Source organism: Genypterus blacodes, unplaced genomic scaffold, assembly GCF_046128005.1.
Source record: "Genypterus blacodes isolate CSIRO-AG114 ecotype Tasmania unplaced genomic scaffold, CSIRO-AGI_Gbla_v1 ptg000076l_1, whole genome shotgun sequence".
Lineage (NCBI taxonomy): Eukaryota > Metazoa > Chordata > Actinopteri > Ophidiiformes > Ophidiidae > Genypterus > Genypterus blacodes.
The window spans coordinates 5776987-6019279 of record NW_027466885.1 but is presented as its reverse complement, the minus strand read 5'-3'; the positions used below and the strand labels follow the sequence as shown (position 1 = coordinate 6019279).

General features: G+C 46.3%; 10 protein-coding genes across 13 annotated transcripts; 5 read left to right on the top strand and 5 right to left on the bottom strand.

The window, feature by feature from the left end:
• Positions 1-8227: 8227 nt before the first annotated feature.
• nphp3 (nephronophthisis 3) lies at positions 8228-16034 on the top strand. The gene is made up of 29 exons (XM_076158139.1): positions 8228-8337; positions 8727-9117; positions 9212-9337; positions 9427-9577; positions 9671-9823; positions 9945-10078; positions 10174-10334; positions 10426-10582; positions 10707-10781; positions 10876-11043; positions 11135-11238; positions 11318-11432; positions 11530-11673; positions 11762-11859; positions 11968-12070; positions 12160-12242; positions 12361-12496; positions 12594-12758; positions 12845-12939; positions 13049-13171; positions 13304-13493; positions 13577-13818; positions 13906-13981; positions 14076-14203; positions 14310-14550; positions 14645-14770; positions 14872-14987; positions 15073-15237; positions 15448-16034. The coding sequence occupies exons 2-29, from the start codon at positions 8794-8796 to the stop codon at positions 15464-15466; spliced, it is 3918 nt and encodes a 1305-aa protein (XP_076014254.1). The 5' UTR covers positions 8228-8337; positions 8727-8793; the 3' UTR covers positions 15467-16034.
• Positions 16008-19481, bottom strand: uba5 (ubiquitin-like modifier activating enzyme 5). Its single transcript, XM_076158143.1, has 12 exons — positions 19183-19481; positions 19007-19052; positions 18470-18559; positions 18254-18363; positions 18085-18171; positions 17920-18004; positions 17736-17840; positions 17476-17603; positions 17232-17367; positions 16995-17073; positions 16807-16913; positions 16008-16619 (listed from the first exon to the last, which is right to left on the bottom strand). The coding sequence occupies exons 1-12, from the start codon at positions 19323-19325 to the stop codon at positions 16542-16544; spliced, it is 1194 nt and encodes a 397-aa protein (XP_076014258.1). The 5' UTR covers positions 19326-19481; the 3' UTR covers positions 16008-16541.
• Positions 19482-19680: 199 nt separating this feature from the next.
• Positions 19681-34365, top strand: acad11 (acyl-CoA dehydrogenase family, member 11). The gene is made up of 20 exons (XM_076158142.1): positions 19681-19909; positions 19987-20086; positions 20596-20721; positions 20996-21157; positions 21236-21400; positions 21483-21624; positions 21730-21851; positions 21999-22105; positions 22512-22629; positions 22869-22943; positions 23180-23318; positions 23455-23562; positions 25113-25211; positions 32711-32780; positions 32870-32955; positions 33044-33115; positions 33578-33732; positions 33813-33929; positions 34008-34117; positions 34198-34365. Exons 1-20 carry the CDS (start codon positions 19788-19790, stop codon positions 34310-34312), a joined length of 2310 nt encoding a protein of 769 aa, XP_076014257.1. The 5' UTR covers positions 19681-19787; the 3' UTR covers positions 34313-34365.
• Positions 27452-30647, bottom strand: ackr4b (atypical chemokine receptor 4b). Its single transcript, XM_076158144.1, has 2 exons — positions 30553-30647; positions 27452-28912 (listed from the first exon to the last, which is right to left on the bottom strand). The coding sequence occupies exon 2, from the start codon at positions 28904-28906 to the stop codon at positions 27809-27811; it is 1098 nt and encodes a 365-aa protein (XP_076014259.1). The 5' UTR covers positions 28907-28912; positions 30553-30647; the 3' UTR covers positions 27452-27808.
• A 321-nt stretch (positions 34366-34686) lies between the features above and the next one.
• Positions 34687-42918, bottom strand: u2surp (U2 snRNP-associated SURP domain containing). Of its 2 annotated transcripts, XM_076158140.1 has the most exons (26): positions 42850-42918; positions 42045-42143; positions 41712-41826; positions 41438-41571; positions 41285-41355; positions 41111-41199; positions 40985-41020; positions 40796-40878; positions 40513-40678; positions 40221-40432; positions 39791-39834; positions 38154-38258; positions 37835-37901; positions 37575-37738; positions 37322-37484; positions 37118-37197; positions 36950-37037; positions 36715-36852; positions 36428-36617; positions 36258-36338; positions 36097-36148; positions 35878-36010; positions 35681-35791; positions 35464-35591; positions 35200-35376; positions 34687-35079 (listed from the first exon to the last, which is right to left on the bottom strand). In XM_076158140.1, the coding sequence occupies exons 1-26, from the start codon at positions 42892-42894 to the stop codon at positions 34941-34943; spliced, it is 2910 nt and encodes a 969-aa protein (XP_076014255.1). In that variant the 5' UTR covers positions 42895-42918; the 3' UTR covers positions 34687-34940. The 2 variants fall into 2 exon arrangements, with proteins under 2 accessions (XP_076014255.1, XP_076014256.1); XM_076158141.1 differs by lacking the exons at positions 39791-39834; positions 40513-40678; positions 40796-40878; ... (5 more) ...; positions 42045-42143; positions 42850-42918 and having other exon boundaries at positions 40221-40345.
• Positions 42919-43580: 662 nt separating this feature from the next.
• Positions 43581-50691, top strand: pcolce2b (procollagen C-endopeptidase enhancer 2b). The gene is made up of 9 exons (XM_076157941.1): positions 43581-43965; positions 44232-44340; positions 44810-45065; positions 46070-46194; positions 46293-46429; positions 46523-46686; positions 47879-47962; positions 50008-50175; positions 50555-50691. The coding sequence occupies exons 1-9, from the start codon at positions 43847-43849 to the stop codon at positions 50683-50685; spliced, it is 1293 nt and encodes a 430-aa protein (XP_076014056.1). The 5' UTR covers positions 43581-43846; the 3' UTR covers positions 50686-50691.
• A 977-nt stretch (positions 50692-51668) lies between these two features.
• On the bottom strand, positions 51669-64896 carry trpc1 (transient receptor potential cation channel, subfamily C, member 1). Of its 2 annotated transcripts, XM_076157920.1 has the most exons (15): positions 64818-64896; positions 64495-64538; positions 63053-64181; positions 62107-62261; positions 61913-62014; positions 61592-61794; positions 60829-60960; positions 60421-60616; positions 59420-59756; positions 57281-57420; positions 56521-56670; positions 53254-53435; positions 52968-53169; positions 52447-52641; positions 51669-52297 (listed from the first exon to the last, which is right to left on the bottom strand). In XM_076157920.1, the coding sequence occupies exons 3-15, from the start codon at positions 63216-63218 to the stop codon at positions 52070-52072; spliced, it is 2388 nt and encodes a 795-aa protein (XP_076014035.1). In that variant the 5' UTR covers positions 63219-64181; positions 64495-64538; positions 64818-64896; the 3' UTR covers positions 51669-52069. The 2 variants fall into 2 exon arrangements, with proteins under 2 accessions (XP_076014035.1, XP_076014034.1); XM_076157919.1 differs by lacking the exons at positions 64495-64538; positions 64818-64896 and having other exon boundaries at positions 63053-64228.
• On the top strand, positions 64392-68370 carry chst2b (carbohydrate (N-acetylglucosamine-6-O) sulfotransferase 2b). Its single transcript, XM_076157921.1, has one exon. It carries the CDS (start codon positions 66730-66732, stop codon positions 68125-68127), a length of 1398 nt encoding a protein of 465 aa, XP_076014036.1. The 5' UTR covers positions 64392-66729; the 3' UTR covers positions 68128-68370.
• Positions 68371-69697: 1327 nt separating this feature from the next.
• LOC143006682 (sodium/hydrogen exchanger 9-like) lies at positions 69698-121402 on the bottom strand. The gene is made up of 16 exons (XM_076157924.1): positions 121213-121402; positions 120496-120566; positions 116907-116984; positions 116715-116791; positions 114323-114438; positions 107821-107926; positions 104817-104955; positions 103523-103628; positions 99513-99601; positions 98183-98296; positions 95214-95325; positions 93702-93855; positions 78725-78770; positions 76857-76912; positions 71307-71412; positions 69698-71225 (listed from the first exon to the last, which is right to left on the bottom strand). Exons 1-16 carry the CDS (start codon positions 121352-121354, stop codon positions 71058-71060), a joined length of 1680 nt encoding a protein of 559 aa, XP_076014039.1. The 5' UTR covers positions 121355-121402; the 3' UTR covers positions 69698-71057.
• A 1816-nt stretch (positions 121403-123218) lies between these two features.
• On the top strand, positions 123219-147132 carry dipk2ab (divergent protein kinase domain 2Ab). Of its 2 annotated transcripts, none has more exons than XM_076157922.1 (4): positions 123219-123661; positions 129820-130701; positions 141013-141316; positions 145272-147132. In XM_076157922.1, exons 2-4 carry the CDS (start codon positions 130048-130050, stop codon positions 145616-145618), a joined length of 1305 nt encoding a protein of 434 aa, XP_076014037.1. In that variant the 5' UTR covers positions 123219-123661; positions 129820-130047; the 3' UTR covers positions 145619-147132. The 2 variants fall into 2 exon arrangements, with proteins under 2 accessions (XP_076014037.1, XP_076014038.1); XM_076157923.1 differs by lacking the exon at positions 123219-123661 and adding an exon at positions 128494-128577.
• Positions 147133-242293: the final 95161 nt, after the last annotated feature.

The following is a 242293-nucleotide window of genomic DNA, read 5'->3' as shown; positions in this document are numbered from 1 at the left end:
GTAAAGAGATCATACCAAATCAAAACACTATTTACCAAAGTCTGTTGCATCTGAGTACTAAGAATAATTTTGTAATGTAAATGTGCTCTAAATTTTTACATTTGTACTGGCAGATCTAAGCTATATGTGTGAAGTGTGAGTATACATTTTATCTTTGTCTCCGCTTACTTTGACTCCTCCCCCCCTCCCTCATCGTTTGTATGTAAATATACTAAAAAGAAAATGCCGTGTTTGAATCCAAGTCACACTGATGGAAGACGTTCTCTTTTTTTTGGAAGAAGAAGAAAAAAAAAAAAAAAAAACACACAAAAAAAAGACCTTTGCTGTTCAACAGTCGCATACTAACGTCGTTTTTGCCTCCGATTTGTGTTTCATCTTGCAGATATTTTCAGTCACGCGGTGTAACTTTGTACGACTTTTACAGGTATTTAAGAATCTTTATTTTTATTTATTTTTTTGTTGTTTTTTTTTTTGACGAGGTTGCTTCGCGATGAGGATGAGGAGGAAAGGACTTTGTCGGATTCGGTGTCTTGTTTGGAGCTAACTGTGTCATTCTGTTGCCAAAGCCTGATAGCCAAAGAACACATTAAAACTTCAGCTCAAGGACGGGGGGGGAAGATCTTCGCCTTTTTCCTTTTCTCAACTTTTTCTAAAGCGTTTTAACTCAATGATGAAGAAGAAGACGAAGAAGAAGTGGCGGCCACCTTCACTGTCACGTCTGCTGTGCTTCAGTTTGTATGGCCGTGTTGAAAATGTGTTTCATTTGCCTCTGCATGTTTTCCAGTCACACGATGAAGAATCATGGGTGAACTTTGCTGTTTTTTCCGCACTATGATCCAAATTAAAGCATTATTTTACACTATTAACCCTTTAATCACCCTCCAATTAAGGTTTAAGCCTGCGTTGATATGTTGCCACTGACCAAACTATTCAGCTCATTCAAATCCAAAGGTTTTTCTTTTGGACATTTGAACTCAAATCTACATTTCTGTGCTTTTATTTCCATTTATCTTCTGAATTTCTCTCAGCTGTGAAGGTTTACAGATACAATCAAGAAATGTCAATGAATCTTTGTTCTGTTGTTGTTTCTACAGCAGTAAACTGATTTAGAAAGTGTAGATTTCCAAGATTTCCTGTAGTTGTTTTTTATTTTTTCCTCAATGTTTTGGAAGTTCAAGCGTTGAGTGGCTGCGATTGCGGCCCAAGTGCAGAAAACGAGACGAGCGCCAAGAATCGATGTCACACGTCGGAGCGCGTGAGGTTAATTTGAAGTGAGGTGAAATTTGATGTAATTTATTCGGAATCGTGTCTCTGCTCGTGTCCTTACATGTCACATTGGACAGACGTTCAGTCCCCCGTGTGCTGTTGTGTAGCTCCACTGCCTACAAAACAGAGACGCTCGCTAAAGAAACATAAGAAACCATTTCACGTCTGCGCCCACAAAAGACTTTCACAACAGGAAGTCAAAGCAGAGACTTTAGATTTTCACTTTTTAACTCCATTTTTAATAAATAGGCTCCAAATAAAACTTCATTAATTGGATTTTTTGATGAAAGTTGTCACTAAAACACAAATAGGCATGAGAAAGCGGAAATCCCGTTCCCTGAAACAAAACTTGCATTTTCCTCTACAGCGCCACCTAGTTCCCTTCTTTTTACTGCACCACCACTTTAAATCACGTTTCAGACTTTTATTTAGCCTCTGAGACAACCCTGTTTTATTCAATGAGGGTAAATTTGTCGTTTCTAATATCATTCCTTCTGTATTTTTGCAAAATCAGACACTTGCAAGCTTCTCGCCTGATTTGTCCTCAGATTCCTCCCGACACGAACAAGGCCTCACCCGATTCCCGTTTCGTGTCGGATTCTTTGGACAGTTGAGAAAAATAAAAACCACGACTGTGCTAGGATCAGAACTTATCAATCAACCTGTGTGTGTGTGTGTGTGTGTGTGTGTGTGTGTGTGTGTTCATCTCACTGTCTGTTCAGAGGTTCCGAGGCTTAACTATAAGCTAAACGAAGCTGTAACCAAAACCAAAAACCATTAAAAAGGCGCAGAAAGGGGTTAAGTTTGCTGAACGTTTCAATGCTGGACCAAAGCTCTATAGTTATGCACATTGTACAGAGAAATAGATTCATAATGTTGACAATCTTTCAAATCTGAAATAGAAGAATTCAAGAGTAAGAGGTGTGTTCTCACGCCATGACAACACACAGGCCGAGCATCACACTCCTGCGCTGTGTCTGTAACTGTTCTTCACCTTTTATTAACATGGAGGAGAGGAAAGAGCTGAAATTGTTGTTTTATTTGTCTTGCAGACAGGAGACAAACTGATAACTTCTAATCTTAAACCGGTCGGGAATAATTCGTTAAACAACAAGATTTTTCTTTTCACCCCAACCGACACGCAGACGAAACTGGTTTGACCTTTTTGTGTTATGTAGTGGAAGAACTCGAAACCAAAGCTGAAGAGCCTGCAGAGGTTTGTTTTCTCTTCTTTTATAGACTGAAAACTGTACTTATAACCTATAGAGCAATATCTGTTTGGTCAGTTCAGCAGCACTTTGTGTATTTCTAAACAAGCTTAAGTCTGTCACATTGATTTGTACCATAATTAGTAATAAACAATTGTTTGACATGATCACCTGCCTCTGTTCCCCTCCATTGTAGATAGATAGATAGATAGATAGATAGATAGATAGATAGATAGATAGATAGATAGATAGATAGATAGATAGATAGATAGATAGGATGATGTACGGAGAGATGATGGATGGATGCTAATGGAGAGGCGGATCATAGAGAATGGATGGATGGATGAGAGAGAGACAGATGATGGACAGATGGTTGGAGAGTCGATAGACAGACAGACAGACTCATAGGTTGTGCTTGAGTATCTGTGTGTACATTGATTCCTGTGTCTATAGGGTCTGTGCAGAGGAACGCGTGTCATCTTTGCTTCTCATCAAAGCTTGGCGCCCAATAACAACAAGACAAGTGTAAGAAGCAGCAATATAAATATATATAAAGTCGGGAGAAAAGCCTTTTGAAAGAGAACTCCAAAAAAAGAAAAAAAAAGAAAAAGTTTTGATAGAGCCTCCCCTGTCCGCGATGCCTTTGAAAACGGGGCCGGCTGCTGAAAAAGAAAGTAGTAAATAAATAAATAATCATAATAAAAAGCGCAGACAACATAAATTATTAACATTAGACTGAAAACTGATGTTGAAGATGCTTTCTCGTCTTCCTCTCAGCCGCTGCTTCGTCTCTGAGCGGTGATGGCTGAGCTGCTTTGATTTGCTTTTGTTTCCTCTCCTCTACGTGTTTGTCTTTTTTTCTTCTTCAACCATTAACAGAGTAATTGCACAGATGCTGACCCACATCTGTTCCTCTCGCCTGTCTCTGTTTCGCTGTGAATAAAAGTTTCGACTCAAACCGATGTTTGTCTACAGGATAAATGAGATTCTGACACAGCTTGAGCTTCTTCTTTTCTTTTTTTTTGGTCAAATATCTAGTTCTGTGAAGATGAAACTTTCCCTCAAGTTTTGTTCTGGTGTGAGATTAGAACATACAACATTTTTAGCAGAAGAAGTTTGAACATTTTAGATTTTCCAGATTAATTGAGACTAGAACTACAGATGTTCAAAGGAAGTGGAAGAATTACACTATGGTTTAAAATCTGCCAGTAAATAAAGCAAAAATTACAAAACAAAACACAATCTGAGCTCTAATTTGTATAGAAATACAAATATGTATCTTGTATCTGTCATCCAGGCCCAAACACTCTCTGTCTCTGATGTGACCCAGATAAGTAACCTGACTAAAGAGGAGAAACGCTGGATGGGTCAGTAAGTTTACACACACACACACACACACACATGCACACATAGTAGAACTTTGATTATTCACTTGATTATAGATCTTCAGCGAGGAACACCTTTACTTTTTAACATTCTTCCTCTCATAATAGACGTTTGGGTTTTTCACCTGCACACCATCAAATCTATTATACTGAACTCTCGCTGAAAAACAGTGAATGCCTTTCTGTTACCTTGAAAAGAATCCAATAATCGAGTAAAAAAATGTATTTTCCTTCAAAATGAAATATTGACTAATCTTAACACGAGATCTGAAGACTTTCCTGTTTTCTCTTGAACTCTACCCCAGTCACAACTTTGCTGCAAGCGACTAAAACTAACATTTCAGATTCTCTATTGGATGCTTCCGACCCCGGCGGGTGTTCCTTTGACCTTTGCATCCTCAGTGACGCAGCAGATCAGACCTCTGCGCTTATTTTTCTTTGCGTTTTTTCATTCTAAGACACAAGCAAAAGTAAAGACTCCATATCAAAGTAAAGAGACTCTTTACTTTCATCCCGACTGTCTGACTTGTTGAAATAAAACATTCACTGCTCCCGACTTCGCAGCAAAACCTGAAATTGTCCTGAACATGAAAGGCAGGCCGGCGTAGAAATATTATGACATGTCGGCTGCTCCAAATGGATTATGTTTCAATATCAGTCAGGACAGAGAGGGAGACGGAGTAGAGTGCATGTGTTGGATGCAGATGGCTTTAAATTGCTGCCTTTGTTTTCCATCAGGCATGAAGCAGTCACTTCCCTTATCTTTCAGACAATGCGCGGTTGGGCTGATGTTCTGGGTAAATGAACTGTCTGTATTTCGCTCACCTCGCCGTCTTGTTTTCACTTCCTCCTCAAGGTTGAGATGTTGCCCATGCCGAAGCCGCTCAGGCGTCTCCCACTTTGCCGCTCTGCACACCCTGATGCCTCTGGGGGTGCAATTACCAATCCTCACATGCAATCCGGGTTGCCCATGCATATGATCCCCTTTGCTTTCACCGTTGTTTCTGGGGTTTTTTCCAGCGTCATTAGCAATGACACACTGAGGTATTTGCAGGTAGAGGAGTTAATAGCCCAGAGATGCCTGTCTGACTCGCCCGTATAGTCCATTTAACTTTCTGCAGGCCCGGTTTTCAGCCTGTGATGTCTCTGTTTACCGTGCTGCCAAACACAAACAAGGCAAACTATTCTATAATCTCCTGAAATTGTCTATTATCACGTAAAAATTCGGCTCATTTTCTGGCAAGTTGCACAACAATTTAAGCCATAGAACACAATCATAAAACACAACCTGACATTAGATTATGTTTAGGTTCATCAGTGTTGAAATCATAGTAATTCATGTTAAAGATGTTTGAAATGGGATTATTTGTCTTTTATTCTGCCGCTTTGCGTGAAGGTGAGGGTGAAAAATGTCCAATGTCATTTTATTGATTCTTGCAGTAATCTGTTGAAGTCTTTCATGATTGATGATAATCTTGCTCATTTGTAGGAAATTTGTGAGAGATTCTCCCTTGGATCGGTTGAAATTGGAACATTTCTACGCCTGTTTTGATCAATTGCTCGTCCACCAGCTGAGCTTCCCACCTTGTCCATGTTGCAATCCAATTATTTATTTTTCATCATGATGTCCCACTTTTATCTCTTTTGCACCGAAGTTCTTTATTCCCCAGGAAATACTCAGAGACGGTACAGTGAATGAATTTGTCCCTGAAAGTTGACTCCCCACTTCAACACCGACCAAACTTGTGCTTAATTTCCATGTCAACCATCAATATTGGACAATGGGTGTCATGTTTTCAAAATGATCCATATTTCATTTGTCCTGTTATTTATATCATAAACTCTTCCGCCAAGATAAGATAAGATAAGATAAGGTAAGATAAGAAAAGATAAGATAAGATAAGATAAGATAAGATAAGATAAGATAAGATAAGAATACTACATACCTTATATAGGAAGTGTATAAACAAGTTAAATAAATGTTCAATATAATATAATATAATATAATATAATATAATATAATATAATATAATAAAATATAATATAATATAATAAAATATAATATAATATAATATAATATAATATAATATAATATAATATGATATAGTATAGTATAATAATAGTTATGCAATGAAGCGCCGATGCACATTTCCCAGTCAGAAGGTGAAAAGTGAAAAAGTTTGAGTCCTGACAGGTACTTTGCAGGCAGTGTGTGAAAACCCTTTGGCAAAGTGCAACTCTCCCGCACACAGGTCACAGCAGCTTTGAGAGCGAGAGGAAAATAAGCATCCCCGACCTCCATCATCCTCTCATCCTGCTGACCTCCACATATGGTATAGTGTCCTTACAGCAGAGAGGGAGAGAGAGAGAACGGGTGGAAGAGAATGATTGCATATCTGAAGGCGCGGTGAGAGCAGACATGGATGGAAGAGGAGTGACACGGTCGGACACATCTTTGCTTTCTCATTAGCGAGGGCCTGGACGGACACTTTGGACCTTTTTTATGGGGCCATGATGAAACCCTCTTCCTGCATCTGTGGAAAATGGCCGGGGGAAATCACAGATGAGAATCACTCAAAGACAGGGAGATGTCAACAGGTCCATAATGATAGCTGATGGCCACGGAACACTCTTCCCCCTTTTCCCTCTCAGCCTCACCTGCCTGAGTTGCACTATACTTGAAAAGATAATTAGAGGTAAAACAGAGAGACGGAAACTTTATCCCTATGTTTTCTGTAAGCAATGCTCTTTGTTTTATACGTCTGGGGGTCCGTTTTCCTCCCCCATCTCTCTTTCGCTTCATGGAGAGAGGGAGAGGCTAAGAAGGAGGGAGGAGAGCTCCCTCTGTGAGATGCCAAGGTGCTCCCAGTCCATTGTGCTGCTGGCTGTCAGGTTAAATTAGGGAGTACAGGCTCTGTGAGTGTAAAAAAATCAATACTTGATGGAAGATTGCTCCCCGGAAAATCTGTTTTGATTCCAGGATTAATTCTTGACCAAAGGCTCCAGCAAAATGACATGCCATTAGCCAGAAAATGAACACATTCTGCAGTGGAAATTGGATGGAAATGTGTCAGGTGATTGCCCCGGCTGCTTGTTTCGACTTCTCCAGCGAGAGCGGACTGAAGGTGTGGCAGTCGCGAATGAGGCCTCAGGGCCAACTCCATTTCCACAACAGAGACAACTCCGCCGTGGCCCCGCAGTATTCTCAGGGCTATTGTTGTCCGGTGGCTGCAAATGCACTCTACCTCGCTGAAATGCGTTTCTGTCTCTCCTGTGTTTTCCATAAAGCATGACATGAAAAATGAGAAATCTGGAAATAAAACATGAATTTTTTTTTTTCCATGCTCTCCTTCTCTGCTCAACAGTGAGAAAAGGAGGTGAAATGCATTATTGATGAGTGAATAATGTGAAATAATGTGTTTGTCATGACAGCTGACATTTTCCTGTTTGAAAACTTAAACAGGAAGGTATAAAGATGCTTTGGACGGTGATTTGAGCGTCCTGTGCATTCACCCTGCTATGAACCTTTGGATGGCTGTTGACATGTCTCATGGAAACGTGATTTCTGACACTCAACAACAACACTCACCTCAACGTATACATTTATTTATCTGTAAGAATCAAATAATTTTCAGCAATGAGTGATTTCTAAATGAATGATCAGCCCAAACATTTTATTATACAATTGAAATAATCTTGCCTAGAAAACATAAACATGCATGTCAATAATTACACAAGAACTTCCTTCTTTGCAGGATTAATAACATGGTGATAAACATTCTTATAGTTTGCATGTTTCTGATCAATCACTGAAGTAAAAACATGATTCATAATCCATCCAAGTGGAACAATCATTGTTTTATTTGTTAGATTTCATAATATATTGTTATCTTTATTGCATATAAACTTGAAATAAGCACAAGAGAGTCCACCAATTCTGTTCCTGTAGTAATTGTGTATAAAAAAGAATATAACAAATAGCAAAGCAACTACGCAAGAAGAGTCTGATGAAGGTTAAACATTTATGACGTCAGTGATCTTCTGCAACACTGTATGTTGATGTTGGTTCTTCAGTAACGCCTGTGTCGCCATTGAGTTTTAAACGAGGCATTAGCGTCACCTGCTGGTGGGAAAACAGATCACAGTACATATCTGATAGTAAAGGGAGAAACCTTGGGCGTCCTTAGACAAACGTTGTTTTAGCGCCATCCTCAGGTAAAGTAGTGGTACTGCAGTTATTGTAGTCAGGGACAGACATAAAAGTTTCCTCAGCGTTATTTTTTTAAATACTGAGTTTAATTGGGGTTATGTTTCAATTTGAATCATTTCATATCATATAAAACCATATTCCTTAGTTTAATGAACTTTCAGGTAGTCGTGTGGCTGTTTTGCTCAACTTTTTTGACTTTTGCGAGCATCCGTAACTTTGCCTCGCTGTTACCAAGGCAGCCAGGGCGCAGCTATGAAGGGAGCGGATGGTGAGCGCAAACTTGCAAACTTTTTCCCCCCGAGTTTCGTGCATCATTATCCGGATAACAATGTTTCCACAAGTCGCCACTGTCATAATCTTATACTTTCTCCACCGAGACGCGTCCCGTCCAGGGTGTGCAGCTGTACCTTAGTTAGCTTAGCATCACTGGCTTTGCTGTTATCAGTTAAGAGTTGTTAATGTCCAACAAAGTTGTCAGTTTGATGTTTCTGGAGGTTATGTTGCATTAATGGCAGTGTAGATTTATGAATTAAACGTCCAGCTCTCTTTTAAGCTCAATGTGTAGTAGCTAAGTATAGATTTGTGGCGAAGAATTGTCAAACATAGCGTAATTGTCCATAACACAGTTTTGTTCGTCACTGTCACCGTCTTTTATAGCACAGAGACAACTATGAGCGTCCTACATGGCTGAGTTGTTATAAAGCTCGAAGCAGCCGGAGCCACCATGGGCACCGCCTCCTCCCTAGTCAGCCCAGGGGAGGTGATAGAGGACGGGTACGGAGGTGAAGGCGGGGAGGCCTGTGAGATCCCGGTGGAGGTGAAGCCCAAAGCTCGACTCCTCCGCAGCTCCTTCCGCCGGGGGCCTCGGGTCATCGGGGCCAGTTTCAAGTCGACGGGCTCCGTGGATCTGGAGTATGCCGCCGAGTACGAGAGGCTTCGCAAAGAGTACGAGATCTTCCGCGTGAGCAAGAACAACGAGATCTCGTCTATGCAGAAGAAGGAGGCCAAGCTGGACGAGGAGAACAAGAGGCTGAGAGCTGAGCTGCAGGTAAAACAGGAATACAGCTGCTGTGGAGAAAAGAGCAACAATGTCACATTGGTCCTAAAGAATAAGAGGAAAAGCTTTCATCTGCTCCCTACAGGCTCTGCAGAAGACCTACCAGAAGATCCTCAGAGAGAAGGAGAGCGCTCTGGAGGCAAAGTACCAAGCTATGGAGAGGGCCGCCACCTTCGAACACGACAGGGATAAAGTCAAGCGACAGTTTAAGGTAAGCCGCGTGTTCCAGGGACCAAGCACCGTCTGTTCTCCACTCCACTCTGACATTAATCCTGACCTCATGCTGTGAATCACCACAAGATCTTCAGAGAGACGAAAGAAAAGGAGATTCAGGATCTCCTGCGGGCCAAGAGGGACCTGGAAGCCAAACTGCAGCAGCTGCAGGCTCAGGGGATCCAAGTCTACGACCTGGATGACTCAGACTCAGATGACAACCGAACTACTGTCACTGGTAAGACCTCATCTCTCTTTTTGTTGATTTGCTCTTATTATATCAGTAAAATCAATTACGCGGGTCGATGTGTGTGTGTGTGTGTGTGTGTAGCTGCGGGGACCCAGTGTGAGTACTGGACCGGTGGAGTGCTGGGGAGCGAGCCTTCTATGGGCAGCATGATGCAGTTACAGCAGACGTTCCGAGGGCCGGAGTTCGCCCACAGCTTGATTGACGTGGAGGGACCGTTTGCCAATGTGAGCAGAGGTGAGCCACATCTTTGTTTACTATGGATTACAAAAGACACCAACAGAAGAAAAGTACACAGCTCAAGTGTGTAGTTACTGTGTTTTCCTTGTACAATTCTTCTTGTGTGTGTGTGTGTCAGATGACTGGGATGCTGCGGTGGCCAGTCTGCTCCAGGTGTCCCCTCACGTGCCTCAGGCCTTGTGGAGTAACACAGTCCGCTGTTACCTCATCTTCACCCAGGAGACCAAGGCAGAGCTGGACTTCTTCATGAAGGTGGGTTTGGTTTGCACAGCGTCGGTTCCGATAAACACACTGTTCTGCTCACTTGGCTCAATTGTTGTCATGTTGTTCTTCTTCTTTAATGACAGAAACACTCTCCCACGCTGCGGAGGATGTGCGAGGGTCTCGGCCATTTCTACTTGAACGTGAGCTTCCCGGAGGAGGACGCCGCCTCCTACACTGCCGAGCGCAAGCAAGAGATAGAGAGGAGCTCGGTGTGCGTGCTTCTTCTCAAATCTACCGTCACAAGGTCGGTCCATTAACATCAGCCCCGACGTGATCGCATCAGATCTCTTTCTATTGGAATTGTTGACGCTCTGATATTTGTGTCACCGGTGCAGTTCGGTGGTGGAGGACTGTGAGGAGGCGTTTGTAAAGAACCCAGACGGCCGCCCGCTGGTTCTCTACCTCCGGACGGGAGAGGATCACAACCTGACCGGGCCCACGAGGCAGCTGCTGGAGAGGGTCAACGCTGCAGACAAGACGGCTAAACTCAATGTGTGTGTGTTTGTATAGAGATCACTCCACTCCTTCCGGTCACAAGTTTATGTCTTTAAACTTCCATCCTCCCCTGGTCAAATGTTTCCTGATGCCACGCTTGTGCTTCTGAACGTTCCTCCAGGTGGTTGATCACAGCGGTTCTCCAGAGGAAGGAGCAGACATGATTTACACTCAGCTAGAGAGAGTCATCAAACAGGTACTGACGTGATCTCATCCCATCCTTACATCCCTCTGTGGTCTAAACCCTGATGTCTACCTCAGCGCTTCTCTTGTAACCCCTCGCTGTGTAGGAGTTGCTGGGTCTCGAAGCAGCAGACGTGGACTCCAAGGACTCGGGGATCGAGGACGGCCGCGAGGAAGACTCTGGGGACGTTCTGTGGGACCTGCATGACGAGCAGGAGCAGATGGAGTCCTACCAGCAGGCCTGCAGCGCCACCTCGCAGCTGGGCTTCCAGAAGGTGAGACAGATCCGCTCCAGGTAATCCTGTCGTCTAGCTCCAATTCAAACACTAATCGGGTCATTTCTATACGTTTTCCTTCTGCGCTCAGTATATCGATCGCCTGAACGACATGATCGCTGCTCCGCCTCCCACACCTCCTCTGCTCGTGTCCGGCGGTCCAGGCTCGGGGAAATCTCTCCTGCTGTCCAAATGGTGAGAGTGAAGGAATCAAGTGTCTGCTTGATGATTGCTTCTGTTCCCAAATTGCCTCTAATGCTGCAATTCCAACCAGGATTGAGCTGCAACAGAAGAATTCCCCCAACACCTTGTTCCTGTACCATTTTGTCGGGCGTCCTCTTTCCACAAGCTCCGAGCCGGTCCTCATCATCAAACGCCTCACGGTCAAAGTACGCCGTCTCCCTCCCAACCCCCCTCTCCCGACCGAGCTCTGTCCTTCTGTCCTAACCTGACGTCTTGTTCTTCGTCTTCGTGTTGTACTCATAGCTGCTGCAGCACTTCTGGTCCATCTCTGGCTTGTCCATGGAGCCCAGCAAGATCTTGGAGGAGTTCCCCCGCTGGCTCGAAAGGCTGTCGGCACGCCACCAAGGAAACATCATCATCATCATCGACTCCATTGACCAGATACAGGTTCATGATTATGAGACAATGTTTGCATCTCTACTCATTGATTTCCAGAGAAAACTCCACTAACTTTGCTCTTTTTGTTTTTGTCTAGCAAGCGGAAAGACACATGAAGTGGCTGATCGACCCTCTGCCCGTCAACGTCAGAGTGGTGGTGTCTGTCAACGTGGAGACTTGTCCTCAAGCTTGGAGGTCGGAGACGCGACTAACTAACAATCATCGTTTATAGCTGTAGCGTTACGTAGCGTTACATAGCTCTACGCACTCCCGCACTCCTGATCCCGTTCTTCATGTGTTCAGGTTGTGGCCCACGCTCCATCTGGACCCGCTCAGTCCCAGAGATGTGAGGAGCATCGTGAACACAGAGTGCCAGAACATGGAGCTGAAGCTTACCAAAGACCTGGTCAGTTGTTCCACCTTTCCCCCAGAACAAACGCTGAAAAGATCAATTTGATGATTTGCAAAACCAACCGAACCCCGTCTTTGTTCCAGGAAAAGAAGCTTGAAAGGCACTGTCGCTCTGCATCCACTTGCAACGCTCTGTATGTCACTCTGCTGGCCATGATGATCACCAGGTGAGGAAGAACCGTTCTGATCGGCAGTGAGAGGAAAATGTGGCAAATGATCTCAAATTCGGTTTCAGTTTTTCCCCTTGGAAAGAAACACATTCTCAGTGTATTTGTTGTGATGCAGTAGGTCGTGTTTGTCCCTGGAGAGAAGCCTGGAAGAGTGCCTGCAGTGTCAGGACACCATGTCGCTCTACCGCCTGGCGCTCAAGATGACGCTCACCTCCCTCAGCACAGACAGAGAGCGACACGCTATGAGAGAGGTATACACAAAAACAAAATCCTCCATCTGGCTTCACGGCTCTAAATGAAACGGCTGTGGCTCGATCTGCTTGCTTTCCTCCTCCTCCTCCTCCTCAGATCCTCTGCCTGGTGTGTGCCAGCCACAACGGAGTGAGCGAGTCAGAAGTCCTGGACCTTTTCCCGGAGCTGGAGCTTCCTGTGCTGTCGGCTCTGCTGCACCGGCTGAACAGACTCTGTGTGGTCGCTCTCCGCTGCGGCCTCATTCGCTTTCAGCACCTGCAGGTACTTTTATCATCTGGAGCAAGGAATGTCATTACATCGTCTGTCACTGCAGCGTCTGTCTGTCTGTCTTTCTGTCTGTCTGTCAGGCTTGGGAAGCTGTGAGGCTCGAGTTTCTGAACGGAGGAAGCAACTCTGCCACTTACAGAGAAAAACTCATTCACTACTTCAGCCAGCAACTCAGGTGCAGAAGGGCGGCCAACTTCTCTTCACAGTGTCTGTCCGTGCGTGTCGCCAGAACTCATTTTGGTGTGTGTGTGTGTGTGTGTGTGTGTGTGTGTGTGTGTGTGTAGCCAGGACCGTGTGACGTGGCGTGTAGCAGATGAGCTGCCCTGGCTCCTCCAGCAGCAAGAGGACAAAACTAAACTTCAGCTCAGCCTCTTGAACCTGTTTGTCTCCCAGAATCTCTACAAGAGGTTTGTGTCAACTGGAAACACACACACACACACACACACACACACACACACACACACAAACACACACAGAAGCTGATTGATTGGATGTTGCATAAAGCATGAAGCATCTGTTTGTGTCATTTGCATTGGCAGAGGTCATTTCTCGGAGCTGTTAGCCTACTGGCAGTATGTAGGCAAGGACAAAAGCTCCATGGCGGCTGAATACTTTGACTCCCTGAAGCATTATGAGAAGAGCTGCGAGAACGAAGACGGCATGACCCAACTGGCCAACCTGTATGAGACCCTGGGCCGCTTCCTCAAAGACATGGGCCTCCCCAGTCAGGTAGAGTCCAGACTATAATGTTGAACTATTACGTTTCTATTTTATCTCTTGAATGACACGTGCGTCTTGTTTTGTCTCTTCAGGCTGTGGCTCCTCTGCAGCGGTCTCTGGAGATCAGGGAGACGGCCCTGGACCCGGACCACCCCAGCGTGGGTCGCTCCCTGCACCAGCTGGCGGCGGTTTACGTCCAGTGGAAGAAGTACGGGAACGCCGAGCAGCTGTACAAGCAGGCGCTGGAGATCAGCGAGAACGCCTACGGTGGCGAACACGCCAGCGTGGCACGAGAGCTGGAGTCACTGGCCATGCTGTACCAGAAACAGAACAAGTACAGTAAAAGAGCTCTGCTGTTTGTCCCGTCTCAGTGATGAGGCCTGATAAAACACTTTTAACTCTTTGGTACCTTTACTTTCAGGTATGAACAAGCAGAAAAACTTCGGAAAAGGTCGGTAAAGATCCGTCAGAAGACTGCTCGTCAGAAAGGTCATATGGTGAGTGTGTGTGTGTGTTTCTCAGGTACCTCGCTGGATGATACTGGCTTATTCAGCCGTACAGTGAGTGCATTTGCTTTATTTCTCCTTCCAGTACGGCTTCACTCTGTTGCGGCGCAGAGCCCTGCAGCTGGAGGAGCTGACCCTTGGAAAAGACTCGGCCGACTGTGCCAAGACCCTCAACGAGCTGGGCGTCCTGTACTACCTCCAGAACAACCTAGAGTAAAGCCACACACACACACACACAAACACACAGAGAGGAAGTGCAATGCTGACATCCCACCCTGACACATTCCCGTATCTGCTCTTCTCTCTGTGCTCTCCACAGTGCAGCGAAGGTGTTCTTGACTCGTTCGCTGGAGATGCGTCAGCGCGTTCTGGGTCCGGATCACCCGGACTGCGCTCAGTCCCTCAACAACTTGGCCGCTCTGCACACGGAGAGGAGGGAGTACGAGACGTCCGAGGACATGTACGAGAGGGCGCTGGACATCCGCAAGAAGGCCTTGTCTCCAGACCACCCGTCACTGGCATACACGCTCAAACACCTGGCCATGCTCTACAAACGCAGGGTGAGACACGCTGTTACTGATCTGTTATCGATCGCTTTGTGTTTGCTTCGCTGTGACAGGATTTGATTTGAAGGCGTACTCGTGTGTTGCACAGGGGAAACTGGAGAAGGCCGTGCCGCTCTATGAGCTGTCTTTGGAAATCAGGGAGAAGAGTTTCGGGCCCAAACACCCGAGTGTGGCCACAGCTCTGGTCAACCTGGCCGTCATCTACTGCCAACTGGTGCGACTGTCACGCTGAACCTCATATCCCAGCCTCTGTCACTGTTTGTACACGCGATGCTTGAATTGAAGGATCAGTTATGGTTTGTTTGTGTTTGGCAGAAGAGGCACGGTGACGCTTTACCTCTTTATGAACGAGCGCTGAAGGTGTACGAGGACAGCTTGGGGCGCTCGCACCCGCGGGTTGGAGAGACCCTTAAAAACCTGGCAGTGCTCAGGTACAGTAAGATGAAGATGAAGATGCACCTGGAGAATATGAACATGACGTTTCACTGATCACAAGCTTTCCTCCGTCTCTCTCAGCTACGAAGAAGGAGACTTTGAGAAGGCGGCAGAGCTGTACAAGCGCGCCATGGAGATCAAGGAGGCGGAGCCGTCGCTGGTGTGTGGGAACGCTCCGTCCCGACACTCCTCCAGCGGGGACACGTTCAGTCTGAGGGGACCTGCTCCTCTTCCTCATGGCCCCAGGTGACTCTAGCCAAACATTTATACATTAGTGCTCCCCCATGAATCAGAATGGGGGTCCGGTCATCACACTGCACTCTTTACTGGATGGAGGTTTTGGGAGTTTCAAAAGTGTTTATAAGTCTGTGAAAGTTGGATTTGCCAAAATTATTTATTAGCATTCCTGTAGTGTTAACATAATCACGTTCTTTGGTCAAATCTGTCCTTTTTAAGGGCCCGGAACTCAGGTTGAGACGTTAACATTTCATCCCCGTCTGCTGTACGTCACAGTGTCACATCACCACAACAAACCAAAGCCAAGAGGGTTGAGCAGATCATAGTCTATAAATGTTAAAAAGACACACAAAAAACACTTTTCTATGTCAATGCACTTTTTTAGTTTGCAGTTTTTTATTTGTATTTCAAAATGAAGAAAACCAAAACATTCCAAATGTGCTGCGAGTTTTTCAGAAATCCCTTCTGTAGTTGAGTGTTACACGTTTGAGTGAGGAGTTTGGAGCTATTTTCAATAATCCACTTTACGTATCAGTATTTAAGTTCTACAGCTTCTAAGACTGAAGCCCAAAAAAGAGTTTCAACCATTTCTGAAGTGCAAATGCAATATTAATGAACAGTATTTCTTTTTTTATACCTTATGTCTGAAAATGAGCCAAATGTAACACAGTGTACTAAACCCAAGTGTCTTAATGCCAAATATACTGTATTATAACCCTGAAGTGCATTTGTTTTGTGTCTTAGTGTATATAAATGTGTAACATATCAAGAAGAATGCATTCCATCTAATAAATACTTTATTGATATGAAGTGAGCTCTGTTCATCAGATAGACGTTTTCATAAAGCAGCGAATGACAAAGCAAAGGTCATCAAAACTGTAGAACACACACGCATATTGTACAGGTTAATGCACTGACAGTGACGTTATTCTAGGTTTAGGTTTGTAGATGTTGAGATGTTCCACTTGTAAGTGCCTCACACCTTCTCGTTTACATCACAGGAGGTTCACTTCACCCATGCAAGTGTGTACCTTTGTGTTTTCTAAGCTGCAGTTTGTTTACGGTCGCTGTCATTCTGCAGCACGTTTCATGCATTTCCTTCCTTGGCTGTCAAGTTAATTAACTCAGAGTTGTTGTTAGGTGTCAAATTGTCATTAATTGGCTTTCAACATTTGGCAAAATTTGCCGATCAATGCTTGTTATCAAAGAAAACCCTGAAATAGAATGGCTTATTCATTTCAGCATCAGGTGAGTTTAGAATGCATTGCAGTATGAGTAAGAGAAGAGAGTAAGAGGAAAAAGCAGGTTCCGGTCTAGAGTTTCTTCATCTTGGCCATCAGCTCCTCTAGGCTCTGTTCAGTCTCCTCCACAGTCAGCCCGTCTGCCTTATTCTGGGCCACAAACAACAAAACAACCTGAATTAAAACTGTATCAAGGCCCCGTGACGGCTACAATTTCTTCCCCGATCATAATGACAAGCAGGAGCATGTGGGGAACCGCAATATCTGAAATTTAGATGCCGAGCAATGAAGAAAAGACTCGATATTTGCAGGTGCTTTGGATGGAAAGAATACTGACCTCAGCTGGAATGGTGTAGGCCACAGTGATGCCTTCTGGGAGGTCAGGTACAGGACCTGACGCAGCCTTTAACTCCACATCAGTCACCTCGGACACAAGCTCAATACCTGCACAGCAAATATAATTAGTATATTATTAATGTGTTTTTAAAAACCTGGTGAGACTTTCAGAGGATGTCTCTCGCTCACCCCACTCGTTGTCCTCGTGCACGACCTCCTCCTCCTCAACTACTGCGACTTCCTCCTTAGGCCGCTCCGCTTCTTTCCTCTGAGGAGAGAAAGTAGCTGTTTGTAAACATGAACGCATTAATAACTTAATCTTAACGTGTCTTAATTTCCGCGTTTTACAGAATTCATGGAGGCACAATCCATAGAATCAGTGTGTCTCTGTCTCAAACACATACACACACACACACACACACACACCTTGTACTCCTCCTGTTGGCTCCTGCAGTAGCGGTCACTGCACTGTGGATTGGCTTTCATGGCCATAGAGGGGAAGAAGTCCTGCATGGCGTTGTAGCCCAGATAGTAACTGACTGTGCCAAACTTTAACAAATACCTGTAAAACAAATGTCATCCACATGTGTGTTAATATGCTCGGTGTAAAAGTTCCTGCTGTTAAATTTCATGTTGTTTCGGCTCTGGCTGACTAAATGTTGACCCTTACTTGAGGACATTTTGCACCAGGAGGCCTGCAACCACACCCATTGTTGTTGGTAGGCTGGCAGCACACACACCCTCCCTCTTTAGGGTCTTCTCGTCGATATTGGCTGCCACCACTAGGGGAGGAGCACACTAACACACAGGTCCATTGTTAACTAAATGAATATAAATTCCCCTCCTTCACTCATTGATGGAGGAGGAGCAAAGACAATCACAACAATACAAATGTTGCGTGTGTAGATGCTATACGCAGTGTGGACGTACAGCGAAGCACGCCGTCTCTCCGGGCGCGATGAGCTGGATGTGTCCTGATACAGCATTCTCACTGACGCCTGACTCCATCCAGATCTGACCCAGTTCATTACAAGCCTGGAAAAAAACAAGTGAAACCTTAATTAACCACTTTGTTGAAATCTGAATCTGTGTTTTCTGATGGCGATGTTCTGACCGTATTGATGGCCATTCTGGCTTCAAAGTTGTCCACACAGCTCAGGATCAAATCCACCGGTTCCCCCTCCTCCAGTCCTCCGTGACTAAGGGAAACACAGAGTAAGTTGTCGTGATGGTGTGTGTTTCTGAGGCGAACTACAACGCGGAGAGCAGGAAGGCTCACCTGATGCGCTCCATGAAGTGTGTGAAATTCTGCATGGTGGTGATGTTGTAGTTGTGGGTTTCAAACGACACATCTGGGTTGATGTTTCTAGATGATGGAAAATGAGGAAACATAAGCAAGAAGAAACACACAGCGAACAAGAAGTGTGTTACGGCCAATCGCTGCATACCTGAGCGTGTGTTCTGCTGCTTCCACTTTACTGAGGCCGGCCTGGTGAGGCTGGAAGAAGAGACGGTTCATGTTGGCCAGCTCTACCTTATCGTAGTCGAAGAGAAGCAGCTGTGACGGCATACGCAGAGAGGAGGTTAGGCAGAGGTGAGCAAGAGGACACCACCTATGTGAGATCATGTAAGTTTTAATAGGAATAATTTAAAGTTTGCATTACCTTACCAATGCCACATCTTGTGAGCATTTCAGCCGTCACACTGCCAACACCCCCGACGCCCACCACAGCGACTGTGAATGTCCGGATTTTCTGCCAATGCATGGAGGAGATGATTACTGCCTGTTTGTTCATCATGTGAGCCTACAGATCTCCCAATGTCCAGACTAAAGATGGTGAGTACAGAGTGACCAATTATCTGTGTCAGGATTCCAAGACTCTGGTGTTTTGATTCCTTGTTTTACTGTTTGTGTTGTAATGTTGTTTCTTTCACATTGTCTCTGTATGTGAAGCACTTTGAAACTGAACTATGAATCCAAAAAAATTAAAGGGATTTTTACTTATAATTCGTCATCTGTTGTTTCATTTCATCAAGACAAACTGTCATGTTCTTAAAGCTGAATAACACTCGTATGTGTTTAAATTGGGGAAATCAATACTATTCTATTTTACCTTGTTTAAAGATTTCTTTATAGATCGCAATGAAAAATCACTCCATTTCTTGTGAACTGAATGAAAAACAAGCTTATGTCGTCATACCTCATAGTCGTCCACGATGCCCATTCGCTTTAAAGCCATGAGACGACTGCAATGGAAACACACCCGTGGTTAGCTTGCTCACCATATGTGTCGAGTCTAATACAGGCGTTGTCCCTCGCCGCTGTTACACTGTTGTGAATACAAATCAAGGGAAACTCAAATCTCTGAATCGTCACCTGTACGGATTGGAATCCACAACTTCTGCGCTCATTTTGACGATTTTCGGTCTCTGAAGCTGGATTTCGGCAATCTTCCTACACTTGATCAGCTCATTCTCCAGCTCTCTCACTCGTAACTTCAGCTCCTCCACCGTCGCCATTATAAACACAAATATTGCAAACCAACCAGCGTGAATGAGATAGAGGGTGATGGGCTAAAACGTATATAATCAGACTAAATGTCTAAATCCGCCCCAAGTACACGTCTACACAATGCAACTCAGCTGTACAGGGGTGTTCACGTAAACAAGGTCCGTGTAGAAACATGAACCGGATTCTACGAAAACATTCCTATGAGGCTTACAAAATACCTTCGGGCTAAAAGTTATGAATTAAAAATTATTTCAACATTACACGAGCTGGTTGATCAATATTTTTTATTTTAGTATCTGAGTTTTAAATTTGTCAATTTTGCTAATTTATAGAAAGCGTCACTTCGGCTGTGCAACCTTAACAATAGTCCGACTACTAACAACAGTGGAAGCGGGGCTAAAACCGGAGTGACGCTGATGTAAAAACAAGAAAGCACGCAGAAAGTATCAATTATTAACTCGCTCTGAGACATGGAAGTGCTAACGACTCCAGTGCGAGAACAACACAAATTTGACGTGAGCAGATTTCATAGATATCTGTCAGCCAAGTCACTAGTATCGAATAATGACGCGCTGACGGTGCGACAGTACTGGTGAGTCAATTTAAATGACGTTGAATATAACACAGCTGAGCTAAAAACACGCTAATGGCTTCCTGTTGTGCTTTCAGCGCTGGGCAGTCGAACCCCACTTTCCTCGTCCAGACAGCCTCCAGCAGCTACGTGCTCAGGAAGAAGCCCCCCGGCGAGCTGCTGCCAGGGGCTCACAAGGTAACGAATTCTCGTCGCTTTCGGACTAAAGCTAGACTAAAACTTTCAATATTCACCACCTCTCCAGCAGAGGGCGCCATTTAAACTCGTTTCGCAATTAAGATCTTAAAAGAGTGATTAGATGCTTTAAATTTAACAACTATCAGGCACAATCACTGAAATGTGCAAGTAAGGCCTGAATATATGGTACACGTTATATCAACAATGGCAACATTATATCAACAAGGTAACAAAGTCCGGTCACTTAAGGACGTTTCCCTTACTTAAACTTTTCATGTTCTCCACCTCTCCAGCAGAGGGCGCAATTGAAACTAGTTTCGCATTTAAGATCTTAGAGTCATCAGGTTCTCTAAATTTAACAACTATCAGACATAAGAAATCACTGAAATGTACAAATAAGGCCTGATTGGATCAAAATGTTCAATGAGAAACAGTCTTCTTCCAATAATAATTCTACCATGTGCAATGATAAACTATCTCTTATATTTCTTCTTAAATGTTTGTTCCAGGTGGATAGGGAGTATGGGGTGCAGAAGGCTCTCTTCTCTGCTGGCTTCCCTGTGCCTCAGCCCTTGCTGCACTGCACAGACGCTGCAGTCATTGGAACAGAATTCTATGTGATGGAGCACGTAGAGGTAAGCTTGTGCAGCAAAGGTCCACATTTCATATGTTTATGATGTCACCAAGGCATGAATCTGAATATTACAACTATATTTATCGCAGCTTAACTTGACCTCTACTCTTCATCGTAATGATAATAAACTACATAATGACATTTGGACTCATTTGTGCTGACTCATTGAATCACAATGATAACTGACTAAGACTGCTCACTCGTCACCTATCATCAGATGGTTCAAGTTCCGTATTATAATAAGAGGATGCACCTTTTCCATTATTATTGTGTAGGGGCGAATATACCAAGACCTTCGCCTCCCTGGTGTGAGTCCTGCCGAGCGAACTGCTCTATACGTGGCTGCAATGGAGGTGCTGGCAAGACTCCACTCACTGGACCTGACATCATTAAACCTTCAGAGTTATGGACGAGGATCCGGTTACTGCAAGAGACAGGTTGGATTCCAATCAAACCATACATTTCTCCTCGTGTTAGTCGTCGTACCATTCAGAAGTGTCTCTCCGTCTGTAAAGGTGTCCACCTGGACCAAACAGTACACCGCAGCGGCTCACAAAGACATTCCAGCCATGAATGAACTCTCTGACTGGCTGATGAAGAATCTGCCATCCAATGATAAAGAAGTCACGCTTGTCCATGGAGATTTCCGAGTGGACAACTTAATATTTCATCCAACGGAGGTACAGTTTACAGTTAAAGTTGCTCCCATCACCTCACTGCCTGTAAGTGTAATGCTTCACAATGTGCTCCTTCTGTTCTCAGGCCCGGGTGATAGCAGTGCTAGACTGGGAGCTGTCTACTACTGGGCAGCCTTTGGCAGACCTGGCCTACTTCATCATGCCTTATTACTGGTCTAAAGGCCTTAACATCACTCAGACGATGGGCAGCTTAAAGGGGATAGAAGGCAATGATAACACCTTTGAGTAAATACAGTAGATTGTGTATGTGTGTGGATAGAAGTGGTCTTTCATATTCCTCTGTCTCTCCAACCTTATTCCTTCATAAACAGGCATCCCAGCTGTGGAAGACCTGATATCCATTTATTGCCGGTGCCGGGGGATCCCACCTGCTTTGCCCCACTTGAATTTTTACCTGGCCTTGTCTGTCTTTAAGATTGCAGGAATCGCGCAGGTTTGTTTTTGATGCCAACAGACATTAAACTTTATGTGGACAGAGGTGGTAGAAGTAATCATTGATCAACCAATAAATAATGAAACTGTAATTTTAGTAATATGGTACGTAAAAATGTCTCATTCTCCATTATTATTCTTTTGTCAGGGGATCTTTGCACGCCACCTACTGGGTAATGCCAGTGCGCCTAATGCAGCTGAGTTTGGCCAGCTTGTGGAGCCGTTGGCTCAGTTTGCCTTGCAGCTTGCGCAGAGGTTGGTTGATGTTGCAGTGATGGTTAATTCCGTCACCGCATTCCTTCTTCATCCTACAGCATTCTTGCCTCATTATAGAATTCATAGTCTTATTAGACTCAGATGAGGTGAAATGTGATTATTGTTATTAAATGGCATAATATTTAATAGTTAATGGCTTGTAGTTAAGTCTTTATTTATTGGACTATTTTTTTCTAAGAGAAACTAGACTTGGATGAGGATAATTTGGAAAGTATGTTTTATATCTTAAATATCTATACATATTAATGCACTCGTATCATAATTATTATGACCACATGATATCATCAGGATTCATACATGCCAGGTTTATTTATAGAATATTGCAGTTTTCAATAGTGTTTTATAGACAAGATTCTAATGTTTCCCATTTTCCCTGTGTTTGTAGTTCCGGGTCTCTGTCAGGCTCAGCAGAGGACACACTGTTCCTCCAGACACCCAAAGGTCAGGCTGTTCTCCAGCAGGTCAAAGACTTCATGAGCCAATACGTGCTGCCTGCTCAGAAGGTCAGTTCCCATGTCAGGAACAGGTCTCTGTACCTTCAGACAGCAGGCGGCATTTTCAGATTCAGAAGCTTACACACCTTAACTTCACAAGCACATAATATAGACTTGTTTCTAGGTGTAAGTTGACTTTGATTTGTGCCATTTTCAGTTGTATTAATGTGATTATATGATAGGAAGAAGATTTATTGTCTATCAAACTTTTAAATGGCATGTAAATATACCTCCCTTTTCTGTGGTAGGAAGTTGCTGAGTACTACATGGAACACACGTCTCCACAGAGGTGGCACACTCCCAAAATAATAGAAGACCTGAAGGTAAGGAGATGATCGTAGGTGTAGCCTCATCTACTCACCTATGGGGTTTATATACAGTATACTTCATCAGGTAGTCATCCTCCCCTTACCTGGTGGCATATATTAGTTCTCATCAAGGTCTGCTTGTCACCAACCTCACACCTGTCTCTATCTGTAAGGTAATATTCAGTTTGTGCATTTATGTGTACTCTGTAAACCCATGTGAGTGTGTGTGTGTGTGTAATCTGTGTACCCAGGTTAGAGCCCGACAGGCTGGGCTGTGGAACCTATTCCTGCCTGCAGTCAGTGGTCTCAGTCAGTTGGATTATGCTTACATCGCAGAAGAAACTGGCCGCTGCCTCTTCGCCCCTGAAGTTTTCAACTGCCAGGCTCCAGGTAAAACATCCCGCAGCATAAACCTACACCATGAATGTTACACAGGTCTCCAGAAGACTTGATCCATTAATGTACAAGATTGGTTTGTGTGTGATTAATGTTGTTGAGATCACATCATCGTGATGTTTCTCCACAGATACAGGAAACATGGAGGTGCTCCACATGTTTGGCAGTGAGGAACAGAAGAAGAAATGGCTGGAGCCGCTGCTGGCAGGAGAGATCCGCTCCTGTTTCTGCATGACAGGTGTGTTTCACCGTCCTAAGGCCGGGTCATCTACAGGCCAGGCATCCACACAAATACACTTTATTGAAGCAAACATTGTACATGACATTGTGCATACAGTTGTAGGATATTTTGGAGATCATTTTTTATATAGAAAGAGGAGAGAGAGAGGGATAGAGAGAAGGAGGGAAGGTTGTATTATCACCACTAAATAACAAATACAAATACATTCTAAAATGCCAGAATGGAAATTTTGGTTTGGAAATGTGGCTTAAAGTCTTGGAAACTCAGTGGTCTAAATGGTTTACAAGTGGGAAAATAAGAATGTAAGAAAAATGATCTACTCTGTGGCATTTCCGAGGAACTCTTACATAGTTTAATAGTACTGGCACAGCTACTGAAGCTGAATGTTCTCTACAGCACAGGAAATTCCCAAACTCTCTATCCAAGAACACATTCATCATAACAACACTATTAAATTAAAGGACAAATTCAGATGTCACTTTGAATCGTTGCAGCCAGGATAAATGACTTCTTGGAGTCGGAGTAGCACCCAGTAGTGTTAGAGTTCAGTCCTTGTTGTATTTGTTGTGGCTTTCAGTCGGACGTTCCTTGCTGCTCCAATGGGCCGGATCGTATCAAGACAAAATATACACACATGTAAGACATTCACAATGACTAATTTATCCCTGTTCCGACCCGTTTGGCTTCCTCCCTGCATGGAAGAGTGCCGCACTATTCCCAGAGGTGATTAGAGTGGGTGTGAACGTTCCAAGGGATTGAGCAAAACACAGATGGGGTTTCTCGGATTGGTCATGTTTTTTTTTTTGGTTTTGTTTTTTTTTTGCCACCTGTTCGCTTGAATGATTGTATTGCATTGAGCAGAAACAATCTGAACAATTTCTGCTACTTTTGAGAAGTAACATCTGCTGCAGCGTAAGGGAGCAGCAGTGATTACTATCTGTTAAAGGAACTCTTTCCTTTCTCAGTGTTTCCAATCTGAAAACCTTTTTTTGAGGATCTACTCAAAACATAAATGCAAGGTTAAAGTGAGGACAGAGCAGAGAAGTCTCCATGTTTTATAGAACGCTATAGCCACAACATTGCTGCGGCAGAGAAAACCACGATAAGTCCTCGCACGATGTCATGGAACACTGAATATCAGGCTCTAGCAAGAGGGGCATCGCACAGTCTTATGATCATATAATGTTGTTGAGATAACTACGATGATTTGAACCCTGCGCTGACGCTGTTCTTTCCCTGGTGAGGTTTGATAAAAGTGTTTTGATACATTTGCCCTCAGTGCCACCATGCTGTCTGTGTGGTAAACAAATTCTATGCAACAGAATCCTTTTCATCTTGGTTCTTGGTTCCCGAACTTTTTCAGCAGGGCCTCTTCCCTTTTATATACACCTCAGCTGATCGGTCTGACGGGGGTCTAATCAATAACAAGAGAATATAATTATATTTGTATAAAACTGAATTGTTACACCATCTATGCATCCTCACACAGCTCCGACTATAGAAGACAACTATAAATGTTTGTTCTTCCTCTCTGCTCTCCTCCCCAGAACCCGACGTGGCCTCCAGTGACGCCACCAACATGGAGTGCACTCTTCATCGGGATCGGGACAGCTACGTCATAAACGGCAGGAAGTGGTGGAGCAGCGGTAAGTCTCTTTAAAGCTTAACTGTTAGTCGCGGAAAGAGGGATGCGGCGTCTTCCTGTAAACGCTCCCGTAGCTCTAAATATAAATCTTGTACTTCAGGCTTCAATGCAGGCGACCTTTTGTTAGGCTGCATGTTACGGCCTCATAAACAGGTTGTGACTCATCGGTGAGTCACTGTTTAGAGCTCGTGGCAAGATCAGCATCAACTGTAACGTATCCGAGAAACAATTAAACTGCAATCGTGAGGGATTTGATCGGCACTTAATAGTTACTTAGTATCCACAGCTTATATCTGAGTATCTTTACATATTCATCCTGCAGCTCTTCCATCAGTGCGTGCTGAAAGGCTTTCCAGATGTTGCGGCCGGAGGTTTTCCTACTTTGAAAAGCTCCAAAGGAAAACAGTGGCTCTTGTTTTCCTGCCTCCTTAACCCTTTAATCCCCTGAAAAACCCCCTGCAGTATCATTTCTTTAGACTTTCACATCACTGCGCTGCATGTGGCGCTCGGTTATGATCTGTCATAGTTGTGTGTCATGCCTCATTGTTTGTGATTCAGGGGGATTCTTTGTTGAGCTGACTATCCCAAACCTCCATCTGGAGTAGAAGTCTTTTTTTGGGGAATGTCCTCACGTATCGCTTGGTTACTCAAGACTGCTCACATGCCGGTTGCTGCTCTCGTATTTACTGTTTGGCTATAATTGGGCTTTTGTGGTTTCTGGCCGTTACTGGGGTGTGGCGCTTGGACCGCTCTGCGTCACTGGAATGACTCACAATATTCAAACAATCATTTCTGCCTCAGTCACAGCCAAAGGGAAGTAAGACTTAGATGTCAAAGTTGAATCACTGCTCCTCTTTCAATCTGCTTTGGGTGTATTATTTTGTTTGTTATGGTAACCCCGTGTTTCCTCTCTTTTTAGTGACCATGTGCGTCTTTTCAGCGTCTCGCCAATAGTCAAAATTTGAATCAGATGGAAAAACGGACGCGTGCAAAGATGTCGAGCAGCGTGTGTTTACAATAATTACTCCAGAGTTCCTGCGTTAGATAGCTGTGGCTTTTCTTGACGTCTAACGGCTCCGGCCTGTCATGGAAGAACCCACAGTTAACAGAAAATATTCCATTCATTTATTTGCTTTATAAAACCAAGCAGTTTCCATGTAGTTTGCCCTGAAGTGTGTGTGTGTGGAATGTTGGTGCTGGTGTTTGATCTGCACGGGAATTATTCCTGGACCTGCAGTCGCTTATCTGCAACGCATAGAGGTTAAAATATGCACACACACACACACACACACACACACACACACACACACACACACACACACACACACGTACGTCCATGTGTTAATCATTATTGGTAAATCGGGTTTCTCTACAATGGAGTCAACTTGCCTGTAGGCATTGTGTGTGTGTGTGTGTGTTGCAAAGGAAACAATTTTACGACCAGATTAGATAAGTAATCCTTTCATGCATAATTTGTCTCTGCACTGTTTGAGGCAGAACCCTGTTTCAATCTGGACCAAACCACCTTGGATTGGAATGAAAGGTTGACAGTTATTACTGGCTTCTGTCAGTGGGTGGATACACACCCAGCGCTCACTTTGCTTTGTCTACCTGTTTGTTCTAACGACATGCAACATAATACGGTTAGTTCCTTGGAAGCCAGTCTTTCTTTCATTTTGAGACTCCTGGGAAACTGTATCCCAATCCCTCGCCGGCGCAGCGACACTCCTCTTTCTCTTCGTTACACTCAGGCTCCCTAACGTCGGAGCTGTGAACCATCACAGGGGAGAGAGGATGACTAACAGGTGACACAGGGCAGAGGGCTTAACAGGCTACATCTGCCTGTCTTCCCTCGCCGTCTGCGGCCCATCTGGAGGCGTCTGATTAAGACGAGCCCGGACTGTAAACAGGCCTGAGTAGAGCCGTGTTTACCTCTTTGACTGGAGAGCCGTTACACTGCGGCCGCTTTACGTAGGAGGCTTTGTTTCGGCCTGAGGAGTGTTCTCTTCAGCATAATGCTACACCAAGACGCCACAGGCACAAACGTCACTTTAAAGGTTACAGTATGATATTAAACTGTAGATTATGTCCCCACTGCAAACCATTCACTCTCTTTAAGCCGGATGTTTCTCAGTGTAGTGGCTCTGCAGGATCCCGTCTACCGTTTCCTCTTTGTTCTCTAAATGTCTTTGACTCCACGGCAATCAGGGCCAACCAACCTCATTCCAACCCGAAGCCACAGGAAGCAGTGAAATAAGATGCAGCTGATCGTGTGGAGAGCTGGCACACACTGCCTAACGTTCGGGCTTTAAGTTGATGATGGGAACCAGAGATGTCGAGTTTGGAGCACCCTGTTTGTCGGTCGCGTTTCAATCTGGGGAGACGGTCGCTCACACATGTCCCTCCCTTCATTCATCACTATGTGCAAATAACTTGACAGCATTTAAGATACAAACATAAAGCTGAGAGATGTTATATTCCTCTGTGCTTTTGATCATTGCTGTCTATATTGTATGAGAGTAAACTATATATTTACATAGACATAAACCTTTACAGAGTTGCTCATAGAAATGTAAAGAAAAAGAAGAGCTGTGAGTCTCAGATGGTGAAGGTGCTTGTGTCTTGCTCGTCTGACGCAGACTGCGAGTGTGTTTGCGTGGGCGAGCGCAGCGCTATCTCCACTGTCGCCTGCTCGTTGTTGTTGTGTCTCGGGTGTCTCCCCAGCCGTTGTCCCAGATGTTTAGCGACCTTCAGGACGTGTACCCTGAAGGAGGATCCGATGAAGGCGTACAGGACGGGGTTAATGCAGGCGTGGGCCAGAGCCAGGCTTTCTGTCACTTGGATGGCGCGGTCCATCCCTTTACTGACGCTGCAGTCGGTCACCAGCATGTAGATGACATCCAGCGCTCGCCACAGCTTGATCACATTGTAGGGCAGCTGAGTGAGGAGGAATACGGCCACCACAGCCAGAAGGACACGCAGGGCACGCCACTTCCTGTCCCTGCGCACCCCGACGGCCTGGCTGAGCGCCCGCCCCACCCGGCAGTAGCACACCAGCATGACCAGGAAGGGAAGCAAGAACCGCAGGGTGACCTCCAGCAGCTCCAGGGTGGCCTTCACAGGTTGGGCCATGTCAGGCGGGTAAACGGCTGTGCAGGACGTCCTGTAATGTGAGTGCTTCACCGTGGAGAAGATGAGTTCGGGAAGGCCGAGGAAGCTGGCAACAACCCACAACACCACACACACCAGGAGCCACTGCCTCCTCGCCCTGGGCCCTGTCCGGCCCGCGGCGTTGCGGGCCACAGCCAGGTAGCGATCCACGCTGATGCACGCCAGCAGCAGCATGCCGCAGCTGAAGTTGGTGCTGTAGAGGAAGGAGGTGAGCTTGCAGGCCACCTCGCCCAACCTCCACCCGTGAACCGCGTCGGCCGCCCAGAAGGGCAGCGTGAGAAGCAGGAGCAGGTCGGAGATGGCGAGGTTGAGGATGCACACGTCTGTCAGGGTTCGCCGTCTCAGCGGGGAGGCGTAGACGACCACCACCAGGGCGTTTCCTGCCAGACCCACCACCAGAGCTAGAGCGTAGATGACCGGGAGGAAAATGCTGGCAAAGGAGCGCACGGCCTCTTTGTCACACACAGAGTGATAGTCGGCGTAATCATAAGTGTTGTTATAGTCGTCCTCATAGTAATCCTCCATCTTCTCCTGTACGGGGAGAGGGGAGAGGGAAACCTTAGCAACGACCTCATGATTTCATCTGGGCAGAACATTTCATTTTCCCTCCCTGAGCATTTTTCCTTTTTTTATAAAGGGCTCAGATAGAGTTCAGGTTCTAACTCAAAATTCCTGCTCCCACTTCCTCCATTAAATGAATAAACATAAAAATGGAAGTAATATTATGAACATACAGTAACTAAATATCAGGATGTAGAAATTGACTCAAAACATTTGTTGTAAAGCACAACATACAGTTTTAATCAATAAGAAACGACCTATGTTGTTGTTTTCTTGATAATACAATTAGATTCTGTTAATGGATTAAATTGATCCCATTGATTATTGCATCCCAAGAGGTTAAGCAGAGATTTTGATGCTCTGCCGTATGTAAGAGTGCCAGGCTTCCGATGCTCTGTTGTTATTTTCCCATGCTGCTTATGTCATGGATCATGAGTAACCAGGGGAAACCACAAACTCGTGACAGGAACAAGCCATCAGAGGAATCTCTATTGCGTGCCGTCCTGAACGCCTTTTGTCCAGTCTGTCTGAACTGTCTGCAGCTTTTGCGTGAGCTCCGGGAAATACAAAAGAACCACTGACTGGAAACCGAAGCACGTAAATTGCCGAGCATCCAGTTACCCTTTTTGAATTCACTCATTCACTCCACACAAAAGGATCTGCAGACGGATCCCAGTGGCCAAACGTGTCACTCTCAAAGAAACGCAATCGGCTCATCTGTTCCCTAGACGCATGACGGTACAAGCTCAACCGCAAACAGATAGGAGAACATGCTCGTCCACACGTACACTTTGATATGATGATGTCACTCTAAAGCAGGAGCAAGCAACTTAACAATGCCGAGTGCCAATAGATGCTCTGACCTCACCGCAGCTCTAACCCCTAACAACAAATCGATCAAATTAATATAAAACTACTACATTGAATATTAATATTTCCCCGGTGAAGACTCTGATTTATGCTGCTTCTATGACAACGGTCGTTAGAGCAAAGCTTTCCAGGTGTGTGAGGTGCCAGCTCATTATCTCCCAGCAGAGACGAGCAGCAGCAGATGTTTCTGTGGAACGTCTTGAAATATGTCAAGAATTCCACAGCTGTCAGCGGCTGCATGTTAATCTGGAGAGGGGAAAATGTGACGGGAGGTGTTTGACACAAGTCTCACACTTTAAAAAAGGCTGCGGCTGTTAGAAAAAGGTTCAAACTTCATATGGAATGATTTAAAGATGCTTAGTCATTGGGATCCTGTTGTCATTACAGTAATTGAAAGGCAACTCTGGCACAAAACCGGCTCATAGTAGTAAGGAAAACTTTGTATTTCTATAAATCCAGAAGAGTTTGACGAGGAAGAGAAAGAGAGAACAGGAGCTGAGTTTATCAAGACCTCAGCTTGATTATACTAATGTCATAAAAGAACCTGCACAGGACTTTGACTTGTCACTTTTACAAGGAGGCTTTTTGAAAAACAATGCAGATCACTTCTCACTGTAGTCATGAGGACGTCAGGACATGAACTTGTATATCATTTGTTTTGAAGACGTTTTGGAAATCTGGAAAATATCAATTACACATTTTTTGCGTTATGGAAAATCAGGAGTTAAATGTTTTCCTACCTTGTGTTTCTTCCTTTGAGTTGTTAAGGGAAGTTGGTGTTAGTCCTTTTTCTCCACACACAGTTGTGGTGTGTGAGGAGGAGAGATGTGTATGTATGTGTGTGTGTGTGTGTGTTTGTGCCGCTGCAGAGCTGAAATGACTCCTCCGCCTCAGCCCGTCCCACAAGGCAGGGGCACCGTGTGTGTGTGTGTGTGTGTGTGTGTGTGTGTGTGTGTGTGTGTGTGTGTGTGTGTGTGTGTGTGTGTGTGTGTGTGTGTGTGTGTGTGTGTGTGTGTGTGTGTGTGTGTGTGTGTGTGTGTGTGTGTGTGTGTGTGTGTGTGTGTGTGTGTGTGTGTGTGTGTGTGTGTGTGTGTGTGTGTGAGACTGATAACACTCCTCAACAATCTCCTGTAAAGCTTTACTCGGCCTGCATGCTGTCTCAGCTCAATCTCTCTCTCTCTCTAGGTGACATGAAGGGACAGGAAGGATGTAGAATAACATCCAAATGGTTTGTCTTGGTCCTTTCTTGTGGTCTGGTGGAATGTTAGCGTTTGTGGTTTATTGCCTCTGTTACTGGCAGAGAGAACATTTGGATGAAGACCAAACAACTCAAGATCTTTCCCCCTGCAGTTATTATGAAAATTTATAAAAAATGTTCTTAAAATTTGACTCACTCCTCTTCTTAAGAGAACTACAAGGCCCTTAAATGCACTTTGTGTCTCTTAATGCTCAAATTGAACACATTATAGCGTAGACTATGGGGAGTCTGCAAACAGCAAACATGAGTGGAAACCTCCTTTGCAAAGTGAAAGGGTTCGGCCATAAATCCTTTTAACTGAGACATCAGTCTTCACCATATGTGACACGTGTGCATCTCTCACTGTCAGCCGTCTAATTACAGAGTATGGGCTGGGTATGTTTATTTTCATTCCACTTGATGACGGGACATGTCAGGACATGAGAAAGCAGGACTCACCCTCAGTCACAGGCCATGAGACTTATGTAAGGTTTCATCAGGAACACCGAACTACCCGGATCCTCCCTCTTAGGACATCACCTACTCTGTCCTAGCTCTTCTGATGCTCTTGTTTTCTAATCTTTCACTTCTAATCTGTCCTTTTGTTTTTTTTCTCATTCATCATAGTACCTAACTTATTGCACTTCTACTCTAGCTCTAGTTATGCTCTTAGCTGTTGGTTTAGGAAGGAAATGCGCTTACGATTTCTTGTGACCTGAAGTTCTTTTATCTACCTTTGTTGAACACACTTATTGTAAGTCGCTTTGGATAAAAGCGTCTGCTAAATGACCGTAATGTAATGTAATGTAATGACTGCAGGCCAAACGGGCTTTCCCTGCTGGTGTTTGGGTGGAGTTGTGTGTGTGTGTGTGTGTGTGTGTTTTGAAAGTATTGGCTCAGTCGTAGTGCTTATAACATTGTGCAACCTGCGGGTTTATAAGCAAAGCGTCGTTGAGGTTGTGTTTGCTCACAGGCTTTCTTGCTGAGATTCGCCTTCCACAAATATTCAGGCTCGTCTCGTCTGAAGCAGTCTGGTGTCCATATGTTCTGTCCTGAGGGGACAGTTTGCCATTTATACACAAATACAAACAGGAAGGGAAACCAGTGGTCAACCTCTCTGTACCTCAGGGAGTCTTTAGGGGCTGCTTGTCCAAAGAAAGGGCCTCCAACCACAGCTTTGATGTTGGGAAACCTCAAAGGGACTCTGATCTGCACTTCACATCACCTCTAAGGGTTTCATGTTTTTGTCCGATTGACTGGAAGCAGGATATCTAAGAACAAATGTTTTTACAGATTTTAGTGACTTGAAACTTGGTCATAGATGGAGGATTACTTGGCCTTGGTGGAGGTATGTGCTCTCTGAGTACTTATGTAGTCTTACACAAAGGTTCTGTGTGCAATATGTTGTTCTTGCTTATTTTAGTGACCCTAAACCAAAGTAAAGTTTATTCTCAAGTAAAGCTTATTTCTTTTTGAAACCGCAAAAGCAAACTCAGGAAATGTCAATCAGTGTGAGGCAGGAGAACCCAGTGTTTTCCCCTCCATGCTCGGGTCACAGCGCGGTAAAGGACGTCCGGACGCCACGGGAAGCTGCTCCCTCTGTTGGTTATGATGTCGCAAAACAGGAAACATAAATCAACAGCTGTAACTGCTCTCTACAGGTGCCGGTAACCCACAATGCAAAGTGGCCATTGTGATGTGCAGGAGCAGCTCTCAGGATGATACCAGCAGGTCAGTAGAAACGCTGGTGGTTATAAAGTTCTGATCGTGTATAATTTAACATTTCCATAAGAGTTCTGCTTTTGACCTTTTGTTCACAGGCATGACCAGCACAGCATGATCCTGGTACCTATGGACACGCCGGGTGTAAAGCTTGTGAGGCCGCTCACAGTGTTTGGACAGGACGGTAAGGATTACGCCGTCTTATTGCTTTCTCACTATGTACAAATAAATCTTCATAATTTGAGCAGATTGTTTCGTTTAACCTGTTTCAGATGCTATCCATGGTGGACACTTTGAAGTTCACTTTGATAACGTGTGTGTGCCTGCATCAAACATCATTCTGGGTAAAGACACTGTATATAAAGTCATACATTCATTTAAGCACCATTTAATTGTTTTCCCTTTGAATGACTCAAAAAGCTGATATATCATTTGACAACCCTCTGAAGAAAATGTTCTAGTTTTCTGAAGAATTTTGCCAAGGAAGAGATAGAAAGGTAGAATTTCAGACACATGGCACAAGTATCCATCAGTCCATTTGATTTAAAAAGCCCATATTTTGAACAAGGGAAGAGCTAGAGATCTAATCCAGAAAAGCTCGAACAAAATGCTATAATTTTAATAAAAACGTTGAAGGAAGATGTAATGAGGAAATGCACAAAACGGATAGACTTTCAAACCAGCATCATCTGGTTTAAACAAGTTTTTTTGGTCAGAATTTCAAGCAATATAAGGACATAATAAGAATATCATAAAAGGATTTCCAGCACGGGTATGAAGCCTCTTCAACGTGTGTGTGTCATCAGGAGAGGGCCGGGGGTTTGAGATCGCCCAGGGCCGTCTGGGTCCAGGCAGGCTGCACCACTGCATGAGGTCTGTAGGCCTGGCAGAGTTTGCTCTGGAGCTGCTCTGCCAACGAGCCGCAACCAGGCGCACGTTCGGCAAGAAGCTCTACCAACATGTAAGTAAACAGACGTGCTGACACATAGCAGTCGAAACAACTGAAATGAACTGATTCTGTGATCCTCTTCCTGGGTTTAGGAAGTTGTTGCACACTGGATAGCAGAGTGTCGTCTGATGATTGAACAGACGCGCCTGCTGACGCTACATGCTGCCCACGCCCTGGACACAGTCGGCAGCCGTGCTGCTCGCAAACAGGTAACACTCTTCACTGTGTCAGTTAGGTTCTACTTGGTTTGTATACATGTTTTATTCTGTTTCTTTGGTGCTTCCTAGATTGCGATGATCAAGGTGGCGGCCGCCCGGATGGCCTGTAAGGTGGTGGACTGTGCCATTCAGGTGTACGGGGGAGCTGGAGTGTCTGGAGATTTCCCGCTGGCGCAGATGTGAGCATCTTTTCCTTGAATTCATTCAGGTAAACTAATATAACAGAGCTCCCTCCTGATGTCAACATGTTCCCCTCCAGGTATGCATATGCAAGGACCTTGCGCATCGCTGATGGGCCAGATGAGGTTCACCTCTCCTCCATAGCTCGTTTAGAACTGAGGGATCAGTTTAAGAAAGCACAAGCCAAATTGTAAGGTTCTTACATTGTGTGGTGTCACATTGATCTGTTTGCTTGGACACCAACAAACTGCTTCCAAAAACTCAGTTTACACATCAGTTTTAACTTGTATTGTGATCACAAACAGCCTTTTCTGCTTCTCCAGTGAAATCCTGTATTGCTAAAATTCTTGTAAGATTTATAAATATGTACAGCAGTCCACTCTGATAAAGAAAAATATTCTAGTGTTTTATCGCATCAATTAAATCAAATTGACACTTGTTTATTAGGAATTATTTTTAATGTGATCTACAAAAACAGAAAATGACAGCATGACTATGAGACTATCGTCATCACACTCTATACAGGTGTGTGTTCTACCACATGGATGAGTTCCATTGAGATGTGATGGGGAGTCAGGACACACAAGCACATTCTTTTTTTCTTTTTTTTTTACAATATAAAACAGCAATGGCGCCACCCATTTGATACTCAACATGGCAACCCGTGCAGCGTCCTCGGCTGTCTTTCCCCGACCGCTCGGGGCAGCGCAGATCTCCGGCTGCCAGATCAGTGACTCTTCTATACAGCGCGGTGCAGAGGGACAGATGAGGGACGACAGTAGGCTGGTTTGGAGGCGGCAGTCTGCAGCTGTCCACGGCGTGTCAGTGTTTGCTCTTCTTGGACTTTTTGTGGGATCGGTGAGGGGACCTTGATTTGGAGCGTGACTTCTTTGTGGATTTTTTGGGCGTTCTGGATCGTGACCGCCGAGACCGTTTGGGTGTGCGAGGTGATGAGGGAGACCTGGAGGAGAGAGGAAGTTTGAGTCGGGACTATAGTCTGAATCTCGGCAGAAGAGATCTAGAAGGTTATTCACTGACATTCACGTTTACAGCCAAAGGTTTGAGGTCGTAGACTTCTTACCTCTTTGTTGTTTTTTTGTTGCTGGATCGAGGGGAATCTTTGTGAGAGGAGCGGGAAGACGTGTCTTTAGAGTAAGATCGGTCCGAGCGTTCCGATCTTTCCGAGCGCGGTGAAGAGGAGCGACCTCGCCGGCTGCTGCTCCGCGTTGGACTAGGCGAGCCGCTGTGGTGCCTCTTCCTGTCAGCCAGAGGGGGAGTGTGGTTAGAGTGTGTGCCCGTGTTCTAGTCTCGCGTTTACTCGCTGATAACGCTGCAAACATCTCACCTGTCTTTCCTGGTCGGTGTGTCCTCCTTCTCTTTTTCCTTCTTCAGGTCCTTCAAACGTGCCTCCACTTTCTCCTTCTCTTTTTTCTCCCTCTCTTTCTCCCGTTCAAGTTTCTCCTTTTCTTTTTCCTGCAATGACAAAACAAAACAAGCGTCAAAGCTGAGTTCTGCATTTGAAATCGAGCGGCGTGAGTGAAGTCCAGAGTTCACTTGAATACCTTTTGTAGTAGTTTGTCCCTGTAGTGCTCCACCTGCTCCTGAATACTTTGGCCGGGTTTCTTGGGCCTTTTCCCGGACTCCAGCTCATCCTGGAACTTCATAACCTTAACCTGTGTGTGGAGTAAAACGGTCAGAACACAGAGAATCACAACACGCTGCTGATCATAATGTGCTGAACCGTGACGGCTCAACGCACCTCGATCTCTCTCAGCTTGGTGCGCTTCTCCTCGTTCATCTCAGACATCTTGGTGGTGTCGTCTCTGATGGGGTTGGAGTAACTCAGGGTGTCGGAGCGAGGGCTTTTGTCGTCGGAGCTGTCATCCTCGTCCCTTCAAAAGGAGACACGGCTATACGTGAATTAAATGCGCAGATACGGGGGCGCATTGCAGACATTTGAGACAAAAGAGGTCCTTACTTTTTCGTTTCTTCGGGCTGCTCAAAGGCCTCCCATTTAGAAGTGGTCACAGCTGAGGAGGAAGCAGGTGACAGGTGAGCAACAAACTACAGTATCACTGAAACTAAGAAGGTAGAACGCACAACGATCAGTGGCACCTCGCTGCAGCCTGAGGGTCTCACCTTGTGATTCTAATTCCGCCTCATCTACTGCTTCCCATTTGGACGGTGCTACTTTGAAGGCCGACTCCTTGGACTGATCCACTTTAAAAGCCAGGAAATAAGAAGTAATTAAGGAAACATTCTGAGTCTAGAAACATTGGACAACAATACAAGGTCTTAGTCCCACTCACAGGGGACTCCATCTATGTCCTCCTCCATGGGCTTGATAGGAATGCCGTCTAGGTCGTCCAGAGGGGCTCCGTCGATGGGGGCCCCGTCCAGGGGTACCACGTCGATTGGAATCCCATCCACATCCTCCAGTGGGGTACCGTCGACATACTCGCCTATGGGTGCCCCGTCGATATCCTCTACTGGCTCAGGCTGCACGAGAACGGGACAAAAACAAGTTTCAAGCTAAGAATTCATGAAGTGATGCAAGGTGTTCAGTTTTTAGGAGGAAGGAGCTAAGAGTACAAACCTCTGCTATGATGATGGGAGGTTCCTTTTCTATAGCGAGATTAACTAGACCCAGAAAGATGTTCTGCAGTTTGATGAGGAAAGGGTCCGGGTACACCGCCCAGTCCTCCCACGCCCGGAAACACGACATCACCCGTTGCTGCCAAAGAAGAGAAGAAAGACACGGACGATCAGGTGAAGCAGGTGTCATCTTATTGATCAGAGTCCTGAGCAGGGACGGGCGAACGCTGCTGTACCTTAAAGTTCTCAGACTGAAGGTGGCCCTGTATCGTCTTGTATGTGGAGTTGAGATCTGCGAAGATCTGGCAGAGCTTCGTCTCAAAACTGAAGAGCATTAGGACATTTGAATAATCCAAGCATCAAATTGACTGCTTAATAAAGTTTAAACCATGTAAATAACTTACTACTTCCTGTAGTAAGATGCATTGGAAACCTTGGCTGAAGAGTTATACAATACATCAGACACTAGATACAACCGAGCGATCTGAAACGAGAAAGAGGGACTCACTGTTAGTGGTGTGTGTGTGTGTGTGTGTGTGTGTGTGTGTGTGTGTGTGTGTGTGTGTGTGTGTGTGTGTGTGTGTGTGTGTGTGTGTGTGATGCTTTGCCTTCTTGGGCAGAGGCGTCTTGAGGATGGAGAGGGACTCTGTCACACACTCCACAATCTCCTCAGCAGCTTCTGCATGGGTGAGACAGAACAACATGGCCTCTGCGATGTCCCCCCTCCTGGGAGTCATGCCACGCAGCATCTCCTCTAGTTTGTCTCGCTCACTGGAGACAAAGACAACATCAGTCATTTCTGGTGTCATCTCTGTGTTTGAAATAAAGTCATTAGAGCAAACATGAAGAAAATAGTCTTACTCTTCTTTCAAGCTGCCTTTCTTGCTGCCTTCCTCCTCTTCCTCTTCCTCCTCGCCGTCGTCATAAGGGCCGTGCAGGTACGGGTTGAGAGGAGGAGGACGCCATAAGGAGCCGTTCTTAAACATCCTAAAGTCGTCTGTCCGCCACTTGGCTGGTGCTTCCCCCTGAGAGAGAAGGAGACATGATGGAGGGTAAAGCAGCTGGAACAGAACCACAGAACACAATCACAGACCCGACTGACATGAACACAGAACACACACCTGTAGTATGGAGTAGAGCTTCCATCTGTAGTACACATGTGCCGGGCTCTGGTTCTCAAACAAAAACCTGGAATAAAGAGAGTCACAACTTCAGAGCCTGCCGTCTCACCTCACTGAACGGTGATGAACACACACACACACACACACACACACACACACACACACACACACACACACACACACACACACACACACACACACACACACACACACACACACACACACACACACACACACACACACACACACACACACACACACACACACACACACACACACACACACACACACACACACACACACACACACACACACACACCTGTACATGGGGTTGTTGATTTCTCGGTTCATGATCATGGCTTCAAACATTGGGCCCTCACGCACCACAAACTCGATCATTCGGTGGATGAGAGAGAGTAAATTCCTATAAGAAAGACACAGTTAAAGCAAATGGATTCAGACTGGCTGGACCTCTGAGCTCCATGTTAAGAGACTGACTGCTAACGCTCATTTATGCTCAGTGGCTCCACCCAGTGGACAGTTGTCTCTCAGCAGACGGGATGGGATTTCAACAAAACGGTGCTGCAGGACCCTTGGAGCTCTTAAAGGAACAACAATTTAGGATGGGATACCTCCGGATTGAGTGTCACCATAGCAACACGCCACTCAGATGAAGTTAAACGTTTCGGTGCATCTCGCTGTTGCCGCGGTGAAAACGAGGGGCAAAGTGCGAGCGATCGTGGTGAGAGACAACTGCCGGGTGTCGAGTGACCAGGCATAAATCAATCTGAACCTTGACTCTGCCTCTGGGCTTATAAATAACATCAATGTAAAGATGAAAGACAATTAAATGAAAGCTGATATTATCACAGTAACACATTCAGTGATAAACGCCAAAAGACAAATTCGGTTGCAATAGAAACGTGTAAAGATTTGACAAGCGTTGTCACTACGTTCACGCCCACATTCTCTCATGCTACGAGTGCAACTGTATTTAATGTGGTTGCACCGTCCGGATCGGTGAACGGAATCTCCCCCCTCGAAGTTGAGGGAACCGGAGCTGAAGTAGGAGCGAGACGCTGCACAGACGCTGTGTTAGCAGCCCGTGTGTCTGATAACACAGCATCTGCCGGTACACACTCGTCACGTGAGGAGGAACCGACGCAGTATAGGATTGTTGGCCTAAATAGGCTAAATATAGCTGGTCTATAAGTGGATCTGGTCCTGACCGAATACAGTGAGAATGAATGAGATCACTCGAGCTCTGCAGAGAATTTGAGGATTTTTCCGAGATGAAAAACAATTAAAGCCTAAAGTGGCCAACAAGACAAAGGATGTCTTTCATTTGACAACACAGATCACATTTACTTGTATTGGAGCCGATCGTACCAATGGAGGGGTAAAATTCAGTATACTTTCCCAATCCATCCCATGATGCTTTTCAGGTCCCTCGCTGCCGCAGACAGTTCAACTTGTGCTGCTCACCAAGGCCAATGTCAAAGGTCGTACAGACTAATGATGGCAAAGTTTGGTTTGTAGGCAGAGGCCAGATTTACTGAGCTACTGATGGCGTGACAGAGGCCAAGGGGGAAGACGGTCCGAGTGAGCAATGGTGGGAGAGGCAGGAATGTCACGTGTGTGGATGCACCGTCAGCTGACTACTGTGTGTGTGTGAGTGTGTATGCATGCGACGTGACAGTTACATGATGTATGTAGTGGAGCTGTGATGGTCTAAACTCAAAGTGGTGTTTGAAGGTGTGGTGGAGTGTGTGAGCTGGATGCAGAAAACATCAGTGCGTGTGTGTGTGCTACTACACGACTGCCTTTACCGTTGCTCAGCCACACCGGCCCGCCCCCTGTAGCATGCAGTGATCAATCGATCAGACTTTTAGCTTCATTATGGGATGTTTTTGTTCTCTAAGTTTTTACACCAATTAAAAAAAGAAAAACATGTACCTTTCTGTTGGGATAACCACTTTGACTATGGCTTGCGACAGAGTCTGTATATGAAGTCACATCAGATAATAAACATAGAACGTGAGTATTGTTAAAAGGCAACAGGTGAAAATATAAAAAATGCATTTAAAAGTGCAAATAGACAACAAGTTTCCTTTCCTGCTGTCAGCTCTACTAAAGGCCACACCCCCCCGACTCTGTGCTCATTAACCATAAACGCCTCTTGGTAATAATGCACATCTATCTGTACACATTAACATATCTCTGATTCAGCCCACACTTTGATTTACAATGTAAAACTAATGTAACTCAGTCAACAAGCTTAAACTAATCATTCACAGAAATCTGGCCTGTCTAACTTCTTACCAGCAACACTAACATAACTTTGCCATAAACCATGATACCATGGCCGGCCGGCGAGCTAAGTTACCTTGTCGAACTCCTCTTTGTTCTTGGGCGGGGGGAGCATGGGGGCGTTGGGGTTCTTCAGCCTCTCGCGGGGCTGCGCGTTGAAGGGGAGGCCGGAGGGAGGCGGCGGGAGTGTGTGCTCCATCAGGGACGGAGGGATGTAGATGGGGTGAGGGGGGATGGGCACGCCTTTGCCCCAACCCAGCTTCATCTCAAAGTTCATGATCATCTTTCCTGGAATGACAGCAGGGAACACGTATGTAGAGGCGGTCGTAAGGACAGAGCGGTGATGGTGAGCGTGTGAGGTTTCGTACCGTTGAGGTGCTTGAGCGCTCGCTCTGCATCCCTCCTGTTCATGAAGGCCACGAAGCCACAGTTCCTCTCCCGCGCCCTCTCCTCGTCCGTCCTCGGCCACATGATCTTCACACTGGCCAGAGGGCCGTAGCGGCCAAACTCTTGACACAGCATCTCCTCGTTCATCTACACAGCAGGCACACAAAGGGTACAGATCCTTAGGTTACTATGACAACAGGCAAAGCTATGAGTAAAGCTATTAGTGTTCTTCCACTTTGGATTTCACTGGCAGACCAAACGCACCTGTGGATTGATGTTTCCAAGATACAGGTTGGTGGTGGAAGGGTCTCCCACATCATGGGAACCTGGTGCACAGTCGTCCAAAACTAAAGAGACAGAGGAGACAGAGACATGTCCTTCATACTGTCTGACATAATAACAGGTCCTCTAGGCAAGGTGGAGATATTCAGTCACTGAATTATGTCAAATTACCACTGGACGGCCGGTTTCTTCTTGAAGAACCATCCGCTAAAAGAAGCAGAGAAGCAGAATACATGTTTTAGGGGCGAAGGTGAAACAAGGGGAGTGGGGGTCATAGTGCAGCTTAGAGACACTTACACGATCGTCTTCCATCGGTGCCAGACAGAGGTTCAAAGCGACTTACTCGCCCTTTCATCTTATGTCTTTCATCCCTTTCCTCCTGTATTCTGTAAAAAGCAGCATCCAACACAATCAGTGCCTCACACTGAGAAGCTGCATTCACACACAACAACAAAGGAGTCTGCATCTTACTGTTTAAGTTCTTCTTTGAAGAGCTCCAGGTTGCTCTTCTTCTTTTCCTTCTCAGTAGCTTTTTTCTGAGGCTGAAGTACAGGAGATATCAGAAAGTGAACAAGTGAGCTGTTATCTGATACAACATCACAATACACAGACCGGTGAACTTACTTGTCTTTTGTCTAATGCTAAAAACTGAGGTGGGGTTTCCAAAGGCAGAAAGCTGCTTTTTGTTGATTGTTGATTATCAAAACGTGACTTGGGCTTGTAGAGTTTTCCCTTCTTCTCATCAGCAGCTGTTTCCTCTGAAAAGACAGGGGGGATGTCAGTGTCAGCACTCACACTTCAATACACCAAGATTTGACTGACAGGTGAAAGAAGTTCTGTGCACTGCATTTTTAACCGGATCTGATAGAAGACATTCAAACTAAAATAGGTTACAAACCTTTTGTTGCATTTGCAATTCCACCGCGGACAAACGCCTTGACTTTACCCTCCCCTCCTCCTTCAAACGCAGCCAGGAACTCTTCATAAATCTCTGCAGCTGCACGCTCGTCCTCCTGAAATCACACACACAGGATCAACATCAACAGCTTCCACTTAAGGTGTTACAACTACAACAAAACATGATCTTAACATTTAATGTGTGTGTCTACAGGCCCACATGTTCTTGGTAGAGATCATAGCTCTCTGGGAAGACCAGAAAAACTAACAAGACTAACATGTCCATGAAAACCAGGAAGAATCCTTTGAAGACGTAATCCACGGAGATGTTTACCTTCTTCTTGATTTCATCCTGCTCCTTCTTGCTCAGTGTCCTCTTCCCTACTGCCATCTTGCCAATACTGAACGACTTCAGTTTGCTCTCCAGCAGCGCCTGCGGATGTAAACACAGCATTCCCGGGCCATTAGACACGATCATGCGGCCTGACAGTGCTATGCATGTGTATTTATTCCTCCTCTGATTGCTACAGAACCATGACAGGTGACGTGTTGGCAGGTGGGAGAGCGGCTCTGTGTGTGTGCAAATATTACGCAAAACAATTATAACTAATGGTTGCTGCTCCGAACCTTAAATGGCTGAAAGCGAATGTTGCCTGTTTACAACTGGACACCATGACGGGACATCTACGTAAATAACGCAGAGGCCTAGCTGAGTGTGGATACCTGCTACAGCGCGCGGCAGAGGAGCAGAGTACCTGCGGGGGAGCTAACGGCTAGGCCCCGTCTCCCCCCAAACGCTACACTTCACGCTACTTATGTCCAAACTCGAAGCTTCATCGAGTCTGCCTTCTTCATATGAATCCCGCCTGCATTAACATGTTTAGTACGTCACCAATATTCGCTTGTGTATCTGCTGTCACGAGTAACACCGGCCTCGCTTGTTGTGGCTAACCGTTAGCTTAGCTTTAGCCACATTAGCCGGTGTGACTGAGAGGTTAGCGCGCTAACACTCATTACTCTCAAATGCTTTCGAGCTCAGACTTACAGAGTGTCAAAGTTGTTCGGGGACGCTACTTATACAATTTGGGTTACTGCAGGAGATAGCATCTTCATAAAGGCGGTTAGAAAATGATATTCACCTTAGCGCTAGCTTTCTGGGAGCCAGCAGACGGTCGGTCCGCCATCTTTTGTTGCACTGAAATAAAAATCGATCACCGATGTTGAAATAAAGGCGAGTGTGGAGTTTCAGCCAACATAGTCAAACACAGATGCAATGATGGCTTCCTATACACATAAAATTACTAGAAATTATGACAAATTACTGTTACGATAAATAAATAAACAAGCAAACAAATGAAAGGTGATTATTGTTAAAACATTAGGCATGGAAAAAGAAAAGCATCAGTTTATTATCGTGAATATTATTGTGAAAAAAAAACTCACATAAATGAAACATTCCTACGCTTTATTTACAGAATATGTTGCATTTCGGCTGGATTCAGACACATTCGCAAGACGCAAGGTCACCACAATTACACATACAACACAGACGATATGTTAGGGTGCCAGATCGTATTGAATCCAGCAGGTGGTGCTGTCTCTCAGTTATTCGATTTCTACCTTATTCCATCTCTATAACCTGTGCATATTATTCTCGCCTATGGCGATTTAAATTCATATATAAATTAGACTTTCCTCAGGAATGAAATTTACGACCCTGCTTTAATCCGTTGGTTGCCTCGGCCGTCCCACATGTGCCCCATAACTGCACAGGTTATATACAACATGTCACGGATCAAGCCTCTGGTCCATGTTGGCTGATGTGCCATAAGTCATTCCTGTTTGTACACGCCATCATACGTGCCACCGCCTTCCAGGTTTTCAGGCCAGGTGCTGTCAGGAGCTCATACGCGGGACCTCCCTGCCTCTAGCGCGGCTTCATCTCCCCCTTTTTTTGGGGGAAGGTGGGGGAGTTAAAAAAAAAAGAGAGCGCAGCAGTCTAAGCTCCGTCCCTCCTACATCGCAGAACAAACGCGATATTCATCTGCTACAGCCTGCAGTAAGTGAAACTCCCCGCAGGAACTTCAGGGTAGTTTTCCCGTTTTGCAGTGTGAGTTCCTGAGCACAGTGTCACTCATGGCACGGATCGAGAACAGGCGACGGTCCGCTAATCCGACGATGTGGAGGACGTGCAGCGTGTTTGGCGCTTGGAGTCTCCTGCTGCTGGCTGAGGTCTGCGCGCAATCTCAGCGGAGGTAAAGGCGTTTATTTACCTGTATGATTTCATTAAGTTAATCAATGAAGGAAGCCTCAGTGAGTCAGCAAAGTGCCAGGGACTCAAACACAGCTTTCTATTGAGCAGCAGCACAGCCAGTGTCTCTGCAGCCCAAGACACATGTGGTGCATTGGCAAGGGAACTCAATCTGATTTAAACCTAACACAGTTTCACCTTTATAGCCTATTTGTTTGATGTTATCATCCTCATCCTCATCATCATGTGTAAACTCCTTTTCCCTCCTAGGCCGGTGTTCACATGTGGTGGGAATATAACAACTGACTCTGGGGTGATCGGGAGCCAGGGGTACCCAGGAGTTTACCCCCCAAACACCAAGTGTGTGTGGAGAATCACAGTGAGTAGAACCATTCCATCTACATGAGTAAGACACACAGTGTGTATGAATGCCTCCTCCCTGTACAGCCTAATAACAGAACAAGGTGCATTTTGGGACCTGAAACACACACACATAACAGCTGTGCTCTTTAATTACACCATACACACCTCCACTAATCCTGAAGTTCTAATTTCCTCCTAGAAATGCAGCCTTGGGCACTTTTGCTGAGTGGCTCCATTACAGAACAAGTAAATAGTGGAGTGATGTATGACTGGAACAAGTTATTGCATTTATAGGCTGCTGCTGCTCCACACACCGGTCGGATTAACTGTGCTGAACTTTCTGTGCATATCTTCAATCGGTGATGGAAAACAAGAGTTAATCCATTCAAGTAAACATCTTAAATCCTGGCAGGCATTGATTCCATAGGTACGTTATATAACTCTGTATACGATTACTCATAATAGTCATTTACGTTCCCGCCCAGGTCCCTGAAGAAAAGGTTGTGGTCCTGTCATTCCGCTATATTGACCTGGAGAGTGACAACCTGTGCCGTTACGACTATGTGGACGTTTACAGCGGCCATGTCAGCGGGCAGAGGCTCGGCCGTTTCTGTGGGACGTTCAAGCCGGGGGCCTTGGTTTCCACGGGTAACAAGATGCTCCTGCAGATGGTTTCCGATGCCAACACTGCCGGGAGTGGCTTCCTGGCGGTCTTCTCTGCTGCCCACCCACACGAGAGAGGTAGGCACTCTGCTCGGCTGCAGAGATAGCAGCTGTGTACAAAATATCTGGCCTCTACCGGAGCATGTAATGCGGAGCCGTGGAAGGGGGGGCCTCAGGTCTCGAGTCATGACATCACCCCATAAAGGAATCTGATACAGGCTTGGGAGTGTGTGTGTTTGGGCAGAAGGTCAGTCTGTAAAGAGCTAATTAACAAGGCTGTATAACATGAGGTGCTGCTGCTGCTGCTGCTGCGGCGAGGTCACTGCATGTTACTACAAAGACAGAAACTTCATAATGTAGTCTTCACATTTTGCATAATTATGTGACTCACCTTCAGGGCACACGTGTCTATTCTAACACAGACGGGAGCGCAGTGTGTTTCCAGCTCTGCCTGACAGCTCTGTGGGTTCAGGGCTCCAGTATTCGGACAAGAAGAACATTCAGCACCTCTCACAGTGTGACGTGGAATTTCTCACAGGCCTTTTTGGGAGCAGTCAGCAGAATCAGAGCCGCATGAGCCTCTTCCTCCTGTCCTGTCCTGGGTTGTTAAGTCTGCGTCACTGTTTTGGTGGATTTTTAATGGCTGGGTGGTTTAGATGATACTGTAGATACCATCTGCACCCAAGGAGCTGACAGCCGGAATGGACAGTGTCTATTTACAAGCCTGTCTGGCTCTTTACACAACAGATGGCGACAGATAGGCTGTTGCCATATACCGTCACCCAGAGTTGTCACAAACTACACGGCACAAGTCCTTCGTTTGTTAAACTGTCTTTTTTTGTCATCGCGCAAGATAGAGGATCAGATGTTGTGGGAATTCCAATCTTTGACAGTCCAAGCAGCTTGTTTTGTTTTTTACCGGACGTGTCTCAGATGCTCCATTGCATTGGAAGCATGTGGTGCTAAACTTCACTACAGATACTACAGGTCAACTCCAGACCTGCTTAGACACCAAACATACCCAGAAGTTTGTGATTAGCTGTTCATGAACGATCACATTGTGCCCATTGGTTACTCTGCAGGGGATCAGTACTGTGGAGGCAGGTTGGATAAACCCTCAGGGACTTTCAAAACCCCCAACTGGCCTGAGAAGGACTATCCAGCTGGGGTCACCTGCTCCTGGCACATCGTGGCACCAAAGAACCAGGTGAGGAGGGTTCATATGAAACATTCTAAGGGAGTTTCACGCTCCGAGCTGGGATGAATGACAAGCCTTTATGTTTTTCACCTTTTCACCTCTGACAGATAATCGAAGTGAAGTTCGAGAAGTTTGATGTGGAGAGAGACAACTACTGCCGCTACGACCACGTCTCCTTTTTCAACGGAGCAGAAATCAACGATGCCAAGCGGATTGGAAAGTACTGTGGTGACAGCCCCCCAGAGTAGGTGACACTGTCCTGGAGGTTCCAATTCCCCCTTTGAAGGTCTCTGTGGTTCCACCTCTGTTTACTCAAGCGTCTCTTTCTCCTCTGCAGCCCCGTGTTCTCAGACGGGAACCAACTCCTGATCCAGTTTCTCTCCGATCTCAGTCTGACTGCCGACGGCTTCATCGGCCACTACAAGTTCAGGCCAAAGAAATTCCCCACTACCACCCTACGACCCACCACCACCACACAGCCCGTCACCACCAGGCCCATACGTAGGTAGCAGCTTTTATCCAATCAAAACCTCTTAAATCTTACATCTGTTTGTTGACGGAGCTGTGCGGCGCTCCGGCTGTGTACTCGTGGATCCTCCCGCTAACATGTTGGGAGTGTCCTTCCTGGAAATACAAGTGAGGTCAGGAATCTGCCTCTCATCTCAGAAGGACACGACATGAGTGAAATGTGGCGCTGCGGTATTTTGAGGACAATAACTCTACGCAGATGCAAGAAGGTCCCGGGTTTGAATCCCTGGCTGTCAGTTTGCATGCACTTCTCTCAAAAACGGACCGTACTCAGCCCAGCTCAGTGCTCCTAATAGCACATTTTAGAGGAAGAGATGTCAAAAATAAGCTGAAGAAAGACGCAAACGGATTTGATAGGTAGTGGTCGGAAGAACAAACTGCTGGTTTCTTCCAAAAAAATTCGAAACCGATCGAACTCTGACTTCAATTTCAAGCGACAGTGGAATATAATGGAGAAACATGAAAGCAGCAGTTGCTTACTTTGATTGACACTGACTGGGACGCCCCCTTGTGGTGATCGGTGGTGCTTCTTGGGGCTCGTCACATCTCGACAACAGATTCAACACAAAATGTTGCAAACTAACTATGAAGCAGCCAAGGACATCACATGCTTCGGACATACGCTCACTCTGTCTGTCATAGGCACACAACCATAAACCGCACGCACGTGTGTGTGTTTGTGTTTCTGCACACAATCACAGCTCATTTTCATACACAAACACTCCCACACACTCGTTTTTTTGTGCCTCTGGTTATTTTGGCGTCTCCCTGCCATGATGTCATAGAGTGACAGTTCTCTTTCTGGTTGGTTTCTTGACTATTTCCTCTCTGGGAAGAATAATATTTAGACAGCCAGTGTGTGTTTTTTAAGCCTTTTTATGGGAGCTTTACTATCTCTAAAAACAGACAGCCCCTTCACTATTTTACACTGCATTACACTCTGTACATTTTGTGAGAGGCTGAGTCTTTCATTTGGAAGGACTCTTTTTTATCACATGAAGGGGAACAGTTTTAGAATGAAGATACTCCTCTCTGAAATAAGAATAAACTGCAAATAGACCACAGCTGAAGCCTACCAGACCATAATTTTGTTGCATGCATCACTGGCAGGCAAAATTACAGAGATTGAATTTTCTTGTGTGTGTGTGTGTGTTTGTGTCTGCAGCTCTAAAGTACTCCGTCGCCCTGTGCCAGCAGAAATGCAAAAGACGAGGAACTCTTGAGAGCAATTACTGCTCCAGCAATTTTGGTAAGAACCTCAGCGCTTATTGCAATTGATTCATACCACATACATTGCAGCCGTTGCAGCTTTGCTTGTGTTACATATAACGTATCCATATCCTCTTCTATTTAATGTCTATAAGCTAAGGACAGACTAAACATTCAGCACTCACATCAGAATCTCCGCTAACAAGTGCATTCAGACCTGATGTCACTATCTGTGCTCCTCTTCGCATCTCAGAGACTTTCTTGATCCCCCTATGAGGAAGTGAAGGGGTGTGTATGCCAAGACACAGTAACCTCCAATGTAAACACACCACACACACACATATAGCTTCTGACTGTAGGCAAACTGTTGAGAGATGAACTTGTTGATTCAGGCCCGGCCTCTGTTTGCCGCTCGGCTGCGCTCTGATGTTTTCCCTCTCAGGGATGTTAACCACATGTGTCAGATTGGCATCTCAAAGGGAAAGCTCGCTCGGATTTTGCGCGGGGAACCGAAAGTAGGAGCGCGGTGCAGAGCTGTGGCCGGTGTGGAAAAAGCAGGCCGTGTGATGTGGTGACAGCGTCTGCACTCCGAAACATTACATCACTTTTTTAATAAGGTGGCGAGACGGCAGACTGAATATCTTCTCTCTAATCAAAGCTTTAATAAGGTCAGGTAGCTGCTGTGTAATCTAAGGATTTGTTACGCACACACAGAGCTGTCAGGGCCAATTCACTGGTTTATGTACAGCAGCACCACACAACGACATTACAGAAGCTTCTGGTTAGTCTCATCCCTGCCAGGCTGCATGTACAGTCCAGACACATTGGTTCCATCAGTGTAAAGAATCCATCACACACACACATTAATCAGGGACTCATCCTGGAATGCCTCCTGATCACAGAAATTAAAAATGTGTTAATCAAACTGCCAGTGTCATTTTCAGACGGTCCCTTGCAGAGGAGCAGTGAGTTGTTTTTTTTAGATGACCAATCAGAGTCGTGGCAGAGTCTCTCAACGCCCCAAACACACACAACCTGTGATGGAAAAAAACTGGAAGGGCTGGAAACAAACTGCAGAGTGTGTGTCAACAAACTTCACAAACTGTTTACAGACCCAAAGGAACTGTAATAACTTATGAGTATTAAAATAAACCGCCATAATATGGATCATTTCATTATTACAGTTTGACACCCTACAAAACACTCACATAAATCATCTGTGTGGGTGTAGCTGAGTTATAAATCTAGACAACTTTGACATTTCTATCCACTCATCCAAAGAGTCTGGTGGAAAACTTTTGGGTTGTCTGCTGGACTGGCCTGATATCAGACCTCAGACATCAGTCATCTGACAAAACAGAAAAGGCTTTGATGCTGTTTAATCCTGAAGTGAACATATCTTAAAGCAGATTGACTCCATATGACTGAAGGAGAAATCATGATATCTAACAGCGAGCACAAAGTCTCTGTCTCTGGGTTTGGACGGGACCTTGTCAGATGTCTTCACCCTTTTCCCCTCCTGCCTCCACATTTCCTGTCATTTTCCCCCCAAACTGTAGAGAGAGAGAGAGATGAAGTGGTGAAAGACCGAGCAGAAACGATGAAACACGAGCCTCCAAATTCCCTTGCGGCATCTGTTAGGACAGAAGGACAAGGAATTTAGCAGGAAAACGTCCCTCTTGGGTTACTGATGACAATAACAAACCTCAGATTCCTCTCTGCTCCAAGTCCACTTCCAAAGTTAGAACGCTTTAAACACTTTTCACTGCTGGATACAAAATCCAATCCACTTCATTGCCTGACACAAAGCCTAAATCTCCCTTTTATCTCAGCTTGTTGCATCATAAACTCCTACAGCGGCTTTTAATCATCTGTCTCGTTATCGTTTACGCTTGGTTTTCAATCTGACGGATTCCCAAAATTATGATCTGTTGCTGTTGTCATGGCGTCTTAAGATTTTGGCTCTGGCGGCAGTAGTCACATGTTTTGTAGTTTCTAAACGAAAGCAGACGTTATCAGTGTGTGTAAAGTGTTTTCATCTCTAATGTGTACGTGTTTGTGTCTATTTTTCCGGATCTGCGGCAGTAATAAGCGGCACTGTCATCACGGCGGTGATGAGAGGAGGCAGCATGTACGCCACAGTGTCCATCATCAACGTGTACAAAGAAGGCAACCTGGCCATCCAGCAGGCCGGGAAGACCATGAGCACCAAGATCATCATCCTGTGCAAGAAGTGCCCGTTTGTACGAAGAGGTGAGTTTATACAGGAAGTCGTTTTTGGCGATGCATGCCGCCACCGTGGTAGAGAAGTGGTTCATGTTATGATGAAGTGTGTCATTTTGTGGTTATGTGATTGTTTTGAGTGAAACCTGTGGCTCTGAGTTTGCCTAAGTTGCGGTGTCGTCACGCACGGTTGAACTTAAACTCGCCCCAGAGTGTAAAGAGGTGAGCGGCATAACTCACTGTCCCGACAGCTGATCAGTCATGTTTACGCGCATACATGTGAATGTGTGTAAACATGCGGCATACAGACCGCTGCGTGTGCAGATTCTCACATCCCCCTCCCCCCTGTCCCTGAATGTCTCTGCCATTCCGCTGCTGCATTCAGGCTCTTTGTGTGTGACCTCACTAGGCTTAAACTACATCTTCATGGGCCACGTGGACGAGGAGGGACGCGGGAAGATCGCCCCGCAACACTTCGTCATGGCGTTCAAGACCAAGAACCAGAAGGGACTCAACATTCTGAAAACCAAGCAGTGCTGAGGAGAACCCCGCCCCCCTCCCCTTCCCAGGTCAGATCTGCACTGGACTTAGCCGCCTTCAGCTGTAGTGTGGGAACTGCAACAACGACACATGATGACATTAATGGCGTCCACCCTGTTTCTGCACCTTTGGATTAATCAGCTGTCAGTCGCCCTCTTGCCTCATCTCTCCTTCCTGCCGTGGGGGATGTTAATGAAGGGCCGAGGGGTGAAACAAATTAATGTGATTCTGTGCGTTCTCACCCCCTATTGCGGCGGCGGCGTGGACTCCTCTCTCAGCAGGTGATCCAAACATGAATACAGGAAAGGGATTGAACGTGACGTCATCTGCTTTGCTTTGTTGTCTCACATACAAGCCTGATTCAGATTCACTGAGCATCGGTGCAGAAGTTGCCGAGGTTGATTGTTGCAGGTTTAATGACCATAAATGTTTACATGCACACTGAAACTTTTGATTATAGTCTGATTATGCAAAGAAATAGATTTGTATTTTTCACCATAATGTGATTGAAATCGGCATCATTAACTTCAGATTGCAGCTGTAAAGTGAATCCTATTAATTCTATCTTACTCGCATATTTTTACATTAATCACGGTACAGGAATCAGAGTGTTGAGGCATGTAAACACACTCAGTGTTAATCAGCTGTCATTGATTTCCTATGTTCCATTTCAGTGGGCAGGACTGGCTCATTATTTGATGTGGTAATAATAAGTGCAATAGTTAATATATACTGTATGTACGTAAGTCTTTGACAAAGATTATATGCAAACTTTCTTAGCCAAAGCTTTTTGTCTTTTTGTAGTGGCAAAGTGAAAAAGGGGAACATATTTTCATATGAAAAATGTGAATATTATTTATATTTTATTGTTTCTGCTGCCTAAATAAAACCCTGAACTCACGCTTCTCTGTCTGTCTTTGTACAGTGACCCTGAAGGCAGCAGCTGCTCATGTGCTCTGCTTATGAGCTCTGGGCAGCCGGTTGAACCTTTGACTGAGTTTCAGGCGAAATATATCAATTCAGACGTCATCAATCCGTAAATAACTCAACTGTTAGATGCAGCATTAAGTTATTAGAGAATCAATTCTTCAGCCACAGAGGACCGATTAATTTTTCATAAATCTTTATTTGTATTTTTGTTAAAAGAATGGCTTTTTTTTATTTATTTTACAAAACGAGTTGAATAATACATGGGGGGCCTGAGTCTGGAGGCTTTGGTGCAGAATACTGAATATATTTTCCTAGTTCTGGGTTGAAACGTGGCCTCTGTGTCTCAGAGAGTTTTTGCACATGCTCGGGTCACACGGCATCTCAGATAAATGAGAAGAGGAGGTTTAGTCAAGAGGAGGAGGAGGAGGGAAGGAGGGAGAAGGTACGTGGTCTTTTAACTCCTTGGGTAGAACATGGCGTATTTGGACGTTCGGAAGCCCAGCAGGTCCCTCATCTCGTTGCGAAACTTGGAGAGGTCTTGGCGCAGGTCGTTGAGGTTCTCCACCGTGGCCTGATCTGTGCTCTGCATCTTCTGCCGCGTGGACGTCAGGTAGCGGTGGACCAGGCAGCACATGATCTTCTGATAGTTCTCGTCGCGCTTCTGCTTCAAGTTCTTCCACTCCTGCATGAGGAGGAACGATGGAAAGATTGAATTTAGAGCTCCAAAATGTAATTGAAAACAGAAAGCACAGCTAATTTCCTCGTAAAAATCTCTTCCAACTCCCATTTGAAGCGGTGGCGTTCAGCTGCTGCGTGTGTTGTGTGTCTCACCTTGAGGCTGTTCTGCCTCTTCACCTTCCCCTTGGAGGTGTGCGAGCAGATCCACTTGCTCATGCTGGTCACCAGGTAGCAGACGGTCTTGGGCGACGGCAGGATGTTGAACGGCGGCGGCAGGGTGCACTTGTCGTCAAAGTAGCTCAGCCACAGCTTGGCCCGGGCGAACTTCCACTCCTTATCCTCGTGATTCTGCAGGAATTCCAAGAAGTGCGGACACAAACAGTGTGGTTTTGGAATGCAGGAATGAGGAGAATGTAGAAAGAGAACCCCAAACCTCTCTTGTTCTTGTGGATGGATTTAATTCTGAGTTGAAATTTACAACAATAACAACCCACTCACTCTATCCTGCAGCAAAATGTGGAAACTTATATCCAAACAAGCTTTTATTGACTTTATTCATTGTAACATTGATCCATAGCAACACATTCAAAAGCCTAAACGCACTTGCGGAGTGAAAGTCAAACATCCCCACAAATAACCTACAAAGAAAAAGTGAAATGGCGCTAAGTACTCACAGCGATTTGTCTGAAGCTCTTGTGCAACATGGCCACCAGCAGCTTGGTCAGGACGATGACCACCACGATGTTGTAGGTGCCGATAATCATGGCGCCCACGAAGGACCGCAGCTCCTCCGTGTAGGTGATGCGGGTGACGAACAGAGCGACGTGCGCCAGGGAGAAGATGTACCAGAAGAGGGCGTAGCAGGTGCCCATAAACCTGGGAAGTGAGGGTGAAACGTAAATATGCAAAACGTTCATCATCACATCATCAGAATAGCGGTATGGAGGTCGCGGCCCGTACGTGTGGAAGGCGTCGTTGCTCTGCTGCTGACAGAAGATCCCCTCGCAGTTTTTGGCTGGACTCTTCGTGTCCTTGTGGTCCTTCCCGTAGAGCTGAGTGAGTCCGATGGTGAAAGAGAACAAGACCAGCAGGAAGAGGCCCAGGAACTTCCCGAACTCTTGCAACATCTGACCCATGGAGATCTGTAGGGGAGGAGATCGATGTCTGAACGTTAATATGTGCCTTTAAATGTTCGTAAACAAATTCTTCTTCCTCAACTGAACGCAAGTTTGTCTGAGCGTGAACATTTTCCGTGGGCCCCATCCTGCTTTTAGCCGCGGCCTGGGGAGGATGGACAAACACGGAGGGATTCAGAGACACCGCCAGTGGACAGAGGACGTCTTCTCCTACGCCATTTAAAGACCTGAGGGGCTTATCTGTTTACCTGGAGATGCTCAAACCCAAGGTCAGAACACACACACACACACACACACACACACACACACACACACACACACACACACACACACACGCTCACCCCATGCAAAACACAAACACACACAGTGTCCTCTGTGAGGGATGACCACGCTCCTTGTACCTGGAGGTGAAGGGCGACTGGAGTGTTTGCGCTCGCGGCCGCCGCCTGGCTTGTTTGGGAAGAGAACCTGGTCTATTAGCGTGATTTATTCTCTTGTGGCGTGTGAATCCCCTCAGTGTGTTCTTCCTCCATCACTTTGTACTCATCAGATTTAGGATCTGAGTCCATCCTGACAGGTAGCCACTTAGTTACTGTACAAACACAGCAGGAATGTCGTGGGACTAGAGCTCTTAACCTTGACTAGAAGGGAGGCGGATGTACTTTTCTTAACGATGGCGGGACAGACAAATATTTGAATCTCATGTCGATGACGTCATAGTGGAGTCTTTGCTATCCTTCTACCCTCTGCAGGTCACGTGGGACTACAAAGGTCGTGTCCTTGGAGGAAATGAGACACAGCAACACACTCACTCTTTCCACCCTCAGCAGGGGGCGCTCCCACTCACAGAGCGGTCTGGCCCCTCCGGGAAGGACGGAATAATCAGGGAATCGGCCCACACACAGCACTGACTCGCACTGACTCACTGTCTGTGTGTGTGTGTGTGTGTGTGTGTGTGAACGCTGCTCCACTGCTCGCTCAAGGGGGTGGACATGCGTGGCCGTTTGTGCATTAGCGCGGGGGTGTGTCCGCCGTGCCAGTGTGAGTGTGTGTGAGTGTGAGCACACAGCTACATCTATTCCTAAAGCTAATGGCTTTTCCATCCTCCTGAGCCAGACGGTGATGTCACAGAAGGAGCAAGCGAGGGAGCAAGAGAGGGAGGGAGGAATGATAGGAGAGCGCTCATGAACATGTTGGTGTTTTACGAGCTGACCACAAACATCTCCTCCACGCACCGACAGGAAGGCATCGCCGTGGGCGTCATGACCTCACTGCACACCTGAAGACCGTGAATGTTCGAAAGTTAAGACTGCCAGACTCAAGCCAGCATCTCAATCGCTCTACCAGCTGACACACACACATACACACACACACTGATACGCCAGTTTCCACGATGCAATACAAAGCGACACCTATGGCAGAGAGCGACGGTGGAGGAATACAATGAGAACATGCAAACCAGATTGTTGGCTCGTCTGAGGAGATGGAAAAAAATGAATCAAGCTGAAACAAAAGAGATTTCTACATATTCTATCAGTCTGCCGAGATGGAACCCATGGAGCTCTACTGGAGGCTCTGACTGACATATTCAGACTGACATTACCTCGTTAACAGAACACAACACCACAACAACAAACAACCTCCACTAATGAGTAACAGATGCGTTACATAACCTCTGTGTGGAAGCGGATAAGAAAATCAAGCACATTCCTATTAACATGTCATTGTGCATCCATGTGTTCTCACCCAAACACACACACACACCTGACATGTTTGTGATACGTGGCAGCGCTTCAATCAAACACCATTAAGTGACTTTATGTTGCATAAAGCAGATTAGTCTTTCACCCCTCCTTTAAATAAGCAGCTGAAGTTAATGGAGATGCAAATTTGGTGTCAAGTCGAAGGCTCGCGTTCCTTTTGGCGACAGATGGATGACGGCGGCGCGCTGATGCATATGGCGACCCGAGCTGCTCGGCTTTATGATGTTTGGCTGAGTTGATTATGAGCCTGCAGTTACTGCTGAGCACACTCGTCTGTCACCGCGCTTATGATTACTATGATGGTGACGACGCTGCGTCGCACAGCTGCTGAGAGGGCTCGGTGTGTCTGTGTGTCCTTGAGAGAGAGAGAGGGAGGGAGGGAGGGAGGGAGGGAGGGAGGGAGAGGGAGAGAGACAGAGAGAGAAGGGGGAGGAGAGAGACAGAAAGAGAGGAGAGGGAGGGAGAGAGAGACAGAAAGAGAGAGAGAGAGAGAGAGAGAGAGAAGGGGGAGGAGAGAGACAGAAAGAGAGAGAGAGGGAGAGACATACAGAGAGAGAGAGAGAGAGAGAGAGAGAGATAGATAGAGAGAGAGAGAGAGAGAGGGGGGGGAGAGACAGAGACACACATATCAAGAGAGAGAGAAAGAATGAGAGAGGAGAGAGACCCACAGAGCAAGAGGGAGAGAGGGAGAGAGACACAAAAAGAGTGAGAGAGAGGGTGACAGAGAGAGAGGGAAAGAGCAAGAGACACACACACACAGAGCGAGAGAGAGGGGGAGAGAGAGAGAACAGGGTGGCGCCTCCTTCACACAGAGATTGTGTGTTCAGTTTCCCAGGTGTTGTCTTTGCATTTACACACATTCCAGTATCCTGTGAGGACCAAACATGACATTAACTGGACGAACCCTGTGCGTCTCCATGGAGATGTGAAAGGTTAATGCAACAACTTGGATGACTTGGTGAAAATGAGAACGAGTTGCTCAAAATGTGGCGGACAAGACGATCAAGATACTCACCCACATACCAACCATACATATACATATACACACACACACACACACATTTAGCTTCCTTTAATTTCCTCTCTCTGTGCGTGTGTGTGTATGTGTGTATAAGTGTGTGTGTGTGAGAGAGAGAGAGTGGCAGGTGTGGTGGTGGCTGTGTGGGAGGAGGTCGGGGAACAGCGAAAGCGATTTAAAACATTTTTTTCAATCATTACATAAACCATTTGTTGCGTAAGACTTCCTCTTTAATATATGAAGGCGAGACGCATCACACCGACAGCATCAGCAGCATATCGGCACACGTGTGTGTCCTGCGTGTTCGTACCTGCAGCGGCCCCAGGATGGAGCTGGTGGTGTACATGAAGAAGAGCCGCAGGTAACTGAGGACGTTGGCGAAGGCGAACAGGCCCTCGGCCACCAGGATGGGATGGAAGGCGTCCCAGTTCTTTCTCTCCGTCTCGTCCGCGTTCTTGAACTACAGCACAAGGGGCACATGCTTGCTCAAGAGCACTTCAGCACGACCTACTGCTCTCCACGAGAAAACACACTTGGGCACCGCAGTTTGTTGCTAAATTCTAAATTTTATATCAAACTATGACATCATCTGCGTCCCTGACACATCCTTTAGAATCAATGATGGAAAGTATATTAAGTAATAAGTAATTATTCATTCTATGGCCTCAGGAAATACAATTCTGAGTCCATATAATGTTTACATGCCTGAATAAATTGATTTACAATGACATCATCTGGGTCTGTTCTTCATATAAAGTATGAAAAACCCATTTAATGCCTCAAACTGATCGTACACTGAGCTAAGTACATTATATGGATAAGTACAATAAGTAAGTATGACAAGAACAAAGTGAATGCTGATGTGGACACAGGTCCTCTTGTTGCCTGTGATAAGTGCCCATTGTATAACCACAATAACAAACCTTGACCTGTCCTAAAATAGAAAATAACCACTTGGCTTCATGTTCCAGCATTCTTTGCATGCGCCTCAGTGTATCGCTGCCGTCCAGCAGTGTGTGTGTGTGTGTGTGTGTGTGTGTGTGTGTGTGTGTGTGTGTGTGTGTGTGTACCTTGCTATGAGCCACTATCTTCAGAGCAAAGCAGGCCAGGTAAAGGGAATTCATCACAAAGCTCAGCTGGTTCCTCGACTCATCCAGGAAGTCTTCCAGCCCCTCGTACCACAGGCGCTTCACGTCCGACCACACCATGCCTGCAGACGGAGGAATGAATTCATCAACGCCGTGCTCACGTGAAAAGCCGCTTTACTCTCACTCATCATTCTCTACATTTTACAAGCTGCCTTATTCCCCCGGGGAAGAACGGACCCTCGCAACACAAAAACGGGAGATTAATGCACCGTATCTGTGTCAGCGATGGGATTTAAGATGTGTGTGAGGAATGTAAAGAGGGGAGTCTGTGCCCCGGAGGGTCCAGAGGGAATATCATTCATTCTAAATATGTTGATATAGTGAGATGACGATGCAAGTCAAGACATGGCAACGTAATCAAGTCAGAGGAGCGGGCGGGCTTTGCTCTCATTTACACGCATGAACTGAATAAATTCAATTTATTTGGACTGACGGAAGGAACAAATCTAAGAGCTCAGATGCAGGGAGTGTGTGTTGAGTGGCTCGTATCCAACCACACACACACACACACACACACACACACACACACACACACACACGAGCTACATCTGAAATTCAGATTAATGTACGGCATCTGGCTTTGGGGTGGGGAAGAGCCGAATGGAGAGATGAAGAGGAGAAAGACAGGATGAGGCGAAGGGTGGTGGTGAGGGAGAGAGAACAGCGCAGAGCAAAACCAGTGAAACGCTGCGGTGAGAGCAGAGAGAAGCTTCCTTTCACACACACACACACACACATATACACACACACACCCTGACAAACATTTGCCCCGAGGAGGCAAAAAAGCAGGCCGGTCATTAACAACCCCATTCTCCTGATTGAACTCATCTCTGGGGGGCCTTCTTGATGCTGTACGGCCCCCCGGGCATCAATTCTGCACCGCTGCATCGCCGGGTTCACAGTGAAGCAAAGCCGAATACAAACCGCTTCTGTTTGCTTGTTTCAAAATTGATCTAAACTCTTTGCCGTGTCTGTTTTTGCAAAAGCCTCAAAGGAGTCTTCCCCCCTCTAGTGGGCTCCTCGGGTCAGAGGGAAAACACATGACACGTCCGTCTAATGACTCCACTTGTGATCTCAACCCCGGCGATATACAGAATAAATAGAGCATTACTCGCCAACTATGTTCATAACACTGAATAATAGAAGTGAAGTGTCAGGTGCAGTTATTGGAATGATTTAACCGCTATCGATGAGCCAATGAGCCGTGGCCGCTGCTGCTGCTGCTGCTGCTTTGTGCCTACTGAAGAAGAAGAAGAAGAGGATGCTGCAGCCGCAAGACAAATATCTGTGCTGAGCAGGCAGGGCCATTAAAGCGATGGAGTGATAATGCTAATGGCTTCTCGGCAGAGGAGGAAGGTAGAGAGGCCCCCCGCCCCCCCCCGAGACTGGGCCGTCCCATTCCTCACTGTCCATACCCAGAGATCTAGAGAGGCAGCTGTATCCATACACGTGTGTGTTGTCTCCGTGTGTCCACATGTATGTGGCGAGTCCAGCTCTCAGATGGGCCACGGGGGAGAAGACTAAGCTATGAGTCTTTTCTGCGGGGCGCAATCAAGAAGCAGAACTGACAGATTTAATTCAGTCAAGCCAGCGTTCTGTCTTGCCGACTCAAAGAAGCTGTTTGTCACGTCCCGTCTGATAGGATTAGAGGTGCAGGATACTGGACTGGAGACAGACTATGACAGGAATCTCTCATTCTCACTCTGCTATCACATTATATTCTACTCAATTCCAATTGATCTAAATCCAAATTTCTAGTCCACACGCTTCCATAGTTAATTTATTTGATTCCCGTGTCCACTGAGAGGCAGGAGATGAATATTGACTGAAGTGAAAATGAGTTCTGTACATACACTTCAATGATTGAAGTGTATGATTGAAGTGTATGCACTGAGCTGGGAGAGAGAGAGAGAGAGAATAAATTAGACAGAGAGAGAAAGAGAGAAATCGAAAGAGAGTGAGAGACAGACAGAGACAGACAGACACAGAGACAGAGACAGAATAAGCTTTGTCCTGTCTCTTCCAGCACGTCACACATATTGGACACTTTGTTCAGCTGACCTATGATCCAGAGGATGAGCAGGAAGTCGATCAGCTCCAGCGCGGGGCCCATGGTGTTCTTCTTGTCCTCGTTGTAGACCAGCGAGTAGAGGTTGAGCAGCAGCAGGAAGGTGAAGTAGGAGGCGCTGTGGATGATGAACTTGACGAAGGGCGTATGGATGATCTGACCCACGCGCGAGCGAGGGACCAGTAGGTAGCAAGCGGAGAGCAGCGGCCACAGCACGGCCACCGTCAGCACCGTGGCCATCTTCAGACACGTGTGCTTGCGCCGGTAGCTGGCCGTCTCGCCGAACCAGACCGTGTTGAGGAACTGCTGACAGTTGGACTGGGCCACGAACTGTTAAAGGACAAGGGCAGGAGGACAAAGACACAAGGTGTGAGGTTTTGCACTTTGACATAAAACTGACACACATTTAAAGCTATACATTCTATAAAACCCAGAAATCCATAATTCTGTCTCTGTAGCGCCTCCTACTGATGGACTTTGATTCAGTGAAAACCTGAATCCTGAAACCTTTGAGCCGCTAAATTGCTGCAATTTACTCCGGAATTGTGGCGTCTGCTTTGAAAATCTGACAAACTCAATGTGTTTCTGACTTATTACAAGTTAATTCAAGTCCAATTTACATTCCGTGTTCTGTCTGAAATAGCCAAATCCCTCTACAAATGTTATTCAAGGGATACAATTGCAGGATACAACCTTTAATGTGATTTATGAGGTCAGCGTCTCACACTGAGCCGTCTCAACTGTAAATCGGCTCACGGCTTCAAACTTGCAGCTTTACTTTGTCATCGCCTGAGGGAAGAAACCGCGTCTTGCCAAATACATATTTCCCAACGACGAGCACATGGAGCGCTGGAGCAGATGTTATTTCAGATATGAAGCGCATTAAATTAAAGACTTATTTATGCGCCTGATGATGTTTGCTAAATCTAATTGTCAAGCGGTAAATTAGGAATGATGATGTCACTTGTCCCCGTTTGTTCGTTCTGCCTCTGACCTCTTTCTGGTTGTACTTGATGGCCAGTTTGAGTCGACTGAGGTTCATGCGCTCCTCCAGCAGGCCCCTCTTGTCGACGTGATCCTCGCTGGATGTGTGGTTGAGAATGACTTCCAGTTCCCTCGAATTTCGAGCCTGAGCCAGCAGGTCTTTGGCAAACATCTTACACTGCTTCGCCAGTTCCTCGTAGTCGTTCCTGGAGGAAATTAAGACGCAATCAGTCAGTTTATTCTTCCCACGTGTGAGATTAGGATTCAAACTGGGAGGCGTGTTTTACAGGATGGATTCATGCGTGCTCGTACATATGTGACACGTCTCTCCGCTTGTATCGGAGCGTGCGGAGAGAGACAGGGTGGGCGTGTTGGAACATGGCAAGACGAGTGCCAGCTGATAAGAAGATAATCGTACCTGAACTCCACCTCGACCAGGCTGAGCTCCCTCAGGTCTGCGCTCAGCTCGAAGGCCCTGAGTATGGGGTCCTCCTCCGTCAACATAATGAGCGAGGGGCTGGCCAGGCACCGGTAGATGTCGAGACGGAACCTGAGCCAACAGATTTCGACAGGGGTGAGCGAGGGAGTGAAAACAATGATGAGACATTCCGAGCGAGATGAAAAGGAAATGGAGAAATGTGCCAAACAATCTGCGAGCTCTCTAGCGTTCTAGCTGTCACATTTGTTTCAGCACTCGAGCTGCAGCTCTGCCTGCAACGCAAACCGACTGATACATTTAGTTTGTGTGTGGGAAGCTGGATCACTGCGGAGAGGATAACGTGCAAAACACCCTCAGCTGTGAAGTCGAGGTGTCATCACAAGCCCAGAATCAATCATTGTAAGAGAAGTGATACAAAATGGACAAACGATATGAAAGCGGATCTGCAGCGAGACACAGCAGAACCTCCTATAACCACCTGATGTTACTGTAAAGGAGTTCACACGTGTGGCACTAAATCACCTCAGCTTAAAAGCTTCAGTGACATCAACCTGACCTCCAAAGCCGATGCTATCATCAAAACGACGTGCCGCAATATATCAAAACAGACTTTCACCTGACAGCCCGGATGATTCATGGCTGTTTTTGAGCTCCTACATATTGGAAAAGGACTCAAAAACAACCGTTGCACGGAAGAAAGCAGGCGTCAACAAGAGTTGTTTTCCGCAGAAGGGGTTCTTACCTGGAGTGGCGTAAGCTGTCCTTCTTATTCTTGGCGTTGCAGAGCGTGCACTCGCAGCCCACAGCGTGCGGTCTCGGCAGTGAGATGTCCTGCTTCAGCAGCATGGTCAGGATCTCGTAGTTGTTCCTGTGGGCCGCCAGGATGACGGGAGCCACGTCCATGGTGGTGGAATACTCCGGGTTCTGAATCCGCTGCATCAGTTTCTAACAAAGATGAGTTAAAGACCGAAGCAGGCGTTAACCTGAGCTGTATGTGGCCAAGCATCAACAGCACTTTAGGTGAAACTGAAAGGCTGGAAAGCATAAGAAGAAGGAGACTAACAGCGATGGAGGGCTTTGAAGACCTCCTCGGCCTGTGGTTGAGGAGGATGTCTACTGCTCCCACCACCTCCGAGTCTATGGCCACCAACAAGGCATCTGTTGCCTAGAAACAAACGTTCAACATTACAGAACACACAGTCATGCATGTGTCTTAGATCCCCGAGCATGTGAGCGTTTGAGCAAAGTGTTTACTACCTGGCAGCCATGCTCCAGCAGAAGCTGAAGGATATCCAGGTTCTCGTTCTCGATGGCGATGGTGACGGCGTCTCGACCCAGCACGTCCACGCAGTTGAGGTTGAGCTCGCCGTGTGGATTCTCCTCCAGCAGCTTCTTGACCATGTAGTAGTCACCTGGCAACCGTGTGTAAAAAGCAGGTCGTCACGAATGAAATAGCACAATGTGAGTAAGATGGGGCCAAAGAGACGAGATGATCAGACCTCGACAGGTGGCATCTTACCGTGTAAACAATAACTTACAACATTTGTGATTCATTCCAGCGACCGTGTTTCCAAGTTACCATTCAAAGAAAACGTTATAAAGGAGAGCGAGGGGAATCAGGAGCAACCTCGTTATGTAGATGAGGAACAGGGACGTGAATTGGAGGGGTAAAGGGAACCGGAGAGCCTCAGCCATGTTGGCCAGTCAAACACTCTCTCAGCTTAGGCTCCACTCCAGCATTCCTCCCTTTAACAATAACATCTCCCTCAAAGGACAACTCCTGCTCCTGGCCCATGTTTAGAGAGACTTTATATGGTCACAATAGCACTTAAAACTGGACTCTACTTCTGTCTGTTCAGTGTTCTCCACTTATCAATGAGACACTCTCCTCCTGTCGGACTACACCAGAGAAGATCTGTGTTGTGTTACACTGTTAAACTGCCACCTGGACCAACTTGTAGACCTATAGTGTCTCTGCAGTTTGTTTATATTAACTTTTAAGTCTTAAAGCCGAAGGCATAGTTAGACACGCAGGGAGCTGTGGGAAGCTTTTACAGGAAGAATGTTCTTCAGGCAAGAAGTCGTGGTGTAGCTCACATTCAGGACGTTTACGCCTGATGGATGTTTGGAGAGCTGCCGCAGGCCCAGACTCTCCCTGGAAATGCGATTTTTGGAACAATCAGAAGAAGCAAAGTGAGCAAACCTTTCTCGCAGGCCAGCAGGAAGAGCTTCTCGTCCAGCGTGGTCTCCTCCTTCACCTCTCTCACATCTTTTAAGGCCAGGAATTTGTCTGGAGAGGACGCGTCGGTGCCCTGGTACAGAGCTGCCATTACGACGGAGAGGGAGTACGGCCAAACACTGATGTGCATCCCACTAGAAAGCGGCGACCATTACACAAGAAAGCCCGTCACACGGGAGGACAAACACCGAGGCTCACAGCGTCGTCATGAGAGCAAGCCGATGTCATGGAGCCTTGTTATTGTCGTCGCATCGCTGCTGCGTCCCTCCGCCGGGTGCGAAACAATCTACTTACGCCTTTTACGCAGCCGTCTGTACGCGTCGGGTTTAACGGCGTTAAATCCCGGTCGCAGGACGTGAAGAGGCGACGTTTCTCTCCTCTGCCGTGTTTACATGCACCATTTTGTTTCCTCGCAGGCTCCTCTGGGTTTCTTTTGGTCCTGATGCTGCTGCCGAGGCTCCTACTGCGCATGTCCCTCTCTCCACCTGCTCGCTCATTTCGCAGGCGCAAAGACTAGATGCTCCACAGTTACGTAACAGCGCTGCGATGTGCTGCGGTCACACCAGCCGTCATTTGAAGCGCAGCCGCACCTACATTTAGACTGCACGAGTATTATCGCCTTTATGGTAAATGCATTGATACAGAATGAGGTTAGCGTAAGGATACACAAGTGAACACGTCCGTTTTCCAAAATAAATTGCAAGTTAGCGCGCGATACACAAGTGACTACGTCCGTTTTTCAAAGTAAAATGTGAAGTTAGCGCGAGGATACAAAAATGACTACCTCCGTTTTTTTTTGGTTTTTTTAAAGCAAATAACACATTTTGGTAACGCATTATTGTTATTATTATTGTTGTTGTTTTTTAACCAAGAAATGGCTGATTCTTGAGGGGCTGTAAAATAATATTTCCTCATTGTTACTGATGGAGATGAAGAGGAGGAAAATAAAACAGACATTTATTGTTAATAAAAATACCACAATGGCCGTCACTTTCAAACACGACATATGGATCGGCTGTGGGAAAACACACATGGCTTCCAGATTTCTCATGGCAGAATTGAGCACACATGGGCACACAAGTGGAATCTGGGTCTGAAAGAGAAAATAAGTGTTGTTTTCAATTTAAAAGGAATCGGCACGGCAATTCTAGTAAAACTGTGGAATTACTGAAATTGCTAATACTTATTCTATTCAGATCTCCTTGATATATCAAAGTGGGAAAACCCTTGCAGAATTTTAGAAATCTATCTATGAACAAAACTAATGCACATACGCCCAAATTTGGCTAATTTGACCAGATTATACAGCATTGTTAACTTTTATAAACGCTTAAAAAAGGATAAATTGTCCATTCTGTCTCGAAGCAATTACACTTGAAAGAGGAGAACAGGGACCTGCGGTTCACTTTTATTAGCCAGTAGAATCCTCCTGCAGTTAATCTGGCTGAACCTGATTAAAGAGAATAAAAAAGAGCAGAGCAGAGCATTTTGGGGTAGAAACAACAAGCAGAAAGGAAAGCTGTGTTGAAGGAGACAGGTGGGGCTCTGGCTTTCATTGCTTTGTTGATTTGTGACAAAAAAACAAACAAAAGAAACATACAAAACCCTTCATATAAAATGACCAGCAGCTCCGGCAAATACAAAACGAAATCAACTTCAAACAATGAGGAAATCTGAGGCCTAAAAACCTCATTTTATTCCCCTCCAAGACTATATTTTGATTACTTACCAGGCCAACCTAACGTTTCTTTGTCCTTAGCGCCTCACCGAAGCCCTCCAGCAGGTGGCAGCCTACACAAAGCCTTTGTGCTGTAAACATCTGCAGTGGCTGAGTGCTACAGGATGAGCCTGTATGGGTCAAAAAGAAAAGAAAGCACTGAACTAACATCTTGAACAGTGAATGATAGTCTATAATGTTAACAGTTCTGCAGGATGTTTCAATGTAAACTGACCAATACAAATATACATTGCATATTACAGGAATTTGATGATAAAGAATATGAAGTGCAGCAAGGCTTTACATTTACAACACAGTACAATAAACAGGATCAAACTCAAAGCCCGGGTGATAAAGGCCAAGTGTAGGTCAATGGTCACAGCTTCCCATCACTTGCACCCTTCATCCGTGCGGGCTGTAATCCCAAACTGGCAAAGCTTCTTAGGGCAGATGACTTTCCTATCTGTGGAGCATGTGGCTCCTCTGTTCAAGCATACGGGTTTACAGCTTCCCGGCACATGTCATTTCCCGGGAAACAGCTGTCAAATGTCAGATTTGAGTGGATTCTACTCGAGTGAACAGTGGCAGGAAACAGTTCTGAGTACATAGCCAAGTTCACTGCAGTGATTCATTGAAACCTACAGCTGTTATTCATGGTTAATGTGTAGAACTCCCTACAGCAACACAGTAACCCATTGGTATTCTTAAAGGAATGCATAGCTGGGGCTGTAATGTTTCTCAAGGATCCCTCTAATTTAGCTTTATTCCTTCTCCTTAAGGGCAGGAAGCTGGTTTGCTTTATAGATCTGAGCTGCTACCCTCCTGAGGCTATACTGGGAAAAACAAATACCTTTAATTTGAGATATCGATCCCTCTCTGCAGCCATACAGCATAGAGAGAGCATATGTAAGAGGGCTGTAAGGGCAAGGATCCTAATAGAATAACAACTTAACTTAACGCAAACAAAAGACTGTGTCAGATGCTTTTTTTGGAACAAATGAGATGGTGTCTTTCTGCAAATCCCCGGGTGCACACCCCCGCCTCTGCACCCGGGTTATGGGTGTTTATAGAGTCTGGACTGTGTTTGTGTGGATGCAGATTGGAACGCGGGCTTCCATGAGGCACGACAACAGCATCATTTCCCACAGTCACCATTGCTGTGATCTGTGGGAGCCAGAATCGAGCGCCCTGCTTGCCTGCGAGAGAGAGAGACGGAAGCGCCGCTCAGCCAATGGCACGGCGCGATGACGCAAGTCACAATAACGAGGGCCAATGTCCTCCCCGGGAAGGAGGGTCTTTTTCTCCCCCCCCCCTCCCGTGTTCTGATTCAATCCCGAGCAGTTGGTATTTTAGTTGGGACGAGCGGAGAGGAGCGGTGACGAACGGCGGAAAAATAAACCCTGACACGATTCACCGTCACAGCGGGATACAGGGGGGCCGTGATCGCTGCTTTATGGCGGATGCGGAGTGATCCGAGCGGCGGCCGGCGCGCTGAGCGGTCTCGCTTTCATTGTCTGCGATGGCTGAGTATGAGTCTTAGCAGGCGGCGATAACGAGGGATGCATCGGGATGATAACTGCGCAGGGATGCCGCCGCTGAACAGGGACTAACAGGGCGTCTGTTACACCGATAACCGTTCCCTTTTGTTTTGAATCGCACGGTTGCGCGGCGCGGTGCGGCTCCAACAATCACCTCATCTGTCCTCTTCCCCCGTGAAGATCATTGCGCACTGCAGTGAAAACGGGTTATCGTGCCGTGGATTTTGAATGCGATTCCACTTGGCGGTGACTGTGTTCGAACAATCAGCTGGCTTCCGTCTGTGAATCGATTCCCCCCCAGCGTATAGAAACCACGCAGAGTGTCTTGGTGCACCATCAATGCAAGCAGGTTTGGTCCAGTGGTGAGAGCCACTCCGAGGGCACAGATGAGAGGCAAACAGTATCATCCACCGCTTAAGTTGACAGCGCCTTGGGAGAAGGATGCTGGCTTTGGGAGGAAGCTCAAAACCTACAGGAACCATACGAAGATAATAGCCCAGCCTGGGATCGTGATGAAAGTCCTGCGCAGAAAGAGGATTGTGTTATTTATGGCCTATTTCTTACTGCTGGTCCTCACTATGCTGAACTTGGCTAATTATAAATGGACTAAAGAGCCACAGCAGTGTAATCATCAGATGAGGAGCACCACTTATCAAAGCAGATCTGATATCCGCTTCCTCTACAGGCCCTCTCTAGCTAAAAAGAGACAGCTTATTTATGTTCTGACCACCTGGAGGTCAGGATCCTCCTTCTTCGGAGAGCTTTTTAACCAAAACCCTGAAGTGTTCTTCTTGTACGAGCCAATGTGGCACATCTGGCAGAAACTGTACCCAGGTGACGCTGTGTCTTTACAAGGCGCAGCCAGGGACATGCTTAGCTCCTTGTACCGCTGTGATCTGTCTGTTTTCCAACTTTACAACAGCCCAGGGGGCAAGAACTTTACTTCCCTCGGACTCTTTGGGGCCACGTTAAATAAAGTAGTTTGCTCCTATCCCCTCTGCTCGGCCTATAGGAAAGAGGTGGTGGGGATGGTAGACGATAAGGTGTGTAAAAAGTGCCCCCCTCAAAGCCTTAGACTGTTGGAGGAGGAGTGCCTGAAATATAATACTATTGTCATTAAAGGGGTACGCATTCTGGACGTTAACGTGTTGGCCCCACTCATGGAGGACCCATCTCTGGATCTGAAGGTGATACACCTAGTCAGAGACCCGCGGGCAGTGGCCAACTCCAGGATCAAATCCAGACATGGCCTGATACGGGAGAATTTACAGGTGGTCCGGAGCAGGGACCCTAAACTTCGCCGGATCCCCTTTGTGGATCCTGGTCACAAAGCCAACAAGAAGGATGGCTCAGATTACCACTCCATAGGGGCGATGGAGGTGATCTGCGACCGCACCTCAAGGACTCTGAGGACTGCCTTAAACCCACCCAGCTGGCTGAAGGGGAAGTACATGGTCGTACGTTACGAGGACCTTGTGGAGAACCCAGTCAAGACCTTACGGAACATCTACCGCTTTGCCAACCTCACCACCAACCATGACATTGAGTCGTTTGCGTTGAACATGACCAGCGGCTCCAGTTCCTCCTCTAAGCCATTCATAGTCTCGTCCAGGAATGCCACACAAGCTGCTAGTGCATGGAGAACAGTGCTCAGCATTCAACAGATCAAACAAGTGGAGGACTACTGCCACCACGCCATGTCTGTGCTTGGGTATGAAAGAGTGAGAACAGCCGGCGAGGCCAAGGACATAAGCAAATCACTACTGACGCACTCCAAACTGTGAAAATGTCACCAAAGACGCTTTAATTTAATGTTCATTTTGCATTGAGTGCCGTTTCCTCTTATTGTGGAATTAAAGCTTTACTTTGAATCATTGTTGGAGGAGTTCCACTGACCACATATGGAATGTATATTGTTACCCTCCCTCAGTTGAATTGCAGTGGTATTTGAAGGAACCACTAGTTTTGTACTGGAATACTGGATGTGACTGCAAATGGCAAAGCTGATGAACAATGAGGAGCGAAGCCGCGGCGACGCAAAAAAACGACAACTGTATAATTCATGTAACTTGTTATGAGAACTCTTTAAAGTGGATGTTTTGCAGTTATTTTTGAATGTTCAAAACCTTTACAAAAAGAATCTCATTTGTTTTTTTTTTCAGTTTTCATACTGTCTGTAAAAGTGAAAATAGTGGATGAAAGAACATCAAAAAATACAAAAGAACAACCGATAAAAAGCTCATCATTAATGTTCATTTGTAAGATTTGGTTTACGTCAGAGACAATCATTTAATTGGTTTGTTGATGTGCCATAGATAGAGGTGTAAATGAGTATGATACACCAGAAAAAGCAGTAGTATAATTTTTTTTTAGAAGAAAAGGGATGTTTTGGTTTTCTATCCATGCATTCTGGACGATGTCACGGCTGTGGGGTTCAGAAAGTCTTTCTCAGTGTTGGTGTAACGCAGTCTGTTCTACCATTTCAAATGTTTACAAGTGCTTGCTCTAATGAAACACATGATCTGGGAATATTGCATTGAGTAAAGTTCACAGTTGATAAGACGATTTATGCATGTGTTTTGTTTTGAATGATCTATTTTGCAATCTAAACCCCATAATAGAAACCTCAGCAGACGGGTTGTTCTTAAACACTTTCCTCCCGTGATGAGGGTCTATTCGGAACATTTCTTGGTAACATTTGCAAGCTTAAATTCACTCCAGCATACACTGGTCAGGCTTCTCAGTGTGTGGAATAATTGACATTTGTTGGTATTTGCAGGGAGAATCTATGTAAATTCACTTTATGTACTGGATGTACTGTAATAGATGTAATCTGATAATAGACTGTACTAAGATGCAAAATTTCTATAGTCACATGAGAAAAAAACTTAAGTAAAATGATTTAAAAAGACAATAACCTGAACCTCCCTCTAACCAGACGCTGGTTTTTACCCAGAAGTTACTTTTTTGTGAACACGCAGAGAGAAGTAAACAAGGCCTGTTGGCTTTGGCATGGACAGTAACATTACCGCTGCATGTTTGGGTGAAATATTGTGCAGGTGGCAGCTCCAGACTTCAGCCACTCACACATAGATGATTAAAAACCTGTCTGGGTAAGAGGACAAACATGTTTTAATCATGTTTTGGTAAGAGGGGCCCCTTAAAGGACAGAGATGTGTGTGTATGTTGCGTGTCAAGCTGGAACAAAGAATCCTGGAATCAAGTTGCAGATTCAGCAAACCAAATCGACTTTGCATCCCATCCTCAGCAGAAAGAGGAATATGTTAGTGACAATGTAAACAAGAGGATCCGTGCATTCACACCGAAAAATGCAAAGACCTCACTTCAAGGACAATGGCTGTATTATTATGAGAGTAACAGACTACATATTCATGAAGCCTTTACACAGCTGAAATACACAACACACTGTTTTACTCAAGGGGAAACTGGCCCTGAGATTTATATGATGCATTTAAATTGTGACCTAATTTAAAAAAAAGCTCCCACAGTAGCAATCCGTCTAAATATTGCTGAAATACTTCATGATTTTTGACAGATTCTGCAGGAACTGGGGAACGATAAGATGTGGAAGGGGAAGGAGAGGGGTTACTGTAATAGATTCATTGGAAAACATTTGAATCAGTTAAAAGCATTGTAAAAAAAAAATACAGTAATAAAAATTTAATAAGGTGTCGAGGGAGAGAAAAGCAAAGTTGGCACAAAAATAGCATTTCAGCTGTTCAAGGCGAAGAGCATTACAGTGCTAGTTCATGAACTCTTCACCCAAAAGCTTAAAAACCAGATAAACAGACAGACTCTGCGTCCACACCACTGTGCCATGTTCTCACAACCTTTCGGTGGCCGTGGCTTCCTCTAATTTACTTGTCTATTTGCATCAGGGTCTAAGTTCTCCTTTCTCCCAACAACAACAATAACTGTACAACCTTCTTTCCTTTTCTCTCTCTCCTTTCCCCCCTCTTTCTGCATAAAAAAGTGTCCCATAACTGTATGCGCACTGTCATGTCAAATTGCCTCAGTAAAAATATCCCCAAAAAAACAACAAAAGATAAACAACAACAAACAGACTTTAACAAATATCAGACTTGACGTCCAAGAGGAACAAATTGGTTACACTGACCAACAACAACTTGGTTCCTCCGATAACTATTGTTATCGGAGGAACCAAGCCATTGTACGATGGATCTGCGCGCGCGCGCGCGCGCGCGCGCGCACGCGCACACACACACACACACACGCACACACACACACACACACACACACACACACACACACACACACACACACACACACACACACACACACACACACACACACACACACACACACACACACACACACACACACACACACACACACAGGTAAGGTCAGAGAGAGTCTGCTTCAGGCCGGACGTGCTGCACAGATCACATTATACAGGTTAAAATCACATCTCAGGGCTGAAACTCATTTGGTACTTCCCGTGAAACAGCAAAAACTGCAAGAGCGATGACCTTTGCAATTTTTTTTTCCTTGTGGGCTTGTGTGTAGGCGCACAAGGGGGAGGGGGTGGTGACCTTTCAAGAACCATTACGACTCTGGTTCCCAGTCGGCTGTCTCACTTGCCCCGGTTGGTGACCCTGCTTGCTGTGGGAGGAAGGGCCAGCCTTCAGGCAGCAGGGTTGATAAGCTGGGGTCAAAGGTGACTCCTGGGGCGTCAGACCTCCCTAGCGAGCGCAGGAATGGTGCCAAGGCCCAGGTCTCCCTCCAGCAGGTTCTCCTGGTGCTCAGAGTCAGTGACGTGTACCTGCTGGTTCTCTGCCGCCTCCGGCTCTGCAGTGTCCTTCGCCGCCTCAGTCTCACACACACACAGCTGCTCCTGACCCTGAAAAGAAAGCGGTAAATGTTACCTAATGACCACTTACTAAGTAGTGTGTAAATCTGTTAGCACAAGGGGAAACCTTACCTCAGAGGCGTGCTGGGTGCTGAAGAGTCTGGCCAACCGCCCACACCAGCCTGGCAGAGAGCCGGTCAACGGAGGACCAGAATGTGTGAGAGCTGGCTTTAGATATCTGCAACCTTGTTAAGGCCCGGTGACGTGTCTGTGTGGGTGTTTGTGTGTGTGTTTCAACTTCAGAGGAGGAGAGGGGGAAATGTTTATTTTTTGGTCAATGCCAAATCTTCCCACAGGCCATTGAGTCACAGTTGTAATAATTCTAGCAGCACGGTACACAAGAGGCCTATTTGATTATGAGCGAAAATAAGCGGCGATGATGCTTCACTGATCTGTTTTACGGGCCTCCTCAAGATTCTGAAAGTCAAGGAGTCACGTCTTAGTTTTATGTGATAAGCTAATTGTGTTAGTTATGGGCCAGACAAAAGCTGGTGCGAGACAGAGAATGTACAGAATGTTGGCAGCGGATCGGAGAGGCTGAGTGAAGCTGCTGACTGGATGTCTCAGAGCCAGTGAAGCTCTCCTGCCTCCCCTGTGTTGTATACAGTATGTGAAGGAGAGCGTATTGTCAGCAACTGATTATCGCTGATGATAACCACCTGCCAAAACAGTCTATTTATTTAAAACTAATTTATTACTAATAACTAGCTAATGTTGAAAAAAGTAGCCCCTCTGCTAGCGCCTGGCTAACTGCGTCGCTACTTAAACGATGGCAGATAGAGACATACCTACTAGCTAGACAGGAGTTAAAGTTGGAAGTTAAATCAATATTTTCCATTAAGCATGAACATAATGTACAACACGGTTAACAGGACATCTTTAGGGATGTTGATGTCTTCTCACTTTCCATTTTGAAAGCATGATACGCTACAAAGCTGGTTTGTAGCGGCAATGCTAGTTTGTAGCCAGCTAGGAGTTGGTGGTGCATTAGCGCTCATTGGACAGAGGAATTTGACTTTGTGGAAAGAGCAAGATCTGTGGTATGTTTGATATGCAACGACAAAATTGCATCGATTAAAACGGACAAATGTAATGCGGCACTTCGATACGCGCCATGCTTCATTTGCATCGAAATATCCAGCTGGGGACAGCAGGAAAATGGCATGCAAAGAGCTACAGCGAAGACTAGAGTGCAAACGGGAATTTTAGAGAATTTCGTGAAAGCACTAATCTTTCCAAATTTATCACGCATCCACACAAGTGTACAGTGGACAGAGTTGACCCTGAACTGCATCTCCGGGGTATCCATCAGAGACTTTGAGCTGGAAGTTGCTGATTGGTATTAATGATCATGAAGGCGGTGAGGGATCAGCCCAGAACTACACGGGAGGTAGTTCTGGGCTGGGAACTTGTTAATGATCTCAAGGCAGTTGAGACCGCAGTCACCAGGAAAACCATTGGTAACACACTGCGCCGTAATGGATGAAAATCCTGCAGCGCCCGCAAGGTCCCCCTGCTCAAGAAGGCACATGTACAGGCCTGTCTGAAGTTAGCCAATGATAACTGAATTATTCAGAGGAGGCTTGGGAGAAGGTGATGTGGTCAGATGAGACCAAAATCAAGCTTTTTGGCATTAACTCGACTTGCCGTGTTTGGAGGAAGAGAAATGTTGACTATAACCCCAAGAACACCATCCCCACAATCATGCATGGAGGTGGTAACGTTATGCTTTGGGGGTGTTTCTCTGCTCACAGGACAGGACGACTTCACCGCATCGAGGGGAGGATGGATGGGGCCATGTACCGTGATATCTTTGGCAACAACCTCAGCTAGGACACTGAAAATGGGTCGTGGGTGGGTCTTCCAGCACGACAATGACAAAACATAGGGCCAAGGCAACAAAGGAGTGGCTAAAGAAGAAGCACATTAATGTCATGGAGTGGCCTAGCCAGTCTACGGACCTTAATCCCATAGAAAATCTGTGGAGGGAGCTGAAGCTTCGAGTTGCCAAGCGACAGCCTCGAAACCTTAAGGATTTGGAGAGGATCTGCAAAGAGGAGTGGACCAAAATCCCTCCTGAGATGTGCGCAAACCTGGTGACCAACTACCAGAAACGTCTGACCTCTGTGCTTGCCAACAAGGGTTTCTCCACCAAGTACTAATTCATATTTTGCTATCAAATATTTATTTCCCTCACTCAAAATGCAAATCAATGCATAACTTTTATGTGATGTGATTTTCTGGATTTGTTTATTGATATTCTGTCTCTCACTGTTACCATAAACCTACCATTAAAATTATAGACCGTTCATTTCTTTCTAAGTGGGCAAACTTAGAAAATCTGCAAGGGATCAAATACTTATTTCCTCCACTGTATGGCCTACTTAAAAAAATGCATGCATAAAGTTGCATTCAATTTTCTTAAATATATGGCTCACAAGGAAATACATTTAGACATATATGGCTTTTTCGGTTCTCCCAGCCAAAAAGATACCCCTGATCTAGAACATATTTAACCTTAGAAGCTCCATATTTTATACGGATATCACATATAAGTGTTCATTTTTTAGGTTTGAGTCTCTTTAATGATCCCAGTCAGTGAACACATGCCCCAAGTTAACTATATCCAATGTTTCCAATTTATTTTGACACGCAGATTTCCTCGCTTCCAACTGGAACAGCGCAGCACAATGGCATCAGGCCTCTTTTTCAATTATCACTGACATATGATGCATCGAATCATACTGTCAAAACAATAAACCTCTATGCACTTACGTTACACTCGATTTCCTCCTCTTGAGTTTTCCTCATGACTCCCACACAAAAAAAAGTAACACTGTTATCACGGAATTCCAGTTATAAAACAACACACTGCCGAGAGTTTATTAGTCACGCAGGCTATCGGGCCTGTGCTATTTTTATGCCAGATTGTTTAACTGACCTTTTTCGATATACATGTACCAGCTCTTATCTGGCAGCTGGCTCTTAAATCCAACTGCGGTACAAACAAAGATGTTCTCAGAGAGAGTGAACACTGGTGAGAGCAGAAATCCAGAGGGCCACATACAGATCCAATCTATCGTAGCCACTTATCCCTTCCTCGCGTCTTATCCTTTTGTCTTAGTCCTGCCCACTAAATGCTGTACAGAGGGAAAAGATTCAAACGAAGACATACGAGGACAAAGGACCTTGAGAATACACCTACAGAGTCCATTGTTATCGTGTTTCCTGATAACAGCAGAGGTCAAAATTTGCTATCTTTACATACAAATGGCCAAGCAACAACGTGCAAACCCGAATGTGGATGCAGGACACAGTTACAGTGGTGGTCAGTGCTGAAAAATGGAAAACTAAAGGAAACCAGATGTAAATTTTAAGGTCCAACTCATTTGCAAAGAAAAATGATTCACCTAAACTCACCCATTCCTCCGTCCAGGCCAGATTCCTACAGTACAAAGAGACAGAGATCAGGTGCTTATTTGTGCCGCATCCTCTCCCTTACATCAGTCAAAAACGACTTCTGAGAGACACCACTTGGATTATTAATTCCACTTCTGCACAATCACACTCACACAATTCGCTCTACCTTTGAAAAAAGACAAAACAACACTTTACTGGCACCATAATAATTTTTTGGATGGGTCCAACCTTTGTGTGGACCCTGTAATAAATAACCTGGGAACTCCAGGTGCCACACAAGCAACCACACTCGTGGCATAAGCACAAAACAAGGTGCAGGGGGAAAAATTATCTAGTATGTTACTTGGCAGGGTTTCTTAGATTCTGGGGCTGTTATCAGCAAAAAGCAAAGGGTGGCAATTATAGGCAGTATTCTGCCAGCTAACAGGATTTATTTATAAACGTCGTGGAGACAGAGGAAGAAAAGGAATTGGAATGAGGAGGTAAGAGCAGGAGGGGTATAATGACTTCCCGGGGACCTGCAGGAGTGAGTTGTCTTGGTGTTCTTGTCGGCGTGCTGTCCTCCTGCTCCATGCCAGCATAATGCAAGACAGCGATGGTAATTATAACTGCTACAGCTGATTTCTACCTCACACTGGCGTAAGGTTGTGTGTGTGTGTGAGGCGAGCAGACCTGCTGCTGCTTCCGCCATCGTCATTACTTCCTCCCTGCCCTTAATGTCACCTATTGCTCTCCTCCAATACAAAAACACATGCGGCTCTTCACACACACACACACACGCACACGCACGCATGCTCGCACACACAATACAAAATTGACTTCATTAAAGGTGTCTGTGACATAAGTAAGTGCTTATGCTATGGAGGGGTTTTGCTTCCCTGGATCCCTACTAGTTTCAAGCTGCATTGAATATAAAGCTGTGCGTCCTGTTTCCTACTTGCCGTATTCCCTCTATGCATCAGCTTTGACAGCTGGGGGTTTGCTCTCATATTTGTTTATTTGTTATCCATGCATTGATGCTCAATCTTAGATTTAGTTAGATGTAAATTTCGGCATTTGTTGCACGCTATGTCAGTTCATGGCGAGGAGGCTGTTTGTCTGCAGTTTCAATGAGTGTGTGGTGCACTGCAATGCAACAACAGGAAAATAAATCCCTAATCAAGACAGGCCATGGGAATAAACACACACCAAGGCTGTAATCAAGAGCTTTCAGTTGCAAATTTCGAAAAACATTCCAAAGTAATCGCCCGACTCTGTCATTATAATGTATAAAGTGCACGCTCGCCACAAAAATAACAATTAGAGGAACTTGTTGAAGCTCCATAGAATGCAAAACGGTGACTAAAGGCTTTTTCTCAGGCAGCGTAAATACAAAAGTAATTACATTATAAACTCATCTCCTCTACTCATCTCCACCCTTTGAAGACGATAACAGTGTTAATATGTCGGGGAGAAATTACTCAGTGAGCCAAATGGATGCATGTCTCTCCCCCATACTCCAGCATCTGTCCTGATGCTTGCATGTGGAGGAACGAACGGGCGGAAAAAGTGGCTGACTGGAGATTTTCACGCTGGATACGAGTGTTGTGTAATCCTTCAACATTCTTGGACCTTATCCAAAGTGCGGCGAGCGATACAATGATTGATAAACACTGGCCTGTAGCGCATTTTACCAAACCCTTTCATTTCATACTCACATCTTATATTAATACACTCAAGCGTTAAATGAGTATTCAGGCAATGGCGGCTTCGCACTTGCAGAGAGAGAGGGAGCGAGAGAGAGAGAGGAAGAGAGAGGAGGAGAGAAAGAGAGTCCATAATGTAAAATGAGCTTCCTTACCAAGCAGCAGGTCATGAGGCCATTATGTGGAAAAATTGAATTATGTTAAACTGAAGTGCTGATAAAATTCCATAGTAGACACACAACTGTATTCTTCTTCTTGAGTGATTCTGCTCACGTGCAATCAGGTGATCATGTGCTTACATATTTGGAGAACATATGAGATTATAGCGCATTGACTGACAAATCCATTGTTCACCCACGAGCAGCGAATGCAAGTCAAGTGGAGCGGTGAAATTTGTTTACTTTGCATTGTTTTGTTAACATCACACGCACATGCAAATATACCTGTTTTGTGTGTGTGAGAGCAAATGTGTGTGTGTGGTTGTGAGAGAGAGAGAGAGCAAGCAGTGAAAGGATACTTGTAATCCAGACGGTGCCACAAGCCCGGCGTTGTGTCTGGTCTCCCTGCTGTGACCTGTAGACCATGAGAGAACCACCGTTACCCATCGACACACAAAGACCTGAGGGCGGCTCTGAACCATGCCGGATGGAAATCCCGAAAACCTGAACCGGTGGACGGTCAGCGGGGCCATATCCAATGACCTCCAGGCCCCTGTGCTCATACAGGACCACGCTGTTCTCTAGAAATACAAAGTCTGTCCTGCCTCGCTACCTCCCTTCAGTAAGAACAAGTCCCTGTGCGGACCCCCGCCGCGGACAGGGTTACTTTGAACCATTTCCATAAGAAAGAGCTTCACTGAATTCCTTCCTTCTCCGGCCCTTGTCGGCCATGCTGTCTGTTCTCTCTGGCCCCCCTCGGGACTCGCGATGCCAATGTGCTGTACGGGCCGCGTCCCATTCACAGGGTGCAGATAGGAGTCAGGTTAAAAAATAAGAGGATGAAAGAGAAGGGGGGAGGGGGGGGGGGGGGGGGGGGGGGCAGACGTGCTCAGGAAAATCAGACGGCCTCTGTGCCAGCTGTGATGTGCAGCAGCATACTGACATTCAGCAGGAAGCAACAGTGCATCCGCCTCCTAAAAAGCCTTTTTACTTTGATGTCACAGTGTGTTAAAACGAGCAGCGCAGGTAAGATTAAAGGATGGAAACATTATGTGAGAGTGGGAGAGCAGGATGCCGGAGTACATTTTGGTTCCTTGTCGTGTACAATATTCACACACACTGTTAAGAATGCACTATAAAGTGTCTGTCTTTGTCTCAGTTCAGTCCCACAGCACATTTGCAAGGATTATAAATAGACGTCAAATAATGAATTTCCATTATGATTGCCGTCGTCTCGGTTCTCTCGCTCGCTGGCTGATCAGGTAGCTCCGCGCGTACGACAGAGAACGCTATAATCAACGCGAGTCATCAGCAAACACAGCTTGATACATGCAAAAGAATCACTTTATACGAGAATGTGACTTATTACAAAGTGAAATGCGCCTTAATCATTCAAGACAAAATCTATATGTTAATATCACGGCGCGGCGGCGGCGTACGGGAGGAGAACATTCCACCAGACGCAGCGGTGTTTGGTGTCAATTTGTCAGCACAGGGGTGAAATCATTTCAATGTAACGACTTAACGCTGAAATATGAGCGAGTAAAGGTCACAGATTCAACATTAATTTCCTGTATTAGCGCCAAATTTTGAAAACACATTTGCATATTTCTTGCGTTGTGTAGAGGGATGGAAGTGTGACTGGACCAACTTCCGCCGCCATTCTTCACTCTGTGACTGGAACACAGTGCACCACCAGGCACAATTAAAGATATTAATGGCTCCGGCCTCTAATGACTTTTAGTTTTTGTAATTTGGCTCATGACTCACACCGTGTTTACCAGTTCATACCTCATATTTATGCGGCTTAATTCATTGTTCCTGTCTGATAGGAGTTTACTCTACCCTGGCTGGTAGACGAACCTCAGGAGGCTCCGAATGGTTCACACATGATGAATAATACAGGGGGAACTTTTCCTCATTCTCTAAGAGCCAGTGAGTTGTTTCTCTAATGCAATTTGTTGCTTCCTCCTGCTTGTTGTTTTGATTTTACTCTATGTATCAGGAGGACCTTTCGAAATTGAGCACCAAAATAGACGTCTGATTAATGTGAGTCACAATAATCTTCTGAAAAGTTCAAATTCCCGCAAAATGGACGCTCAGGCTCACACTTAAGTAGTTCACATTTGTACTACAGTAGAACAGCACGCTTCCGAAAATGTGAGTTACTTTACACGTTGAGCAGATGAAACACGGATCACTGCACGGTAACGAGAAGGTGTGTTACCTCTGGAGGAAGCTGGTCTGGACCTCCGTCTGCATCCGCCTCCACTCTGCAGAGAGAGAGAGAGAGAGAGAGAGAGAGAGAGAGAGAGAGAGAGAGAGAGAGAGAGAGAGAGAGAGAGAGAGAGAGAGAGAGAGAGAGAGAGAGAGAGAGAGAGAGAGAGAGAGAGAGAGAGAGAGAGAGAGAGAGAGAGAGAGAGAGAGAGAGAACAAAGGAAACGTTCAACACAACAACGATGTAATAAATGACACAGAGGTTTAAGCAGCTAAAGTGAAAGTCAATGGGGGAAGGCGGAGCGGCGTGATCGTGACCTTTCAAAAGGCTCCCAGAAAATCGGGCCTCGTCGTCCAAATCGTGCCAACAAAATGCCAGACGGCTTGGACACACACACATACACACATACACACACACTTGTGATAAAAGACAAACAACGCCGCATTTATGACTGGGCGTTTATGGGGCGATTATTACCCTGGCGACGGTAAAGGGGATGAAGGTGCCGTTGTTTTATGAAGTCTGATGTTGTGTTTTTCAGTATCTGTCCTCCTGTCTTCCTCCATCTTCCCCTCTCTGTTTCTTCAACTCCATCTCTGTCTCGCGTCCTCCTCCCTCTCCGCTTCGCCACATTACTTTTTTTTACGCTCCGCGCCGTCTTGACCTTTCGGATTCGTTCTCCTTCCATCCTTGCTCTCCTTCCGTCCTTCTTTCACACTCTGATCACTCTTCCTGTTGTTATCACCTCCCACCTCCTCTTAATGCTACTTGTTCCTCTCCTCCTACCGCCATCACCTCGTTTCTCTCGTTAGCTTCCACCCACTGACACCTATCCCCCTCTCCCTCTCGTTCTTCTTTCCTGTTAGAGGAGAGATGAAGGAGGGGTGCGAAATTGAACTAAAATTGCATGGGGACGGGGCACCTAAAGGGAGGGCCTTGTTGAAGAATTGTCTTTATGATGCCTAGTTTATCAGGGACTAGTCTGCAGCCAGGTGTTTTGGTGCAAAGGTGCAAAGCATTATGGGACGGCGGGGGGCAGGCTGTGACAAGCAGCCGAGCATAGCCTTCAGCTGGTGGGATGCATTCCATGACGACAGGCTCTGTCACTGAGCAGAGCTGATAGAAAGAGGAAAGGGCAGATAAGGTGTGAGGGAGAGAGACAGAGAGGGGGGAGGGGAGGGAGAGCAAAGGGAAAAGGAGGTGACGGACGGGACGAGGCAAAGGGAAAAAGGAGAGGGAGGGGGGGGGGAGATGAAGCGCCGCCGCTTTACCTCGAGCGTCCGCGGCGGGCAAGATAGTTTGCGGTGACATGAGAGTGACAGGATGAGTAGGTGCTGCTGGTGAATATGTGCGAGAGGGAGAGATAGTGTGAGAGTGGGTGAGTGAGTAAGTGAAAGATTGACTTGGAGAGAGAACAAGACAGGAAAGAAGAAGAAGAAGAAGAGGAGGAAGAGGGTGGCAGTCGCTCCCTCTCTGACAAAGAGATAACGAGGCATGTTTGGCGAGTAGGAAGACAGCCTGGCGTGTGTGTGTGAGTGTGTGTGTAGAGGAAAAATACTTCTGCTGTAAGCCCATCTGCTCTGTGACCCCCACATTTCCCAGCATCTCGCTCCCCCTGTTCTCAAACAGGAAACGCTGATCTGTGACGCCAGTTTGTGCAACTGTAAGACGAGTAATGTTTTAGTGCACTGGGGGGACGGGCTGTGTGTGTATGTGTGTGTGTGTGTGTTTGGGTGGGGGGGGTTGTTCGGTAAATAAGCTCAGTGTGAAGCTCTTGTCACACCTCGGAAAAATGCCTCCGGCTTTGTGTGAGAATGAGTGGAATCCGGCGGCTCGGAGGAGGAACACGGGGGAAGACATTTTTCGCGGCGGCACAGTGCGATCGGGAGAAACCTTTGCGTTCATTCGCATCCTCCTAAGACAGCGGAAGCCAGAGGAAAAAAGCCGAAACACACACCTCCACTTTATTTAGATGTAATAGGGAAATTGCAGCCTGTGGCACACACACACACACGAACGGCCATGGCAGCAGTTACAGCAGCAGCAGCGGAGCCTCTGTTGAATCAGGCTGCCACTCTGTCATCTGGGCCTCTGTGCTCCATCGTATCTCAGACCGTCATCTGCCGAGCTCCACCGAGACCAAAATATGGCTTGGACGCATTCCAGTACAGAGCGGATTTGTGCACAGGGGCTTTATTGACAACTCACATGCGAGGCTTATGGGAAAATGTTGAGAATGAGAAGAAAAATATTCATACACACACATGCACACACACATACACACACAGATGGACCAGCGAGGGAAGAGCCCCCCCACGCACCAGCTACACACACTAATAGACGCCTACTTACAAGCTAAAACTGCTCGTCCTAAGCCGAAAATGAGTGCTGAAGCAAAATAGCGTCGCCTTTCAGCATGTGTGTGTGTGTGTGTGTTAGTCTGTAATGTTGTTATCAGTCTCGGCTGACAGGAGGAGGCTGATAAAGACGCGCTCAGCTGAGGCTCCAGGCACCGAAAAACACAGGAGCCACCAGAGAGGACAACAGGACATCACAGAAATGTCAACTATCTACACACACAGACACACACACAAACACACAGACACGGGCGCTGATGTGTGATGCATCTCCGCACCTCGGAGGCGTTCTACAGGTACTCCGCAGCTGCTTTCAAGCTCCGGCAAAACATTTCCTGAGCGTTCTTGCCCTCTTGAGGTGGAAATGTTTACATCAGACGCCAGCTAATAAACATTCAGATGAGTTTCAAAGAATACGAGTTGAGCATCGTGGACCGCACAGAAGTTATGACACCCCTGCCTCTACTCCACTCCGCTCTACGCCATTTCCTCTCCTCCCCCGTCGCTCTGCCAGAGAGAGAGGGGATGAGCCAGAAACAGAGGGGAGAGGAATCTCAGAGGGACGCCGTGGCTGAGTCTGTATGTCATCCTTTCCGCTTCCTGTTTGCAAATCCCATGCGGTGCCTTTCCTCACCGGGGGGACGGTCTTGCCTCCACATATCAACGCGGAAACGCCTCACAAAAGAGATTTCACTTCCGACAGCGAGGCCCTTCGCCGCTCTCTCCGGTAATAAACGAAATCTTTCATCTATAAGATAAGGGCGGCCACATGTGACAGATACTGTATAGACCCCTACCACTCGTCAGGCATGAGCTGTGCTGCAAACCACACACGCCCCCACACACACCCTCAGCAGTTACGAGTCGATAAAACACACGCCGGCACGAGATGAGCTGCCGTCTCCAATCGCCGCAAGTAACGATCCACGCGCAGACGCAGTATTTAGGTCAATCTACTGAATCCTTACAACCAGAGTCCCAGTCTCTCTGCAGCTTTAACCCAAATTTCACATCACTTGAGCTGGTGTAAAAATAAAATTGGCAGAGTAGCACACGCGCGTACGCACACGCACACGCGGTGCATGTTGCTGTGTGGAGCCTTTACATAACGCCATCGTGCTCGGCCTCAGAAGTCATGAATAATGTGCCGTTTTATCAAGTCCACCAAAACTTTTTCTTCCTCTTTTTTACATTTTCTTGCCGCCCACGCACCAGATGCCCAAATATCACGTTTAGTTTTTCTTGTTGATTAGTCTTTGAGGTGCAGGATGACGGTGGAAAACAAGTGAACCGCACAGGGGGGATTTGGTGCCAACTTGGACGTGCCGGCAACTGATGATTCCGAGCCAAACTCCTCACAAAATCAACCACAGTCATCGCGCCGCCATTGTGCTTTGTTGAAAAGCACCTCTGTGATAACAACACTTACAAGGCAAATGTATCCAAATCCTTGTTAGTAGGAGTTAAAAACGAGCGATCAACCACTTATAAATGTAGAAAAGGAAAGGTTTGGTTTAGCTTGGTTCAGGTTACTAGTTGATTCGTAATGGAGAGATGCCAATAGACGGACACAGCAGCTGTAAATGAGCTGAAGTTTGGCTCGGAGGTCTAATTGTAATCAAGTATTCATTTTGAGGAGCGCTGCCTTTCCAAGGTTTAAATTATTCAGGTCTTAATGTGTATACAACATCTTTAATGCTGTCACAGGCTACTGGGGAGTTTAAGGTCACAGCCGTAACACACAGCTCAACTGGAAGGGCACTGAAGGTAAAAATGACAATGACAATGACAAAACGAACAATGATTATAGCTGAGAAACAGTTGCAGTGGAGTAAAAATATAAAGTACAATTGAAATACTGATGTACCTCTGAGGCTGTGTTGGATTGTGCAACACTGCAGGCACAAACAGGGCAGAAATACAGGATGTTAAAAATGAAATAACGTCTCCCGCTCTGCTCTACTCGCCCTTTCAGGCATTCCCTCGCTGTCCTGACACCCATCAGAGGTTTCAAACAGTGTCAGTTTAGCGGCGCAGAAGGGGGGGGTTCTTTTAACGTTCCTGCCACTTGGACGCATCCCCAAGGGCAGACGTGAGGCGGCGGGGGGTTCAGAGGGAAGGCTTGGGAGGAGCTGTTGTTATCACACGGAATTCCATTTGCCCCCCTCGCCGCGCTGTTCACCGGGGTGCCTCAGCGTGACACAGGCGGGGGGGAGAGAGGGACCTACAGTATATCCAGTCTGTTGGCAGCGAGCAGAGAAAAATAGGCATAACCAGGCAGCTTGGATGAAGACTAAAACATAAAAACCTCAGATTAATCTTATATTCCCTTTGTGTGTTCTATTCGCAGTAAAATGGCGCCATTGTTATTCCCAGTAACCCAGTAGTTGCTTTACGCATACACACAATGGAAGCATGGATAACATCATATCATTACATATCCAGTATATTAAAATTACTTCTAAATCACTGTTCCTTGTAATTATTTGATTTTATTACACATTTTGATGTTATTTATGATTTCTCACAGGAAGCTCAAGCTCGTTAACCTTCTTTACCACTGTATGTACTTCTGTAATACATTCACTGGCCCTAATACATCATCATAAGTCAAATAATGCAGTCGATACATTACTGTAGACAAATAAAAATCAACTACCAACATTCAAGCCTAACAGGGAGATGAATGCCACAAATCTCTCCAAGGTCCCATCAGGCCCTTTTTTCTGAATCCTCTGAAACCTCAATCTGTTTAATGACTGTTAATGACTTAGCAAAGTGTTGAAGTGGAAATACAATAATAGGCCGGTACATTACGCTGCTCGCTGGAGCGTCCGTCTCAATGCCAGGTTGGGAAATAGAGAATTGTAATGAAATAATCATAATAAAAAAGGCGTAGCGGGGGTTAATGTCTGCCCCATAGGCAAAGAGCCGCACTCCATATAGAGCAAGTGGCTAATTTGCCTACAAAAAGCTCTCAACAAACTGCCCGCAAGACCATTTCAACCCCGGGGGGCACTGAAGCCCAAACAACGACTATGCAAAGTCTCTCATCCATCACAGCATTTCATTGTAGACTTTCACTGCAGACGGGGATAAAGATCGGATCGAATTTGGATATCTGATACCATTAAACCGGTTCATAACTGCTTCTCGCTAGATCGTGCAGCTTATCTGTTGAAATTTCCATGTATTCTTGCGGGGAGGCTGTGCAGTGATACTCTCCCCCCCCCCGTCTGTACTCTGAGCGCTGCTTTAGCATTAGTAGAGGAAAATGAATTGAACTCCAAGTGGAACGGCGGCTTGCCACTAGGTCACATACGCTATTTTGGGTAAATTGTAGCATTCTGGGAGAGATTTCGTTCCCTTTCCAGGTCAGTGGGTCTGGTATTCTGGTCTACGAGGCCTTGGAAGGGCCCTGGAGAACTCCATCCACCGTTGATTTGTTCATCATGTTTTCCTCATTTTACTCTGAAACGTCTGTATTTTCTCGTGGATCGCTGCTTGCATGACCCATAACCCCCCATAACGCGAAGTAAGTAAGAAAAAGAGCACCCAAAAATGTTTTAAACTTTCATCCAAGCATTAGAAAGAAGAATAGAACATTCCAGAAGATACGTTTAGCTTCTAAATTAGCTGACACATTGCTTCAAGTAACACAGGTATGTCACTCACTGCTAATCTGCCAACAAATCAGATGTGTCAAACTGATGTCTAACACACGTGCAGGCGCGGAGCTGGTGTGTGAAGATGCAGAGGTGTGTGCTAATGTGTGGAGTGTGTACAGGTGTGTTTGTGTGGCTGTGTTTTGCCCTCTGCCCCTTCATCTCCCACACACCTCGTCCACGCCGGCCAGATTGTTCTCTACATGTAGGCGCTGGATGAAAGTTTGAGGGCTACTGGTGAATTATTTAGGAGGGAGGATTATGAAAGCGGCTCCTCCATGTGTGTTGCTAGGGGGGTTGTGAATCGATATGAGCCCCCCCCCCCCCCGGCTCCCAGTACTCCCTTGTCAGAGTGAAGCCCTTCGCCGGCGGAGATGTGCAACCCTGGCCTCTGTCAAAACAATCTATCTGTATCGTCTCTGCGACCTCCCGAGCCGCCGTCCTCCCGCTATAAACAACAAACAATAAAACAACGTAATACTACAAATATAAACAACACACACCTCTTGCCCCCCGGGATTTGAGGAACCCCTCCCTCCCTCGCAGGATCGCCGACTGAGAGGCGACTCAGACGCATCAACAAGAAAAGAAAGAAAGAGGTCAGAATATCTAAGTGGGGTGCAGAAGCGAATGTGTGTGGGATTCACTGAGGTAGAAGCATAACGTATCAGGTTGCGTCTACACGCACGCACACGCACGCACACACATACACACGCTCTGGCCTGTGTGTGTGCTGTCCTTTCCTGACCTGAAACCACAGAGTGACCAGAGAAGTCCAGACAAGACACGCGGCGGCGGGCGGACTGGACCTCCAGATGGAAGAGGCTCGATGAAGAATGTGAGAACGCCAGAAGAAATAGAAAGCGATTGTTTCTCCCGTGTATGAGTGTGTGTGTGAGCGAGAGAGAGCGAAAGGGGTGGGGGCGCGTAGACAGAAGGGCCTTAATTCAGACTGACCACATCCAGAGGAACAGATGGCTGCTTCAAGGCCTGCCAAGTCTCTGCTGCTCCTCTGGTTCAGCTCGGGTCTACCACTCCACGTCAGAAGGGTTTAGGCTGGGTGGGTGTGTATGGTTACACATATGTAAAACACACACACAGACTCAAACACACACACAGACCGACACAGGCTCAAGCTATGTACCAGTCAATGCCTTCAATGAAGATTTGATTTCGTGGACTTGACTTGTGCGGTGTCGGGGCTCGGAGGCTTTCAGGGCTGAAGAAAGGACCATTTCCCAGAATGCACTCTCCAGTTTCACTTGATTGTCTCAGTGCGTTAGTCTATATCCACTCCTCTCCTCGCCGTCTCTCTCTATCCACCGCCCTCCTCCTCCCTCCCTTTGCAAAACCATTAAATCTTCTCTCTTGTTCCCGCATTGAGAGTCGATGTTTGGACAGCGTAGAGTCGCCTCTCTCTCCCTCTCTCTCTCTCTCTCTGTCTCTCTCTCTGATTATCTGCCTGGAGGAAAGGAGCAGCGAGGAGGTCGGGACTTTAAACTAGAACCGACCTGAGGGCTCTTGGGGGATTCTTCACGGCGTCGATCAAAGAGCAAAAAAAAAAGAAATGGCGTTTTTAACCTTGCGGTGGCGAGTTTAGCATTTACAGCCGCGCTTATCATCATTCACAAGACGGACAGGAACCAGAAATAACTCACGGGCACGACCAAAAGCAATACCACTCAGATTTCTATTGGAACGATAAGGAAACGGTGGTGGTCGGGTGTGTGTGTGTGTGTGTGTGTGTGTGTTTGGGGGGGAGTTGCCGGGTGAAGAACAATAAATCAGCGTCAAAACAAAACAAAAAATTGCATCCTTATCTCTCTCTCCCTTATGACCTTGATTAAATTTTCCCCTTCTTTTCTGTCTCCTTCCCTTCCTTCCTCTAAATTCCTGTTAATTCTTTCAAGAGAGCGGGGCGGCGAAATTACAGAGGGGCTAAAAATAATGGCTCTATAAATAACAGGTGCCCGATGAGAGTGATTGAGAGGCGAGGTCGCTAGGCAGCTAGGGATGCTGGGAAAAAGTTGGGATTCATTAGCTCCCGGACCGCTAACGAAGAGTAGCCCCCCCACGTGCCTCCCACACACACACACACACACACACACACACACACTCACAGCCTCCTTGTAAACAACAGAGAGATGCAGCCTGAGCTCTTGAGTGTTTTGAATACAAACTGCTCTACCTGCCCCTCCTCACACCATCAGCACCATCCATCAACCCTCATTACCGCCTTCCTCTTCCCTCTGAGGACCATATGCTAACCACGTTCTTAAAGCACTGCTCATCCACCGGCACAGGAATAAGTGTTTGTGTGTGTGTGTGTGTGTGTGTGTGTTTTGCAGGCATAGCAGAGGCAACCCCATGCGCGTGCGTGCGTGCGTGTGTGTGTTTTATTATTCATACTCCAGTGTGGATCCTCTTTCAGCCCACAGACACCTGCCAGAGATACACAGAGCACATACTGATGTTCTCTTTCTCTCTCTCTCACTTCCTCTCTCTCTGTGTTTTACTCCCACCTTGCTCGTTCGCTCGCTCTACTGCGTTTAAGAGATTTTATTTATCACACACACACACACACACACACACACAGACAGAGTAGGTTGACTTTTCGCCTAAACCGCCGACAAACTTCATACAGTATGTACACAGTCCGATGCTCCCTCCCGCAAAACACCCTGGCAGTGCGTTTGATAGTTACTAAATGTCCTTCCTCCTACATCCACACACAAACACATACACACACACACACACACGCACGCACATAGACACAGACACTTTTATTGCCCTGATGCTCTTTTTAATGGCCCTCCCCTCCCCCTCCTGCTCTGTGTTGACGTCATGTCCATTAGGCCGTGCCTCTGAGGCCTTTTTAGTGCGAGTTGGAACGGAGCATGAGAATGTATGAAGCCCCTGTCCTGAGTCAATCTTCACCTGATAAACTCGGCGCGTTGGCCGTATCTGACAGGCACGGTTTAGCTCAGCAATCTGGCCGTTCTCCCCTCAGCACAGCATGAGAAAGAATCTCACTCAACTTCGTCGCTAAGAGGAGAAGGCGGTGCAGTTTCTCGTCCTCGCTCGCAGACACAGCGGGCGAACACACACCTGTGCACGTGAGCAGCCCGGCGGTCAGCGAGCACTGGAGCATCGATGCCTGGGAGAGGTCTGTATCTGGTGGCACGGAGAGGATCGTCTCACATCCGACCGGCGTCACAATCATAAATCATTGCCTTCCTCTGACCGCTTTTCCTCTCTACTCATGTTCCCCGCTGGCAACATCTGTAATCAGGGTGCTGCTTATCCGAGGACAAGCTTGGCGTGTCTCTGGACTCCCACACCCGGTTCATGAATAGAGAATGAGTGTGAAAGGCAGACTGTGGGCATCTGCCGTGCAGCTTCCAGTGGAGTAAAACAGAGCATGCATTGAAGTCGGGAATGGATTGTGAAATGGGAAAAGTTGGCGATCGGGAGCCAAGAATCCCTGCCAGAGGAGGACAGGGACGAAATTTGCTAGGGTGGAGGCTTTTTCTTGCTTAAGAAGAGAGCCCTGTGAAATATTAAAAACAAGGCTCGGCTTCTGAGAGACCTGATCAATGGCTGGTGCGGCTGGTTGAACTTCTGGAGCTGCGGCTGTGGCTTTGGTGCTGCAGATCTAAAAACACCGCCGAGCGACCGAGGCCGCTTCCCCACTGCGTGCGAGCTCAACCAAACAAGACTTAAAGGCGTAAAGTGATCCGAGGAGGAACAGGAGAGGACGAGAAGAAGTGGGGAGGAAGAAAAAAAAAAAACACAAAAGGTCTCAGGTTGTTTTGATAAATAACAGCAACAAAGTGTTCGGGGAGCGGCGGCGCGGCCCCCGATCCATCACAGCATCATCAGGCTGCGTTAATAATAAATGAGCTTTATCGACATGAAAAGTCCACAGCTCATCAGAGGGACGACAGTCACCTGGTCTGCTTTCTCCATTACCGCATGAACAACACAAAGGCGGGCGGCTCATTACACCAGTTTGCCACAACAACCGCTGTACAACTCGGAAATTAACAAACACCGTCATATTTTGCTAGAAAGGAGTGATGTCACCTCTCCCTCTCTCGCTCCTATTGTCTCCTGTCCTTATCTGAAGGAGAAAACCGACACAACCACCGTTTGTCTTTGCAGTATCTGTCATCCAATCGGGGTTGATATCTTTTTGTATTAGCCGGCATACATGCGGGTCTGTGGGTGACTCCTCTCTCCTTCAGTCTGCCGTATAGAACTATATATCAGGGAGGCGGAGACGCTGTGTGTACGTGCTGCATGTGTGTGTGTGATTCATGCTGCATGTGTGTGTTTTAGTATTGCACAAGTAATTGGAAAACCGCTATCAGAGCTCCGTAGGCAGGCAGATGGATGTCAGAGAAGATGAGGCAGAGTGAGAGAGACAGAGAGAGAGAGAGAGAGAGATAAGATGTCTGTGGGGCATGAAGGAGAGCGAGTGACATCGGAGTCACGAGTTTTCCCCGTCGGTCCATCTGCTCCGTCAGTCCAGTCAAGATGTGAAAACAAATGGGGGAGTCATTAGCAGGGCTCCAGCTGTTGCATATTGGCTTCAAACTGTTGAACACTGCTCATCTGCCCGCGCACAAACTTACACACTAGTTGCACTCAGTTAATGGACAATTATAAATGGAGTTAAAGAGGATAATTAAGTACAGATCTAATGGGACACACCCACTAATTTAGTCTTTTACTCCGTCAATTTGCTGTTATGTATTCACATCAACATGTAAAACATTGGAATTCATGCTGCGTTCGAGGGGTGTCGGAAATCAGGAATTACCCGTTTTACAACTTGGACATTGCAATTAAAAAACAGCTGAAATAGCATTTACAAGTGGTAAACTCTGGATTCTTGACGTGAGTGAGTGATGAGGTACTTTGTGCAGGGAGGAAGTGACATCCATCCATCTAATATGAAAATAAGAACATGAGTAACTTTCTCACTCTTTCAAAGCACATGTAAATTCCAAATTTGTTTAGTACTCAGTTCTTCTTGATGCTTTTTTGCATGTATGCTGTAAACACATATTCCAGAGCGGTAAACCACTGCAGCAAATACCGAGCAGAAGTAGTCAGACCACAGAGACGGCAACTTCAACCACTATCGCTGTTAGATAAGCACAGAAGCTGAAAGCAAAAATAAAACTATTACCCTGAGTCGGGCTGAAGAGAAATAAAGATATTCAAAGTGAAATGGCTTGAAGAGGACATGACTGATGTTCAAAGCCTGGTAGCCCTGAACTGCTCACTGTGACGGGGCCTCAGATCTCCCCGGGGGAGCCCTGCCACCTTCAGCCCTCATCAAAGCTGAGCAGGCACACCGAGACCGAGGAACCGGCAGTGTGACATTACGCGAGTGCCTAGGTGTGTGTGCGAGTGTGAGTGCGAGTGTGAGGGCTCATGATACTGCATAGGCTGAAGAGTTAACACGGGTGAACACACACCGTCTGGAATTCATGTCAGGACATAGAACAATGAATGTATGTTACTGCTTAAATTGAAGATGGAATTGGAATACTAGTAATCTCCAACTATAGATGTCAGCATGTCGTCATACTACAACCGATCAGTTAAGATGGTATAACTGGTACTGAGATAACAGTTACTTTATTTCCATGCAACCACAGGGGCGAGCAGAGGCACAACACTGGGCACGCTGCCATGGCAACGTTTTCGCCCTGCCGAACCTGTTTGTTTCCCAAACAGCTCACGTCCACCAAAATGATGTTTTTTGTGCAGCTGTAGATGTAAACACAGTTGCTTGGTTAATTTGTTGTACTTTATGTGCTTTGATTGACCGGGTGTAATGGGGGAAAAAAACATGTTCCAAAGTTTGCTTTGAATTCTCAAGAGTACAACTGTAATTACGTGCAGCTTGGTGTATCCTGTAAACAGCTTCTGTGGGGTTTGGGTCATAAGCAACGCACACGAGAAAGACGGGGAGAGAAAGACAATGGAGAATATAAAATGCGTACTATATAGCGTCATGGCGACTCAGCTCTATCATTAATTGCTATCAACTACACACTATAGGGCCAATTGTTTTCTCATTATTCAGTGTAAATAAACTGTTTATTTTGGAGCACAGTGATAAAAGTCTGAAGTGTGGGCGATAATTTGCCTTGAAATTGAGACCAGTATAGAAAGGAAGAGGAAAATATGGTGCTAGCCAGAGGCAGACAGTGTTTAAAGGCCACGATTTGTCTCGTATATTTGATGTCTGAAGTCTGACTGAACAGTAGGTGACGACTGTAAAAACTGAGGGGAGTTTGTTTTCCCCTCATCTGTTTAAAGCCTTCGGAATCTTTCATCTGCCCGCCTGAATTTCTCATTACTGTTTGGAAAACTCGGACCGGCGCTCCTCTAATGCCATGTGTGCTGTATCCACACACGCATGGTGTGTATTTATGTGTGTTTGTGTGGCAGGATGGTGCAGGCTCACCATCTGACATTACCATCAAATAGTTTTGTTTGGAGGGTGAGCTAGAGAGCGAGTGAGCAAGCGAACCGCCTCTCTAACTCATCCTGACCGTGTAAGCAGTCTTGATACCCACTTTGTGGTTTGGAAAGTGTTCTTGTTGAGTTGTTCTAGATTAGAGGGTCACAATGAGCAGAGGTGACAGTGTTCAAAACAGCAGATGACCCACATTGATCAAAGGGGGCAGATTACAGCACAGGAACTTTCTGTGATGTTTGTGTGCAGGTTTCATATCTGCAACAACCAGATGAGTGAGATGGACGCCACCACAAATCTGTCTGATCTTTACAAACCAAAGTGATTCACCAACGTGTCCTATTTACAATGTGTGATGATACAGGGAGGTCTACCTGTTGCGCGCACACACACACACACACACAGACACAAAAATGACTTGTGACACAAGATTTGTTGAGGACATTTTTGGTACAAAAGACATTTTGCTGTCTCTTTTAGGGGTTTAAAAATATATTGGAGTAATTTCGAGTGGAGTACGACTTCAAAGACTTTTCTCCACTAAAAGGAGACGGAACTGAAGTTAAATTTACCGCTGGTGAAGACAGAACAGCTCCCATTGTAATGTATTATTCATCAGAATGAAGTCTCTCAAAGTTGATGCCTGTCCCTTCACTTCACACAGTAAGAAAAGCAAAGTACAGGCAGACGACAGAAAGGAGACAGAGAGAGAAGGAGAATGCAAAGTGGTGAGAACAGGCTGTTCTGAGAAACGTGACAGCCCTGCAGGCCTTTGCATTGCACTGCGGTGCGATGGGCTCAGAAATACGGGGCCGACTATCCACGAAGCTGGCAGTGTCATGGGGATGTGGATAGCAAGCACAGGGACGCACACACGCCTGCAGCCTGCATGCGCCCACGTAAACACATACACATATGCATGCTTGCGTGGGGAGTAAATAAGCCCTCTTAGGTGCTTCAGTCTGGGTGCAGATAGGATCTGGAAACAGAGCAGAGCAGAAACTCTTTACATGTGCTCAACTTGCACTGAACAACAGACCCGACTTTGCAGGGACAAAGCCAGGACCCGGGGGGATTTTACAGGGATATGAGGCTTATTGTCCGCTCAACAAATGTCAGCATTACAAAGCACTGGGCCTTATTTAGCTGTAAAAGCTGAAAACAAACTATTCCAAACTAAAACAAATTGGGAGTGAATCACCAAAGCCAATCTGCTTTTCATTAACAATAGAGCAGCTCCAAGTTTGGTTTCACATCACAAATTGCTCCATTGTTTGTGCTTTGGAGCTTTGGGGAAAAAGGAGCTTCACATGGAAAATGGTTCAAAGTCGGACGGACAGTGTAGCCGAGTATAAGAACTTAAAAAGTACAATTACTTGAAGCGAAACACACACATACACGAGTGCAGAACTGAAGGCTCTGGAGTACTTAAGACGCTGCCTGGAAGGTCTGTGGGAGTCAATTATAACACTGTGATGTGGGCCATAGATTACACTTTAATAATATAAGTATCTAATTACTGCCTTGCATCCTTCACACCTCTCCTGCACTCCTTAATCATTATCGCCCACTGGCCTGAAATCACAGATAGTACCCTCGCTGCAAAGGAAGAAATTAGTATACACTGTGTGTTCTCATTACATACTGAGGCTACTGCATACATGAGTACATAGGACACGTTCTCTTCTATCTAAAACACAATCCCAGGGGGCCAATAGACGTCTGCAAGTCACTAAAGGAGGGCAGAGCCAGAGGAGACACCCGGAGCTAAAGGTGGCTTGCGTGGGAGCTTGGTGGTGAGAGCAGAGGGGGACCGAATCGGGAACAGGTAGTAAAAAGTACAAATTGTGAAAACGCTCTTTGTGAAGAAATGTGGTCCCAATCAGAGTGCTGTGTTATTAATGTCACTGGTACAACATGTGCCAGTGACATGAAAATGAGTCTAGAATAATCCCCAAATTGGAGATACGGGGTCTATCATGAGATAGTATGAAATAGTTTTGGAATGAGTTTGGAATGAAACGCAGAGAATTCTGCAATGACAAAATACAAATCATGAAAATTGATGACCTTTGGTTTATCACCCAGCAACAGAGACGAAAACTGCGTCTAATTTTGGATTGGATTTTCATGCTTTGAAGTCGGTGGAAGAACTTGCAAGATAGACAGAAATGGAAGAAAATTTGCAAAGTCAAAGTGGTTTGAAAACACTTTTTTTTGCAGAATTTGCAGAAATTCTCATTATCCCCTGATGGGAATTCATAACTTGAGTGCTCAGTGAAAAGCATACTGATGCATTAACGCTTGGGACACACGTTTGAGGGAGGAGTCATGGAATGGAAGGGGGAGGAGCCAAACAAAGACTTATCTGACAAACTGCTGCTTCGTTATAAACACGTCTGACAGATAAGTGAAGAGATAGAGAGATAGGGGGATTTGATGACACAGCAGGTTAGATCACAGACCTCATATGCAGCTGGCGCAGCAGGGGGTCGGCGGCGGCTCCTAGCACCCAGGTCGTGAAGGCGACCAGCAGCAGCGTGGTGGTGAAGATGGCGCGTCTGGCTTCTGTGGTCGTGTTTCTCGCAGCCAGGTTAAAGGCCACGGCGCCCCTCAAACCTGCGGGTACGGGGGAGAAGACATTACTGGATCGCTGGCATCTATCGATCAGTTAGAGCTGCAGAACTACAGCAGCAGCACCGCATTAATTACCGTCCATTGATGACTGATTAAGTTGCTGATCGGGGAAAAATCCACCACAACCCACCGAAAAAAAACCTGCTGATCACTGTACTGTGCAGCGGTTACGTAATGTGTAAAAACAATTCCCGGAGCAAATCCTTCAGTGCCATGAGAAACAGATGGGGGGATGAGGGTGTCTGAAAAATAGCAAGACACAAGCCTTTTTCAAAAGGAACCTTACGTAAGAGGGATAAAGTGGGTCAGTCAAGCATTGAAACATGCTGTGGCTGCAATACCTCCCATCACTTAACATCACACACACTCCCGTATGCTGCGCTGTCAAACCTCTCAGGGTGTTAGAAGTATTAGGTGTGGACCAAAAATATCGTCAGTAAAATAGAAAAGGGCTGAAGAAAGTGATTTAAAAGAAAATTGAAATATTACATTACATGAAATATTTAAATATCGCAAATGCCCCTTTTGTAATGAAGGTAGTGAATAATTACAACGCCCGAGCAAAGAAGAGGAGCAGGTCAGTCTGTCCACGTAAATCACTTCTACACACACACACATACACACAGGGGACACATTCTCTCAGCATCCTCGATAATGCCATTAGCTGGGGGCAGTCAAGAGATTGGAATAATTAAATCACTTTCAAAGGATAAATCAGGGTAAAAGTCTTCATTTCTTGACTTGGCTTCTCACAGCAGTAATAAGGCCACAATATCCCTAATATCTAAAGCAACAGAAGCCAGAGTTATTGGCGGAATCCGGTTTTTAATAAGGTCCAAAAGTGCTGAGGGGGCTGGAAGCCGTCACCCCCGAAACCATTTGTCCATTTAAACCAATTTCCAAAAATGTTACAGTGGATTTGCATAAGTTATGCACATCTGAAATGGGAAAAAAAAAACAAAGCTGGCACCATGCAATACTGTTGTTATGTGAGGAATTACGGAAGGAAAGAGGGCGTTTGTTGAAACTTCCTTGGAAAAAGCAGGAGGAAAACACTTGCTTGTGAGAAAACTTTGTCTCGGCTGTAAATTCAGTAATGGCAGACCAATTTAGACACAATATAAAGCCCTGGTTAGCATAAATTCTGTAAGCAGCTGCATTCTGAATTCATTACCGAAAATAAAAGCAGCAGATGGGTGCACCAGCAGTGTTTACGAGACTGAGAGATGATTTCCCAATTTACAGGACAGATATGACCAACAACTAGACGCTGGTATCCACATTTCATCTGTCAATAACACAGACAAATGATAATAAACACACTTGGGTTGTGTATCTACCTGCAAACACCATGAAGTTCTGAGCGCTGAGGGGGATCTTGGTCCTGCGTCCCAGGTTCAGCAGGTAGGACAACGGGTAGATGTTTGCCACTCTGGACAAGAAGATGGCGAGCTGCGGTGCACGTGAGCAGATTATCAAGGAGGATACTTGTTGACCGAGATACATTCAAGAAGTGTGGACACAGTGAAAACAAGCACGCACACACACACACACACACACTTCATACTGCACAGAACAACAAGAGGAACACTTAAGGTTTTAGGCAGCTGCTTTTCATACAGAAACATTTATTTTAATGTATGACAGTACAAATTTCCCCTGAGATTAGGCTGGTTGAGTGCATCAATGGATATTAACACATTCTTGCATATGCGTGCACACACACACAATCACACACACACAATAATCTATGAATATTCTCTCGAGGATGCAAACAGAGCAATGTGGCATCACGCCGAGCCGTGAAGCCAATCAGGCTCTCCCAGCTGTCTCTGCCCTGCACACACACTTTGATGTCTCACATTGGATGGAACAGAATGCTAAATGTCCTGGCCTGGCAGACATCTGAGCAACGATTGGGCAACGACGTCGGCCACCATTCTGGCTAAGACGCCATGAGTTCTCACTGAAGCCACGTCCGTAAGCCTCCCAATTGCTAATTTGGATCGCAGAGCGTCACAGCCCTCGATTCCCCTGCTTTTCCCATGGCGGGGACGAGGATTTGCTCCGATATGTCCGAGTATGATGCCTGGGAATAACGCATGGGACCATTATCTTAGGCGAGGGACCTGACAGGGCGATTACTTAAATAGAGCACCGCCACACCCGCAGTCAATATCAGATCTCCTCCACCCTATGGATTTTCAAAAAGCAATATCCTGCTCCCCAAAAACCAGCCATTTCTCTTTATCAAAGACCTCTGAGATATTTGAATAGAGGTAATTAAGCACTTTCATCCCAGCCTCATTTCCAATAAAGCTCCATCTCCACTGTCACTGGCAAAGGCTGTGAGCTATAGTGATTAAAACCCAACTGCATAACTAAAGAGCGATAAACGGGATTGAATCGCTAGGGTTATTTCCTTTTTATAGACACTTTTACTACCTTACAAGAGGAGTTCGACCTCTACGGCTGTATGTTTGTGCACCCGGGTCAGCTCCCGGTCCGGAGAGATCACCGAGCTTTCCCCCCCTCCCCCCCGCGGCGGTTCCGTTCCCGGAGTACAATGAGGACAGAGCTAGATGGGTTTTGGCGCTCAAGATATTTTCCTCTCTGTTGGCAGCCCTTAATAATGGACACGGGAGCAGGGAGGGGAAACAACAAACAATCCTGCTCTGTCGACTCTTTCCTCTGGACTCCTTTGACCCTACGGTGGAAGATGGATTGTAATAATAATTGCTGACCATCTGGGCACTGGACTGTGAGAGAACAGCTCCTTGGAGTGTGGCCACCAGAGTCTCCGTCTCCTCAGGTGCACGCCGCGGTTACGCCAGCTTTCAGGCAAGGACAATTGCATAATGTGAAGCCGGTAGTCTATGACGATCCCCTCTGCTGCCCCGCAGGAAGCCGGACCCCAGTGACACAACAACAGCTGCGAGTGTGAGACATCTGTAAGGATACACACACCTTGAAAAAAAATGTTTCATTAAGGACCCGCTGGCTTACAGATACATCACGTTCTGGCCTGCAGTGGTTTGTTGATCGCTGGTGCAAAACATTAGGATGGAGCTTTTACTAGAACCGGACATGAAGTGGTCGATAGTAATAAGAATGAATACAGGAACAAAGCACGGATTGTTTGTTCCAATGACGACATGTTTAACAGCTTTAACGAGAATAAATGAATGTCAAATTTGTGGCCTGTGTTGAGGCACCAAACAGTGAAATAGCGCCTCTCTGTAGCTCCTCGTGTATGCACACACACCGATATGGGAAGAGGGGGAAAATGGAGATTCAATCAATTACACGGTCAACTTGATTCATCATTGTTGCCGGAGAGGAAACTGACCCTGTTCTTTGACACCTGGGAGAAAGAAGCAGATGTAAACTTTATGGTTTTCACGGAGACAAATTGATCACACACACACACACAAACTCAGAGAGAGAGAGAGAGGCATGGGGGGGAGGGGGCAGAGACATCGGATAACTGACACTTTGTGTTGTGATAGAAAACAGTGAAGAGCAGCAATATTGCATTAAATCAAATTAAATAACTTTCAAACATCTTTCTGCACTCTCTCCTCTCCTTCTCATTAGTTCATTTGTGCGTATTGATCCAGCTTCGGTCCATACATTCATTACATATCGATTTTTAGTTTACTCACAGCAGAATTTTGCCAGAATCCGCTTAACTCTCCAGGAAGGAACTATTGCGTTACAGACTTTTTACGTTGATTTGTCTGGGGGCGCTTTCACATAGTCAAGAATGTAGCCTGTGCAGAGACACCGGTGTGTTCCGCCGCCTTCCTTGCAAGTGCAGTCGGCTCTGTAAAGTGTGCAGCAGCTGATCCTCATTAGTGGCAATTTCATTTCAACTGTTGTCACTGTGGCTGTGCTCATTTACATTATCAATTTCAGTGAAAAATGTGCAAAATTCAAGAATTATGGTGACGAGTTGCTGCGATTTAGGATGAGTTTCATAAATTAAGAAGTAAGGGATAACTAATTAATTAAGGAGCTATTAAAGTCTTTCAGTTTGGTTAGTAAATACAGCACTGCTACATCTTTAATCCGCAGAGCTCTCAAGATCAAACCTGTACTGTTAAAGTGCTGATGTTTTTTTAAGGATTGGAGAAAATCACTGCACTGCAGCAGAGGGATAGAAAAGAAGAGTAGAGAAGAAAAGAGAAGAGTCATGTACAACCTGCATCAAAAGCAAATCACCACAAAATGATCTTAAAGAAAGAATTCACCTACTGCTTCACAGCAGGGGGTGAAGATGTTCCAGTATGTATCAGAAAAAGGATACAAATGCGCCTGATATGAAGAGGGCTTTGAAGACATGATGAGGAAACGTCAACAATACATATCCCATGTAGCCGAAGATGAAAATCTCCCCCAGGAAGTTGATGGCTTCAAAGAGCTGTAATGTACAAAAAGGAACGGAGAGGGTGAAAGGATTGAGAAGGTCATACGGAACAGAGGGGCTCAGGACGGTGGGTGGCAGGACGGATTGTATCTGAAACGGGTAAACAGGCTTAGATTTGTACAAACACGGCTAATCCAGTGTTGACATTACTGTGTGATTCTATGCGGTAGCGGAGACAAACAAACACAGCTCGGTGGCCATCAGGCGGCCGTCACAAGTCATGTTCCTGGCATCGGCTCTCATGGAGACACGCTGTTTATGGAAATACAAGAGCAGCTTCCTGTCATCTAGCACTTCATAGCCTGTTCATTTCGGGGAAAGACACATAAAATATCGGGATGGCAGAAGTTCTGTGCCTCTGGTGGTTTGCTGTCATTTTTAACTGCAGCGTCTCCAAAATGATGACAGAGAACCAGGACTCCAATTAGACACTGGAAATGCAATTGCTTTATTAAGGTATTAGTGCACAAGAAACGAAAGATTAAAATGCCTGTGATGGACGTGCATTGAATTACAGCATCTATTCCAATTTTATTAAAATGTAATCTCTGTTGTAAAAGCCTGTAGTGACGAGGTTACGCTTTGATGAAACGCAAACAAATATCTGCCTTAAGAGCCTTGCAAGGACAAAGAAAAATATTTTTGTCCCCTCACACTGAATCACTTTGTCTTTTCCCGTTAGCTGCAGCTGCGTGTATAAATCATAAAAATGTAGATAAAGGCAATCTGCCAGGCAAACACACTGCACCGTCCACATGCATTGACTGGCGCATAGCCAATCCAATTCAGAAGCAAAGGATCCTGCTGTGCTGCCTTTTAAAAGGCTCTTCTGTGATAAACAGTTAGCTGCACCGTGGCAACCATAATGAATAATAAATGCATAGATGAGTATATGTGTGTACTTGTGATTTATTCTATCCTCTGTGGAGCTTGCCTCGACAGTGTGTGTGTGTGTGTGTGTGTGTGTGGTGCGGGACTCCATCTGTGCTCAGCCTTTTAAGCAGATAGCTGGTGACTCGCCTCCCACCCAGATACCCACTGGACAGCCAGGGCACAATTAACTAGCCCTCGCACACACGACACACACACACACACACACACACACACACAGCGTACGCACAGGCATCAAAGAGGAGATGTGAACACGAGAATGGAGAGACTGGAGAGAGTGATTGGAAACAACGGTGAAACAGGCTTCAGACATCACTACCTGCTCGGTCCTGCTCTTGCCTCCGGGGGACAGGTTGTGAACGGTGTATCTTGCCTGGCTCAACCCACAAAACAGCACCGACACAATGCCTGGGAGGAGGAGAAACATGTAGAACATAGTTTGCTAATATTACACAAAAAAGAAAAGAAATCCACCTTCACATTAAGCAACCGCCTGTTAAAGTCTCCTGGTATGTGGGAGATGATGCAAAGCTGATGGTGGTAACTTGGGATGGAGGAATGTTCTGTAGGAGGACATAAACAATCTGCTCTATCTAATTACACCAAGGTGACCAGAATTGCTTACATATGCACATATTATGTAATCTCTATAAGTAGGTGTGTGTCTTTGTGTGTGTGTAGTTCAAACATGAGGCCTTGGACTGTGGGATCCATTGTGTTCAGGATACACAGTAGGAAGTCCTTCCATCCACAGAAAATAAGTTCTAAAAGCGTGCTTTGTCAGGCTGCAAGGTTCAGCCCAGATTCTTTTTAGATACCAAAATGAGAGGTCACAGAGTTTGGATAAACTGACCTCAGGCTTAATTACCTCACTAATGAGGTCATGTTTGTTTGTGTGTGTGTGTGTGCCTGTGTGTTACAAAGAAAAGGTTACTGACAGATGATTTATGACATTTAATGGAGAGGTGGGTCCTCGACCAGGGAACAATTGATTAGATTCTGAAGCTGATCCAAATATTTTCCACTTTTATCATGGCAATCATTCATTTCTCCTTCCAAACTGATTGAAAAACTTTAATGGAAGAAATGAGGAGCGTGTCCCCCATGATAGACGGCTCATAGGGGACATCTGGTTTGGATCCATTTCATTATCTGAATCTGCTCGTCAGAGACGCATTATTCTATATTTATCAAGGCAGAGCTATAAAGAGAGCCATAAATTCATGCCGTCATTTCTTCTAGTCGAGGCAAGTCAATCTTATTTCTATAGACCGATATCACATACAATGTCTCAAAGGGCTTTACAGACCCACAACATCAGGAACATTCCCAACCCTGCTCAAAGCTCAAAGGAAAAACTTAATGTATAAGGAAAAAAGGAAGAAACGTTGGGAGAGGCAATTCTAAGAGAGATTCCCTCTCCATGTGTGCAATGGGAACTTCCAGTGGGATTATACAAAAGTATAAGTACAAAAAAAAGGCATTCAAAACAGTAAACATAAGCATGCATTAGGAAATAAGATGCAAGACAGAGACGCGGGAGAGAGAGACAAACAGAGAGGGAAAGACGGCGAGTGAGAGAGAGAGAGCGAGAGAATGATAAAAGCACAGCACGGTGCAGAATTATCTGTGTTTGCATCCATGATCAAGGAATCAGATTTGAAAATGAGCGAGAAATGTTCAGCCTCGGGGGAGGTTTTCGCTTTCTGAATTGAATTATTTAATTAATTTTATTCATTTATTAAATGTGAAAAAAACAGACCATAAAACAGTACTTTAAAACTGTGAAGGGTGTAAAGAGGAATTCTGTGTGCTCTTTCTTTTCTTTTCAAGTATAAATCTTATGACATCATATCATAGCAGCCCATCCCTGTAATACACCCTGCCCCTCCATTTTCTTGTTCCAGTTTAGTCCAGCTGTACAAACAGCTTTATCAAAATGTGCTGTCCTACCCTGTTAAGGCATCCTTTGAGGTTTCTGGCCAAAAACTCTTGGATTTCTACTCCAAAGACAAAGAGCTCTAGGGGAAGCTAAGGAATGACATCATTACAGGGGAGTGTGCCAGATGCAAGTATGCAGAAATGAGGAAACAAATGACAAGCAAAGCAAAGAAAAGTAGGGGGGAAAAAGAGAGAGAGACAGAGAGAGAGAAAGAGACAGTCACACAGAGAGAGACAGGAACAAGGATGGGGGGAAGTAATTGGAACCCCTGCTGGTAAAGAGGAGGCTGGCTGGACTGGAAAGTTGGAATTTGACAGCATGTAAGATGTGTTGGTGCCTCACAGGACATGCTTGCTTTGTTGCAGAAATTCAATTTCACATATTTACTCCCCTCTGCTTTGAGAGAGAATGAGAGAAAACTTGAAATTACTATGATGGGTAACAGCATGTGGAGGGGGCGATGACAGCAGCAAAAAGAAAGGAAGACAGGGGGGCGCGGTCAAAGATGATAAGGGGATCCGTTACTTGCTGCTGTCTGGTCATTCCCGCACCGGAATGCTGACCTGTAACCCGGTCGGGTCATCCCTGTTCACAACGTCCTTCCCTGCACTGTTCAGCAAAGTCCTCTCGAGCACACCAGCACAGCAGGTCTCTGTTTCCATTTCACTTAATGACAGCAACAACAACAAAGACAACGCCCCCCTCGGTTTACATAACACTGACAAAGGTGACACATCATCCACCATCGGCACAGGACGCTTGGCGACAGATGAGACGCATCCCGTAATAAGCACTTTTGAGGGGCAAAAGATTGATGATGCCAGAGTTTTCTGTGAGGCTGAGGGTCATTAGGCACACCCCTACTAAACTCCAGCAATTAACAGACACAGAACGCGCCTCCATTACCAAAGAGCACTGAGGAGGACTCCCATCACTCACTGGATCCCTCTGCGTGAGGTGCTGCCGCCTCCCCAAAGGGCCATTAAAAGTCTTTTCGAAAAAGGTAGCACTCTGCAGAATGTACTGTAATAAGGAGTTTTAGATTACTTTGTCAAAACACTTCAGGTCTGCAGGCTTAAAGTGAGAATAAAGGTGCTAAATTTACCCTGCAGCTCAGAGGAATGACCCAGTGTATCGACACTAAACATAGCCGTGGCTCTGGATCAGATAATAGTGGTATTGCTGCCCTAAGGTTCTGCTGCGGTGTGCCTCCCACACTGAGCAGCATTTAGAGTGGTGTACTTTATAGACAGGGCATCTGGGTCCAATAGACAAAGGTCAAGCTATTTCATTAAAACAGTCTTCTCCTCCTCCACAGGCCACAGGGAGCACTGCCAAGTTAGATGGAGCTCTGCAAGCGGCGCCGAACGTGGAACTCCTGACACATCCGGGCCAGAATGAACAACAACACCCAAGCCCGTGCGACACATTCATATTTCAGAGCTATTACCGGGCGATTTTCGCACGTCGAGCCAAAAAGAAATTCGCTTTCCAGATACTACGAATGACAAAAAATAGCCAAAACATCCCCTTCCCTTGGGTGGAGGATAAAGAAATACCCTGAGAATGCACGGCGCTGATGAAGCAGATCATGTTGGATCCATATTACATGAGACTTGGCTTTCTAGTAGGCCAACAGCAAAGGGAGCGATAATGGCTTGCTGCTATCTAAGGGGCCATCTACAAAACTATACGTGAGAACACGCTCAGACAAAAAGGAAGGAAGCGACGCTTAAAATGAGTAATGGGGGTTGGGTGGTATGAATAGCTCCCCGCTTGGGTGGGAGACGGCTATGTTCTCGTCTTTTATCTGCTGAGGTCGAGGACTCGCAGGGTGTGAGGTGTGTGTTTGTCGTGTGCGCGTGTGTGGGATAGTGGTTGTTTTTTAATGTACTGGAGGCGTGGGGTTGACTGAGGGAAAACAGGGTCATTGCTTTTGAGTAGGACGAGCAGGAACGGTCCGGTATGTGCACGCATCATTCCTAGGCTGATTGCTTTTTAAGTAGCTGCACCGGAATGTTGGATGCTGTGGAGGAATGAGCGAGTCGGTGTGTGGCGTTTCAAAGTGCAATGATGTAGCAGTTTATTAACAGGACGCACTGTCTGACCTCACTGACACCCAGAGCACACACACACACACCCAAGCAGAGGAATGCAGGACAAAGTTATTGCGGCAATTGCCCTCTTCAGACCTGAGCAGCATTCCGGGAAAGACTCATGTAAGAACAGGGGGCAGGGACACACATTTGCCTTGCGAGTCGCTCCTGACGAATTGTGAAAGTGTGACAGGGGAAGTTAAGGAACTGCTTTGTTCCAGCACACACATGTGGAAGTGGCCACAGAACCCAAACACACACACAATACGACATAATGTTTACAACCCTCACCTGAAAGTCCGCAGGCCTCGGCTGACAGGAAGCTGCTCCAGGACAGCAGGAAGAACACAGACGTCTCCAGCAGGGGGCTCTCCCACATCCGAGTGAACTTGGTGAGGTGCGGAAGAAAGTTAAAGAAAATAATCATGCAATATTAAGTGCTGACGAGGTAGATGCAGCCGCGAAAACAAACACATTGTGACTGTTGGGACATGCGTACAGCACATACATCCACGCTCAGGCAAACAAACACTATGCAGGCAGAGAAACGCCGCAGTCATCAAAAAGCCACCCGGGCAGTGGTTAGCAGCTGCGGTGCTTGCTAAGCTTGGGGGATCTGTCACGTTGAGTAACCTACAGGTTTTTAATGATGTCATTCCCTTTTGGGAAGTCTCCAACAGTTATGGAAGTCTACATCGCAGCCCTACATCCGCTCTGGCAAAGCTTCCTTGTAAGCCACTAAGCCACCTTTGAACAACACAGGCTTAAAGTGCTGCATTTCTCTTTGACCCTCCTTAAAGCTGCAGTATGGGACCTTTTAAAAACACATACTTCTGCTGAAATTACTTCCTGATAGCAATCCATCAGTCGAGTGCACTGTGAAAAATATCACGTCTTAATCCCCCCTAAAATACCTCCATTCATCACAAGGAGAATCATCTTCATCTCTCATGTTCTGGAGCAGGAGGAAGTGTGGAGGCAGGACAGGGGTGCAGCAGGTAGGAGAGGGGAGGAAGGACTTACTCTACAATCTTACAGACTGCTGACTATAAATACTAGAACAGGATATAATTGTTATTTGACAAAGAAAAAGGATGAGTCTGCAAGGCCTGACAGGCGACTGAAGCTCGTTCAGAACCGTACAGTACAGAGACACAGCACAAAAGAGCAAACTGTTGCTATGGTTTACATCAGCAAACTGTTATAGATGCTCACTTTGTGCTTTGCCATCACACAGACATTCTTCACTGTAAATAAAAGCTGAGCTCGGCCCCAAACCTCTCATGACACACCCTCATTTCTCTTCCCGCAGTCTAATTACTAAAAGATCAGAGACAAATTCTGGACAACAGTGCAAGTTGAAATCTCATCACAGGCTATTGTCGTGATTGACGACCTCTTTGCAACCATTAATGTTGCAGCACTTTAGACCTAGCAGAGTTGCTTATGTTGATAAAGGTGGTACAGCAGGGGTTTGTTCCAGAAGCAATTACCAAGGAGAGGAAGTGGATAGATTGCGGCGGATGCTGAGGTGATAATTGGGTTTGGGGTGCAGGGACAGAGACGGGAGGGGAAGGAAGGATATGAGCGCTGTCACGACTGTGAATGTGAAACCCAAGAGGAAGGAGGCGACAAGCACTCCCACAAAATAACCGGCGGAGAAGAAGAAGGCCGAGGGGTCAAAGGTGTGTCCTCCACCCATGTGTTCATAGGTGCTGATGGCACTGGAAGAGAAGATGACTCGACGTTAGAGGAGATTTCTTGCAGTACACACACACACACACACAGTTCCTGTTATGAAACAATAAATAAGTCAATAGAGCAATTATAGCAGAAGTAAATACGACTGTTGGAGACGTTGAAACGATGACGTGGTTTATATCTCTGAAATACGTGTAGTCATCGGAAATGTCGTTCCAAATATAAACCCCTCCAAAGCAGCGAGCACACATTCACATGTTTATTATGCTGAGCTAAGCCTCTAAGTGCAATTTATGGAAGTCAAGAAAACCCGGCCTTTCTTCCTCAGACGCTCATTCCTCCGCAGAAGAAAAAATTCCATTCTGAATTATTTTCCTGGGAGATTCCCTCATAGGAGTCAGGGTGACACAGGGGAAACACTGCTGAGGTTCACAAAGAGAGCAGCATCATGCTATTCTCACACACACACACACACACACACACACACACACACACACACACACACACACACACACACACACACACACACACACACACACACACACACACACACACACACACACACACACACACACACACACACACACACACACACACACACACACACACACACACACACAGTAAATATGTACTTTGTGGGGGGAAGGGAGACTTCAATGTGGAAGTCATTGAGTGCAGAAGAGGCCTCGTACAGGAGACAGGGGGGTCGGAGGAGGGAGAGAGAGAGAGGGAGACAGCGAGACAGTGAGAGGGAAGGTTGAAGCAAGCAGGCATGCATGAGTAGCTGATTGAGCTGCATTGGCCTTAGTGAATCACAGCATATCTTTACCCAGCGTGACCCTCTCACCTACTTTGGTAGGAGTTTGACCCCCTTAAACGAAAATCAAACCGCTGAGTTAGCAAAGTAAAAAGCTGCACTTGTGTCTGGAGGAAAATCTGACAGAAAGCAAACTTAACAAACTCCAGTTTACATGAACCCTGATTTGTCCAAGAACGTTCAAGCATTTAAACCCCCCCCTATGAAACTATTGACAAATGAATCGGTAATGTGCTTCACTTTTCACGCTGTCGGGTCGAGATGAAGCTCGCACACGCCACAGCATGACTTAATCTGCACGCCGAAAGGAGCAGAATCAATCAAGCTGTCACTAATGAGCTCAGCAAGCTGAAAAAGGGAAAATCTATTGTACCCACGCAAAAGCAGAGACTCCCATTTGCGTTATCACTGGGGCTGCACGATTAATCGAATTCTCAATCGAAAATCTCGATTTGGCCGCGTGCAATTACCAGAACGTAAGGAGATGCGATTTATTTACATATTCAACAGTGTGAGGTAATGGTAGCGTGCTTTGCGGCGTACTAGACGCAATTAAGATAAGCGTGATTATAGATGATGGTAGAGGAGCTGGGGCAGACTGAACACTTAAACCATACGAGCAAACATTTACACATCTAAATACTTTGATCTGATCAAGGAGAAAGAATCAAACAAAGTGAAATAATACCAAATCTGACCCTTTCTCTAAATCCATGCATCCCCGCTCGTCACATTAAATTCGGCCACTCGTCCCCGGGTCGCCGCGACCTTTCGGGGAAATTGTATCTACTCGGGCTGTAAATTGCCAGTGGAGAATCTCAAGATGCTAACGCTGGCTGTCTGAGTGCTGGCTGGGTCGGGGCTGCTGGAGCGTTGCGGCGCAGTGCCTGGGAGAGGGCACATGAGCGTAAGGCCGAGCTGCTCTGGGAGCTTGTTAAAATTCCAGCGGCTCGCTAATAAGGGCCGGCTTTGTGCGGGGGGCCAAGCTGACCGGCAGGCGACCAGGGCCAAAAAAGGGACAGGAGATGGCATGGAGGTTGGTCACGCCACTCCGGGAGCAAACACAGCGTTATCTGTCTGTCTGTCAGGGGTGGTACGGGGGGGGAGGTGTAGGCTACCTCCTCTGCGCTTCCATGTACACGCACAGAGGTACCAGGCCGCAGCTTGAACACCACCCAGCAATCTGCAAGCTCGCTCGCTCGCCACCGTTTCTCTCCATCTGCCTGCCGGGCCCTGGCTCATTTGTGCGATCTGAGAAAGAGATGTCAGAGTGTGTGTGCGCTGCAGGTTCTACACATGCGATGCGTCACTCTGTGTGGATACAATATGCAAATGCGGACACATATCTTCTTCCCCGCCATCTCCTTTCCAGCTCCATTTGTTCCTCTGCCAGCCTGTCCACGAGTGCGGACGCGTGTGTGAGCTCCTTTCTAAATTCTGCCATCTGCTAGAACATCTATCTGTATGGCTTTGTTCATTGGCATTGTGTAAACAGAGGAGACAATGACCACAATGTATGCGGGCAGAACAAGCAAGGCGGGGGGGGGGGGAGAGCAAAGACTAGAAGGAATAGAATGAATAGAATGAAGCAAATGTGATGAATCAGGGTTATTCCCCTGGATTTTATGCCGTGTTTTCTCTAAATTTGACAGTGAGCTGTGCGAGTTGAGTTCGTTAGCTGGCAGCGTGTTTCTGCTCTGGCTGTGAGTCTCTCGACTGAGCACCTTAATGAGATGCTGACTGTGCCAGGGGCAACTCGCTGACGCAGTCCACTGCACAGAATCAGCGGCGCACACATGCTGTTTTGCCAATCAACCCCTTCCTTAATGTTGGCAGCATCCGTCCAGCCCTCCCACCCACTTACATCCACACCCCATGATGCCGCCTGTGGCTGTGCCCACTGGAAATGACTAATCCAACCTGCAAATTAACCTCAACAACATATTGCATCCAAAGGACAGGAGCAAATCCTTCCTACACTTGGGGCACTCATGACAAACAGAAACTTTTTCTTCACCTATAGTGCCCACCCAGAGAAAAAAAAGATACAATGTAAAGGTCAAGGCCTTACTGTGTCAGTACGATGGCCACGCCGTCGTTCAGGACGCTCTCGCCGAACAGCAGCGTGTACAGCTCTGCGTCCATGTGCAGCTCTGAGAACATGCCGAGCACTGAGACTAAAACAAACAGGAGTTATCATTAGTGTGACGCTGTTAAAAGTGGCAGCAGATACGATCACTTCAAAATGAACTGAGGGCATTTTGCTGATCCATCAAGAAGGAAAGCAGGGAAATAATGTAAATAAAGTGCTTCATCGCTCTGACGCAGTACTAAGGGAGGATATTGCCAGAGTGACAAATCAAGCAGAGACTTGTTTAGTCTGAGCTCAGAGACGATGTGTTACATTGACAAAAACTCTGCAAAATGTGAAGGGAAAGAGAGAAACAGAGAGAAATACAAAATAGCTCATCCTTTCTTTGTGATCGCACTATTGGGTTACATAAAATAATTACGTTAACTGACTTAAAGGTGATTTATACAAACTCATTTGAAAAAGTTCAACCTGGAGACGGTAGCATTAATCATGAACAGCTGTGTGTGAGACGTAAGAGCAAGTAAAGCGTTGATCTATCACCGAATGAATCTACTATACACTGTGAGCACGGCATAAGAACACACAAATCAACATTCCAACACGCCATAATGAACTGAGAGATGCTGCAGTCCTTAATGTCAAGTTAAAACCCCAGAAAATATGCTCGATAATTCAGCTAATTATAATTCAACCAACCTTTGCGTGAGGAATTAATCATGGGAAGTCTCGCTTTCAAAGATTGCTGATTATTTAGGGCACGATTCGACGCGTCTGAAATCTTTCATTTACACCACGGTTTGATTACTTTGACATGTTTAATTCAACACACTTTGTTACACTTCAAATAATTAACAAATAGGAGCTATGGAAACTTACCGACGCAAAGAATATAACTTCTCAACCGACCAATAAACTGCAACTAATGGCTGCATTCCATTTTTGGCGTCTGTTGCTCATACACGTCCATGTAACAGAGCTGTAATTAGTCTCATTGGTTACAGCTGTGCTTCGCTGACAAAACTGTGTGACATGTGATAAAAGTGTTTGATAGAAACCAAAGTGCTGCACGCCCCAGGCTTTGCTTTATACACAACAGGATACACACATCAAACATGCTGCTTCCTTATGTTGTTCCTTTGAACTGTTGTGCACTTCTTAGGCTTCAATTTGAACCCCACTTAATCCCTCATCCGTGATTAGATGATATACATTAGACTTGTTTCAGCATTATGTGCAAAATGAGTCACAAAATGCCAGTTTACGTCTGAATTATGCAGGTTAATTGCAAAAATGTGCAAAATTAGAGATAGAAGGTAGTGAGTGTTTACTGCGTTACTGGAGGCGTTTGTTTTGTTTGTAGCATAAAATCATCCTGACTGACGGGGAATAAATAAATTGCAGGATGTGAAGCGTTTGTTCGATTTGTACACTGGTTGTAGATAGTATTTCCGGCTGATTTACTTTGTTTATTGTGAAGGCTGCATGTCTTTATCTTGCTTACATTCAGCCAGCATGCGTGTACATTAGCTGCGGGCAACGCCGCTGCTTTCACTACAGATGGGAAATCCAAACTTGCATGCTGGGAAGGTTGAGAGATACTGGTGGGAATGGAAGCGATTAGAGTTAAGATGCTGCCACTGATTAAAACACCCAAAAAGAGCCAATTAAAGTGTTAATGTGGGGGAAACCGCAGGCAGAGCGCTCCACGCTTTAAATAATGCAGGATTCACTCACTGCTGAGCTCTGTGAGACACACCAGCATCTCTGCCATACAAACAACAGAGTGGGATGCCACATATAAGTGATAGTTTCATGGTTTATACTATGCATGGGGAATTGGATTTGGTTAGAGGCTCCTAGAGTGGTTGGAGTCTCTTTATAGCACATTAGTTTTGTAATTTTCAATACCAGCAGGAACAAAACCATTGTGCTGTCATACGGGTCATTCTCCCCGACTTTGCACAGCCGCTTCTAATATTACAAAAGCTTTTCTACAGTTGTTTTTATGATCAATAAACCAGTTTTTGTGTAATGTTGAGCCTCTCTTTGAAGTGCCTTTCTTTTGTCTTAAGAAAGGACATAAAGCACAGATAGGAACGGATTTATGAAGAACATTGTAATCTCATTTTGTGATGCATACAACGCTGAATAAAATAAAACCCGCAACATTATTTATTGTTCTGGGTTTATGTTGCTTAAAGTTTGGAATCTTTTGTCATCTCCACATTGTAATTCAACCTTTGCTTTTAATTTGCCCTCAGCAGTTTCAGATAAGTAATCAATAGTAGATATACTGTACAGTCCACGCTCCACCTGATTTATGCAGCTCGATGTATCAGCACTCTATATCTGCTGAGCAGCGGCTGAATCCCACCGCGAGTTCACCAACAGTAAAACATCAAGTGGAGGATACTTTTGTGTGTGTGTGTGTGTGTGTGTGTGTGTGTGTGTGTGTCGTCGACGCATTGACACTGACTGGCAGGGAGAATACTGGCATTGACGAGACGGTGACGTCCCTGTCAGCTCTGTGCACTGTGACGGCTCAGATTCTGTGAGATACCTCCTGGCCCCGTGTCGTCTGCCACCAACGCTCACCGCTCATAGATCAGTCACGAATCAATTTATCTGATTAGATAGCCATGATAGATTACGCCGACAGACAGACCGACTCTCGAGCAACAGATAGGTAAGCATGAGAGAAAGCATGTTGCATTTCAGATTAACCTCATTTGCAAGTGAGTGGTTAACGTACACACGTAAACACACACTCTGCAGGCCAGGCAACAACATACTCAAAAAACAATAAAGTCTCTCAGAACCCTACAATTCCACCTGTTAACACCAACACGCAAACAGAGAGCTGTTAAATTGTTTCTAGGGAAAAGGGACGGATATGAATAATAAGCTGGGCGGCCCTGCAGAGAGCAACAGGTCACAGAGGGCATGACAGCGGCGATACCGACTGACTAACAATAGAGCAGCGGTGAGAGAGCAGCCCCGAGGATGCGCTCTGACAGATCTGACTCTTTCGATCTTTGACAGGGTTTAAAGCTCTAGTCCTGGTTGGGGAGAACACTTTATCAGCAGAAGGTGAGACAGGAGCCCCGGGAGTCAGGTTGGTTCCATCTCCTCGCTCCCCGTAATGCTCGGCTCAGGACGGTGTGTAAGTGCACTACGCATGCCGGAAAGGAAAAGGGAAAAAAGACACACACGCACACACACATATACGAGGGTGCGGGTTGCCTGTGTTGTCATGGCAACCTCGTCCTACAGCTGTCAAGTGTTCATCAGTTTCCACAGCAACACCATAAGGTGGAGAGAGTAGACAATTATTTCAGACATAATACAGTTGAAAGGGTTGAATGGAAGCCTTATTAGGTCAAATTACCCTGCTGCAGAGCCCTGGCAGAGGCAAAGCTCACGGAACGGCATGGGATATGGTTACCGATTTTACCAAATTAGGCTGAAATAATACTCAAAGTGAAGCATTAGGGCGGACACCAGATCAATGGGGGAATTACTACAAAATCTCTCCAAAAGTACTTTAGTTTTCTAGGTGTACAAGTGTCCCGAGACTGCGGCGATAAAACCCTCCATCAGGCCAAAGCTGATGCTGTAAACTATACTGAGGTACAGAGTCGCGGAGTTTATCATTGTTTACCATAAATTTCACAATAGTTCCCAGTGCATCGCATATGGTCGTATTAAAATGTTCACTGCCTCCCGACTGCATTTTTAACAGCAATCCCATAAAAAGAAGTATTTTATTAGTTAGAAATTGCTCAAGCTGCTATAAAAAGGGGGCTTTCATTATGTCACAGAGAGAAAAGTATATGTAGCAAATGTGCCTTTTTAAAATCAGAGCCTCGTGGGAATTGAACTGTGCGGCAGTGGATATTAGATAATTTACTACACGTTTGTCTTTTCCAAAAGATACAAACACTGAGTTATGGTTTCTATCTGCTGCCATCTTTGCCAACTTGACATCCTTTTTGTATTTAGGCGTCAGGATTTATACCCAATTGTGTCTTGAGATGTGCGTTGTAAATCCGTCCCATGGCTTCACCTGCCTGCGGCGACGTCAAGATGCCTTTGCTGTGCGTACTGCTGAATATTAATCTGCAGTTCTGCGTGTGATGTTGTAAAATTTCTGGCTTCCTTACTCATGTGTATGCAGCTGCTGCTTACATCTGGACCAGTACTGAAAGAAATATGAAATAACAAATAAACAAGCCAGCTCCAACCTTGACCACGAGAGAAATGCGATGAGAGGGAACTCTGAAGAAGCCTTCCCTCTAAGAACGTTAAGTGAGGCTTTCACTGACCTTTTACAAGCGTTCTGATGCTGGAGGGTGTAACACAGCAGGAGGTCCACTTTGCGAACCTGAGCCGCGTGTCTATTCCTGAGCAGAAGAACATGTTGCGTGGCTAGGAAGCTACTATGCTTCATACATAACCAACCAAGCATTTATTTAGAGGAGATCTGATGAGAGGACCTGTGCAAAATACAACTGCATCTACCTTTCCATCCTCTGCAGCGGCGTTCAATCATGGATTTTTTATGATCGTTTAAATTTTTCATTTTCTCTACCTGCGCTGTTCTCTACCGGGAGTTTATGTCTGTCCCAACATATTGCGTCAACGGACTGACATTGACGTCTATAGGCGATAAGGAGTCCCCGAGCCATTTTGATTGGCGTGTTTTTGGAATAGGAGAGGAAGTGAGCATCGGCGGGAGACCCATGGGAGACATGGGTGGGTGGGGGACGTCTGTGCAGAAAAGGGAACTGACCAGAACGTGTCCATAAGTTATTAACAAGTCGTCATTACTCGTGATGGTGACTGCATTTCTACAAGCACAAACACACGCTGATTGGCCGTGTTCACTTGATGGAGAGTTGCTGCCTCCCCAGATCATGACAGGCTAAACACACCTTGATTTTGTCTTGGCTGTCAGCCTGAAATGACTTTCCAATCATTCTCAGGACTTACAACAGACAATGTGCAAACGGCAGAACCAGCGAGCTGTCACACAAGGGTTATGACGGAGGAGAAGCCTTATTCATCAGCATTAAATTATGTTGGAGGCCTGTGTGTGTGTGTGTGTGTGTGATGCTGCTTTGGTCTCATGAATGCTAATGTACAGAGAGGAGAGAGATTGAGGGGACATTTTAGTGGCTCCCCTTTGGAAAATCAGAGAGCAGGTGCTATATTTGGAGGAAGGGAGACGCAGGCGGCCCAGGGGGTCGAGGGGTTTGGGCCCGCATTGCATCCATGCATTCTAATCAAAGTAATGAGGCGTCTGGGGTCAGCGGAGATGAGAGCAGCATGGTGTGGGACAATAACAGTGAAGGCTGAACTATAATCTACAGCTCCTCTTTGACACACACCCGGATCAACCACTTACCGGTATAAATAATTCATTACCGATGAGGGCGTTAAGATTACCACTGTCGCCGCATCGCAGGAACGCCTCATGACATCCTACTTGACTGCTCCGAAGTCACACAGTTCCACTTAAACGTTAAGCTACTCCAAAGTCAAAACATTGACATGAACGATTACTTCCTGCATGTTGCCTTAGCGATGAATGCCAGTTATATACAGTTACATACATACTGTAAGTCTCGTCCAGTGTAGAGGAGTAGTGTGTGTGTGTGTTTTTTGTAAAGGTGGCCTCCATTTAATATGCATATTACTCATTACAGATGGCAGTATGTGGTATGGAGCAAAAGCTTACACCGAGCTGTGAAAGAACAGTATGAGGCAGCTTTGACCTTTTCTTCCACATTATCTGATACCTTATCTGAACACACTGTCTGATACTGCAGATGACTGCGTGTATCTGCCGCAGAACTGAACCAATATTGACATTTCATGTAGTATTGTGAGGTTCTATCTGGCATTTTGCTTGAAAACGAGTTAAAAACAGAAAGCGAGTGTGTGAACGATGCTTTATATCTTTTTCTCTCCGTGAAATAAATAAAACATGGAAACATTTGTGTGAAATGCTCTTTGAATTGGAGCAAAAGAGTATTTCCTAGTCGAACATAAAGACAAATTAAACCTCAAAAACAATTTGCCACAATGCCGTTTTGTAACACAGGTGGCAAAACGGTGAAAAGCCAATGTAGTCTGATGACATAAGCTGCTCTGTGTATTTGTCTCGACTAATCTGCTGTGCTAGATGAGAAAAGTCTCCTATGCTGTACACACAGAGCAGAAACGAGAAATACAAAGCTGTCGTAACAGTCTTAATATATTATGCACCTTTGATTGTTTTGGATTTAGTGTTTGTTCTTCACTTGTGAGGGCAAACTCTTATTAACTGTGCTGTGTATTAACTGAGAACAAGTGCAAGACAAGCACAGAAACAAAGAAACCATGCAGGAGCCTTGTAAAGCAGATGGTCAAACACAAAGCGTAATGATGTGGCGTGTGTGTGAAACAGTGGAACACCTTCTACAGTGCAAACTACCTGGGTCGGTGGCTGAAACAATGGCACCAAACAGGAGACAATCAGTGAGGGAGAATTGTCCATCTGCAGCCTGGCCCAGCAGCACCATCAGTCTGGAGACGCCGTACACAGAGGACCTGCGAGGGAGGACACACAGACGAGAGGACACAGTGAGGCCACGAGGGAGCGCCAGCCAGAGCATTCCCATCACTCATCCCACTAACAACAGCGGGGCTTCCCCAGGAGCAGTCTGTGAGTCTGGGTAATGGGGCCAGACGCTGGCAGCCGGTGAGCTGAACCTGTTTCCAGGCAGCGGCTGGTGACCACAGGTGCACACGAGAGAGGGACTGGGTTGAGCAGCATTAACATCAGCTGCCTGTGCTTTTATTTATGTGCTTGGATCTGCTGCTGGCAGGCACCAAATGGCCAGAGCTGCTGATAAAGTGGCACGCGTTCCTTAAACGGACAAATGTGGGAATCGGTAAATGGACCAAGGAGCGATGGCAGTGAGCGAGAGAGTGAGGGGGGAGAGAGAGGAAGATAGTTGTGTCGCGTCTTCGTCCTTGTCTCCCTCCCTCCCTCCTCGGTCTGTCTCTCTCTCTCTCTCACTCTGTCTCTCAGCCTCCCTCTGCCCCATTTTCGATTCTTACAAAGATTAACTGAATCTGCTGTGACATTTCGTGGGAGCTGAGCATGTTCACCTGTCCTTGGTGAGTGTGTGTGCGTGTGAGAGTGTGTGTGTGTGACTGTGTGCCCTCACATCATTAATTTTACTGCCCGACCCCAAAAAAAGGGTCTTAAACCTTGAGCTCTCCTGCCCGTTGGTGCGTAAAGTTATTTTGATTACTTACCCTTAAAGTCTCCCCGAAGGAAAGTATCAGACCCAAAAATATGCACTCAGTATATAGAAATAGTGCATGATAGCAAATAATACCAATACTGACACCAAATACTCCGAGGAAGGATGGGAGACTATTTAAGCTTCACTTTATTACTAATACAGACCGCTGCACACTCTCCTTACTTAAATACCCCATTAGCAGAGCTTTCTAAATAGTTAATTCAGCAGTGCAGCTTCTGACTGATAAATGATTTAACCCTGTGAGGCATCCCATAATAATCAGCACACCAACGTGTCCTCTGGGGAACCTTTTCTGTCCACCGCTGTGGCTGTTTCCACGGTGACGGCACAAGATGTGTCCTCGGTAGGATTTAAAGTGCAGCGGGAAGTTGGAGTAACCGAGCCGAGTCTGTTTTTCCGTGCGTGCGAGGGGAGATTGCAGATTACCGTAGTGACATTCATGGAGGAAGGAAGAACACAGAAAGATACAGAGGCGGAGACAGACAGGAAGTTTACGCTCCGTGTCGTCTGAGTGTGCGAGAGGTCACCCTCATGACTCCCCTCTCTCTCTCTCTCTACCACCCCCCAGAGACTGTAGACTCACTAACAAGCGACAGGATTGGTCAGGTCTGGGTGCCTTGGAGCCATGGCATCAAAGAATGTGCACGTGACGCAACATGTCAAACCCTGCTTCGCCTCCCAGGGGGGGAGTAGGGTGGGGGGTGCCGGAAGGAAGCTCGTTTAGTTCCAGCTTTAATATCAGAGAAGGCGCGAATGCTTATCGCACAATAAAATCCACCGAGCATAAGCTGACAATAATGGGATTTCATGAGGAGATGATATCATGAATAAACAATGGCAGTGAGTTACATTTACACTCTAAACCTGCGAGCAGTTTGGAGATATTTAAAGAAGACAAAAACTGTATATATACTTAATAATCTCAAAAATTGGGAGCTCCTCAGGCCTTCTTGTCCACCTCAGGTTTTGGAAAAAGGGTAGTTAAGATGAGGTCACTTTTTATGCAAATGAGTAATGCATACTTCTGTCTAGATCGGTCAGTTTCATTGTGAACTGCAGCATCGCTATCAAATAAAAACTGGCCTGCTGATATCTGAAGTTTCTCCATAGCCTGAGAGCGCCATCTAGTGTTCTTATGATGACACTGCAACACAACTGACGAGGAGTCAGCAAAAGGGACAAATGACGAAGGACGGGGTGACTTTAAAAAGGCAGTTTCATCATCGACTAAATGAGACGGAGAAAGTCATTAAGGCAAACTACTGAAAAACGAAGGTTGCAGTTCTATTTTGGACAAGAAGTATTAATTTGTGTTACAAGCACACACACACACACCCACACCCACACACACACACACACCCACACAGACACACACAATCCTTTTGCTACAGTAAAGTAAATCCCCTTTCATTATGCATTGCAACCTAAAGGGGGCGCTATATCAGATACTGCATCCAATTAAAACTATAAGGTAAACATTTCCAAAAACAACACGCCACGCTGTCCTTCTATTGCTCTGAATGTATCTTTGGTGCATACACACACACTTACCCTATGATTACACAGGAGATTAAGGTCCCCAGAAAAGCAAAGGTCAGCACAGATCCCAGATTTTCAATGAACCGCTTCTGCAAAAATAAAAATGTATTCATCAACCACAACCGCACAACACCCAGGTAATCAATCTATCTTTCAAAACTGATGAGGGCAGATCTGTGAGGCACGTCAGGAAGGCGGTCTCACCTGATTGAGGGTGTAGGCTCCGTGGAAGATGATAGGCGGCAGGAGCAGATTGAAGAGGACCTCGGGATCAAAGGTCTCCTGTAACAGACAGAGGCGTTGGTGACTGACGGCTCTCCGGGGGGAGCGAGGCGACGCGGCGTACTGGATGTGATTGACTGGCAGATATTACATGCTCGGCTCTCAGCGCCGCTCTCGGCTCTCTTTTTTGGCAGATAGGCGCCCCATTTCTTTTCTCTTTGAAGTCACAAAGTCACACGCTGCTCTCTGACAACATTATCTGTCGTCTCTCTCTCTAAAACACCGGTACGAATGTTAAAAAAGACAAAACAAAACAAAAGAAAACTGTGGAATCTGACACACTGTAAATCGACACGATCGCTTCCACACGATCCCCCCTATTGTTCTCTGAGCCAGATAAGAGGAACATAGAAGCTTTGCAATTGTAAACATTTGCTAGAAACCAAACTGACATTTTCTGGTGTGGAAATCAGGTGGGCTTTCTTCAATCTGAAACAAAATCAGTTTGAATCCCTGCCTGTATGAACCCAGTCAACCTGTCCTCTTGCATTTGTCTTATAGATTTCTCGACCCACCCTCGCACACTTCCCTTCGTCATCCTCTCATCCCTTCATTTCACTCCGTCATTCCATCCTTGAGGGCCTCTACTCCTCCTCAAACCTAGAGTATGTTCTCATGCATCATCCTAATTGTTGGTGTGTGTCCGATAGTGAGCGTGTACGTAATGTGATTGCTGGACCTTCAGCGTGGCGAGCACAGGGTTCTTTACACCACCAGGGAGAACTCTTGATCCCATATTACAGCTGCTGTATGCCGCATTAACATTCTACCCACGTGTGGTGACTCAGAGCTTTACGCCTGATTGATACAGAATGAGAAATCCCAACTGATTGCGTCTTTACTCCGTAGACGCTGGGGATTCATTACGGTGCCAGTAAGCAGGTACAGTGACTGTTCCCGCATGTTGAGACAATATGAGGTTTTACAATTAGGAAACCAAGCTGTCAATCACACAAAAACCAAAAACCAACAACCAACAGTGACGAGAATGCTGGGGTATTTTTTGTTGTACATCCAGCGCACGTTCGCCATGTCTGAGTCTCGTTCCCGGTCATACTGACGCAACGCAGTCTGTTCAGAAAGGTCGCCTTTCATGTCTGCCATCCCTTTAATGCTCGCTATGTCTATGCCTGGGCTACACTCCAAAGATCAAACAAGCCCAGATCTCCAATTCAGAGCAAAAATAACACTGCTTTCCCCCTGATTCATACATCCCACAAGGTCTCATTACACTTCAACATTTTTTAATTTCAATTCAATTCCATTTCAGGCCAGAAGATGAAATGTGATGATCCTTTGGTTGTTTTGCCCCCTTTGAGAACGGCCTAGATTCTGCCTCACAAACAGAATATGCAAACATATCTGCTTGAATGAAAAGACAGTCCACCTCCCTTCAAAGTTCCTTCGGTGAATGTTTACTTGTGTGTTTGTATCTTGTATGATCTGTTGTTTCTTTTGGAATGCTGCATTTGATTTTAATCACTGTTTGTAAAGCTAGAAAGTGAGCCCGTATAGAGGTCTGGAGAGGCAACCGCACCATCTCGGTACTTCAGAAGTACAAAGTGCTGATATCCCCCGTTGCTATCGCCCAACTTAAAATAAAATACTTCTCTGCCACTGCTTGCAATTACCCGCACAGCACAAAATGCACTCGATCTGCGCGGCCTGTGCATGACGAATGCAAAGCTGCATAAGAGAGACTAATACGGACAGAGCAATAAATGAATTATGCATATGGCTGCGTTTTATTCTAAGGGCCACGTGCACCACACAGTCTGGGATGGAGGTGTGTTGTATACGCTAATTGCCTCTTCAACTGAGCAGCACTAAATTTAATCAGACCACAAACTTTAATGCCTTGCTCCCCAGTGGCACATAATGGACTCGGTAATGCAATGAAATCCTTATCTCTCCCGTCCTAGGTCCCCATATGTATCAGACTTAATGGCGTGGAGGCTACACAGAATGGTCTGACCGGTGTAATGGCCTTTTGTGGTAGCCTCTGCTGGTTTGCTAATGAGACCCCCAGCATTCAAAGGGGGCCGAGAGTACAAGCCATTAGTGAAGAATTACACTTGCCCTGGATGATTTGCAACATTCATGGTCCACTGCTCTTTTTTTTCTCGCGAGTTGAATAATCGCCCTCAAACTCGGATACGTGTCGTCAAATATGCATGTTCAGTATTTGCCTTGCTTGCCGGTCGTTGTAACTGAATCCTTGGCTCCGCGGTTTGTTTCTTTGATGTGACAAATCTCTCTGATGGAGGCAGTGAAGCGGGAGAGCGAGACAGGAAATAGCAGCAGGAACACGACTGACGACCGGAGGGCCGACGTGAGGCTTAGACGCTTTTACTCAGTGGTTTTTCAAATCCGTAACTATTAATTGTTCGGAGTATATTCCAGCACTTTGGCTTAAGATCCAGTTATGTCATTACATACAACAACTACAAAGTGCAGATGCAAGTGCTGACTGCTCGCTTGATGTGTCAGTGTATGATTGGTATCTATCTTACATTCATGTTTTTTCATTATCATGTAAGACATCTTTAAAAAATGTATTATGTCGGAGTATTTACGCATCAAACAGCCGATCCGAGAGCGGATTAGTCCAAATGTAACTCTTTAGCATTAGGAATCTGCTTCCTCTGCTTCCTTTCTAAAACATGACTGCATTGTCCCCTGTTGTTTGGAATACTGTGTGTAGTATTATAGGTCCCTCTGACTTATTACTGATGGTACTCGGTCACATCCATTACTGTAAAGAGCGGTGGAGGTGACCTACTCTAAGAGGAGAAAATGCACTGGCTGCTGAAACAGTAAATAACACATGTAAACACACAAGCTAATGTTTACCTTCAGCTGAACCCGCTGCATGTAACACTTAATGTTAATTGATGAATAGCGAAACACAACACATCAGATCTATGATTGCATTTTCAATGGATTGGAAGAATTGGGTACTCTCAATCAGGATGAGCTTTGATTTTGTTTTTGTCACTTCATCTACTCTGCTGGGGTCGAGGTGCACTTCACTCTCTGCTTAATGGTTTCAGTGTGTAGTTGTCTTATTTCCCATTGTGCACAGAGCACACCTGAAAATGTAATCTCCAATCTCTTGCTTGCTGTTCCCTAATAAAACCGTAATAAAGGTTAAATCGCTCTCTTGCCCTCTCTTGCTCCACCGCTCTCCCAGATAACCCTGATAACAAACAGACCCCGCAAACATTTTTAAAAGAAAACCAATAAGGAGACAACATTAGAGGAGACTTCTGATGTAAATACACAACACACACACACACACAGACACACACACACACACACGCACCAGGGAGCAAAACACAGATGCAATCAGAGGAAAAGGCTGAAGAACAACATGTACTTGCAGTCCAGGCTCCAGCAGTGGAAAGAAAAACATCCTGTGTGAGTCAGTATGTTTACTATTGTTACCGCTGAGACATTATGCAGCATTTGGAGATTTTCACATTGTCTTTGCAGTGGAAGTCAGAGTTACCGTATGAGGGCTCACTGTGTGCTCTCCACGGTCATCGGAGAGGAATTTCACCACCGCTCCCAAAAGCAAACCTGTCAAATGTTTCAGAAGTGCAAAACACAAATGTGAGAAGAAAACAAAAACAAACCCTGACAGCCACAGAAAGGTAGAAAAGTACACGCATAGAGGATTCAAATAAGGCCACAACTATACTACTGACTGGAATAATGTTGATTATCATAGAGGTCAAACATCTGGGAAACTGATATCTAGCCTAATTAAAGAACATTCAATATCAACATTGAAATCCCTTATCCTTTATCTTCTGTCAGGTATCATAGAAGATCAAATGCATACAAATAAATCAGTAGAACAATAAATCAAATGTTTTGTTCTGATTGCAATGGATTCTGGGAAAACAAATTGGTTGGAGGGAAATATGGGCCTTAACATAAGATAGATAGATAGATTGATAGATAGATAGATAGATAGATAGATAGATAGATAGATAGATAGATAGATAGATAGATAGATAGATATGTCATCTGCCTAAAAATGTGGTTTATGTCAGTTTTGCAAATAATAATTAAGGTGGCTTCACTACATCCCTCAGAAGAACCCATGTAAGCCAAAACGACTAGAACAACAGCTTAGTTTTAAGTAAATCAAAAAACATTTCCTAAACGAATGATCCAGGAAATGGCAACAGACAGACACCGGCTGCTGAAGCTAACTTACCAGAAAACATTGCACCTCCAGTTTCATGTATGATTTTATATTTGAAGCGTTTTAACCTCCACACGCTAAGGATGGTGAGCAGCACCAAAGCACTCACTGCGAGTTCTAACGCGGCTCCGTGAGGTTTGGTTCGGGCTGACATCTTGTCAAACTTTTAGGAGATAACAGTTTGTCAGTCAATTCAACCACAGGCAACATCCGCTGCATTCAGGTACGGCTCGGAAATCTCCCCGTCCGCTTCACAGGTGGGAAACCTTGCTTCAACGTCCCCATACAGGTGGGTTGGAGATGATCGATTCTGTATCAGAAGTACATTTCATGACATTTATTTGAATTTAGAAACCATGTTTTGGCTGCAGCGATAATAAGAATGAGACCAGTTCCTTTGTATTACAAACATTTAAACACCATGAAACGTAAAATGTAATTAATAATTATGTCATCAAAATACATCTTTTCATGTTGATGCTTTACCTCTTTCTTCTGCCATCTTCTCTTCTTGGGGTCAAGCCGCTACCGTACATATCAAGATATCATTTGAAGAGAATATTATGAACCCTAAATTTACGTTTTTACTGCCCCCGTGTCCTGTATTTCTGGAAGCACTTGAATGCGGTAGAGCTTGGACTTCTTTTCTAGATCCACTAGACGGCGCCAAGTACACAGTAATACAGTGGGAGCTCTGGGACCTGATAAGGAGACTGAGGCATTTAATTCGCTCTGTCCCACAGGTCTCACTGATTCAGTTAGGGTCCTTGGTTAATTAACCATTTAGTTGTAATGACTTATGATGATCTTTTCTACACGAGTATATGACATGGTATAAATAGAAACATGTAAAGTGATACTTAAATATAAGATAAAGTTTCCATATAGCCTTGAGATATTCTTGTTATTGAGATTTTCCACTTGACAGCTAAATGAAGCTAAGTTGAATTATGACACATAAGTTATTGTTCATACACTGTTGTTGTGTGGTAATTGTAAGGATAATGAATGAACAGGCCTACCATTATTCAGTGGCACAACCCCTTTTGGAAAACAATACAATTGAATCAGGTCCATATGTTGTGCAGACATGTCCTACTTTTAGCTGATTACGATGTTTGTGAGGGAAAACACATTCGAACACAACATTTGGGTGAATGTTTTCCATATGCACAGCTGCAGTAGGCTCACAAACCAATTAAATATTCATATTCAGTTCTCTTTGGAATCCCTGGATCCCACAGATGTTATTTTTGCAGGACAGAGCCGTTGTAATTATGGATTTGGTCCAATTTTGCCAGTGCCACCTCTGATTTTGGCCCAGTTTCTCCTTCAGGGATACGACCACATGCACTTCTGTAGCAATGCCATGCTTTATCTTCACCGCACACTAATGACTCCAGTGGGTATGGACTGTTTTGCATATCTTGAAGTCTTAATAATAAAGCTGCTCGAATGCCCATTTTGGTTTGTGTTTACATGTATTATTTATAATTTCATCACGTTTTGAATGTTTTAGTTTTAATTTCATTTCCAATTTCAGGTCAAGTATTGTTTGTCCTAACACTACTTGTCAATACTCAAGGACACCTTTTCTACACTAATCTAATAACAATAGTATGTTAGCAATGGATAACTTTAATTTATGTGAATACAGATTTTAAGTTATTCTTTCAAGTTTTATCTTGATATATGTTATTTGATCAACCTTTGAGATCATCTAATAATGTTCTGTATACTGTTTAACAGTGATTTAATGCTTTTTAGGTGTCATTACCTTAGGATGATGTCAAAATACATTTGTGCGATAAAATAGATGGGTTTTTACGCGAACAGAGATTCTAAATGACTAAAGATGAGTTGGGAAAATAGAAATATGGGCAAAGTTTACAGTGGGGGCGGTGTTCTAGACAAGACAACATGAGAACAATCGCTTAGCAACCACGGCCGTAAATTGCCAGCGGATGTCGCGAAGCTTAAAGAGGTCGGTGTTGAAAAGAAACAGAACCATTGTGGTGTCGGAGCGGAGTGAGCTGCAGCCTGCGCGTCAGTGGGAAAGGGGGCGATTCTCTGAGCACAAAGGCGCTGCTGAGACGCGCACACGGATGGATATTAATTCACCACACAGACGCTGTTGTTTACCGTGAAGAGGACCGCGTCTCCCGGTTGGAAAGATCCAGTATATGAAGAGTTAAGACTCGACATCCCAACTGTTTATTCCGGCAGCTAGCAGGCTAACAGGCTAGATCCCCCACGAGCTAGACGCGAGGAGCCCGGGTTGAGTACGCCTGACTGAGATTTTCGTCGCGGTCTTGAACTAAAGTCGCCTCCGTCCAAATAGCGACTCGGAGGCACCAAAGTCTACGGTCGCTCGACTTGTAAGCGGCCGCAACTTTGAAGAATGACGCCAGCTGAGCGTTGAGATTCTGCCGCGGCGCCGGAGAGGAGAAAAGTCTCACAGGTTTGTGTCTGACCTCGAGTTTACCTTTAATATCTAACTCACTAACACGCGCTGTGACAATAACTCATTAATGTGCTATTTAACCAAGCGTCACCTTGTCAAAATAAACCAAAACCTATATTACCTAAACTATAACACTCCGATTTCAATACACATGGGCTGCAAAACGCTGTTGATACATTGTGAAATTGCAGAATTAAAAAATAGAGTAAGAGAAAACGGGATTCGAGCCAATGCCCGCATGTACAGAACAGTGACAGTGCGTGTAATGTTACCGTTACAGTGCTGCTGCTGCTGCTCTCACCATGGCAAGGCTGAAACCAGCGTTTAACAAACCTGTATGGAGGTGTTTGTCTCACCTGTCCATCTCCCTGTCTCTTCTGTCATCAGAGGACACGGGTGTCTTTTTAAATTATTGGATCACATATCGCATTGTAAGGCATTTAAAATAAGGTAAACACATGCACATTCTGCAGTAGAGCCTCACCCTTGCACGTCCAATATATTCTCTGCAACTGGTTAGATGCAGTTTCTTTAATAAAATCAGTGTTGTCGTTATTTATTGCACCTCAACCATCTCACCTTTTGTATGGTTGAATATTTTTGTGCTATAAAATAGGCTCTACTCCTCATTTATCTGCTCCAAACTGTGTAAATCAACAGGTTTCCAGTGTGCCAGCCTGTGTGGGATTGATTTGTTTTATATTTCATAACTAGGTTCTCCTCCTGGTTGTTTTGAGCGAACAGGCTTAGTAATTTAGCCATCAGACACAAAATAGGCTCCGGCATCGGTTAAGTGAGGTGTAATCTTGCAGTAACGGCTACGTTGAGATGGCCGTGAGATTTCTGCTGCATAATGATTGTACACTGCAAAGTTTTAGCCTTGTTTTCTTCAAGGGGAAAGGAGATTACAACGGTCCTACTGTACAGTCCAGGAAAAAAAAACGCCTGTAATTAGTCGTCAGGAATTTTGCCTCACAGTCTAATGAATACAATGGGCTATTTAAAATTAATTTTTCCATAACGGGAGACTAATGGTGGAGACGTCTCTGCAAGGTTATCAGCAGGGGATCTGAGAACACAGACCGAGGCACGTAAGAAGTTGTGTTGGTGGGTGATTTGAATGATTCCCTGTGTTCAGCAGGGGTGCATCGTGTTATGATGTACTTTGGACCTCTAAACTGGCTGTCTTGCACATGCAGAAACTAACTCCATTGACAGCTGGGGCCACAACAGACTCGAACTTACATGTAATAATAGCCGTGAGGTAATCAGTTTTCTTTGCATCCCGTTTGTTTGAAATGAAGCCTGTCTGACAGCTTCTCTTAATCGGAAGGAATTTGGCTTCAGGTGGTTTAACACTTTTGTTTGTTGCCATATTAACATGCGATTTTAGAGGTATGATCACCTTTTTAAAAAGCTGTCGGTGTTCAGCTGGCTCCCAGAAATGATCATCTGTTCATAGTCAAACCTTATCTGTTCAAAGATTCCTGCCCGTCTTCCTCGTTCAAGTGTGTCCATCTAAACAGCTGCGGCGTTTTTGGGCGCAAAGCAGAATCCATTGATATTCTCTTTAAAGTCTCCCATCATTGGTTTGGACCAGAGATAAAGGGACTAATGTTTGTCAGGGGATGCTGCTAATTGGTGCCTGTATTCTGGGGACTCAATTTTCCATTAGGCGCGTGAACGTTCCCGTCGTTCCTATCTATCCATCACTGTCTACGTGTTCGGTGTACTGAGGCGGTCCGGCTGTGGTTGAATGTTTTTGTGATCAAACAGTATCGACTCCCGTTATTCAATAAGGCCAGGCTACAGTAGCTCCTCTCCCCAGCTTGGAGCGGTTTTGGGGAAAACACTGCATCTCTCCAAGGTTCAGGTGGGATATACAGCCTGGGAACGTCAGAACCTCCGTCGGGAGATGGACAGTGGCTCTCTCGCCTTTCAAATCGCCTCTTTCCATTCACGTCACACAGCGATACCTCAGCGCCGCTCTCTCACCTTGCGCTCCCTCAGCTTTTACCTTTGTTGCATCGATTGGTATTGTCTTTCTCCCTCCGACATTCTTTCCCCTCTGCTTGTCTCGATTTGTGCCTTGAGTCCCTGGCTGCGTTTCAGGTCCTTTTCACCACTCGCCCTCTCCACTCCCTTTTGCATTACCAGTGGAATTAATCAAGCATGTTCACGTCTGGCTTGACTTCATTATATCATAATGAAGTTTAGCCTCAGGTGCAGTGAAGGAAATGGGTTAGCTGCAGAGTGGCCCGGCCCCGCGCGCCATTATCTGAAACCACTGCTTTACACAAAGAGCCGGGGAGAAAGAATATTCAAAAAGAAACTCTCCCTTTCAACACTCTCTCTCAAAATCTAAGGTTTGTAAAAGTTGAAATATCAGGATATCATCTTCCATTGTCTCAACCTTTGTCATTCTGTTTTAAGCCAATACGCCGCCTGTTCTTCATCTCGCGTCTTCACTGTCCCGGTAATGAGCCATTTTGCGGCTCTTAACATCTGCCAAAGTTGGAACATTATGAACGTGAGACTCATCTCCCATGCATAAGGAGTCAGGCATCCTTTGATTTGCCCTCTTTTTCGTCGTCCCTCCCTTCCTCGGCGCTCGGCACCGCACTTTGTAGAGTGAATATATGCTGCAAAACTTTCTTGCCCACTTTTTGGCAGCGGCTCTAAGTGATGAAAGGTAATTTGGGGCTTAGTTTAAATGGGAGGGAGGGAGGGAAGGGAGGGGTTCTCTTGGTATTGTGCATCCCTCCTTCTGTCACCATGCAGAAGCAGAGGCACCGCAGGGGAGGGCGATGGGGGGGCGAGGGCTAATTTAAAACACAAGTTACTGTGGGCACAATGGGGTTTATCCAAACGTAAACAATGTTTTAAGTTTCACTTTGGGTATCATTGGAGTTAGAAACCTCTGCATCTGTTAGCGATTTAGAAGAAGAGGTGAACTTTGCCCCTCGTGAGAAACCCTGAGTGAGCAACATTACCACACTGCTGCATGTAAAGGACTGCTTCCCCTTTTTTGTGTGTCTGTGCTGCACCATGTCCACCCCTCAAGCAGCGCACAGCCACCAAGCAGCAGACAGCCAGGAAATGAAATAAATGTTAATGCAGGTGTAAAATTCACAAGGAGTAGTCTAACAGGGTAATTACCGATGGGGAATATTCCTGGCTTAAATTATCAAACCATCACGCCAAACCTTTTATACTTCCTTGCTCCTTGGCAAACAACAACAACAACAACAACACAGGATTAAAGGATAAGCCATCGCTGACACTTTCACACATTTTATCGGCAACGTTTGAGGCTTTTAAAACACCTCAGATGTCCTGCGTTAATGGGTAGTAAAATGTTTTGTGTGCGTGCGCGTAGATTAGCTCTTCACCCCGGCAATTAGAGAGGTCGTTGACATAAACCAAGTCAATCTCTGTAGGCAACTGAGGCCGAACGCTGTCTCCGAGGAGGAGGAGGAGTAGGAAGCTCTGTTTCCTTGCAGCGTTCGCCATCCCCGCACGTGCATGTCATTACTCCGCACTGCCCCGGGTCTTGCCCCGGCTTGCTCCGGCCTGCCCCGGCTCTCTGTTTGCCGTCCCCTCTGGTACGAACACCGGAGCGTCCTCTCGCTCCTCTCCAGGTGAAGGTTCCCCCTCATTGCTCCCCTGCGCTGATCCGTCTTAAACCTCACATCCTCACATCGAGATCTCAAGATCTTCCAGCCACGTCCGGCCATAAGTGCTTGTCAGACACTCATGAATAGACATCACACAGCATCCAGATATTACACACCCTCCCCCCCCAAGCAGCCAGGCTTCCTCTCAATCCACGTAACAGATGATAGACTCTCTTGATTCTTAATATAGTCAGTTTTACCTTAACACACTTGCTTTCTTTGTCATAGCCCCATCTGTCTTTCTTTTCCGACTGAATATAAATGTCTTGTAGAATTGAATTATGCTCGCGTCTTAAATGACAGGTTTAGCCTTCGTTTTCGCTCAATTTGAAGGAGTGCAACAGAGGGATAATCATTTTTCATTTACCACAAAAGAGGCATCTGTCAAAGTCACCTCATGTGGACATTGTTTGTTGAAGTGGTTCAATCGAAAATGCATAATGAATTCATTTTTAAAGCCTGAAATTACCGTTATTGTTCCTCAGAAAAAGTGACGCCATTTTTACAATTTAAGTTCTTGGTATATTTTTTTTACTTAAGACCCATTACAGTATTGTTTGTACCCCCATCAGCAAACATCAAGCTGCTGTGTTTTCCAGCAAACTTGTTTCACTTCTGTTTCACTCCCAGTACAAATGAACGGCACTCAACTAGGCAACATGACAAGCTTTTAAGAACCCTTCCAAACATTCACTCGTTTAAGGCAAGTAGATGGTAGAGAAGGACCCCGATAAGGAACATCACCAGATGTTTTCTTGCTCTTGCGTAAGCAGTAGACGCAAGAAGTAACTTATGTCCTAACATAGATGCACAGCTGTAAGAGCTGCGTTGTCAGGGGAGACCAATCACTTGCGCAAACCATTGGGCTGAAGTTTGAAGCGGTGGAGCTGCGGCAAAAGAGTCCTTTTTCAGAAAGGATCGGAACACATTCAGTGTAGAGAATTTGTGAGGAGATGCACAGCTTGAGGTGTTTAAAACATGTCAAACGCCAAACTTGTCCCTTAAATGTACAGGCGTTACATACTCCAACCTTGATTTATTATAGTGTTTGGGTGGGGGGGGGGACTCAGACGCACACAGTTGTTTCACTTCCCTTAATTTTTAGATTTGCAGAATAGTGAATAGAAATTTGCGTGATTGAGTGTTGCTGCTGTATTTCAGTTTGTCGTTGTGGCTATTTTTACATCCGTGGCGCTGGCCTGATCTACCAGAGGTATTTTCAGACGGAGGTGTGAGGTAAGAACTTGTGTATTCAGCTTCTTATCTCACCACCGTCACACTCCACACAGTCGCACATCTCTCGCAACAACTGTTCTCTTGGCTGCCTCCGGCCCCGCCGTCCTGCCACTTCTCAGCCACTTTCGATCCGAAAGGAAAATGCGAGGGAACCCATCGACGCGCACACTAATCACACTAGTGTGCTTGCTCTTTAGCCGTGCGCTCTCAAGTCAGCCGTCCTAATAGGCATATCCTAATGAGCTCTAATTGCGGATGGCTAATTTGCATTGGCCGAGACATTGTCTTTCTCTATGCCTTACAAGATTCGTTGCTAAAAAGCTGATGGGAGTTGTAACATAGCTTTATCTTGTCTAGACTGCGGGGCGCTTGCGAGGCATTTAAAAGCATTGTTCTGCCATGGCGCTGCTAGCCAGGATTTTCTTTCTCAATGCCCCATTCATGCTTTAGCCCTGCTGACATCCAAACGGCAAAAGGATGAGTTTCTTCCCTTTTACTTTAGTGACACCAGACATGTCCAAAGACACAACTTCAAGCCACAATTAAAACCCAACTGGACACAAAGGTTAACCTGCTATTGATGTGACTCTGAAGAAGAAGAGAGATTCTTCCATTTGAAGAGGGGAAAAGGAAACCAAGTGGATTTATTTTGTTTGCTGTTAAGGTATGCAAAGGGTGTGTGTGAGTGTGTAGTGCATCTCAGGAGAAGTGATGGATCTGCAAAGAGAGGTCCTCTGAGGAATCATCCTCCGAGTACGGCGCACTTTATTTATACTCGTAGCGGATATTGTACATTTCCTCTTAATTTGATCACTGACACTTTATTTTTCCATTTTCCATACCTTTATGTATCATTTTTTATATCGGGGGGGGGGGCGCACAAGAAATGATTTCCCAAAGAGAGAGCGCTCAGACAGGCACCGGCAGGTTTATTGCGTTGGCTGTGGGCCATCTCGTTTCTGCTCAAAAAGTAATGAAATCTCTCAAATGACCCAAGCAATTCCAATTTGTGCAACAATTTCATATGCCACAGAAAGTGCGTCGTTGTTTTATATATTTTATATATGTGCTGCGTCTTTAGACTTGGGTGTTGAAGTTTCAAGTCTCTGCAGAGGACAAACTAAATAGGCTTTTTTTCACTTGTTATCCAGGGCCAGCAGAGCCGCTCTCTGTGTTGTGAGATGGTGCCATTTTATTTACCCTGATGTAATGACTTTCCCTCTTTCTTTTGCTTGATTTCAGGCCTGCTGGATTGAGGTTTCAAACACACACACACCAAGAAGGGAGAACATGACTCACTGGCCTCTGCCAGAACCTGGCATGGAGCGACTGTGCCATCCTCGCCCATGCCTGCCCCTTTAGAAGCTACCCCAGTACACCATGACGGACAGGCATTGAGGTCAACTCCCTGACTATTATCTCAACACCTCTCCTGTCCGGATCCCTCAAGATCCCCTGCACAGCTCCACCATGCTGCGCTTTCTGCCTCTCAAACTTGGCCGTCTGTACCGCTGTCTGAAGCTCTTACTGGTGGTGGGCTTGTTTGTCATCTTGTTGATGAACACCCACAACCTGTTCGCCTCCTTCCAGAAGAACGAGCTCACCGACAGACGCTTCATCAACCTCAACAAGTGTCCCGCCTGCTTTGGCACCAGCTGGTGCCGCAAGTTTATGAACGGGCAGGTGTCCTTTGAGAGCTGGGGTCGTCTGCGCTTCTTAGACGTATTTAATGTGAAAAATGTTTACTTTGCTCAGTACGGCGAGCCTAGAGAGGGCACCCGGCGTGTGGTCCTCAAACGACTTGGCTCCAATCAGGAGCTGGCTGACATTGACCAGAAAATCTGCAAAAGGGCGACGGGCAGGCCGCGCTGTGACCTCATCCAGGCAATGTACAAGACAGAATTTGCCAGAATCAACGGGGACGTGCGTTTGCTCACTCCAGAGGTGGTGGAGGGCTGGTCGGACCTGGTGCACTGCCCCTCTCAAAGGCTGCTGGACCGCGTGGTCCGTAGGTACGCAGAGACCAAAGACTCGGGCAGCTTCCTGCTCAAGAACCTCAAGGACACGGAGAGAATGCAGCTGCTTATGACCTTGGCATTCAACCCAGAACCACTCGTATTACAGGTAACATTGTCTCTTGAATGTCTGCTCAAGTGTTGCGTGTATCGAGCCAAACGCGTATGATTCAGGAAAATGCTGCATTTCTGAGTTGTCAGCTGGTCTAAAGTACTAGGTGGGTATACTGGTTGATCAGCTGTGGCTCCCGGATTGCCTCTAGCACAAAAGGAGCCTTGAAGAGTATAATGGTGTCAGCGCAACACAGACCAGGGTGTTGGCCTGCCGAGCCCCGAGTAAATTACAGGGTGGGAATCCTCCTTTTCCTTCCTCTCCCACAGATCTAAAGCCATTAGGCCCTCCCTAAAGTCTGCGCAACATTAAGTCCACACCTCCACCATCTTGAGCTTGAACGATCCTCAGCTTTGTGTTGCGATGGCTTTAGGAGCAGTTGCCTCCCTAAAGATGAAAAATTTTGCTTGTGGCGGTGCTGCATATTTAATGCTGTATGCAGGGCAGATTTGAATAATTCAGCGATGCATTTGTAAATGGACCAAGTTGTTTTTAATTTTAATACATCTCTCTGTCCATTGGAGTCTCGTCTTACGTCTGAAGCCGCACACGGGGGATTTGCTTAGAGTGGTAAAGAACCAATATTTCTTGAGTTTCGACTTCTAGTGCTATAATCTTCAGCAATGTACACATATTGTAATTTCTAATTCTGATCATACCACTATGAGTGAATAATGGGCGACATTAATCTGTAGTGATGATAGAAATCTTTCATCTGCCCTTAATGAACAAATGTTCCAAGCCAGGGAAATCAAACGGGGTGTCTATTAAGGTTAATTGTATTGCTTTGACGAAAGGTTACACATATATTCCGACCCGTCCCAACTGAGTCATCCCGTCATCCCCCCTGTCAGAGCAGCTGTGCTTTATATCATACGAGCGCCATCCACATCCTCTCCCCCCGCTGATTTACAAGCGCCCCAATCAATTGCAATTTCAATCTGCCATTGACCGTGTCTCACGCGCGGACAGAACAACAATGGTCATGGCCTGTGTAGACACTCAATAACTTAGGTTGACCTCCAGCGCCCCCGCACACTGGGACGGACACCTCCAGGCATTCCACGGGACAAAAGGCAAGATCAGCCTTTTAGTCCGGGCCGATCTATAAAATCTGATTAGCTTTCGTGTGGTCGTCTGCCCCCTTCCCCCTCCCCCGGCCTCGTCTTTCTCTTCTCTTTATCCTCCTGTCTTTTCTTATTCTGTCCCTGTCATGCTTTCTTATTTTGTTCCTCCCCGCCCGTGTACGCTCCACAAACTCCGGACAGATGATTCCATCAGTGTATTAATGCCATTATGCCTCGGTTCAGGCTCGGTGAATCATCCTCGCACAAATCTAGACACATCTTCACACCAACACAACATGTACACACACCTTGTACACACCTCTCTTTGCCCGCCCCCCGCCCCCCATCGCATGTTTACAGGGACTCATGAATTGTTGATGCCGTCCTGAACTTGTGACCTGCAGACATAAGCAAGAGCTTACTTGGGTCCTTGTCAGGGCAGCGATGGACAGATGGTGGACACGGACTGGGAAGCTAGATAATGTACGGCAGAAACGTTCCAGACAATCTTCCGAGGCGCCCCGGAACTCCGGTCCCTTGACTTGATCGTCGGCATCACTGAACTCAAGAGATGAAGAGAAAATTTGCAAGAGACCAAGAGGCTTTACACAAGGTTGGGCAGTAGTAGACCGTAAAGAATTAATGGCGTCTGTAGAGATTGAGCGGAGGATGTGCTGTACTACAACACTTCACTCTCCTCTCATGCTCGGAGCCGACCCTAATGTGCGGGGACTGTTTTTTAGCATAAAAATGAAAGAATGCACATCATTTTTTATAGCCAGTTATCTTTTATGAAACCTGATCCCCGGACTGGACTCTTTTATCATTCAGTTCCTGTCAGGCTCTCACCGATGCTTTGTTTTGCCTGGGCCGTAGTTAAACACTCTTCAGAAGGAGGCCAGGATCACTCACTGTATAATTTTAGGGCTATATTTAGAATAAATAATTTCCTACTGTCACCGGGGCTTGGAGCTGCGGTTTCGGGGGGCTGTCCCTATCTCTTCCGCCGGCTTTATTCTGTGGTATAATGTGAAAAAAACATCGCCGCCCACCGTCTCCTCAGCGAGCCGCGCTCCCTCTCAGAATGGCTTCTGTTTCCACTGTTTTTTTTTTGAAGCCACAGGCACTAAATTGGCCCTGTTTCACCATGAGAAACCAGACCCTCTTTGTCAGCGGGAAACAATCTGCTGTGTTGTTTCGCAATTGACCAACAATGGCTTTTTTGTGAGCTCCGTGCACGCGTACACACACACACATACACACACGCCGCCCCCCCGCTCCCCGTCTTCTGTCACGTGGAAAGCAAATTTGGCTTTGGGGAATAAATATTTTCGGAAGACGAGATGACGCCAGCCAAACAAGAAAATCCTTGTGCGGTGAGAAATACCCCATGCAGCTGCGTCTGTTTTCTCTCCCCCCGTTTATGTCCAAAGCTTTTGCTGGAGGAAAGGAAGAAAAAAAAGAGATCCGTTTGGTTTTTGATTCACAAGGCTGGCGCTTCTTTCTCGTCCCACCTTGCAATGACCTTCTGACGCGTTAGCAGACCGGTTGGAGGTCGTGTTCGATGGCGCGCACACGGCCCCCCCCCCAACCTTAAATTAGTGCGATTTACTCCAGCCTTCACTTCCAAATCGTTAAGCTCGGGGCGAGTTATCCCAGAGCATGTGACTGCGCTCGCACCTCTTTTTGGCCCTCGGCCCTCGTCTTGCTCAGCGGAGCCCGGAATAGGATGTGACAGGCCTGTAGGGTTAACTCATCTCCTCCATACTCTACAGTCGTCGCTCTCGTAGATTTCTCTTCACCTCTTTCTATTATAGTCGCTCCCCCGCTTTCCACGGATCCACCAGCGCCCTGTCAAACAGCCCAGCCTCACCTGACATCAAGGCGTATTCATCAGAAGCCTCTCGACGCAGTGTTTTCCCATGATAGAGATGTCTGCTGCCGATACGAAAGGGAGGAAGAGATGGAGCAAAGAGATTAGAGGGAGGATTTCAATCTCGTCTTCCTCCCGAAGAGATTTGACAGCAGCATTTTAGCACAAATGTGAATGTAAATATTTGTAGCACTTGAAGCAAACATACTAGCAGATTGTTTGAAGATTTAAAAAACGGGGGGTTGCCTTTTGGTCTGCCGCTGGTTTAACAGAGCTCTACACAGTCCAATACAACACTCAAGAAACAAACTCAAAGTAATTTAATCACTGACTCTGCATGCTATCCTGGATTAAGTGAGATCCTTTGTCTCTCTGGCCCTCTCAGTCACCGGGGTCCACCAGTAAACAGTGTTTAAGTTGCTGGTCTGTGATTAGGACCTTTTGTTTTTGAGTCTGAGGGATTGCGGCGCTCTCAGGACATAAGAGAGGAGGTTGTGTACGCCGCTTAACCCAGCTTTAAGTGCTCCCAAACCCCCTTTCATTATTCTTATAGGCCTTTGTGTACAGACTGAATCCTGTTAGGATAAAACAGGGAGTTATCTGGGCCTGACTCCCCTCTTTTGGCTGCCCTCCCTGGATGGAGGCCCTGGTGGCAGGGGAGAGGAGAAAGAAGAGTGGAGAGAAGGGGTTGCGGGTGTGTGTTGTACAAGGCAGAGCCTTGTGGTGTTTTCCCTCCATTTGAATAAGCCAGGCTGCTTGTGTTACCATAATCCTTTCTCTCTTTCTCCCTCTCTTCAAACACACACATACACACGCATGACAGCTGTGTTTGGTTAGGTAAATGCCTGTGGCTGAAGCCCCCCACACACCCCCCCCACCCCCACCCTACTGATCTCATCCCACCCACCAGCTCCTTTTTTAGATCGCTCCAACCCCCGGCGTCTTACTGTTACCACCGGCTCCCCAAACTAGCTCCTGCCCCGGCTCCTTAAGACCCATATCTGCTACACCGGAGACGCTAACCTCCATTCATAACTCTCACTGGGCTTTTTAAAGATCCCACAACCAGTATGGATTGGTAACAAGTGCCTCTTTACTATGCCATTGTCCTCTGGAGAGCCTAATGCTGGAGCAAGAAAACATCTCTCAGCACACTGGCTCGCCCGCAGTAATATAATTGTCCACAGCATTAAGGTGTCCTGCAGCTGGTTCCTGTCGGGGAAAATACGGGAGGTCAAGGGTTTACTCCAGCATGTTTTAAGTCTCCCAAGCACTAAGGATTAGAAATCGGGCCCTCGTGATTAACAGAACGTCTTTATTTAGTGGTTGGATAGCCACCAAGATAACATCCAAACCCCTTGTTTGTCAGGGTTTGTTTTATAGGAAACTCGGAGCAGGTCAGAAAAAGGAGTCTTCCTCCTCACGCTCCCGTCCCACTGCCTGTGGAATGGTTGGCGCCGGCTCTGAAATACACATCCCTTGATGTAACCCTCAAACCCACAGCCCTCAGGTCCGAGGCCAAGATTCAGTCGGGTCGCTCTCCAACCGTGTGGGCGGTAATACCACCTAGACAGAGTCAACACCGCCGCTACCCACGACTTCATACATTCCTGCTCTGCCAGCTGAGGCGATTTACGAGGCGGCTCGGTGCGGCGTGGCTCAGGTTCGGGTCAGCGAGGGTTTTGGGCTATCAGTTAGTGGTAGAGTGCGTGCTGGCAACCCTGAGGTGCAGCGTCCCGCGCTCTCATTTCTCATCCTGCTCTCATTCTCTCCTCACAGAGCAGAGGCCCGCAGAAGTGGCGACCCAGCTAACCCATTTCTATCAGCGTTCCGCCGAGCTCAGTGAATCACGCTCACGCTGGCTTCACAGGCCTACACGTTCTTACTCAATTTCTCCGCCTGCCCCCCTCGGTTGTGATTCTTCATCCGAGCTGGCTGATTTTTTTGCCCTCTTGCCTGTGTGCTTGTTTTCCTTTTTGCCTTTGACTCTTCTTTGCTCACCCCCACACACACACACACATGCACACTCGATCCCTCTAGTTTCAGTTTTCTTCAGTGAGCCGTTTTCCTCTTTCCCAAGCCTGCTGCCAGCTGTACACACTGTGACTTTGCACTCTTTGAACTGCATGTCTGGTAAAGAAAGAGGTTGGGCCTATTCTAAATTCAGATGCATACACTTCAGTCTCCACACTACGCTTTCACTCTCCTTTTTAGTCACTCACACTCTCTCTCTGTCTCTGTTCCTCTCTCCCTCTCCCCCCCCAAGCCAGCCCGGTGCTCTGACTAGGCATCTCCTGGCTTCCATGTCTAGAAGAGACAGCTCCACTGCCCTGTGTTGTGGGTTTGGGGCTGGAACAAAGCGAGAGGGAAAAGCCGGGGTTAGAAGGAGAAGCAGCAGGAGACAGGAGAGAGAAACAGAAGAAAGGGGCAGCGCAGGATGCCAGGATGAGGAGTTAGTGCCGGCTCCCCTGTGCAGGCTGAGCTCTGGCCGCAGAATGCCTGATTGGGTTTTCCAAATTAAATGGCCAGCAAAATCCCACATGGGGCTTTGCCTCACATTTTCCAGTCCCAAAAGGTCAACAGGGCAGCTGCCCAGAGGAGGGATGTGACTGTCAGAGCAGTTGTAGCTGTTTCGAGCCAAGTCTCTTTGATAAACAGTCTGTGAAATATTCGTTTTGCTGCACAAAAAGGTTTGCTTGTGTTGTTGCATCCGCCTGACTCACTGCGTCTCTCTGTCTGTCTGTCCGCCACGCTCCCTCCACTTCATCATTTCATCCCCCACCCTAGACACTTGACAAGTCCTGTCCCAGCTTGTAGGCTTGTGAAGTGGAGGTGTTCAGCTGAGGGCAGAAAATGTGGAGAATGTACACCACGCCCTCCTCGGGGCTTTTTTAACAAGGAAGCCGGAGCTGCACACATGAAAGGCGCCATGCAAACTACTAATTTCCATCTTCTGTAATAAGCGAGCGGCTATGGTTATTGGAGAGCGACGAGTGGGTCCTTTTAAATTTCACAGCTACGAATGCAGCTCTGTGTTGGTGTGTGTGTGTGTGTGTGTGTGTGTGTGTGTGCGTGATGGACCACTGTTCTTTACAGGCCAGCCAAGGCGATATCTTGGGAGCCACTCATGTTTACTCTGCCTCTGAATGGAGGTTGTTATCAGCCCTGGTCACGTTGCATGTACTCATTCACATGCATTCAGATACAGTTTTACACAGACACACGCACAAAGAGCCCCTTTCCAACTCGCACACACACGCGCACACACACACAGCCCCACGCCCTCCCCTGAGTGGCCCAGTAGAAGGGCATGCCTTTGTCAGCAGATGTCAGGACGCAGGTGTGTGTTCCTGCGCCGCTCGCTCCGTTCGTTTCATCCTCTTCTCCAGAGGCCGGCCATTTGTCTGTGGCCCCGTTTCATTTGAGCCCACTCCAATCCCCCCCCTCGTGTCAGGGGGAGAGTGCAGCGGCAGGCACAAACACCCTCCATGTCCGAGCGGCGGCAATGCACCAGTCCAACCTTTTGAGATCAGATTAATTAAACACGGGTCTGGAGTTCAAAGTGAGATCTATTTTTTGTTAAGTTCTTTTTTTTTTTTTTTTTTCCTCCATCCTTGCTTTCAGTGTCGGCTTGAGCCAGGGTCATTAATTCTCTAACACTGCTGGAAATCCTACAGTATATTGGAAATGAATGCAGCAAGTAAGAAGTGTGTGTGTGTGTGTGTGTGTGTGTGTGTGTGTGTGTGTGTGTGTGTGTGTGTGTGTGTGTGTGTGTGTGTGTGTGTGTGTGTGTGTGTGTGTGTGTGTGTGTGTGTGTGTGTGTGTGTGTGTGTGTGTGTGTGTGTGTGTGTGTGTGTGGTACGAAGTTTGACTTGTATAAGTTTTCACTAAGCAGAAGTTTTTAGTAGTTGACAGGAACAAGAAGCGATAAGACCTTTAAAGCAGTTAAAGTTACTGGGATGTGTCGCGGGCAATTTTGCATTTTCAGCATTTTCCCGTCGCATAACATCATTGGGAGACGACTGGTAAAATTCACCAACTTTGCAGTGCACACACACACACACACACACACACACACACACGCACCTCTTAAGTCCGTTCAGAGATAAAGTGCAATGGATGTGATATAAGCCTCCGCTTTCCAATTTATCCCCCCCCCTCACACACACACACATACACTCACACACACACCCCTTCAACGGCTCATTGCAGACGTTAATGACTTCTGCAGAGTAACCGTTTAAAGAGCGCTAAGGGAGAATGATTGGTGAGGACACGTGGGGTATTAATCAAGCTCTGCAATTGGGCCGGCGCGAATTGGAAAAGGTGGGCGCCTCCACGTGCCAGCGCCCGCCGCCGCCGCCGCCGCCCTCGCCCAGTGCTCCTCACTTCCGCTTCAATGTCGGGGATTAAGAATGAAATATCGTAAAAGCTGTAACGACGGCGCCTCGCTAAGAGTCTTCAAGCCGGCCCGTGCAGGATGCAGAGAGTCTGTCAGCGGCGTGAATGAGCGACGTCTACGTTAACAAACGCGGACAAGGGCTGGACAGACATGAAGGCGTTCTCATAACAGCCGTTGACAGTGTCTGAAAGTAGCCGTAGGGCATTCATCCCCCCCCTCCCCCCCATCTGCTGTCGCTCTACTTTCGCCCCCATTCAGGCTGCAACCTGACAACAAAGAGAGAGATGTGTTTAGCAGGCAGGTCTTTGCCGGTTTATTCCTCCTGTCCACTGGAGCGGAGAAGTGAGAGACGTTGTGTTTGTGTCTTCTGTTTGCCGTCTTCTCACCGCATTCTCTCGCTCGCCTGTCTCCCTCTTCTCCCCAGCACGTCGATCCGTCTGCCCTGCGGGGGGAACGGGGGAGGACGGTGTTTTACAAAGTGGGCTTATCTGTAACGTCGGACAGGCTAACTCATTGTCAACAAAGAGCAACGAGCCGCTTTAGCTTCGCGGCGGCGCGAAGCGATCGGAAGGTTCTGAATCTGGGTCAGAGGGAAGCGAGCCTTAAAAGGGACATCGCCTGACTGATTCAGCTCTCACCCGAGCTTTCTGTACCAGATTCAGATATTGGAATGAGGAAAATTAGCCTAGCAAGTCTTTCATTCCAAAATCTGAGAAGCGAGCAACACTACAGCTCCAGATTCAAATCTTATCAGATGTTGATGAACATGTGAGACGCTCCACACGTGATGACCTGAAATGATCGATCTCAGTCTCTATCAAACCCGCTTCATAACGATTGCCAGTTTGAAATTGCCGGCCACCAACAGAGGAAGTCCAACACACGCTTTACTCCCCCCCCGTGTGAGCGCATTGACCCTTCCTCCATCATGTGTTGCCTTCTATAACTGTGGTTCTGCACAGACGCATCTATCTCACATTCACTGCCAGACACCGTCAGGGGCTGTAACATCAGAGAGTGCAGAGGAAGACTATTACAGCCGAAGGTGTGGCGAGCCCTTGCCAGGAGCGAGGATAACGCAGACAGTCCGTCTCCTGGAAACCAATAGTGCTTCCTGTACAGACTTTTTGTCTGGCGCACAATTGACTAGGTCACCTCAGGGAAATTGGCTCCATCAGGCTGCCTTTCATGTAACTTATCACTGTCCTCCTCCTCTTGGTGGTGGTCCTTTCTGGGAGCAGATGAGGAAGATACGCCTCAGGTATAGATTTACACCTGTGTCCCTCTGTGCCAGGCCACCATTGTTGCATTGTTGTGTTGTGCGATTTTCACGCTCGTCCGTCCAGTCAGGCAGCCGTCGCCTCCCACACAGCCAGACGAGCTGAATGCAGGTTTGCAGTCGCTCTCTTATCCAGCCAGGTGGCCGCCGTATGCTTTGACCTTCAATAGAATGTGGCAAATTACAGCTAGTCGAGGGACGCAATAAAGGAGCTTAAGAGCAGCATAAATTGTGGAGCAGCCGAGGTACAAAAACGTCTCAAACTCTGGACAATGGCGCACTTGTGAACCTGCAAATTGCTGTGTAGCCATCCGTTCACTCCTCCTTCACGTGCGCCCGCGACAAAGAGTCCGACGTTTTGTCCTGAACACGATAGCGGCCGCGTGTGTCCGCCGGCTCCTAATGTATGTTTTTAAATAATTTCTATTTCATGAATGTTTAAAAAGGGAGTTGGGGGGGGGGCACTGCCATGCATATTTAACACACACACACACACCTCTGCACAGAAGTCGGAAAGGCGGTGACGTGTTGAATTGCTACAAGTGTAAGGTGAGACGCATCAGTCATAATAGTTTGCGCCTTACCTTCAGGGAACCCGTGTCTTTTCCCTGCCTTTTCTCCGGCTCTATTATTGTGTTTCAGGAAGTGGGCGGGGGGGCTAACCAGGCTACACGTGAAACTCGATCCCTCTCTCTCTCTCTCTCGCTCTCGCTCTCGCTCGCTCTAGCAGCTGAGGAACATGGGAAGCATGGAGCACACATATGGCAGGGATGTTGATTGTGAAAAATGGAAGCATTATCGCTTAACACAACTCCCGCGGCTGTGAAAAATGTCTCATTGTGTAGTTTTTCTGTTAATTTGTGCGCCCCGTGTGGTGACACGGAGAGAGTGAGAGAGACTTGTGGGGAACGCGGGGCCAGAGAGCAGAAAAAGAGCAAAAGCAGCGACGACACCAGAGTGCAGTCCTGCTTCACGTCTGCCTCCTGTCAGACGGGTGTGAGAGTGCGTGTGACGATTCCACTTCACTGAGCGACGGCATGTCTGCGCGTGTGTGTGCGCGCGCGCGCTTCCCCCGTCTCTCTGCCTGCACCTTGTTCCTGTCTTTGGCTACGCGGGCGCGAAAACGCAAGCCAGCGCGTGTCTGAACGCCGCCGAGTAAATCTGAGCGACAGGAGATTACTGCCGGCGGTATTACCTCGCAATTATTAATCAGTTTTAACCTATAATTACGCTCAGCGGTTTCTCATCAAGGCACCTAAACCACAACAACTCGTTTAGCCAACATCATGCAGCACGTCTGAGTCAGCCCTCATGCAACATCACAACACACATGTCCCCACAAATCAGCGCTCACTTCTCGGGTGCTGCCTGCGTGCTCGCCGTGCGTGGCGGCTCGTAGCTGTGGGGCCTTAATACAAACCGGCTCCTTCCTTTTTTTATTAGATCCAATCTGTTATCCTGGCTGTTGGCGCCGCTTCCTCGCGATGCTCTGGCAGATTTTAAGGCGTTGTACTTAGAACTGTGCGTTAAAAATATTGAAGGCTGCAGACGCGCACGACGGCCTCACCCTGTCTCAGCCACGCCGTCTCCAGGTTTCCCCCTTTATGTGTTGAGAAACTGTTGTGGATGTCAAATACATAGGCAGGTTAACTTCATCTGTTCTCTCTGTTCCCTCCCGCCTTTCCAGAGCTTTCCGTCAGACGAAGGGTGGCCATTCGCCAAGTACCTGGGAGCTTGCGGGCGCGTGGTCGCCGTCAACTACGTGGGGGAAGAGCTGTGGAGCTTCTACAACGCGCCGTGGGAGAAGAGGGTGGACCTGGCGCGGCAGTTGATGGACATCGCCGAACAGCTCACCAACAACGACTTCGAGTTCGCGCTGTACCTGCTCGACGTCAGCTTCGACAACTTCGCCGTCGGCCCGCGCGACGGCAAGGTCATCGTCGTGGACGCCGAGAACGTCCTGGTGGCCGACAAGAGGCTGATCAAGCAGAGTGAGTGACGGCTTAATGAATGTATATGGTTTTGTGCATATGTTTGTGGTTTTGAAGCGGCTCGACTGGTTGCCATGACAGCTGCTCTCAGCAAACAGGCATGCGAGTAAGCACCTCTGGAGGCAACAGACACAGATACAAGATCATACAGGACCACTTAACCCTCGATTTATGACGCTGTCAGTCCCTTTATATTTGCTGATATTGGAGCTTCTCTCAGACGGCAGCGAGTCGTCGAGTTACAGGAGGAGCGCCAGGGGGAAACGACCCCAACCCTTCCCCCCACAGAAAGATTTGAGACCCCTGAAAGTCATTTCAATGTGACTTTGTGGGGCGATGTCGCTATATGGATAAGTAATTCACAGCTAATTTGACTCATAACATTTAAAGTCCTGAAATAGTTTAGAAGACCTGCTGTGAGATTGGGAGACCTTTCCTCTCCCCTCCCCCACTCTCCCATTCCCTCCCCCCGCTCTCACGCCGCCTGCAAGCCAGAACGTAACACGAGCTCCGCCTGGATTCCCCGAGAAAACGCGTCGGCCAACCCCCGACTGCCAACTGTAGCATACAAGGCAGCGACCGAGGTCACGGCAACATCTGGCGCCGACGCAGGAGGAGCGTTCCGGGCAGATCTGCATATCTGCCCCGAAAGCCCGTCGGTGGTGCGGCCTGGGAATTACACTCCTCAGGCACCTTCTCCCCCCGCCTCAGACACGCTGGTCCTCATCAAAGCGGAGATTGTTCCGGATAACGAGCCATCTCCGCTGCTCCAGTTCTCCTCTCTTTACTCTCAGAATAAACCTCACGACAAGGACAGACAGAACTATAGATCAGGTAGTCACGGCGACGGTGTCTCAGTCCTGCTTCCCGGGGTCTCCTTCAGGGTGAGGCAGGACCACCAGGCACAGGTGCTTAGATGTCTACCTTCCACAAATCCTATTAAAGTGATAAACTATTGTGTCACCGGTTGTTGCGGTTCCACCGTTGTACCTCCTCTGTGTGTGTGTGTCTGTGTGTGTGTGTGTGTGTGTGTGTGTGTTCATCCTGAGTCATGAAGTGCCGCTCGGTAAGATTACAAGATCCGGAAAACAACAAGTAGCCGTGCAGCGTGTCAATGGGTGCGTTTGTTTCAGAGTGCGTCACCATCCGCCTACCCGCTATAGATTTCCTCCCCAGTCTGTTTGTGGTTGGAATTGCGGAAATTCACCAGCGTTGCCGATAGCTTCAGGTTTTCCGCCCTGTCACTGTATCCAGGGGAGATCAGACTCACTCTCTCTTTGTGTGACGAACACCGTTTTTAAGTTTAAGCCGAAACAATGTTTATGTGTATCTTGTGTGTCTGTTGAGTGCCAGGGTGTGTGTGTGTGTGTGTGTGTGTTGAGTGCCAGGGCACAGCAGGAAAAACCGGAGTGGCGACAGCAGTAGAATGTTACGGGCACGGTAAGATTCCAAACAAGCCGACCCTTTTGCAAATGAAACTCCACGCGCCGCTGCAGGCGTCATTCCACTCCGAGTGGGAAACCATCGAATCGAATTGCTTACTTTTGCTCCAACCGCTCTAAATTTGGAGCCATTTCAAAGCTACCTCGGGGGCATTTTGTCTCTTCCAGGTGAGATCCTCCGAGGATGTCATCAGTCCAGGAATTTTATCGGCCACTTCACTCTCCAGCTGGCCTTGATTTGCCCGTTTAAACTTACTGCTATCTTTGTTTTGGTTGCGGACGCCGTGTTTGTGACGCACCGCTGCGTCCTCTCTCATGAACGAGCAAATTGATGCTCCGGGATCACGATCGCAGCAAGGAAACAAGGAATAAATCGAAACAAGCAATGTTCCGGCTGTTTTATCACGTCAAGTCATCCATTCACATTAATTGATTAGAATGGTGAAGTCGTGCATATCTGAATGGTGAAGTCGTGCATCTTCATCTTCATTTCGTGCCTCCCCTTTGAGTCTTTACAGGCAGAAATGTAGAACGTGGGGCCATCTTTGCCCTTTGACCTCCCCCCCTTATCCCAGGCACTGGTTGTCCTCTACCGGTATCGACGTGGCGGCGAGATCAAACACACACACACGTCCTCCATGTGCGTGTTTGCACAATCCACTGGTGCAAAAGAAGACATTCTGACCTCACTTGCGTTTCAGGACGGTTTCACTAAACACGCCGCATTACATTGCACACACTTCACTCACACACACTCCCCGATTGCTCAATGAGTTACACAAACACACTCGTTTACCCCTCTCTCTCTCGTTCGCTCCGAGCATAGGCGCGGCATTGTCGAAACCAGCTCGTACGTGCGACTGCAACTAGTAAGGCCGCACTAACAAGCATTTCAGGCCCGGTGTCCCTCCTCGCCGCAGCCCTGGGAAGGCGGAGGAGTGAGGAGAATGTATACAAGACGAGGCGAGCTCCTTAATATGGAAGGTACTAGAGACGGGAGCAAGGAGAGGCCGGCGCTGCTCCCTCATCCACCGCACTCGCACTCATTTGAATTGGAAATGATTTTTAGTTTGCTTTGTAAATGTTCTTGCTTTGTCACACTCGCGGCTGCGGCGAGGCTGGAACAGGACGGGGGGGTGGCGCGGCGTAGGGGGGTGGGGGGGGGCCGAGGTGCGAGCCGATGGAAATTCTGCGGCCTTCGCTCAGCTGAGTCTCAAGTACTGTGTTGTTTTTGCTGCGCTCATCTTTGTCCTTGAAAGTGAACATTCTCCTCCCGTCTTGTGAGCCGTTCTTCTCGCCTGCTGTGCGTGTGTGTGTGTGTTCCGTTGTGAGTGAGTGATTGGGCCTCTCTCCTGATGCCACCTGTCAATCAGGGCTGAGGTGTGACGCATGGCCCCCTCTAAATCATTAATTGCTTTCACCTCACCTTGGAGCGTGCGCGGGCTTGTGCGTGGGCGTTCGGCGTTTGGTGTGTGTTTGTGCGTGCGTGGGCGCTTGAAGCGTGCACGCAGGCAGATCCATCTTCATCACTCGTACTGATTGAGGTTGATGGGGCCCCTCCTCTTCAGGGGGGCCACAGGGGCCCCTTGCTAACAGGGCAGGGCTGGATGTTTGATTGAGTCGTTGTGAAGAGCGAGAGGAGAAGTGCATTACATCGCTGATGCTCTGATTATGTGTTTGCATCCTCTGGGTCCTTGCCCCCCCTCGGCCCCCCCTCTTACAATTTTATCGATCTGCTTTTTAATGCACAAACCCGTGGCTCCCTCATCATTCCAGGTTGTTTTCTTGGCTTCCTCTCCTTTTCCCTGGCAGAATTCTCCGAAGAGAAAAAAGCAAAGTGAAATGAGCTAGAGAAAGAAATTGATTTGCTCAATAAATCTGGAAAGTGGTTCATTTCTGTCAAATGAAACAGTAGATGAGTTGTTTGGCCGCGTGCTTTCAGAAACGGTTAGCGGGCCGTTAGAAATGGCACTTTGGGTGCCGTCGGGTCCCGGTCAGGTTGATTTCACAGTGAAGGATTCGCTCCCCGACAGAAAGTGAGTGGGTTGTTTTTGGGGGAGTCGATGCGGTCACAGATTGCGGCGTAAATTCTTCAGAAAGAATAAGAAAAGCTTATTTGAACAATAATCGTCGCGGCGGAAAGAAAAATGTTCAGACTAAGTGATAAGTGTTTCCGTCTGAAATCTGAAATGCAGCCTGGGAGGAATGTGCTCGGGAATTATGTGTGTGTGTGTGTGTGTGGAGGGGAGAAAAAAAATCCCATAAATGCGTATTGCAGTGTAATAAAATCAGGGCATTCTGTGGGTTATGGCTTCCATCAGACAAAGGTTGTAAGAACGTCCCGCTCCTGCTTATGATCCAATAAATACCTTTATGTATTTGACACGAGTGTTCTGCATCTTCCACTCTATTAATGTTATTGACTATTGTTTTATGATGGATGTATTTTTAACAGCAGCCGGCTCATTGAAGGTTTTGTCCGTCTGTCTGTCTGTCTGTCCGTCTCCCTGCAGACAAACCAGAAAACTACGACGTGTGGTACGAGAGCCGCTTCGAGGAGTGCGACAGGGAGGCCTGCCTGTCGTTCTCCAAGGACTCCCTCTGCTCCAGGGTGACGGTGGACCACAACTACTACGCCGTGTGCCAGAACCTGCTGTCGCGCTACGCTACGTGGCGGGGCACCACCGGAGGCCTCCTCCACGACCCCCCCGCCCACATAGCCAAAGACGGACAACTGGACGCCCTGCTGGACGAGTGCACCAGACCCAAAAAGCGCTACGGCCGCTTCCAGGCGGCGAAGGAACTGCGCGAATACCTCACACAGCTCGCCGCCGCCTCCGCCTCCGCCACCGCCAGGTAATGAACGGAGTTCGCTTTAGCCTGACGCACTGAGGGGGGGGGGACCGGATCCTGCACTCTTGCGGCTGAACTCTGAGATCCTGGTTCGTGTACATGATGTCATTAGCTCCCTTTGACACTGGAGCAGGGAGGTGTAAAGGATTCTTGCATCAGGAAGTGTAGGAGGTGAGACTTCCAAGCAGATGTGTTAAAGCTCTGGCTTTTACCTGACTTTGCTCCTTTGTGAAAGAGGGAGTGTCGGATCGAATCAGATTCTGCTCGGAACCAGGACAGAGGAGGGGATAGAGGCAACCTGTCCTCTCCCAGGGTGGGCCCGCCAGCCTGGATGGAGGGGGGAGAAAGGGCTTCGGTACACACACTGGTCACTGGACCCAGGCGGCAGCAGAAGCAGCAGCATCAGTCAACTCTGACCACGTCCACCCGCCCGCTTTCTCCATCAGAACTGTCGTTTTCAAACACGACTTCACCTGTTTTCATTTGGCCCCCAGGATCTCTTATTCCCGTTGTTCCCCTCTGTTTTTTTTTCAGGGCTGGATTTAAGTAGATTGTTGCGTTTACATTTTGCTGTGCCATGGCTTTTTTTTTTTTTTCCTTTTTTTTTTATCAGCTGCAGGGAAGGTGGCGGCGGCGGCAGCATGAATCTCCTGCTGTCAGGCAGCGGGGAAGCGGGCGACGCTGCAGCAGGTGTAGAGAGGCGAGAGACGCAGGAGAGCAAGAAAACCCTCGACGGCTATAGAAGCCTTTTGTCCTCCTCCTCCTCCAATCAATCACTCCTTTTCCAGGTTCCTGGAACGTGGCAATCATCTTCTTTTTTTATCTGTGTTTTTCCCCCTCTCCTCCTTTTTAATAGGAACCCGGAGTGAGTGAAACAAGTGTACATAGGATAAAGAAAAGGAAGTAATTGGACAGTGGCAGTCCCGTGATGCAGATGTGCATATACCAAAGAGGCTATATGTAACATTAAGAACCCAGAGCAGCACAGAGCGACGGCATCTTTCCCTCCAGTTCCCCCACTCTCCCGCTAGAGCTGTCCAAAGGAACATTACGGCGTACGCAGCCTCATAGGAGCCGGTCGGCCTACAGAATGCACAGAAAGTTTCCCATCGCAAAAAGGAACAAAATTCCAGGTACAACGACACACTTAAGTTTTCGGCCGCACTTTCCGTCAACAGTCACGTAATCTCCTCCGCGCTTTGTTTCAACTCCGCTCGCGATCAATAGATAATGAGATTGGACAATTATCAGACACATTTCTCCCTCCCCGCAAGATCTAAGCTCTAACTAAGGGGAAAAGGCAGAGATAAAGAGCTTCATCAAGAGGAGGGAGGCTCGCTGTAAAGCTGCGACACAGTGGCCTCCAGTGCCAGATTCTCTCCTCTTAATGTCTGTAATTGATAAATGAGCCCCATTGTGAAACTTCTCCCGCTCGTATTGAGCGCCGCACACTCCATCAAATAAGTGTTTGAAAAGAAAAAAAAAAAGGGAACAAAGCAGAATTGGTTTCTTGGTTCTCCAGCCAGAGCAGATTTTCAAAGATCTGCGCTTTGAAATGTCGAACGCATAAAGCACGACGTCGTCTGCATTCAGCCTCACTTAGCCGCTTTGATTTTTGTTTTTACACTACGCGGGCCGGTAAATTAAGGCGTTATCGCAAATACGAGCTCATTTGGTGACAGATTATGAGCAATTTTAACTCCAATCACCTGGCAGGAATGGCTTCCCCTCGGCCCCCCGGAATCGCTTCCTCTGTTCCTTTTAAGCGCGGCGGCGTCGAACCTTTGTCAGTTTGGGAATTGCAATAAGGGAAGTTCGGCTGACGGAGCTCCGGTTAGGATTCCCCATCCCCCCCTCTTCCCGCCCCCTCCCCCTTCTTTTTTGTGTCAGGTACGTTTCTGTTCCCGCCGTAGGGAGGACTTTAGGACCCTGGAGGGATTTGTATGTGCGTAAAACCAACTGTCTGCTTTTGTACTGTAATGTTTCTTTTGGAGTATTTTATCAGCATTGTCTGATTTTCCTGTGCCTTTCATTCAAAAGTTGTATTGACAACTTTTAGTGGGTTTAAATATTAAAATAAATGAAGATATATATATATATATATGTATATATATATATATAGATATACACTCATATACGGTGTGGACTCTTCTTCATTCCGTCTGGGCCGTATTGGATCGGATCCACACCGGCTTTTAAGAGTGGATTCTCTTCACAGTTGGATGCAGGCGGCTGCCAGTTCCTCTCCTTTCGTCTGGTTCCTGCTTTTTCCCTTTTTATCTTCTATATCTTCATCTTTCCACTCATTTGGACTCCAGCCCATGTTCCCCCTTTGTTGTGCTCTCCACACAACCGGGATGTAAGTGCATCTCTTTTATCTGCATTCGGGGAGATCGCTTGGTTGTAATTCACTGCGGAGGTGTGGAATTTCATCCAACTTGTATTACATGGAGTTTATAATATGAAAGCCACGTTCAACATTCAAGCGAGTGTAAATGAAAAGAAAAACTCAACTCCTTGCCTCTGTATTTAGCCTCTTTTGTCCAACTCGTTTCATGTGTTTGGGTGCTTTTTGACTTAGAAACTAAATGAGGAGCTACTTTACTGTGCGGCTCCCTCTCACTGAGGTCCTCACTCGCAATCCTACTGCAACTTCAAGTACTCAGACGTTTATGGAAATTATAGCAATTAAGCGACATCCACAGTGTGACAGCCACATCATTAACATAACACAAACACACAATTTACATTCCGCTGACAATTCCCTTCTCATCCTCAGGGAACCGTGCCGTCGTCTGATCTCTCCCAACAAAGACGTCGGCGTATTCTCTCACACACAAGAGTTCACCGGTCAGCTGCTAAAATGACATTGTGATTAAAGCAAAACAAATGTGATTAAGACGAATACGTGGACGAAATTAATGCGAATCTGCACTTAATGACTCTTCTGACCAATCAGCCATCTGGAGCGTCGTTAGCGGTTCCTGAACCTACAAGCTAACAGAGTCGCTCCAAAGGTTCCCAACTCTTGGGCGACTCCGTGTGTGTGACTGCATGTGTACGGTAATTATCGGTGTGTGTTTGGTGTGCGGTTTTGGCCAAATCAATGGCTCTTTACTGTGTTTTCAGCCCAGTTCTTGCTCTCAGGGTAAAAACCCCCACGGTGCACCGCTTGAGCCAGAGCCATGATTAGAAACTACGTGACTGATTCTCCTTTTTCCTTCCTCCCTCTCGTTTGCCCTGCGCTTATTTCTCCGCCTCTTTCCTCTGTAATTGTGCTTCTCTTTGACACACCCGCTGGTTTGTGCGGAGAGTTGATGTCACAGTCGTTGTGGTGGAGTGCTGCTTAGCCCCGTGCGCTGTAGCTACACTTAACCCAGCTGATGAATAGCCCCGGGGCCTCCGGCTGACTAAAAGGAAACACCGCAGAAAAAACGGATGCCGCCGCACCCCGTACGCGTTTAAATAAACATGAGGCCGCCACCGGGGGATTTACACATCGGGACAGAGGGAAGAAGAGGCTAGAATGAGACAATGTGGCCATGGTAGGGAGAGGGAGAGAGAGAGGTTCCGTCACTGCATTACACAATTTAGCTTGGAGTGAATTTCCCTCCATAAATAGCAGTTTAAGTTGTCACGGCTACAAAAGCGAACGTCTTATTTTCCCTTTTTACATATTGTGTTTTGCAGCGTTGCGGGGAAAGTGTGGATATTGGCTGTAATTCACCTGTCAGAGGTTGAAGGAATAGATATTATTACAAAAAGGTAGGAAATAATTGTGCTGTCTGTCATGTGACTGCTGTTGCCATATCAGCAGCCACTTAGGGAATCCATTTTTTTTTTTTTTAAATCCACCTCCAAACTCCCCGGCTTATCAGCTCGGGGAGAGGTGGGAAGCATTGTGGAGCGTTTCCTGCACGGCAACATTATCTAAATCTCTACATGACTTCAGCCTCGCCTGTCACTTTCCCCAAACCTGGCAAAGTGCTGATATCTTATTCAGGTCATAAACTGAGAGAGAGAGAGAGAAGAAGAAGAAAGGCGAGGGAGGAAAGAGAAGCAACTGCCATATATGTTAGATTACAGCAACAAAAGGGATGAAAAATGAGCGATGACAAAAAAAAAAGGGAAAGTTTCCTGGTTGCTGTTGCTCAGCTAACGCGCTGTAAAGTCTATTTCATGCTCTGGCAAACCCTGGGGAGAGGGAAGCCATTTTTAGAAGCGCTATGACCTATATTTCCTTTAAAAGTGGGCAGATTTGGCCAACATTGAGTGGCGGGTTATGAAAAACAACCGCTGTGTTTACATGCGCCCAATGTTTTAATGCGATTAAGTCAAAAACACGCAAAGAAGATCTAAACACGGACTGAATCGGATTCTGCAGTTCTTAGTTAGTCACATTATGGAGTTTACGTCGATGAATTGACTTAATCGGAGCAGAATCGAAGCTTCGGCGTGCATCACCTGTTTGGCAGGTGGGGGTGCTGGTTTGGCTGGAGATCAGGCGATGCTCTGAAGACTGTGCGTGTGAAGATTATCACTAATTCAACACCGGAGCTGCTGCGAGCTCTGTTCCTGTCAGCGCACTTATATCACACATCTATTTATGCATCCTCAAGGCAGATTTCAAGGCGCAAAGTTTGTCGTCACGGGGACAACTTATCAATCAATCTTGGGGTGTGATTGATGACAAGCAGCTATTAAAATAAGATGTACAGCTTTGGAGAATGATTATGGAGACTCATTAACTCTGCGTAAATATGAATATGAAATAGATTAAGACAATGGAATTAAAATGAAAACATAAAAAATGAAAAATAGAAGAATTACAATACATAATTTTGATGGAATTTTTTTTTAAGAATTTTAAACAAGCATAACACATTAAATATATATATATGAAAAATTAAGGGAGGGGAAAATTGTCAGAAATCTCATTGTGGGATCTTGCAAGAATACTGGAGTTCAATTAGTTCAAATTGAGTTAGAAGACAGCCATGTGTGAAAACAGAGCCACACACACACAGTCGGTGTGAGCCGAGGGCCTCGTCTTCTTAAACGGCCCCACAGGAGAGCCGAGGTGGGGGAAGGTCCCAGTCGTTCATCACCCATCGCTTTTTGCTAGAATACGATCATAGAAATGTGTCAGCTTCCTGCATTGACGTGTGGCGGCGCTTCCTGTTTTTTAGTCTCCTGTGAAACCAGGATGGGGACGGTTTCAGTGAATAGCAGTCAGTCGGAGCTTTGAAAGAGGCCAAATTATCTGTGAAAGCCGCAGGGGGAGGAAAAAAAACTGCAGGTGCATGTTATTCAAGCGTGTGAAGAGGAACCGTCGGAAATTATCACAACGCGCCGGGGAACAGATGAGCGGCGCAGACAGAGAGAAAGAGTGGTCACAAGTTCAGACTAATGGGATGTGAAAGTCATGAAGTGTGGCGTCATACCAGTTTGCCTTGTTTGGATCCAAAGTATTTAGAAAGAGAGTATGAATCTCCTCTTCTGCTGCTGCTGCGTTCTGACCTCCACACATCTGAAGCCTCCATCTTTGCTCCTTCTTCCACTGCACTTCCTGCTTGGAAACACATCGATACAGGACTACAGACACCTTTACACCGGTAGACACACCCTTTCTTCCGTCCGCAACAAACAAACAAACAACCGCTGATCTCCCGCCTTCCTCTGCCTCGCTATCTTGGCTATCACGGAGGAGGTCAGCGGCGCCGTCAGGAGGGCTTATCCAGCAGGAGAGGGGCATCTTTACAATCCCATTTACCACCCGTGCTGCATAATCGTCCGCCCTGGGTTGATGGGTGGATGGGGGTGGATGGGCAGCTCGCTCTCATCCCCCCACCTCCCATCTCGGGGGGTACATTAGCTGAGATCCACGGCATAAACATTCTATATTATAAACATCATTTATTCATCAGATTCACTTATTCATGCCTGTAAGTAGCAAACAACAGATCCTTCCACAATGAGCCCAACGCCAATCTCGCCCTACTTGTAAAAGGAATCCAATTCTGCGGCCCACATCTGTTCCCAAACCCAGCCTGTATTCCGGAGGATTCTTCTGGGCATCTGCCAAGATAGGATATTTTTTTTTTGGGGGTATATTTAATCTTATCACTTGCCGTATGGCGTGCTGCCTGAGACAGGAAGTAACAAGCTTTAAGCAAGTTGGAGATGATTCTAGGTGACATTTGCACTGATTGTGGTAACTGTTCATGCTCTCACTTAACAGACGGGCTGCAGAATGTCGGCGGGGCGCGATGTCACAGGGGACACATTCACAGCGCCCCTGCATGAGTCAAATCAGACTCTCTGTATCCACATACTGGTTTACACAAGTGGAACATCTAGTAAGCCTGTGGTTCATAACCTCTGAGTCCATTTGTCAGTTGTTCTCATCATTTGCACCAAATCTGGATGATTTTCTTCACATTTATATTCAGTTTTGGTTTTGCTTTCAGTCGTAACAGCATAAAACCTTATCTGACTTGACGTGGATTTGAAAAGACTATCCATCTATTTTAGCTTATCTACGTTCTGACATATTTCTCCTTATTTTGTATATAAATTGTAATCCTCAGTATTTCTGGCTAACCCTTCAAAGCTGCTCAAGTGCTCCAAAAAGCCTGCGAGGTAGCACTGCTATAAGCCACTGTTGCATTTGGCTGCTTGCTTGCCCTTCACCTGTCCTCTCCTAGTTCTCTCTAATGATATGCTCAGTCTCCCCGTCCTCTCAAGCATGGACAGGACTCTGTCGGCAGATCTGACATGAACCTGGACGCAGACAGAGGTCTTTAACACCCTCTCTGGGCTATATTTACTCCTGTGTGACCTCAGATGGCATCTCTGCTATGCCTGTGAAAAACAGTGCTAAAATCTTCCCTAGCTTCTCACTTTTTGCCCTGCAGTCAGCTGCAGCCGCGCTCACTCTGGAGACATCCATCACTTAGTGACACTTCAGTGGACAAAATGGACATTTTCTCTGACGACTGTCTGCCCATATAGAGTGACATTCAGTTAAAACTGATAAGGGGGTGAAAAAGCTTCTGTCTGGATTTTAGTCTCTCTGAGGACCTGAGCTCACATGGAAAAGTGCAGGTGGGAGCAGTGATGGAGGGAAAACTAATCAACACACAGTCAATACATTTACATTTATGTTAAAACTCCGATCAGCCTACACTGCGATTAAGGAAATGAATCGATATTGCATAGATTACGCAATATGTAAATTGATTTATTCAGGCATGGAAGTGTCTAAGTCAGACATCTCCACATGTATTTCCACAGGGACAGACTTACTGCAATTACGCAACATGCTGTGCATATTCAGAGACTGGTGCAAGTGTATTCATCCATATGTACGGCTTAACCTCTGTGCACTCCAGGTAAATTCTAGAGTGTTAATGCAACAGGGTAGTAACAGCACAGTGGAAAGATACCCCATCGCAAACTGCTTTCAGATCAGTTGATGCAAAGCAGGAGAGAAAGAGGGGAAAGTTAGGATGATTATATTAGTGAAAGCACGATTTGCAAAGTAACTACAGCCATCAGATGAAATACTATAAGTGTGAAGTGTCCTAAAATGGTAAACTTTGTTACTGTCTGATATTCAAGCAGAACCCATATGAACAAAATGCAACACGATCAACTCACCGGACGTGAAGTTAATTCCCAATATGTCTATAAGCGAACGGACCGACACATACGCTTCCTTATTTTTCCCGCAAAATGAATTTGTTTCATAAACAATAACATCATTTGACAGGCACAGAGCAAATGAAAAGTTGATTACAGCCGTTCAAAGAGTCTTTACATCTTTGATCTGAGCCACCGCATGAGCAAACGTCTCAGAAAACAATGCCTGAGTAAATACTGCACAGTGGCATCCATCATGGTGGTCGATAGCAATCTCTGGGGCCATTTCATTCAGTTATTTCCCTTTGTTTTTGATTAATGCTCTGTAATAAAGCTCGTACAAAACCAAATATGTTGAGGCAGATCGCAGCGGCTAATGTGAGAAAAAAGGCTCAATACGAACCCAAACAAACAAAAGCGTACACATTTAGAACAGTATGAGGTCACCGCATGGCACCACAACCCAGAGGAACGATCATTACTGTGTGATGGCCTCAGGCTTCACAGGTATTGTTCTTCTGTTGCATTTATTATTATTATTACTGTGATTGTTTCCAGCAGTCACATGTATTGTTCTTCTCTCTTTTTTCTCTGTAAATGTTTTTGGCACTCAACCACTGCCTTATACTTCAACCGACAGGCACCATCTTTCTATATTCCAAACCCATTCGTATCTCTTTGACCTTACTTCAGGCACTTCATAGCTTCAGGCCCTTCTAACTTCTTCATACTTTCAAGCAGAGAAACCATTCAAACTGTTTTTCAGGCCGGCAGACTTCAGGGTTTCTGCCTCCCATTCAGTGGTTTCGGGTATTTCAGGGTTTTCTCAATATGGTGATGTGCGTGTATTGTGTCCTGTTAGAGTGGAAACAAAGAATGAGTGACAAAACGAGAAGAAAGAGAAAAATAAAGAATGACAGTATGAGAAAATAAGAAAAAAGAAGGCAAAAAAAGAAGAACAGAAAGAGAAAGAAACCCTGTAACCCTCATCCTAACCCTAACCCACCACTATATTATATTAAAAATGGAAAAAAAGGTTCCAATCCCCATCAAGCCTCAAGATATATTTGAGTTCATGGTTATTTATGTACTCATTTATTTACTAATGGATGTTTTTATTTTTAGATAATCACCTTCAGGCTTGGAATAAGAAAATGAGAGACACACACCACCTTCATTCTTAAAGCAGGGGCAGGGGCGTCACCTCAGCACTTCCACAGAGAGTGTGTGAAAGTACAGATTTGACATTTGTATGGAATGTTCTTTGTATATTTAGATTTATCTATTTATGTACTCATTTATTCTCTTATAAGCATGTGCCTTTCTAGAGTGAGATTTATTATGTTTATGTAGTTTAGTACTTATGGTCTCCACTCCTGTGATTTAACAAGAAAGCATTCCAAAGTGTGTGTGCAGAGAGATGTGCATGTGTGGATGTGTGTGTGCATGCATAGACATTTTTGAATGCCGTCTTTTCTATTTACATACATGCTTTTGTTTTATTTTCTTACATACACTTAGGAATGTACATATTTTAAACCCTGATTTATTATATTAGTTGGTTGGTGTGTGTGTATATACAGAGAGGAGGTATAGATTCTTATTTATTACAACAGAACACCAGCAGGTACAAAAGTGCACTTGGTCATGTTTCTTCATGATCCTACACTGGTTACCAAACCAATACAAAATCATGACTAGTTTTGCTGGCACAGCCAATCAGAGTGGAGTAGTTCTCCAAGATGATTCCAGTTTGTGTTTAAACAGTAACAAATGCTTGGATGGACACCACAGCTCTCCTTCGTCTGGGCATTCGGCCTGCATTGGAAAGAAAGAGGATGATGATATCTGAGGATAGAAAAGAATCCTCATTCGGAAGCTTTCTAGTCCATCTGCCAGGGTCAGAGATCTGCAGCTACTGCACTCTTCCTCCCCTCGGCTCATCTGTTCACCAGCCAGGCCCACTCAGACTGCAGAATGCTCCGCAGATGCGAGCTGCACCAAAATCTCTTCCCACCGCTCTTGACGGAGGCTTGAAACGACTCTGTAAGTGCACAACAAAAAAGAGACTCGCCAGCCGTCAATGCGGCCAACGAGGAGCGACAGACAATTATTTCCACACTTTCCCTCGTCAGCTGCTGCCGCATGTGCAGGCGGAGCGCTCAGGAAGAAAACGCACGATAAGCAATTCCGAGCAGAGACATGATGCACGCAGGCTGTACGACAGGCTGGACAGCAATTTGTTGAGTAGTTATGGTATCTGACTGCCAAGTTTTCAGTGAATGTGTGTGTGTGTGAGAGATAGAGAGAGAGAGAGCATCCACATGTTCAAACAAAGCGCAACCCTGGTCTCTCTTCTCCACACGCCCCATATTTGCCATCATAAAAAATTCCTGTAAAACTCTTCAAGTTTAATAAGAACAGAATTTTAAATGCTGGACTGTAAGTTATGGGTTGGTGCTGTCTCCTCACATTGAAAAGGCCGCGGGTTCAAATCTGGCTCGCGTTTACTCCTCCGAAAAACAGTCTGATAGCCTCCCGTGACGCCGCAGAGAATAAGCACGTGTGATGCATAGATACAGATGGAAGGAGAAAATGTTAGACTGAGATGCATGAATGGAATCAGATTACTCTCTTCGTCTTCCCGTTGGCTACTTTGGCACGTTGGTGCAGTGTGAAGACAGCAGGGCGTTTTCTGTTCACCTTGAGAGTGACATTGTGTATATATTAGATCTCTTACCGCCCAATCGGGGACTTTGCGAGGAAGAAAAGCTGTCAGAGGTAACTGCTGCGCCGGGTAATTAGGACCTTAGCAAAGGTGCTATCACACCCTGGCTGTCATACAGTAAGAACGCTACGTGATTGCATTTTACGCTTTATTCTAAACGCGAAAGAACCAACAACAGGAGAGGAATCAGCAGTGCAGGTAAACACAAATCAGAGCAGATTTCTTCTCTTTCTCCCCCTGCTGATCACAGGTGGTCCGTCTCCCACAGAACAGCAGCGAGAAAGGAATGTAATGAATTCCCACACACATTCCTTCTAAGTGCACACGTTAGAACTTATTGCGCAGTGTCGGTATCACCTTGGTCTGGATTTCCTTTGGTCAAACACCCGCACTGTGAGCGAGCCGTGATCAGGAACTATGATGAGGGTTATGATCACAGAGCGGCTGATCAGAAAGCAGCAGGGGGGGTGGGGTAGGCTGGGGGAGCTGTCTCTTGGATGAACAGCGGAATAATGAAGTGGTGAAATTGCTGGAACACTTACACTCAGCAGCAGATAGTGAAGCAGCCTGGAGCCAACGCTGATTTGACCTCCAGATTTAACTAAGAAGTTAGAAACAAACACCAGCGTCTCCTCACCATCTGCAGCTCGTGATGTCTTCATCGAGTGAAACAGATGTTGTGTTTTTCACGCACCAACTATTTCTAGCTGTCTCGTTCATTCGTACGCGTTCGACACAGCTCATCTAGACTTACCTCCCGCTTTTGAAAAATCTCAGGCTCTCGGCTAGAATTTTAAATCGACTTTCTGTTCTTGTTTGGACAACATGCATTTGTAATGAAAGAGCCTCGCGCAGGTCCCAATTAGGCCTTAGCCCCCACTCACACTGGCGTGACGCACAGCCAAGGGTCACAGACGCGGCACCTTGACAACAGAGGGAGCAACTGTGTGCAAACAAGAAGAGAGAGAAAGAGAAAACGAGAGAGAGGAGGGGAGCTATTGAAGGGGGAATACTTCAAAATAAGAGAGAGAGAGAGAGAGAGAGAGAGAGAGAGGAGTGAAGAGGTTGTACGGGTTATTACTCGATTTATAGATATCCTTTTGTGAAATGTATTTATATTTTATAACAGCTTATGTAAGATATGTACTTTTATCTATACCAGGTGTGTGTGTGTGTGTGAGAGAGAGATTCGTTAGAGGGAGAAATAGATTTTTGGAAATAATGGCCTGGCTTAGAATGATTGTAAACAGCTTGTAAACAGATTATAATGAGATTAGAAGAGAAGATAAAAAAAGGAACCTACCATAAATAAAGTAAGATTAAAATACAAGATGATGCTTAGATGAGACAACTGTTCATCAATGTTGATGCAGTGCAGATGCTGTTGCCAGGCAACCATATAACAACAAAAACAATACAACAACAAAAAACGCATCAGACTATTAATACTATAAATAATACAATATAAATACAAAAAATACCTTAAAAGTTGTTGGGCATGTAAACATAGAGACAGATGTACTTCCTGTTTAACGACTACATGAAGACCGTTGCTCCGCATGGGCTCAAAGCGAGAGAGCACGAGGACAGATCAAGAAACAAAGAAGTCACGCTGTATTAAGTGTTCCGCTTGATCCAATCGATCAATTGCTGTCGGTGGCTGTTGTCGCCGTGTGATATTTGTTCTGACGCCTCCGATGGATTTTGTGGAGAACAAATTAGAAAACAAAAAGTGTGTCGTTATTGAACCGCAGAGGCTTAAAGGTCCATCGGCAGGGAGACTTGAACTCATGATGATGATGATGATGAAGCCCAGAAATGCCATTGGGACGCGGCCTGCACACCTCTGCCAAGGCCGAGAAGTCCTCAGATGAATGATGAAACCAACAAACCTTTGATTCTCTTCCTTTTATGCTTCTTAAGTTATTGACAAAATGTTTTGTTGTCATAGCGCCACCATCAGGTTGATTGATGTGGCGAGCGCAATAGCAACAATTTGACGAATAAGCCACGCCCACTCAACGTTTGGCTGCCAGTTATAGCAAATCAGTGTAACATATTGATACATTTGACCCAAAGTTTGGAGTCATCCTGCTTGTGCACAAACCATCATAGGAGACGGCACACACCCTCACACACACCGTCATAAACAGCCTCTGTACACTGTGGTGCTCAGTGATCTTACAAATGAAGTCATCATAGTGAATGAGCGGATGTGTTTTGGATGATAAAATCGAGATGAAGGGGTGAAGTGCAGCTGCCCTCTTCCTCTTCTTCTTCCTCTTCCTCTCCCTCTTACTGTAGAGAGTCACGGCACATCCGAAACCAATTGATTTGGGGGAATGAAGATATAGTGGGGGGGCCGGGCTGAGATTAAATCTACTGCTAAAACAAAGCAGCACAAAGGATTAGATGTGGCAAGGTACTCAGAGATTGCAGGAACAAAAGGATTAGCTGGAGAGACGGATGTGGGTCACATCCAGGCAGATAGTGAAACCAGCCCCGAGGGCGGAGCTTAATCCAGCGCGGATGGCGAGGGCTGTGCGTGCGGCATGCAGGGGTCACATTTGAGGTCAGCAGGGGTCGCGTGGCTTTTTACTTTGAACCATCTGTCCAGAGGAGGAGGGGGACAGTAAATGCATCACATGTTTGCTCTCTCTCTCTCTCTCTCTCTCTCTCTCTCTCTCTCTCTCTCTCTCTCTCTCTCATACACACACACTCACACACACACTCTCTCTCTCGTACATCGCAAGTTTTCCCCACAGCAACTATCACAGGATGTTTCGTAGGGTTGGTTCGGAGAGCGGTGCTTTACCTTTACTGTGAACTTTGACCTGCGGCTCTGCGGATAAGCGGGCTGTCGGCCAGACTGACAGCGAATGAGGATTACAGCATTAAGCTCCTCGTTAACCCCCGTGGCACGAAATAGACCTAAGTATCGGGAGGAGAGACACATTCATAGATTGTCTGTAAATAAATTGTCTGTAATAAATAGTAAATTTGTCAGCCATACGCGTAAAGGCCTTGTTCATTTCTGATTTATTCATTATTCTCTACTTTACTATTACAAGTACAATCCGATTGAGATTGAAGGATAAAGCAGATGAAAGGATGCTGGGATTTAGCTTCGGTTGCCATTAGAGGATGAATGGGGCGAGATGATATCGCCGCGCTGTAATTACTCCGACACGGCCTCACCGCCAGCCTCAAAAAGACACGGATTTCTCCAGCAGAGGCAGGAAGTAAGACGGGAAAGGCAGATCTGATAGGATAGGACGGTGGCGGCAGGAAGCGGAGGATAGGATCGGTCGGACTCGCGGGGAAAACTCGGTGACCTACATATCCTCCACGGGCATCTGTTAGTGTCCGTTCCACACGCCGCCGGCCCCAAAACCGAGCGCGCCGCAGCAGTTAGTTTGATAAACCGGCGTCGCTGTGACCCCTCGCAGCCCACTTTGAATGCTCAGGTGGAATATTACATCCTGTTGTACGTAGGAATGGGCATAAACCGTGATTTTAAGGGGAGGTTTTAATCAAATTTTGCCATCTGCAGCGGCGGGGATAATTACTAAGATCCACTGGTGGCGTGCGGTGCCGGCCGGAGCGGGAGACAGACGGAGCGGGAGATATGGAGGAGGAGATGATTATCATTATTGTATCGTCTCAGGGAGATTGCCGTGCTCAGTCTTGTGTTTAAGTCCCCGGAGGTCAGAGGATTACAACCCAGAGAGTAAATTAAACAGCAAACCGACTGCTTACTGTAAACTGCACCGTGCTGCTTCTCCTTCCACTCCATCGCAAAAAAGGTCACGCTGATTACTGACACACAGTTTGTGTTTGTGTGTGTTGGACATCCAAACTGTGTATATGAGTGTGAGGGCGTTGATTTAGAGGCAATCACCAAACAATCATACCGTACAGTTAGGTCCAAGTGGGCCTGGTCTTGATTGGGCAATTACCGTACCAGAAATAGACATCCTACATACGATGATGTGAAGTCTGATTTTCTCTTTCGCACCAGGTAAATGTTGTCTAGCTTCTCCTGACTTCTTCCTCTCACCTGTGTGGGAGTGTTGCGTATGAGTAGCACATAATAAAGCTTTGCAGTTTGCAGACCGAGCACCGCCCGCTCCAACAAAATTTCATGAATTAATTAATAAGCAAACAAGCCCGACTGTGGCTGTGGCTAAACTTTTGCATAACCTCCTCGAAACAAGCGAGAGCGTGTGGGAGTGGAGAGCAGAGAGTGATGTGATGCAACTCAAACCTGAGCGCTCAGGGGGAAGGTGGAGGGTGAGTGTGAATTAACTCGACGCTTTGCTTCAAGTGTGGAACCTTCACACATTTACAGGCGGCAGTACATGGCAGGGTGGCCCAAGGGCGCTTGGGAATCAAAAAAGAAGGCGTAAATAGTTTGGAAACCTGTGCCTTAAGGCTGATAACCAGGTTAATGATTGGGTACGAAGCCAAAGCAAATCCATTCAGCCGTGCCTTTATCCGCTTAAAGGTGAATCGCTGCAAATGACCTAAACCTTAACAGCCGCCCGCCTGCCGCCACGGTGATGGGACGTTATGTAAAATGCTGGCGCCGCAATCCAACAGGTTATAAAGGAAGAAAATATTGTGTTTTAAGGGAAAAGGCGAGAGTGAGCCATGGTAAACACTCCAACACACTCCAGCGACTCCTTATCTGAGGATGGCAAGTGCGAGGGTTCATCTTATTAGACTTTCAGAAAATAGACTGGAGTCAATCTCTGCTGAGAGCGCGAGAGAGAGAGAGAGAGAGAGAGAGAGAGAGAGAGAGATTGGCAGAGCAGTGAGGAAAAGTGATTTCAGTGCTGCTTAGAATTGAATTGCTGGGGGAGGTTGGTTAAGCAAAGGGGGTTTAATTTGCTCCGGAGTGTGTATTCTCATACCGATATGCCAGAATGTAATTGGAGTCTATACAAGGAGGGGTCGTTTTCATTTGAGATTTAAAGGTTGCTCATTTGCGGTTTGAGATTTTTCCATGTGAATTGCGTAATCGAATCTGTGTGATTTCACCCCTGCCAAGCCTGGATCTTTGAGCGCAGAGTGAAATATGGGATGAATGCTCCTTGTTAATGGAGATGACGTCATTGGCGAGGCGTTCACTTTACCTTCTTTACCCCGATATTACATTCGCCGGCTCTTTTTTAGGGTTTGATCGCCTCCTAGAGTGCAACACAGTGCCAACGTTTGATAAATTGCCTGATCCGCCTCCCCGGAGGGTCAGAAATGTCAGAAATTCCGCTCCAATGTCTGGCAGTTGCAGCAGCTGAAAATTCCGAGAGGATTGCTCAGCCTCCTCGCTGAGTCTAACGGAGCGGAAGTATCACCCAGTAACACCCTCAGGCTACAACAGCAACACCTAAATGCACACGCCATATTGTCTGTTCTCTGCTCAGACAGGCCGCCGCTTTAGAATGACACCAGAAACACGATGCGCATGACGGCGTACGCGCGGGTTTACGTCGTATGATGATGAATACGTCAAATTCAAAGCGAAATACGCATCCGTGGCTTGTGATTGGCTGAGGTCTTGACATATGGAGATGAATGTCAGTAAACACTGGTCCACACGCTGAGTCACAGCCACTTCCCACACGCCTCTCCCAGCGTGATTTTTGTGTAATGATGTGGGGAGTCTGGACAACCGTCTGCCAAGCTCTTCCTCACCGTAGGGTGTTGAGCCGAGTGAGAGGAGGAAGAGGAAAACGGTGACGAGGACAGAAGGATGAAGGTTTGACCCAGCAACACCTTCCGTCCTGCAGTTGACACGTGAGAAATTAAGAGGCGCGACCTCCAGCAGAGAGGAAAAAAAGGTTGAAATAGAAATTGCTGAAAAAATTCGCTTCCGCCGCTCGAATAGGAAACCATGTGGTGTGATTCCATTCAGAACGCGGCCGACTGTACGTAACAAACAAAGCTTATCCTATTACTCTGGAATGAAAAACAGGAAATTCAGTATGAACGTTCCCTGCTGGTATGAATATTTTAGGCTCCGTTGTACATTGAAACCAGAAAAGACATTGAGGATAAAAACACATCAGGTTGATCTTTTTGTAAGGTCCAGACTCTGAAGAGCATTCAGCCGGGGATTTCGAAAGCTCCCTCATCCCGGCATCTCTGAGTTGTGAAGTCAGTCAAACGGAAGTAGTAAGTGGGTAAGTAGGCCGCTCATCTGTCACCATGGGGCTTCAGGTACGGCATGAGTGGACCAATAGGAATAAATCTACAACTATGTTTGGATACAATCCTTATTAAATCATCACGTCGATCCATTATAGCATCAAAATGAGCAAACGTGGCCTGAAAACGGATAATTTCTCCAGAAGATTGAGACCAAGACGAACTGAAATGTGAGAATTTCTCTAAAACTCTCCAAAAAGGTGAATTTCTCCCATGAAACGTAACAAGAAAACATAATTGCTATAGATTTAGAAACCATACAGTAAAATAGTGCCTGTGTTTTAATAGAGCCCCCCCCCCCACACACACACACATGGAGGCAGTGAGCCCCAGTGAGTCCAATCATGGAGACGTGACGAGAAGATGGAGGTGAGTAAGGAGCCGAGGGGGGGAAATGGGATGGGGGTAAGGAGCTTATTGGGAATACCGGGGTCGATACTGTTTAGAACTAAAACAGGGAAGAGAGGAGGCTAAAGCAGGGGAGGCTCAGGAGGAGGAGTAGGGGTGGTGGGAGAGGGAGGGGGGACGTGTGTGTGTGTGTGTGTGTGTGCAGAGAAAACCAAAACCCTCCAGGGCGCCATAATCCTAAAAATGGGAGACTTGTGATTTGGGAAACACTCAATCTGACAAGACGCATTAAATGGGTGAAAGAGAAGAGGCGACGGAGGCAGATAAGAAGGGGGGGTTAGGGGTGTGTGTGTGTGTGTGTGAGAGAGAGAGAGAGAGAGAGAGAGAGAGAGAGAGATGAGATGAGCTGGGGATGTGACAGGAGAGATTCACTCTGGAACGCCACCACCGTCAACAGATCCATGACGAAACAATGGCACCATCCTGAGCGGAGCAACAATCGGCGGGATTACGTACGTTTGACACGCTGATTCATTGCGTCTCTGCTCCACGGAACCTTAAAGGAACATATTATGGTTTTCCATTACAGGCCCGACTCCATTTCTTTTTTTGTAAAAGCAAGTCTATAAATTATGGCCCCATAAACACTTACAGGTTGGGTGCTGCTAATATAAAAATATCCTCACAGCGCCGAGACGACAGGAAATCAATACACACCTTGGCTTTGTAACAATGCTTTAAAAAATGTAAAAGAAACACTTCTACACCTTTTGTATGAAAGTACAATTCATTTTCGAGCGTCAGTTACTATTTTGGACAAACAAAAGTGTCAATTCCAGCGTAATGATAAATGTTTTTCATCTAAATAAGCCACAGCCAGAGGTAGAACTCTCCGGCACAGATGTGTGAATTATAAGACATGTTTCTGTGGTGTAAAAGCTCCTCGGATACTCTGGTCTCCAATATCTGCTCTACTTCATGTCGGTGATTCATATTTATAGGGTTCCTCCTTGAAGGCGAGCCCAGGCAAAGCAAGGGGAAGCATTAATTAAACAAAGCACGCACACGCACATGCAAATTCACATTTCTTCACTTGTGTTTTGCAGCCATACGGCGTGAACTTCATCCTGGCGTACTGCGTTTTCGCCTTAAAAACAGCACTGTTTTTCGATTCTCTGGCTTAGGCTGTGATGTCTTGCTTCAGGGAAACTTCAGCAGGGGCGGACAGCGTGTCAATACGAGGCCTTTTCACCTCAGGGAAAGTAAGCTCAGAGGTAAAATGGTGTTATTTAGCTCAGAATCTGCAGCACGGCATCGAGATAACAACACGGGCAGAAGCACCACTCTGATGTAATTCCACAGTCGAACCAAACACTGGGAGTATTTTGCCTCTGAGCGGAACCATTACGAAAACAAATTTGTTTTAATGTGGTCTGATACTCATTTAGGCGGAAAACCCCCCCTACACACACACACTCACAAGAGAATGCCGGCATGTAAAACCTACGCAAACATTCACAGAAGAAGAAGAAAAAGAGCGCGGAAGGATTCTGTCAGAGCCTTTTATTCACGCCGTGATTTCGGATGAGGAGAAGGAATCTTTTTGGAGCTCTGTTGAAAAGGAGACAGAGGAGACCAGCAGACTCACAGAGTGTGTTTATAACAGATAAATCTCACACACGCCCGCTGGCGTAACTTCATATTAATTTGAAGTGATGGGGAGTTTGAGGAGGAAGAAGTTGAGGGAAGAAGTTGAAAAGAGAATACGGCTCTTATTCTGCGACGCTCTAATTTATGATGCTTTTATTGTCTCTGTAGACTCGGAGCAGCTATTTCATTTTCATACACTGCAGCTGTCAATTACCTCCTCTGCTCCCTGATTCCACATTTCCTCCATTCGGAATATAACAAACTGCACTTTACCTGCCGGTGAATCGGTTTGAGGACCTATAGATCCATCTCACAGGAGCAGGAGTTAAAGACGACCCATCAAAAAGGCCTTTATTGCCTTTTTAATCAGCTTTATTCTTTGCTCCTGTACACCAAAATTAAACAGATGTTCTGGGGCCATGACGCTATTCCTACACCATCGGAATCAACTAACACGCATCATCGGCACGTAATCTTCTCTCCGGCACAATGTTGTTCATGCAGATCTGGCTGTCAAAGGCGCGCGGCGAATTTTTTTGCATTCACGGCGGCATGAATCGGTGTCAAAAAGCCTGGGAGGCTTCATAATCCTTCTACATCAAAATGGGACACGTTCCTCATAAATTACAATGGTGTACTCGCATAATTACATCGGGCGCCCGTGTTCCGTAAACAAACTGCACAACGCTGATTTGCGAGGATGCTCCATTAGTTGTGTGAATATGTATAAAGTTTGACATTCATGGTGGATTTTTAAGGATATTGTTTGATTCTCTTCCCTGATTTTGACTCTTTCTGCCTTTCTGTTCCTTTACGCTTAAATATTCTGTAAGCCTGCAGTTAGGGAACTTTTTGAGGCAGAATATTAGAAATCCACCCGTAAAGGGCAGTGTAGCCTCAGATTAAAGCCTCAGCCTGACTTTGAACTACTTTGTTTGAGTTTGTTTAATTCGTGTGGGAGACAAACAAGTTTAACTTTTTTTTCCCTTCGGCTAATTATGCTGTTGCCGCTCTCCTGAGGATAAACTGACCTACACTCATCACAGTGCATCACACAGCTGTCCAGCCTCCCAGCCTCAGACTCTCAGCCTATGCATATTCATCTTGCCCTTATTTAAAATCTTGAATTTAAATGAAACATATCAAGCTTTACCGCATTTAAAGTGTGACATCTCAAGGGAAAATGTGCCTAGTGTTTTGTGTTAAGTTGCAAAGGTTCACACTGAATCCAGTAAGTCAAACCCAAAACCGTAGGTGTGGAAAGACCCTGACAGGGACTCATTTCCTGAAATAAATATATTTAAATCAACATGTAACACATCTTTAATTTTCACGCCCACACATCTGGTTAGACGTGAAAAGCGAGGATGCTGAGAAAGTGTTTGGCCCGAATCCATGTTTCACTGTCGGCGGGTGTTGCCACAGCTGGCCAATTAGAACGGAGCAGGCCTTAGTGTCACTGAGTGTGCACAGTGGTGCTGCAACGAGGGACAGTAGAAGTAGATGAATGTGTTTTTGCATTTAAAAGTGATTTTTAGGTAGACTTAAGTGACAGGATGTTTTGTTTGTGCATTTTATAAGTTCTGTAGGATAGGAAATGACCGGAAAATAAGGACGGTTGGTCAAACAATCACTGGAATCGTTTCAAAATAGGCTCTTGAATGTAAATAACAGCATTAAAATCTGTTCCACATGTCCCCTTTGAGTGCTTTCCAACATTTTTCCATCACGAGACTCTCAAGCATGTCCATTCATGGTAGAAAAGCATATGACTTTTCCATAATCCCTGTCCACATCAGTACTTTGGCACAATGACACCAGCGGTCAGTCCCTTTCTGTCTCCTAGTGAGGTAATATCCACCAAGGTGAAATGATTCGCAGATTAGCCGATGTCTCCAGAAATGAGCCCATTGCAGACGCTCCACTTGATGAACACTGGTACGTTTTAATTTGCTGCTATTATGTTTCCTGAAGAATGTATATTTCTTCTACAGAGGTGTCAGGCTGCAGGGATTAAACCCTTTTATTTCTAATCTGTTCCTCTCACCTCACGGCAGCTGTTGTAATTACTGTCACTCTTAAATTACTAATTTATGCAGCGTTGCAGCTCGCCGAGTCATTTTCAGGCTTCAGGCTTTGCGGATCTGATAGGCGTCCTGCTCTCTCACCACCGCTGCCAAAAATCAGCAGTAATATAAGCAATGTAGAAGAGGAAAAGCGATGTTTGTCTAATTACACGGCTACAAGAAGAAATCCATAAAGCGCCGCCATGCATCATTATCTGCAGATACATAAATGCATGATCTTATTCATGATTTGCAGTAAAATCGCTGAAAAATAAATGAGGTTGCGGTTATTTATCAATTTCTCAATCTGTATGCTTGCTGAGACTGTGGCTTGATCAATCAGCCACAGCCAAACATCCTCACCTGCTGCAGCCGTCATAGCAAACGCCATTAAAACAAACAGTAAAGTAAATCAAACAGGCTTATGTGACTGTACCACCCTCAAATCACTTTAAGGCATAATGAATTTTTAATGTGGGGATCATATGCTGTTTTATTTCATTAAGGATATTACTTTTGCAAGTTTTACAGCTCGACTGGGGAGGATTGTAAATATTTTTGTGATTGCCTGGCACTGCTGAGAGCAAACTGACACCGCGTTAAATTGGAGGATAGTGGACAGCGCCGATTGGCCTTTAAAATACTTGGGAGCTTCCACTAATGCATGCACCTATCTGCAAACACAGCCCTGCACGTAATGACCAGACACACACACACACACACACACACACACACACACACACACACGCACGCACACGCACACGCACACACACACACACACACACACACACACACACACACACACACACACACGCAGAGGTTTGGAGTGAGCTGTATTTTAAGTGCTTTATTTATATCCATCAACCTAATTAGTGTGCATGGGATCCAAATACTGAGAGGTTCTTACAATGTTTGGACAATTATAAATGCATAAAGAGCCATCTGCTCGACACTGCCAGGCTAGTGGCAGCTGAGATGGAGCAAGATTTTGCCAGCCAGCTACTTACATCCGAGTTATCAGCATATGAATTTATAGGCTGCTGCACAATACAGTGATTTGTGTGAATTCATGCTTGAAAGTGAAGGCCTCCACTCAGCTGAAATAAATGTGTCTCGTTTGAGGTTACTTTCTACATAAAGTGTGGATAATAGCCTTATATCTCCCATGGTAACTTGTGTATTAAGCCTTGGAAAAGTATTGCAAGTACACAACAGGGCTCTCTTCTTAATAAGTGTTCCTCTTATAAATATTAAATGAACTTGTAAGGAGTGTAAGTCAAATGTGCTATGAAAGGAACACGAGGAGGGAGCTCGGGTGTCTTATATAAGCTCACACAATGAGCCCGGTTGTTTTCTACAGATATTATGATATCATTTGGTTCTCAGATTACAGCCTATGTAGTAATTTGCTGCAGTGTTTGCCTGCAGACCTGTAGTGTTTCCACAACGCTTTGTTTCCCGGAGGTACACTGATAGCTTCAGTCTAGGCTGTAAGTCTGCGGGCTGCTCCATCAACTACACAAGAGTGAAACAAGAATTATAGGAAAAATGGAAATTCTATTTATTCACATTACAGTACAAGCCAATGTGTAAAATGTATGTATTATTAATGTGTCTTGGTGCTTTCTAGGTGCTTGAGTGTGGGAGTGGGGTGAGACGCATTCATTATTTAAGCAAATTAAACTATTTTGCCTGAGAATATTCACCGGTGAGCATCGCAGACAGCCAATAATAATGTGAATATGACAGCTGGGACATTGAGGATGTGTGAATGTTACATATGAAGTAGTACCAGTGCGGGACCTCCAGTTCCAATATGAGCACGTTGTGAACTTTAGCATGGAAATTGATTGCATCTAGAGTCATGCACAGGCCATGAACCTTGACGTGGAGCACAGTGTGTGAGTAAAGGATTAGGTAAACACAACCTCGACCTCCTGTGTCACACTCTATTACTATATGTAACATTAAATAATGAATAAATGTTTTTATTCTCACAAAAACAAGCTCCTGTGAAGCCTACCTGACTCCTTCTCGCATGGAAACACTCACCTAGAAAAACAACCATCATTGATTTATGTGCTGAAGCTGCTCTACAGTAAACAAAGTTATGTTATTGTTTAAAAAATTAAAGAGGCTGATGAGGAGCAATGAAGCAAATAATTGTGATTATTTGAGGAGTGATGGAATTCATGCATGCAAATTGAAGGTGAAGGTCATTGTTGTTCTTAATGTTGACTATGTTATAGTTCTGCTGTTGCTTTATTGTTGACGGCAAAAAGTCCAGAATCTGAAAGAAACGTTAATTTGAATCATTGTTGAGTCCCACAATTCACATAAAGTATTGAAATTGTGCTTCAGAATCCCCCCAAATGTAATATCTCAACTTGTAACCAATTATTCCTGGCTTTTTACGCTTTAAGGATGTCTGATTAGAGGCGACCTGCACCTCTGCTGCTGCTAATCAGGAGAAGAACCCTGATATGCAGCAGGTGTTACACATTATCAATTAGACGCAGGTGCAACTAATAACTGATGACTGCAGTGCCTCAGCACTCATTATTAGTTACATAGGTGTCAGAACCTGCACTGGTCAAACCTCCTGCTACTCTATCTGCATATTCGTGGTATTCATTGCACAGTGGCTTGTCCTCTTGTTACTCCATAATTGTTGGCATCAGCTTTTGTGTTTTCAACTGTAAATCATTTGTTGGACAAGCCCAAATGCTATTTCAATTAGGGGGCAAACATGACCTGCACAAGGTTAAAATGATGCAAGCAGCAGTGCCAAAACACTGATCAGACCAAGTGGAATTACAAGAGAATGAGTCCAAAAGCATCTTTCGCTCTTGTTGGAGAGGCACAAAGAACTGAATGTTGTGATAGCAACAGACCTGGGGCATCACAAACACAGAGCCCAACGTCTGTCTACACTCGCGACAATCTGCTCCTTGGTCAGCACATGGAGTGCTGATGTAGCATCACGCCTCATCAACAAGTGATGGATTTAATCAGAAGAAGGCGCTTGGCTGTTGTTCTAATCTGGAGAGGAAACCGAGCCAAAAGTCGCAGATACACAATGATTCTCTCACTGGATTGCATGGAATATGGTTGAACCTTGGAACACAGTGTGGAACGCAGAGTGTGGAGTCTTGGATGTTCTTCACAATCATCAACTTCTACCGTCTGCTTTATTAAATTACTACATGCTGTGATTTGCCTGATTGGATGTAATGTGTGGAATAGCAGAATGGATCCATTGCTTCCAAACAAAGGCCTTCAAACTTGGTAAGTGAACGCCAAATTTCTCCAAAATGCTCCAATTTACAAAAAAACATCCCGGTTTTGACATAAAATATCTTGACAAGTATGAAATTAAAGTCAGCAGGTTTCAATTTGTACTATTGGTGTTAAACAAGCAGATTTTGAAGTGGGACGTTTTCTTAGCAGATATCAGTCAAACAGACATTTGCCAATTCGGTACTTAACACTTGGTTTACTCTGCTGGGAGACATCCTGTGCTCTGCTGTCTACACGTTCCTCCTATTTGCTTTAACTTCAAATGAACAGTTTCCTGCTTTCCTGCTATCCTCTGCTCCGTTTCTACGCCCGTATGAGGGATATTTTGGTTTATATCTGAATTTAATGAGTTGCCGTTTGGGTTCTTCTACCTCAACAAGACAAACCAAAAACCAATGCTTCCAAGGTTAATGCAGTCAAATGTAAAGCCCAGTTCGTTTCAAATACCAAACATCACATACTTAATTACATAAAGTGGGCTGGGCTAGACTGTCTAAATGTCATCTAACAATATTCTAAACCTTTAAAATTAACTCCTCACATGGTATAAGTAATGATTTTACACTGACTTTGAACTTGATTTTTGACTTTCACTATCCATCATTTTGAAAACTTGATTATTCTCCATAATTTCAATTAATAATCGATTAGTTGATATTTCTCTTACTCTGAGTGTATGTGTCCATCAGAGTCTGTCACTTACCGTCAGAGACAAATTTCAAATCCCAACTTATAATGATTTCAATAAATCACCATAATGAGGCCCGGACCCTGTGAGGAAGATGGCAGCAGTAGCATAGCGTGAGGAAGATGGCAGACGTTAGCATAGCTTAGCATAATACACGCATTATCTACTGTAAATCTATTCCTGTCTATGTATATGCAGAACATGTGACCAGCAGCCCAAGATTTGCACAATATTACTCTGTACTTATATTATTATTCTTATTTTTAGTGTTGTTGATTTCATTCACCTGTTCTGAACCATGTGAACCTGTGAACCTGTTAACCTGCTCACGCTGACGTTATGTCAGAGATTCAGTTTAAAGTGACAGTTTGGTTCTCTGCCTTTTGCTCGGGCATTTTCCACCCTTTCCTGTGCATTTTGTTACACGGCGAGTCGGCGAGCCCCGACTGACAGATACCGCGGCGAGGAGACAGCTGCCAGCTCTTGATACGGCAACTGGGTCAGGTCTGTCTGACATCCGTGACGAGTCCCCCCCCGCTACCCGCCCCCCGCCATGGGTGCTGTGCCACTGTCCCCTCGGGCACCTTGGCTGGCCTAAGTCTCACCTGTGTCACCTGTAAACCTTTGAGGGAACCTTCGTCGAGGTCTCCCGCGGTTCAGTTTGCGTGCTGCGGACAGGAGCGGAGGCTTTCGCTTATAATTAGGCCATGCGGCAACCGGGGGCACATAACCTGCGTCTGCCGTTTAGGGATGAAGTGGCTGCTTCTTTCCTCATCCTCGCTGCATTATTAAGGGTGACAGGACTCGTTGCAGAGTGTCTCTACCATTCTCTTTGTACTGCATCTCCCACCCCCCACCCCTCGCAGCCCCCCCGGCGCTCTTCGACATCCCACCGCCACATGCGTCCTCTGTGAAATGGAAATGCTGCCCCATTAAAAACCGTCAACCTGAAGCAGATCACTGCTGCACTTATGCTAATGTAGACACAGGAAAATAATCACACAGGAGAAAAAGAAAAGTTTTAGAGGGAAGCAAATCGGATAAAAAAAAATGTAGCAGTTTCACTTCAGGGATGAAAGTATAGTGTCTCTAATTGGAAATGAATACTGTTGTGGTGAGTGGTTAGGAAATCTTCTCTTAAACTGGAGTTGGGTTGGGCTTCAAGTAGAAATGGAGGAAGCAGCAGAGAGGATAAAAGAGAGAAAGATGCGGAACTCAAACAAACAACAAACTTGGATGGGAGATAATTAGGCCCAGACTTTGCCTCGGCATTAAGCAGGAGAGACATCAGCATACATCAGCATTTGCAATTGGCCATGATATTACAGCTACCAACTACACAGGCAGGAGTTACAGCCATTTATGCATTATAGGATTTTATTTCTTTGTTTTAAGTGCCGTGTGGATAACTGTCTGCCGCTTAAGCACAAATATAGAATTATAAAATTCAGCCATTACTGCTGGGAAATTGCTGTCTAACAATTTCTTAACAATTAATGCCTAACACGACTCCAGTAATCAAGTGAGGCATAAAATGAGGTTTGACAATAAGGGTCCTTCTACTAATCTGTTTGGTTGCATCTAGGCAGCCTGCGATTCAGCCCCTCTGCCCCCCTCTATCCAGGGTGAAAGTAATGTTAAACCCTCATCAAATCTACTCCCATGAGAGTCAGCCTCTTTGCTGTCGGCACATAATGTGGTGAGGGGAGGAAAATTAAGTGTCCTTTTGATCCATGTGGCTGAATACTGAGCATGCAGCATTAATAGGAGATGTCCGCCGCACCTGTCTGGAGAATTGCTGCCAAACAATCTGGTTCTTTAATAATCTGACGTGCATTTTATCGATTGCGAGTTCCAGACCTTAATTTTCCCTAAAAGCAATGGGCACAGCTCTTATCGCCTCCAAGCAGGATTTAGCTGCACTATCAAGAGACACAAGAAATGAACCTCTGCAAGTAAGAGTAAAGGTAGTTTGCTTTTAACTTTAATCTCCAGAGCGAGACAGTTATAGGAGTTATTTACCTTTGTTGCATTCTCACATTTACCTTTTGTCAAAGCGCCAGTGATGGAGTAGATCACAAAAATAAGCATATGCAAACATCTGAGCCGCGGCTCATTTACATGAAATGGTGAAGCTGCGGAGTGAAAGAAAACACAATATTGGTGCTGAATTTTAAACACTATGCTTTGAGTGCAAACATCTGTGCACCTCTCCTGCAAATACACAATGTCTTGATCAAAATGCACTTCATTGTGGGGGTTACCATGGCTACAGTATGGAGCTAATAGGATTAAGTGATTGCAATTCACGACGTGAATATAATTTGGCAGACTGTGGGTGCTGCATGGTCTCCTCTCCAAGAATGGCCCCCAAAGTCTGTGTCGTACTTGCTGTACATGTGATGATGATAGATGATAATGATGATGATGATGATGCGCAGGATAGTAGTGATGATAATGATGACAATAACAGATGTTGGCTCCCATATGCATGATTCCACGTACTATAATTAGTCATACTGCTGCAGGAGATTAAATCACTGTAGTTCAGTTATGTGAGGTTTGTTTATTGTTTTTATAGATGCCCCCAGTGAAGCTTTGATCGCTATTAACAGCTGATACATGGGAAATGTGTGCACACAGTGGTTAACATTAATTCAGTTTTTAGACTAGCTGTTTTAGATTTGTTGTGTGAGTGACAGAAGTTGAGGTATTGTTTGTTTATATCAGAACTCAACAATCGGCTTTCTCGCTCAGTAGGACATTCAACACAAACGGGGCTTAGAATGGAGCGCCTCCTATAATTGGAGTCAGATATACCAGACAAACAAACATATGAAAAAAAGAGATGTTTTGAACACTGCAGGCTGCCCAAACTCGCTCGCTACGACCAAATTTAAAAATGATGTCATGGTGAATAATGGAGGCGCCCTGGTGCGAGCTGCGGCATGGGAGTTCACTTTCTGCTGACTTTGAAAGCCATGCAGTTCAGATACTTCTTAACTAGACTTGTGAGCGATAGCACGGTTAAGTATCATGACCTTGTGTTGTCAAGTGGTCAAACCCCTGAAGAGGAACAAATTACTTAGAGGAATGTGAGAGTGACGCCCGGCCGTATTACACATTACACGGGTGGAAACAAATGTAACGCCGCACACGAGAACCATTGAGGCAGAGTTTTAATTATTGTCAGTGTCAAGAATTAAGCAGATCCTCCACTCAAGGAGGCAAAAATAGAAAGGGAATTAGCCCCTTTTCACTTTGCCTGACAGCTAATTACATATAGAACGGCAAACACCGCAAAACAAAAGCAGGCAGACAATTACACTTGGCTCTAACTTGGGTCGAGCTCTGAAAATGGCAGCACAGATGCATCTGAAGTGCAATTTTTCGAAACAGAAATTCACCTTCAGACGACAGGCGATTGGGAATCTGAACTCGGAAACATCAGCTGAATTCTTGCTCGGATCAATGGAAACCTTTTCAGCCTGGCAGCAATTAGGGCCAATATCGCTAGTGAATGTTAAGGACAACCTTTGCCAGAGGGACAGTTTCATTAGCTTGTCCCAAAAAAAACTAATAAAATTATCTTCCATTTATTACAATTCTGTCCAGAAACAACACCCAGGGAGGGATGAAGACGTAGCATGGCTCCAAGGCGTCGTGAATTGATGACTGTGTGACCCTTGTGTGTCTTGATCCAGTATTTTCAATTACTCATATTCAGTGTGGTCCAATCAATCTAATCGGGGTCAATTGCATCTCCCCTCAGCTCCTGTCCTGGATTTTTGGCAGGCCTGTGGCTGAATGGGAGTAGTTCTGAAAAGGAGAGGGGGCGCTGCGTGGGTGTTTGCCCGGCTGCTTTGTATCCCGTCCCAACCTGGCAAAGGCTTCCTGTTCTCTGTCCTCCAAGTCAAAAGCTACCCCACCAACCAGAGACAGACAGAGAAGGGCAGAGATTGAATGGTCCTGGCCCAGTTCAGTCTCTGGGCCTTTCCCTGGACTATTATGCATTCTGTGTGTGTAGCAGTGTAAATGTGGGTGTCCGGTTGCTTCCGGTCCTGTTGCCCCTGTGTGCAATATGATACTGAAGGTGTGTTATCTCACTGTACCGTAGACTGTATGTGTGTCCGTGCGCACCTGTGCTTGAGAGACGCAAGCCCAGGAAGCAGCTGTGTTTGTGTACTCTTGTGTGTGTGTGTGCATGTGTCATTGATCCCATTCTGGCTCCGTGGCGGTAGCATTCATCCTGGCTATCATCGCTGGCACGGACGAACGAGAGCGGGCCCGCTACATCCTCGCATGACAGACGAACAGAGGGGGAAACAAAGAGCCCATCGGCCCTGATGACAGACAGTCGCGCACCATCTTGAGCCGCTCGCAGACCACATGTGCCTGTGAGTCGGCAAGATGGCCTACAGTTCCATAACTCCGTAAATTATTTCCAAAACATGTTTGGTCAGTTGATAGCTGGGTCCACATTTTGTCTGGGAGGCAGAAGCTTCGGTTCAGTCGGATAATATTTGAAGAGCCAGCTGGACTTTTGTATTCCCTGAACCTTTATTCTGGCCCAGTTGTTTACACAGCTAAATTGCCTAGATTTGGCTTTATTAGCACTGGCCCTCAACCCTACAACCTGTGCTCCTTCTTATAATACAAGGTCCTTTCTGGCTGTGGCAGTGGCCTCAGTTGATACCAAAGAAGCCCGAGATTTGATATGGTGTGCTTTGCCATATCATATCATTAATGGTAATACCAAGGATACATTTTCATGCCATGATGCAAGAAGAAGAAATGAAACAAGCATCAGTAGCTGTGAGCCTCTGGTGGCAACACAACAAATGTGTTGCATCACCTGACGCAGAAACACCTGCTGAATAGCAAGAGAGTCACAAATCACGTGCGGAAGCAGGACAGCTGATTCATGACCCCAAACAGGCAGGCTGTTAATGCTGACTCACTGCTACAACATTAGCCTGTTAGCTGTGGCTTCTGCTCCTGGAGCGAAATGAGCACAGCTGCGACTTTTATCTCATGATGCAACGCCATTCTGACACTCAACCACAGGATTCATTCAGATTGTGTTCAAAGATGGTTGGCTGGCAATGTATAAACAGCGGCGGCCGAGCAGCTGCACTGAGCTCTTTGCGCCAACCGCAGGCTCAGCAGCGCTAACAGTTCAGAGCTGTAAGCCCGACGTGAGCCACTTTAACTGCTTTCTTTCCTGGAGAATCACCAGGATGAAAGTATTGCTAGAGGTTTGAGCAGACGGTGAGAGTGATCCGCTCACATGGGCAAGAAACTGCATGAAGGGAAGCTGCCTAGCTAAAATACTGTCAACTAGTATTATTTTACTAGTGAGTCATGGACCTACATAAGACCAGACTTGATCCTTCATCGAGGTATGAAGTAATTCAAGGTTGGAGGAGAGACGTGCTGGGGGTGAACCTGGCAGCTAGCGTGACAGCAGCAGCACCAAACGTTATCGCAAGTGCAGTAGCTTTTCCTGAGACTGTATCAGCCGCGGTTATCTGTGGTGGCCCATCTCATTTGAAGTTAATAAAACTGCTGAAGCCCCTGGCCAGTCCTCTCGCGCTGTCCTTCCACTGAACCTGTGACAGAGGTTTTAATAAACAGGATTATTCATCTGGAGGGTATGGGGACATAAACATGCAGCCACCCCTCACTGTTCCTCTTTTCCTGGGGTTACAGCCACGATATAAGTGCCCTCAGAATATCAGGACAGGAGGGTCACTTATCAAAAGTGCTGCATGGAAAAGTAATGATTACCATCTCATCTCTAATCTAAGCTGCCTGTGTTAGAGCATGAAATGGGATAAAGACATAATCATAAAGTTTGCATAAGTGCCAGTTTGCTTTTTTCCTTTGAGGCTTTATGCTCTGGATAAATCTGTACTGTAGTTAATGCACAAAGCTAATGTTTCCAGCCGATGCAAAGCAGCAAAATCATAATGCTTGAAAGCATTGGCAGTGATTGAAGCATGGTAAAGCGCCACTAAATGTTTTTAGCTGATAGACGTTTAGGGGGCCATTAATTTGAGAGGTAGCATTTGTGGAGGTGTGAAAACGAATTAGACTAAAAGCCTTTAGAAGTGCAGCTAGAGATGACATCCTGGAAAAGCAGAATAGTCTCTATTTTTCATGTCTCCAGGGAGATCTGACGCCATATGGGCAGCAATGCAGGAGAATGCGGTCTTAATGCACATGTCTGTGTTTGTCCCATATGGGTTTGTGTTCGGCTTAGATGACATCTTGTTACATTAGCATCTGGATGAACAAGCACAATTGGTGATTAGGCTGATGGCGCGTTTCAAATATCAATCAGTGGCATTGCAGCCCTGCAAATGTTTGTATTTACTCATGTTGTTCTTATAGAATGTGAGGTTGTGAGGTATGTGTGATTGTTGGTAGGTGTTAATACATGTCACTGCTGTAAGAGTTGCGAAAGTATTCAAAAAGTGAAACTATTACTAAGAACGCTTCTCTCACTGCGCAAGTTCTCCAAGTTTATAGGATAAGAATAGCATATATAAGAATAGCAACAAAGACATACCCTTTATCTGCCTTGGCCAATGCAACATTTTGTGGCAGTTCAGCTAAAATTACAGGAGGAAAATATTCAAAAAGGCGGAAAATGTAACCGGGTGTGAATAGCTGTGGCCTATATGAATGAATGGATGCTGTTATCCAGAGGTAAAATAATCTTGATTCAATTGAACAAATGGTTCAAAAAGTAAAATGGTGAAGAATTTAGATATCAAAGTTGTAAGCACAGCGCCACCATCAGGCGCAACACAAACAAGCCAAATCCTGACTCAAATTCCTATAAGCAAACTAATCAATTAAATCACCACACATTTTCCATGGTTACTGCATACGGGTTCACAGTGTTCAGCTTACCTAACATGAAAAGTACATTAGTCATGTTGCACTATAACCCAATCCGACCCTCCTCCACTGTTCCTCCCCTTTAACAGTGCTTGACAGATCAGTACAGACGTTGCACCTGTAGGTGAAAAAGGTTATGGTATCATCTGTAGCTGCACCCTATGATCCTTCCCCGCATGCTGCCGAGGTGCCGAGTCTGTAGCGTTCATGTTCTACAAAGAAATTCTCATACCTGTGACTTTATAGCCAGAGATTATCATCCCGGCGAGATGATGCTCAGTGGGTGAGCAGCTGCAATGTGTGAAGCCAGGTATAACTGAAGAGCTTCAGTATAAATGCTGCATTCCCGCTGAGTACACAGTGCAATGCTCCAATTTCATTGTTGAAGGATCAGGAATGCACACACGTGTACACACACACACACACACAGACACACACTTTCTCTCAGGATGGCTCATGCACACAGCCGCACCTACCTGCTATCTGGGATGCATCGGATATCTGATAAACTCTGCCTGCTGGGGAAATGGAGAATGTAGCAAATCCATTCATTTGGAACCATTTGGAACAGTCCAAACAAACTTTGGATAAGATCCACAAAAGCTAAAAATGTTTGCTCATGGGGTTGTTTGGTAGTATAAGTCTGTGTCCTGCACAAATACCTTTTTGGGCTTTGTGAGAGAGAGTGTGAGTGTGTGAGTGAATCAATACCCCAGCCGTAATGGCACTCATACCAGCCTTACATTCCTTCCTCTATAAATCTGAGTGTAAGCTTAATGGGGGTGCATTGCCAGTCGACCTTAAATAGAGGTAACTAATTCTTCTGTTGTGCTAAGACTACAATTCTGCTGAGACGTTAAGAACAGGGCGACGCTGCCAATACCCAAGAAACAAACGTATTACCAGGATTTTTTACCACTGTTTAGCAGAAATTGAAGCCTTGTTTACAGTGTACACGGCCTGATTTTTTGTAGAAGCAGGCAAAGACTTGACCTTTGAAACGCAGCAGTTATATGCAGCCTTCAATGAATCAATAAGCATGTGCAGATCCTTATCAAGGGTTCACGATTGACTATTGTGTTATTATTGTTATCATTACAAGTGTGGATACATTCATTGAAGTCCTTGGCAGGAGAAGGCTGAAATGGGGCCTTGAAAGAGCTCACAGCGAACTTTGTATTCATCTGCCATAAGCTGCGAAATTTAAATTGTCTTCCCTGCAAAGTCCCATGTGGTATACACCTTCATCTCTTTTTGTTCATTCAGAAGATTCCCGCGCGGGTTCTGAGGTCCAAATTCCTTGACAGACAAAGACCCATTATTCATTGCTAGGGAATTGTAAGTCTATATATAAGTATAGCCCAAGGCTGCGGCATAGCCATTCGCTGCGGCATGCTTTCTGCCTCCTATGGCAACATTCTCAACCCTCATAGATCATCTCTGGCATTGCTACTCATAGCGTGTAAAACTATTTTTTTTGTACACCCTCTGTGTTCTTCCTGGTAGAAATCTTGTGCAGGTATGCAGTGGCGACGTGTTGATCATCATTCATTTATAAATCTGATGCATGGAATGGTTGCACTCTGTTAGATGTTGATGGAATTTCCTCAATACCACTAAAAGGCTTTTACGCTCCCTCAGGACAGTTCAGTTTGCTGTCAACAAAGAAATTATGTTATAAACAGTTATGGAATATTTGTCAAGTAGTGATCTATCATAAAGGCCGACTATGTTTTTCCTGTGGATCCGCTTTCTGTCCTTGCTGGTTTTATGTTCTGGAAGACTATTTATTCCCTTCAAGCCGCTAATGAAAATGGATCTAATTAGCATTTTATTTTCTGACATTTTTTGTGCAGCTCAGTCAGTCAGTCTGTCAAATCGTGAGCAACGGGAAGCGTGCGGCTCGCTGGCAGTTCAAACGAACAATTAGACCTGTTGCAAGTTGGAAACCGAGACAGAAGCGTAAAATGAGAAAAGGCTGCTTTGTATGAAAAGTTGTTAAGTGAGAGAGAGAAAAAATGACGAATCCACATTCTAGCTGTGAGGAAGGTGGATAAATGCAATATCAAAGCGCCCTTAGGACTTAAACCATATGTCACTGCTTAAAGACTCAATATTTGTGCAAGCAAAATGTGTTATGAACCCAGCCGACACACCCGCAGTGTCCTGAGGAAATGAAGTTCCATGACAACTTGGAAGAGTCAATTAATCGTACGGCCTCAGCCCAGGCAGAATGATGAGGTGGGGTTAAGTCCGCTGGGCCTCTAATTAAAAAGAAGCAAAGCTCATCTCTGTCTAGGCAACACAATGGTGCTTCAGATGGATGCTTGCACTCACTGAGATACACACACACACACACAAACACACACAGGCATTTTCACACAAACAAATATGAGAGCTCACGCGCGTGCACGGCAAAATGGAATTGTCTTTAAACGCACCGCGTGGGACGTGCCGACACAACAGAAGCCGGCAAGAAAAATTGACATGATTATTCCAGTCAAAGAGGTGACGGAGAGTGCCGATGTTGGCTAATCAACTCCATTAATGCCCAACATTAATTCAGCGGCAAGCGTAAAAACACAGCGACATGACATTGAGAAAGCAGTTATCAGTCAGACATTAATTTACGTAATAAAGATCCCATTAACAATCATTACGCGTCTTTGCTGAATTTTTTATCTGGAGGCGAGCAGAAGGGAGAGATGACAGATGCCCTAACTGCTGACAAAGGCCTTATTCCCTTCCCTTTGGTTTGAAAGAGACGAGCACTGCCGATAGCGCTCGTTCCTCTTGTCCTTCCAATGTATCGGTTGTGTTCCGCCGCCGTCCCTCGATATCACGGCCCAGGAGAAGGACACGGAAACGGCTCGCTCCTTTTCCCTTCCGCCTCCCTTTACCTCGCCCTGCACATGCTTTGACCCAGAGCGTCTCTTTGTTTGGGACTCCTCCATCTTTTGCTTGTAAACGCAGAGGAAGGAAGGAATGGTAAACACGAGGTCATCAGGTTGATGGCCTTCATTTACGCAGGGCTTCGACTTTTTATTCACCACGCCCGCCTCTTTCCCCTCCCCCACGCGGCACAAGGGAACGCATGAAGGATTTTTATGAGCAACTTGCAGCGTGATCCCAAGTGCCCCGCTTGATCAAACAGACAAGCAGCCTCTCCATCAATCTCGGACTAATACATGCGTGTGTGTATGCCCGTGCGTGTGTGTGTGTGTGTGTGTGTGTGTGTGAGAGATGGAGTATGGAAAAAGTTTCATCATGCAACTTGAATTTGACTCTTGTAAGTGAAGGGTCATAGAACGTAACCTGCACACACACACTTACACACACACAAAGGGATAACCTAATTTCCTGTGACTTCACGGAAATGGCGGTACAATAGCCCCGCCGGCTCCTGGAGACACAAATCCTGAGAAAAAATAGCGAGGAGGCGCGAGGGGGTGGAGGAGGAACGAGGGGAGCTATTATTCCCTACTGTTCCAGGAAAGACACTTCATCTGAGCATCATCTTCGGTTTCCTCCCGGGGGCTATAACCGAGTTGGCTAACAACAATAACAACACATCTTCACTTGAAAGGAAAGCCGGTGCCTGTGTCTTACCACACACACACACACACACACATCGGTCTTCCACTGTGTGTGTGTGTGTACTGTGTCACAGAGCCAAACACCAACGTGCCTCCTTTGTATTCGCAGTGTGTGCAGCAACATGGCGCCCCAGCATGTTGCCCTACTTGAAGTGGTGAAAGATGGATGGACGGATGGATAAACACATGAAATTAGTCTCCATCCTGCCGTCACACACAGCTGTTTGCGTCGGCGGAGAGGGATTATTACATTCCAACGCCTCTTCTACAAGTGTCAGAAATCCAGCGTGACGTGACGATTCAGACGCAGCGAGCTAATCTCAGCTGTTACATCTCTACTGTGCATTTCAGGGGCTTTTCCCTCCGTATCGTATCCTACCCCAAAAATTGGCACAATCTCACCGAGTCTGCGAGGGGGATCCGGGCGAGGCAATCGATGTCAAATTGCACACAGAGTCGGTAGAGTGCTATTGATGTGCGAGGCCGTGCGGAGATGAGTTTCCCTTGCTTTTCCCTCCGCGCTTGGATTGAAATAAGGCGGCTGAAGACAGAATCAGAGCTTCGGAGCGTCACAACTCTCTCGCGGCCGAAGACCGTTGAAAAACGTGCGACTCGAAGCTCGGTTCCTTATCCCTCTGGTCCGAGTCGGGTCGGGACATCTGCTCTCCCGACTGAACAGCCATTAAAAAACTCTCCCCTTATACTTTCTTTTGGCCGATCCGCGGGGAGGGGGGCTAGCGAGAGAGCGACAGCGCCCAGACGCACCTGTCAATATTTACTCTGGTAACAAAATACATCATTCATTGCCATCTGCTCTCCGGCTGCACGCGTAGGGGCGCTGCTGCTGCTGCAAAATTAATAGCACTTCTAATGCTCCTTTCCTAATGGGCCTAATCAATTAATCAGCCCGCCGCAATCTGGAGGCACCATTAAGTAGTGCATAGAGGCCCTCATGCTGTCAAAGAAATGACTTCCCTCTCCCTCTACAAACAACTCCGGCTTAAGAAGAGTGCTCTCCGTTTGGCTCTCTTTACCCTGCATATTGCCGCATTTACCATGGAAACAGTGGGCGCCATTAAGAATGCTTACATCAGCAGGAAAGTATCGCTCGCTTTATTAAACGCCGCCGTCGATTATAGCTACGTGTCCCCGGCTCGCCGACAACATGTCATTTAGTCCTGCAGTTTCTCAGTATCTGCTTGTCAGAAATACAAACACAGACACGCACACACAAACAGCCCTCAGCCAAAAATGGGAGAGATAGTTCTAAAAGGATGTTTGACAGCAGGCTGATTCCATGACCTCAGGTTTCAAATCCTGACACCACATTGGAATTTTCATCATACCTTTACTCTAGCATGTAAGGCAAACAGTCTGGGGGATTAGTGTCTCTTTCTGTGTGTGTGTGTGTGTGTTGTGGTGGAGGTAATAGTGGGTGGGCGCTGCAATGTGAATAGAAACCTGTCATTTTATCCGTGCACTCTCGAGCCATCAACAGTAGGATCACGCATCAAAGTGGCTGCTGTGTCTGACTGCGTAATCACCGGAGCAGATCTCACATCCATTCAGCCCCGGAGTTATCAGAGAGGATATTGTTTTAACCCTTTGAGGGGAAAACACTCTGGCTTTGTGCAGAGCAGCTGTGTCGCAGGAGGGACAAAGCACGTGCATGCTGATGCACATTGGATTCGGCCGTCTGTGTGAAGGGGTGGGGTGTGTGTCTGTGTGTGTGTGTCTGTGTGTGTGTGTATGTGTGGGTGGGGGGGGGGTGTTAAGTTCAACAATTGATCGGATGTGTTTTTGGCACGGCGGAAATTTCAGTTGGCAGTTCTGAGGTCCAATTTCACCAGGATTCAGCACCCGAAGCAGGCGGTGACACGTGTGACAGATGGACCACATTCTGTTCTGTGTTGGAGGGTTGTACAGGCATGTGAGCACCGGCGTCACAGCGTTTGGATCGGACCGCATAGTGTGAACGCAGAAGGGAAAAAGTAGGCTAAACCTGTACAGTGCCTATACACACAGAGGGAGAGAGGGAGAGTTCATTCCTTAGCAGACACACGCAATCATAGCTATTACTGAGTCAAATTTGCAGAAAAACACATCCAGATCTCTCACATCTACCGTTTAGTTTAACACACAAGCCTTCAAGTAAAAGTAGTGTTGCTGTGATTCCCTCTAAAATATGCACACATACACACAGACACACATACACACAGACACATACACACAGACACGTACACAAACACTCGTAGAGAGACTTGCACTTCTCACCCACAGCCTAATTCAGATTTTCCCATCTCATTTGCAGCTCCCACTTAATTGTGTACCAAATATAGACACACACGTACACACACAGGCACACACCCACACAGGCACACACCCACACACACCCACACACCCCTCCCACATGATCCATCCCTGAAATAGCGTGGAGCATCTGGCAGACAGCGGTTTTTGTTTCCTCCTACATCTCCCCGCTTGCCCTTTGCCGGACCTCTTTACGTCCTGATGGATCACCTGCGGGCCGATGTGGATGGACCCCGGGTGCCATTTCATCCTACCTGCAGTCCTAATCTGTCATTCTCATCGGCCATTTGTCCAAAACATACGCGCCTGTGTTTTCTGCATATGCCCACACAGGTGATTTGGTGACCCCCCTCCCCTCCCCTCTCTCTCCAGTTGGTGCTGCCACCCGTACATGGCACCCTGGGGACACGCTCCGACTCTGTAATGATTTGTCTCATGTTGCCGTTCCCCCTTGTAGCTTTCTGTATTACAAAGCGAGTCTTTGAAACACGTTGCGCGGGGTTGCGGATTGCGTCCTCTGCTTGTCTTCCCTTCCTCTCTTATGCGCTTGAGTGAATTAGAGCAAAACGTGATGATCGCTCCTTCTGCTGTGCGGTGTGGAGATCTGTGCCGTCTGAGAGAGGAAGAGGATCGAAAGCTACATATGAAGTCTCTGAATGTGTAGGCGGCGGACGGGCACCTGGTCTTTTGCTTAGCAATGTCACGTCAGCGGCATGCCGGGGGGGGAAACCTGTCAATCAATCAGAGCCATCAACTCTAAACCAAGAGACCTCTAACCATCCCACTAAGCCCCGCAGCTGTGCAGATAGGAAAGCAAATAGTGGAATCAAGAACACAAAGTTGAGCAGCTCAGCGTCTAACGAGAACCAGCGTGACCTGAGGACTGGTCCGGCTTTGCTCTGCGGCTCTGACTATAAACACTTGAGAAGAATCGCTGGCCTGCCTTGACCTGCCTGTATGTTCCCAAGCTGTTACCATTCACCGGCTTATTACTTAGAGTGCCTGGATGTGATTTTAAGCGTGGGCCTCTTTATCCGCTAGAAACCTAGGAGAGAAGCGAGGCTAGAAACCACCCGGAGCAACCTATGAAAAAAAAAAAAAAAAAAAAACCTCCCTACAATTGTGTTTATACAACAGTTTCCCAGCTTTTTCTCATTTTATGGTTCATGTCGGCCAGCGAGCTCTGCCTCATCCACTTTCCGCAACGGCAGCTCGCCTCTGGGCAACGTCTTGGCCTCTTATTGGAAGCAGCGGTAGTGGCTATAGATTGTCAGAGCGGCGGGGCGGATTGCTCGCAGTGTTTCCACCGTCTAAATCACTCCTCGTTGGCTTTCCGCGCGGACGGAGGGAGGGTGTGTTTCTCCTTGCTCTGGGTTTATCAAAGCAAAAGAGAACCACGTGTTCCTCAGCCTCTCAGTGCTCCCTGTCAGGGCGGCACAAATCAGCAGAACACACAGCATTAATCAATGGCTGGGGAGGTCAGCCGAGCGTGCCTGTCCCCTTCTGCATCCTTTCCGGGGAGCCCTTGAAAAGATAGGCTGAAGCAATCAATCACAGATAATTCCCACACGGCGCTACTGTGATAAGCCACTTTTAGTTCTGCGGCGAGAAAAATATAAATAAGTGAGGGAAAGAAGGAAGGAAAAACTTAGCGGCCGTGTCTGAGGCGTGTTTATTTTGAGCTCCGCCGGCTTCTGCATCAGCACACGCAGAGAGAGAGTCTAAGGAGGGGGAGCTAAGGTCAAGGCACGGAGGCTGTCGGAGCGCTGTTCCAACTCCCAAGGAGGATTTTTCCCATTGTTGTACGGTGTAATTAAACCACTTGGCTGTATGTATGACAATGAGATGTAAATTATACAGTGACACATCTCACTTAGCTTGCTTTATGTATAATGTATGTCTTTTCTCTCTCAGTTCTCTGGGTATAATCAGGCCTAGCAGTTATTATCTAAAAGCCTGCCCCCGCTAGCAGGAAGCCGGGCACAGGCGACGACTGATTGACGTCCTCAAATGTTTGACATTGAGACGAAATGGCTGTTTTTCAGAGCTCCGGCATGTCAGTTATTAAGTGATTTCCTTGAATTCCACCGATATACTTGATAGATTGCAGAAGAAGTTCTAAAGTAGCTTATTTTATAATAACTCTGTACTTGTATAGTGCTTTTCTCCGAAGCACTTTACAATGACCTCACATACACCCCGTTCATACACCGATGGCAGGTTCATACCATACACGGAGCCAACCTGCACATCCGGAGCAGTTAGCAGATCAGTGTGTTGCTCAACAACACTCTGACAGATGATGCTCTACCATCCTGAGAGCTATTTGGCATTCACGTACTGTACCTCATCGGCAGGCCTTTGAACGCACCGCTGTGGATCGTTGTTTTTGATGAAAGATGGAAGTTACACACAACAGTGCTGTGTAAAGCTTTGCTCATGATGGTGGACGTGGTTCTGTTCATTACCAACCATGTCCTGCTCCATTTTGAAGCATGCATTGCCCTTAAGTGACCTCTGTATGCAACCCCTCATACTGGGATTACGCAACACATTATGTAGCCTATACTCAGAGGAATCCTATTAATCCTATTACACATGTACACATTAGCCTTAGTCATGGACAAATACTTAACTTGATAGCGACTGCCTGTAACTGTATTGACCGTGGGTGTGTGTTGTGTGTCTCTGCTGAACTTCTTTGAGTCCTCTCGGCGTTTGTTGTGCCAGTCAGAACCTGGAAAATCGGTATAGCTTCATGTTCAGGTCTTGTTCTCTGTGGCTGTGAAGCTGCTTGTCCTGTGTCCGCCGTTCGTTTTCAGCCGTGAGGAATTGTTGAGCGTGACGAAAGGCTTCAACACTAAACAGTAAACACTACCATGTATTCCATCCCAGCGGCGGAGGAGTGGACTCGTATCAAGGTGCCGAGTCACACCTTTTAAAAGTATCAAACCCCCAGCTGCAGCTGTGACTGACAGGTGCAAGGTTTCCATTTCTAGGACGAGGGAAGAGCAAATAACACTACTACTACAAAACAAAAGCTAACTGTAGCGATGTGGATTTCACTGGCTGTGAACTGGGATTTGCTACTGACAACACAAATGGAGGAGGGTTTTTGTTCTGTTTTGTTCTGTAGCAGTGATGTGCAAAAATATATTGCACCCTTTTACCGAGGCTGCTGCAGGTGGGGAACTGAGGGCTTTGTTGCTCCGCTGCTTTCAGGCATTAATTACGGCGACCCCCTTCCCCCGCCGCATTTACCAGGCATCGAATGCAGAGCCAACACACACCGAACCCCTCAGCTTTAACGTAAAAACTCCGAACGAGCTGGGAAAAGGGAGAGAGAATCCACAGCTGTGATCGTCCATCTGTGAGCCCAGTGTCGAGGCCTGATGAGGCTGCTGCTGTGCTGGCGATGGTGTTTGCCTCGGATGGACTAAAGCTTAATGCGCTCTCATCGAATGCAAGTTTAATGAAGGCCCAAATGTATGGCGCACACATGGGGCGGGAGAGCAGAGATTAGTTAACCACAGTGGCTTTGGTAAGGCAGAAAGCCACGGAAGAGGAGAAAGGAACCAACAGAACAGAAATAGCTCCGTCTCTGCCATCATCCTTATTTCCCAGTTCCTTCCCGAGCAGCTGCTTTGACGGATCATTTTGTCTCCTTAATAGCAGCTGCAAATCCCTGGATGCTCTCCATTTATGTTCCATGGGACACTATAACAATTTAGTGGAATCTATCTCAAAGATTAGCGTAGGAGCAGGGAAACATGAAAAGACAAAAGTCAAAGCTTTACCCAAGAGTGGCTCAGCTTGTGCTTTATTTAGATTTTCCTCTGCCTTTATTTTTTCCCCATGCTTTGCCAATATTAACTTTTATTAACTATTGCTGCTGCCTGCCTCTTGATTCTTTATTTTTTGTTTGAGGGAGCCGAGCATGAATGATGCAGTCCTCCAAGCTTGCAGAGGCCTTTCAATCATGCATGAGTGGTGTATAAGTGATGGAAGCCGCTGTGGCCGCCACTCTCTATTCCTCCTCGTCTGCTTTCCATTTTAACTGGGTGGTGGTGGTGGGGGGTGAGGAGGATGAGAGAGGGTTTCTATCACACCCACAGCTTCGTCACAAATACCGAGAGCGGAAAAGAAAGCGGGTGATGTTTCGAGCGGCGGCGTCTGCCAACCGCAGCAGATGTATTTATAGTTTCTGAGACGTATCAACAGATTCGTGTCAAATAACTTGTATCTGCCGATCAGCGGTGCGTGGCTAAAGCCTGCTTTGTTTCGGGCGCCTTATCTGTCTGAGGACATTCGTACACCGCGTCTCTTCCTCGTGCAGTGTGATGGATACAATATTTTGCTACCTTTGTAGACGGCATTATCCAAGTCTGCCACACTGGTGATGATTGATTCTAGGATTCAATCCGTTGTCGGTTCACCTGCTCCATCTGGCTTTAAAGTCAGTGTAGAAGTATCAGAGAAAGCCTCATCAAAGCGGTTTTGGGCAGGTTCATTAGTTTCCTTATCAATGCTATGTTGGGGCAGATTTATTTTCATTACAAAGTATTTTGATGTGGCAGAAGTTGACCTTTTCATTACAAGCTATTTCATTCATCTTTTGCCCTCCCTCTTTGTTTTTGATGCCTGTCTATGGTTTGATTATTCGTCTTTGTAGTAAAGTAAAGGCCTTGATGCACAATCTCTTTTTCTTTAAATGTTCAAATAACACCTGGCGCAGGAGAGCAAAAAAAAATCCTCTTTGTACTTCACACCATGAGTGGCAACAGCTATGGGTGTCGAGGAACGTCACAGCTTGGCTGTGTGGGTGGTTAGAGACACGGGGCCACGCTGGTCTTCCTAGATGAAGCTGCTTGTATGTACTGTATGTGTGGTACATCAATATATTCACATTATATTATGGACAAGAAAGGAAATGACAAGACACCATCAGCTGGGAAATCGCTCATGCAAGAGAACATCTTGTACTAAGCCTGGAACATCAATGGCATCAGTACCCAATGGACCGATACGGCAAAGAGAATAAGCAGGCAGGATTCACAGGATTCACAACTCCATCCATCTAGGCAGGAAAATGCCAAGGATTTAGTTAACACACAGACGGGAGCACGGGTCAAGAACACGTCTATCTGTTCAGCTCCAAAGTGATCTAGAATCTCTGTGGGTATGTTCAGCAAACAAGGAAATTATTAGAATAAACATGTGGTTCTTTAATCATCATAATTTCTCTGTTAATTGGAGATTTGGAGTTCTTTTTTGTGCCTGACTTTGAGATAGGGGAGCTGTTATTTAGTTTTAACATTGTTTATTTTAGTCAATTTGCATACTGGGTAATTGAACAAAACGATTTAAGGGAAAATGCCGCTGCGTATTCAAGGACAGTTACCTGTTAAATATCCATGTTCATTAACATTCTCCAGAGACACCACAAGCAATATTAGGTGCAGGTTTGTTTGTGTTCTAAAAATGAATCATATGCATACAAACTCTTGCAGTCGTCTGCAGTGTGTGTTGAGTTCATAATGTGAATCACTAGGAGGAATGAAGGCTGAAGCGCATTCATCTTTGTGGGCATGATTCAAGCCCGTAATCGCAATAAAACGTGAAAAATAACCTTGGCTTTGCTCTGGGTTTGGATTTTATTGTTGGGGTACTGATGGACTGGACCGGGGTCAGCTCTGAAAGGTTTGTGTCTCAGGCCGTCTGTGTTTGTACTCTGGCTCAGGGTAAGTAGTGTTATTTACGCTGAGTCCTTGTCCTGAGTGCTTCCTGGGATACAAAGCCAAAACAAAAGCCGAGGCAATTCAGATGTGCACTCACTGCGACGACACAAACAAAGCAGGAAGCCGGGGTCACAAGGCCAAATCCCCGGTCTGAAGTCCCAGGCATTCCAACAATAAGTAACTACAGTCTGCAAACCTGCAACCTCTACCAAATTAGGTTATCACCGGGGTAACAGAGGGAAACTGCCAAAACTTGGGGTTTGTGGGAAGCAGACGGAGCGATTGAATGAGGTCAATGCCAGAGGTCAGCCCGTCATTTTCAGAGCAAAGTTCCAGTTACCTTTGACAAACAATTTTTTCGTCCCACGGCTACCAATCAAAGGGCCTCGAACCCCTCAGATGTATTTGAGGCTCACTCAGTGCGGAGCCCTTAGAATTTAATTAGTGCTAGTGGGCTTGTGATATTGATAAGTGTGTCACATTCCCCCTTGGAAAAGTACTTCATGTACTTTACAGGTTCGTTTGAAAACCTCTGAGACCAAGGTTCTCTCAGCTCCCTGTTGAAAATGGCAAGATATAAAGACTAAGCATGTTTTCAGCCGGCCCTTAGTTTTTAAGTGGCCCCTTGAGACACTCGGGATATATCTGTGGCTGCAGTTATTAAAAAGCTGGAGAATGGCATTTAGAAATGACACAGGGTCTCGCCACTGGTCGAGCCTTCGGCACTCGGCTAGTTATTTGAGCGTGAGACACAATGTCCTGTCTGACAGCTCAGTGAGTGGGAGCTCGGTGAATAATATGAGAGCAAGGGAAACCTGTTGTACATTTTTCACAGCACGGGTCAACAGCATGTTAATGTTGTTTTTGTTTATGTTTACAGTGAGGTTAGCCAGGGACCGATTACGTGCCTGATACTGTATAAGTCACTTACTGTATGCCGCAAATCACACTAGGAGATGCTGGGTGTCTTATTTTGATGAGATGTTAGTGTGCTTATGGGAAGACATGGAGGAACTCAACCAGCTCATCAGCCCGAGTAGCTAATTTTTGGAGATCTGGGGGCTGGATAAAGTTGTCGTTGTATTTTATATTACCTCTGCCAAGGAAATTATGTTTCTTGCCTTGGTTTGTGTGTATGTGCCATAGACAACAATTCAGACTGCTCGATCCAGGTTCCAGGGTATCGAAATGTGAGTTTTGAAGATGAAGGAGTCAGATTATAAAAGTCAGTTGTACAAACACGTGTTTAGGATGTTATGGCAAGTTGGAGAGAAATGTTTGTGCTTCGCTGTGTGTTTTGTTCCACGTGAAGCACTTAAAGTCATTTAATTCTGACCTCTGAATATTCCTGATTGCGAAATGACGGCAGGGGTTCCAGGCAAAGAGGAAGCAAGTAAAGCGAGATGAATAGAAAACAAACCCCACATGGAAGGAAACAAGCTTTCAATGTCCAACCAAACCTTTTAATTTTCCGCTTCATTAAGGGCTCCTGTGCTGGTGCTGTGAGCCCAAGGCCAGAGGCCGCTGGAGGCAGAGGCAGACCCTTTAATAGCCTGTTTACAACCAGACCCCGAGCAGAGATGGGAGCAAATGGAAGGGCCGGGCTTGTTAACAATTTAATGGCTGCAGTGACTGACTTAAGGCTTTGCACACTCACAGAGGTCATATTTGTTAGTTTCTTCACCCTCCAAGACTTAAACTCACACACACACCGGGGGGGTTTATGGTGCGCACATAATTTTCAGGGTTGGGTGGCTCTAATGGAGCGTAATTAGAAGCTGCTACCTTCATTTGCGGCCACTTGATGTTACAAATTTGTGTTCAGTACAGTAAACAAAGACAAGTACGGTGCCAGTGCCAATATTTCATATCCCTGGAATCCTATCGTAACCAATCCATTCGTGTAAGCACTGGGATTAAAACACTTAAGTGTACACACACTTAAAAAGTAATGATAATTTCACACAGCTCATTTAAATTTCATATCATTACTCAAGATGTACTGTATTTTATCATAACACATTTATAAAACTGAGAACGATTCCGTTTTAAACATATGCTGCCATTTCTTACGCTCAGACAAAGGATGAATTATGCATCTGTGCCACTATCTTGTCGCTGTTCGACTCACAAAGCAGAGCTGATAGCAAAAAATGTCACTCAGTAATGAATTGGGATCATGGCAGTTTCTTTTCTTCCAAAGCTAAAGTCTGCCTGACATTTTTTAATTTCGCTCAAAGTTTTGAGGACATCTGATATTTTACGAGGTAAACCCAAAGGGGATGTGCTTGTACATCTGATGGCCTTGGGTTTCCCACAGCTGGCATCCTTATCTCCCTCCCTCTTCCATATAGTTCAAAAGAAAGGCTGACATTATGGGAATAAAGCGTGTTTTAGCAGCTTAGTGACTTTTGACAGGTCTGTCTTTTCCCCTCTGCATTCATCCTCCTCTCACTCGCTGGGCCGCACCGTGCTAGACCATGTAATACATGCAAGGTTACTGGACAAGGACTTAGGGCATACAAAGTCAATGGACCTTGACTGAAACAAGTGCGAAGTTGCAGGAGAAAAGGAAAGCTTGAGCTGCTGAGAGTGGCCAAGGCTGCGGCGATGTGAATTTATGAGAGAGAGCGAGAGAGAAAGAGAGACACTCTGTGAGTTCTAATAAGAGTTGACAACAAAATACACGTCTGACCCAAGGTACAACTTCACCATTGGAGGTGTCCAGTGTGTTGGTATATGCTGCATTGCCATAGCAATTGCATCACCCTTTTCATCCCTGTCTGACCCTCTTTATGTTGCTCTCATCAGCCTCTGTGTCATGAATTAAAAAGGCCAACTTCAACCGCAGCCCTCAGATGACCTGCAAGTAGGTCACACGCACACACACGCAGACAAACTTGCTCGCTTGCTTGTGGGTTTTTTATGATGTGTTGTTGCCTGCTTGTTTTATTGCTCCTGACTGGGCGGATCCCTGCAGCAAAGCAGTTCGGCATTAAAAGTCCTTCCAAGTCACTGGTCCTGACAGAGTTTCTCTTGGCTTTTCCTGCAGCCCGAGGGCAACCCTCATGAACGCTCATATCACCAGGGCGAGCTCACTGGGTGCTGGTTGGGACTCCAAACTGGGAATTGTAGTGTCAGTGCATGAAAGGTCTGGTAGAGGAAAGGCATGACTAATGGAAATCACATCCGGGCTGGTTTGTGTAAACTGTATCAGATATTCTCCTAAGAATGCTGCTAAACTTGCACTTAGAAAATTGGAAAGTCTAATGGGTTGAAATGTAGAAAGCTTTTAAGACACACTGCCTGGAGGATTGTCAGAGAGAGGAGGTTGCCTGGTGAGATATGAGGCAGCTGTGCCCTTGGCCTTGACCCTGGGAGCCTGTGATGCACGGGTGTCCTGCTTCTCCGCTGGTCTCCCTGCCTCCTGTTGGCTCCCTGTGGGGCCGTGGAGCCCCGGAGGACAGCAGCCCTGACCTCCTGCAGCTGGCCTACTGTCAACATCCATGTGCACAGCAGCATTACCAACCAGAGCACACACACACACACCTACTCACACACACTCTCCCTCTGGTGTATCCACATTCCCTCTCTGCTATGCGTACACACACACAGGCACAGACAATGCAGCGGAGAAGCCACAATGGACGGCAGGTTTTTCGTATATGCACACCCAAACAAGAGGAAGGCAGGCTAATTTGCTTTTGTCTTGAGATGAAAGGCCCACGTGTGATAATATAAAGTCAGTGCACAGGACAGAGCATATTAATAATAGATGTTTATTCTGTTTGATATTCTTTTCATGTTCTCAGAGAGACCATCAGACAGTGGAATCGTTGCTGTAACTGGACGGCCTCTCACAGGTCACTCCCCATTTATTTCAGTCCTCGCCTCTGCCAAGAAAATAAAGCCGGGGGAAAAAAACAACACAACCTCCTGTCTCTGGTCGGACATTTCTGCACATTTATATCAGCATACTAAAGGTCAGCGCTTCTGCTTTTCATAATTCTGCTATCTCTGCACTGTTGCTCGCCCGTGTTAAGCAGATTTGGGACATGCGTTTGTGCTGTAGGGGGGTTTTGCAGTCGCTTCAAGGTGAGCCACATCTTCAACATTCAACTGAGCGTTCTCTAAATCCCCATATTTTATAACACAGTCAGGTTCGGTGCATAACATTGCACATTTACTTACTGACTTACCGGTGCCATCAGCTAGGAACACATATAAAAGTGGCTTTTAATCCACTTTTAGTGTTTTTACATATTGCCGGGCTTCATACAGCTTTGCGCTATTCAATATTGACTGCATGATTGAAATCCTGATAATTGCCAATCCCTCAGTGTCAGATCCAGTGCTCACCAGGAACAATCACTCGAACGCAACACCGGGTCCGCGGCTCGCTATTGTGCCGGGATTTCATCAGGATTCAATAGCCTGTCTCTGCGGTGCGTGAGCGATGGTGGGATGCGACGGCAGGGACAAGTGGAGGAAAGAATAATTACTGGGCCTATTTCCTCCCCGAGTCATTCACGCACCAGCAGGCCCAACAAAAAGAACTCTCCCCCCTGCATTGTTATTATGAAATGAAAAATGGGCAGCAGATCAGCGCAGTGACAGGCTGTTTGCTGTATTTACCTGTCGTTTGTCTCTTCTCAGACAGGAGTGGACACTGTGCGGTTGGAGGCGCTATGCCGCCGCGCCCACTGATGATATCAGTTTCTAAGCCCCTGCTTTGCGTTGTAGATGGATGTGCCTGCGCCCGTGAGCGCGGCCGTGTAATCTAGCCGCGCGCCGGTTGTCGGACAGGGAGAGGAACACAGTGTATTCCAGTTGTAATACATTTGAAAGCCGGCCTAATTAAAAAGCAAACAGGCACTTGGCAAGCATTGATTGTTTGTGTACCTGCACGTCGAGGATAAGGACAAGACCATTCAACTGCAAGGATACTCTGTATTAATTATTGGCTGGAAGCAAAGGCCACATTTGAACACAGAGAAAATGAATTGGCAGCTATTGTCGCTCCGTGTTGGCGGCTCACAGGGCAGCCCTGCACGTTTGCTGATATTGGTTGTAAATAATTATTGATTGTTTGGAGGAGACTGACTGAACAATAGAAATAATTGGAAAACGTGAGAAAATTGGTGTAAAAATGAGCAGACTCAGCTGAAATTACAGACCTAATTGAAGCGTGTGAGATAGTGATGGAGTTGTGTGTTGTGTGTCTCTCCGCTGGTGCCAATCCAAGTATCCACCTATAATCCTGCTTTGTTTACAGTGGCTAATGACTCAGATTAAATTGTTGATTATGTAGTCCCTGTTCTGCAATATGTTTTTCATTCCCGTCTCTATGTCGCTTTAACTCTTAGCACCTGGGTGACGTTTGCTATCTTTGATGACCTTTTGAACATTTCTGCGTTCAAGGAGCTGTATCGAAAATAAGATGCTGTGTTCGTGTTCAATCTGCCTGTTTAACCGTTTTCACATTCACGTTTCATCATAATCACAGCCGGAAAGCCCGCTGAGAGACGTCAGTGTGAGAGGGGAAGAATAAAAACAGCTTTTATATCGCAGCGCGTGAGGAAGACGAAGACCTTTAAGAGCCGCAACAGGACATTTAGTCAGAAAGACAGCCATGTGGAAAATCCTGCCATAATATAAATCAGCAGCAGGCAGCTTATAACAGCTTTAACTCTACAATCCATCTTCACCAATTCGAGGGAAACCGAGTGGAAGTTTTGACATCAGCTGGACTCATCCTTTAGCTTGTGCAGTGTATTAGCTGCAGTTTCACCTACAGTATTGATAATAGATGAGGTTTGACCGACTCACTGGGTGCTGCATCATGGGAAGGAGACTGCAGATCGATGAGTCTAAATCTGCCAATGTGCTTGTGAGCCTTTGGAAGATATCTGCAGTGTTGATGTGTTACTTTGAATGCTTAAGTAAGAGTTTCTCTGATCGGTCGCTGTATGATCGGACACATGGTTGCCAGATCTGCCTGTGGATCCTCTTCTTTAACTCTTGGCTGCAGTCGTTTGTCAGCACTGATTTCAATCTGTAACACGTCGATCAGGTAGCTTGTTTAACCCTTACGATTCATTATGGAGCGGATTCGTGTAGCAAGCACAGGTCGAAACGTGTGACACACCTGCTGTGTTTGAAAACATTTCTGCTGCCTTATTTGAGTTTTTAGGGGTATAAACATAGACTACAGGGCTGATTTCACCTGCGTCTGACACGTCACCCAAATGAGACGAGAAATTCTATAGAAAACCATCGCGTCAATCAACAAACATGTTGATGTTAAAAGCAGCATTCATGGCGGCAAGTCAGCCTTCTCTCTCCCTCTGCCTCTGTCAATACGGGTTCCTCTAGCATCGCCGGCGCCACGCTCTCCTACGCACACACACCCCCATACACACACATACACGGGGCCTCTGCAAACACAGTCATTAAATAATAAAACCATAATGCCCCTAGCAGTCAAACAGGTGGGAGTAATAGCGCCGACTCAGGCTGACTCACACCTCAGTCTGCCCAATGAGTGACTGCAGCTCCTCAACAAAAACCAAAGGCGACTTTATGGATTCCAGACATTGATTTTCTTATCTCAAAACTTAATGAACTGTAAAGAAAATGTCTAATGTGGTGGACCGTCTCCTCTTCTTTTTCTTTTTTGTATTTTTCTCTTCTGTGTGCGGTTGACAGTAAAATGCGGCTCTACATAATTGAAAGCTCCATATTTTAATGGATAGGATGAACACTGCATTCACGATATACAGTAAATCCAAACCACATAAAGCCGGCACATAAACTGCATCCTTCCAAAGTGCTGTATAGCCTCGTACTTACTCTATTTGACTCTACTCCCAATCTCTCCTCGCGCGGTGGCGGCGGCGGAAAACAACAGCTATTACAGATGTTCCCCATTACGCTGATGTGGGAAATCTCGACACATCATTCACTTAATTCATTCTTTGTTAATTGAAGAAGATGATGGGTTTGGTGTGAAAAAATAAACATTTCCTTTGAGAGATAAATCACATTAGAGGCGTGGAAGAAACTGTTATTCATCTTAATTGATTTATTATTATTATTTCTTTCATACGTCAATAGGAACTTATTATTAGTATTTACATGTCAGGGGTTAGTGAGAGAACGACTCAAAGAGGGAAAATGGAACAGTTTGTATGCTTGAATAGTTAATCTAAGCTTTATGTGGGGCGTATGCGTTCCTTGGCGTTCCTTGGCGTCCCGTGGCTTGGGATAGTCCTTAATATTGTATTCTGAAGCGTGCAGCACAGACAGCCACAGGTTCACTTGTTGTGTTTATGCCCGGGCATTCCAAATGATTTTGTTCTGCTCGGCTGGACACTTTAATGAAAGTGTAAATGCATTTGGAATGGTGGAATCAGTTGAGTTGGGCAGATTAGCACTTCCTTTTCCACAGCCTTGATGTTTAATTACCACAAGTTTGTTGTTTTCTTACTCCCCCGTCTTTGTCAACTAGCAGGCGGCTCAGGCTTAAGCCCCGGGATGTATAATTGGTGTTTTTTGGGGGGAAAAGGTTGAAGGAAAACAGGGAGAAATAAGTCAGAAGCAGGACAGAGCTTTCAGGCTGTTGGGCCATGCTGTGTGTGTGTGTGTGTGTGTGTGTGTGTGTGTGTGTGTGTGTGTGTGTGTGTGTGTGTGTGTGTGTGTGTGTGTGTGTGTGTGTGTGTGTGTGTGTGTGTGTGCTACAGATCCTGTCAGAGCAAGAATCACATAAGAAAGTTAAAGTTTGCTGGACTTTCTTTACTCTGTAGATTTATTCTACTGCTGAAGAAAAAAAGAGTAGTAGAGTAGAAAAGACAAAATTCGAACCATATTTCCACAAATCACTTCCCGTCAGAACAAATGCACCGATTTCCATTTTTCCCCCCAGTGAGCAGTAAACCGATTTTCAATTCGCTTTCCAATTTTTGTTTTTCCGAATCAGAAATCTAATGGATCTGGTTCCTGCATATACAGATGATGTGTCTTCCTGTTTTTATTTCTGTCTCACTCCTCCTCTCACACACACACACACACACACCCTCTCATCCTACTCCTCCCTGCACGGTCGCATCCTAGATTACCATTACGCGTTAGCCGGTGGAGTCCGCTCGGGTCACAGGCTGGCTCTGACCTGTGTTTACCATTTAAATCAAGCCCGGGCTTAGCTGTGATCTCATTACCGAGCCGCCCCGACTGTATTTGATGTAAAGCCTGGGCATTAATAAAGATCCCTCCAGGGTTGAGGGGAGGGAAAGATGAGGCTTGTCCTGCAGCCCAGGTAATTTACTGCAGAAGGACAAGATGGAGAGACTGTGTTATTATAGACTTGATCGGTTGGCAGGCGAGCCGGTAATTGATCTGTACTCTGCAGAAGTGCTCTGTGGTGATGGAGGGTGTGGTTGTGGAGGAATTCAATGCAGAGTGTAATATTTATAACAATAAGACAGACACATAGAAGGGGGTTAGACAAGTAGGGAGGCAGTAGCTCAGTGGGTAGAGCTTCCGCTTGGGAACCGGAGGTGGTCGCTGGTTCGAGTCCTTGCCGAGGTGCCCCTGAGCAAGGCACCGAACCCTCAATTGCTCCCCCCTCTGCGAAGGGTGGTAATGTAATGTAATGTAAGTCGCTTTGGATAAAAGCGTCTGCCAAATGATCGTAATGGAAAGTGAATATTGATTGAAAATAATCCGGTGACATACATTTAGTAGATCAGATCAGGAAGCAGGAAGCGCCTGAATAATAGCTTCAGCACAGCGGCGGACTGGGAGTCAAAACTCAAATGGGTCGGTTACGATGAAGGAGGAAAGAATGAGAACCTGCCGCAGTGCTGTGCAGCGAAATGAGCAAGGCATCGAAACAGCTCATCTTCCTTCTCTCCAGTGTCAGAGAACATCCTTCAGTAAGTCGACAATCTCCACTTGATTGAAAATTACCCTTTAAAAAGCGTCACCATGGCTGCCGACTCTAAATTAGTCCCCAAATGTCGTATAAAGGTAAAAAGTTTCCAGTTATGGTGGAGTATATTTGAAAATCACTATATTACCTCTAATGAAATCCCATTATGTAAATTTCACTCAATGCTTGGCCTCTCATTAGTCATTTTAAAGCTGCTTATGAGTCAGGTTCCATTATTTTGATCGTAGGTTGGCGGCCTAGTGGGACGCTCTGTGCCTGACAAGGAGCCGGACGCCGCTGAAATGCAGCCCGGGTCACCTCTGTTTCAGAGAGGATTCTTCCTTTTGTGAAGGAGAGAGAAACGCTGCTCTGTATTCTGCTGTTATCCCAGAGATCAGGCATGCAAACGCGGCGCTCCAGAGGATCCATGCGCAGATCAGAGCGAGAGGAAGACGGGGAGAGGAAGAGGAGCACGCCGCGAGAAAGATTCCACACTGATGGTAGATGGACAGAAATGTTTTCTGCTCCGTTTCTGACGCATATATTGTCATTCTCGTCAGGAAAATAGTGAAACGGGTTGATTCTGAAACACCAGGGCGATACGTCGTGCTTACATGATGCTCAACACAAGCACAGAGAGCGGAATCGTAGATGAATACAAATTCAGAGCGGCTCTCTAAACAAATAGCACATGCTGGCCAGAACGTCTCCAGTGTGCAATCTAGGTTTCTTCAACAAGGCCAAAGAAGGGAGCGGAGCAGCTTCGCCCCTTTCTCCACATTTATCAAACATTGTTTATGCTTTTCACTGAGTAAGGCAGATGTGTGCCAGAGCGTCACAGAAACAAGAGCGAATCCAGCCGGACAGTCCTTCCTGTCAGCATCTGCAACAAGGCACTATTGATCTCTATGCTCAGGGGATCTCAACCTGCAACCAGCAGAAAACCTTCAGCAGGCCAAGCTAAGCTACTCTAAATAATTTTGCTGTCTTCATCATGGTTGCTTACAGAAGAGTCCATTGGGAAGACCGGAATCAATTGGACAATGTGGAGCTCTGCTTATTATCTGCCAATAGAGCGTCCAGGAGTTATTTCTGTTGCAGCAGAATACAATGAAGTAATTTAATATCTAGGGGAAGAAGGAAGGACAAAGGAAACCTAGTTTGTGATAAAATAATGCTGGTCTGAATCAGAAGTGAGTCGGTCTTTGAAGTGTGTGAGCTGCAGTGTAAATCAGCGCCTGGGCAGGAACAGGAAGCCGCTGTGTGGCAGCGACGTCACTTTGTGTTTGTCCGCGCCGTCCAAAATGTGTTTTTTTTCTTTAGGATGGGGAAGAAGAAATAGAGCCGTCGTATCACATCAAAGGTGGCTTTGGCCCTGAAATTCAATATCTCTCACCCTCCTCCTCCTCCTCTTCCTCCTCCCTCCTCTGCTTCCGTCTTCTTGGTCCACTGCTCCCGTGTCTGGCTAGGGTGGAGGCAGGGTGACATCTAGGTCAGGATGAGTGAGTCAGGCCTATCGCGGGAACAGAGGGCGTCAGAGGAGGAGGAGGAGGTGTGACACAGTCGGAACATTTCCATACACACCCACACACACCCACACATACCCCCCCCCGTCCCCACCCCGATCACACCACAGCTACTGACGCAAGGCATCGTCAAACAGAGTTTGTGTGTGTGTGTGTGTGTCTGAAGAGTATGAAACAGTGCAAGGACAAGCACTGTGATGCAGATGCGTTCAGATTCAAAAGAGACTTCCTTTTCTTTTGCAGATGGCCCTCGAAAAACTCCTCTGAACTCGTCTCCAGTCGCTTCACGAGTTGCCGCAAGACAAATATTTTCTCTTACAGTCGGAGGAATTCATTAGCGGCTTCGTCTGCTCCCGCTCAGATTGATTATTCTATGACACTCTCCATTAGAGCCCCATTAGCTGCAATTATGCCGTCCTATTTTCATTGCCAACAATAACACTCAGGCAGAAAGCGTTCGGAAAAGAGCGCCGGGAAACAAGCGCGGTTTGACAGTTACAGGATTGTTCATCATTAGCTGACATTGTCTGCGAGACAATGGAACGTGTCGCCCGCTAAAGGGGCCTCGCCGCCTCGTCCTTCCCAGCCCAGCGCCTCTACATGACAGAGGACATTGCTCCGGCATGCCAACAGGGTTCTCTATCTGCCCGGCCCATGGTGGGAGGAGGAGGAGGAGGAGGAGGAGGAGGAACGATGAAAAGAAGGACCCCCACTAATGACAAAGGGCACCATTCATTTTCCTTTAAGTGCAAAACATCCATCGGAAAAATGCTGTTGTCCCCGCGCGGAGGCTTTGATTAAGAGATTTGGGGGGGAAATGGCTTTTAAAAGGATATATAGGTCACTTCCTCTGTGCCTGCCATCTTTCTCTCTATTATTCCCCACACACATGATAGATAAGCAAAGGCAAAAAGTGGCCCATTCAGCCAAATCTTCATTTAATACACAGTCTAATGGAATCAATGGGAATAACAATGCGCAAGTAATTACATAAGGGGGGCTCTCTCTCTTTCTCTCTCTGTGTCCCTCTCTCTCCCTTTCTCTCTGTCTCTCTTTCTCCCTCTCTGTTTCCCTCTCTCTGTCTGTCTCTCTTTCTCCCTCTCTATCTTGGTCCCTGTTCCTCTCTTGCTCTCTCTATCTCTTTCCCTCTCTCTCAATCGCCCTCTCTCTCTCTCTCTTTGCAGCATCTGTCGTTTCCATCAGCACGTGTGTTAAATATCAGCGCGTCTCACTCCCACGTGCCGAAACAAGAGACGGAGAATATTAATCTGTATTGTGTTGTGGCCCGGACGCCGGCTCCCTTCCACAATAAGGACATCAAATTAAAATCTGCAGGGACATCCAGGAAGTTGACTGTACACGTCCCGTACGATCAAACATTAATAACTTCCCCCGAATGAGATTTTCTTGAGTGTAAATGGCAGCAAGTGACTCGAGGGAAATGTGCGGCGTGTAGATATTGACACTGTGATCAAAGGAGAATGATAGAGGGAAGACAAGGAGCGGACGGAGGAGTGGACGCCGCGTGTGTGGGGACAGACGGGGGAAACGAGAGGGAAATCAGGTTCACAGGTGTAAACGGAGGCGAGGCATTGTTTGAGTCGTGATGCCATGATTGTACGATTCTATGGGCCATTAAAACAATAAAAAATGAGCTTGTCGTGAATCTCTGATGCATGCTGGGTACTAATTGTGTTTCTCTGCGGTGGATAATACTCCAATAATACTCAAAGTTTTCTCAGAGGGTATCAGATCTTGTTGAAAACACATAATTAACTGTGTTCAGTAAAAATACGTCTCGCTATACTTTTATTACAGCGATTACATTGAATCCACACCATCTTCTTTAAACGCCTGCATCTCGTTGCCGTGTCTGACGCCGTTAAACTAACGTCCTGTATTATTCCGCTGCGGCAGCAAATTAACACTGGCGGATTTATTTATGAATAGAAAATTAAAGGTTTCTGGCCGCGCCGTTCCTGCCCGGGTAGATTGGCGTGAAAGATTAATGTTTGCAGTTTTAAGACGCATCAATCTTTCACCGCGGCCGCTCCGAGGTTAAACTGTGGGATCCAAAGATGAATATCAATGAGCCAAACGCGTGCGACTGGGAATGTTTGCAGTTGGTGTGGGGAAAAAAAAGACAAAGTAGACAAATTATAAGCAACGTTTATCATTTTGATGACGACAAAGACGATTATTAAAATGAGAAAGGTCACGGCGGCTCATTGTGGATTTACACATGGTATAAACTCGGTGCGGCCTGATTACAGTGGAGCCATAAGTCACGGCAAACTTTCCCTTTATTACAGAGCTGCGGCCCTCCAAACAAAGCACTTTATCTTGCCCCCTGCAAAAAAATATTGAACAACTGCTTGGCCGCGCCTGCTGCTCTCTCTATTAACGTCGCTCAGCAGGTACGGCGGTGACGGCAGCGGCGGCATGGCACCCATAGCGTCACTTCTTTCAAATCAGAGGCAGGCAGCAACTTAATTACTGCAGCTGCCCTAAACCGCTCTCCACTTCTTTAGTATTTGGTTTGTTTTCATCCACTTACAATTAATTCCTCTTCCTCCTCCTCCTCTTCCCCTCCTCATCCTCCTCCGCCTCACTCCAACCATTTAAACGCTGGCAGGTTACGTGCGTTAAACAGTACTTTTGATATTAGCATAAATCAAAACGATTCCCTGTGAAGTGCAGATGAAAGTTCGACAACCGCTTCGGAACTTTTCTGCAGCTTTCCGGCTGATTCTCGCCGACATGTTTACATGACATCCTCACCTATGCACCTGTCTGACAATGCTACCGTGCTAGCATATGAATAGCACAGCTGCTGACTACTCTAGTTGCGCATCTCTCTTTTTATTACTATTTTACACAGCAGCAAAGGTGTGTGTGTATATCATGCGTCATGTGGCGCTCGCCTCACACCCGTGCCACCGCATCGAAATGAACTCCGCTGCAGGGCATGTTCAGCGGTTCTCGCGGTGTCTTAAGCAAACAGCGGGAGGTTCAGCAGGATTATCAGCAGAGGTTGAGTCTGAATGTTCTCTCTATTTAATTGCTTTTAGAATCACGGGTAGTTGCCACATTCACTCACGTCTCTGTCTCTGTCCTCTCACTTGACTCCCAGACTCTTAGCGCGCGTATTTACTTTTCGTGAGTACTCATTTCCACGCACTCAGCCTCCATCTGTACCTTGAAAATGTTTCCGCTGCTTGCTCTTAAAGGTCTGACAGAACTTTTCCATTAAACAAGTCGGGCATTTAGCATTCGCTCCTCAAACGAAGTAAACAAATTTGCCTCCGAACCAATGACCAAATGCCTGCCATCAAATCGACCTCAGTGTCTTAAAAATATGGATTGAATCATTTTAGGGGTGAATATTGCGCTTGGTTACGGTTGTCATGGCAGAAACGAGACAGGAACACAATCAGCGACGCTAAACTAGGCAAAGTCCTCGGCTATCAAGTGTTTATGAGATGTAGGCTGTAATGTCGGCGCTCCACTTCACAGACAGTAATAGGCCCCGAGCAGCCAGGGGAGATGGCGTGTGTGTGTTTATGTGTATGTTCCTATCAATGGCGGCCATGCGTTAGCCCAACTAAAAATACCGCTAACTTGCTACTCGCTAAAGCTGGGATGCACTCGGGGCCATGATAAGCGCCGTCACGGGTCATTTGCTTCACGCGGAGAAAATGAAATCTACATTTAGCATCCTTGGAGTTAAAAGGTTGGCGGTAATCTGACTTGGCCCCCGTGTATGTAATGGAACAGACAGTGAGCGGCACATCTGCTCGCCCAAGATATCCCCACACCGCTGCCATGTTTACATTTGTTGCCCCTTCGCCTTTTGAGAATTAATGGAGAAATTAGGATCCCACCACGGGGCCTCAGACGGAGAAACGCTGGTGTGAGAATCCTGTCAGACCAAATCTATTCTCGGGCTGAGCTGCTATCTGCTTGAATATCAGTTTTTCAGTTTGTAGAAGGTGTTGGTCTGATTTGCATATGTCGTGAGGCAGAACGTCTCCTGTATTAGCGCGTCTGAAAGACACCAAAATCCCCTCCCCTCTGTTTCTAATAGAGGCGCAGTTTGTGGAGTGACTGGGTTCCTCCGCTGGCCTCGGGCTGAATCCCACCTGAGCGCTCGTCCTGCCGTGTCTCCATCATTTGCCACCGTCTCATAGTAGGCGAGCGTATCTCACCTGAGGCTCTATAGAGCGAAACAGCCGACCTGCCAGTGAGTTGAATACTAATCAAGTCGAGGGGGTGGGGGGGGGGGGGGGGGGGGGGGGGGGAAGGAGACGTCTTTTCATGGTCCCGCCAACTCGTGTCAGATTGATACGCTTTGCCCTTCTGCTGTCAGAACGTTTGTCTGCTGAAGTTCTGCCTTAAAAGTGTTCTATTATTTATTCTGTCGTATTTACGGGAACCGCAGCAAAGTTGCGTCCGACCCCGTTCGCCACGTAAAGCTGCTTTGATACGGCTGATGAAACATTAAAGGTGAAACCGTCCGGGAAGCAGAGAAGAGAGAAAGTGAGAGCTTGTGGGGCGAACAAATCGAACTGATTCTCTTTTCTCCTTTGCCAGTCAGTTGCAAATTATACGTAACAAAGGACTAATCTCCAATTGCTTGATTTCAACCTTAACATGTGGATAGGTTTTTGGGTAAAGGGGTTGGATTCTGCTCTAAAGTTCTCAGGCTTTCATCTACCAGAAATAGACTTCATTCATCCACAGACCTCAGTATTTCCTCTTTGTTCCCAACTGGCTGAAGTGTTTTTTTTTTGTCCTGCCGAGCACAGAGAGCGCTCTTGTGGAGGTGGCCTGAGGGCTTCCTGATTGATTAGAAATTCTTAAGAGGGGAAAGTGCTGAGTGGTTCTGAGGCTGAGAGCTTGAGTGCGAAACGCCGGGCGACACAGGGCCACATGGAAGTAGGAAAATGCACACCTTGAAGATCTTGTTTACTGCAAACAAGCACAAACTGTGCTGATTTGGATTGTGTTGAGAAAGGCATTTCACACAAACCCACCAGGGACGTGTGCAGGTGTCTGTGCAGGTGCATTTGAATCCGTTGGACCGCTGCGATTCTTGCACTGAGCCTCAGGACATTATGACACTAAAAACTCAAACTCAGAGTTTTTAATGGCCTAATGCAAACACTGCTGACCCAATGCTTTTGTCAGTGGCAGGAAAAGGACAATTAATAGTTCCTGGACCGCAGAGGACTCCTTACATAAGGCAGAGAGCAATAGAGGCCTGGAATAAGGACACGGGGAAAGAAATGCGGAACGCACCAACGCACCTCAGCTACAATTACAGACCAGATTCTGAGCTTGCAAAGAGGCTTAAAATCAGCAAGACTAGAGTTCAGATTTGATAAACTTCTTTGTTGTTTCTACTGGATCGACTTACAAACCAAACATACCCCCAAAAACGATGCGATGGACGCGGGTTTAGCCTCGTTTGGACAGAAGCTCATCGTCTTCTCATTGTTTGTGAGACGCATTCCAACTCGGACTCTCAGATGGATGATGTCGTCATGTCAAATAAGGAGGAAGGGCGAGAGTACAGGAAGAATCCATAGCTAATTAGAGCTGCCGGCTTTTAAGGAAGACAGTTTGATGAGCGCATCAAGAAGAGCATGTGCGCTGTATGTCGATACTGTTTATGTTGCTCCCTCTTGCACGCTCGCTCAGCAATATTGGACGGCTTTCAGTGGCCATAAAGCCCACTGAGCGGACCATGAATGAGTGCCACGCTGCGGTTAGGGATGGAGGCTTCTCCATACGCTGCCAAAATAATTATAGCCCGCTTAGAAATATTTCACAAGCTTTGGTGGTCTGCCGGGCTCGCTCGCTGTAGTGCCGCTTACTGTGCCTGAAAGAGTAGCGTAGAATGTGCGGAGGACGAAGAAGAAGAAGACGAGGAAGATTAAACTGACTCACGTTCTGCGAAGATGTGTAACCTGCATTACCTGGAAGAAAATGAGTTGCTTATAGGCGCCAACTGCTGCCGGTTTGCACTGGAGAAGAAGAGTGATCGTTATTGTTTTGACGCTACCACTGAAAGATTGATTAATTGGAATTTAGATGTTAAAATCCTAATCAATAGATGATGTAATGAGCAACTGATGAGCTGCCTGAGAGATGACACTAATCTTTCTGGACATTTTCCCCAGACGTGCTTCAGTGTGTGTGTGTGTATGTGTGTGTGTGATTTTTTTTTTTTTTTTTTTTGGTATTTGATCCCTGCTATATGTTTCAAGGAGTGTGAAATATTTTGACAGGTTTCAGAATAGTTTTCCTGCCCTGTTGCCCGCAGCAAAATTAAGAGAGTGTGAAAGCCTTCAGTCTCCTCCATGAAAAATTGATATTTCCTCACAGGGCCTTGTGCTAGCGTCTCTCATTAGGCCCTAATTCTCCTCCAACGTGTCAGGTCCGGTGTGTGTTTGCCGTTTGCCATTGCCAGACAGAATCCACTCAGCTGAAAATGTGATTCAAAACGATACCATCATGTTAAAACGGTTTGACACAAAAACATCACCTTCACTTTAGCACTCTTGTGGATTCTCTTTTGCGATCGATTTTGTGGGTCTTGTAGTTTTGACCCGTTTTGTCTCTCTCCTGCGAGATGAATGGCAGCGGCTTCTTTAACACTTATCTGCTTCATGCTAATTTCACAGTATTCGTTTGGCTGCACGTTGCTTTGAAAAGCAGAACACATTAGAGACTGAAAAGGCAGGAGGATGTGCATAAGGAGCGACCTTGAGCTAATGATGCTTTTAGTAAAAACTGTCCAGATAACTGACCAGCCGGCCGCGTCACGGCTCCTCTCTTCCAGCTTTTGCGGTTCTTTCTTCCTTTGAAGGTCTTGAACAGCGAGCGAGGCCTTTGAGGGACTCTGATCTGCTGTGAACTCATATCCATCTGCTTCGTTTCTCCAGCTCCAGACTGAAGTGGGCCTCCCCCCCCCCCCCCCCAACCCACACGCACACATACACGCACACATACACGCACACGCACACGCACACACACACACACACACACACGCGCGCACACACACACACACACACACACACACACACACATACATTGGTGTGAGGCTCGCAAAAAAACCATCGATTTTGGCAGCCAGGCAGCTCCCGTAATTAAAAAATTCTATGTGGAAGATGGTAAACAGTGCTCAAAGCCAACTGTGGCAGCGCTCCTCAGCCTTAATGAGATTTCAGTCGCAAAGCTAAGCAACCCGCCTAAAGAATCAATAGTTTCTCTCTCAAATGCTTTGATAATCTTCTCTAAGGCCCTGATCAATTTGGACCGATGCAACTCATTAATAACACTCGTGCAGGCAAACTCACGCCACGTTAAAGGGCAATCTGGAAAACAGAGCTATTAAATGTGAGCGCTTTGCTTCTTTTCAGGGAAGCCGTGATGCTGCTCGGACAGGTTGGCAGGATTGGCGCATCGTGCAGCCGCCAGGGTCCCAGCAGGGGGGTCGACAGCCCTGACACCCTTAAAGTCGACGTCTCTATTAGCGTCTCACGGTGTGATGCGTTCAGTGTGAGGGCGAGGCCGGATCGATGAGGCTTTTATTTTATTTTGTTCTGCTAAACAGCTAATCTGAGCCACGCTCCCTCTGCTCCCGACCTCGAAACCACAATTGTACCCTGAAATTAAAGCGGATTGGCTGGAGTTTGACAAGTCAATTCACTTCTCCTTACCTGCCCCCCCCCCCCCCCCCCCCCCTGCCCCTCCTGCTCCCGCCTATTCCGGTACACCAGAGGGGGATGAACGGCAATAATGTGGCCCGGGTCGGAGCGTTTGATCGCGGCAGGAGAGCGGCTCCGATCAAAAGACATGAAGGAAGTAAAATATGCCAGCGTGGCAAAGTCGTCCTTCCTCTCTGTCCTTAATAAGCTGATCACACTGCCACATACACCCGCCTGACTGACATTAGCTCTGCGGGGACACCTCATCAGGATAAACAGCCGGCAAAGTGGAAAATCTGGGATAAAAATACATTCATCATCTTTCTAGACCATTACCTCCCTCAAACTCACCTAAAATAGAGAAATGGTGACACACACACACACACACACACGCACGTAGGTTTGACATTTATTATTTTCCTTTTCCTCCCCTGCACCTGGTTTAGTGTTTAACAAGGCACATTTAATAACCAAGTCCCTGTAATTAATCAACATTCTCGCATTTCTTTAACAATGTAAACACATCTTGCTCGTGTGTGTGTGTGTGTGTGTGTGTGTGTGTGTGTGTGTGTGTGTGTGTGTGTGTGTGTGTGTGTAAGAGACCGTGTCCCAGAGGTCGAACATGCAGCAGACAGAAATTAAAGTTTATTGCATTACAGACCATAACGTCATTTTCAGCGTGACGACATACACAGAACTTTCGTACTATTTCACACCGGGATGAACCGAGAGTGATGCAGTATTTTTGTTTGTGCACAAGGAGTGTCGCGTCGAGTTCGCAGAGCATTTGTCGCTGCGAAGCATTGTGGGATAAATTGGAAAAGCTAAACGGAGGAAGGACATGAAGGAATCCCAACAGAGCTTGAAGGCAGCACACAGCTGGAGATGATACTGCCTGTAATTGCTCCCATTCCGACTGGCTGGAGGACCTCTGTACTGCCTTTTGCCATGTTTGTCATATCTTGGGTCAGCTGCTCGTCTCTTTCCTGGCTGTGTCTTCCCGCTCTGTCAGGCTGGAAGAGGGAGGAGGAAAGTAGAGGAGAAAGAGGAGGTGGAGGAGGATGCGTTTGTGGGAGAGGAGCGGGAGGAAGGCGATAAACACATCGCAGCGGAATCACACCCAGTGTTTGGCTTCCCAACTGTGCAAACTACAGGTGTGTGTTTGAAAGAGAGAGATTGTGTATGTGTGCATCCTATTTACCCGATAAAGCGTAATTCCTGAGATGAGAGAGGTGATAAGAGCTCCTCCTGTATGTAGCAGAGTGTTAATAGGCTCAGAACAGAGTGTGGGTCCAAGTGTCACTTCTATCATCATGTCACTCAAAACTTCAAGCCATTTGAGACACTTTTCAAAAGTTCTAATTTACGCCGATCGGAGCATTAAAGAGACATGAGACGTTTCACAGCTGCTCGGTTCAATAAAACGAAAGCATCGAACAAGAAATAAACACGACGAACAGAAGAACCGAGAAAATGTTGAACAAAGCTTTAATGTTCAGTGCTTTAGTTTGTGCCCGGGCGAATCAGAGGCGGCGCTGTAACGATCACATAAACAAGCAGGGAGACGGAGAGCGTGAGGAAAATGGGTGACGGCATCACGTAAAAATGATTTAGACTTAGTTAATAGCTGATTAGAGGCATGAATCAACCTTTACCATCCATTTAAATGATTGAACTCCTTGTTGTCCTCTGTTTTGTATGAAATCACTGTAGTTTTTTTTATCTACAATCGTCATTTTTATTGTCTCGCCTGCCATTTGTTTCAGGGTGCCGCTCGCATCTTAAGCAACGAGTCCAAACCGGCTTCACGCATGAAAGCCAGCAAACTGATGGAACGCTCTGCCAATACACATAATCAATACCGAGCAAAGTGTCACATTGATTTGTACGACCAATGCCAACGTACTTATTGGGAGTAATACTGCAGTAGTACAAGAGTGGAGGGAGTACGTGAGGTGTCCTGTTCAAGCACGTTGGGAATGTTGCACGCAAACTGTAATTTTCCCATGAGGAGGAAAGATTATAGAGGAGAGAGGCAATATCTGCAGCTTCGTCGTCCCTGATCCATAATAGATTATGTTAAGGGTCGAGGAAGAGGGCCGTTGTCGAGCAGCGTCGATGCATCGATACCCGGGTCGTTCTTCAGCCATCAGTCAAGTCGGGTGGGCCGTCCACAAACGTAAACAACAACAACAACAACAACAACGACAGGCCGGGCTTCCTCTTCTACACACAGATTGTACGAGCGAGTGAATACGTTCTCGTAAATAAGGACAAAGCGTGGCATGGCATGATGCATTCAGGAGCTGTCGGGTTTAAGGAGGGATTAATCGCTTCCTCTTTAAAGGGCAGAGGGAACAATGAGGGAGACATTTTTACTTTATATTAATGTAACACTTTGCCCCCAACTAACAAAGTGACCTTTTGATGTCGCGACTGATTGCAACAATCGTCTCTTAAACGGAGTAAAAACCTTCAACGCGGCCCTGCGACTGTATTCTGGATGAGTTGATGCATTTAAGGAAACCGCGTTCGGCTTCGTGCATTTGCGCCTCTTAAATGTGACACCGACTCATTTAGAAGCATCGGAACGCCGGGGTGATGCGGCGGCCACAGTGACTCAGACGTTTCATTTGTGAGACGATGGATCATTACGTTGGCAAGGTGAGATTAATATAGACAGCCAGATAAGTTTAATAGGTACAGTGGTTTCCCCCATAGGGAGAACGGGTGACACAGAGCCGTGCAGGTGACATATGAAGACCAATTACAGGGAGCTGAGCTGACCGAGGCTCGTCGCCGCACAGCGCAGAGAAGATCCAGCCGCTATTAATATTGCACTTCCTGAGCAAGAGCAAAGGACATGACGGCCTGGAATTGACAGCAGCACACAAAGGCCAGTAATCAAAAGCCTCTCATGGCGTAATGAGGCAGAAATATTAAACAGGACATCCTTGCCTTTGATCCTGCCAAGCACCTTTGGGTGCGATAATAACGGCGCTGCTGCTAACAATAGAGGCTAACCGCTCTGACGGAGGGGGGAGGGGGGGGAGGGCTGAATGCTGAATATGGAATTTACCGTTTCCGATCACGTGAGTCGGGATGGCGAGGCGAGAGCGTTCGCGAGGCGCCGTGAGCGATACGACGGATTTACATCGACAATAAAGGGGGGAAGGTGGGCAGGGAGCGGGGGAAAGCGTTGGAGCGTGAAGGAACCTGCGGTGGGTAATGAAAAGTGTTTTTACAATTGGGTAAACACGCAAATTCATTTCCAAAAAACCAAAGGAATGTTTTCGACATTCACGAGCTACACTAGTAATGAACGAAACGCACAATTTTTCGGAATAAATGCAAATACCAGAAGAGGGTGGGGGTGTGGGGGGCTGTCAGAGGCCCATCATCTCCTCCTCGCCAAGAGAGAGAGAGATTGAGCGAGAGAGAGAATCATTACATGTGAAAACAGGGCCGCTTGTTAAGTTTATGGCGTAAACACTTCCGAGCTCGGGGCTGTAATAATATAATGCATAATTCAATACGATGAAATGTCCCCCAGAAATATCCTGCACCTCCACTGGAGGCCGGCACACACAGGTTAAATGGGCCAATGCTGGCGTGGAAGCAAAGTGGCGAGCATTACGGTTCGACAGCCACATTATCAAGCGTGGAGAGCCCAACTCTCTCTCACACAGACACACACACACACTCAACAACAACAACAACACACGACAGTTAGTTTGTGCATCTTCTTCTCCTGCGACTTCACGTCTTGTAACTCAGCAAGCAAGCAAAATTCAACTGTTGACCTCTACAAGGTGCAGACATAATTTGTTTTATTATATTTTATGACAGCATGTTGGTGGAGGCGTGGCCTAAAGTATCCCTCCATTATTACTCTGTTCACGTTCTTGGTCTTGGCAACGACTGAACGTAAAGAGGCATTGCCTGCTGGTCCAGGAACCCCCTGCTGGTGTGGGGTTATAAACGATACGGACTCAGACACACACACACGCCCACATGCATGCCCACACACACGCCCTTGCCCACACACACGCACACGCGCACACACACACACACACACACACACACACACACACACACACACACACACACACACACACACACACACACTCAAATCACCATCAACAATCACAGGCAGCGATCTGTTCCAAACCCTTTCCTTTAAAGACCCCAACTAACTAACCCTCCCTGGCAAGCATGAAAATAACGAATCATTTCCCCGAAGCTCATAAAAAAAGTGGAAGTGAAATCATAACAACTTCAGAGAAGCTTGGTGACATTGTGAAATTAACTGCCAGCTCACATTTTGACCCTCTAATTAGGTTGTAGTCGCGGGTCCGTCTTCTGTTGGGATAATTACTTTACATTCTGCGGCCTCTGCTGCGTCTTTGATGCCGTCATGTGGCTGTGTTTGCAGGCCTTTGTAGGTTAATGGAGGGATAATCGCCGCCGTTTGATCTCGGCGGAGTCGTAGCCGGCGGTATAAGCTGGGGGTAGACGTATGTTCCTTCCTCTGCTGTTTTTTTTCTCCCCCACCCCCCGATCGATTCTTCTTCTTCTCTTTTTTCAGCTGCATCAGCTTTAAGAAAATCTTTTTTAAGGCTTTTATTCTGAAATTACAATGTTGCGTTATCGCTCGTTTTTCCTCGCTTATCTCTGCACAGACAGCAAAAGAGAACACGAGGAGGAAGAGACGACGCCAATTAATCAATTGACGTTAAACTCACACTATGCATTATTTCCAAATGGAAAATTAACTCCGCCCCCCTCCCCCTCCCCCTCCCCCTCCCCTCCTCTCCATCCTCCATTTTCACAGATAAATATTTGATCTCTTTCTCAGATCTCGTAGTAACAATTAGTCGCCCGCAGAGCTATGGATTTGTGACGTCTCTGATCCCGGCGGCTTAACAATGCAGCACCTGACCCCAAACCTTCTGACATCGCCTCGTCTAATCTTGTCACGTGTATTTCCTGGTTGGAATGTTGTACCCGACTCCTACAGGATATATGTGCGTGATGTTCTAAAACCAACCAGAGAACATTTTACACGAAGCAAAGATGTCGTGGTTGCTCGCTGTTGTTTAGCATGGAAATACAGGGGAACTCATGCACCACCCACAGAGCGTTCTCTTGATGCCACAATCGTTCCCAGAGCCACACACACACACACACACACAAACACATTCACACCATCTACAGTAAATTACCCGTCGTGATCTTCCACATAGCCTCTCCGCAAACGCAGCAAAAACATTCTAATGAGCTTTTCACAATACGTCTCCTCGTGCGACTCCCATTAGCAGCCGGCAGAAAGTTGAATATTCATCAGACTTGTGGAAATGTTTGCTGCAGAAATTTATTTGTGGGGGAATAACAAGGATTTCGTTTTTTGGTTTGTTGTGAGCTGATGAAGGGGCTTCACCTTCGTCTTCCTACTGCTTTCAGCAAACTCTCCCTCCTGCATGCAAACTCAGTCCAAACCCAGAACGTTACAGTCTGTCAGTCTGTCAATTGCAGCACGTTCGGGTCCAGAGGGAAACGTCAGAACAAATACAGGACGGAGTACAAAGACAAATCTTGGTCCCCAGAGGACGAATCTCTAAGAATTCGCTTACTTTTTCACTTTTGGAGCTGTAGCAAACTTTGTCACATTGGCGTTCATTGATGATATTCAGCATCTGCTTTCCCTTTCTACTGACGAAGCAGACAACAACAACAACCACGTCCAACTGAATCCTTGATCAAAGCATATGTTCATTCAAATGTTCTGCCATCCATTTCTCAAGTTAAGGGGTCGTCTCCCGTTTACAGCTCATGCCAGAGAAGAAGAATCGTCTTCCAGGAGCTTTTCTTAGCACTGAAACGTTTCTCTCTCCGTCCCTCAGGGGGGCGCCGCCATCCCATCTGCTTATGCGGCCTCTGGTTTTGGGGGAATCAATTTGAAGTTTTCGCCCTGGAGCTCGGAATGACTGGGGCCCGTCTCGGCGTCTCTCTGACGGACAGAGAGTCTCGTCGGTCCACCACCTGCGGACCTCTGGACAGCAGAGCGCCGCTGGGTTTCCGTCCCGGTTGATCATTTGCATTCATTTTTGCATCCCATGTTTAAATCAGCCCATATTAGATGACTAGAATTAAAAACAGCGGGGCTCTCGTTCCTGATAATTAGAATTAGTAACCCGGGCAGAAGAGACACAGCAGTGTTTTAGTGCAGCGTGCACCTGGAGGGCAGCCATTACTGCCGCCTGCTTTGTTTCGCTTAAAAGTCCCTTCCTCTATGAATCCTGTTTAGCATGCATGTGATTGAACCCCATCAAAACTTTATCACATTTTACCATTTTAGATTTTGGAATTAGGTTAAGGGAGGGCTAAAGCATGGATGATAAATTTGCAGATCAGGGGAAACAAATGCCGTCTCTTTGCGGGCAAAGCCATTAAGCACGAGATGGGGAACTGGAATTGTTTTACTAATTTTACATTGGCTGAATATTAAACATGAACTTAAAGCAGCAGCGGTGTGTGAGTGCACTTTCATATTCATTTGTGATCTAAATCATCTGGCGGCCTCCTGCAGGTGTAGGAGGGGAGATTTACACTTCCCCCTTAAATAATCACCTGTTGACTCACTCCTGTGTTTTCATCTGCCTTCTTCATCTTTGTTATTCTGTCTTCAATCTGCATTTTGCATGGGAGACTACACACTTTCAATTAACTTCAGCCCACGGAAATCTCCTCGCAGGGAAGGATTAGAGGGGCGCCGGAGGAAGGGGAGCGAAAGGGTAAGTAAACCTTGTTAAGGGGGAACGGGAGACGCCGGCGAGACGACGGCATGCAAACAAACGGCGCTGGTCAGCATCGTTGAGGACGGATGATCTGTCTTCGCCCCCCTGCACATAAAATTTTATTCCTCTCACAAAGTGAAATCCCCACTTGTTTATGGAAGCGAGAGAGGCGCTCCGACATCACGTACCGCCCTGAACAACCTCAGATAGATCAAACCAAAGCAGCACAGCACCTCTCAAAATGCCACTGACTTTAAGTAAACCTTCAGTAAAGTCAATACCAAAGTGCTTCCTGTTAAAAGGACATTTGTTTCTCCTTCAGCTTCAGGCTCTGGACTCTCCTTCACATCTCCTATTTGGATTTCTGGCCTCCCTTGTAGAAACTATAACTCTTGTCTTTTAATCCATAAATTTTCCACCGCTTATCCGGGTCCTGGTCGCCGAGGCAACAGGGTGCCGAGCAATATCCCACTCCCTCTTTAGCTGTTCCTGGGAGGTCCCAAGTTGTTCCCGGGGGGAGGGGGGCAAATAAGATCCATAATCCCTTTGGGTGCAGCATGTGATCTCCTTTCAGCTGAGGGAGGCGCGTCCAGGTTAGATGCCCGAGTCCACTCAACCCGGCTCCTCTTGGATGCCAAAGATTCTACCCTCCAGATGGTGAACCCCATCACACTCAAAACCAGTGGTTCCCAAAGTGGGGGGCCGAGCTATTGCAGGGGGGGGACGCGGCGCGGGATCGGAAGAGGAGCGATATGAATAAGTACGACTCAGGTAAATGAATGAGGCGTTACTTCTTCGTATGGGGGACGGGAAGGATAGCAACGATTGCGACAGTTCCATCTGAATCCATTCTGCCCTCAATTGTGAATGAGGCGGTGAGAGACTTCAACTTGCGTCTCTGATCCCCCTCCCAACACTTCCCATCGTCTTTGAATACATCCAGATGATTTGCGTCCTACTAAGCGAAGTGAAGTGACCTCATGTAGGATGTGGCTGACAGACGTAACGTTGCTCAGGTATGTACATGTGGGCGCGGCTGCTCGGAGGAGAAATATGGAGTTTCTGTGAATTAAATACTGCGAGGACTTAAGTTCTTCTGAAGAGTTCATCTGCACCAGGATGAGTACGTGCTGAAGTCAGTGCTGATATTACTTCTGGAAGCTTTGGGGAAAAAAATGTCTCAACCTGTGACTATTTTTAATCAAAACTACAACGACTCACCAGCTGCATGTGTTACTGCAGCTTTAGACTTTATTACTTTTACTATTAATGGTATTTTTTGTGTCGTTTCGCTCTTTTGAAACAGGTGCTTGAGCAAGTGCAGGGACATAACTGAGCGGAGAACAGAGGAGGGAATAAAAGTTGTAGTTTCGTGGCGGCTCCTTTTTACAAGTTTGTTCAGCCATTGTTGCCAGGAGCGAGTCTGCGAGGAAGAGGAGTTCCATACATCATGGTGCTGAGGCATTACTGCGGGTAATGAAGTGTGAGCTGGGAGCAGCACTCCGTTTTGTCATAAAGAGTGGGAGGGGAGGGGGAGAGTGTGGACCGTCTGCAGGCGATCACAGCCCAGCGCAGAGGATTACACTAGTCAGATCGGGAAGAAGAAGAAGAAGAAGAAGAAGATAGAAGGTTTATGGACTGTAGATGGTGGGAAGACGTGTTGGTAATTCTTCCTGATGTTGTGGACCTGCAAACCCCTTTCAGACATTGTATGTGGGCTGTAGAAATAAAGTTGACTTGACTTGAATTGGTAAAAGTCGACTAAGCTCACTCATAAAGTCATCGCTGTCGTGTCATCCAATCACGTTGAAGGATACACTGCTGCCAAAGTTCATCCGTTGGAAGCCGTATGATGGCTTCAACTTCATCCACTCCGTCCTGCATTTATGTCTAAGCGCTGATCAGAGGTTTCAGCTCTTTCACATCATTGGAGAAGAAGAAAAGAAACATGACCCGCAGGTTGAAACAAGCTTTTCATCGGAGGCGTTCACACGGCCCAGCGTTTGTGATTTATCGCCGGCACAGACGACACAGCCCGGGGACAATTCAGAGGGAAAGAAAGGAGGCCTCTAGTTTGAGGCAGCTGCCTGGTGGAGCTGTCAGATGGGTCTCAGCCAGCGGAGGGAGACTTATGTTTACTGACATGGATTATGATAGATGAACGCAATAGACTGTTTTGTAATGATGAACACCGTATAGTTTGTGTTGTTATGAATACGCTCATCGCCGCCACCGCAGCTGAATATCTGACACATCAGCCCGCAGCAAGCCAAATGCATCCGCCACGGAAAAGTTTCAAGCATTTCATTTTCACGATTTCCACTTTTTTTCTCTCTTATTCTCCTGCTTTTCTTCACATTTATCGTCCGGCTCGGCACGTTTTGTTTTGGTGCAGTACGCCGCCTCGTCTCACCTCCAGTAAAACCGCAGCAGGTTCAATATTTTAAAGTTTGAACGCCGTCGGTGAGCTGAATGCAGGAAACGGGGGCGGCAGTAGCTCAGTCTACTGGGCCAGACAGCTGGGAACCGGAGGGCCGCCGGTTCGAGTCCCCCGTGTGGACCAAGTAAGCAGACTGGTAGCTAGAGAGTTGCCAGTTTGCCTCCAGAGCACTGCCGAGGTGCACATGAGCAAGGCACCAAACCCCCAACTGCTCCACGGGCGCCGAAAAATGGCTGCCCTGCACCCCCTCTGTAGTGCATGTGTTTGTGTGTGTGATATGTAGGGGGTGCAAGACAAATTTCAATTGTGTGTGATTGCTGTCAGTTGCATGCAAAATGACTTAAGTAAACTATCTTATCTTATCTTATCTAATCTTATCTTATCTTATCTTATCTTATCTTAATAACAAAAACCGACGAGTATCTGAATCTGAAAAGGAAAAGGAATGTGACACAAAGCGTGATCTCCTCTTTCATCCTCCTCTTTTATCTCCTTCCTGTGTCCATCTATATTCAATGAATTAAGACCCAAAAGGAGGTGCAGGAAGTTTTGCAGCTGCTTCCTGCTGTTGTCTGTTATACTTTAAAGTGAATCTATGATTTACTTCTGCTGTTTCTTCGTCTCTGCACTAAGATGGTTTTATATTACTTTTAAAGCCCCAGGCAGCATCACCTGCACACTCCAGAAGAATGTGTGTTTGCCGTCTCCTAGCAACCTTCAAAGCCAGCAAAGTCATAATTGTAATTGATCAATCAAAGCTGTGTCTGATATGAATAGTTTGAAATCTATTCGTTAAAAGGGGGGGGGATATTAATCATGGAAGAACGCTGTGATTCACATTTGACTCCATTATTCGCTTCTGTTTCTGTGTTTATTCACGCAGATCGTAGCATTTCTCGTCTTTCAAGAATGGGACTGGAACCCTCCTGCTGTTCAGAGGCTGGGGTCTGTTGTGTTTGTGTGCCAGGGGTCGTTAAACCATCAGTTTGTTGACATCAACGTGTCAACAAGTGTCTCAGAGTCACGACAGCCCTGCAGTTCCTCCAAACGTTACACAATCTGCAGTATGAGTGTATACGTTGTGTAAGGGAGCGTCTTACACACAGCGTCTTAGACACAGCAGATTCTTTATTCATCATAAAGAATCTGCTCAAGCACGTCCCTCTCTGTGGGCATCAGGCCTGTTTTGACTGATAAGGCACTAAATTGAGTTCCCTACACACACACACACACACACATTCATCCAAGAGCCTGAGACGTCTTTCCATTCAGCAGTCACAGATGATGGTTCTCTGTACAGTCTGATTACATGAAACAACACGATTTGCGAGGAGCCTAGCTGAAGTTTGACACGGTGCGGCTGTAGGTTCTCAGCGTGTGTATGTGTGAGGCCGCCTGGCGTCGCCTGCGCGCCTGGTTATGAACGATCGCCTGATCTTGCCTCATAAATCCTTAACCACCCTTGAGGAGTCGGCTGAATTTGTTATTTGTCTCATTGTTCCAGGGGGTCCGGAATTTATCGGTTCCTTTAGCTTTGATAATTGCAAACTGCAATTTACTTGAAAGAAACAAAATAAAAAAAAGAAACAAACACTCCGAGGGGAGTGTATTAATTTATTGTGTGTTTCCCAACTCTGGGCAGGTCATTAGTTTTTATCACCCTGCCAAGCCGAATACATTTCTCTTTTTTATTATTGTATATGAATTATTTGAATCCTCCATAATCAACCCATTTTAATTAGCAGCTCCTCTTATGATGTTTGATGAAGAAGCAGCGGCGTCACTGTTATTGTTATTCTGAGGCTGGAAACAGAAGGCGAGCACGTTTAGCACATAATGATGCATTAGGTTCACTGTTATGTCGCTCATCACCGCTGAAATGGCACCGTTTGTTAAGAGCGAATAATGGCTGTAATGGGTTTAGGAGCGAAAACAAGCGTGACGCAGAGGCGCGGCTCTTTCATTTGCGGCCAGTCTATGCAAAGCTGCTGCACCATCTGACCATAAATTACATTCTATATATACAAAACAAGCACACCCACCTACCGGCGCTATCAAATCAGGATTTTTAAAACAACGATTCCTCCCGGCGTCTCTCCACAAGCAATTGTAGCAGCTGGGGATGTTTTTGCGTCTTAGGAATATAATTACGGGGAAAAACGACGAGCTCACACTTGTTATTGATTTGTTTATGACTCTTAGAGTTTTTGCCGCGTTTTTTGGGGCGAGGCGTGTGAGCCGGTGGGTTAAGTGTAACGGTTGACACAGCAGCGAGCACATCTGGAGCGCTGCAACAATAGGAAATCAATCTGATACAGAGCAAACAAATAAGTGGTGTCAGTGTGTGGATGGCTCCGAATGTGAGTTTACAGAGAAAGAGGGAGAGTTGAGTTTGTGCGTTTACAGGTCGGAAGGATTGAGAACTCATTTGAACCCTCACACAACCATTACGCATCCAGAAACAACCAATCAATCCCAAATAAACACCTGACTAAGGCTTCATTAGTGTTTCAGATATGAGGAGAGACTGAAAGTATAACAATATTATATTATATGACATTTCAGTGATGTTTACATGTGACACAAACCCTCTGCGGGGCTGAATTATATCGTAAAACAACACGTCTGGTATTGTCAGTGATGCATTTGCTTCCGAACCTGCAGGAAAACAAAGCATGTGTAGGATTTGGTGTTTACAAGCTGCTCTTTTGAGTGAGACGTGAAGACAAAAGGATGGAAAAACTGTTAAACGCTCTTTCTGCAGGTGGCGTCTGTATTCACGATGAGATGCGGCAGCGATGTGAGCAGGTTTTGTCCTTGCTGGCGTTCGTCTGCCTTCCAATTTGCAAACAAAAGGCGCCAGAGAGAGAGAGAGAGAGAGAGAGAGAGCGGAGCAGCATCATTTCCTGTCTCACTCAGACCTTTAACGCTCTCTGTGTTTATATATGTACCATTTCCGTGTCTGCTGTTAATTTAATATCTCTGCTCATCTGCTTTGCCCTTTCATGTTATTGAATCAAGGTGAGTCCGAGGCCGCTGCAGCTGTAATCCCGGGGAATTACGCGCCGCTAGCTGGCAGCCAAGGCGCGGAAAAACAAACCCTGCGGAATATGAAATGGATTATCTGTGTTTCATAGGCGACTGCTCCACACGAAATCTGCTTATGCCTATTCACGTCGGAAAAAACTCTTCTTTTCTCCCGTCGGGATCTGGAGAAGACGGCATAAGAACAATGACAGCGAAAAGCAAAATCACATTTTTGATGTTTTAATGATGTGTTTTACATTTGAAAGCGCACTGTGTGTGTGTGTGTGTCTGTGTGTGTGTGTATAGCTGTTGATTTGACTTGATGTGTGTGATTCCAACTGGGACAGGAAGCAGATAAAGAAATAATATCTTCTACCCGGAAGCAGATAAAGTAATAATATCTTCTTCAACTGTGTTTAAGTCTCTCAGGGGCTAATTACAGTAACGTGAGCGCAAAACTGTCAAAGAAGCTGGGATCTCAACCTGCCGTGCTCCAGTCTCCAAGACCTTCTGAAGGAAGGAGTCCACACGCTCAGATCTGATACACGCACAGCAAAGCAACCGCATCACAGGAAAGTCTCCAACCTGTCTGGCTCCCTCTCCTCGCCGCTCCACGGAGGAGCCAACGACGTTCCCAACACGGATAGAAGAATGACCTGTGGCACCTCCTCAGGTAGGTAAATACAAACGTGGACTCTGTGATGAGCGGCGGTGAGGCCAGGCGCTGTCGAGAGGCGACAGCACGTCATTATCTGGTTCCATCTGGCACGCCGCCGATCCCAATCTTCAAAACAACAACAAGAAAAATAACGTTTGACTCGGCGGGGCCTTGGCATATCCAGGCTTCCCCTTCTGCCCCCCCCCCTCCCCCCCTCCCCCACCCTGTCGACATTTGAGCTATTGTGGCGAGCGTCTCCCAAACATTCCATTTTGGCTGGGGGGACGTCTCAAAAATGTCACCCCTTGACACCTGCACAAAGACTGGCCCTCTCAGCCAATCAAGAAGCTCGGGGTGAAAAGATAGATGGCAGAGAGAGGGAGAGAGAGGGTGAGAGAGAGGGAGAGAGAGAGAGAGCAATCTAATCTCCACAGCGTCCGCACAGCTCTATTTCCTCTCCTCCCTTTGGGGAAGCATCCATTTCTCTTCCGCAGCGTGAGAGCCGAGCGGCGAGGCCAGATTGGCAATATTTATCTTAGTCTGAAGAGGGAGCGGGCGCAAACATTCTGGGGGTCATTTTAAAAAAACCTCCGGAAAGGAAAGACGGCGGATAGAGAGAGAAAGAGAGAAAGAGAGAGACGCGTGTTTCATTACCGTCAGCGCCACTCTAGCCGGCTCAGCTAGAGGGGACGGCGGACTGAGAAACGCTTGGTTCTGACGCTGCGATTGCAAAAATTTCAAAACAGCAGTACCCACGCATAGAGCGAGAGAGAGAAAGAGAGAGAGAGAGTGTGTGTGTGTGTGTGTGTGTGCACGGTTAACTGCTCAGGCCGCCGTCCAGCAAATTCATTTGGAGGTTTCTGTGGCCGCGTGCAGGATGTGACGCTCGTCTGTGGCGTGACGGCTTGAGGTTGTTTTTGTTTACGGTCCCACCAGGCCGCCAATCAATAGGAAACTGGGAGCCGATTAGCCTCGCTGAACTATTTAACACAGCCTGGCCCCCATTACTTAGAGCAGTCGATGGTGTTTGTCACGTTAATGCGATTAGTACCATTTTCTATTAAGCCGATCCCAGATATCTGCCTCTGACTCGCGGGTCAGGAGTGTGTGGCGTCCTCGCGTCCACCAACACTTGGACCGTCTCCATTCGTGTCCACGGAGTCGATGTCTAATTTAACATTAATTGACCACATATCGCTTCAATTATTGGATTTCCTGCGCCTCCATTTTTCCTGGTGTTTACAACCGCAGGACCATCATTCACTCAACTCACTCCATACAGCCCTGATGAATAAGGTGCTGTGACAGGTTCCGCCATTTTCCGTCTTTGCCCTCCTTTCCACGGGCTCCACTAACATGACATTAGTCAGCAGTGGCCGGGTTAAAGGAGGAGCTAAGTTGCATTCAGGGACCCTGGTGAAGTCATGTGAAGTCTCTGACACCCATCGGGGGCCATCTTGATCTGTCTGGAAGTGTGAAGTGCCGCAGACGACCCAGCCAGCAAGAAAGTCCCAAAACGTCCCCTGATATCAAGAGCCTCCCTCTCAGAAGTCTGTCTCATTCCATAAGACTGCAGAGGCTCATCCGAAGCTGGGAAGAGGAAGGTCAGAGGTCACAGTTGAGGATTAACAGGTACATACGAATTGTCCACTCTTCAGCCGCAGTGTCATTTAGTCTCCGATTCAATCTCCCGAGACGTCGATGGCTCCCCCCGGCTCCCTCCGGCTCCGTCTGCAGGGCCGCAGAGCAGAGGTGGCGGAGCTGCGACGCTCTCTGCCAGTCTCCCGGAGACGGGGAGATAGGAGGTCGATGGGTATTGAGCCCAGATGATCGGACAATCCAATCGGGCAGAGTCCAGGGAGTTGGGCAGAGATCCTGGACCTCTCCCTCTCTTCTTTTTTGTTCTAACAGTATTCCGGTCTCAGCACCACAGGGGGAATACGGGAAGATGGATCAGATGCAAAGCTGTTCCGGAATTAAGAGAAGATAAACACACACTCGTTTGAATCTACTAATTGGTAATTCCAAGTAATTCTATTGAAGCATTTGTGGATATAAGCTGAATGATTTTATATACGTCAAATTGGAACTTCTGAGTGGTTTGGAGACAATTTAAAGTAACGTACAAAGTGTTATCATCTGTAAAAAAAACCCCCTCCAGACTAAATGTTCCTGCTCGTGTTTCTGGTGATATTTCTCACTTCTTTAACTTGAAGCGTTTAATCTTCCCCTGCACCATTTCAGCTCCACTTTTTTTCTTGTTTCCACATTACAGATAATAGCAATTTTCTTTTCACCTTCCAGCCGTTCATACCAAAAAACAGCATTAAATACTTTACTCCCCCCTCTCTCTCTCTCTTCCCCTCACTCTCTCTCTCTCTCCCCTCACTCTCTCTCTTCCCCTCACTCTCTCTCTCTCTCCCCTCACTCTCTCTCTTCCCCTCACTCTCTCTCTCTCTCCCCTCACTCTCTCTCTCCCCCTCACTCTCTCTCTCTGTTGCTCTCTCTCTCTCCCCCTCACTCTCTCTCTTCCCCTCACTCTCTCTCTCTATCACCCCTCTCTCTCTCTCCCCCTCACTCTCGCTCTCTCTGTCTCCCTCTCTCCCCGCACTCTCTCTCTCACTCTCCGCCTTGCTCTCTATCTCTCTCTGTCGCGCTCTCTCTCTCTCCCCCTCACTCTCTCTCTCCCTCTCTCTCTGTCCTCACTCTCTTTCTCCCCACTCTCTCACTCCTGCTCTCTCTCTTTCTCTCTCTCTTTCTCTTCCCCCCTCCCTTCCTCATTAAGCCTACGGTCCAACATGTGAGCTCGTCACATCACTTCCACAGACAGATTAATATTCCACTGCAGTTTGCTAATGGAAAAGAACCATGAGTTGCTTTACCTCGGCGATTGAAAGGTAGCAGTTACTGAGAATGAAACGTATATGTTTAAGGTGTGAGAACGGGACAACGACTGACGACGCAGGCGAAGCAGCGAGTGCTCCAGGCTGCAGATCTCTCAGAAAAATCCTGTTTGTTTGGACAGATCAGATGATGCTACTCGCTGCCTTCTGTTTTTACAGTTATTCTGCTTTGTTGTGTGTGTGTCTGTAATATCCTGAAGCGAGTTTTGTGTGGAGTCTTCTGTCACTGCAACATGGAGGCACCAAAGCAGCAGACAGGGCACGTCTCTCATTTATAGCCGCTATAGCTTTGCGTCCGTCACTACGCCTGTGCTGTGTGTGTGTGTGTGTGTGTGTGACCTCACAGCCAGTCACACACCTAAGCGAGCGGGATGTGAGCGGCTCTGTAGTGAAGCAGTTAATGAGATTTTAGGCTGGGAATCGATCGGCATGCTGGGGGGAGAGAAGAAGAATGGAGCTGTAGAATGGAGCCGTGAGACATCAAAGAGCAAACTTTCCCTGCTAATGCCGACTGAGGATCGCCTTTGTGAACTCCGGGAAACTTTGCCCTTCGTTCATTCAATCTGTTTTCTTTTTAAGATGTCAACGTGGTGAGAGGCGGAGACGGATGAAATCTAGCTTTGGAATAATTCTTTAATTTTCACAGCAAAATGGAACAGGTGAGGGTTTCAGCAGGTGAGTTTGCTTCGGTATGTTTCTGTTTTTTCCGGCCGACACGCTCCTTTGCAAACTCACGGCGTTCCGGGGAGAGCGACGAGCGGAGCGCGGCTAATGCATTTTTGATGCACACGACGGCCACCATCCTCTGCTTTGGGAGCAGCCCTGTGAATCTCCGGCCCGGGCTCCTTGAATAAGTGTTAAATGTCCCATTAAAATGGATGCCGGAGTCAGCAGGGAGACGCAGATCCTCTCCTGCCAGCTCCCTAATCTCCCCTTTCATCCTCACTTATCGTCAGTATCTCGGAGAAAAGTTCTCCAAAGGTGGCAGCGCCTGAACTCCGCCTGCAGTGACCTTGGCGCCTCGGGGATTTCAGACTTTTTCCTCCCCCTCGGCCATTTCTCTCTCACACGCCGCCTCCTGGGCGATGACTCACCGCAGCCCGTGTGTTCTGCTCGGACACACACGTTTCACCTGCAGTCATTTTGCAGTTACTGCTTTTTAACATTCTTGCACGGAGCTCAGCACTTCGATAAGCAGATTAGGCCCTTTCAAAGTGATGATTAGGGCACTTAAACACTTCACAGGCCACCATTTTAATCTCTGCCTCCTCTTTCTTTCTCGTCTTCTCACTCTTTTAACCCAATCACACCTACATTTGAATAAAAAGGTTACGAGGAGTCCATTGTCAGAGTGGGGCATTTTCGTAAATTCCTACATTTCCGTTTTCTTCCCCACTTCTTACAAACGTCTCCTGCCGTGCCGTTTTATTGCTCGCGCCGGCCGCCACTCTTGGCCCGGGCGGCGGCTCCCTGGGAGGCTCAGGGGCGGGGCCCTGTCACTCAGGCATCGAGCAGACGTTATTGAGGAAGGTAATTGGCAGCGAGCCTCATCTCTGGAGGTTTCCCTGGGCCCCGGTGCTCTGTCAGAGGACTGTGGGACGGTGCCATTAATCAGCGGCGGGATAAGAGGAGGAGGGGGAGGAGGAGGAGGAGGAGGAGGGATGTGCCGGCGTCAGCACAGGCCCTTACCTCTTCCTCCACCTGACAGAAAAATCCTTACCCAATCAAACTGCCTGGTCTCATCCACACTTAGCGCCCAGGCAGCAGGCCCAGGATAACTCTGTCCTCTTAAGTGATGCTGGCGTCTGAGCGGATGTGAAGAAAGTGTGAGAGACGATTCAGGACGGCTTATTCTTTGATGTGGGGTTGGAGAATCGACAATTAAAGCTCTATTAAGCGGATTTTGGCCATGGGGGCAACAAAGCTTTCACGTTAGCAGGCGATTTTCATGAACACACAGCAGAAATAACTTGACAAATGTCCGATATTCATCCAATTTGGGCCGCTGCTGCTTCTGAGTCTTTAGCTGCATCGATTCGTTACTGTTTTATAATCAGCGGTGGAGGACGGAGACGAGGGGAGTCGTATAGCATAGCATAGCATATAGCTAAGCATAGAGCGCAGCATAGAGCCTGCATATCTAAAACGTTTGAGGGTCGATTCCCAACGCAGAGAAAAGGACCCGATCTTCTGTGTGTGTGTGTGTGATGTGTGTGTGTGTTCACATTCCAGACATCTGAAACTTGAGTGATTGCTTGCCCAGAGCGGCGAATTTACAACCGATGAAAGTGCAACCCCAAAGAGGGATCGATGGAAGTGGAAGCATTGCACACACACTCTAACGCACTAACAAGGGACTGTGTGTAAACAGGTTAACAGTGGGAGGCGCTCGCTGTCCTCGCCACCATTACCGGGGAAAAGGGTTGACACACACACACTGAGGTTGTCTTACTTGACATGATTTAACAGTACGATGGTCCAAAAAGTCAAGGTGATCAAAGTGATGTGATATTGGTCTATTACTTGTTCAGCCTTGTTGGTGGCGTTTGCGACTACATTGAACATTGTTTTGCAAGTCAATAAGACAGTAATTGCGGGCACGGTGAGTAAGAATCATTTTAATGGAGGTCAGCGTCAAGGGATGTGTGTGAGTGTGTGAGTGTGTCGCCCGGAATGCAAAGCGCCCTTTTTCTTTTATCACACGGACAGAGTGCAGAGTCGAGTGAGACAGGCGCGAGTCTTTAATTTGTTTGTCCCCTTCCTCGTGCAGGAATCTGTGCTGACGTTTCCGCCGTCTCATCTCCTTTTTTTTTCGTCTTCAAGAGGTGAATTACCGACGTGCTCGCCAAACATCAATGCGGCTGTGAAGTCGCAAAGAGAACAAGGGATCAAAACAAACGAGCGCCGACTGTAATAAAGTAATTTAATCCGTGTGAACTTGAAAGTGCTTGTAATGGCATCCGCTGCAGATCCAGGACAGCTCCGTCCCCGTCTCCGTCTCTTTGTTTACCGCCATCAGAGAGGGAATATTTCCTCCTGGACGGCGGTTCAATCTCAACATTCAGGGTTTGTCTTTGACTTTTGGCGACTGACCCTCATAAGAGGCCCGTGAGGGATGAAGAGCAGATTCACATTCTGCACCGCTTGCAGCGAGGAATACAGATGTGACGTTTCTGACAGCCGTGATGGATAACGTGACGGCTCCTTGTGCTTTGGCGAAAACAACATCCAGCGATAATAAACGCCGAACCTGTGAATCATTTGTTACGCAGAGGAAGCAGGAGGCCAACCGGGAGGTGACACGGAGGCTGCTGGAGTCGCAGTCTTATCAGTCGTGTTGCTTTTGTTCCTGTGATGTCTTGTTTTCCAAAGAAGAAGCCATTACTGTTGACCTTGAGGATCTCAGTGTCTCAATCTCATCACTCTCTTCCTGCACTGACAATCATCAGACGACCTGCGGAACAAATATGCAAGACGAGGCTCACAGATCAATGAGCGACCCCTTTTAGTTTGATATGAAATGGTGCTTTGTTTGGCAGGTCGGAGTTAAACCTCAGGTCGGATCTCATCCAAGTAAAGAATGTCTGACTCGAATGCGGCTGAATGTTCTGGAGAGGAAGAAACCACAACAAATATTGTAACACCGCACCATCTGCGCCATCGAAAACATTATTTCACACGTTTGAAATAACAATATGAGCACGGCTGAGTAAAGACGCTCTCAGTATGTCTGGAGTAAAAGTGGAACATTTGTCGACGCTCATCAAAGGTGGATTTTTTAAAGAAGAAGCGTGAAGTTGGATCTGCTAAAGGTGGCGTGAGAGGAGGGGGTAGTGCTGGGGGGGGATTCAAGGAGGAACGGTGTGACGGATCGGATTAGAGAGTCGCTAATTAAAATGGAGAACAGGCGAAATTCCTGAGTTTGTCTCCAGCCTGAGCACCTGTGTGTCAGATAATCACTCCTCTTCTTCTTCATCTCGTCTGACATCCATTGCTTGCCCTCGCATGTCGCCCTCCCCCAAGTTTTGACCTCCAGAAAGTCCACGTTATAATACGCCGCGTATCCTCTACGTGACGGACGTTGATCTCCTGTGTTCCGTTATAATCCGGCATTGATCTGCTCCTCACCGGCCCTCTGACCCTCCGACGCTCCACCTCATCATCAGGGCTTCTTCATCGTCCTCACAACTTAACCCAGCTGATCCTCGGCGTTAACCGCAAATCCTCTATCATGACATCGTACAGGCCAGAGACAAAAAAAAGACGTATGACGTCACCGACATCTTACAAACATGAAAGATTTGTTGTAGCTAAAGTGAACATCAATTATTCAGCTCCTTTGCTTTTGAAATTGAAAACATGATGGATTCATTCGTTCTTGTAATTAGCTGGATTCTTTTTTTGATCTGTGCGGTGGATTATGTACCATACTACCATAAGGGCATTTTAATGGTAAATGGCAGCTTCTTCATGGTTTGATAGCTTATTGACCATATCCAAACACACCACACACACGATCTTGCTTCCAAAAGGAGGCAACATTCATACTAAAATGCCAAAAAAAAACAACATTGAATGGTCAAATCTTCTTCTTCTTCAGATGTACGCCGGAGGAGATGATTATATTCAACACATCTTCTTCCTCCTCATTTGAGATTTCAAAGCCGGCAGCAGTAGCAGCAGCTGCATCTCAGGTGCTAATCCTGAAGCCCACCAATGTCAAAGACCCTTCGTTCAAAGCCTGGCTCGGTCCCTGACGCCGCCGTCATTACCGCGGCTACAGATGAGCACAACAGGGGGCCAGGAAGAGGATGCAACCCAAAGAGAATCCACGGGTTTCTGAAGTGGAGCGGAGCGGGCATGTAGAACGATCCGTTTCATGTTCGACCCTCCGGCACGTTCCCTTCCACTCGTATCACCAGATGTTAAAACTTACAGACACATTTGTGAGAGATTAGCTTGGGCGCGGTGGCATTGATTGCTCCCCCAGTCAAGCTCGGTCTCTCGTACGTCTAAATACGCAAAGGTTCTGAAGAAAACCCGTCAGACCTCCAGCGGCTCCCTCGGAGGGAACAATGGGGGTTACCATGGTGAGAGAGAGGGCACATTAGCGGAGCACTCGTGTCGCTCACACTAAAAGGCCGCCTGTCCTGTGTGGGAGGACTATAGAAATCATATCGTTTCCCCCACGGAGGGATCAACACAGACGCCCGGTGACAAATTACACTCCCGAAAGACGTAATTACTCTTTGAGAGAAAACTTAATGGCCTCGGATTTGCTAATTTCCTCGGGCTAGTTAAGTTAATGTTAGCAGATCAGGCAGTTTTGCCAGAGACATTCAGGGACGGGAGAAGAAGAAAAGAAGAAGAAGACGACTCAGGACTCAGGAATGAAAACGGAGGCAGGGAGGAATCGTTCTCATCTTCTAGAGTTTGAAGCACCTCTGTCCCTGGACCTTCATCACAGGGACATCCTGATCACGGTCCATGTCATTTAATATTGAGCGTTCTCCAATATGAAACAGCTCAGATCCAGTATTTATAATAATGCAAATGAGACGGACGTTCCCTATCCTGATCCCTCATTCACTCAGACAAACAGCCTGTCTCCCCCTCCTCTCCCCCTGTCCTCCCTCCCATCACTGAGCCCCTCAGCTCCAGTAAAGCTTCATCTTCATCTTCATCTGGCCCAGAGCTTAGCAGGAGAAGGAAACACAGGCGTCTAAAAATAGAGAGCCTCCAGGTTATCTGAAGGAGGTTTCATATCTCATTGGATCCATGCTCCGGTTTTCCCTCCTTGGGATGTTCAGCCTGAGGGGCGAAGGGTCATTTTACTGAAAGACATTCATCCCGCGGGGATCAATGAAGTTTTGTTGCCAGTATTACTTTCTCTCGGCCCTCAGAATCTCTGGCTCCTGGAAGAGATTTCCACGTTGCCTCGGGCCCGACAAAGCAGCCATTGTATTAGCATCGGCTCACTAAATCATTTATTATTTTAAAGCGAAGTTATGACCAAAGAATTGCTAATATTTCTTCTGCCCCAGCGTCTATTCTTTGCTCATAGATTTCCATTTTAACACTCTGTGAATTATTACTGCAGTTGTTACCCCCAAGAATTCTGACTCGTCAGTGTTATTCGGTCAAGGTCTTGAAATACTCTTTAACATGCTTAATGTAGTGTAATATTGCACTAGTCTCTCAGGATCTCCAGCTCTCAGCTAAATATAATATCAAATGGTGTGTGATGTCCTGACTTTGAATCCCCTATAGAGTGAGCTGGCAGGGAACGTGTCCTATGTGTGTACGTAGGAACACGTGTGGGCGTGTTGATTTCCTGCATGTATTTCTTGTTTAGCAGCGCTCCAGTGATGTGCTTATTTACCCTCGGTGTGATAATAACACCGTGCCAACCGTGTCTGCAGGTACAACGTGAGAACCAAAGCCGCGGCGGATGCCAGTGGAACGCTCCATCCACCCACCTCTCCTCCGTGGGGCCCTTGTGATTAATGGATCCTGTAGTGTCCACATGCTGCCCTGAAGACAAGAGTAGCTTAGCGCCTCCTCTTCTTCTGCCACGGGCCTCAGAAATGACACAGTCAAACCAGATTAGAGGTGGAGGTTGAAGTGAGTGGCGTTTTGTATGTGCGTTTGTGTGTGAGCGCATGAGGGCACAGAAGAAACATCCGTGAAGTTGTTTGTTTTTTCAGCCAATTTGTGTCAGGATGGAAGAAAGGTGCAGCAGCCTGGGTGGGTTGATGCCTTGGCAGCCGCACGGTGGAGGGAGAGCAGCACTGGAGGGAGAGAGATAGGAATTTGTGGGGGTGATTCATTGCAATCTGCCACAGTGGCAAATCTGCCCAAAGCTGAGATCTCAGGCCAGGTTCTGCCTTAATAAAGCCTGTTGGCTCTAAGCCTTATTACTCAGCAGTCAAACGCCAAAAGACATCCTGTGTCCCCCGGAGACCAAACTGCTCTAACTGGCCAGCTTGAAAACCAAACTTTTCTTCTTCTTCTTCTCCTGTTATGTGAATCATTATGTTTGTGTAATAGAGCAAGAAAATACAGCGACACCCACTCTCATAACTCCATATGACAGGTGATGTCACTAACAGATGCCATGGAAACTGTAAAATGTACACGAAAACAAGAAATGTTATAGTCAATCAGCCACCACAGTGTCTGATTAACTGACTTTAAGAGTATATTCCCTGAGATGAATCAACATCATTTGAATAGAAGGGTTGAATCCATTTCTGATTATTCCGCGGCGCCTCCATCCATGGAAAAACGCCAGCGCCATTTGGCAAAACACAAACCTTGGAGGACCCCCGGGCCCACAGGGAGAGACTCTGCAGGCTGTGGCTCTTTTCGCCTCATCACCCGCTCCATCCCCCCAAAGACAAAAGTAACAACTCTGAAGCGACGCGAGGCCAAGAACACAGATGTTAAACATTTGCGGTAAAATGTGTTGTCTGCAGATGGGGGAGGAGAGTGCAGGGGTGGGCTGGTGTCGTAAAAGACTTCTTCCGGCTGCCGCTAAAACCCCTCGACGCCTCAAGGGTGAAACTCTCAAATCTCCTCCTGACATGACCCGACCGCTTCATGCCCGGTCACTGGGTGGTCATGGTGTATCACAGCTTCTTTACAAGTAAAACAACATCACCCCTTTATCCGCCTTTCCATTAGATGAAACCGTTGGGTGTTACATCGAGATTGCGTCCTGCCTTCTTCTGCATCCGATCGCCAATCGAGCCGGTGCAGGTGAGAGCTCCACTCGGCCGTCCGTCAGCAGCGGACGATCATAATTCCCGTTGACACTTCCAGTCCATCTGTCCGGGCTCGGGTCTCTCTTTCCTGTCGTGAAAATGCGGTCCTGTCCTCTTCTGGTCCCGATTCTGCCTCTGCCAGATGGGAATTAAAGGCCGCTTTTTACACTCCCACTGAAATTGCGATACGGCGCTGTTCTGTGCCACTACTGCTGTTAAATACGGCTCATCAGTCAGGGGTGACATGGTTTGGTGGCAGAGATTTAACTTGAATCGTGAAAGAAACGGCAACTCAAGGGACGCCGATCGGATATTGCAGGATAGTATAAAGCGTGTCAACAAAAGTAACAGATGAGCGCCATATTGTTTTTATGTTTCAAAGAAGAGACAAAGCACCCGTAAATCAAGACAGTGTAAGTGCACAGAGTCGTCTCCTGTCACCACGGCGACCTTCTTTGCGACTATGAATTAGACACACATTTGACGCGGCACAGGCGGCGGGAAACGTTTATAAAATCTTCTCTGCCTGTCGTCTCCTCTCATGAGGCCGCGTCTAAGGTCACAAATATTATTGTCTTAACACATCAGGCGGGGGAGAGCGAGGAGGACGAGGAAAAGCGTAAAGCTGCCAAGTCCGCCTGCTGTCTCCATGGGAATGCTGTATATATATTTGGCGTGGAGGAACTCGGTCATAAAAAAGTCGGCCCCTGTCTATAACTTCCCTCTTATTGTTTATCATCTCATTCCTGCCGCTGCCTCCAGAGGCCGTCGCTGCACGTCAGCGCATATGAGACGTGTGCGTTTAAAAATTTGACGCGGGGGTGGACGGTGGGCGGGCGGCGGCGGCAGCGGCGGTTGTTTTCACCTGGACGCCTGGATCAAGGAAGTCAAACCACATCACACATGCACACGTTAGATTCGCACTAACAAGGCCTCTGGAGACGAAGGGAAGATATGAGCATGTAGGTCAGCACGGCGTTCCCTCTTAGCTCGGCTGAGGCTCCTGAAATATACCTAAATAATAGAAATGCACGACAGGTTTGAGACATTTATCACAAACTTTACAGAGAGCAGAGGAGCTCGTCTGGCTGTAATCAGCTTGTCATCTGTACGGGGCCGCCACAGGGGAAATGATCCGTCTTGTTGCTGGACACTCGGTGAAGACGCAGTATGTCATCGTAAAGAAAGACCTGTCTCACCCCAGGGAGAGGGATGATCAACAGGCGTGCACTTTTCCTGCAGGGTAATTACCTTTGATAACAGCGTATTTATTAGTCGGGCTCATCTGGAAATTATCTCCTTAATTGCCCTATTAGTATGTCTTTGTGTGTGTGTGTGTGTGTCTGTGCATGTGTGTGTGTGTGTGTGTGTGTGTGTGGCATCGGCCGACACAAAAATCTAGCGCAGTAATTTACTGGAGAGATGGAAGCGTCGGCATGGCCTGGAAATAGTGCTTTGGAGTGATTTTATTATCATATCGGCCCCAAACAGCTTCTCTGGGTTTAGGGGTTAATGTCGTCTGTGGGCTTTGCCGCTTTGCAGAGCCATTAAGACAGCGCCGCCGCCCTCACTTTTATGGACTGAGAACTCTGGGAAAAACACCTACGACACTTCGGCGGAGCGGTTTCTACCCTCGGACATTTCTCGGAGAGATAATTAGGGGAAGATTTAGATTCATTAGCCTATGGAAAGAGGCGCACCTTCCTCCCCGAGCGAACCAGGCGCCTTGCTCTTCAAAGAGATCACACGTCCTTTGATCCGCCACCAGGAGTGGAGCAGATATGTCAGCAGGAAGCGCGGCTGCAGATTCAACTCGATTCGCCGGCGGGTGAGGATCGAAGGCGATCGTCAGCCAGCTGCGTTCGGATAGAAAATGCGATCGGAATCCGAGAATTCGGACACCAGACTTGCTGTCCAGATTAAGGTAGCGTCGCATCTTGTGATGTCCACCTTCAGATTCCCAGACTTCATAGCGTCTTCTTCCCCCTCATTATTTCCTTCTTCCCTTTCCCGCGTCTGGTCTATTTTCCAGCTTCCTTTGAATGAGGCGACGCCATATTCCAATCCGAGTCACCTTCCATTCAATTACGACATTTCTGCTGTGGCGGCAGCTTGTCGGGGCCGTTCCCTTTCCCCTCCTCTTCCTCTTCCCCTGACTTATCTCTTCTTTAAAACGTTCTCTGCACCTCGTACCACACATAAACACACACACGCACACACACACGCAGATACACACACCACTTTGGGTGGAGCGAAGAGAATCCCAATTAATATAGAGGTCGTTTGTTTGGTCCTCCCCATCAGATCAATTTTACGCGGGTGGGTGGGAGGAACAGGGAAAATCGTTGCACAGCTTAAAAGAAACTTAAGTGAATTACTGTAATTATTTAATGCTTGTTCTTGATCAAGCTAAGTGTCTGCAAAGGCTCTTATTTATTTCCTCAATAGCCCCTTCATCCTCCAAGGTCCCCCTGTGGACGCCGATAAAAAGAAATGTTCAGCATAGTGTTCAGCTGATTATGTCGGAAATTTTTTTCTTCTTGCTTTTCCACCAAGATTTCTCTCCTCATAAAGGAGGTTGATGAAGAAACCTCAGCTCAGCCAGGAGGCCATTAACTGTCCCATTGTTTGCTCCAACCTGCGGAGGAGACGCCATTGTCGTGTCCCGAGACGAACCGCGGACATCGAGGGGTGAAGACGAGTTTCTATTCGTCTACCATGGTGGGTCGAGAGAGAGAGCGAGAATAAGACAGAGAGAGAGAGAGGGAGAGAGAGGCAGAGAGCGCAGAGGAAGAGAGCGAGTAAGAAATGGAGAAACAGAGGGAGAGAGAGGAAGATAGCGAGAGAAATAGAGAGACAGAAGGAGAGAGAGAGAGATAGAGATTGAGGAATAGAGCAAAAGAGATAGAGAGACTGAAGGAGAGAGAGAAAACAGAGGGAGAGAAAGACAGAGGGAGAGAGAGAGAGAGAGAGACAGACAGACAGACAGAGGGAGAGAAGGACAGAGGGAGAGAGAGAGAGAGAGAGAGAGAGAGAGACAGACAGACAGACAGACAGAGGGAGAGAAGGAAATAGAGAGAAAGAGAGAGAGAGAGAGAGAAAAAGAAAGAGAGAGAGAGAGAGAGAGAGAGAGAGAGAGAGACGGGAACACAACCGGCCCCAATTACAGGGACGGGTTGCAGAATCCCATCATCTCACACTTTTGATGCAAACTGGAATTCTACTTTAGTCTCTGGGGATTCTTTATGTTTCTGATGGTTAAAAATGGTGAATTTGTTGTCAGCAGCGCGCACTCTCTCACACACATCCACTGAGTTTGGCAGTCGCAAACTTTAAGGCACAAGGAGGCAGATAAGTGTGATGTGAGATGTAACTTTTAGTGGGTTTAAACTCGCAGGAAGGAGCGGGAGCAAGGACAACCGGAGAGACAGAAGAGCCGCTTAGAAAAGATGAAGACAGATCGTAGTGCAACATTTGGCGACCGAGGCCGGCACGGAACCCACCTGCTGGTTCATATGGCTCACAATCTGACATGGCGGCAGTTCAGGCACGCTTTCGGCGCCGAGTTGAACACGAGTACGAGAAGTAGACGTGATTAAGAATAGAAATAGAGAAACGTCGCCTCTGAAATGGATGTTATAGCCTTAAATGACCGAAACTCGCTTTGATTTAAATGAGGAAATATGTGTGCATGTGTGTGTGTGTGTGTGTGTGTGTGAGAAGCAGCTCAATTCTGAACAAAACTACTTTCTTACAATCTCATTTCAATTTCACTCGGTGTCCTTGGAGGTCAGGGAATCTCGGTGCGACGGCCCTGGGAAGGTAAACTTAATTTACTGCAGTATCTAAGGCGCAGCATATCCAATAGTGAACCTTCTAAACATAATCAATTATCTGAGCTCCAATGGGCAGAGAATGCAGAATGCTGATAAGACTTTGTGGACTTTTTTTTTTCTAATGAAGGGAGAAAAGACGATTCGGTTCAATACCCTTGGGGAGTTTTTTTCTCTCTCTCCTGGTAAAAGAATTATTCATTGCATCCTCTGAGGGGGAAAAGTCGATCATTCCCAATAAATCACCAAATTCTTGTCCCTTCTATGCACTTTCAGCTCGTGCCGAACGGGATCCCGCAGGCGACGTGGATTCGGGTGACATGCGCCCGGGTCTGCTCGTCAGGCTGGCTGGTGCCTTTGACTTCGCCGGTGTGACACGCAGCCGACACGCAATGGCGACAGCTGTCATGTCCCAGATACCGGGAATCAAGAGTCTATTCACTCTGCGTACAGGCGTCCTCCTTCCAAATCTACTCCGCTATCTTGTCCTTGCAACAATGACAAGGAAGTATCAATAACAGAGTGTGTGTGTGTATGTCTGCCTGTCTCTGTGTGTGTGTGTGTGTGTGCTGTTTCAATAAATAGACAATTACTTTCCCGGCAACCCCCCAGCTGTAATGTGTCAGCGCTTGTGTTGTTGTAAAAACATTTATTCGGCCCCTGGGTCAAGCTTTGGAGAGACCTTCCCCGCGGTGCGTTCACTGACTCCTTCCAGGCCCGGGCTGATTTGCATGTGTAGAGAGAGAGACGGATAAAGAATGACTCCCCCTCCCCAGAAGATCAACTGTATTGATTTGTATTTCCTTCAATGCGCCCAGATGACAACCCGCCGGCCTGCGCTTGACAAATACGACGCGCAACGCCGTGCAAACAAATGGAAACAATGGCCGCGCCTCCTTCGCCTTTTAATTTTTAACAGTGGAATGATTCAAAGTCACGGTGACCTTTTACAGGCGGCATCTGTGGGGGGATAGAATTTATGTTCCGTGCGGCCAGGCTTTATGCCAACACACTGGCTGCTGTTTTTCTACCATTAAGCAAGAGTTATGTCACACTTCCCATTTAATCACAGCGTTTTTTTTTTTCTCAGAGGTCTGGGCCGAATCGGAGCGCTTAGCCAATGACTCACTGTGAGGGGCCCATTTGACAGATTACACCTGCAGTCACACTTAAAGGTAATGTTACCAGAGGAGGAGGAGGGCCTTACAATGCCATTAAATGTCTTCAATTGACCTTCACGGCGAATGAAAGCCGGGGCCGGACATAGTCAACACTGTGCTTAATGTCCGCACAAGACACAACATCCAATATTCCTTCCTGCAAAGCCCTTCATCATGCCTGTCGGAGTGTGTGTGTCATCATCACGTCAGGTCCCCTCCTTCCCATTATTAAAGAGTGCTATTACATCCTAAATTCACTGAGGCCGGAGTGTTTTCTCCAAGGGTGTGTGAGCGGCTTGGAGGACGAGCCCGCCGCCTTCACGGTCCAGTGGTACCTTATGAGGTCCACACCTCAGTCTTAGAACCGTTCCAGGTACCGGGGGTGGCAGAGTGTGAAGCGAGAATCCGTTTAACACTTCATCGTCACCCGTCGCCGCCGCCGACATCCGGGAAGAGCCAAACACTCCATCATATCCAGAGAGAGAGAGAGAGTGAGAGTGAGAGTGAGAGCGAGCGAGTCCCCGCACGGTTGATCCCATCTGTGAAATTAGAAATACTTTAGGCGTAAGTGGCCACCAAGTGTGTGCCTTTGTTATTATCTGTAGCCACTCCTTCTCTGTGACCCTTTACAGTATCATGCTGCTTGTGCACAGACAGACTTTGTCAAAGTAACGTCCAAGTTTTGGCCAAATCCCAAACAACCGCCGTCCATTTCCTCCACTGTTAGATTTATAGAGTATGTGAGATCATATATCTGAGTGGTTTTAGATTTGGATCTGGACACAGGACAATGTAATGGTGGTTCATTCACTCGCTGTATCGCTCCATTTTGAACCCAGCAGCCTGCGGGGGGAACAGCAGCTAGGTGGAGTGAAAGAAACGGCAAATTAAATCGATATTTTCAGGAAATGTACGTCTGAACCCAGTCACCGACTTTGTTTCGGTGTGTATATTAGAACATTTAGGACAGGCAGGTCTTTCAATGCTCCCTCACGGAGCCACACAACACCAGAAGAAGCCCGAAGTTAAACGTTTATCACCATTTACTCTGGGATTGGATCCTGTTATCCTATAGGAACGTCACCATGGATCCATATGTGTCCATACAAACGCCTACAGACGTGCTAAGTCTGCACGAAAAACTGATACTGTTCCATGTGTCACAGCACAGCTTTACGCCTTTATACCAGGAGGTGTGAGGTCGATCTTAACCCACTGAAAATGTTTCATATCTGACTCATTTTTTACTTCTCACCTGTGAAATTCAGTTTCCTGTGCCCGGCCTCATTTCAGATAATAAGCCAACCTATGTGATCCTTCTGCCCCGGCCAGTTTCACTCATCCAAGGATGTGACCCAGACAGCGGCATGAATGTTCCATTTAGTAATGAGAATCAAATCGCAAAATGCCTTCCACCTTGCAAAGTCTGTCCTGTGTGTGTGTGTGCGTGTGTGTGTGTGTGTGTGTGTGTCTACATACGTCCTAGGGTGTATTTCTGTGAGCACGGGGGGGGGGGGAAGTGAATGAGCTGGGGTGGCTGAGGAAGATAACAGAGGAAAAGGGGAAGTAAATGGGAATATTGACCCACATTCCCCCGAACTTTGTGAGGACACAGAGGGGCCAGAGGAGATAGAGCTTCTGCTCAGGCCTAAATCTGGGTCGACGTTTCCTGTGAGACGGACAGGTTAGTTAACAATGTAATTCGCCGGTCGCTCTTCATCATTCTGATTGATTTGACGTGTATACGGTTACAGCGAAATGAATTGATGTCATCTTGCTTTCAAATTGTATTGATAAGATTATATTTAAAAAGACACATCGCACTTTGATTGCATATTATGGATTTTCGCTTTATGTGCCGTTCTCGACAGGTGTGTGTGTGTGTGTGTGTGTGTGTGTGATCAGAACATAAAACAGAGGCCCGAACCTGCGAAACACTATTGAACATTTACCAATTAGGATTCTCCAAGAACCTGCCAAGGGTCTGGCGGTGCATTAGCTGAGAGACGCTCAATATGTGGAGCTAAATGAATTGCTTTTTGCGAGCTTTCCTGCTGTGTTAGTGCACATGGCAGCTTTTGCTCAGCGATTAGGGATCTGGAAAATATTTAGGAAGGCCCGGCTAAATATACAGCTGAGGAGACGTTCTCATACCTTACTTAACCAAGTGTGAAATAGCTTTGGCTAAGTAAGGGGACAACCATTAATACTGATAAAAAAGAGAGAGAGAGAGAGAAAGAGAGAGAGAGACTAGGTGTTCTCAAGGTGGAATGGGAGTTCTCACTAAGAAAGTGATTTATGTCACCTTCAGCGGAGGTGAGGGAGGAAAAAAAATGCTGCCACCTTTCACGAAGACTCCACACACACACACACACACACATGCACCTATAGGACCATGAGGTGAGAGATGCTGTCATACATTATGTACATTTCTGACACATTCTTGTCTTTTGGGAGATCTTTTGATCATTTAGGACGTCAATATTGGAAGCTTTTAGTCCATACTGGTTGTCCTTTTAGGGGGTCCACTTGGGTAACATTTTGTCTTGGAGTGGTGTCCATTCTGAGGTCCATTTTGTTGGTCCACATGGAAACCAGACTGTCCATTTTCAGTGTCCATAATGCACAGTGTGTGCACGTCCCTGCATATACACGATCCCTTTCTCAGTATACTGTGTGGGACAAGTCTGTCCACACGAAGCACAGCGGCGACAGTCAGGAGACGATGTGTTACCACGGAGCCTGTAGGTCATCTCCACTTTTTATAGGCCGCATGAGGGACGACTGTATCTGCTGCAACATTTACGAGGAGCTAACCCTGTGGCATTTCGGCAAGTTACTGTAGGCGTAAACTTTATAGGCTGAGTCACACGTCCAGATGTCCAGATTACATCACATCGGTTGAAATAAAACACACAGTGTTGAATTATTGGTCCAGATGGCAACTCGCCTCCTTAAAGGTTCTTTCAAGTAAACACATAATTATTTGCTCTGTATACTGATCTATACGGAGCCAGAATCTCAGCTGGTTTAGCATATAGACTTTGACATTCAGACATAATTAGGCCCATGGGATTGCTCGCATGTACTTACTGCTGCCAGGAAACATTACTGCACAAATACAGGAAAAGTAGCTGCTGCAGTTTGCACGAAATACTAGAAGGCAACTAGGTTGGGTATAATAATCAAAATATTGTTGTTATTGTATCCATTTATCCTGTATGGTTGTTAATCATTTCCACGATTCTATGCTGATGAAGTTCCACCACGAATAAGCCTTCATCATCTCCAAAACAAGGATATAAAAGTACGTTTCTCCAGAGATTTTAATTGGTCACCATTACTCTCTGGCCTCACACCCTGTGGTGCTCATGACATCATTGGTCTTAAAACTGGGACAGATTTGCCCCCCCAAAACAAATGTCCCAGTCTGATTCCCGTAAGGATCCGATCACCTCCGTGATATAACAAGCAGACACTAAAGTTTGAATTAAAATCGCATGTTTGTAAAAATGTGTCACTCATTAGGCTTTTGGGACTTACAAGCACTCACTCACACACACACACACACACACACACACACACACACACACACACACAAACAAACACACGCACACACACACACCACAGCTCCGCGGCTCAGAATGCAAATGCGTTTTGTGTCCCTGCAGTCTGCACTCGACAATAAACTCGTACAGCTCTGAAGCCTCATCCTGATGAAATCATAATCTCTCCTACAATCTGTTAATGCTGCGGCTGAACGATGGCGGTAGATGTTTGAATCGCGCCGCGCCGAAAATTCCCGTCTGTCTTCGTGCTCAATATCCAGGTCCTCAAATCTGCTTTCTGTTTTCTTTCTATTTGCAGTCCAGCGTAGGTCTTGCTGTGTCTGCGTGGAGAACTTGTCACCTCCCTAATTGGCCAAATCAATGCGCGGTACATGCCTGTGGATATGCTTTATTAACATAATCAGGTCTCAAGTGGCAGGACCCCCAACATGAGAACCTTCTCAAGTAGTTAATAAGGTCCTTGGTTGGGATCAGGTTGTAACACTTCAGCATGGAGCGACGTGGAGAATACTGCATATCATTTAACAAGCACATGAGCATCTGAATACACTTCCTCTCCCTCTCTCTCTCTCTCTCTCTCGCTCTCTCTCTCTACCTGTCCTCTTTCGATTGACTCTGCATGTTTACGTTGTGTCGTGCGTACGCTGCCTTTGTCCAGCAGCCTCAGCTTGAAACAGTCCTATTGTGTTATAATATTGCCTACTCAAGGCTGCAGCACCAAGGACTGGACCCTGGACAATAGCTCCGGATCCTCCACAACTCACAACAAGATCTGGCACGCTGAATCACGGCATGATTAATGTTCCACCCTTACCTGCCGCAGAGACATTAAAGAGGAAGAAAACACAGAGTTGCACGCGCGTGCACACACACTTGTATGTTGTTGGATATCTTGCTGTTACCCAAGAGGAACAGGATGTGTGTGTGTGAGCGAGTGTGAGTGCCGAGCCTGTGAAATACTGAATGCTCATCTGTTCGAGAAAAGATATTGCCACTTTGATGGCAATCTCCTTTGAAACAGCTGCACCTGTATGTTACTGCTGAGGGAAACGGTTCAATAGCACACACACAAACACACACACACACACACACACACACACACACACACACACACATACATACACACACAAACATTGTAACACACTGGAAATGGCTCGCCCAGCTTGCAAAAACCCTCAAGGAAAGTATCTGATGTCCTAAATCCTCAGATGCAGGAGAAGCGACGCATTTTATGCTTCAGGCTGTGGCATAAATATAATCACCATAAAATGAATCACTGTAAAGCTTTGAACCAAATGTGATAAAGTCACGAGCGACTGCATGGAAGCCAATAAAATAACAAAACACGACATCTAATGTATATTCATCAAAGCAATCTGAGTTGATGGATGTCTGCATAAATTTGCAGCCTTTAACCCAGTCTAACATAACAGAGAACATATAGAACATAACCTTCACTAAGGAAATTAACTCTTAATTAGGGTTAAATTTAACCTGATTTGACATTTGAGATGCGTAAACACTGAATTTTTACTCCAAAGTCGCCCAAAATTTCAACATTTCCGAGGTGGATGTTTTTGTGCAGCTGCTCCAACACCTGTGTGTGATTGGGACATAATTGGCCTGGCAGGTGTTGTAAAAGCCAAAACATTTTCCACACATGTATTATTTATTATATTATGTTTCTGAATGCAAAGTAGTTTGTGGATTAGAATTTGGTCCAGAGACAAATTATTTCGAGAAAATAGAAAATGACCAGGAAACCTGTGAGAGGAGAGAACAGAAACACCGTGGGCACTAAAGGGTTAATGCGGTTTAGCTGCAAATAAGCCGAAATGTGTGAACACTCAGGAGCTAAATCATGGAATATCTCCCCTTATTTTCCTTGATGGCGTTAATGTCTCGACTGTCCACTCGAGCACCTCGTCCCCGTGTCACCTGTGCCCCGGCGCTCCACGGTGGGTGAAGCCGCTGTTACACTCTCATCATGTTCACGCACCGTCCAACTGAAGCCAGCCCCCGGTCTAGGATGCCCCCCCTGCTGGCTCACACGGCGCCTAGCAACAACCCACTCATGGCCCCATCTGCCATATGAAAACCCCCAACACAGACAAGCAAGGCAGGCAGGCAGCCAGACACACACACACACACATACACACACAGGTGCAGTAACAACATGTTGCCTTTCCAGTCCTCCCATATTTACACCCACTCACACAGAAATACACTCAAGTATGATCAAACCTATACACACAGCGTGGCGTCGATGTACATGAAAGCATCTGTTTGGGTGTTTGATAAATGTCCTCAACTAGGAGAAAAAAAAAAGGTTAGCAGTTATTATCCCTCACAAAGAAATCGCAGAATCATCGGCGTAAAAATAGAGCTCTGCCTTCAGATGGGCGGCGGGTTGATGTGAGCGATGGGGGATCGAGGCCTCATGCGGCCCTTTTGTGATCGAAATAGCTGCGCGGCAATTTAACAGTGCAGACTTAAACCTTTATTTACTTCTACATCCCACACGCGGTCAGACGCTCCACACATGTGCTTCTGTGCGGCGGGACGGATTGGAGGGGGGTCCGTGCTGCTCGCGGCGGTGATAATTGACAGATTTGACCACCATGGCAACCGGCCTCAGAGGGGCGGCGGGGGGCGTGGGGAGATATTTCCCCCCGCGTGCGCACATTTCATAGTTTTCCGCCGCGCCATCTCGTATTGACAGAATGCAATGGCTGCTGACACGCATCAATATTCCGCGCCGCAGTGACAGGAGAGGAAAAATTAGCTGCTGGGAGCCCGGGAGGGGGGGGGGGGAAAGGGGGGACAGGGGGTTACGGGGGGGTTAGCAACGAGAAACAGCAGCAAAACACCAGCAAACTCTGCATCCCTTCAACTTTTCCTTCCATATACAGTATATTCTATTCAAGGTAAATATTCTTTCCAGTTGAATTATTAATAACAGGATATTTCCGGATGCTGCAGGTGAGAAATGATCCTGGAGCCGTTAGCTGATTAGTATTTCCTATACGTGCTGTAGATGCCTTGCACTTTAATACAACAGCCGGCGCAGCGTTTGGCCAGAACGTCTCCACATTGATGAAATGTTTTGTTTTCAATTACCTAAATAGCCCGGTGTTGGTCTATCTGTCATATTAATGATCTTATTCGATTA

Bases quoted from the DNA above. Each gene is read 5' to 3' on its own strand.
- chst2b (XM_076157921.1), top strand. From the start codon at position 66,730: ATGAGAGGCAAACAGTATCATCCACCGCTTAAGTTGACAGCGCCTTGG.
- u2surp (XM_076158140.1), bottom strand. From the start codon at position 42,894: ATGGCGGACCGACCGTCTGCTGGCTCCCAGAAAGCTAGCGCTAAG. The intron at 41,572-41,711 runs GTTTGTAACCTA...CTGTCTTTTCAG, and splicing joins AATTGCAAATGCAACAAAAG to AGGAAACAGCTGCTGATGAG. The intron at 39,835-40,220 runs GTAACTTAGCTC...CTTCATATACAG, and splicing joins ACAAAGAGGAGTTCGACAAG to ACTCTGTCGCAAGCCATAGT.
- dipk2ab (XM_076157922.1), top strand. From the start codon at position 130,048: ATGCTGCGCTTTCTGCCTCTCAAACTTGGCCGTCTGTACCGCTGTCTG. The intron at 130,702-141,012 runs GTAACATTGTCT...CCGCCTTTCCAG, and splicing joins CAGAACCACTCGTATTACAG to AGCTTTCCGTCAGACGAAGG. The intron at 141,317-145,271 runs GTGAGTGACGGC...GTCTCCCTGCAG, and splicing joins CAAGAGGCTGATCAAGCAGA to ACAAACCAGAAAACTACGAC.
- LOC143006682 (XM_076157924.1), bottom strand. From the start codon at position 121,354: ATGTCAGCCCGAACCAAACCTCACGGAGCCGCGTTAGAACTCGCAGTG. The intron at 120,567-121,212 runs GTAAGTTAGCTT...AACATTTGACAG, and splicing joins TGGAGGTGCAATGTTTTCTG to GTTTGCTTTTGGGAGCGGTG. The intron at 103,629-104,816 runs ATATCCTTCCTT...TTTCTTCCGCAC, and splicing joins TCACAGTCGTGACAGCGCTC to CTCACCAAGTTCACTCGGAT.
- nphp3 (XM_076158139.1), top strand. From the start codon at position 8,794: ATGGGCACCGCCTCCTCCCTAGTCAGCCCAGGGGAGGTGATAGAGGAC. The intron at 13,172-13,303 runs GTTTGTGTCAAC...TTGCATTGGCAG, and splicing joins TCCCAGAATCTCTACAAGAG to AGGTCATTTCTCGGAGCTGT. The intron at 14,551-14,644 runs GTGAGACACGCT...TGTGTTGCACAG, and splicing joins CCATGCTCTACAAACGCAGG to GGGAAACTGGAGAAGGCCGT.
- acad11 (XM_076158142.1), top strand. From the start codon at position 19,788: ATGGAAGTGCTAACGACTCCAGTGCGAGAACAACACAAATTTGACGTG. The intron at 21,852-21,998 runs GTTTGTTTTTGA...TTCTTTTGTCAG, and splicing joins AGATTGCAGGAATCGCGCAG to GGGATCTTTGCACGCCACCT. The intron at 33,930-34,007 runs GTAACACTCTTC...GGTGCTTCCTAG, and splicing joins GCCGTGCTGCTCGCAAACAG to ATTGCGATGATCAAGGTGGC.
- ackr4b (XM_076158144.1), bottom strand. From the start codon at position 28,906: ATGGAGGATTACTATGAGGACGACTATAACAACACTTATGATTACGCC.
- trpc1 (XM_076157920.1), bottom strand. From the start codon at position 63,218: ATGCACATCAGTGTTTGGCCGTACTCCCTCTCCGTCGTAATGGCAGCT. The intron at 60,961-61,591 runs GTAAGAACCCCT...CTGTTGGCTCAG, and splicing joins GACAGCTTACGCCACTCCAG to GTTCCGTCTCGACATCTACC. The intron at 53,436-56,520 runs GTACGAACACGC...CCTCCCCTACAG, and splicing joins CCATCCTGGGGCCGCTGCAG to ATCTCCATGGGTCAGATGTT.
- pcolce2b (XM_076157941.1), top strand. From the start codon at position 43,847: ATGGCACGGATCGAGAACAGGCGACGGTCCGCTAATCCGACGATGTGG. The intron at 44,341-44,809 runs GTGAGTAGAACC...GTTCCCGCCCAG, and splicing joins AGTGTGTGTGGAGAATCACA to GTCCCTGAAGAAAAGGTTGT. The intron at 46,195-46,292 runs GTGAGGAGGGTT...CACCTCTGACAG, and splicing joins TCGTGGCACCAAAGAACCAG to ATAATCGAAGTGAAGTTCGA.
- uba5 (XM_076158143.1), bottom strand. From the start codon at position 19,325: ATGGCGACGGTGGAGGAGCTGAAGTTACGAGTGAGAGAGCTGGAGAAT. The intron at 18,560-19,006 runs GTATGACGACAT...ATGCATTGGCAG, and splicing joins GCATCGTGGACGACTATGAG to AAAATCCGGACATTCACAGT. The intron at 17,841-17,919 runs GTCAGAACATCG...GTTTTTTTCCAG, and splicing joins CCAGAATGGCCATCAATACG to GCTTGTAATGAACTGGGTCA.